We start from the raw sequence: 224,750 nt of genomic DNA, 5'->3' as shown, positions 1-224,750 counted from the left end.
GCAGCTAGCACATCTTTCTGAGGCTGTCCAATACAATGCTCCCCAGCCACCTACCAGAATAAGCCTCCAAACAGAAGCTGAAAAGGGAGACAAAGATTCATGCCTTCTCTTCTTGCAGTTTACCCACTCCAGCATGTAACTACAAAACCATTTCCAGTTCTGTTCCAATGTTCTAGTTCAAATTGCCAAATGTTTTGACTGAAAGAATGAAGTAAATTAATTGATGGAGACCATAAAGAGGAATAAAGACCCTGTTCCAGCTGTCTAAGTCTTATAGGAGAGCTGAGAGAACAGAAATGGAGAAACCAGCATCTCAGAACTAAGAAGAAGAAGAATGTTTTTTACAACAAGGTTGGTGAGATACTAGAATAGGATGCCCAGAGAGGTGATGGAAATCCCATCCTTGGAGACATTCAAGGTCAGACTGGACTAGGCTCTGATCAGCCTGACTAAGCTGCAGAAGTCCCTATTCATTGCTGGGGAGTGGGAATAAATGACCTTTAAAGGTCCCTTCCAGTTCAAATAGTACTATAATACATTCTTAAAACCATTCTTGGTAAAAATAAAGCATCCTTATCTATAAGATTTACACAGATTTGAAAAGGCAAATAAATGGCAAGCAAGTTAGAACACTTTATGCAAGCACAAATTTATAGATAATGTTCAAAATTCAGCACAATTACCTGAAAGCATATTTGTGTAAATATCCACTTATGGTTTATATAAGATATTGCTTATAAAACTATATACTATATTACAAGCACTATTAACAGATAAAAAACTGTCTGTTGGATTCTCAAATAATCCCACCAACTTCAGCTAAAACTGCCCTTAGAAGATTAACAGAGCCCAGTCCATAAATGTTAAGGTTTATTAAATTCCATCTACAATATCCTATTCTATGCCTCCCTCACTCCTTAGATCTGACATATACTCTTTACTTCCACTGTTTATCATTTAGCTGACAGCTCATATTTCCAAAAAATTTACACGGGGGTGGATATATTTTAAATCCAGCTCTGTCACTGTTTGGACAATTCCCTATTAATTCACATAATACTGGAAATTGTAGCATGACTTCCCAAACAAAATTTTTTTTAGTCAGTAAGATCAGCTCCTTTTCTCATGCTCGCTCCTCCAATCAAAGACAAAGGCATTGCACTTCCTATAGGGAACAGACTATAGCCCATGATATCACCTTACCTATCTCTGTCATGGTAAAGCCAAAAAAATGACAAGTGTGCAAAGAATTGCACAGACAAATTTTGAACTCTGGCCCTGGGCAGCTTGTTTAGCTGGATATTGCTCCTGCCAGTCTGAACAGCCTCTACGCATGATCAGTATTCCTATCAACATGAATTTCCAATTTACAAAGCAATATACAGTTTTTCTTATGCAGTCAGGTTCCTCATCAAACCAGAACTATTTTATTTCCCTGCTTTGGATCTGTCTCTTGTTCCTACTGCCATCTGGATTTCCGTCCTGGTTTTGGCCTTTTATCATCTCAACTCTCTAGTTATGTGATTTTTGCTCCTGTTTTTTACCTGGTTCCTACGTTTTGCCTCTGGATCACGATTAACAGATGGCCTGGACATTTTACTCCTAAATGTGTTAATGCTGTTTTTGTGATGCTTGGATTGATGGGGAAAGAAATAAAAGAAAAAAAAAACTTAGAAATTAAGCTCCTCCCATTCATTTATTGACAAAATACACATATAGAATAAACTGCCATCTGTAGTTGAAAACTTTTAAATGTACCTCTGCAATGAATACCCTTTGAGTGTGAGCCTGATTCTTTACATAGTGAAGAAGGAGAAATAGGGGACTCCCCAGAAGCATTCTAGGCCAGGCTGGATGGGGCTGTGAGCAACCTGGTCTAGAGCAAGGAGTCCCTGCCTATAGCAGGGGGTTGGAACTAGATGATCTTAAAGGTCCCTTCCAACCCAAACCACTCTATGATTCTATGATTCTTTTCTGCTTATTCTTTGTCTCTTTTTGTCCTAGTCCTCAGGCCAAACAATGTTCCCTCAGAGCAAGCAGGATTGCTTTCAGAGCCACAGATTCCAGGAAGTGAGGCCATACTACTGTATGTCACCTACTTCAGTGCACTAGATGATGTTAAGATTATTTTATTTACACCTAAGTGTCACCAATTCAGTGTGGAATTCACTAACATCAACACTAACTACAGTTCATCAGATATTTCTTTCCCTACTCACTTTTGCTCATTTTCCATCATTTTTTTCATCGAAGGAAGTAAATTTCAGTGAATCATAACCATTGTGTTTCTGCCAGTTCCCATTCAAGTGAGGTTCGCCTGAGCTGGAATCACACACCTCTTCACCTGAAGTAGGACCTACAGCAGTAAAGAAAAAGCAGAGTGCCAAAACCACATCTGTGGTTCTACTGTCCTTATTTTGATGAATGTTCCGAAGACTAACAGACATAAGAAAACATTCACGTGGGACCCAAAACTGAAGTTTTTACTGAAGTTATTGACTTAAGTAAGCAGCATAGCTAGTTTAATTAGCCACATAATTGTGTAAAACACAGTTAAACATATTTTTATCAATTCCGTCAGTTCGCATAACCTAGCACACCTACTTTCAGCTGGCATAGGGCTCCACACCAGCTAAGGAACTGATGAGGTATTTGTAATAACAGTCTTTACATTCCTGTCTCAACAGTGACGCAGTGATGTGCTAATGTGGCAGTGTAGTTAGTTGCTGGTGTATGAAGTGCAGCTAACTAACAATACACTGCCTAATCACCACACACAGTGCTAGGTGGACACTAACTGCACAGCTTCACAAACACTGCTCCTATTTCTTTTCACAGATCTTCATTTAGAAGATTTGCAAGGCATATTACTTGCTTCATTTGTGTGCTCCTATAATAAACAGATTTTTTTTGCCTTCTGTAAAATGCCAAGATGAGGATAAACTTAGTATTTTGTTGCATGTGGCAGTGTGTGTGATAGAAGTTTGCAGTGTAACATGAATCAAAAGGATTCAATTGATTCAATGAATCAATTTGCTCCCAGCCCACATCCTCCTGAGAAATAATACTACGTCCTATTCAAATAGTGCTTCCTGATGAGACTACATGCAGATTTTTAGGACATCTATGGTCACAAAGTAAGTTATTTTGTGAAGCAAGTGGAGAAGAAAAACTCTAAAATGGACTAAAATGGATTTTTTTCTATAGAATGGAAAGGTAACTACTTTTTCAGATATAGCCTTCAGGTAGTTAGTGAAAATTTCTAATTATTCATTAAAAATAAAACTAAAATAACATTGATTGCATTTGCCAAATATCACTAAGCAGAATTTAAGAAAAAAAAATTTAAATCATGTAGTTTTTAGTTGTCATTATTCAGCTTTGAGAAAACTTCCAGAGAGTTTAAAGTTGTCTGAAATCACTACTGAACTAATAACTAACTGAACTAATAGCTACTGAACAAACTGCCTATCTCTTTCAAGTATTTCTAAACTCCTGCTGCCTTGGTATCTATGTGCAGATGAAAAACAGAGACTGAATTAGTCAAAAGTTCTCTCAGTTCTTTGGATAACGGGAATATTATTCCAAAAGTGAGCCAAAAATACATATAAAATTTAAAAAAAAAAAAAAAAAATCAATCAAGATGATGCAAAAGATTCTACACATAAAAATAGCAGCCCTCCAGTTTGATGCTAAAGATATGTGGAGCAGGATAGCGACTGCATGTTAGCTGATGTTAAGAGTTTCAACCAGCTAACATACACTGCCACCCCACCGCACACTGCTGGAAATCCGATCTCTAATTCCGACCAAAGTGCCCGCCTCCACACAGCGGCAGTCTGTCCCTGCAGCAGGTGGCAGTGCGCTAGTGGCTGCCCCATTCAGCACAGCAGCCGCTAACTGCACACTGCCTTCCCACCACAGGGTCCATGCAGAGTGAGATTTGTCATGAAATGCACGTGCCTAGAAGACATATTTTATTGCTTACCTAAATTCAGCACTGTTTCCTCTTTTGAGATTCGTGCTCTAAAGTAAACATGCATACATATATATATATATATATATATATATATATTCAAGCAGTAAATAGCTTCATGGCACATATAAGTTTCTGATTCGGTAAGACTTGAATTACAGTAGTAACACAAAGCCCATGTGGAGTGTGACAAGAATCAGATCCCAGACTGTCAAAAAAAGGAACAGAAAATTGTTGTTAACAGATTCTCACATGCACCAGTATGTTATCTCCACTTCGTATTACACACACTTGTTTCTGTCCTTTTTGTCTATGGGCAACTACATCAGTAACTGCAGGATCCCAGGCTTGACAGTAAATGAGCCTGGAGTCTAATTCATGATAGTATATTTTCTTATTCTGAAATAACAATTATCACTAATTACTTCATAGTAAAAATTAACTTCAGGTGTTGAGGCACACTGTGCCTCCATTTACAGCTACAAGAAAAGCCTGAAGACCCCAAGAGTCAAGTTCAGAGATACAGGATGGGTGGAGGTAACACTTTACCCCCAGCACTCGTGTTGATGGAAAGCCCTTTGAAACAATGCTGAAGACATCTGCTGAGTTAGATGTTTTATATCAAATTGAGTGAATAACAAATGCGAAGCTTTTCCCTTGCTTCTTTAAAAACAGCTCCTAGATCACTCAAATTAAATTGCACCGGCCCTGAATTCTCAGTACAATACACCAGAACATTATACACCAGAACATTCACTTGCCTGAGTGCTGCTGTCAGCAGCTGCAGAACAGCACTGGTTTAACAGACTTGTGCTGGTTCCACAGGATGAGCCATCTCTGCCGTTCCACGATGCTCTTGAGCGAGGCAGTCTGGAGCGCCGTGAGCAGCTGTTGGCACCTTGGGACAACAGCCAGCTAACACGCACTGCCAGGCTGCATCGTTCCGCTCCATCTCAGCCACCAGCTGCCTCCAGCCCCTTTTCTTGGAGCCCCATCTCTGCTTGCTTCCACAACACAGCTTTTCCCCTGGTGTCACCTAAGTACAGTATCAATTTTGGAGTGATATCTTCAGCATGCTGATGGCAACGCTTCTGTACCATGCCCATACCTATGGGCACACTGCTTATCTCCCACTTCAGCACTTTCAGTGTGGTCATTGTTTGTTACAGTGCCACCCACTCCATCACGTAGTCTCACCAGGTTTTGTTATTGGTGCCCTCACACACAAAGTACCTGTGCCTTGCATCCTGCACTTTGGTGATGGTTCTGAATCCTCCCCTCAACAGCTTTACCACAGTTTGTGTTATTTAGCATTTCAGATCCTGCAGTTAAGAAGGTGTAAGTATTAAGAAGAAAGTAAAAAGCTGTTTCTCAAAATCACATTCTAGAGCCTCCTCCTTTCTCTCCCCCAGAAATACAGAAAGGGAGCACTTCAGCACAAGCAGCCAAGAGCAAACATCTATTCTGCCCTTACCTCAGCCGTTTTCTGTACGTGTTGCTCCCTGCTCCACTCAAGGGCTTTTCCAAGCACACTCATAACTCTTCCTTGAAAGAAAAGAGGCATGGCACTCAGTGGATGCGCGGCTCCCAAAGGGGCAGCAGCTCCTCCCCCTCCATCCCTCCATCCCATCCCTCCTGGATGCAGACAGGTGCAGTCCTCGGGCAGCGGCAGCCCCGCATCCTCACAGGGCGCTGGGACCCCAGGCGCCGTTATCCATAGCCGGTACTCCTCCGCCCTCACCCACCCCCGGTAGACTTTCCTCCTTCCCAGTCCATTCCTGCTGACCTGCTGAGCCCTCCGTTTGAGCGACCTGAGCGCAGGGCTCCCGCAGTGGCACAGCCCAGACGGCGGGCAGGTGTGAGAAAGGCCGGCTCCAGACACGACCCTTGTAGGCAGACGGCCCCGGGGCAACGATGCCACCCGGCCTCCTCGCACTCTCCGCCGGCCGCCGGCGCTCTTTAAGTGTCCGCGGGCGCGGCCGGCGAGGCGGGAACCCACTGCTGGCCCGGCCCGGCCCGGCCCGGCGCTGCCCGCCGGCGGGACGCGGCGCGCCCGGGCTGCGCGGCGGCGCCAAGGAGCGGCGGCAGCGGCAAAGGAGCGCGGCGCGGCGTGGCGGAACCCCCGCGGCCGCGGGTAGCGAGGCGGGCCGGATCCGTTCCGTGCCCGGGGCAGGCAGGCGATGCAGGACCCCGACGCCGGGCGGGGGCGACGCGAGGCCCGCACCTGTCCCGTTCTCGCGGTGCCGGCGGGACGGGGGGCTCGGCGCGTGAAGGGCAGCGCGCAGGGCTGCTTCTCAGGGCTGCTGGCAGCTTGGGCCTTGGAACCCTGTTGGAGCAGTGTTTAATCGGACCCCAAGAAATAGCAGGAGAGAAGAGCAGTTACCAGCACACTTTTCTTCTGCATTTTATTCAAAGTAAGTTCTGAGCGGTACTTTGTCGGCGTTTGTCGCATGCTCCAGCTTGTGCAGTTACACCACTTGAGTTCTCAACTGGCAAGAGTTAAGGGACACACAGCTTGTCAGGAAACCCATTTTTCCTCATGCTAACTTCTAAGTTTTGGAATTACCATTAGAATCACAGAATCATTGAACCATTTGAATTGGAAGGGACCTTCAAAGGTCATCCAGTCCAACTGCCATGCAGTGAACAGGGGCACACAGCTACACCAGGTTGCTCAGAGCCTGGCCTAGCCTGGCCTTGAATGTCTTCAGGGATGGGGCATCCACCGCCTCTGCAGGCAACCTGTTCATGCCTCATCATCATTATTATAAAAAACTTCTCTTCTACCCAAGCTTAATCTCCCCTCTTTTCATATGAAACCATTTCCCCTTGTCCTATCACCATAGCACCATGACTGCTGAAGGGTCTGTCCCCTTCTTTCCTGTAGCTCCCCTTTAGATACTGAAAGGCCACTCTCAGGACTCCCCAGAGTCTTCTCTAACCAGGCTGAACATCCCCAGTTATCTCAATCTGTCCTTATCTGGAGATGTTCCATCCCTTGGATCATTTTTATGACTCTTCTCTGAATACACTCCAACAGGTCCAGGTCTCCATGTCTCATTAAAATGTTATTTTCCAGGACCAGGAATATAGTGCCACATATGGACTCAAATTTCCCTTATTTATGTTTTCACTTTTCCCCAGAAGAAGACTTTCCAATTGGGAAAGTGATAGTTGACCAGAGGAAAATTTTCCCTGAAAAAATCTCTTCATGTCATATCCTGCTTTCCTTGTCGATTCTATAGCATGATGTCTGGATCAGGAGATCATACAAGCAAGGCAAGAGTGGAGAATATATATTTATTAATAGCTCTGTTCTCAACAAAACTTAGACAGCAGGTTGTAGAGCTGTTACGCCAAATGAGTGAAAAACTGTTTCAGAGGTGTCATTTTGTCATCTCACGGCTGGTAAGGAGACAGTAAAGGACACGCAGGCTATCAAGTGGCTGAGTCACTCAGAATCACTCTAACACTCAGTGTAAAACAAACAATAAGGAGAGCAGGACTTACGCCACAAAGACTTGTTTGCCAGGTGTTCGTTTAACTGAAGATGAACTCATCTTACCGAAGTAATACTCAAGCAAGCATTGCCAGCCAGTGCTTCTCTGCACAGTCACCGCCTGTAGACAGCACTGGCAAGTGCTGCAGAACCAGCTCATGGAAACAGTCACCCATCCATCAGCAAAACTCAAGCAAAGTGCATCCAACAGTTACTTACCAGACTACTTCCCAGGCCTCTAACAAAGCTTCAGCTTCCTAAAACTTACTGAGAAGTGTATTTCAGATGAGCAAATCAGTAACAGTGCAATTTTAAGTGAGAATAATTTGCCTCATAGTGCAGTGCTCTAAAGGGTTTACCATCTGAGAGCTTATGGCTGCAAAATGCAATAAAAACCTGAAGTTTTTAGAGTCAGCAAGCATTTGTTTGAGTGAATGAGAGTTAGAATTAATCAAACTTCAGTGGAGGAAATGTTTAAAAAAAACTTGAAACATCCTTAATCTAGAATAATTATTATGAAACTGTTGTCCATTTGTCAGAGTCAAGTCAGACTCTGTTCCCAATTTTATGAATTTAAAAAAAGGGAGAAAGAGAGAGGGAGAGAGAGAGCTCTGATATAGTTGCAGATTGCTCTGTAACTTCACAAGAAGTCTGCTCAAAATCTTCTCAAGAAACCAATTACAAACACTACCAGAAGTCTCCTGTGGAATATGATAGTTATTCTGATTTTCTGACACTTTCAGGATACATTTGTACAGTATAAGCAATTCCACATTCATTAAAGGTGACTTCTTCATTGAAGTGCGCAATATTTTGGGAATGATGTGATAAGTGAGAGCTCTATTGCCACTTACAAGCAGGGAATGAATTATAAACAGTGCAACTTGGTTTTAGAAAAGCTGCCCACAGGTGAGCATGTAACTTGAAATACTACCAGCACTTCACTAAAATTTCTTCAAAATGAAATTAAATGATCAAATATCTTGATTTTTCTCTCACTTTTTCTCCTTTTAAGCTCCACATTATGGAACACATGCAGCCAATTGCTCCATTATTTCACTTACATAGAGGAAATGTGGGTTTGCATTGTTCAGATTCTAGCTCGCTGTTAAGCACATTCCCTTAAAATCAGAATGTAAAAACCATGCAATTTGTCTTTCTGGCAGCAGATGGTGCTAATATGTTTTGATTCACCAAAGCCAAGTTCAAAGTCTTGCAATTGCATTGTGGCACCCCCCCACTGTCAATACAAGCTGGGGGATGAAAGGATGGAGCACAGCCTTGCTGAAAAGGACCTGGTGGTGCCAGTGGATGGGAAGCTGGACATGAGTCAGTAAAGTGCCAGCTCAGCCCAGAAAGCCAACCATATTCTGGGCTACATCAAAAGAAGCAGGGCCTTCAGGGCAATGCAGGTCATCCTGCCCCTCTACTCTGTGCTGTGAGACTTGGCTTGAGTACTGCATCCAAATGTGGAGTCCTCAGTACACGAGAGACACGGATCTGTTGGAGCACGTCCAGAGGAGTGCAACAAAAATGACCAAAGGGGTAGAACATCTCTCCTATGAGGATAGCTGAGAGAACTGGATCTGTTCAGCCTGGAGAAAGGCTCAGGGGAGACTTGAGAGTGGTCTTTTACTATCTAAGTTTCAATACCTAAAGATGCAGTAACACAACAGACTCATTAGCATTGTCTGCAGTGATAGGATAAGAGGAAATGGTTTCCGACTAAAAGAGGAGAGACTTAGAAAATAGAAGAAAAAAAGTTTGTTGCAATAAGGATGGTGGGGCAGTAAAGCTGGTTGCCCAGAAAGCTAGTGGGTGCCCCGTCCCTGGAGACTTTCAAGGCCAGGCTGGACAATGCTCCGAACAGCGTGACCTAGCTGTAGGTGTCTGTTCTCATGGCAGGGGAGTTGGACTGGATTAAGAATCCCTTCCAATTCAAATGGTTCTATGATTCTATCAGCTTCAGCATACTCTGAGATAAAATATCATTTTTTTCGTTTGAAGGTGAGATGTGAACATGAACAGCAAGCTTCACAAAGTCACCAGACAATTAAGGCATGGCAGAGGCACCACATTCAGGAAAAGGTGAATTAATCACGTGCAAACTGAACAAGAAGAAACAGGAGCACAGGTGTCTCAGTATGTAATAATAAGGATGCTTATTGACAGAGGTGATGCTAAAATATGCTTACTTCTAACAAGTAAAAAGGTCACAAGATCTCATCATTAAAAACTGTCTTAAAGTAATAGATCAAAGATTGTCTCCATTTCAGCAAAAGAGAAACAAAAACAAGATTTCCAAAGGCTAGAGAAACTTTCCTGACTAAGGAGAACAGTGAACATGGGGTGTGCCCTGGTATAAAGCAATACAAATGGTTTTCCAGAGAGAGTATAGTTACTGTCTGTGATACCCAACTGGAGAAACTAAAAGAGCTGTAACCAATTGTGCAAGAAAGAAAGGAAGTGACTTTTTTGGAAATTGAACAGATAAAACTGAATATGATTCATAAAGAATCTCTGTTGCTCTTTGAAATATTAAGGGAAAATTGTTTAACCCATTTTGATGAAAATTTTATTCCCATCAGCAGTTGCAAAGTGATGAGAAGTTTCTGGAAAGTGTGGCTTCCTGATAGCTTGAAATGGAAGTATCTGTTTTATGAGAAGCTCACAGTAGTCTTGAGGAATTGAAAGATTTTTCTTCCTGTGTTTATTTGTGGTTCTCCCTAGTTTTCAGCCACTATTCCAGAAAAGCCATGTAATTCACATCTCAGTTGCACAGTCAGCTCATTAGACAGCTTTTCTCTCACTGATCTTTGCTAACACAGTGAAACTGTGAACTGAGTGAGGTCTAGAAATGATTATTTGCTCTTCCTTCTCAGTTGAACCACAACAGTTCAGGAATTAAGGAAAATTTCATCCCTTACACAGACAAGAAAAACAAAAAAACTGATTCTGAAGCTATTTCTTTGGTGCTGCACTCTGTCACTGCAAGTATGTTGCATTTTCTAGAAAAACATACCTGTGCACTATGGTGTACCACCTTTACATTCTTCTGTTCTTTTTGCGTTTGTGCCACACAAATGACTTAAACTTCTGTTATTTTCAATGTTATATTTAACAGTGAATACTGTCTTAGTTCACAAGCTGTGTAAGTAGATCAATGTGGGAATACAAGAAGAACTATTCAGAGCAGCAGCCGCGAAACAAGATGAACAGCGTGAGAACCAAGGATACCTCTATAAGAAGAGAAAAAGCAAAAGGAGCAGCTCACAGCTCTGACTGGGTAAGCACCCGCATGCTGTGATGTGATTGTAAAATACTCTGTTGACATGTAAAGGTGGATGGGAAGGTTGTAAGAACAGATGGGAAAGCTAAAAAAGGAAACTTGTGAATGTATATAAATGAGGTGAGAACTTGTAAGAAACAATTCGGATTCACATCTGAGTCCATGCAGCAAACACTGCAGATGAAGATCTCTTTAATTCAAGCAGGAATTTGTGTTAGCTGTCAGTCTGTGGCAAGATGTGTACAAGATTTTTAATTGTTCTGAAAACAGAAGATAAAATAAGAAAAAAGGGGAAAAAAAAAGAAATCACTGAAGCTAAGAAAGCTGACAAAGAAACTGGCACACTAACGAGTTTTGTCAAGCAGGTATTCCCTTTATTACAGTGCTAGGTGCATGGGGGATTGCTCCCACCAGGCATCTACACCAAGAGAAGCAGTGACTACATATTTAAGGGTATAGTGAATGAATATATATGCATTTCATTCCAAGGACATGGGCAGCAATAACATCTCTGGTGGTCATGGGATGAAGGACGAGGTCATGCTTGCTGTAAATTTCCAACCTTTTAAGGGGAGTAGACCAAACTGGTTCTCACTGATGTTACATTGAGCCGAGGCATCTGTTTTGCCATTTTATCTTCAACAGCGGGACATCTATTCTACTTTCTTATCTTCATTTGACAACAAGCTCTGCAGCCTCCTCTGCGCTCTCTTCTTGAGCTTACATTTATGCAAGCCTCTGTCCTTCAGCTTATATCTGTTCAAGTTATATGAGATGCTGTTCTCACAGTATAGAAAAGCTGTTCTCATGATTCACCATTTATCAAGTGATAATGCTTGGAGGGCTGCATTTTAGTAAAGTGTTTGGCCTTTAATGCAGAATACTCGAGTTCCAGGATTGCTGGTTTTAATGTGGCTTTTAGCCTTCCTAAAACAATACAATTCATTTCCTAAAACAATACAAATCAATTTCGTCAGTATTACATTATAGTAATCACCCCTTTTCTCTGTTCATCTGGCAGATGAAGAGCTATCCTTCTAGGTCATACCTTTTCAGACCTTTCTGCAAAGTTTCTCCCTTCAGTGTATACTCCTTTTTTTTTTTTTTTCTGTAACATTAAGAATTCAGTTGGGTGAGACACTGCTGCAAAGACTGTCTTAGTTAAGGCTCACAGAACAGAATCCTGTGCTTGCAGTTTTTTTAGCTTGGCTGAATTCCATCCGAACAACAGAACATCTAGGTTTCTTGCCAGCTGCCAGATATGTGCCTAAATAATATTTCAACCTGGAATCCAGAGATTCTGGATTAACCAACTGCCAAAATGCCACGAGTATCCATTTCTTTCCGAAGCGTTTCTAGCCATTTCTATTGGTAGCACAGTACTTGGTATTGGTTTAAAAAAAAAAAATCAGAACTCAGCTGCACATTATCCTGTGTGACCTAATCTAGGTGTCCCTGCTCCAGCAGAGGGATTGGATTGGGTTGGATTGGATTGGATGGGATTGGATTGGATTGGATGGGATTGGATTGGATTGGATTGGATTGGATTGGATTGGATTGGATTGGATTGGATGGGATGGGATGGGATGATCTTTTGAGGTCCCTTCCAGTCCCTGACATTCTGTGATTCTGTGTTTACCACTTGTTTATTCACATGCACTCAGTGACTTCCAGTAAGATGTGGAATGTAGCTCCGTTACAGTACTTGGGAAGCACAACTGTGTATATGCTTAACAGTTTATATTATTACTACTAGGCATTTCCTAGTGCAGGATGCTTATTGAGGAAAGCACTGAGGAAAAAATGCACGTTATTCTCATCATCATGATACACCGATAAAAACAAAAAAAGAATTGCCACATGGGAGCTTTGTTTTGAAAAGGTACTTACAGTTTAGGATACAACTTCAGCTTCATTGAGGGCTATAGTACCACCACTGTGAAAAGGAGTGGAGAGCTTCCATTCAGTGCTGGGCAGCTGTACTCTCTGAAGAACTGTCTGAAAATGCATCAGATTGAAACGTGAACTCAAAATTGTCTGTGAAGTACAACTGGACTGTGAAGAAAACAGTTCCACAAAGATCAGACAATTTAATTGAAGCAGTTCTCCATCCAAAATCAATTTGAATTTGTTTACAAAATTGTTCCTGAAATTCTGTGGCATCTGCATACCATGGAGACCATCTCTAACTTCAGTTCAAGAAAACAGTATTAGGGGAATTGAGTTGGACTGTATTTTAAGCTATTTGTCTTTTCATTTGAGTACTGCAGTCTTTGGATCATGTCAGTAGCTACAGTCACAGATAATGTAACTCACTATCAAGATGCTGACTTTATTGTAGATGTTCATATATTTCAGCTCTTTCATCCTTCCGAGTTTCTGAAACCACTCTGAAATGGTCAGTGTACAAATACAGTCACGTCTGTCTACCCACAGTGTTTGAAATGCTGTCCCCTCACTGCAGATATGAGTCCATTACAGCTTGTCTCAGACGAATGTTTTTCCTTCAGTTCTGCAGTGCTGTATTCCTGAGTCCACTCAAAGACCCAGTGAGGTAAAGGAATTGCTGTGTGAATTTCACCAGAGAAATAACTGCATAACATATGAAAAGAGAGGAGCACAGTACTAATGTATGCATAAATTGAGCTGTGTTGGGGGCTATCAGATAAAACAAGAATAAAATGACAGAAAACATTTATCAATAAATATATCTGAAATTGCATCAGTAACACCTTTCACACAAGCAACCCACTGTAAGAGGTTGATCTATTTTAAAAGAATGCAAAATGCCCAAGGACATATTTGAAATCTAACTGTGTTTGGAAACCTTCTTATCTGTGATTCCCCTTCCCCTTTGATTAAACAAGTATGTTTGCTTTGCAATAGAATGTGCTTGGAAGTGTTTTATTTAAGCAAAGTGACTGGTTATCTTATGGGGCAGTTTTCAAAAGCATCCGATGCCCCTAATATGTATTTTGTTCACTGACCCTTTCTCTGTGCTGCTTAAGACTCGGAAGAAGAATCCTACACAGAAAACCTTTCTCAGTGATCTAGAAGAACATGATTCCACAGGCACTGAGTTTCTCATTTTTGCATCCAAATCTCACCTTCCGTACTAGCAATTGGATATATGCAAAATGACAAGTGAAAAAAGCCTGCTATGATTGCTTCCAGCTCAAAGAAAGTTTTTTCATCAGCATAACTGAAAGTGTGTCTATGAAGTTCATGCCTGAACTTCATGCTGCATAAGCCTGACTCAGAAACCACAGAGCAGGCCAACAGTCTCCTTTATTTCTTTGAAAGGGCTGTGGAAATATGAACAGCCCAGGAAGAATAGTAGAGAACTTTCAGAGATTGAACAGGAACTTGGGGGTTTCCAAGTTGAGAGAGATTGTTGGGTTTTTTTTCAAAATATTCATACTTAGCATAGGATGCCAGAAGTGTGATAAAGTGACTTACAGAATTTGTGTAGAAAATGACAACTTGCTCATCTACTTTTTGGGAAATCAGGAAAATCCTTTCTAAATATCCATGTCTCTAATTCTTCTTCTGTGAGAGGTTGGTCAGGGTCAGTGCTCCTTGCACTGATGTTTTGCTATATTCTATGTTCTGTGTTCTATGTTCTATGCTCCATGTTACAGTTCTATAAAGAAAAAAAAAAGAAGAAAAAAGATTAAAAAAATAAAGAATTCAATATGAAAAAAAAAAAAAAAAAGATATTTAATATAGTTAGCTCTGTTAAAATATTCCCTTTCTTTTTTACATATTTGGGATATTTGGCCATGAAATTCTGAGTCTTCTACCAGAAGGAGAAACAAGCAAGAAGGATAGACACTTTCAAAAAACATCTTATGGCAGAGACTAAGGTTACAGAGCATGCAGCACAACAAGTTCTGGTTTTGGTGTTCTGAGCACTTTTGAACTATGAACACAACTTTCAGAAATTATCTTCAGGCAAAGACTGTAAGTTTACAGAGCATGCAGCACAACAAGTTCTGGTTTGGGGACTCTGGGCACTTTTGAACTATCAACACAGTAGAAGGCCAGCAGACAGGCAGACGTGGAAAAGGGAGGAAGATGATAACGTGTAAATATACTGTCAACCTTTTTTTTCCATTTAGTTTAATTTGAAGCTATATGAGCTCTGACCAACAGGAACCGTTTCATGCATTTTTAAGCTGGTGACTTGATAAACTGGGTTAAAACTTACCACCAGGTGCTGTGTTCTCCTAAATTAATGTGGGTAAGTAAAGCCTCGTCTTTCTGCCTAAAGCACTGCACAGGCACCCATCACCACCACAATGTAGGAGCTCTCTAAAATGATCACTGCCTTCTTTCTTGTTGAGAAGAGACAAAATGGAGTCCTCCATTTTTTTCCAGACTGTCTGCACAAAGAAAACAGTCTTTTCCTCTTAACACCTAAATCTGTTGTACACTTTCCTTCCATTGATTGTTTTGTCCTTGTGGATCTTCCACCAGCAGGCTGGAAGTTTCCTTGTTGCATGGAAAATGAATTTTGAGAGAAACAATGATTGCAGACAGAGAAACAATAGCTTGGGTGAAAAAAAAAAGCTTTCTAAATCAGGAAAAGCCCGACGTTGAATGGAAAATCTGTGCAGATAAATGCTATAGAAGATTTGCTGACTGAAAGAAGAAAAGGCAAGGCAAGGCAAGGAAGGGAAAGGAAGGGGAGGGGAGGGGAGGGGAGGGAGAGGAAAAGGGGAGGGGAAGGAAAGGGAAGGAAAAGGGAAGGGGAGGGAAGGGGAGATGGGGAAGGGGAGGGGAGAAGGAGAGAAAGAAAGAGAGAAAGGGAGGGAGAGAGGGAGGGAGGGAGGAATGGAGGGAGAGAGGAAAGGGAAAAAAAGAGAAAGATCCCAAAGTCGCCAAGATTCAGAGGTAAATTGTTTGGGAAACATCCAAGGGTAAGGAATCAGACATACAATGGCTGCAATATTTCATTGCACCTGCTACACAAAGAAGTGTAAATTGTAATAACTCTTCCACTTCTGGGCACTTAAAATGATAAACAACCTATTTAGGCTAGCATCTTTCTGATTACATAATCATAAGCTCAACCTTTTTTTCTAAGTCCCAGCACAAGGCTTATTATGTAATTCAGAAGACCAGAAGCTTAAATAGCTTTGCCCCATGCTTTGGGGCACACAGCTTGCCCCACACAGAGCACAGAGGCAGATCTACTGAGTTGTGGGTTTTCCCAACATGTGCAAAGCTGTGCTGGTGGTGGTGGAGACATACCTTTCTCAGGACCTGATGGAATGGCTCCACAGTCGGAGCATGTAGAGGGTCTAAGCTCCACCCCTTTTTGTCCCATGCCTGCTAGAAGATACAGAGCTCAGCAGTCCTGCCATGTCAGAGCTGAGGAAAGCAGTCCTGCAGCTGCATTGTACTGTGTCGGACGCTTGGCATCTATTAATGCGGTTCATGCATGGCAGTGAGTGGATACTTTAAAATAGCACCTTTACATTTTAAGGGTGAGTTTAAAGGGTAACTCTATAGCAATGTAACTGTTTATGGTTTATCATTATAACCCTGTGGTGTTACATGCCGAAGGTGTTTGTGTCTGACAATGCTCCTCGGAGTGGCAGTGGGAAGTGATTCAGTCTCATTAGCCAATTAACAGTCCAGTTAATGAAAACAAAATGAATGAAAACAAAAACAACAAACAACATATGTGGCCATTCTATGTTACTTTTGGATCATCATTCCGGGACACCTCTAACACAGAGCACTATGAGTGAAAGCAATCACAAGAAACTTTTGAGCATGTTAATCATAGAATCACTCAGGTTGGATAAGACCTTAAAGATCATCGAGTACAACCATGGACCTAACCATACTGCCCTAACTCTAACAACCCTCCACAATCGTGTTCCTAAGCACCACAACTAAATGGTTTTTAAACATCCAGGGATGGTGACTCAACCACCTCCTGGGAAGCCTATGCCAGTGCTTAACAATCCTTCCTGTAAAGAAGTTTTCCTGATATCCAGCCTAAACCTCCCGTGCCACAACTTGAGGCCACTTCCCCTCGTCCTGTCACCTGTCACCAGTGAGAAGAGACCACCCCTGCTCTCACTGCAATCACTTTCCAGGTACTGGAAGGGAGCAATAAGGTCTCCCTTCAGCCTCCTTTTCCTCATACTAAACAGCCCAGTTCCTTCAATCTCCCCTCGTAGGCCATGTTCTCCAAGCCCTTCACAAGCCTTGTTGCCCTTCTTCGGCCTTGCTCCAGCACCTCAGTGTCCTGTGTACTGTGTACACTGTGTACTGTGTACAGCGTACTGAGGTGCCCAAAACTGAACACAGTACTCGAGGTGAGACCTCACCAGTGCCGAGTACAGGGGCAGGATGACTTCCCTAGTCCTGCTCACCTCACCATTCCTGATACAAGCCAGGATGCCATGGGCCTTCTTGGCCACCCGGGCACACTGCTGGCTCATACTCAGCCAGCTGTCCATCAATACACCAAGGTCCCTTTCCGTCAGGCAGCTTTCCAGCCACTCTTCCCCAGGCCTGTAGGGTTGCCTGGGGTTGTTGTGACCAAAATGCAGGACCCAACACTTGGCCCTGTTGAAATACGAACAGTTAACCTTGGCCCATCAATCCAGTCTATCCAGGTCCCTCTGTAGTGCCCTTCTCCCCTTGGGCAGATCAGCACTGCCTCCCAACTAGGAGTCATCTGCAAACTTACTGAGGATGCACTCAATCCCCTCATCAAGATTAATAAAGATGTTTCATAGAAGCTGCCCCAATACTGTGCCCTGGGGGACAGCACTCGTGACCCGGCCACCAGCTGGATTTAGCTCTGTTGGCCACAGCTCTTTGGGTCTGGTCATCCAGCCAGTGTTTCACCCAGCGGAGCGTACGCCCATCCAAACCATGGGCAGCCAGCTTCTCCATGAGAATGCTGTGGGGAACAGTGTTGAAGGCCTTACTGAACTCCAGGTAAACCACATTGACAGCCTTACCCTCATCCACTAAGCGGGTCACCTTGCCATAGAATGAAATCAGGTTTGTCAGACAGGCTTTACCATTCGTAAACCCATGCTGACCGGGCCTGATCCCCTGGTTGACCTTTAACTGGTCCATGGTGGCTCCCGAGATTATCCGTTCCACAACCTTCCCGGGCACTGAGGTGAGACTGACAGGTCTGTAGCTACCAGGATCACCTTTCCAGCCCTTTTTGAAGATGGGCGTCACATTTGCCAGTCTCCAGCCTGCCGGGACATCCTCGGTTAGCCAGGACTGCCAAAGAATGATGGAGAGTGGCTTGGCAACCACATCCTCCAACTCCCTCAGCGCTCTAGGGTGCAATCCATCCGGCCCCATGGACTTGTGAGTATCCAGCCTTCAGAGCAGGTCCAAAACCACCTCGTCAGAGATAAAGCAGGGCCTTTCTGTTCCCCATCCCTTTCTACCAGAGCAAAGGGCTTTGTTCCCAGGGAGTCTTACTATTAAAGACCGAAGCAATGAAGGCATTAAGCACCTCAGCCTTATCCTGATCCTTGGTCACCAAGTTGCTCTTGGCATCCAACAAGGGGTGGAGATTCTCCCTAGCCCTCCTCTTGCTGTTGATGCGTTTACAAACGTATTTATTGTTTACCTTAGTGGCCAATTTTAGTTCTAGCTGGGCTTAGGCTTTTCTAATTTTCTTCCTGCACAGCTTCACTACATACCTGTAATTATCATACGTATCATAAATGTAATTATCATAAGTATCATAAACTTTTCTTTTGCTCTTGAGTTCCAGCCAAAGGTCTCTGTTCAGCCAGTCTGGCCTCCTTCCCCGTTGGCTCGTCTTCCGTGACTTGGGGAAGGTCAGATCCTGCACCTTTAAAATAACTTCCTTAAAGTATTCCCAGCCTTCCTGGGCTCCCATGCTCTTCAAAAATAGCTCCCATGTGATCCTCTCAACCATGGTCCTCGAAAGTTAAAGTCTGCCCTCCAGAAGTCCAAGGTGGCAGTTCTGCTGACTCCCCTCTATGGTTCAACAAGGATCTAGAAATCTAGCATCCTGTGATCACTTTGCCCCAGACAGCCTCCAGCCTTTATATCCCCCAAGAGATCTTCTCTCTTAACAAACAGCAGGCCCAGGATTTTGCTTCCCCTCGTTGTCTCCCTCACTAGCTGTGTCAGGAGTTTATCTCCCACACACTCTAGGAACCTCCAGGACTGTTCCTTATCTGCTATATTATAAATACAGCAGATGTCTGGGAAGTTGAAGTTCCCCACAAGAAAGAGCGGGAGTGACCTTGAGACCTCACCCAACTGTTTATAAAGCATCTTGTCCTCCTCTTCATTCTGGTAGCAGACTCCCACAGTAATATCTGTCTTATTGGTCTTCACTTTTATTCTGACCCATAAGATCTCAGCCCTATCATCACCATCATTAATTTCCACACATTCACATTCTTTCCTAACATAGAGGGCTACACCACCACCTTCCTGCCTTGCCTGTCTCTTCTGAAAAGTCGGTAGCCATCCATCACAGCACTCCAGCTGTGTGAATAATTCCACCACATTTCCATGATGGCAGCTGTATCATAGCTTTCTGACCGCACAATGGGTGCCAGCTCCTCCTGTTTATTACCCATGCTGTGTGCATTAGTGGGGCACCTGAACTGGGCCTCCTTTTGAGTGGCAGTAGCCCTAATACCTTCATGACCGTACTCAGGTGTTTCCATAGCCACAAACCTCACGTCAACCCTCGTGTTCTCCTACAAAAGGCTGAGTTGTTCTCTTCCTTCACCAAGACACAAGACTGTGGGATCTTACTAGCATATCCCTCTCCTACAAGCACTGGACGTGACATACAGGCTCCATTCCAGTGACCCCAGTTACACCCCCACCCCCTTTCGTACCTAGTTTAAAGGTCTATGAATGAACCTTTCCAACTCGCGTCTTAAGACCCCTTTCCACCGGTGGGAGAAGTTACTCCTATCGGTTGCCAGCCAGCCTCGTCTTGTGCAAACAGCACAGAGGTCAAAAAACCCAAATCCCTGCCAGGCACACCGGGCTCTGAGCCAGGTATTAATCCATTGGCCCATTATATTTAGTGCCTCATTATTCCCTGTAACTGGAGTGATAGAGGAGAACAGAACCTGAGGTGCTCCCAAACCCCTTACCTCTTATCACCCTTTACCTCTTTATTGCTTCTCAGCCTTTTGGCTAAGATCAAGTGTAGTGTAGTGTAGTTAACTGCAAGATTAAGTGAATGAGCATTTACCTTTAGCTCTGAAAAGACAAAGCAGCAGTAAAAACAGTGCTAGCAACAGTCATAGAGTGATCATTTTGTTGTTGCAACCTCCAGAATTCTGCATTTCTTACATGTCACTAGGAATGTCTATGAGAATTATGAACTACATCTATATATGTATCTATATATATATATACTGCATATATCTATGTCTGCATACAGAGGAAATATCTGTACAAGCTACTTTGTGTTATCAGCTTACGCTCTGAGTGCAGCTCAGCACAGGTTTTCTCTCCTGCCCTCTCACACAGTATTTCTGCCACAGTAATAAAGGTCTTTCTCTAAGAACTGAATGACTCTGTACTTGTCCCAGGGACAAGCCCTCAGCATCCCAACCCCAGCCCTGCTGCAATGTCACTGCCAGAGAGCAGGGCCACAGCTGCTGAATGATTGCAGTACTGGGGGACATGGATGCTGGAGGTCCATAGGCACTGAAGGACCACAGACACTGAGGGTCTCAGACATTCGGATCTCTACTGTCTCCAAGGAACCACATGCACAACACTGAGGGCAGAGCTGCAGCTGCCCTAAGACATGTTCCACTGAGACCATGGAACATGGCTGCCACCACAGTGGTATAGCACAGTGCTGCTGGTTTTCTGCTAGCCTGTATGGCATTCTGGGACATCCAAGTGTAGAGAAGTGGAAAAAACAATCATTTCACAGGTACCAAATCTCCATCCTGGGCAAAGAACGGCGCCTTCACTCGTTCATGTGTCACAGGAAAGGAGTGGGGGGTCATTTTGTGCAGTTGGTGTTTCGGCTCTCCAGCCATGGGGGCAAGTGACACATATCCACTCATGAGACTGAGTGTCAGCGGCACTTCTTGCTTCAGGCAACAGCGCTGAGCAATAGCAGCAGTATGTTCCACCCTGAAGTTTTCTGCTTGGGCACAGGGAGCAAAGGAGCTCCATGTGGAAGCACAGCTTGCTGCTGGACTTGCTCTGATGAAAGAAAATATGTAAGTGTAATGCAAAATGCTGCAGTGCTAAATAAGTACAAACCAAAGGCAATTTTAGGCACTGTTTAATCATCGCACTGAGTGCAAGCACACATGGACAGTAGCAGACATGAATGACAAACTGCAATTTGTAAACACTGTGGATTTAAAACATCACGATGTGGAGGGCAGCCACATCCAAATACACCGGAGGGCACGCTCGTTGTGGCACAGGCTGTCTGCAGCGCTGCTCTTGTCACAGCTGAAGTTTTCAGCAGCCGTTTTCCAGTGACTATTCTGTGTTCCACTGCGCAAGCCGGGCAGATTTGCGCAATACGGTGGCTCCGCATCCATTAGCCCGCATACTGACGGCGAGTTATCAGCCGGGCCGATGCAGTTCTCCCCAAATCCCCGCGCCACAACACCTCCCGAGGGCAGGCAGCCGACCGGCTGCTCGGCCACGCGCGTGCACAGCGCTCTCTCTTCCCTCCCTTCCGCAACGCAAAGTCCTCGGGCATCCGAAAAGTTGCCCATTCTCGCCCCAGAGAGAAGCGCTGCCGGCAGGGCACCCCGCGGGCTCTCAGCGCGGCACCCATCGGAAGCGGTACCCTCCGTCGGCGGTGTGCAAGGTGAACGCGTTGCCCTGCGGGAAGGCCAACGTGCGGATGCCGCCCTGCTCGCCGAAGGCCACCCGCAGACTGCCGCCACCTTCCAGCTCCGCGTCGCCGGCGCTCAGCGGGACGGCCGCGCGCGCGGTGCGCAGCCCGCGGAAGGCGCCGTGGAGCCGCGGGCGCTTGGCGGCGGGACTGCCCGCCAGGCTGCGCAGAGCCGCGCGGCACTGCGCCGACACCGCCCGCAGCATGCCGCCCACGCCCGCCGCCTCCGCGCGCCCGCAGCACCCGGCGGGAGGAGGAGGAGCGGGAGGAGGAAGAGCCGCGCCGCCGGGGCGCGCCGGGAGCATCAGCTTCTGCCGGAGGGGAGAGAGGCTTCAGCGCGCCGCCCCGTAGCCCCGCAGCGCCTCTCCCCGGCACGCTCTGTGCGGCCCGGCCGCCCCGCGCCCCGCACTGCCGGTGGGCGGCACTCACGTCGAGCACCGTGGCCAGCTGCCGAGCCTGGTTCGCCAGCTCCTTCAGCTGCACGTTGCTCTCCCGTAGCGTCTCCAGCTCCTCCTGCTTCTGCGCCAGAGCCTCCTGCAGCTGGGGGCACGAGCGGACAGTGGGCGCTCGGGACAGCTCCGGCACCTGAGGAACACGGGGACGTGCCAGCGTCCCCAGCGGGATGACGGCTCGGCCCGGGCCCTACCTGGCTGTTTTCCTCCAGAGCATCTCCAAGCGCCTGCCCTTGTCTCTCGGCCGCGTCCCGCCAGCACGGCTGCAGGGATTCTGGGGGCTGCGGGCGCTCCACATAGGTGCCGAAGGCCACGTCCTCGCCGAGGGAGAAGTCGAAGTCAGCGCAGTCCGGCGGTGGGGGCACCCAGGTGGAGGCATCTGGAGAGAAAACCCAGAGGGTGATGGCATAGGGGTGGGGGTTCAGACCCTGACTCACCGTCCCCGTTCTGAGCACCCCCCGGCGGCCGTGTCCCTGCTGTGCGCACTGGCCCCACCTGGGTTTCAGTTCTACCCCCAAGGGGACGCGCTGCCGTGTCGGCCGTCACAAGCATCCAAACACCCGAGAAAGCAAAAACAGAAGCAGACCGAACGCAGCACGCAGACACTGCGTTACTCCACATCTGGCCAGGAGAGGATGGACATCTACTTGCCAGACATAAAATCATGGACAGCATCTCTGAGATCCTGGAAATCGAACTCCGGCTCATCCTGCAGGCACAGGCCCTGGGGACGAATGAAGACCAGTGAAGAGGTGGAGTTGGCTCCGACAGCCGCAAAGCTCTCGCACTGCCGGAGCCGAGCAGGATGACCTGCGGGGTTACCTGCGGTGGGGCGGCGGGGCCGACCATGGCGGCTGGGAGGACGGGGCCGCGGGCTACCAGCTCCTGCCAGTCACGGGCGGCGTGCGCCGTGGGCGGCGAGAGACGGCGGTGAGAGAGAGCTGGGGCCGGGCCGGAGGGGCCGCGGCGGGGCCGGGGCTCGGGTCCGCGAGGGCTCAGCCCCGTCGGAGATGTCCCCGCCGCCGCCCCGCTGGACCGCGCGGGCTTTTTAGCTCCGCGGACGGGCGGGCCCGGAGCCCGGTTGGGGCAGATGCTGCCGAAAGCCCGGCGGCCGCCCTGCTCCATGCCGTCGCGTCGCCCCCGACCTGGCCGACTCCTCTGCTCCGCTCCCCGCTCGGCGCGCAGTGGGGCCGCGGGAAGCCGGGGCCGGAGCCAGCCCGCGGGATGCCCGCCCGCCTCCATCCCTCTGCCGGGGCGGGGAACCATCCCGCCAACCCCGCGCCCGCGCCCGCGGAACCCGCGCCCGCGGTGCCGCTGGGCTGTCGGGGCGGGGCGGAGCCGCCGCGCAGAGCCCCCACGCCGAGCGCCGCATGGCCGCCCCAGGCCCGGACTGCCGCCGAGGGTCCCGGCGGGGGGAGGTGGGCGGGAGTCGGATTGCGCGCTGGGGCTCCGCGCCGTGTCGGGGCTTTCCGTTGAACGGCGTACGACGGGGACAGACAACCTGACCAGTGGCATCGTGCACGCGGTGTGGGTGCGGTCCCCCCTACGCACCTCTATGCGCGGACGGGCAACGAAATAAAGAAAGATCGCTGTGGTGTTACGTCTCTCCTGTTGATTTTTTAAACTTACTCTACCTTTTTTTTTTTTTTTCCCTTTATTTTTTCCCGGTGCCACATGGCCACTTGGCTGGGAGTTCGCCCGGGGTTACGGGTTGGCCAGGAAAGTTAGCAGTCCCGTAGTGTCTTTTGTACCGTTCCGTTCTCTTACACTGCGCCGAACTTATGTTTTGCTTTTTGCTTCCTAATCACGAACATCACCGAGCCAGCACACGGTGTGAAACAGGAGATCACTCTGGCGGGTTAATTGTTAATGGGACCTGATTGTCGATGTGATCCCCGCTGCTCCCGCGCACCTTCCTCCACCCCCCGTCTGCCCCAGGCAATGAACCACGCGCAGGTGATGTACAGGAATAGAGTTTATTTCGCTTCTCTCGGGCTCTCCTCCCTCGCGGGTGCCGTTACGGACAGCCCCCCGAATAAATAACGCGGTACCCGGGTATGTGTGTATTATTTACACGCTGGATGCAGAAACACAAAACAATCTCTGATCAGTGAGCGACCACGCGCATATTCTCCGCGGTGCCACACACGGTCACCTCCCGACCCGAGGCCACGCGCAGCGCGGGGCTCCCGCAGCCCCGCCGTCAGTCGCCGTCCCTCAGCCACAGGCACTTCCGCACCACCTCCGCGGGCAGCACGAGCGGCAGCGCCGCTGCGTTGAGCGACACGAGCAGCCGCAGCTCAGCCATACAGTCCCGCAGCTCCCTCCGCTGGTATCCGCTGACCCGCAGGTCCAGCGGGCTGCGGTGCCGGAGCAGCCGGTCCGCCAGCCCCAGGCTGGCCGCGGCCAGCAGCGACGGCGGGTACTTGGTGAAGGTGTAGTCGGCCAGGCTGATTTCCGCTACGCCCTGCGCCAGGCTCCCCGCGTCCGCCGCTTCGTCGGAGTCGGCGCCCGGAGCCTCCAGCCGCACCCGGGTGAAATGCTCGAGGAAGAAGGAGACGGTGGGCGCGCCCAGGCTGAAACCCAGCTTGTGCAGGACGATGCACTCCAGGTTGCAGAGTTGCTCCCCGCTGAAGGCGCCGCAGCAGAGGGCGAGGAGCTGCTTGACGCTGGGGGGGTGCATCTCCACCTGTGGGGGGAAGGACGGAGCGAGGAAAGAGGCTGCTGGGGCGCGAGGGCGACCGGCTCGCACTCACTCGGCCGTACCTGCTTGCAGGCGAGGAGCAGCGCCGTGGACCCGAGCAGCTGGAAGCAGTCGGCGGCCACCGGGGTGGTGTCGAGGAAACGGTCGATGATGTTGACGGTCAGGCAGAGCGCCTCGAAGGAGTACCCCAGCTCGCGGTGCACGGGGATGAGCCAGCTGATCAGCCGGCAGCGCGCCTCCGCCGTCACCTGCGCCGACAGAAGCGGGATGAGCGGGCCGGGCCGGGCCGGACCGGGCCCCACTCTCCCCGAAGTCCTCACCTGCGGCTGCCGGGCAAGCGGCTCCCGCGGCTGGAAGCGGCTCTCCAGCGCCTTGCGGGAGCGGTACCAGCTCTCCCCGTACTCGCGGAAGGTCTGCAGCTCCAGGCGGCTCTCCGCGCTCGTCGCCTCCTCCAGCCGCCGCCGCCGCCGCCGCCGCAGGAGCGCCGGGCAGTACCTTGGCCTGGCGCCGCTCTTCAGCCGCTGCGGGGTGGCTCCCCGCCGCCCGTCCGCCGCCGCCACCATGGGCGCGAGCCGCGCGCAGCAGCGGTGTCCGAGCGGCAGCGCTGCGCCGCGGTATTTGAGCGCCGGGAGGCGGGGGGCGGGCAGAGGCAGGAAATCGGTCTCCAAAACAAAACCCAGAACACAGTCGAGGAGGAGCCGGGCCGTCGCAGCTCCTCACACCTTCGCACCTCTTCCAAGCGACTGGGATGCGGCTGAGAGCCGCGCGGTGTTGGGCGTGGGGACCGCGGTTGCACTGATGCGAAGGCTCCGACGAATGCTCTAAGGATGGAGAACACCGGACACAGGTGCCCAACACCCACTCATGCCACAGCCCGCTCCTTGCACCCTGAAACTGCTGCGTTCTTCTTTTTGCCACTACTGAAATAAACGACTGAGTCCCAAAGTTTTCACTCAGAACCCAGAGCGCTTTGACAACTACAGCTCACGATAGAAATATTTTCATTTGATGCTGCCAGGAAGCGCAGCACGAACAGAAAAGGGGAGGTATCAGGAGATATTCAGAGTGCTGCAGGGCTCCTGCAAAGTCTCCATGCTACTCCCATCAGCTGACCATTCATATGGCAGAGCACTGTTCCACACAAACGGAGGGATATCAGGATGTTCTTATACTGCAACCCTTGGCTTAAAGAAGCAGAACTGAGGACAAACATGGCAATTTAAATCAGATATGATTTGCTTTTTTGATGCGTTGGTTAGGAAAAGATGCTCACCTGGGTCAAAGGGTGGGAAAGAAGGCTACAGGAAATCACAGAATCACAGAATCATAGGGGTTGGAAGGGACCTCCAGAGATTATTGTCCAACCTCCCTGCCAAAGCAGGTTCCTACACCAGGTTGCACAGGTAGGCATGCAGGCAGGTCTTGAACATCTCCAGAGAAGGAGACTCCACCACCTCCCTGGGCAGCCTGTTCCAGTGCTCCGTCACCTCACTGTAAAGAAGTTCTTGCGCACATTGGTGCAGAACTTCCTATGCTGCAGTTTTGGCAGTAATGGAGATGTGTAAATGCAATGGAGATTCAAGCAGCCCCCAGTCCAACAGCAGCAGAGGAGATAGGAACTCTGCAGCCTGAGTTTGAGGGAAAATACCTTCAAAGGGGAAGATATAAGTACAGCTGCCTTTAAAATAAAGCACAACCTAAGAAGTACTTTTTAATGTGGTCTAATAGTGATAGGATGAAGGGGAAATGTTTAGAATGAAGACATTTGGATTACTTGTTGAGGGAAACGCTTTACTGAGGGGGCAGTGAGGCACTGGCACAGCTGCCCAGAGAAACTGTGGGTGCCCTTCCCTGGGGGCACTTGAGGCCAGGCTGGGTGGGCACTGGGCCCACCAGCCTGAGCTGGTGGGGGGCAACATGCCCATGGCAGGGGGTTCGGGGCTAAGTGAGATCTAAGAACCCTTCCACCCCAAGCAGTCTGTGGTTCTATGAGTTTGTTGAGACTCCCCGTGAGAAGGACCCAGCAAGAGCTGTCCTGTGTCTGTGTCATAGTTTTATGATTTTTATTATCAGTATTCCACATCATAACATGCCGTAAAGCTCATGGAATTAAAGAATTAATACTCCAGTTCCGTGGACTCACTTCCAGATACCTGGTTCTCAGATGAGAAGAGCTACATATCCAAGAGGACATCACTGTGTTCAGAGGGGAAGGTAAGACCCACCAGTGATGGGATTCTCTCTTGCTGCCTGGCAGTGTGTGGGTGGCTCCCCAGCCATTCCACCTTCAATTCAAAGTAAGGCCTTCGGTTTCTGACACTCTCATTTTATTTGACTTATTAGACTCAATTCCAATTATACTGTATTCTATTGTGTAATCTTGCAATTTAGTAAAATCAACTTTCCTTCTTAGATTGTTGCTGCTGTTCTGTCTTTGGGCACAGCTCCCATCTCCCTGCTCTCCCTTTTACCCTTTCCCTTTTTTTGGGCCGGTGGGCCTGCAGGCCTGCTGCCCCATGGTGGATAGAGATTGATCTAGATAACTCCGTGACAGATTTTGGTGGAGAAAGCAGACACTCTGATCTGTTTAACATTAGCAGAAAAAAAGAAAAAGGATTTCTTTAAGTCAGAGAGTTGCAGAGCGCTGGTAGCTAGCTTTGACCTTCATAGATTAGACTGTAGGGGCAGTCTGCCAGGCTCCGGACTCTGTACTGAGTGTTTTTGTTGGTTTGTTGGTTTTTTTTTTTCCTTTTTAGCAACTGCCAGCTATGAAACTGTTCTTCATTTTAGGAAGAACGTGAAGGATTAAAGACCATTATGTTTTTTGGAACTTACTGGTTTCTTACTAAGTTCATCATTTCCTGTTGTGGAGCTGTATGAATATACAAGCAAATAAGGGCACTGATGAGACACCTGCCTGGTACCCGTATTCAATGTTGTATGATTTGAATATTGACAATTACATCCCAGATGAAATAGCTGATTTTACAAACAACACAATGTTCAAACCAGTTTCCAGGCTCTCCTCTTCGTTCTTTATGCATTTTTGGAATGCTGAGATAGTGATTGTGTTTGTGCTCATGTTATCAATCTCCCAAAATGGAAAGGACAAGGGCGAATGGTTTTAAACTGAGACAGGGGAGGTTTAGGTTAGATATCAGGAGGAAGTTTTTCACACAGGGGGTGGTGAAGCACTGGAACATGTTGCCCAAGGAGGTTGTGGATGCTGCATTCCTGGAGGCATTCAAGGCCAGGCTGGATGTGGCTCTGAGCAGCCTGGTCTGGTGGTTGGTGACCCTGCACATAGCAGGGGGTTGAAACTGGATGATCTTTGTGGTCCTTTTCAATCCAGGCCATTCTATGATTCTATCATAGAATCATAGAATCATAGAATCACTAAGGTTGGAAAAGACCTAAAAGATCATCCAGTCCAACCGTTCACCTATTCCCAATAGCTCCTACTAAACCATGTCCCTCAACACAACATCCAGTCTTTCCTTGAACACCCCCAGGGTCGGTGACTCCACCACCTCCCTGGGCATCCATTCCAGTGCCTGACCACCCTTTCTGAAAAGTAATACTTCCTGATGTCCAGCCTGAATCTCCCCTGCCGTAGCTTGAAGCCATTCCCCCTGGTCCTATCACTAATGACACGAGAGAAGAGGCCAACTCCCAGCTCACTACAGCCTCCCTTCAGGAAGTTATAGAGAGCAATGAGGTCTCCCCTGAGCCTCCTCTTCTCCAGGCTGAACATTCCCAGCTCCTTCAGCCTCTCCTCATATGGCCTGTGTTCCAGACCCCTCACCAGCTTTGTTGCCCTCCTTTGAACACGTTCCAGGGCCTCAATATCTTTCTTGCAGTGAGGGGCCCAAAACTGGACACAGTACTCGAGGTGCGGCCTCACCAGTGCTGAATACAGGGGAACAATCACCTCTCTGCTCCTGCTTGCAACACCGTTCCTGATGCAGGCCAGGATGCCATTGGCCTTCTTGGCCACCTGGGCACACTGCTGGCTCACGTTCAGCCGAGCATCAATCAATACCCCCAGGTCCATTTCCTCTATGCAGTCCTCCAGCCACTCCACCCCAAGCCTGTAGCGTCGCCTGGGGTTGTTGTGGCCAAAGTGCAGGACCCGGCATTTGGCCTTGTTGAAACTCATCCCATTGGCTTCAGCCCAGCTCTCCAGCCTGTCCAGATCCCTCTGTAGGGCCTCGCTACCCCCAGGCAGATCCACACTTCCAGCCAACTTGGTGTCATCTGCGAATTTACTGAGGGTGCACTCGATGCCCTCATCGAGGTCATCAATAAAGATATTGAAGAGGACAGGCCCCAGCACCGACCCCTGGGGAACACCACTCACAACCAGTCGCCAGCTGGATTTGACTCCATTCACCACCACTCTCTGTGCCCGGCCCTCCAACCAGCTCCTTACCCAGCCAAGAGTATGATTCTATGATTCTATGATTCTGTGATTCTGTGATTCTATGATTCTATGATTCTATGATATGGTCAGTGCATAAAGCCAGTGGAGAATGGAGGCTGATGGTAGATTACCGTGGCCTGAATGAGGTCACACCCCCACTGAGTGCTGCTGTGCCAGATATGTTAGAATTCCAGTATGAACTGGAGTCAAAAGCAGCCATACAGCATGTCACCATAGACACTAATAGTGCCTTCTTCTCCATTCCTTTGGCTACAGAATGCAGGCCACAGTTTGCTTTCATCTGGAGGGGCGTTCAGTATACTTGGAACCATTTGCCCCAGGGGTGGAAACACAGCCCAACCATTTGCCATGGGCTGATCCAAACTCCATTAGAATAGGATGGTGCTCCTGAGCACCTAGATTATATTGGTGATATCATTGTGCAGGGGGATACATCAGAGGTAGTTTTCAAGGAAGGAGAGTGAATAATCCAAATTCTTCTGCATGGTGGTTCCACTATTAAGTGAAGCAAAGTGAAAGGACCTGCCCAGGAAATCCAGTTCCTGGGAATATAATGGCAATATGGGTTTTGTCACATCCCAGCAGATGTGATTGACAAAATCACTGCTATGTCTCCATGCACTACCAAGAAAGGGACACAATCTTTTCTGGGCACAGTGGGCTTTTGGAGAATGCATGTTCCAAACTATAGCTTCATTGTAAGCCCCCTTTATCAGGTGACACAGAATAATAATAATTTTGCATAGGGTTCTGACCAGCAGCAGGCATTTGAGCATACCAAAGAGGAGATAGCCCAAATCATGTCCCTGGGACCAGTACGGATGGGACAGAACGTAAAGAACATCCTCTACACTGCTGCTGGAGAGAAAGGTCCCACTTGGAGTTTGTGGCAGAGCCTCAAAAATGAGCCAAGGCCGACCCCTGGGGTTTTGGAGTAGAGCATACAGGTCAGGAGAGCACTACACTCCAACTGAAAAGGAGATCTGAGCTGCATATGAGGGGGTTCGGGCTGCTTCTGAAGTAACTGGCAGTGAAACACAGCTCCTTCTGGCACCTCGATTGCCAGTGCTGAACTGCATGTTTAAAGGAAAGGGTCCCTCCACCCATCATGCCACTGATGCCACTTGGAGTAAGTGGATTGCACTGATTACACAACGAGCGCGGGTGGGGAACCTCAGCCATCCAGGAATCCTAGAGGAATCCAGGAATCCTAGATCATGGGCTGGCCTCAAGGTAAAACATTTGGAACACCACCTGCAGAAGAGGTGTTGTGAGCTAAAGCAGCCCCACTATACAATGAACTACCAGAAAATGAAATTTGCTGTTCACAGATGGATCATGTTGTACTGTGGGAAAGCATCGCAGATGGAAAGCAGCTGTGTGGAGCCCCACACGACAAGTTGCAGAGGCCACTGAAAGGAAAGGCAAATCAAGCCAATTTGCAGAGGTAAAGGCTGTCCAGCTGGCCTTAGATGTTGCTGAACGGGAGAGGTGGCCAATGCTCTATCTTTACACTGACTCCTGGATGGTGGCAAATGCCTTATGGGGGTGGTTGCAGCAGTTGGAACAAATCAACTGGCAACAGAAGAGTAAACCTATTTGTGCTGCTGAACTGTGGAAAGATATTGCTGCCTGAATAAAGGATATGGCTGCAAAGGTGCACCACGTAGATGCTCATGTGCCCAAGAGTCGGGCTACTGAAGAACAGCAAAATAACCATCAGGTAGACCAAGCTGCCAAAATTGAGGTGGCTCAAATAGACCTGGACTGGCAGAACAAGGGTGAATTATTTCTAGCTTGGTGGGCCCGAGACCTTGGGCCATCATGGAAGAGATACAACATACAAATGGGCCAGAGACCGAGAGGTGGACTTCACTGTGGATGCTATTGCACAGGTTATTCATGACTGTGACACATGTGCCACAATTACACAAGCCAAGAGGATGAAACCTCTCTGGGGGGAAGGGCGATGGCAAAAGTACAAATATGGGGAGGCATGGCAGGTTGATTATATCACCTTGCCACGATCTCGCAATGGTAAGCATTATGTGCTCACCATGGTGGAGGCAACCACTGGTGGCTTGCAAAATGCAGTACCCCATGCTACTGCCTAAAACACCATATTAGGCCTGGAGAGGCAAATCCTATGGTGACATGGCACTCTAGAAAGAATTAAGTCTGACAATGGGACTCATTTCAAAAACTCTCTTGAAAATATTTGGGCCAAAGATCGTGGCATTGAATGGATTTATCGCATTCCCTACCATGCATCAGCTTCTGGTAAAATTGAATGCTACAATGGGCAGTTAAAAACCATGTTGAAAGCAACCGATGGCAGAACATTCAAGCACTGGGAGAAGCATTTGGCACAAGCCACCTGGTTGGTCAACACTTGAGGATCTGTCGTGATGGTCCTGCCTAATGCAGCTCCCTACCCACTGTGCAGGGAGATAAGGTCCCTGGAGTACATGTAAAGAACATGCTGGGAAAAGCAGTTGGGTCCACTTGGTGGGTGACGGAGAAGAATGGGGATGTCCAGTGTGTAGCACAAGGGAATTTGATGGTGGGGGAGTGTAGTCAGTAATTCCAGAGCCACATATATAATGCATTTTAATTATTGCTTGTTTGTATATATGTATATATATTTAGCATGATATAGTGATGTGGAATGTCATGGAGTTTTGTTTTTTGTCAGTAATCCACATCATAACATCATGTAAAGCACAGGGAATTAAAGAGTTCATACTGCAGTTCTGACTTCCAGAAACCCGGTTCTCAGAAGAGAAGGAAACATACAGAGATTGATCTGGTTAACTCTGTGACAGCCTCACTAACGCTATGAGGGAAAACAACAACAACGTAGTAAAAGTATTTATTAAATACATGGAACAAAAAGAAAATTTATCCATTGAGAAGAGCACAGGCACAAAGCATACTCTGCATATGCAGAAAGCCACTGTGATTTTTTTTTTTTTTAAATCCCCATTAAATTTTAAGATAAGTATATTTATCTGCAATATCACAGTTTGACCTGTTTAATCTGTTTTGCAGAGACTACTGATCACTCCAAATGCAGTCACCAATTCCTTAGTTATTACAATAAATCTCTGTATTAACAACAGAAAGAGATTACAAAGCAGGGCATGCTGGGGAAACGCAAAGAATTTCTGTCAGCTTCAACATTACCAAACATAAATGGAATTAAAAGTCTATATTCACCATGATTAAATAAAGGAGAAAAATCTCAAGGACAAATACCAGTCTTACTGAGATTTAGTCATTTTAAGATACCAATTGACATTTGAAATTCAAACCCAAAAGAAAGAGGAGTTTAACAGTTGTCCAACTACTGAAATATATCCCCACTTCACACTTCCAAAGGAGAGAAATAAAAGATTTAAACTAGAACAAAACCCAGGAAATCACTTGCTTGACATTTTGCTATCTGGGATGAAAATTTAACTTTATCTTCCAAGAATGCAATTTATAGGGTTTTTTTTTGTTTTTTTTTTTTTGTATCTACACTTTTACTACAGAAAAGAATGCATGTAAGAAACAGAGTGCAAAATTGAGGCATGAAGATCAAACCTTAAGCAATTAGAAGTACTTATGTAAGTGTTGTAGACTTCACAATTAAAAATAATGCACTCCCTGTCTTTTCCAGGAAAGCTGCAACACTATTAGCTTATCACAATTCATAAAGGATAGCAGATTGATTACTTTTACCTCAGAGGCCCTAGGAAAGCACTATGACTTGCCTTTTTCCAGAATGGAGTATAAGTTACTGTTCACAGATCAGTTTATCAGTATCCCATGGTTTCCTTTTAGCACAGCACTACCAGTTCTATCATCATCTAACAGGTTATTTCTGTGTATTTTCCTTGGTCTCTCTGAAGATTATATACTTTCCTCATTAGCTCCTTAAAAAGGAAGACACTACTAACCTGCTGCGTGGAACCTGTACTTCTCAAATGAAATAAATCTTCTGCACTATGCAACTCACTGCACGTGCAGGGTTCCTGCTCAGAGCGCAACTGCTGCATGGTAAAAGGTAACAGTTTCTTTACTCTAATAGCTGAGATCCTGATCTGAAATTCTCACTTCATTGTTGTAAACAGTGTAAGAGGATCTGTTTCACTATGTTATCTGGTTAAGGACTATTCAGTATGAAAGCAAGAAAAACAAAACAATTTCTGTTAGGGGAGAGTCGGGCTGGGGATTAGGAAAAGGCTCCTCCCACAGGGCAATGAGGTCGTGGAGGCTGCTCAGGGCAGTGGTCATGGCACCAAGCTGACCGAGTTCAAATTGCGTCTGGACAACACTCCCACACATGGGGTTTGAATTTTTCATATTCTACGATTCTATGGAGTTAAACACGCAGATGCACAAAAATTAAGGAACAAGCTAGCAGACTCATGAAGACCTGTGGTCTTCGGCCATTTTTTTTTTTTTCAGCCATTTAATGATCTGCTCCAATATAGCACTGAAGAGAGTCAGCCTGAACTTTATTAATCAAGAAGAGATAAACTCAGTCGTAATGAGCACTGTGACATTTAAAGGGGCTTGTGAGACTATATATAAAGATCATTACAAGATAAGAGGGCTTGTGGGAAAGCAAAACTTATTCCACTGCCGCCAGAGACAGGCCAAAGGCAGGAATTCTTGCAGGTGAATGGTAAGAACAAGTGTGAGAAACACAAAGGAAAGAGAGATGGGCTGGTGGTCACTCCCTCTGGCTAAGCCCTGCATCTGAATGTGGTACACTATCTTCTTGTTACAGCATTTTTTAAAATTGTAAGCCATACAGAAAAGATGATATCTGTAAGACATGTTGATTTAATACCATATATTCATAGCTTAAAAAAAACTTGCAGAACCAACATATGAAATAGCTGTGTTCTGTTTGCATGTATCTACTAAGCACTACCCTACTGAGATTCAAGACCCAGTTTTGAATTACTAGTACAGTCTGCATCATTAATGGTATGATCAGTACAACAGAAGCAAAGAAAGCTGGAGTTGGCCACAGACATTTTATATAAAAGAACCTGCTTTCACCATTCATCTCCTGTTTGGAGACTGGCAAGGAGGTGAACTGACCAGGTAAATGAGCAGCTGTGTGGAAGGTGTCACACTCAGGGCTTTGGGTTCTCTGATCTCAGTCACACCTTAAAGGGACAGAATGTAGATATTGGATGGGACACAACTGAACACGTGGGGTAAGAATATTGTGGGCAGCATGCTGGCTGGATTTGCTAACAGAGCTTTAAACTAGATTCAACAGCGGAAGTGAATGCAGTTTTGAGTAACAGGGAGGACCCAAAGTACACTGTCAGTCTAGGAAGAAGCAGTGAAAAAACTCAAATTTGTCCTAAAAGAATTCAGTAGGGCTTCTCTAAGAAAGTAATGTGACTGGTAGCCCAGCTGAAGTGTATCTATACCAAAACATGCAGCATGGGAAACAAGCAGGAGAAGATGGAAACTGTGCCATAACTAGAAAACTATGACCAGATTGCTACCATGGAAATGCAGTGGGATAAACTGCACAATTGGAAGAATGCAGTTTAGGAGCTACAAGAGTTTTAGAAGATATAGACAAGGAAGGAAGAGAGGGGAGATGCCCTCTTAACAAATGGATAGACTACAAGAAATTGCCAGTTAGAAACAGCCAGGTTCAGGTTGAGGTTGTGGGCAAAAATTCAGGAATGGAATGAAGGACATTAGGCTGCCTCATCAAGAAAAGTATGTTGACAAAGTCTTCTTGCTTCAGAGGACAACTTCCTCGTTCAAGTATTAGACAAACCAATGAGAGGAGAAGCACTACTCCACTGGGTGCTCACCAATGCGAGAATATCATTAAATAAGAGTGAAGGATGTTCTGGGCTGTAGCAACCATGCCCTGGTTGAGTTTGTGATCTTGAGGAATGTCAGCCTGAAAAAGAACAGAGTCAAGATTCCATCTGTTTAAGGAATTACTGGATGGGATGCCATGGGAATCCCCTGTCCCTAAGCTGTCCTTAGGGCAAAGGAAAGGAAGAGAGAGAGCAGTTTTTAAGAATGCTTTTTTGAGTGTGCAAGAGCTCTCCATCCCCAAGCATACAAAATCAAACCAAGGAGGCGGGAAATCAGCAAGTTCAACAAATGCAAGGTACTACACCTAGTCTGGGATTCCCCTGAACACGTACACTGACTGGGAGAAGAACTCATCAAGATCAACCCTGAAAAAAAAAAAAAAGAAAGAAAAGGACTCAGGGGTTCTGGTGGTTGAAAAGTTTGAGGCAAGCCAGCAGTGTACACTTGCAGACAAGGCCAACTGTATCCTGGGCTGCATTAAAAGAGGGGTGGCCCTCAGGGTGAGGGAGGTTATTGTCCGTGCTCTGCCCTGTAAGGCATCACCTACAGTACTGCATCCAGGTCTGGAGCTCCCAGCAGCAAAAAGACATGAAAATGTTGGAGCAGACCCAAAGGAGAGCCATGAAGATAAGGGGAATGGAGCACCCTCCCACAAATAAATGTTGAAGGAGTTAAACAGAGGAAGGTCTGCAGAGATCTCACTGCAGCCTTCAAGAACTCAAAGGGAAGTTATAAACAGGAGGGAAATCAATTTTTCTTTTTTTAAACACAGTTTGATAATGACAGGACAGTGGAGAATGGTTTTTACACTAAAATGAGATTTAGATTAGAGGGAATCTAAGAGGAAATTCTTTACTCAGAGGGTGATGAGGCACTGCAACGGGCTGCCCAGAGAAGCTGCGAATGCCTCATTCCTAGTTGGATGAAGCAGGGCTCTGGACAGTCAGATCTAACCTGTGGCAACCCTGCCCACAGTAGGGGAGTTGGAACTAGGTATCTCTAAAGTCCCTTCCAACCAAAGCCACTCTGTGATTCCATGATCATTCATACATTCTGATAAATGGCACTGGCATAAAAGGATAACCTTATTAATCTGTACACATTCATCTTTAAAGATGATACAGAAATGTAAGTTCTATGAAGAAATCATGCAGTCTTCCCACATCATAACTGGCATTAACCAAACTAATCATTTAAATACTTTCATTTAGTGTTGGAGTGTGCATTTCTCCCGGCATTACCAAAGCTCTGGATTCTTACGTAAGTCCAGTTTCAGTTACTATTTTCTGTTTTTATCAGTTCTTTGATGATGTGTAAAACCTTATCATCTAGGAAAGAAAACACAAACACAACAGTAAGCAAAAAATAAGCTTAAAAACAGATTCCCCCCCCCCCCCCCAAAAAAAAAAAAAAACAAAAAAAACCTGAACTTTTGAATTTCTCTGAAGATAATGAAATTATGTTCAGGTTACACTAATCCTGTTGAAGGTGTAGAGTACTAACACTTTATCAGATCTGCCACAAGGTCCATTTAGTAAATATTGTAACAGCAATGCAATAATAAAAGTTACCTTCAAGTGACATTTTAGGATTTTCAAGTTTCTTCTGTAAGACAGACTCTATGAGAACTCTCAGTTGTTTGAAAATTACTGCTATCTTTACAGGAGCCTATAAAGAACAGAGAAGACAAATATTCACACTACTGCCAAAAGTATTCTATGCAAAAACTCAGATAAAAAGGACTACCTCACGTACACAGAAGTTTATAACAATATTCCTATAAACATTCAGCACATGCATAGTTTTAAGTGTATGGATAGCATATCCATGAAGTAACTAGCCTTACACTATGCCCTCTAATCTCTTTGCAGCTGTTGTTTGTAGCATCACAGTCTGAAGAACAGCAGAACGTATGTATCAAACATAACAACCAGCATACAATGAATTTATTAATTGATATCCATAGCCTCCTTTTTTTTTTTTTTTTTTTTTTTTAATTCCCCCCCCCCCTCAGTTTAAGCTGAAAGCATTTGCAGTTTATAGATTTCTTTGAGTGTAGCACAGTGCCCACAGGAGCACTTTATGTTGTAATCAAGTAACTAATGTTTGCCACTTAACAGGATGCAGAGGATTTTGGCATGTGACTTGTTTTAGTTTGTCTACAAAAATATAATAAGAAAATGCATTCAGTTTTTCCATTCCCAAATAAATCTTAAATTTGGAAGATAAATCCACCTGAAATCAAGCAAACAGGTGTTTTCCATTTGGATTTTTTTTTCTTTCAGCAACAAAAAATAAAATAAGTAGTGTTTCAAGGATAAATAGGTACCCACTAGCAAGACTGGGCACACAAACAAGAAGGGCACACATTTGCTCCATGGAAGCAAGGTTTAGTTTCTAATTCAAATACCTTCTCTACCAACACTGACTTTATTCCTGAAGAGGGGGAACTGATTTGTAATAAGCTACAAATTATTAGACCTCCTTCCCCTGCTAGCTGTAAAGATTTCACTACACACAAATTTTCCCATAATTCTCTTAAGTCCTTCATCACTTTTAATTCTCTTAAAGTCCTCTCCTTTCCTTCCCTCCCTTCAACCTACATAAGCAGTATTCAAAAGCAGGACTTCAAGAGTGAAGATTAACTGTGTAACACAGAAGCCAATGGAACCATAAAAAGCAGTCACCACTCCAGCACACCTGAAAATGGATCCAGCCATCAACTGTCAGGAGACGCTCCCGATGCTGGACTTCTATATCCCCACCAAAAAGCAAAATGGGAAAGGGTGATATCAGAGTGGTCTCTCTCAAGTACACTTTTGCATACCTCACCTGTTCATAAACAAACACGAGAATTAAAAACAAGCAAACAGAAATCCCTAAGATCTACATAATCAAACTTAAGTACTTACTTTTTCTTTAACAACCCAATCAAAACAAATTATTGTACACAATAGCTGTTGGCAATTTACCTCCTCCATACTACAGAAGACATAACATCTAACCCACTTTGAGTGACCAGGAAATCGGTTCAGTGCTACAACTTCCTTGTTTAAAACTTAAATTTCATGTCTCTCTTCTGGTTAAGGCTGTGATAAATGTTATATGTTACTTCTGGCTTTGGAGCTTCTCCAAAATGGGAAGAAAGAACTGAAACAAGAAGGGGGCACTTTCACACAGAACAGTCAGTTTTGTTTGTTTCACTGTTCCCAGAAAAACGGACATTGGGAATGTTAGATATTACCAAGGACTCCTAAAGATGAACCAGATATTCCCATATATTTTACATTAGTGTATGTTATTTAACCTCAGAGGTGCAATGCCACTTTCACACTATCAGCTACATTCACTGTTTTTCTAGCTAACTCTTTGATAGAGCCATGACATTACCTTCTCCTGGTAAAGAAGCCATCCATATATCTGTAAGTCTCGGTTTACTGAGGAGGGATGCACTTGTGCTTTACCCTGAGCAGTTTCTACCAGGCATGCCAGCTTCTCTGTGATGTCCACAGATTTTGTATATAGTATTTTTCCTACATTGTCATACAGCCCTGCAGTCAGTACAGCTTTGAGAAGAGCAATTTCATGGAGAGACAGGGATTGTGTGGCTCCATTTCCATCCCATCGATGCTGAGTTGTAGGTGCTGTGAACCCTGCTGCTCTGACCACCTTTATGAGTTCTTGCTTCACATCCTGAAATTAGTAAAATAGTAAAATTCTAAATCTGAAACAGGTACATATTGAAATCTGTCCTTAAGAGGTTATTTAAGTATGACTGTGCTTTATCTTTCAAACTGAGTGACAGATCTCATCTAAGAATCAGATAGTGTTACTATTTTAATTGATAAATTTTTACTTTCTGATAGAAATAAAGATGAATTTTCCCAACATGAGTAACTGCAAAACTGACATGGAAGTGCAGATGAAGAAGAGGCGTGTCACTGAACTCTTCCACGTGGGAAAGTTACACTCACTGACATTCACCAGTGCTTGCTGAACACTTATGGAGTCCAGACAGCGAACGTGAGCACAGCGAGGCACTGTGTGGTGAATTTCAGTAATGGTGACAGTGGGTTATCTCCACTGTAAGAGATCTTTACAAGCACACAATATAGGCTGTCGTATGTACACAGCTAGCAATGGAGTATGTTGAAAAATAGTGTTTTGTAGCTGAGAATTTGCTATACCAAATAGTGTTATTGGGCTCTTTGTATCTGTTGTCATTTCCATGAAAACGAATAGGAAGCATTACTTTCACAGTGACCCACGTAAGTTGTGATACATTATCATTTAAAAAGGGTAGGATGTTTCCATAGGAATCAGGTGCAGAATGTAATTATTTCATGTACCTCCAGAGTTAAAAGTGAAGTTCTATTTAGGAAATTTCTTCGACAGTAAGTCATTTCAGCACGATGTCCTCCTTCTTGCCGAGCCTTTTTCCACCTAAGGAAAAAATCCATCTTATTACACCAAAAAGGACAGTACAATAATACTCCCTCCACATCTACACTATAATACTCAATATTCAGATCAACACAGCAGAAAGACAAAAAAAAAAAAAAAACAACTTTAAACCTAGGATAAAAAAAACAAGTATGCCAATGGTACACGAGCAAGCATATTTTAAAGAACATGGTAACAAGCAAATTATCCTTTTGTGTTTCTGTGTTTAACAGTCTATTGTTATTCTCACGAGAAAAGCTTCAGGTGCTACCATTCAGAAGAAAGAGCTTCACTAAGACTGTTTTCAGAACCGCATTTCTTGTGTTACTAGTTTTGTCATAAGAACAAGAAAACATCACTTACCCCAGGTAAGCATTGTAGATTGTTATATGATCTGAGACTGCCAGTGCTATAGATGATTTTGCAAGATCTGCTTCATCTTTCCGACCAATTGGTGTAGTAAATGGTGATTTTTCTGTCATAACAGCAGCCAAAGTTGCCTGCAGTCAATAAAGCATAAAACATTTCAGAGTATTGTTCTGTGATATTACAGATGTGCCTTAAAATAACTGTAAATTTTCTTTTACATTAGTATTTAATAGTTTCTGATTACCTTAATTATATTAAAAGACAACTTACACACTAATATATACTGATGAAAACTAAAGTACTGAATCTCAAAACCCAGATGAAACAGCTTGTCACATGACAGGAATATCCAGTATGATATAGTGACAGTCAACAGATTGAACAACATCTGATTTAGATTAGACAATGTTACCAGGAGAACTTTTGATTTATACATCAATTTCAATTTCCGGATTTCAGCAGCTAACATACTCATGCAGTCTCCAATTTGCATGCACCCAGGATTAGCTGAAAGTGTAAGCTACACCACAGTGCCCACATCGTAAATTACCATGACAAGTTAATTTGCAGTAACTTTCTATGAGAACACTGTTAGCCTGCATCAGCTGCAAGCAAATCCAGACTGGTATTGCTCATATTCAAGAGCTTCTTCTACAAGCATCATTCCCCCCAACATCACGACTAACAACTACAGATCCAAGTTTGACTACTCTCCTATGAACGGCAACTGGAGTTTGCAAACATTAACATTATATTCTCCCTCCAGGATATTCAGATCTCTTCACCTTAAATAACACATTTTAACTTCATATTTAGTCCTTTCAGCATTTTGTAATAAACTGGATTAAACAGTTAACATTTTCTAAAAAAAATATGCAAGTAATTTAGGTAAGCATGGCTATATTTGTTTACTTACCACAGGATCCAAGCAGCCAAATATAGCACCAAATATAAGCATTTTGCCAATTTTCACATTGACAGGAAGGGCTGCAAGGTGCTGGCCCAATGGAGTCAGTTTGGGCTCATTTAACTGACAAGCACCTATTTTCCTTAACAAGTTCATTGCATTACCAATTACTTGTGGTTGTGGTGGATCTAATGCTCTGGAAAGGAAGTCTTCAGGAGAGCCAAGGTTGCATTTCTACAGAGCAAATAGGCATAAATTTCAGAATAAAGTCTACTTTACCAAAAACCAGGTGAAAACAAAGACAGTAATTTAACAAACTTCTACAGCAGCTACAAAGGAAACTGAAAAAATTCTTGCAGCCAAAAATCCATGTTCCTTCTTCTCTTAACCAATTTCTTGGTTATAAGAATGAAGATGCCTCCCTACACTACGTTTACATAACCTCATTGTCCAGAAAGATTAGTTATGGTATGAAGAGTGATCAGAGAAGTGTTATCAGTGGTCAGAAGTAAGCATCAGACTGACAAATCTGCATAGACAGAATTCAACATCTTGGCACTAATTTGCAACCAAAGTGAAACTGTTTGCTACAACCCAGCATTTTAAATACAAGCACCTTACAAATGCTTGGCAATACAATCCTCAGATATAAAACAGTGGGGGAGTGGGGAGAAAAATAATCATTCTTCCGCACTAGTTTTCCCATGCACTTACTCAGGATGAGGGAAATGGGCATGGAATTTCAGCAGATATCAGTTTAAAGGATATTTAACTGAATTTGTGTTCAGTTAGAGGTTAAATGGTGTACTATCAGATGCAATTCTCTCTCATTCAGCATGCTCTGGATTTCCCATGACACAAGGGTGGGAAAAACTCTGCTAACTAAACCAGATTAAGGCAGTCTTAGCAAGTCCCTTTTTAGCTAACACAGTCAGTAATTTCAGAACTAAAACCATACCATAATGTGAAGGCATAATTCTTCCAAAGGCACACGTAATATTTCTGGAACTGAATACTCCATGAAACTTTCAAATCTGCAATGTCAAAAACAAAGAATCAAGGATATGCAGTTTAGCTTTAAAATTCAAGTTGTAACCTCAGGTTTCAGATGCTCATTCTTCAAGAATGTTCTTTTTGGAGATGTTGAGGTCATGTATCTTAACGCATGAATAGACTGCTCATTAAATTAAGGCACACGGTATCCTGGAAGGCAGAGCTTCAGTGAAAATGCAGAAAAGGCAGTAAAGATCTAATTTTCAAAACAAATTCTTACAATGCATTGCTCTCAAATCAAAATGGAAGTCATATGTGGTTAAAATGCACATTTCACTTATGATTTCAGAATGCATTCAAATGAAATTTAGGTTAAGGTAAAGTTACAGTAAAGTAAGGGCCCTTCTGTTCCAGAGAAGCAGGAAATATGTTATTCCACTGCAGTAAAACTAACATCACCTGCCACATAATTTGTCTTTTTCTCTTATCCACGTAGACACCATTTCAGAAGCTTACAGATCTGCCTGATAAGATTAAAAAAATTCAATGTTCAGGAGGCAACATTTGTATATACTTGGTGCATGGCAGCAGGCAATTCCTCAAGTTCCATAACACCATGTTTTTACTTTCACTTTAAAAAAGAAAGTTAGAAAACACATTACAGATGTAAAGAGTACGATTTACTATAAAAAAGGAAACTAAAATTAAGACACTAGTTATCACTTCATTGAAGTTGTTCAACTTACTTGCAGTTTTACAGTTGACTTTCGAGTTTGCATAATAAAAATAAACCTCAATGAAGCTTCTGTTTTTCTCAGAACAAAGACAATGGTATTTGTGTGATTTACCAAAACAAGTGTACAGTACCTGTCTCTTGTGTACATTCGGAAGCAGAATCCATCCCTAACACGCCCAGCTCTTCCTTGGCGTTGCAAAGCACTAGCTTTGCTAACAAAAGTCTCCTCCAAGGAACTCATCTGACTGCTTTCATGATACCTTAAAAATTATAAAGCAAGTGCCAGTCTTCAGATTTCAGAATTAAAATTTTTTATGTATTTTTTGTAATTGACTAAAAATAACTGTCTATTGAGACTGTATTTATTAGTACTTACTTGAGAATATGATGTTCAGTTTGAAAACTAAGCACAGTTGGGGGAAACTGCATGTCATAGAACCTTGGATACAACTGATGAACAAACGTATATAATTTGGCAAAGAGATGTAGCATTAGTTTATCAACTTCATCTCCCTAGCAGTTTAGAATTGGTTCATATTTGTGGCAACAAGGCATGGACTGAGATGTGAACAATCCAGATTGTTTATTATGGGTTCTCACATAACTTATATACATTCACAATTTTTAGCTTTCCCATTCTCCTGTACAACTTTCCCATCTGCCTTTATGTCAACAAAGTATTCCAACAAATGCTCTTTAACTGTGCATCCAGTTGCTTATCCAGTCAGAACCATGAGCTGTTCCTTCTGCTCTTCTCTTCTTCTAGCGATATCCTTGATTCTCAGCCTTACCTTCTCATGCTTTTTATCTTGCTTCACAGCTGCTGCTCTGAATAACCTTTCTTGTATTCCCACATATACTTTATAAAGATTTACACATTTAAGATAGAAAAACATTAACCCTTAAAACCTGGGATAGTATGAAAATGATTTACTTTACATCTAAACCAGTACTTAACCATGATTCTTATCCATAAAAAGCTTCCCTTACTATTCCTCATATCATTTTAAAGTCCAAATCTCCATCCCAATCTTGCACCTAAATTGCAAACCATTATATGAGCTTATGTTTTTCATCAGTAGGTTAATAAGGATACCACAAAACTCCCTCAATGCTAGCATGGAAACATTAACAGAAATATCAGTTGTGTTACTGATGGAAAAAAAAGAAATCCCTCACCTGTTTTCTTTTGTTCTCCCAGAATCAATTACAAAGACAACATCTGGTATTGTAATACCTGTCTCTGCTATATTAGTTGCCAAGACAATCTGAAATAGAATAGCAAAAATAAAAGAATTATGAAAAGTCAGTTTTCGTCTTTGAAATCAATATTTTGAAAACAGTTAGTTTCTTACCCAGAATTATTTTCCTAGATAATCTGACACAGCATTAAAACTATGCTAGTTGAAAAATTATTCAGCTTTCTACAATTAGTGAGGAAACAAAAGTTGTGAGAATTTCACAAACCCTTTTTTTTTTTTTAATCCATGAAGTATATAGCAGCTATTACTTGCTAAAAATAGCCAATATGACTAGCCCGGCAGTAACCAAAACACTATTTCTGAAATAAAAAGTTATTATTGTAGTTAAATTGTAGAAAAAAAAAGCTCTTTGAAAAAACATTAGGTTTAAGAGTTTGCCCGATCACTGTCAAGGTTTTCACAGCACGTTAACTTCAATCTATTATACAACACCAGCTCAGAATCACAGAATTGCAGGGGTTGCAAGGGATCTTAAGAGATAACTCCAACAGCCCTGCTGCAGCAGGTTCCCTACAACAGGTCGCACAGGTAGGCATCCAGCCAGACTTGAATATCTCCATAGAAGAAGACTCCACAATCTCCACAACCTGTTCCAGTGTTCCATCACCCTTACTGTACAGAAGTTCTTCCGTAAGTTAGTACTTCCTATGTTCAAGCTCTAGGCCATTACTCTTTGCCCTGCTGCTACACACTGCCATCTGCCTCCCACCTCCATTTGGATATTTACTGACATTTATCACATCCCCTCTTAGTCTTCTTCAGGGTACTCAGCCTTTCCTCATACTGGAGATGCTCCACAATCTTCAGCATCTTTGTGGCCCTCTGCTGAAAAAAAAAAACAGAACTACCTTCCTAGTGAGAAAGTTCTAGGAGCAACTGGTTGTCATGTGGCTCTGTATGATATAACTTCAGTTCACTGAAAGAAATAATTTCTTACTTTGCCTTTTTAATTATGTCATACCTTTCTAACGCCAAGAGGAGGAATTGTAAATGCAGCTGCTTGATCTTGTGTTGAAAGAACAGAATGCAAAGCTATCAATCTGTGCCTAAAATAAGAAATTACACCAATCAATATGTATACTACCACACAATAAAACCAGAACAATGAGAGAAAAGTTGAAGAAAGCAACTAGAATGGACACTAGAAAGAGTAAGAACTTCGTATGGTTAGGCATGAAAACCTTCTTCTGTATTTTACTACAATTTTAAGAATAATACTGCAAACACCGTTAGTTCACAGAGATTTTTTCTTTAGCAATAACACTGGAGAAGTACTAGTACTACTGTAAAACTCCACGTAAATTTACACAAATAGCATAGTAAAAAACAGAATTAGGTGTCTACAAGTCTGAGTCCTTTACATCATGCTTTTGAGATAAGGACTGTCACTGAAGCTTTGTACATAACTATAAACATGTAGCTTTCAGCACAAATAAGAGAAGTCTTCAAAAAGAGTCAGACACAGATTTATACTTCCTTCTTTTCTAGACCTGAAGTGCATCTATGAATATTTAGAATTTGACAGCAAACGTTCTTCATATGTTATAGCTTCACTATCCCTTATTTATCCATAAAATAAGTTTCATCTGTACCATTTCTAAGCACTTCTTTTCTGCAAAGTAAAAGATATTTGTAGTGTAAAGTAGGCTCAAAGGCACAATTATCAACATCTCTTTTCAAGAATGGCAGGCCATAAAAATCAAGAAGAATATATTAGTCAAGTTAATCAGCTGATTTTATAGAGAATATCTACATCACCTATCACACAAGCTAAATCTTCTGTCAGTTGAAATGAGATCATACAATTGCTGGATATGAGCAAGGCCTGGTAAAAAGATCAGCACAGCACCTTCAGTGTTCTTGAACTGGGGACTTCTATCTGGAAAGTTACAATAAAGACAAACAGGTAAGACAAAAAAAATATTTGCAAACAGCTTCATCTGGTGACAGGAAATAATTCCGAGGTCTGAATATTTTATTGTTATTTAAGATATTTTACATAAAAATGAATACAAGTATTCTTATTACAAGAGTATGTCTGTGTTTTATATATATATATATATATATATATATAAATTATTTATATTTATATATAAAATTTTTATATATTTATATATAACACATATATAATATAAATATATAAAAAATAAAAAATATAAATATATAAAAATTATATTAAATATATATATAATATATATTATATATAAGTATATAAGTATATAAGTATATATATATAAATATATTTATATTAATATAAATATATATTATATACTTATATATAATATATATTATATATTAATATAAATAAATATTTATATATTTATAAAAACACACACACACTTGTAGTGTATGTATATAAAAATACAAGTAAACCTGAGAAGTAAGTAGAAAGGGCAGTCACAAGTACATAAACATCTTAAGAAGTACCTAAGTATGCAAGCAGCTCCAAAATAAGTTCAAGGTTGATCTTGTAAGGATTCATATAGAAGACTGCTTGCTGGGTCCGACTGCTATACTTTTGATAGTAAGGAGCCAAATCAATACCAGATCCAGACTGGACTGGGACATACTCCTAGAAAGGAAGAAAAAATCATGTTTGGTGTTTTAAAACAAGAGGAGAATGTTAATTTGTCACTTACTTTAGGGCCTCTTGAAGTAGATATTGTGATAAGTGACAATTAATTGACTAACTTCACATGGACATCAGTGAGAGTTAGATTTAATCAAAGACATCTACATATCCAGTGTATGTATACAGGATGTTCATTCTGCGAACTACACATTGCCTATAAATATCTCAGAGATACATACTTAACAGGCCTCTATATTAGGTAGTACTGTTCTAAGTTATTTCACTGTTACAAGTTATTTTACTGTTAATTAAAGCACTTTAGAAAGAAGCTCGCCACCACATTCTCATGGACTGGAGTCTCAACACAAATAATAAAAAATGGAGGACCACTTCAGAGTACTTTGACTTCAACTAAAACATGTTGCTTTGATGATCTGTCTAGCCATCACTGGACAAAATTAGCAGAGAACAGCATATTCAGAATAGGTACACCTGTGTCATCACACCAAACTAAGTATACCCAGAGAAGCCTCAAGACAGCAAGTTGTCCGACAGGCACAAACAGACTAAAGTTGCCAGAAGTCAAAAGACATTTGTAACCTCCTTCCTCAAAGAGTTGTAATTCAGAAGCAAGTACAACTGTCGTTGTAGAATGGTTATAGTATTAATCACAGCCTGTTGATCCAAAAAGTTCTACTGTCTTACAGAAATCATCTTATTTGGCATGCCAAGCTGGAGGATCTTGAGAGGATGTGGCCTTGTCATTTCTTTTTCAGTTCACTAGTGAGAATAATTCTTTGGGAGAACTAACTCAAATGCTTTTCCCTGATGCTGCTTACAGGTCTAGAGCTGGGAGTCTGCACAAGAGAAACAACAGAACTCAGCGTCAAATACATTAAAATCATGACAGCTATAGAGGAATTGGAAGATGAAAAAACAAAAGGACATATATTTACTAAACACTTCATTTCCACTACAGAAGAGCCATTGTGTCTGTCTTGAATCAACTGCTGAAATAACATTGTTTTACACACTCCAACTACATTTAACAAACGTAGTTGAACGTAATAAAATAAAAATCTAAAACTGAAACTAGAAATGCCTATTTTACCTGATACTTTGTGGTGCCTCCTCCTTTTGTAGTAATATTTATCATTATTTCTTCCTCTTCCTCTAAAAATTTCTGACAATATTCTGAGTCTTTCTCCAGAACATAGCCAGTTGCTTCAATTACATCTTCAATATGGAAAACCTTCAGTGAAAAATCCAAAAAGAAATTAAAAGGTACATCAAAAACTAGTCAGCAGCTTCTTTGTTCTTCAAGGCTTACATACAGAGTTGAATGGGTCGTCCTTTCCTGTATTAATACTGCAATAGATTTGGCAAATTTGGCTTAATTTTTCATGATTTTTGAAAACTTAATTTAGAACCAATGACTTTAATGTACCCCATATAACAATCAACACTGCATTTATCATAGCCTGTAAGAAGTATTAGAAACATACAACTTTGTCATTGCATAGGTGTATGTAGGAAGTATCTGCTTGTACATGTAGAAAGTACAGAGAAATCAACCTCTCTCCTTTTTGTGCTATCTACAATGAACAAAGAAAAATAAAAATGTTGCTGCTCAAGCAAGAACTGATTTTACATCTCTTTCTCTGAAGATATTAAAAACCTTCCTGGATGCTTTCTTGTGCAACCCACAGTAAGGAACTTGCTTTAACAAGGGGGTTGGACTAGATTATCTTCAGATTATCTCTGTCTCTTCTAACTCCTGTTATTCCATTAATCAATGGATTACCGATCAGAAAAAACACTAAAACCATATAATATTACAATTCAAAGCACTGAAACAATTTTAAGTTTTCAAAAAGGAAAGAGTCTACTAGTCATTGAGATACATGCTTAAGTTATTTTTCTTATAAAAATTACATAGTTACATTCACTGTACATGCCAACTAGTCAAACACTGTATAGGTACAGAGTGCCTTTTATAATCAAAGAAACATTCACCTACCTCAACAGGGTAACTTCTCCCTGAGATCCTTAAAATGGGACAGTGTGAAAAATAGCTGGAAAACTTCTCACTGTCTACAGTAGCACTCATCAAAATCAGATGCAGGTCTGAACGCTTATGCAAGATCTCTTTCAGGATAACTAGTAAGAAATCAGACTGGACACTTCTTTCATGTACCTAGAAGAAGAAAAAAAATATATCTTAGGATCACCAAGGTTCGAAAACACCTCCAAGACCACCCAGTCCAACCATTCATCTACTAATATTTCTGCATCAAGTCATGTCCCTTAGCACAACATCTGAATATTCTTTGAATGACTCCACCACATCCCTGAGCAGCCCATTTCAGTGTTTGACCACTTTTTCAGTGAAGAAAATTTTCCTAACGTCCAACAGAAATCTCCTCTGGCACAATTTGAAGCATTCCCTGTAGTCCTGTTGCTAGTTACGTGGGGAAAAGCTAACCTGCAATTCACCATAACCTCCTTTCAGGTAGTTGTAGACAGTGAGAAAGCCTCCCCTGAGCCTCCTCGTCTCCAAACTAAACAACCTCAGTTCGCTCAGCTGCATCTCATACAACTTGTGCTCCAGAACCCTAACCATCACCCTTCTCCAGACAGGCTTCAAGGCCTTGATGTCTTTCTTGTAGTGAAGGGCTCAAAACCAAACACAGTATTTGAGGCATGGCCTATCAGAGCTGAGTATATAGAGAAACAATCACTTTCCTGCTCCTGCTGACAACACTTGCTCTGATATAAGACAGGATACTATTTGCCTTCTTGGCCATCTGAGCACACTAATGGCTCATGTTTAGCTGAGTGCTAAGCAGCACCTTTAGGCCCATTTCTTCTGCAGCCTTCCAGCCACTGTGGTCACAAGCCTAGACAGCGCTACGGGCTTTGGGCAAAATGCAGGAGCTGGAACTTGATCATATTGAACTCCTTCCCACTGACCTCAGCCCAGTGAACCTGCCTGTACAGATCCTTCTGCAGGGCTTTCCTACCCCTAGATACCAAGATGGAAGGAAGTGTGGATTTGTTATCTGCTTACTTACTGGTGGTGCACTAAGTCCCCTCATCCAGGTCATCAATAAAGATATTAAACAGGACAGGCCCCAGTACTAACCCCTGGCAAACACCACTCGTGACCAGTTCACCACCACTTTCTAGGCTTGGCCAGCCAGTTCTTTACCCATAAAGGAGTATTATACCTGTCCAAGACACAGGCTGCCAGCTTCTCCAAGAGAACCTGACACTGTGAGACAGTGTCAAAGGCATTGCTGAAGCCTAAGCAGACTACATCAACAGCTCTTCCCTTATCCATCCAGGCAGGTCACTTAATCATAGAGGGAGACCAGGTTGGTAAAGCAAGACCTGCCTTTCACAAACCCATCCCTCAGCTGTACCACAGATGCTGCAGTGGTCTCACTCCAGATGATCTATTCCATAACCTTTCTTGGCACTGAGGTCAGGCTGACAGGCCTGTAGATCCCCAGATCCTTTTTTACAATCTTTCTAATCTTTTCACAAGCTTTCTATAGAAAGCTGTCAGAAATCTAGGCCCAGGATAACTATAGTTTCTGTAGAACAAAAGAGCTAATAACCTCATCTACAATAACATGAGATATACTTGAGAGAAGACCATCTTCTTGAAGTTTCCGAAGCAAAACACCTGTTGTACAGTACAGCAGTCTGGTGGCTTCTCCTGTTCTTGACTCCATACGTATTTGATACCCACACAGGGAGTTCTATAAGAGAAATAATATATTAAAAAATAATAATAATTCAAAATAGCAAACAAGCAACAAACACTCAATATTAACTTTAAGCACGGTTAGATTTGATACTGTACAAGTTACTATCTAATCAGCACGATTACTTCCACATTGTTTTTCCCTTACGCTTTTGTCTTTGTTACAAAAGGGAAAACGCATTAGAAGACAGCAAATTTCTCCAGAGCAGTAAAGAGATGCTCAGTATTCTTTTTAAGGCTTCTTTTTATAATGTATTTATGGAGCCCCTCTAGGAATTTCACACAAAGACTACCACAGAACACACAGGACCTTGCATTTCTACAAGTAAAATTATAGCTTATTTGGAAGGGACCTCAAAACTGAGGCAGACTTGAAGACAGATTTGACTGCTCAGCTTTATCCAGCACAGTTGTCTATCCATGACAGATATGAGACCTCCCACAGCAATCCGCGCTGGTATGTGACAATCCCCATCACCAAACAGTTCCTCTTAGTCACTTTTTTTTTTTTTTTTTTTTTTTAAGAAATCATGTATACATACTCAGTGGTCTACAGATGACAATCTATAAAAAACAGCAGACACAGCAAAAAGAAGAAAAATACATTTCACTATTCCTTACACAACCAAATAATTATGTGTTTTACTTTGTAACAAGTATCCTGCTCCCTACATTTAATCAAAATTGAAATAGGAATAAAGATATTTCTTACTTTTCCTCCAGGTCCAGATTCACAGCCTAGCTCCTCACAAACCCTTGTGGCCAAACTCACTGCTGAAATTCTTCGGGGTTGTGTGCACACAATATTACATTTACTTGTTCCCTCATCCAGCAACAAGTCTTCTAACAAGAAATGGGGCACCTGAGTACTCTTCCCACTGCCTGTTTCACCAGCTACAACAACTACTCGATGTTTTTTGAGAGTTTCCACAATTGAATGTCTGTGCTTAAATACAGGTAATTCTTGTCTTTCTTTCAGGAATTTTTGGTATCTGGAGGAACTTTGCAGCTTTCTGAACAAATTCCTTGAAGATTCCAAATTATCAATGTCTGTGGTCTCAAGGGAGGGATTGTTGAAGTCCTCATCAGAAACTAGGTTCTCCCAGGAATCTTCAGGACCTTCAGATACTTCTGGCTGCTTTTCAGATTGTAGCTGCTGCTGCTGTTTTAATTTGTTTAATAATTTAGCAATAAAGGTATCACGAGGCTTGTTAGTTTCTATTTTGTTTTCTTCTTCCTTTTTCTTTTCAATATCACTCCACTCTAGCCAGACATCTCGGTAGGTAGGAGGCAGCAACTGATGAACTGACTTTGGGAGAAAAAATTAAAAAGTTACTCTGCATACTACTCGCAGTTATCACTAATGTTATGCATAAATGAACTTGAAGATCAGAAGATGTAAAACATGAAATAAGGACCTTTTCTAAAAACAGAGGCTATGAAAACAGGAACACAGGTATCAAAAGTGCTTTATAGTCTTAATCTTGTGTTCTTCACAACACTGGAAGAACAGTTTTAATACAGATTAACTTCCTCTCCATGTGCTGTGGCACATGTGACTGTCAATAAAATCAAATAAAGGTATAACTCAAGCAAATAACAGTTAACATTTCAATAAACTGTTTCTAGAATTTAACTAAAGATACTATAATGTAAAAATGCAAACAGATTCCATGCTGAAAACAGAAACACTAGTGTCTTACCTGTCCCTTAGTTAGATGATAGAGTGCCAAAGTAGCAGCTAAGTGTTGTGCTTGCATACTGTCTTCTGTTACAATTGTAGGACACATCGTCATTACATCATCTGATGACTTGGTAACCCTGACCCTTAAAGACAGATTCATACAGGCATTTCTCTTAATCTTTCCTAGCTATATAAACAGCACACATTTTAATGTTTTTTGTTTAAAAAAAAAAAAAAAAAAAGGAGTGAAAATATAGAAACTCAGCTCACTATTACTCAACAACTTTTTGTAATCAGTACTTCTAATAATTATTTAACACAGCTTAGATACTGAAGTATAGTTAAACAGATGTTAACATCTCAGCAGATTGTTAGAATCATAGAATCACCAAGGTTGGAAAAGACCTAAAAGATCACCCAGTCCAACCGTTAGCAGATACATGCCAGACACAACAGCAATCAGATTTAATACAGTCTCAGAGGAACAATCCATTCAAACTGTTCATAGCTTCTACTTTGAGCAAGAAGATGGGATTTTCACTTTACTTAATTGCTCCAAGAAGTACAGCTAATTGGCAATACCATGTTTACCTGCTCTATATACAATAATATTCTATTTCATAGCACTGCATTATAGATTCACATTCAAAGAGAATTGGAATGTTTGGTTACAGACTAACAGTAGCTTCCGCTCAACTCTCTAACTCCCATTTTAAAAGAAATCCCAAAAGGGTAATACAAAAAAAAAAAAAAATTAATGACTAAAACCAAAGATTTAACATGCTGGTTTGACCAAGAATTCTAGAAGTCAGTTGTCCAAAATTATCTCCCAGAATTTGCTTTGAAATAGAATTTGAAGCTTGATAAGCTAACCCCCTTAAGGGATCAATCAGTTTTATTTTTGCTGTATTGTCCAGCCTTGGGATTACTTTTGTAAAGCCATCCAGTGTAAAAATATCTTCCTGCTAGACAAAAATCACTTCAGACAAACACTATTATCTACCTAAATCCAGACCAACCTGACAAAACACAAGTAACCAGCATTTCTATATTTAAATGAACCAAAAGGAAAATTGAAAAGATCATGGGAAATACATACCTACATTTCCAGTATCTTCCAACTGGAACCTTTTCAAAAGCAGGATTTGGGCTCTTGGGAAAATTCTTCCTGCACCAGTCAATCAAAAATTGTTTTGGTGATTTACCAGTCCAGCTTCGAGCACTATAATCAAAATTTCTTATATCTAGTGGTTCTTTCTTTTTGGCTACAAGAGTAAAATGATACACATTTTAATTTTCCCAAAGTTTATTTTAAATCTGTTACAATCAAGAATTGTTAAATTTTGGTTCAAACATGTTTTTATTGAACCAGTTACTTTTCTAAAGTGTTGAACAGGTCTATAAAATACATAGAAAATAGTGGTGCTGATACCTCAGAGAAATCCCAGCTTCTTCAAAAGGAGGTATCTAGCAGAAAATTAACTGCAATATTCTATTGTTGATAACTCAGTAATTTAAGAGCTTTTACCAGTGTTTGTCCAAAACTAATATAATAGTTTGAAGGTTTAAGATGAATATAGAACAGAAAGTTGAGAAGGTGTTAATTAATGGCAATAGTCACAAGTCCCACAGCAATGGAAAAAATGCAAGATTTTAGACCTAACAGTATGCCAGAAATAGTTTGCCATCAAGCATTAAAAAATAAATACAGAGCCTAACAGATCAGCTAGGTCAGCAAGACAGCCCACCTGCCTTTGCCCACCATCAGAACTTCACAATTGCACAATGAATTGTCATAATCCTTAACAAAGTGATATTGTAAATCTGTTGTACAACTTTCAAACCTTTTTCTTCCTTTGCAGTACCATCAGGTTTTTCAAGCAAACTCAAATTCAGAGTGGTTTCTTGAGGTTGAGGTGGGGGAGCCTTTTTCTTTTCCTTCTGTTGTTGGTTTGACGTTTTTATAGCTGGATCAAAGACAGGATGCTCTTCAAGCATTGCCATTTCTGTCAAAGAGAGAATATAACTTATTCTCATCAATCGCTGTGTATCTGTGTTTAATTAATTACACAAATTCATATTGAGAACCCAAAAATTCAAATTAATGAAATGATATTGACTTTTTCTAGCTTAATCCCTATGAAAAGATTAAGTTCAGGACAGTGAACTGTAGTCTGTAGTTCACACAGTGGTGTGAAACATGATTAAATGAATTTAATCTTACTCAATCAACCTATTTAACTAACAGATACACAGGCCACAAAACAAAATTAATTTGCTTGCTGCTACCTTGTTGAATTCTTCTTATTTTCTCTTGTGCCACCTTCTGACCTTGCTTGTCTTTGTTTTGCTTGGAGACGCTTGCTTGTTCTTTTGCTTCTGAAAGCTTTGCAGCCAGATGTACATACCTTTCATTCTATTTCAAACAATTATCAATTACAAGCTTAATATTACATGGTTGTTTTGTTTTTTTTTTGTTTTGTTTTTTAAGTTCAGTAGAAGTTAACATCATTCTTTATATCAAGCTTAAAAACTAGTCATTCCTCATTTATGGTTTAACAGTTATTTAACAGTTGAAGCCTCTTAGATTTACAGAGACTTTCTTTATCTCACTGAGATTTATTTCAGGAATTCTTCCTTCCCAGCAAAATGCATTCAGTATTCTGAGCCCAGTCCAAAAAAGAAAGAAGAAAAACAACTTAGGAGAACTGCCAACATATTTCCACTCAGTTGCCTGCAATGATGTAAAATTTTAAGATAACTTAAAAATAGACTAGCTATCCAACCTGCAGTTTTTAATAATCAGATCCACAAACTGCAGATGTATTAGACTTAACAGTTTTTGCAGGACTTCTCATGAAACATTCTATCTTACTGGGTCGAACTTCTCTTCATCTGTTTCTTTCACAGATTCATTTTTCTCTTCGTCACTCTGTTGCTCAGCGTACCGCAAAATCCACTCCTTCACACTCATTTCTTTCTGTTCTTTTGTACTTGTCTCCTAGGGAGGGTAACCAAAATTATTAGTAACAGTAAGCAAAAGCACTGACATTTATCTCGGTATTAAGGAAACTACTGTTTAAGGTTATCATGTAACTTGACTTATATTCATGTACAAATGACAGTCTTTCTTGTCATAAAGAGAATGAATCCAGGAGAAAAAATAAGCTATGATGTGCAGTTAGTTAACTCAAACAATGAACTGTAGAATTTAAAAGACTCTACATGGAAAAAAGTTAACTTTCACATGACTGCTCCATTATAGTTAAAATAATGAGAGAATTATTAAGCATAACCTATTTTCAGAATTTTGCCATGTCAGTGCTGAAGTTATTGCAAATTCCACGCTTTGGAAAATTTTGTGCTCCCTTACCACCACATACAAATAAATTTCATTAATTACCTTAGTTTCAGGGCTGTTCTCTTTCTTTTTCTTATCTGTTAAGCGAGGTGGATGTTCATGTTGTGACACTGGAGAACAAAATTTTGCTCTAGGTCTATGTTGCTGCTCTTCAAACTGCTGGCTAAAGCCTTCAGGCAAGGCATCTTCAAAATAAATTTAAAAAAAAATACAAAACAGGTCACAAATTATGTCAAAAACAACTACTGAAATTGTAACGTAAAGCATGATTCTATGTCGGGTACCAACCAGAAGAAGGTAAAATAAAAACAGTATGCCTGAAATAGAAGTTGAGCTTAGGTAGGTCAATATTTACTTTCTGGACTTTCAAAGAACTCTGCAAGTAGGAAGAAAAGGACCTGTGACTATAAAAAGTCACAAAAACAATCAACAGCATAACTAGGGAAAGAACACTGCTGTGACTACTGGTCTTAGTGGAACAACCTATTTGACCGCTACCAGTAAGTACTGCCACATCAGAGCTGGTCATACTGTTCTATTGAAAACTGTGTTCAGTTCTCTGCCACCATACTTACCATCAGGAAGGTTTAAACAAAGCCAGTCAAGTGCAGAGTGAAGATCACCACCATATAAAAGTGTATTTTTCATTGCATCTTCAATGTGTTCAGTCTTAAAAGAAAACCTTTGTAAAGCCATGTAAACATCCTACAAATAATAATGAGTTTTAAAATATTAGCAATTAAAGTATCAATTTAATATAGGCTCACACTCCTATTTCTCCACTTCCCAAATAACTGATATTGAATGGACATAAAAAGGATAAATTAACTTATGAAAAGATGGAATAGAAAAATCCTGTTCTGAGTAAAAATCTAATAATAATTTTAATTGTAAATATACACACATGTAGAAATAAAGCCACTTCCTATCTCTGATACAGTGTACGTATTTTCTGGCTAGAGGAATAAACCTGCTATTTTTCAGCTATGGTACAGAACCAATAGAATAGAAAACAAAAGAACAGAGATTACAGTCTACTATGCTATCTATTTGAAAAGCAATTGTGATTACTGAAAGCACAGAGACATCTTTTCTGATAAACATACTAACTGATTCCACTGGCTAATTATTAATGAAATTAATGGAAAACATGGTACACTAGTTTGTACTATACACAGGAGTATAAATGATGAAAAACAGACAGCCTAAATAAGCAAGGTCATTTTAAACTCTACCTGTAGTTTCTTAGCAGTCAGTCTTCTGGAAATCATTCCTTTGTCATTGTTTTGTTTTTTGTGGTCATTGATTACATCAATAATCCTTTTCTCCAAATTACTGCTTATCATTACCTGCATAAGGAGAAGTAGTCAGTGTGAAGCAAAATATTACCAGTTTTTATGACATTTCAACGCTCTTTATGACAGAGTAATGGAAATACTCAAATGCATATTCAAATACATACTTCTGTTTTTCCACAAATGTGGTAAAACTTTCTTGTGAAAAAGAACAGATTATTCTTTTTTTTAACTGTATATTTCTACCTGAAATAGAACAATTCGTTCCCAAACAAGAAATGCTCATTTACATCTCCAAGGGAGAAACTATTTCCGTTGTTACATTGTAAGAAAGAAAATAACCTACTGTAATGAGCAAGACCTTCCTTTTCCATTTATAAAAGAACTGATAAAACATAATTTGCTCATTAAGACAATCTTTTTAGTCTATTTTCCTTATTTGGCTTACAAAATGTAGATATAGCAATTCTAATATCCTTAGCATTCCTAAAACATGAAGCATGTAATGTATCTTTTGTTACTCAAACAAATACAGGTGTTCTTCTGCCGTAATAGTCTATCCTATTTCTCAAGGCAAACTCAAAACCTCAAGCAGCTCAAGCATCAAGGACTAATACACCAATGTTGCTTACTTGCATAGCAATGAGTAAACATTTCTCAGGTAAAACAGTACCATAAGAAACAAAACTGTTTTACATGAAGATACTCACCTTAAGAATAGATTTATCTAGATTAGCAGCTGCAGCAGCACTGGAATCTATTGGTGAACTAAAACTGTAAGTTTTTGGACCTGCAAAATGCAGTAATCATCAATTACATGAGCAGAGCACAGAAAACACTCTTTATAAAGAGTGTTTTTAAAGCAGATCTAATATGTGGGAGGTTAAAGCAGAGAAAGATCATACTATTATGCCTGTAACATACATGTGTATAATGGCTACAAGATTGATGGTACAGAAAGACTTTCTACCAAGGAATAGCAATGAAGGTAGTTGAGGAGGATATTGGGTAGAAATGGTACCTAGCTAGGTTACTCAGCTACAATTGGTGTGGGAGAATGTAAAAGTAACCTCTGGAAGTATCACTGAATGTCTGACCTGTTTCTACCTAGGTGATATCTGTTTTTGGCCTCTGTCTGATAGCACAGCTTGATGTTGGATGTTATTCTTTTTGAGAATGCATATGCTGTTTCTGCTACTGCGCAACCATACATAAACCAGATAACCTCAGAGCTTCCAGCACCCTGTAGATCAGTGGACAGAGTGAAGCCCTCTAGGAAGTACTGCCGCCACCCAGCCTCTAGGAAGGCAGGATAGCATGCCAGCACTAGACGGCCTGCAAAGTAGCACGAGGACAGTTTGCTGCTGGGTCAGGACTGGATGCAGAGAATAGCATTTCAGAAAAGAGTAGTCAACTCTGGTCTGGAGCTACAGACAGCAATTAGGCACTGACAAGGTAATTACTACTACTCTGTCCAATTGTTCAATACTAGGGTTATGCTAACTTATTTATCACTTAAACCAACTTGTTTTTGACCATAGCATATAAATGAGATAGAATCATAGAATCATCCAGGTCAGACTGCCAAGATCATCCAGTCCAACCATCTACCTGCCATCAATGTTTCCCCATTAAACCACATCCCTTAGTACAACACCTAAACACTTCTTGAACAACTCCAGAGATGGTGACTCAACCACATCTCTCTGGGCAGCATCTGACCACTCTTCAGTTTCTGAGAATAGAGAATTATGGTATTGAAAATGTGAGACATGAAAGGCATCAGAAACTAGATTTGAGAAAACAGAGCACGTACTGAGAGGCTCAGGAAGTCCAAAACACAGCATAGCAGAAGAGACTGCAGGACTTCATGTTAACAGGCAGTGATCTCCAGCAGCCAGACCACTACCACAGACAGCAGTACAGGCTGCTGCTGGCACTACCAGGCATCAGAACCGTGTCTGACAGATGCAGTGTGCCAAAAGAAGCAGGCAGTGCTGTGAGGTACCAGCTCAGGGCCGTTTCCAGCAGTCTGTCCTGCCGTTCCCACAGCCCAACTGGGGAGCTGCCTGCCCTGCAGCTAATATCACCTCGAAAGTCCCACCACGCGAAAATAAGACACAACCCAGGCTAACTCGGCTCTGTGCACAGATAGGAAAAGCACCACGTCAAAACAAACAGAGTAGGCAGCCTCCCGAGAGGCTGTCTGTGACCACCTCAGCGGAAGGCACCCACAAGACCGCCCTAGAACACCCAGGGACGGGACGGCCCGGCGCAGGCCCGGCAGCTCCGCTAGGACCGACTCCGGACTACACTCTCTCCAGGCTCGCTCACTTCAGACCAGCCCCTTTCTGCCCCGCCTCCCCTCGACAGAGCCGCCGTACGAAGAGATCCGAATGCGACGGCCGCGCACGGCCGCCGGCCGGGCCCCTCCTTCCCGCAGCTGGGCCCCGCTACCTTGCTTGACGCGGGGCTCCTTGCAGGCGGGCGACGGCCGCGGGGCCGCTCTGCTGCCCACCGCCTCTTTGGCAGCAGAGGCACCGGCCTCGGCGGCGGCTCGCGATCTAGCGGCAGCGGTGGCCGCGGCGGCGGCGGAAGCAGCGTGGGCCGAGCCGCCGCCGCCGCCGCGGTGCTTCTTGCCGCGGCCGCCCATGACGCCCCGTACCGGAAGCGGAAGCGGCCGGGAGCGCGCGCGGGGAGGTGGCTCCGGATATCGCCCGCCCCCCCGCTGCCATTGGCGGCACCTGCGGAGCGGTTGGCGGGAGGGGCTGCGCCGCGCGGGGCGTTGTGGGAGCGCGGCAAGATGGCGGATGCGTTTGGGGATGAGCTTTTCAGCGTGTTTGAGGGTGACGTGGGCGCTGCCAGGAGCAAAGCGGGTGTCGCTGAGGCTGCCAGAGGACTGGGGTGAGGCTGGGGGAGCTGGCCCGGCCCGGCCCGGCCCGGCCCGGCCCGGGGTGGCTGGCCTCGGCGGGAAGCTTTGGTGGGGAAACGCTGCGCGCGTGGAGCGTTTCCTGAGCGGGTTCCCGGGTTGCGCCCTGAGCTCGGTGCGATCTGCGCCCTCTGTGTTCGCAGAAAGCGGCAGGAGGACATACCGTCGGGAGCCGGGCTGGGGAAAACCAGAAGGGATGCTGAGGTCGACAGCACGGAAGGAGCGAGTTCGGGAAAGAAGCCGAAACTGGAAGATGTCACGTCAGAAGATAATAAGTAAGTACCCGACTTGCTTACGAAGGCTATGTAAAGGAACAATAGCTGGACAAAATGATTAACTGAACGCCTGTTGTGATGGGTGAGTGTGTAAGGCTTTGCTCTAGTATGAATTCAGATACGAATCTGTTGAATCTGATATGTTTATGTGAGGGTGTGCTAATGAGGAGTAACACTGTAAGCAAAAGGTGCTTGTAAAGAAGGAAAGTAGATCCAGAGTTGCCAGTTTAAGTCAGTTTCACCTTTAGTGGTGTCACTAAAAGGTGTGCTTGCCCACAGTAGCTCTCTGAAATAATCATAGAATCATAGAATGGCTTGGGTTGGCAGGGACCTCAAGGATCATTAAGCTGCAACCCCTCCTTCTCCAGACTGAACAAGCCCAGCTCCCACAGTCTCTTTTCGTAGGGGAGGTGCTTCAGTCCCCTGATTATCATTGTGGTCCTCCTCTGGGACCCTCTCCAACAGCTTCCTCTCTTTCTTGTATGGGGTCCCCAGACCTGAATGCAGTACTCCACGTGGGGCCTCATGAGAGCAGAGTAGAGAGGGACAGTCACCTCCCTGTCCTTGTTGGCCACCCTTTTCTGATGAAGCCCAGGATACCATTTGCTTTCTGAGCTGCAAAAGAGAGAAATGTACAGGAAGTGGAAGCAAGGTTGTGTAGCCTGGGAGGAATACAAGGCTGTTGTCCATATGCATAGAGATAGAATTAGAAAGGCCAAGGCACTGATTAAGCTGAACTTGGCAAGGGATGTGAGAGGGTTCTACACAAGAAAGGGTTCTACAGGCATATAGTCAGGAGGAGACAGGACAAGGAGAGAGTTCCCCCTCTGATGAAAGGTAATGAACAGCTGGCTTAGGACGTAGGAAAAGCTGAGGTACTCAATGAGTGCATTGCCTCAGTCTTCAGGCTTCCCATGCCATGGACCCTGAAACTCTAGGTGAGGGTGTGGGAAGTGGTTTCTGTCCCCCTGTAACAGTGGAACAAGTCCGAGACCTCATGTAGCTGAATGTATGTAAGTCCACAAGGCTGGATGATATGCGTCTCAGGGTTCTGAGGGAGATGGCTGATGTGGTTGCTGAGCCACTCTCTCATATTTGAAAAAACTTGGCTATCTGATGAAGTCCCTGGTGACTGGAAAAAGGGAAATGTTACTCCCAAGGAAGAAAGAAGACCCAGGGACCCACATTCTAGTAAGCCTCACCTCTGTGCCTGCGAAGATCATGGAGCAGATCCTCATAGAAGGCACATGTGAGATGTGATTTGAGACAGCCAGCATGGTTTCACCAAGGGCAGATCATGCCTGACCGATCTGGTAGCCTTCTATGATGGAGTGACGGCTTCGGTGGATGGAGGAAGGACGATGGATGTCATCTACCTTGACTTCTGCAAGGTTTTTGATATGGTCCCTCACCACATCCTTCTCTCTAAATTGAAGAGGTGTGGATTTGAAGAATGGACTTTAAATTGATGGATTTTTGATGGATTAGGAATTGGCTGGCTGGACACAGCCAAAGGGTCATCAGTGATGATGGCATCGAGTACACCCTCAGCAAGTTCGTGGATGACACCAAGCTGAGCAGTGTAGTCAATACACTGGAGAGAAGGGAAGCCATCCAGAGGGACCTGGACAGGCTGTAGAAGTGGGCCCATGAAAACCTAATGAGGTTCAGTAAAGCCAAGTTCAGGGTGCTGCAGTTGGGTCAGGGCAATCCCAGGTATTTATAAAGACTGGGAGAATCCGAGCTCCTTGACGGCAGTCCTGAAGAGAAGAATTTGGGGATTCTGGTAGACGAGTCTGGTGGGGGTTGGTCATGAGCCAGCAGTATGCACTTGCAGCCCTGAAGGCCAACTGTGTTCTGGGCTGCATTAAAAAAGGGGTGGCCAGCAGGGAGAGAGAGGTGATTGTCACCCTCTACTCGGCTCTTGTGAGGCCCCATCTGCAGAACTGCATCCAGGCCAGGGGGCCCCATTACAGGAAGGATGTGGAGCTCTTGGAGCGGGTCCAGGGAAGGGCCACTAAGATGATCAGAGGGCTGGAGCACCTCTACTACGAGGAAAGGTTGACGGAATTGGGCTTGTTTAGCTTGGAGAGCAGAAGGCTGTAGGGGGATCTTGTTGTGGCAATCCAGTACTTGAAGGGAGAGTGTAAATAGGAGGAGGAATGGCTGTTTATGAGGGTTAATAGTGATAGGATAAGGGGGAATGGTTTTAAACTGAGACAAGGGAGGTTTAGGTTAGATATTAGGAGGAAGTTTTTCACACTTCACCAGAAGGTGATGACACACTGGAACAGGTTGTGGATGCCCCATCCCTGGCGGCATTCAAGGCCAGGCTGAATGTGGCTCTGGGCAGCCTGATCTGGTGATTGGTGACCCTGCACATAGCAGGGGGTTGAAACTACATGATGTTACAGTCCTTTTCAACCCAGGCCATTCTATGATTCAAAAGATGTTTTGTGATACAAATTTTTTTAGGTGTTAAAAATCAGAAAATGTGATAGCTAACGTATGTAGTTATTGTATAGTAAAATGTAACTGTCAAGTAATCTTAATACTTAGTAGTACTTAGTACTATTCAGTTTAAGTTTGTGCATCTTTTTGGTTTTGTTTTGTTGCAGTTAAAGTAGAGGTGACGTTTAACTTCTTCCCATTGTAAAGGAAACAGAGTTTTCACATACATTTCTGACAATCCTAACTTAAGTGTTTTTAGTCTGGCAGACCTGATGCCACATGTGAAGGTTCAAGCTGTGGAAACTGTTGAAGGCTGCACACATGAGGTAAGTGCAATGCAAATGAACATGGAAAGTCTAGACTTTCTTGTACAAATGCATGTGTTACTATTGGTATTATTTATATAATATTGTTTATATTTATTGTTGTACTAATTACAGGTTATTTGATAACACTTAAAATTGTTGCTCGTGTTGTAATGTAGTAACTGAAGAGTACTTAAGTATTTAACATGAGAGAATGTTCGAACATTCGTCCCTTCAAGGGACAGGAACTTCACGTGTCTAAAGACTTTTTCCTTGTAAGGGGAGTGAGATCAATACAAACTGAGTAATTGAGTATAACCTCTGGTGGTCAGAAGCCCTGACTGCATCTAGACCTGAAAAGTTCATGTTTCAAGCTAGCTAAAGCAGACACATTTCACGTCGGGCAGCAGAGTTTCAGAACTAAGAAAAGTAGTTGGTGATAGAGGTGGGTAGAGATGGTAAGAGGAAGGAAGGACACACTGGAACATGAGCCTATAGAACCAGGACAATAGAAATTCAGGTAAGTTTTAATATATTTGTAATCTCTTGCCCAAGGTAGTCATAGCTTTACTTGTGACTGGAGCGGACACAGGATGGTCTAACGTTTTTGTTTAAAATGCATTTTATAGGTTGCACTTCCAGCAGATGAAGAGTTCACAGGTCTGAAGCCAAGGACTGGAAAACCTGCAAAAGTATGTGTATGAGATTTGTACAAAGGGAGTTAAAAGCACTGATGTCCACTTACCTCTTGTATAAACCATAGGCATGGCGCTCTGCAAGATCAGCATGAAAAGCAGTTGAAGGAAGGAGTCTTGCAGTAACAGAATGCCCCTGTTTTGGCTGAAGATTGCAGGAATAAGCAGATAAACAGTCCCAGCGCAGTCTTGAAGGGAAGGAGTGGGACTTCTTGCTTGATAAACTGTGAATTTAATATTGGAATTAACACGCCTGAGTATGATGATCAGCTCTAAGAATATAATGCTAAACTTTCATGACTGTAGTATTCAGCTCTCCACCCACACTTTGCAAAACTATCCAGTGAATGTCTTGGTAGGCTTTGGCAGACAGGCATTTGTGAACTTGTTCAGTGAAAACTTCTGTGAGGCACTCTCTCACAGGCAAATATCATGTATTATTGATTTTGTAAGACTCTTCTTGGAGACTGGCAGGCAAAGTCCAAACTATACTAGAAATGCAGTAATGTGTTAAGTTACCTCTGTTATCTTTTGGGCTAAGTAGATGAGGAAAAAGGTTGTGCTTTGCTAGTAAGGCCAGATAGTGGCCCAGAAAGATGGTTTGTAATGAATGAGATTGATACCTGTATTTTAAGTTTGGTAGTGCTTGGATGGGTGTTGTTATGATTTGTTTTTATTCTGTGACATCAGACAGTAGTTTCACTGGTACATTATGGTTTCTCTTCCCGACTTTTAAGATTAATTGTAATTACAGCTGTCTACTGCATGATTTCTTTCTGCCTGTAGTCTGCATGTTTAATCAGAAAATAACTAGATATAGATAATGATCTATGATAAAAATATGTATTTCCTCTGTTTCTTTTTCCAGGAATACCCATTTAGTCTTGATGCCTTTCAGAGAGAAGCTATTTTGTGTGTAGATAATAACCAGTCTGTATTGGTGTCAGCTCATACTTCAGCTGGTAAAACGGTGTGTGCAGAGTAAGTAATTTTCTGACAATCTGACCAGGGAATGATGTGATGTTTTTCCTGTCGTTTTATTCAGCCATTGTTTTGTTTTTGTTTTTATTTTTTTCTTTTTTTTTTTAATTAAATTGACTAAATTCAATATATCACATTTTTTCATTTTTCTTTTGTAGTGGTTAGTGACTTTTTTAATGTTTGTCTTCTTGTTGAGATATTTTTCTGTGTAAGGAGAGGAAAAATTCTGCAATGTGGATTTGTTTCCCAGCTTTTATCTGTAACTAATAAAGAAGTTTGTGTATGTTTTATTTTCTGTCAGAATTTTATTTTATTTGTGTTTTGCTGTATGTCAGACGAAAGGGTTTGACAACTGGATGTTTGTCAGGATTTGGTCTGGCAGCACAATTGCTTTGCTGACCTGAGTAGTGAGGTATATGTATAAATGTATAAGGATATGGTTTCAAATAGTAATAGATTTTTGGTTAAAATGAGATGTGCTCAAATTCCATATAAATTCGTTAACTTGTCAGTGATTGATTGCTCTCCAAAGGGGTAGGAGTAGTGTTCTGAATTTTTTTAAATTATTTTTTAAATCAGAAGATCAAAGGAAAGTAAGAAGTTGTTAATTTTTTCCTGACAACTTTTAATATGTACAATGTTTGAACATAGGTATGCAATTGCCTTGGCCTTGAGAGAAAAACAGCGTGTGATATTTACAAGTCCAATTAAAGCTTTGAGTAATCAGAAGTACCGTGAGATGTATGAAGAGTTCCAGGATGTTGGTTTGATGACTGGAGATGTCACCATTAATCCTACAGCTTCTTGTTTGGTGATGACAACAGAGGTAATCAACATGAATTCTTCATCTGTCTATTTTTTTTACCCTTTTTTGATTGATAAGGTCTAATATTGTTAGATTAATGTTATCAGAAGCTCAGGTTTAAAAAAAAAGAATTTACAAAATTCATGATTTCCCTCCTTCTCTTGATTCAACTTCTAGTTACTGAAAAAAAAGTAAGTAAATCTCTGTAAATTCATGTTTCTATACTCTCAGTCAGGAGTTTTCTATCTCAATTTTTTCTCACTTTTTCTAGATTTTGAGAAGTATGCTCTACAGAGGTTCTGAGGTTATGCGAGAAGTTGCATGGGTTATTTTTGATGAAATCCATTACATGAGAGATTCAGGTATCTTCTACCTTTTGTTTTCATATCTTTATTGTTCAAGAGCAAAGACTGTTTCCTTTGGAGAACTAAAATTTTGTTATTTCTTACATCAGTCATCTTAGTGCACCATAAATCATTCAAAATTTGTTTTTTAGTGAATATGTGAAATTGTTCTTTTGTGCAGCAATTTACATTTTCTTTGTTGAGAGAAAGGCAACTTTGAAGACATTTGTATAGTAACTATGTCATAGAATCACAATGATTTGGGTTGGAAGGGACCTTATTTTAGCCCATTCCAACCCCTCTGCAATAGGCAGTGTTGCCCCCCAGCAGGTCAGCTGTCCAAGGCCCCATCCAACCTGAGCTTGAATGCCACAAGGGATGGAGTATCCAGTACTTCTTTTGGCAACCTGTTTCAGTACCTCACCACCCTCTGCATAAAAAATGTCCCCCCCTAGCATCAAATCTAAATCTGTCCTCTTTTAGTTTATAACTGTTCCCCCTTGTCCTACCAAACATATCTGATTTTTTAGTTTTTATTTTGTTATTAAGTGTGCTTGGATTCAAAACTTTGCTTTAATTACAGATTTTCCATGTGACTTTTTTTATTATTTTCAGAACGTGGTGTGGTTTGGGAAGAGACAATTATTTTGCTCCCTGACAATGTTCATTACGTGTTCCTTTCTGCAACTATTCCGAATGCTCGTCAGTTTGCTGAATGGATTTGCCATCTTCACAAACAGGTCACTTTTTTGAGGCAGTATACCTTTATCCTGGTGATCTTGTGGATGTATGAGCCTCTTTAGTCATGATGTTATAGCTTATAAATTATAGCATTTATGTACTTTTAGCCTTTGTATCTGTATGGGCTTTTGGTTCTGTGTAGGAACATTAAAGCTATTTGTTTTAAAGGATATTTTCAGCAGTTATTTAAACACCAGCTTGGTTTCAATGAATACTCTGAATTATGAAACGCTGTGACAGTACTGTGATTTTCAGAGTCAAGCCTTTTCAGGAGACTTCAAAGGGTTTATTTTTGCAATAAATAAACACCATATTCATCTCTGTTTCAAGGAAAAAAACTTTTATTTTCAATTTGCATTAAAATAGGTGCATACTTGTCAGTGGGTAAGAGGCAGGATGGCAAGGTAAGAGGCAGGATGTTCATCATCTGTTTTTATGAGATCTCAGTTACAGCCTGGATATGCTTGCAAAATTCACGTAAATTCATTATTATCTAGCTGCTTTTTCTGTTAGGATTGTATGTTGGTTATGTGGTGATTTCTTTGAACGATCAGTGAATTCAGTTGCTGTCCAAAATAGAGTGCAGAAAGTGTTTATTGAGAATCTGTAGTGTTGAAGGAAGATTTCCAGAAAAAAGCACACACTTGCAGTACTGAACAGCTCACTGTCATGTCAAAAGGCCTTCAGAAAGTCAGGGTTCCTAGAACAGTTAGGTAGACAGAGATAAAGCTGAACAACTGGGTGCAGGTAGGGTGCAGGGCAGGATTCTGGAAGCAGTCAGACTGGGCAGAAGAAGGTAGGGAGGCAGTGTGCAGGTCCTTTGAACAGGCAGGGATAGCAGGCATCAGTTTCTCAGTAGTGAGTGCCATCATGGTAGTCTTTTCTGAACTGAAGATTTTCAGTCAGTAGATGTTTTTTAGTCCCTGGAATACATCCTACATAGTTATAGAAATATCTTACTATCTCAGGTGGTAGGCAGGTTCCTTATCACACCCTTTGCTTAGCAGCTGCTGCTTGTTCACTTCCTTATGAGTAGAGCAGTTTTTTTTCCCAGCTGACAGAGTTGTGTATTTTCTGTGACTAGTAGCTGTCCATCTGTTCTGGGACTTCTGTTTTCCACCTTTTCCCATATTCAGGGCCCTTGGTATTATCTCTGGCTTAAGTTTTCCTTGGCAGTTACTGGCTCAGATTCTCACAGCAAATTCTGGAAATTAGTTTAAGGCCAGCATTGCTTTCTTGCTCAATATAGCATAGTTAGTATAAATTATGTAGCCTTGTTACTAGCAGTGCCAGTGCTGTTTTTACTTTGGAGTATGTGTATGATGCATTTATGAAAAGGACATGCAGAAGTCAAAAGTAAATCATAAAAGCACAGGAGATAATATGTAAGCATGCAAACAAAATGACAAAGTAGGAATGTGACAAATGTAACCTGTCCCATAACTACTCAGGTAATTTTTATTCTATTTTTTATAGAGATGGTCTTGCAGACAAGATTATGTGAGTTAGAATTTGGGAAGTTAATATCCACTAGAAGTTGCTCTGGTTTTAAAAATAACCCGAAGATTTAATTCTCATATGGCTTGTGTTGAAAGGAGTGTTAGCATAAAAGAAGTCTGCTGAAGATTGGCACAAAGCTTTGACTTTGTTTTGCAGATTGCTGAACTGACTTCTTAAAGTAGATTTATGCAGTATTCAATGTTTGAAAGGAAATTTTTATGTTTTCTTCTAAACAAGCTTTCTTCATCCGTTAAAACCTTGAACGTTTCAAAAAGTCAATATTATTTTTTTGGGTGATGCAAGAAATAATGCAGGTGATATTACAAAATGGAAATAGTTCTCTCTTTGGTTTTAAAAGATGTTAAGCCACGTTGTGTAGTAATGTAGAAGAGAATGTTACCTGTCTTTTTCTGATTCATGAGAGAGAAATGTTATTGTCAGCTTGTGTCCTACAGGATTTGCAAGGTTTCATGTATTTAAAAAGCATCATTAGTATAAAATCCATATACAGGAAAGAAATTTTAAGTTAGTTTCTTTGAGTCTTAGATTCTGGCTTTTAAAAATACATATTTTAATAGTAATGGATTAGATTTTCCATTAAGCAAGTATATATATGTATTATAATTAGAAACATAAAATATTTATATATATACTGTTCTTTGTTGTAGCCTTGCCATGTGATATATACAGACTATCGACCTACTCCACTGCAGCATTACATATTCCCAGCAGGAGGAGATGGACTACGTCTTGTTGTTGATGAAAATGTAAGGAATATTCAGTTTGAAAGGCCTTTTTCGTAGCTTTTCAGTAATGAACTTCATCTTTTGCAAAATTTGATTGGCTATGCAAAGGATATGTGTGTTTATAATATGAAGTGGGTAACAGTGATGTCTGAGTGGCTTTTGGAGTCATATAGAAGAGAGAGATTTTGTTATCTGGTGTCATGTTTTCCGCTTAGTAACACTTTGCTGAGTTGTTTAAAGTACCCTTACCCTTGTTTTCTGATACTTCCTTTAATGTTTCTCACTTAATTTTTGTTTATTTATTTTTTGAAATGATAGTACCATGTGAAATTGATTTCAGTTAAGGAGGCAAAGTGTTTCTGTGTGTTTAGATGATTCAGAAATAGTGATGTGTTTAAAGTTCATTAATGACTTGTACAGTAGTATCTTATGCCATGAACAGTAGGTCTTCATTGGGCAGCGTATTTTCATAAATATTTTAATATTTAAAATATAAAATATAATATTAATAAATTAATATGTGTTGATAAAAATATTAATATTTATTTGTTGTTTTATTAATATAAATATTAATATTTATAAATTAATAATATAAAAATTAATATTTAAAATATAAAATATTTTCATAAATACATTCCAAAAAGTAAGTTTTGCTCTTGTGTTATTGTATGGGATATACCTGTCAAGGTTTTGGTAGCTGGAGCACTGCAGGGGTGGCCTCTGTGAGCAGGGCCCTACAACTGTCTCATGGCAGATCCAAAAAGGACCCACTGCTGCCAAAGCTGAGCCACGAGCAATGCTGGATGTGCTCTGGAAAAACACAATAAAGAAAGGAAAAAAATTCTGTGTGGAAGTAGCTGAAAGAGAGGAGTCAGAAAATGGGAGAGAAGCAAACCTGCAGCCACTAAGGTCGTTGTGGGGTGGCAGGAGGTACTCCAGATACATCCAGCCCGTGGAGAGGGCCATGATGGGGCAGGCTGTCCATTTGGAGCCTATGGACTTGTCATAGAGCAGATCTGCACTTGTAGCCCATACAGGGCTGTGGCATGAGGGAAGCTGTAGCCCATGGAGAGCCCCTGCAGCAACAGGCTCCAGGCCCGAGCTGCTGCCCAGGGATAGGAGCCCACTGTAGAGTAGGAGGTCTGGAGAATTTGTCACTTGTGGTGCTCCGTGCTAAAGCAGTGTGCTCCTGAAGGATGTGTCTGGTGGTACGAAGACATGTTGGAGCACCACTTGGAGAGCTGCAAGTCTGCAGGATCAGGGGGGGAAGGCTGGCATCCCATGGGAGGAACTCTGTGAAGCAGAGGCAGGGAATGGCCATGAAGAAATTGAAAAAATGAACCATTATTGGCTGATCCCTGCCCCCCTGCGATACTTGGTGGGCTGTGAGGAATGTGTTTTTAGTTTGCTTTTAGTTTCTCAGTGCTCTAATCTGTTAATAAAAGGCAAAATTACATCAGTCTCCCTGTGTTGAGTCTACTTCGCCTCCTGTGGTAGTTAGTGATTGATCTCCCTGTCCATATGTCAACCCTTGAGTCTTCTCATCTTATTTTCTCATCCCATTAATTAGATAAGAGAGTATGAGAAAGCAGTGTAATAGTGTTCAGTTGGCCATCAGTGTTAAACCATTGTAGTCATTCAGCATGTCTATTGTAGTAGGTGGTGTAATGATTAGAATAATGTGCACTAAACCAAAGATACAAATGTAATTCTGACAATTCTGAGCTGTGCCATTAATGATGTCTCTTGCTGGCTTTATGCATTATTTTGTCCTTCAACCTGTAAATATATAGTAACGGTACTCAGTATGTAAAGTATTATGAATTTATTCAGTAGGCTGTTGTAAGAAGTAATTGTTTTACAAAGGTTGTCTTCTATATCTAGGGAGATTTCAGAGAAGACAATTTTAATACAGCAATGCAAGTGCTCAGAGATGCAGGAGACTTAGCAAAAGGAGACCAGAAGGGCAGGAAAGGGGGAACAAAAGGTGAGTTCTTAACTGATTTCTTACAAAACTATGCTATTTTTGTTTGTTTGTTTGTTTGAAAAGAAAAAAAAAGGTTGCACCTAAGTTATGCTTCTATTTTAGATCTTCTGTAAGATAAATTTTTTGCTAAAATGAAATTCGTGAAATCTCTCTGCAGGCCCTTCCAACGTATTTAAGATTGTGAAGATGATCATGGAGAGGAATTTCCAGCCTGTAATCATTTTCAGCTTCAGTAAGAAGGATTGTGAAGCCTATGCTCTTCAGATGACAAAGTTAGATTTTAATACAGGTAACAATAAGTAAAATGCAGTTTATCCCAAGTTGTAATTTTACTTTAAATGTTATTCTAGATAAATATTTCTATTTCACTTATATAAAAACAAATTAAAAAAACACTTACTGCTTTCCTATATACCATTCCAGTGCATCAGCCTATTTTTAATAGGAATGTATTTATATGCAGAGTAGTATGTGATCATTGCAGTGTTTAGCTGTATTCTATTTGAATGTTTTCTTTAGAATAGATAGAACAGATATCACTGATAATAGTGCAAGAGATTCTAGAAAATTCTGTCTGGAAATCTGATTATTCTCTCAAAGTTAAAATGGTCATATAACGAGGCACTGTTCTCTCTCAGCTGTTCAATCCACTTTTCTTACTTCCTCTCCCATCTACTTAAGTAAAAACTCAAATGCTGAACTGAAGTTTGTTTTGTTTTTTTTTTTGTGGATTAAGTCCAAGCTTGGAAAATGAGCTTCAGCTCATGGCCCATAAATTTTTGGAGTAGTTCCAAAATTATAAGAGAGATGTTTTAAATCAGAATATTGTTTCATGCTTGTGAGCTGTTCAGAGTTCTTGCTTGCTCACTTGTCCCAGTCGTGGTGCATTCTGCTTCAGATTGCAAAAAATGTGCAGCCATTTCAGTCTGAAAATGTAAAGGTCTGCATCATTATAGAGATATGTATTTCTGAGCTTTCTTTGATCATACCTTTAAATACAAATTCTTGATGTTGCTGGTACTTGTGTGGAGTGTTGGTAAGGCTTAAGAATTAGTGGTGGAGAGGACAGTCAAGGACTAGTAGGTAGGAGGGAAATGACATAGACAATACAAAAGCTGAGAAATCTCGATGTTGATAGTAGCTGAGGTTTGGGTTATTTTCCAGGTTTGTCCTAGCCTTTCCTTTGCAGTAGGCATTCGTTAGTTGTCTGACGCGGATAGATATGGGTGGTTTTGTGTAGATTTTACTGCCTGCCTTTGCACTACTTCTATTGTGACGTTTTGTAGATCTCAGAATGTCATAATTGCTTTATTTACATAGCTTATTAACCTTTTAGATTTTGTTATAAAATTACAAATTGCTTTCTCAGACGAAGAAAAAAAGATGGTTGAAGAAGTGTTCAATAATGCAATTGACTGTCTGTCAGATGAAGACAAAAAACTTCCTCAGGTGAGAGAAAACTGAATTGGGGGAGCTGCTGGTCACCTGTTCTCTGTGACTTTTGAGGCCATGAGTTATGAATAATAGGCTCAGAAATAATAAATTGATCTCACTGAATTTACTGTTCCTTGCATTGCTCTTTGGCTTTGTGAAATAGGGCTCTGTGACCAGGATTCTTTCTTGTTGGGATTCTAACAAATCACATGTGGCAAAATTGAACAGGGAGCTCTCACCCTTTGTTTCAGTGTTGTTTCTTTTAGGTATGTTTTTCAATACACACAAGGGCTTATAAAACTGTCTGAAGAGTTCAACCACAGATGCGTTGTGCACTTTATCAGATATCAACTCCTGAGCATGTCAGAAAGTTCTTTATATAGACAAATACTGATTGCAGATGTGAATTACAGTGTGGCTACACAGTTGACCTTACCCTATTGAAGAACTACTCCAGTTTTGAAAAAGTTGACTGTTGGCTTTGCAGTTCTTATCATTCCTAATTCTCAATACAAAATAAATTGAGAGGGTCTTTATTGTATTTAGAATCAGGAAATGGTGGACTTTATAAACTTCAGGAGATTTTCAATACAGTTGTTTTGCTTCTGCTGAGCACATTATTATACTTTGCTTACTAGTATTAATTAATGTGTTTCTTCCCAGGTTGAGCATGTGCTGCCTCTTCTGAAACGTGGAATAGGCATCCATCATGGTGGTCTGCTTCCTATCTTAAAAGAAACCATAGAAATTCTTTTCTCAGAGGGCCTCATAAAGGTATGTTTTATGTCCACATTTGTATTTTTCTTGTTCTGGCATATGGTTGATCATCCAGACAAACTAAGTATGTCTTAGCACAGATTGTATACTGGTATACAGTGGGAATCTGTTTCTTGAGTGAAAAAGGGGAGAGAAAAGGTCATTGCAAATGCCAAACTGAAAAGGGCTTTGTGCTTTGGGTATGCCTCTAGCAGAATTAGGGTGTTGTTTTTTTTCAAACGCAGTATAGTAAGTAAGCAGTTCTGAAAAGAGCTACATACATTTAGAGGGAAGGGGTCTATCTTGTGGATTTTAATATTGAGCTCTACAAGTGTCCTTAATTTGTTGCATCTCCTTTCCCTTGAAGAACATGTGTATTTGCATAAACACCTCCATGTTCATCTGGAAAAAAAAGAAATAAGCTGCTTTTTACTCCATGTTAAATGCTTTAGTCTTTTACGCTTTGATGCAGATGTCTTATGTTAGTACATAATTACATCTGTAATTTTATTTTATTCTAAAGTATTAAAACATACATAGTCCAAGTCCAAAATTTTTGTTGATTGTATGATGCATGCTTATGAAGAAGCAAGTTCAAGAGGCAGGAGTGATTTTTGAAATCCTACAAGTGCTTCTAATATTTAATGCATTTCCAGGACTTGTGTTTACTTTGGCACTTGGTGTCATGTAACTATTCCTCTTGTTTTCCTAGAAGAAGTAAGTGAAGGAGAAAGAATGTTTTTGTGGCAGTTTTTAAATATTGAATGCTTCTATGTTCCTGTGTTGACAGTATGTAAGAAGTGCAATCTGGAGTTTTTGCAATGTTTAACTACTTGCATTTGCTTAAGAGTCTGTTTTTGCTTGCCTAACTTTGGTTTATTTATTTAGGCCTTGTTTGCAACAGAAACTTTTGCTATGGGAATTAATATGCCAGCCAGGACTGTACTGTTTACAAGTGCCTCCAAATTTGATGGGAAAGATTTCCGATGGGTATGTGAAAAAGAGGTTCTATGGGAGAATGATTCAATCATGTTATTTAAACTTTTACAAACATGAACTTTACTGTTGACATATCCATTTCAGTGTAGTAGATTTGTTGTTTTTTTCCAAAATATTTTTATTTGTTCACTACTCTCTTTCCTGAAGACAAGATTCTCCAGAGTACACATAAAATTATTAAATAGATACAGCAAAAGAACATCAAACACAAACTTGTGCTGAATATTGGACTGGTCTAAGAGTTGTGCACAATTTGTCGTGGAGTGTGAATATCTTTTCATCCATGACAGAAGAATCTGAATAATACACTGACTCAGCATTGTGTCATAATGATAACTAGATTTTGATAGACCCAAGAGAAAAGATGGTTTTCTTCTGAGAGAATATTGATTGTTCTGTTATAGCACATTGTTTTGTGTATCCCATAGAAGAAGAGAGATGTGAGAAAGAAGAAAGCAGATGTCTGATTCACATGTAAATAATAATAAGGTTGTATAAATCATCACAGAGAAGCTTTATAAGTGTTATAGTTTATCTTTCAAAGTTGGGAAAACAGGTAAATGGAACAAGTGAGAATGAGTTTTGAAATAAACATGTCTCTTTGGTCTTAATTTGGCTTTTCAGTTTCACACTTCGTTCAGTCTGAGTGGATGACTTAAAATATGCAAGAATTTGCTATCTTTGTGCATCAGACCTGGGCAACTGCTGCTTTTAAAATGTTATAGCACATGCTTTTTTAATCCATTGTTGAAGATATATTACAGTAATCTCTACCATGTGTAGTAATATTCTGTGGTGTGAAGTATGAGTAAAACTTGTTTTTTTGCTTATTAAAATAGTGATAAGTGTTAAGAAAATTACTGTAGTTATGTATCATTAAATGTAGCCATGAAAATGCTGGTCAAGTTATCCTGTTCTTAGATAAGGATGGATTTGTCTGAGCAGCTTAGTCATCAGTGCAATGACTAACGAATTTGATCGGTGAAAACTCCATGTCATATGTGACCGTTTTGTTAGTTTTTATACATCGTGAGCATGTACTGTGTGTGTAATTATAAATAGCTCTTTCTGTGTTCTTGCTGTTCTTCTAATGTTTGTTATTTTTCTCTTTTATATTAGATCTCCTCAGGTGAATACATTCAAATGTCAGGTCGTGCAGGTCGCCGAGGTATGGATGACAGAGGAATAGTAATTCTTATGGTGGATGAAAAAATGAGTCCAACAATTGGCAAGCAACTTTTAAAGGTAGGATAAATGTAACTTTTTTATTGATTTTTGTTTTGTTTTTAGTTTTTCAGAGATCTTAGATAGAATTCTGTCTTGTTTTCTGATACTAATACTGCAGTGAACTGTTGTTTTTTGCTGACCAGTCAATTGATGAGTGTTACTGACCTGTAAAGGTTTGCTGAACTCCCAAGAGTAGTAAAAGTACTGGTTCTGTGATGAAATAAAGAATGATAGTGAACTTTTCGGTGTAGTAGACAAACTGGTCAGAATCAAGATGAAGCAGAAAAATGGGGTGCATGAGATGACTAAAAAAAAGGTTGACTGTCAGTGAGCTAAAATTAACTATGAAGAAATTCACAGTGCATGAATCAGAAGAGGTTCTGTAATATAACCATTAGATTATGGGGCTTCTGCAAACTATAATGGATGTTGTTATAGTTAATTGCAAATTTCCTTTACAATTGGGATATGAGAAGCTGCAGTCATTCTCACTTTTATTTAAAGGCTATGGCCAAAGTGACCATAATGAATCAAAATTTTCTGCTGTGTCTATAGACAATCGTAGACTACTTGCAATAATTGTGCAAATGCCTAAAAACCGAGCACTTGAGGAATGGCTCAGCATGCTGATCAGGAGCATAAAAATGGCAGATCATTATTTTTAGTGTTAGTATAAACTGTGGAAATCATCATAAAATCAACATCAGGATATATTAATCAAAGGCTTGCATCTGTAGGTCTTGTACTGGAAAAAAAAAAGTTCAAAAGCTAGTAGTTCTCTATTTTGTTCAGGGAAATCTAAGAGCAAGCTAAAATATGTGCTTGGCTGCTGTTAATTCTGTGTCTCGATCTCTCAGTGCTACGTGTTGATTCATAACAGACATACGAGGCATGCAAATAGTGTTTGCCTTCTGAAGTCAGAATTTTCATGAATGTTTGCTAATAAGTTTTGAAAAATACTCCAGCTCATTCATGTAGCATTAATCTTTGAATTTATTTCTTAATTTTGGTTTGTTTTCTCTTTAGAATTTACTTGTGGCATGTGTTTGCACTTTTAAAGCATATGTGCCTGTCAGCAGTATTTAAAGACCATGTATTTTAACTAGATCTTTGAGTATCATTTTGTGGTACGCTTAAAGAAGGATTTCCATCACTGAAAAACCAAACATCTGGAGATGCAATATGAGAGAAGAAAATACTTCATTTTTTTTACATTTGTAATTTCGGTTGTTTGAAAACTATAGAACTCAACATACAATATTATAAAATATAAGGAAAATATTATACGATATAAATATTTTATGATTTCCTTATGATTTTGATGCCATCTATATATATTGTTTTTTCTGAATTTTGAGGGAATAATAAGGAACATTTCCATTATTGGAACTACAAGGTTTTTTGTTTCTTTTGAATTATGACGAAACAAAATGGGGGAAAATGCTGCAGACTTCTTCCGTGTCTGTATTATGTCTTGGTTATTCTCCACTGATCTACCTAAATTTACACATTTCATTAATTTGTCACGCTGCTTCATCAGAAAGCAAGGACTGAATTGGAATTTTCTTTTAAAAAGATTGGAAAGGACTATAATAATTGTACTGATGGCTTTTGAATCTTCTGTAACTCTTCAGCCAGTTGCTGAAAAGGTAATAAAAGCAATAGTTTGAAATGAGCAGCGCAGTCTTTGAATATAAATATATTTTTTCTTTTTTAAATACAAAATGGGCCAAGGATGCATGCCAACTATGTTTTCTACAGTATTCATCCTGTACTCAACATTAAGTGCACTTAGATTACAATTTACTTAGTGATGACCAGTGTTTATCTGTGGGGAAAATGATGACTGTGTTTTGTAATGGTATTTTGCTGCCACATCAAATTTTTTGTCTTTTCTCCAGGACAAGCTAAAGATTTATATGGAGAAATTTGGATTAAAGATCCTTATTGAGAGTGATAGGACACTCACTTAACAAAATTTATATAGTAGCTCTTTAACCCTTTTGTGTATCTGATTCCAAGCATTTCCCGAATGCTAGAGTAAAACATCTAAGAAATAATGTTATCTGCTGCTTAAGCCTGTGATCAGTTAATTAAGGGCTTTGTGTGTGTACCAGTAATACAGAGCTGTGCTGTTTGGCTATAATGCTGTTCTTTGTGATGTTGTGTACAGTACTTCAAGCTTAAAATGCAAAGTTCAAATCCTAGATTGAGTTCTTATGCAGGATAATTATAAGTGTTTCTTAAACTCGGTGACATGCATTTGTCTTCTGCAATGTAACCAGGTTTTTTGTTTATCCTTAGTGTTTGTTTGACTGCTGCGTGTTTCATAAACTGATGACTTGCTCTAATCCACAAAACTAAATGCTTGCAGTACTGTTGGAGAGCTTTCTGAAGACAGTACATTATGGTTTTACGTTTGCATAGAATTAAGTGTTTTATGAGAATTCTTGAGGGAGGGAGAAAGGAGTCTGGATGAGAAATTCTCAACTACAGTATATTAGTTTAGGTGAGAAATGAAAAGCTGCTTCTTAACACTAGATGGCCTTTGAAACTAGAGCAGCATCTCTCTGGTTGGCATTTGGCTGTGCAAGTCTCTGTAAGAATAGATGCTAATTGAGATCCTGAACTGTGGTAATCTGTTATTTCTCTAAAAGTAAAAAATCTCTAGCTAACTGTGGAAATTAGTATACTCATTTGTATACTGTATACTGAAAGAAAATGTGCTAGTACAGGTTTTAGAGAGTTGAATTTGAGTTTATCATTGCTTTGCTTCTACTTACTTCTCAGGAGAAATTAGATGGACTGAAAAATTGAAAGAAAACATTTGTCTAACCAGATAAAATATAGACTTGTGCTCTCCTTGTCATGTGTGTATGGAACATGAAATGCCCCAGCGCCTAGTTGCAGAAGGCCACATCTGGCTCTTTGGCAGGGCCTTCATTGAGTGACAGTACTGCACCTGCTATGCTGCTATGAGAAACCCATCTGATCTCCTGTACTTCGTTTTGTTTCTTAGGTTATTTTATTGTAATAGCCAAATGGATAGGGCAGCAATTCTGAGCATTTAATATATTTCACTTTAAGTCCCTGGCCATTTTATGTCCACAGTGCAGTAATGCATTGGAAAGTTTCACAGATTTGCAGGAGCCCGAATTGTTGTTCTATGATTATTGATGCAGCATTGTTAGATCGTGTGTTCTAGTCAGCTGCTCCTCATTGCATATAGCTCAGTTCCTTTCAGACTCCCAGTTACAAAGAAAGTTCTATTTTGTGTGGAAAAAGAATACTAGCATAAAAATAAGTAGATTTATGCTGATCAGGAGTAAATGTAGGACTGAAAGTGGTGAGATATTGTTCTAACAATCAAAATGTCTTCTCAAATTTTCTGGAATACAGGTGATCTGACAAAAGTTTTTTCGCAGTAAGTGAAGCTGTCTGTCTGCAGAAGGGATTAATAGTAAGCTTTTGCCACCAGTGTTGTTTTTTGTGTATTTTAGCTTTAGAAAGTGTAACAAAAGAAAGAAACAAAAAAGAAAATCAGAAAATGAAGAAAATGTTAGTTAATGTACAGGGAGTATAAAACATACACAGAAGGAATTCACTTAATCTTTGACTGTGCTTTTATGTTCCTTCCTTTGGCTCGTCTGGTATTGACTAATAAGGCTCTGAGCCTGCTACTTGTTGCTTGCTGTGTTTTCATACAAACAAGTACTAGCTGCAGGATCAAGTCTGGAGAGTGGCGGTCAATGGCTCCATGTCTGGATGGAGGCTGGTGATGAGAAGTGTCCCTCAGGAGTTAGGCGCTCAGATTGATATTCTCTGATATCTGGATCAAAGACACTGACAGTGGGATTGAGCAAGTTTGCTGATAATACCAAGCTGTGGGGTGTAGTCAATGCACCAGAGGTATGGGATACCATCCAGAAGGATGGGGACCTGGACAGGCTTGAGCAGTGCACCCAGGTGAACCTCAAGGGATTCAACAAATCCAAGTGCAAGGTTTTGCACCTGGGTCAGACAACCTTCACCAGCAATACAAACTGGGGGATGAAAGGGTTGAGTGCAACCCTTCTGAAAAAGACCTGTAGGTACTGGTAGATGGCAAGCTGGACATGAGCCAGCAGTGTGCCCCTGCGGCCCTGATTGCCAACCTGATCCTGGGCTGCATCAAAAGTAGTGTGACCAGCAGGTCAAGGGAGGTCATGCTGCCCCTGTACTCTGCACTGTTGAGGCCCCATCTGGAGGCCTCTGGTATCCCTGTTCACTACAGGGGAGTTGGACAAGGTTAACTTTCAGTGTTCCTTCCAACTAAAAAATGTCTGTGATTTGGGAGTGTGTATATAGTGCAGCAGGTAATACACTCCAGTGTGACTGTTATTCCCTTAGCCTTCAGTCCCTTGCCAAGTATCAATTTAACATACCAGCTTAATTGTAGAATTGTATTTTCATTTGACTGTAAGCTTACTCATATGGAAAAAGGGAAAGAAAAAAAAAAAAAAGCATTAGCGTTTGAAAAGCTTACCAAAGTCTACTTTGGGAGAGAAATAGGCTGGGTTTTGACCATAACAATGCTTGTTAGAAAAGCCATTGCAAAATCTAAACAAACACATTGTCACTAATAGTTTGAGCACTGCATAACCTTCCTTCCTTGTAATTCAGAGTTGTGAAGTAAGTGAGAATCTCAATGAAACAAACAAGTTTTGGATACTTGGTCAAAATTTACTGTAAAAATATGTTTTTTACTTTTATTTTAAACTGGCAGACTTCTGCTTTGTTCTTCCAGAGCTTGGATTGCAGAAATTTTCCAGGCTTCAGTTCAGGAAGACATTTAACTTCCAACCTTAGTTTTAAAATCTGCTTTGAGTCAATAAGACTTTAGTGTGAAATTGTGGAAGCAACTGTTCGATGGGAGACAGATACTCAAAGACCATCTTGTACAGCCTTACATTTTTATAGACAAGCTAGCAGATAGAAAGAACTACTTGCTCTTTTCTTCCGACATTTACAGTCAAAATGTAGGGAGATCAAGTGTATCATATGGCATATAAAATATCTAGTCACTGTTGGACTACAGTTGATGCTCTTCCTGAGCCAGGAGAACTAAGCTAACTGCTATTATTTATTAATTGTGGTTACTGCTTATTCATACCAGAAGTTACTTGAAGTTTTTTTGACCTCTGTGGAAGCATTTTGTCCCCAGCTATCATATTTTTTGGAAATTTACTGTTGTTATGATGAACTTAACACTATCTATTGCAAATTTAAATACATTTTGAATGTTTAAGCTAGGAATTCTCTGTCTTCTTATTCTTAAAGCTGTTAAGGTGTGATATGAAGACAAGATTTCCTTTGTGGTTTTTTTGTTGTTAATTTTTTTTTTTTTTTGTAGAAATCTGCTGTATTTGAGACCACATTTTCTTTAAACTTCAAAGTAGTGTATTTTTACTGAATCTGTAAGTTGTCACTATCACTGACGTGACAGAATTCTGTAGTAGTGGATCTGAAACCAGGAAGAGTAACTGAATTAGCTTCTGAGTGCAGATACAGCTCCTACTTGCTGTTTTACATTTGAGTTCCTTTCTAGTACATCTAGCTTGAATGCAGCAAAATTTGTTTCTCAGATGTTATGCAAATGCAGTTATAGAGTTATCAGCATGGATCCAAAAGTATCATTGCACAGTAGAATGCTGAACATTTGTTAAATTGCTGGATTTGTTCCTAGTGTGTTTTCATCCTGAGCAGAACGATTAATGTGGCATCGTATGATCCTGTATCAGAGTGATATGTATTTGAAATTTTAAAGTTAATGTATAGTAATTGTATTGTATAAAATATAGCTCTATCTTTAGCTCTAAAGATTTGCCTGACAGTTTAAATATTACTTTGTGAAGTCAGGATACCTCAGTAGAAGCGTGTAGGATTTTTTTTTCCATTCTATTTTTTTTTCTGTGCTCTGTTCAGAGGTTTGAGTTATAAGCCTGAAGTAAAACAAAGGGATGGTAGGAGAGAAAGTTCTATCATTCAAAGCTAATTTGGTGGGTGCAAGAAAATAAGGGTACGTTTCATGAAAGAGAAGCTGATATATGTTTATTTTTCTTCAAGCCTTTTATTACAATTGGAGTTTTTGTGAAACCAAAATCGGAATGTTTCTCATTAGCAAAACCTGTGAAAAGAAATCTCCTGCCATCCGCAGTGGCCTCTACTTGCATTGGTACAACTGTTTTGGGGGACAAAGCTGTGAGCCAGATTGGTAACAATTTAGTGCATAAGATAGCTGTTCACTGTTTTCTGCTAAAAACTCTTCCTGAGTGTCTTCTGTGATTTTTTGCAGTCGTACTAACTTTGCTGAAGGTAATCCTATAATCACTGTAACTGTGCATTGTTTTGTATTTCTCAGAGCTAATTATTCATATGCAATAACTAAGCAGTTGATATGTGGAAAAAATGCATGCTGTTACTGTATCACTGTTTGTGTCTTATGAATGTATTAAGTTGTCACTTTATTTAATGAAGTCTTTTTTTGTCTTGTGAGTTACTAATGATGACTCATACAGACTGCTGAGTGTAATTCTTTCCAACTTGTAAGGAAAAGAGTCATTGATGTCTTAAATATCAATTTGTTCTGTTATGAACTTCTTTTCTGGTTTAAAAACAAACCAAAAAAAGCTGTTGTTTCCTCTTTTGAAATTCATTTATTCAGCTTATTTGTGGAAACTTTGATAAATGAAATTATCAGTGTACCCAGTGGCCTAAAATATGTCCTGCTATGCATTTAACTTTAGTTCTTTTGTTGCTTCTTTTGTTGCTCAGAAATACATAATTGCCTCTTTCATCCTCATTAGCTCTTAATGTCCCTGTGACTTAAACATCTTATGTTCCCTGTGAAAGCTCTGCACGTTTTCCATGACAAGTTGAAGAGCAAAATTTGTTCCCCTCTCTACATTGAAACTGTTTTGAAAACGTAAGCATTTTTTCCCACTGTAAGAGAGCAGGAGAGCAACCCTTACCAAACGTAAGTCTTGCTTAACAGCACATGCCATTAGACAGTAATGACAGCCCCATATCTCCAGCTAGGCAAGGTTTCCTATTTTTAACAGCAAGGAAAACGACAAATATTGTATTGTTTTCATTAAAAAAAAGCTGCGAGTATCAATTCTAATATCCATTAACCTCCATCTTCACCACTTGATTTATCTTTCTAATAATAGGAGCAAGGAATGTATGACTAGCGACCTCTTTGATTTGATTGTATAAGAAGATGTTCCATTGCAAAATCATTGACAGTGAAACAGGACACAGTGTGTAGTGCTCTAATTTTCAGTTAATTATTAGCTAGATTATTTCTGTAATGAATTGCTCATGCCCACATTCTAATGTGATCAGCTGAAGCCTATCGTTTTGTTCCAACCCAGATCTTGAAAGAATGCTCCTTTTAAGCTGACTTAAAACTTATTAAGAGGGGGAATGTTCGCAAGAACACCAAATGGGTTACTAATTTTTGAGAACTTCAGTTCATGTATCCAAGCTGTTCTTGTTTATCTAGACTGTTCCTAGCTGGAGCGATAAAAATCTTTGCAGAGTTGTTCCCTCTACTGTAGTTTTTCTTAGTTGTGGTTTTTTTAAAAAAAAAAAAAAAAAAACTTATTCAGAAATAAATCTGTTGCTACTGTCTGTTGAAGACTGGAGGCAGTAGACTGTTCTCTCTGAAGTGAAAGAGTTGCTTGCAGAAGGGAGATACCTAAGTGGTAGTTCTCCGATATTTAATTTGCAGATGCAGGATGTGTTTGGAAGTGACTGTTCAGTGCACCTCTAAGCAGTTAAAATTCTGCATGACTTGCTGCTTCTTCCCTTCTCTAACATAGAACCTTTTCTCTGAAACTGTGGAATGGATTTCTGCACAGACCAAAAGAACTTGAGGCAGATGATTGCGTACCTTAGTCTGTAGAAGGTTAAATTGATTAACCGAGGTATCTGTGGTAGCAGATCAGCTAAATGTCATGCATGTGCTTCACAGTATTTTAAAGAAAGTGATAGTGAATAGTGAGGAAACTGGTGACATGGAGTTTTACAAGAGAAAGGAATTTAAAGAGGAGCAAAAACATGACAAATAAAATGTAACTTATAGTTATTTGCTTCCTTTTCCTTTAGTATCAAGCAAGCTCCAGGATGGTTGTACATTTCATTCTGCATAAGTGTTTAGGAAAGGAAAGGCCACCTTTTCTTATTGATGCATCTCATATTTCCCCATCTCCTGTTGTTCCCTTCCACCCTGCATGTGACAAGTGTCTTTATATAACCACCAATTGCCTGTTCAGTGACCATGCCTGTGTTCTTTATTTGCCAGCAAGATCTGGTTCCCTGGTCATGTTTTGTGTGTGGTTAGCATGGAAAAATGACTGAATTTTGCTGTTAGTTTTCCTACTGCAGTTGCATAATCCGTCTGTTGCTAATAGGTATTTGAAGCAAGGATATCCAGATGATTGCTGTCTATTAAATGTGAGTCTTCTGATAGCCTAGGTTAGTCAGTAGAGAGTAGTATACGCTATGGAATTCTCTGGCAGTCAAATACAGTAAGGCTACTACAGTTCTGTTTAGGTTGGAGAAATAACAGCTTTGATTTTCAAAAAGAAAAAGTTCTCAATTTTAATTTTGCATACAGCATTGCCTACAGAACAGCACTGAGAAAACAGGAATTTCTGGAACTTTGAGAAGAATGTGTGAGATGAAGGAACAAAGTTCTCAGTTTTTGCCTAAAAAAAGGATTGTCTTTATAGTATAATCTTATTTTTAAAGTGTAAAATGCTGATCATGTGTTTGAAATAAAAATTGCCACACCAGCAGTTGGCTCAAATGCTAGCTTTCAAATAAGTGTGCTTTATGTTACCTTAGAAATGCGTACTGTTTCTTTCATTTTGTATAATCAATGGCTATTAAGATATTATAATCACAAAATAAACAAGAGAGTTAGGCGAAGGAGACTATGATAATGAGAATAAATAGAAGGCTTACCCCTATCCTGGGCTCACCCACAAAACACCAGAAGGAGGGATCTACAGAAGAAATCCTTCCCCACTGGTAGCCAGCTCTTAAATGGGTCTAGGAGAGCTGGAGCCAGGCTCCAGCCCTTCTGGCAGCACAGGTGAATTGCCTTCACCTCTGCTCCTCTGGCTGACTCATGACTCGCCTCAGGTAATCAATCAGAGGTTCAGGCCGTGACTCAGCAGTTCCCATACACATTTGTTTTTAAATTGCTCCTTCTTCACAGTTGTACTGATTTTGAAAAGCCTTTAAAGTGAATCTGCAGGAATGTCTGGTCTGTTTTGGAATATGTTGTGCATATGTTGTAAAGAATACATTGTTTTCTCACTTCCTGGTAGTACTGCTGAGAGTCTTCTGCTTCTGATTTTATTCCTCCAAATAGTTGAGGAATTATTATATATTATATATCTTATATATTATTATATAATATATAATTATAATCTTATATATTATTATATAATCTTATTATAAATTACATCTTAGAGTAATACAACTCAAAGGGTGAAGGATGAGGTACACAGTGCGGTCAAAGTGATCAATCACAGTGATGTTTTGCATGATCTCCTCAAGGACTGTGCAGCTATGGCCATAGCTGGCTTAGTGAGTGTAATCCAGCTGTTTTGATTGATGCCTTACTAGAGTCATAAATGCTGGTGTTGGAAATAATCTGAGCCCTCCTGAACTGGTACTGGTATAATCACTATGTCATTCTTTAGTACATACCATTCTGTAAATGGCACTCTGTTTCAGAGAATCAAGCTTTTAGGGAGTGGTGCTTTCTCTTTCCTGGAAGATGGATATATTTAGAATAATGGACAAGAGGCACGTAATCCTGGTTTCAGGTCTTAAAAAAAGACAGCTGTGTTGTATGTTATTTAGCATCAGCAATAGAAGTTCTCTGATCTCCAGGTATCTATAGAAACTTGAGATTTCCTCCACACTTCGCAGCTTCACAGAATCCCAGAAGGGCTGAGGTGGGCAGGCACCTCGGGGCTCATCTGCTCCAACCCCAGGCAGACAAACCCAGTGCAGGGTGTCCTGGCCCATGTCCAGGTGGCTTTTGTGCATCTCCAGAAATAGAGAGTCCACAGCCTCTATGAAACAACCTATAAACTAATTTTAGACTGAGGCTTTCCTTAGATTGAAGTAGATGCAGAATACCTATTTTCAAACAAACTTCATTGTGATCAGTAAGTCTCCTTAGAAAAAGGTGTGCGAGTAAGTTTTTCCAGAATATAAAAATAATGGATTGCTTTTAGTGGCTAGACGGCTTACTTTAAAGTTGAAGCAATAGAATCCAGATAATGGTTACAAGAAATGCAGAAGATTTCATCTGAACTTTTCATTTATGACATGGCAGTATGTATATTGTTTAATATAACATACGTAAAACATGCAAATGTTGTTACATGCTGGGCATAAAAAATTACTTAGGATTTAATGAGAGAAGTAATCTATATTCAAGACAATTTATGCTACCCATCAAAGCAGCTCTTTGTATAAATCACATTGTGATTTGTTTGATGTGGTCCTATATGCTGCAATTAATTTATTTACTAGCTGGACAATGTTCTTGAATCTTTTTCAGGGTTCAGCTGATCCCTTAAACAGTGCATTCCACCTGACCTACAACATGGTATTGAACTTGCTTAGAGTAGAAGAAATTAACCCCGAATACATGTTAGAGAAATCGTTCTACCAATTTCAACATTACAGAGCTATTCCAGGAGTGGTAGAAAGTAAGTATCCTTGTATGTTACTCTCAATTATGAAACCTGGCATAAAAGCTACTGTAGCAGCAATGTTGGTCATTTGAACACCATTGTCCTTGTGTGAACCTATGTAGTTCTTGTTTTCCCGATCAGCAGATGCCAGTGCACTTTTTGCTATTTTGTTTCAATTTCAGGAATAGTAATTTCCTCTTCTCTTTAAGATCTATGCTGACCTGCATTGTCAGTCTATAAAGAGGGCGTTCTCCTGAGATTTGGACAAAAATGGTTACCCCCATTGGTAACCTCTAGGACAGGAAGAGAGAAAATAATTCAAAAATTCTTGCAGTTTGCAAGAGGGGCAGAGAGGATAAGTTTTATATCTTAGTGACATGTAGAATTTAGCTAAAATAATTTTAATTTTAAGTCTCATTGCAGTTGCTAAGGCATGCTGTATTCAGAGTAGTAGTGTGTGTGGGGGGAAAGAGGACTGAGACTTTATTTGCACTCCATTTAGTTGACTAAATTTTGAGCCATGATCTTTTAATAATGTGTTTTCATGAGCCAAAGTCAGTTTCCAAAGATCTCAGCCAATATTTGGGAATGAGAAAATTTAACTCAAAATTAAGAAGACAAGATAAACTGCTTCCTTTGCCACCCATATGTGAGCAACTCATCTGTTTGACTGTTAATAGAATATCAAGAGACAGAGCGCACTTGTGTGCAGTATATGTGTAGGACTGATCAACAAGTTCATTTTTGTCCTGATTCCCTTTGCAGAGCTTCTTACAGTTTGCAAGTGCAGTATTTATGGCAGTAGTAGTCAAACATAGTATGTGTTTCTTGAGAGCCTGCCTGTTCCAATTGGCATGCCTAAATCTTCATGCTGGCATTCCAGCATTACTATTTAAATAAAGAAATGGAGCTGAAGAACTTTTTTCTGTGTGTTTTTTCACGTTTCTTGCTTAGGCACCATAGCGTTTAGAATTTTTTTAATCATTTCAGCTGCAATCTAGAATACAAAGCAGAGAAATGTTTTTTTAGGTCAAGGTGCAAATCATGTCACTAGTGTGAATTGCTAGCTTTTTTAATTTAAAAAAATAAAAGCTTGGCAGCTAAAAATAGGGAGCACTTCCCTGAATTGTGTCTCAGGCTCAACTGAAGTGAGATTTTTGAGTCACTTGTGTGTACCCAAATAGCATGCACGTAGGTAAATTTGTAGAGGATGGCCATCTTTATAGTAAGTCCTTTGTTTATATCGACTTGTGTTTCCAGCGTGAGAGAAGGAAGTACGTTCCTTAAAATAAGAACTGATTGGCTTAAATAAGTTGTGAAAACACTTGAGGAAGAAAAGCAGTGAATTCAGAGCAATATGCATGTAAAACAGAACACTGATTCTCATGAGGGAAGTCATTAGAAGATGTCTGTGCGCAAATATTTTTTGTAGGAAGAGGTCAGAGAGCCCTGGTATGCGGTGAATCCCCTCTTACAAATCATTGCGGGGCTTTATGGGACTTCTCTGCAAACCTAAGTCAGTGATTTCTGGACAATTGGTGGCCCAGGCTTCTCTGTTTTCAGGCTTGTTTACAAAATGTGCTGTGGTTTGTTTGGGTTTTAAAAATAAACAAATAAATGATGGTAAGTACTATGTTTAATGTACTATAAATAAAATTTATTGGACACTCTTAGAAATTTCCAGTTTTTCAGAAAATGGATTATTGCACACAGAAAATATGTCTTGAAAATACTGGTTTTGTGGATGTGAAAGAGAAACATCGACTTCTACATTTATGAAATTATTCATGTCCATGAGATTTTACTTTTTATTATAGAGGTGAATAAATTGGAAGAACAGTACAACAAAATAATAATTCCCAATGAAGAAAATGTGGTCATATACTATAAAATCCGACAGCAGCTTGCAAAACTGGGTAAAGAGATTGAAGAATATATTCACAAGCCAAAGTATTGCTTGCCCTTTCTACAGCCAGGAAGACTGGTAAAGGTAAATGGAGATTTTTTTGTTGCTCTTTGGTTTTGTTTCAGCTAGTGCCTTCCTGTGGCGTTTGCCGTGTTCGTTTCTCTTCTTTAGTTTACTGTCTTAAAAAGTTTTGTGCATCCTACTAACGGTTTTTACTTTCATTACATGTCTCTCTGTTAAACAGTCAGCAATGAAAGAAAAATAAATGCTATTTTGATGGTGAATAGTAGTCCGTACGACTGCTGTTGTAAATAATGAAAGTAAGAAAATGCACTTTCACTATGATGTCGCTATACACAGGTGGTGTTACAATGTCTTCTGATGTTTTCAGGTGAAAAATGAAGATGATGACTTTGGATGGGGAGTGGTGGTTAATTTCTCAAAGAAATCCAATGTTAAGGTAAATGCGTGTTCTCTCTGTTAGAAAAACATCTATCTTACTGTTTTAACTTTCTGAAAATAAGATGGATCTCCTGTTTTCTTTATGGTTTTCAAAGATAAAAACTTTACCCTTTCACCTCAAATTTAGATAAAATTCAGGCCTTAACAAAGTGGATGTCTAAGGAAAAAAATTACGGCAGTTAGGACAAACACTCAATCCTGGGTTCATTTTAAAATATTCAGTATATTTATGGAGGAGATTCTCATTTATCTGATATAACTGACTCAAAAGCACACTTGAAAATGCAAAATTTCAAGATACTTAGTTTCTTTCTGAGGTGTCCCCAGCATTGGTATCCTATATGCTGTGTTATTTAATCTCAGAACATTTTTAGAAGCTGTGGGAGTTGAGAGCACAGAGAGGCTGACATCCAGCACCGTGTAGAAGGTTATGTTAAAATCAGGAATCGTATCTTCAGTCATAAGCTAGTAGCTGAGATGTGAGACTGTTTATGCCCTGATTTATTGCTGTAGGTTAAGGGTTGGAAAGTTCAAGTACAAACAAAGCAGAAGAATAGAAATGGATTTAGGGAAATGTGCAAGAATATACGGAATGCAGTAATGAAATTGAAGCCAGATTTGTTTTTTCCTTCCCAAAGTCCTTTTTTACAGTTGGTCTCTGCATAACCCCAGAGACCATATTTTGGTTTCCCTTTTAGAATTGTTTTGATGAGCTGCTCTACTGACTAAACTGAAATCTAAGTTTAAAGTGTATTTTTATGCTGTAATCTTGTTGCTGTAATTTTGGCAGTAGAGCTTTGGCATTAATTACCAGTGGTAAACGTGAAGCAGACTCCAGTGGTACCTCTATTTTGTGGCACCTTTTGCTGCTTTTCTAATATATATATTCATTAAAGGGGAAATGAGAGAAATATGTGCGTGCAGAACTTGCTAGAAGGGTTTTTATTTTGTATTTCCATCTTCCTTTTTGAATGTCTAATTTCTGTTTTTCAAGTTGGAAAAATAGGCTGTTTCTGCTGTTGTTCAACTGTGCTTCTGGGCTGCTTTTTTCGTAGAACGACATGAGCAGTGAAGTACATTTCCCTGATTCCAGCATTTTATGTAAAATTACCAACTTATGTATCACTGAAGGCATTTCTACCAGCCTTGTGTCTACAGCACTTTTTGCCTTCCCTGTCTGGCCTGCCTCGCTGTTGTGCAAAGCCATTAGGTTTGAACATTAGCTTTGAAATTACAGCATCTTCTGAAGATGATGGCCCTGGCTCCAGCTCTAGTTTTTGGTTGAGTTTAATCAAGTTGCTCCACCAGCTGGCTTGAATTTTTCCTTCTGAATCGTATGGAAAGATTGACAATAGGAGCTGAAAATTATGGAATAGCCTTGAAGTTATGTAAATTTAAAATCAGTATGGAAAAAATGGTTACTATGAGCAGATGCATAATAAATGAGCACTTGCAGAAGCTGTTAGTTTCTAATTTTCATGTCTCTGTCTTTGCATCTGCCCTAGGATACAGATGCATACCCTCATTACTCTTTAATATCATTTTTTACTTAATGAATATTGGCAGTATGTGATTATTGTGCTTTATCTTTAAACTTTCCTCTGTCTTTAAACCATTGCACTTCTTTGATTTGCTTTCACAAATAATGTTGAATAAAACGCTTGCTTTATTGTTACACTTGGATGTATTCCATGTTGTCTTCTGTTGCTTAATTGTAGACATCAATTTTTTTGTCTGTTAATTGTTCTTGTTATTGAAATTTGAGATAGCATAATTTAATGTTTCTTGTGTAGATTTTATAGTTCTTGCATATTAGATTTCTGTACTTACCTGTGGATGTTTATGTGTAATGGTTGTAATGTTTGGAGTATAATTGGTGGAGACTATGTTTAGAGTATATGTGGGGTAATATTGAGAGTTCTCTGTCACACTCACTGAATTTTCTGGAAATCTCATCTTACCAGGAATCTGAATTTGTTACCTGTGACGTGTTCACTGATTCAGAGATCAGGCGTGCTGTGAAGTGCTGTTTTGTTTCCAGGCAGATGATGTAAGAGATGCTTAAGGGCAAGTCCCTGGGATGCATCACATCATGCAGTGCTCTATGAAAGGGGGCATTCTAACTTGGCATGACAGGGATTTTTCTACTAACAAGTTTTTACAGTGTGTCCTAGTTTTATTTTTGCTCTTACACATAAAGACGTAGGTATTCATCTTCAAGTTTTTGGGACCCAAGATATTGTAGTTATGGAAAAGGAAATGTCTTCTAGCAGTCTAGGTTACATTGTGTCTGGTCAGCATTGTCTGAATCCATTGGCATACCTAAATTTACATTAACAGTATTAATATTAACAATATTAACAGTAAATATTTGTGACTCTTCCGCTCCTCTTTTTTTAGTAGGTTTAGTGCAGTGAACATCAGTATAGTTACAAACACCTGTTTTCTAGACATCCCCAGTCATAGCATTCTGTGTAGTGTGTAAGTGCTTCAGTCTCTTTGCCAAGCCAGTGTTGTGCTTTCCATAGCTGTGGCTGAATACTGCTTCCAATCTATGTGGACTTTTTTTACACAACCTATTACTTTCAAATAGCAATTCAGAGGGCAGCAGTATTCTGTCAGTGTTGTGCATGGCTGCTGTGAGTCCTTTTTACAAATGTAGGACACATTTCAGACAGAAGTTTCTTCCCCAGCAAGTAAATGGATTTTTATTATGAAATAACCTAGCCTGTAGAAAAGGCTAACTCTGTTTTTCTGTTTTATTTATCATAATGGTTTCCTGTAAGTTTCTGAAAGTCCCTTAGAAATGTTGGGTGCCGCCATCCTTCTTTGCATGCACTTGAAAGCAAAACCATGTGTTGCACAGTGCCCATTAAAATCGAATTTAATAAACATAAGTTTTATGAAGACCTCTCCCCCAAACCTGTGATTGGAAGGGGAAAAACTTGTTTATATAAATTCAAAACACAGTGCCTATCTTCAATTTTAGGCCTGTAATTTTATTCTACTAGAAGTCATAAAAAATTTGCTGGTAGGAAGTGTTCATTTGAACAACCTTACTGTGTGTCAGTCCAGTCAAATAACCTGACATATGTGCTTTGCCTTTAAAAGCAGTATGTAATAAAGGTTACAGCTTTGCAAGCAGTACTGTTTAACGGCTGCATCCACATGTTTGTGTTCTTTAAGTAGATGTAAAATGACAAGTGTGCAATTTGGAATGTATAAATTCTTGGCCTGCAAGATACAATTTTGTCTGCTGCAGATAAAGCATGTTATGCTGGAAGACTTTTGTTCTATCCTTAGTGCAGGGAAAAACTTGAACTTGCAAACCCGTGGATGAAACAGACCCCCACAACTTTCTTTTTTTCTTTCCAAAGACAAAACTATGAAGTTCAGTATTACCAGATATTTTGCATTACAGTTCAAAAGATACTGGCTTACTAGTGAAGTGTTACATCTAGAAGAAAAAAAAAAAAAGGCAGAAGCAACTAAAGCTTCTGTTACACTACAGATCACATTGGAGAGTATGGATTAGGAGAAAGGAATTTTTTTGGGGGGTGTGTTTTTCTGTGTGATGGATCTTGTAAATCAGTATGGATTCAGTAGTTTTCAGAACGAGTGTACTGCATCTGTGAACTGATGCTCTGCGAAGAGAGATGAGCTGCTGCTCATTTCATACCTTTAATACTGAATAAAATTGTGCTTTTTCCTTCCTTCTCACTGTTATTTTATGTAACTGATGTTGATCTGTTTTCTCTGCCCTCAACAGCCTAATTCTGGTGAATTGGACCCTTTATATGTAGTTGAAGTGCTCCTGCACTGCAGCAAAGAAAGCCTGAAAAATGCTGCCACTGAGGCTGCAAAGCCAGCAAGACCTGATGAGAAAGGAGAGATGCAGGTTTGTTATAAATATTTATTCTAACTAGTTTCTTTTAATTGCTCTACAAGATTCTGTTTCCAAAGCATTTGAAAACTGTAGAAGGGAGATTGATTCATTAAGAGGAGCTGTACGCCTTTTTTAAGGGGTTGCTGGTAATACTTAAGAAGAAACTGTTTCAGCAGTGAGCAAATTACTTGAGTCTATTTGTTACCATGTCAAGGACTGCTTTGAAACTTAGTTCTTGTCCCCTTAAGTTTTTGGAATCAGTGTAGGAAAGACCATAGGTGCTATGTGAACATAGTTACTAAAATGACCTGTATGTTTTACCTTCAAGCAGTGAAGTGTCTGTAAACTGTTTTCTTTCTGATGTTTTGGGATTTTGGAGCATGCCTTTTTTATATGAAATTTAAGAATTTAGTTAGAATGTAGGTAGTCTTTGAGTAGTCTGTTTCAGCAGTGATATTTGGTAGATTCTTTCTTTAAAAGTCTCTTCAGTTGCGAATCTGAAAACTGAAGAAGAGATCTTTTTTTGATTTCTATTCTTCCTCTTTTTACCCCTTTCAAACTCTTTCATATTTGCAAGTCTATCTCAATCAAAAATAAAATTGAAAATTTTTGTGAAAAGGTTTGCATTACATAAAGTTTTCAGTTTTAGCAACCTGTATCAAAACAAGCTGTTACAGATCAGATACAGTTGTTCAGTTTGTTTAGAGTTCTTTTTCACAATTCTGTTTTAAGCTACTGATGGCATCTTTGTGGTTTTGATGCTGGTGGATACATATTTTCTTATTTGTTATTTTCTGTTAATATTTCTACTTGTATTTGTAACAGTAATTTGTCTATTTTGGATTATAAGAGCTATTCCAGTAGAAAAAAGGCAAGAAAAAAGAGTGTCAAAAGTGTCTAGAGATTATCGTCTTGTAAAAGCTAAATACACACATGATGACTTCGTAATGCAGGGTAATTTGTTGGATTATTCTGTGTATTTCAGTGAAATATAGTTAAGAAATACATTTCAATCTAATCTTAATATAAATATTGAATGAGAGTACATATTCACTAGTCATATCTACTTCTTGCTGCACTGGAATACAAGCAATAGGAAAACCGATTTTTTTTACTTTATTTTTTTTCTGCTTGAGCCTCTCTCCGGACTGAATGGAATATGGAATTTTCCCATTTGGCCAGACTGACTTATTGGTGCTTTACCTCGTTATTCATTTTTGCTGCTTCCTTGTACTCCTTTATCCACTGCTCTGTCCTTGTTTACTCAGTTTCCCTTTTCCTTTGTGAAGTTTTACAAGGCAGAAGTGACAATACGTATTTTAGTGACTGGGTGCTGCGCTCTGCTCGTAGGTCGTTCCTGTTCTGGTGCATCTCCTCTCGGCCATCAGCAGTGTCAGACTGTACATACCCAAAGACCTGAGGCCTATTGACAACAGGCAAAGTGTGCTGAAATCTATACAGGTAAGTTTCTCAAGAGCTGCAAAAGCTGTCTGCTTCGATTAGAGGGGCACACTTGAACAAAGGGCAACTAGTTTTAAATAAATTCGTCTAAATTTTGAGTCACATCAGGAGTAGTTTTAAAAGGGATTGGAAACTGGGAATGTATATCAGTTGTATCCCTTTTCCGACTGTCTTTGAGAACTACTGGAATATCTCATACCAAACTTCCACCTCCTCCTTTCACATCCCTGTAACTGTGTCAGACTATTTTTAAAATTGTATTTTGTTGTGCTGTTACAATATTAAAAGAAAATTTATTTTGTCTTCTTTTTTTCTTCTGTTTACATTCAAGGAAGTACAGAAGCGATTTCCTGATGGGGTGCCATTATTGGATCCTATTGATGACATGGGTATCAAAGATCAAGGACTGAAGAAAGTCATCCAGAAAGTAGAAGCATTTGAGCATAGGATGTATTCACATCCTCTTCATAATGATCCCAATTTAGAAACTATATATAAACTTTGTGAAAGAAAAGCACAGGTAAAATATAAAACAGCAGACTATACCGTGTATATCTGTGTCTAGTTGAAGAGAGGCTTAACTGCTTTTCTTTTTCTTCTCAAAGCACAATTCTATCTTAAATAAAGTGAGAAATACTGAATCTTATTAACAAACTGGCAGGGCTGTGCCATTTCCTTCACTGATCTGTAAAAGAAAGCTTTTCAGAAATACTAGAGATTAAAACGTTACAGAGGTGTCACTAAAGTTCTGTTCAGTCAGTAGGCATGGCACACCACAGCATGCCCACAGATAATTAAAACTTGTCATTCATAATAAGCTTGTGCAGAGCTGAGGTGAGCTGATGGGGCTTACTAGCTTGGAGAGATTACCTTGCAAACCACTGTGCTGCTTTTTCCTGACTCCCAGCTTGGAAGCAGTATACTTATTTTGTACAGGGCTGCACCCTGCTAAACTGAAAGTAGCTGCATATAAAAATAATTTATTTGTTTCTGTCCTTCTCCAGAGAGCAAATTCTCTAGGATTCTCTTCATGGAAGTAAGTTTATTTCTGTCAGGAAAAGCGCAAGGTTGTATGTGTTAAGACCTAATGGGCCAAGCAGACTTCCACAGGGGTGTCTGTGCTGTGCACTCTGCCATTAGGATGATGGTAGTCTGTGATGTGATAAACTGGAGAAGCTGCATGTATTCAATGAAGGAGTTGGCAATGGGGTGTAGTATTGGTCTTAGATGAAGTGTCAGCTCACAACCAAAGATCTCTTCTGTAATTTTTTTAATTTATTTTTTTTCCTTCTGCATAAATAGCGGAATTTCCCAAACATGCTGGAGTTCTTTATGGGTGTATGGAGCCAATACAACTTTTTGGTGTTTTTCACTTTATTTATAACTTTCATCTTCTTAATAGAGTTATTGGAGTCAGTTTCAACTGCTGTGACTGTTTACTGTAGTTCTGAGGCTTCCACGCATATTAAATGTCTCTAGACAGTGGCATCTGTTAACAAAGCAACATTTAATTCTCTCCTCCTGACACACCCCCAGATTGCTATGGATATTAAAGCAGCAAAGCGAGAACTGAAAAAGGCCAGAACTGTCTTACAAATGGATGAACTCAAATGCCGCAAGCGTGTTTTGAGGAGGCTGGGTTTTGCCACATCTTCCGATGTCATTGAGATGAAAGGACGTGTTGCCTGTGAAATCAGCAGGTAATTGCTTCTGTGCCAAGCGTTCGTCATGCAGGCACGCTCAGCTGGCCTCACGGAAACTGGCGTGTCATGTTTATGTTTTAATATTCTGGGACCAGTGGAAGAAAGGTTCTTCTTAGGCTATGGGAGGTGTGTCATAAAGGGAATGTATGAATGAGAGCAATAAAATGGCACCTGAAGAACAAAATACAGTATATGCCAAAAGTAAAACGTGGATGTTAGAATGATGGAATAGTGGCTAGTTTCTTACACACCTTAAGCAATGGTATGGGTTGTTGTTTAATACTGTATCTTACAGGAGAAGATTGTTAGCACAGAGCCACTCGTTACACCCAAACATGGGTGTAACAGTGAGTGTCAGCAATTACTGAGTCACTAACAGGTTTAGAATACAACTTAATTGGTTCCACAGGGCAGCTGGAACAAATCTATAGGAGCGATGCATTTTACTGTAATGCATTTAACAGGTATGTGTATATTGAAAGATATTGTAAAGATTCCATGGAAACTCATGAACTGGACTCTGTTTCAGGGCGTAGCTCGAACACTGATAGAGCAGTGTATTTTTAGGAGTCAGTATGAATGTTTTTACTTCTTGCCCTATAACTATCTGTACCATCCGCCCTAAAAAATGTGATAAATTTGAGCTGCAGCAGCATTTTATCAACTCCTCACTTCCAGGATCTGTTTTCTGATGAGTTTCAATTTTTGTTGTTTTAAAAAAATCAAGTCATTTCTCCCATCTTATGCATCATCTGATAAATTCTAAATAGACATGTAGTCTTATCAAGAATTTGATGTTTTATCCAAGTAGTAGGTTTGGATTTTGTATTGGTGTCATGCATTTCCTTTTGGAACTTGGTGTGGAATCTTTATTCTTCGAGGAAGTTGTAGCAAATTTTTCCTCTTCCCAGTATCTTGGAAATATCTGGTTGCATCTCTTTGTTTGAGCAACAACAGTGCCAATCCGTGTCTCTCCCTTGTTATTTTCAATCTCTTGATGTTCTGTCTGATAAAACTGTTAACCTGAACTGTTATGAACTATCAGGAGACATTATCTCTAGTCCAGTTAGAGCTTTTAGTTACTTTACATTAACATCTTATTCATTGGCATCCCTCTCAAAAAGCCAATGCATCAGTTTTTTGCATTCCAGTAAGTGAAATTAAGAAGCTTTTGTATTTTAGCTATGGGAAGTCACTTCACAAAACAGTTAACAATACTTTGTTTAAAAATGACAGTTAAGTCTTCTCTCTAAGCGTTCTTCTCTTTGTTTTTGTTTTAGTGCTGATGAACTTCTCCTGACAGAGATGATGTTTAATGGGCTCTTCAATGACTTATCTGCAGAACAGGCAACTGCGCTGCTAAGCTGTTTTGTCTTTCAAGAGAACGTGAGTTTCTTCCTGAGTCTATGAATTCTAGACGTTCCCATCTACTGCTTCTAATTCAGTTCCAGAAATTGGCAATGCTAGTACAGTCCATTGCATATTTTTATCTGAAGTTGTTTCAACACAAAGTGCCTTTGAGCACACGCACAGATTTTGTCAGTATCTGTTTCTTAAGCTCTGGAGTGCAGTTATTTTTAATGGAGGCACGCCTGTGCTTTGTTATTTGGACAGTACCCTTGGCCTGTTGATGGAAATGGCAGTGTCACGTGGAATTGATATAAATGAAAAGCAAGACCATGGACATTTAATACCTGATACCTTTGTTTTCCTGCCTGCAAGCAAAATAGAAGTTCACTGCATTTTCCCAATGTCACCAAAAAAAATAAACTTCCATATAAAATCTCACTGCAGGTGGCTAGCGAGGCTTAGCACTCAGGCTGACTCAAAAGGTAGAAAGTAGCAAATACTACTAAATTATTCTTGTTAGTAGAAGGGATGCCAAAGTAAGCCATTGCTCATAAGCAACAGAAAATTAAAAGCTAGGATCCAGTGCTGTGGTTTGCTTCGCAGTAGTGTTCATGTCTGAACAGCTAGAACATAACATGTAGCTGCAATTGTAAGGCTGTATTTTCTTAAATTACCACTACTGTTTGTTAAAAGTGTTTCCTTTTTATATTCTTAACAAAAAGTTTGTAACAGCTCAAGTAGTAAATGGTGAGCATTTTTGCAGTTCAAAGTTGTTCAACAGTTTATGGAAGAAATTCTGTCACTGCTCAGAAAGCGCGTTTGTTTTTGTTTTTTTTTACTTGAAAGATTTGTTTTCTATTTGGTTTGAAAAGGAGTTCATGGGGAATTCAGTAGATTACGAGTGTTTGATAACAAGTTTGGAAGGTCACAGAAATCATTTAGGATGACGTTAGCACACATGGTAGCTTTTACTTTTGCATCTAATTTGGTTTAGAGGAAATACATGGGAGCGCATGAAGTTACTTAATATTTTCTTTTTCAGTCCAATGAAATGCCAAAACTGACAGAGCAGCTGGCAGGACCACTTCGACAAATGCAGGTAATGCCCTGGAGATCTGCCTGAGCACAGGGTCAGTGAGATCTAGCAAAGCATGTGTGTAATAAGTGCACGCTGAGATGTGCTGTTGGATCATCACAGTGTGTTGTAATGATTTATCTAAGTTGCTATAATCCCTACTGCTAATTTAAAGCATGCATTTTAGAAACTTTGTATAAGCTTGCTTACAACACTAAGCTGTTAGTGCAGGCAGATTTAAATAACAATGTGATCAGTGTCTTGTTTCTGATACTGAGTGACTTTGTTACTCAGCTGGAAAGGAAACCTTGACTTGTGTCCATTACCTACTGATGTGTATTTCTATTGGTTAAACTCTTAGTCTGTTTAAGCTTGTAAATTTTAAATATTTTATTTTAAAGGAGTGTGCTAAAAGAATCGCCAGGGTATCAGCAGAAGCAAAACTGGAAATTGATGAAGAAAATTACTTAAACTCTTTCAGACCCAACCTCATGGATGTTGTATACACATGGGCAAATGGGGCTAGCTTTGCTCACATTTGCAAAATGACTGATGTCTTTGAAGGTATGTTGATCAGTTCTTCTTTAGGCTGATAACAGATACACAAAAGTGTCTACATCTTAGTTCTCAATGTCTTTGTAGTAGGTCGTTAACTGTTTGAACTCCGATGTATTCAAGTATCCGTGTGGCTAAAACAAAGTGGGAAAAAACTTTCTACAGTATAGTTTAACTTACAGTTACACTGCTAATGATTTAGAATCTGCCTCTTAAGAAAGGATATATCTCTGTTTTTTAAATCTTTCCATGAATCTCAAAAATTCTAGCCATTGCAAAAAGTAGTAATGACTTGTTAGGGCAAAACACCATATTCCAAATGCGTGCTGCTAAGGAAGAAAAGTATTGCTCTTGCCCTTCTGCTCATTAGTTAAGCTATTTATTTGCTTGTTAAGTTGAAAGTTCCTCCCACTATCTTAGTGATGATAGAAGTGAGAGGTACTCACATCTGTTTAGGCTGTTTGTAAAACATAGCCCAGGTGAGAGATTACATCCAATTTGTTTCCTAAAATGGTAATGCTAGAAACTGTCTCTTCAGGAATCATAATTAGGACTTTACATTATTTTTAAAGTAAAACGATTTAGAGCCCATTTGCTTCCTAAAAAAAAAAAAAAGCATTCAATGAAGGTCCTACCAGAATGAGAAACCTAATTTTTTCTTTGATGAAGTGTGTTGAAAGTTGTGAAGGATTATAGGATTAATAATTATTGTATTATAATTGCGTGTATAAGGACTGATACTGGAAATCCTTTATGAAGTTGTTACCATTAACTGCTGTCTTGCCTCCCTGAAGTTCCATTTTCATGTTTGTATGTGGTTGCAAATGGGAGGCCTTAAAACAAATTCCACTGCACAGTCCCAGGAACTTCCTAAGCCAGGATACCTGTGAGTAACAGGAATCCCAGCAGTCTTGGATTCTGCATTCAGCAAACACCTCAAATTGAAAAGAAGGTCTGAGAGGCTGCAGATGCGTTTTGAGAAAGGGAATATAGAAAGGGGAATATGCAGTAACTGGCTTGAGTCTTTGTTAGTTCTTGACTGCTCAGAATAATGCGTTGGGGCACCAGCACTTTCTTTGTTAGTCATCCCTGTCGGGTCATTTTGGCGTGCTTTCTGTTGACTGGAATAGTTCTACCTTCTCCAGAATTAACTCATACAGGTCTGTTTTGAGAAGTTCAATTTGCACAGTAGGGGATGCATGAGTCTTACCTTAATTTGCAGCTGGTTTTCTGTGTGTTGTCCGGAAGGATGGAAAGCACATCATACATCTTCTATCACTTTAAATGCAATCACAGGAGAGTTTGCAGTCATTATCCAAGTTGATGTAGTGATTTTAATGAAATGGAGACACATAGACCTGTTAGGAGAGACATGGATCTGTTGGAGCATGTCCAGAGGAGGGCCACAAAACTGATCCATGGAATGGAACTCGCTCCTACAGGGGCAGGCTTAGAGCTGGTGCTGTTCAGCCGGGAGAAGACTGCAAGGTGACCTGATAGCAGCCTTTCAGTATCTAAAGGGGAGCTACAGGAAGGAAGGGGACAGACTCTTGAGCAGGGTCTGTGGCGAGAGGACAAGGGGAAATGGTTTCAAGCTCAGAGAGTATATTTAAGGTTAGATATACAGAAAATCTCTTTTACACTGAGGGTGGTGAGGCACTGGAACAGGCTGCCTAGTGATGTGGTGGACGCCCCATCCCTGGAGACTTTCAAAGGCAGGCTGGATAAGGCCCTGGACAACCGGATGTAGCCATGGTGTACCTGTTCTTTGCAGGGGAGTTGGACTAATGGCCTTCAGTGAAGCGCCTTCCAACTCTTAGGATTCTGTGAAAAGCATAAATATTAAGTAAATAAGTAAAAATCCTTTCTTTGATATTGTTACCATGTAGTGTGATGGATTATTAAAGGGTTCTCTGCCTTGCAGGTAACATGCAATTATCAGTGAAGAGATCCTGCTATTACAGGGAATTCCAACTTCCCTGCTCTGCGCTGATTGCAGTAAAGAAGCAGAAAATAGGCCAGCTGTTATGAGTATTGGAAGACACCATGTTTGTGGTTTTTAAATTGGCTTTTCATAAGCTCCCAAACCAATTAAAAGTGTTTTCTGGGAAGTCTCTGTGCTTCATGGGTGAAAGTTTCATGTTCAGTGTTGTGCCACCACCCAGGCTAACAAGCACTTGCAGAACTTTCTATGCAGAAAGCTCGAGTTGATGGTACTGCTATCATAAGCTATAGAGGAAGCCTTAAAGAAAGATTGCCTTTTGTTATTTTATCAGAACGGATGGTCAAATTTCAGCTTCAACTGCAGTTGCCAGCAGTGTGAATGCTTGCATGTGTGGTAAGTAGGTGGCTACAGCACAAGCCCCAGCGTGCCTGCCAGAGCTAGGAGCAGTGGTAATGGGTTAATGAAAATGAGTTGTCATTAAGTTGAAATGTGTGTGTTGGAAAGAAATGGAGATTAGAGAAGCTTTTTAAAGCAGCGGGGAAGATGGGTTAAAGTGAACCAAGTACCCCTGTTAATCAGCTCCAGATTGACTTTTGTTTTGTGCAAGAAACTACAGACAATAGTCATTTAGTCTCAAATAGCAGGGGTTTTCTTACACCAAAAAAAAAAAAAAAAGAAAAAAAAAAGAAAAAGCAAAGCCTGCAACGCCCCAGTTAATGGTCTCTGTAGGTGACTATTTCCTGGAAGGGCAGTAAATGGAGATGAGCAGCAGCTATGGGAGGCATACAGGAACACAGCATGGCTGTGCTCAGGGGAGGTACCCATGATGTGCTGATGCCCATTGGCTTCCATGTTTTTCCACATCATGTCATTGCAGTGGCTTTTGCAAAGTGCAACTCTCACACAAGCTATTTGTGCTGTAGAAACTGACATCACACAGATATTTTTTTTAGAAGAGAAGCCTCCTTTTATTGTCCCTAATAGCTGTTCCTAATATCCCTGTTCTGACCTTCATGACAGCTTCTTAGTCTATAAAGTTTTTTCACTAGATGATACACTAAGTAAGTCCAGGGCAAATATCCTATCCTAGATATGATTACTTGAACAGTTATTTTGTGTACAGTAATTTGACTCTAGATAAAAGGTGACTCTAGAAGAAAGGAACAGAGGGCACACTACTTGTATGCTGGTAAACAAGCACTAGTACTGGGATTATTTTGTGCAGCTTGAGCTGAAATAGGTTGAATGATTAAAAATTTTTGAAGAAAATCTTTTGAAATGCAATAAACTAATGTGGATATTAGGTTATGGTCTAGAAATTATTTGTTTGCATCTCCCGAGCCAACACTTCACCAAAGTGATCTGTCACTCTTCTTATACAGGTAGCATAATTCGTTGCATGAGAAGGCTAGAAGAATTGCTTCGGCAAATGTGTCAGGCAGCAAAAGCAATTGGAAACACAGAGCTGGAAAATAAGTTTGCAGAGGGTAGGTATTTCACTTCAAGAACAAGTATTCTGCAAAATATAAGGCAGGCTTTGATGTTCTTTGTTCTGGAGCTTGGGAACATAAACCTCTATTGTTTACTTCAGGGCAAGGAGTAGCATTGCTCTCCCTATGCAGTAACACCTGTTAGCATATATGCGAACCCAGTGCTACATAAGAAGTCAGGCTTTGTAAGTGTCTGACTGAAAATGAACACACAGTGCCTTAAGTCCCAAGTCACTTCCTCTGGTACTGCAGACTGTAACGGTGTTCGTAGCAGAAGTGCTCGTTTCAATTGTAGTGGGAGGTAATGTTTTCCTTTTGTTTTTTTTTTATAGGTATTACAAAAATCAAGAGAGATATTGTGTTCGCAGCGAGCCTATACCTGTAACAAAGTTCATAAGCTTCACATGCCATCTTGAGTCAAGACATTGTTTTAATTGTATTTAAACCACAATAATTTCAACAAGGCATGTACAAACAGCAGTGTACGTAATGAGTGTTACCACATTCATAATAAAAATTTACAGTTTTACTATCTTTTGGTATTATTTTTTTAAAGCAAGAGCTTGAACCAACAGCAATGTAAAGTTTAGATATACAGAACTGTTAGTGTTACTTATATACAGGTAAAGTGAGCATCCAAGAGCAGCAGCAGTCCTTTAAAGGCATTTACTTATATTACATAATTAGACTGGTGAAATTCTTTTCCTTTCAGAGACCAAGACAGTTGAAGTAAGTGAATCATTCTTCATGGTTGATGATTGCTGCCAAAGTGATTTCCATTTGTTGGTGTCTCATGCAGGGTTGTATGGGAATCTTCTTTTGGTTGAAATGTACATCCTCTCACTTTGAAGAAGTCAGACACATACACAACCTGAATGAATAAAGTGGTGTTAATCTCATCTTTGAAACAAAGTATTTACCCATTTTTATCCATTAACATGAAGATAAATTCCACGCTCAATATTAAAAAGCAAAATCTAAAGAGATTTAAACATCAGAGAGGTGGAGGTGGTTCAACAGGCACTGCTTTTCTCTTAAGTATCACTTAAGTCACATTTCTCCAGAGCTGTTTAAAACAGTTTTCGCTCACAGAACTCCCTCCCTGATACACATCTCACCCACAGCCCCTGTGTCTGCTGGACCAACTCTGCCTCTGTTATCTTTTTCTGAATTCCTTTAAACATGCATACCACGTTGGGTTACTGTAGTTGTCTGTTTCCATCCTAGTTGGTTGAAAAGCTCTTAGGCTCGAGCAATTGTATTTTGTGTAACAGACAAAACAGCCCCGTCTCATCACTGGCCCAGAGCCTGCCTCACTATCCTCAGAATTACTGCTGCACCTTGTTTAAGAAGTCATCCAGTCCAAGAAGTTATTTTCCTTCTCCAGCAGCGTTCAAAAGCAAAGACAGGTGTGCTTTCATAGAATCACAGAAGGGCCAGGGTTGGAAGGGACCTCAGGCATCATCAAGCTCCATCCCCTCTGCCACAGGCAGGGCCACCAACCTCCCCATTTAATATCAGACCAGGCTGCCCAGGGCCCCACCCAACCTGCTCTTGAACACCTCCAGGGATGGGGCATCCACAACCTGACATCCAACCTAAATCTTCCCTCCCTCAACTTAAAACCATTTCCCCTTGTCCTGTCATGATCTACCCTTGCAGAGAATTGAATCCCCTCCTGTTTGCAGGCTCCCTTTAGGTCCTGGAGAGCTGCAATAGGTCACCCCACAGCCATCTCTTCTCCAGGCTGAACAAGCCCAGCTCGCTCAGCTTGTCTTTGCAGGGGAGGTGCTCCAGCCCTCTGGTTGTCTTTCCTCCAAACAGAGCTGCCCACCACTCTGCAGTTCTGCCCAACAAACATTTGATACACTCGTACACAGTTCAGGAGTTACTTACAATGAGTATAGCTACGAGTGCGCCTTGGATGAGCCCTGTTAAAACATCACTCCAGTGATGTTTGTAATCAGAAACACGGGACAGACCCACATAAATGGATGCAGCAATCAGACCAAACTGTATGGTAGGACGTACGAGTCTTGCCCAGTCTCCTTTCATTCTGGCCTGCAGATAAAGCTAAGAAAAGAAAATAAATTGTAAAATATTGTAGACACAGAAGCAGTTACACAGAGTCATCTCATGTTTGTGTAAAGCGCTGAGGTGAAACCTGTGGTTGAAGACATTTTAACATCCAGCAGTGCTGCGCTCTCAAAAGTGCACCATGGCAAAGGTTTGATAGTTGGAGTTCATGTTTTACATAAACTGTACAAACTGCTATATTGATGTAATGTAGAACTTACTGTACTTCCACCGAAGTAACAGCCTTTTAAGGCTTAGAAAGAACCCCAAGGAAATTTAATTGCCACATTGATTACAGTTAAGTAGATTTCTTATCAAGAGTAGCTGGCAACTGTATAGTCTTTCAAAAGTAGGAAGCCCCATCTCACTCCAACTGGAAAGCACATGAGCACCTTGAGTAAAGTTCACAAAATTCATGAAGTTCGCATGATCTATGACCAGTTTTTAAGATTTATTCCCAATCACATTCCTCAGCTGTCACTGGTTTAACTTCACTTGATCTATTCCAAGTCCTTTTCTACCAGCATATTAGCCATGCCCCCACTCTGGTATACAAACGGATGCATGCAACTCCCATTCTTTTTCTCTCTCCTCCCTTAGTGCTGCCTATCTTATGTGTATTTCTGCTTGCATTGTGTTGCCCCAGGCTCATGCTATGACAACCCAAAGACAGCAAAGACCCTGCTTTTGTTTCCTTGTCTGCTCTGCCTAGGACAAGACCTCTTATTTCAGCTGCAAGAGGAGCTTCTAACAGCCACCCTGTAAACATCACAGATTTTATTCTACAAGTTGATCCTGTCACACTAAAAAAAAAAAAAAAAAGTAGCACAGAGTTACTGTATTTTCTGAGAAGAACAATTCAGTTGGAAATTATATTCAAAATGAAGTACATCTTTCACTACCATCTAGGAACTCCAGGTCTAGTACAAACCTTAATTGACAGCTTCTATGATTTTGAAAGACTAACCCAAAACACAGACTTTAGGCACTGAGACAACATTGTAAGCTCTTGATAAATCCCTTAGGCTGACAGCTTCAAAAGCCAGGGCTGCTTTCTAGAAGCACTGCTTTCACAATGTAAATATCAGCACAGAGCATGTAGTGTAGATACAGAGGTGCTACTTTCCAAAGTTAAACATTTGGGGTATGGTTGGTTGGTTTCTCTGAGTAACTTGCATCATGACTTTGGCATGATGACTTTTCAGCTATAAATGGGCTGTCAGAAAGATCAATGCTATCCATAACTACTTCTCTTTAATAGCAAGGTCAGGATTGAAATCAGACTCTGAGGAAGTTACAGCTAAGCCTGAACTGGAAAATTTTTTCTTTCAAGTAGCAGCGCTTGGCATATTTCTGGGGATGTTAATTTTACCACAGAGGAATAAAGGGAAGATTGTTGAGCCACTTCAAAAGTCAATTGTCACAACGTTCTTCGAACAAAAGGTGTTCTAATGGTCCTGTGTTAACACTGCTCTGGGGTTTATGAAGAGCAGAGCAGGGGTGGGTCCAGGGAGAACACATTGGTAGTCTGCAAAGAGCTGGCTGTGGGTCCGACAATGGCTGTTCTTTCCCCTTTCCCACTGAATTCTGCTGAAGACAGCAAGAATTAGCTTGCTGTAATATTATTTTTTTTTTCCCCATGTAAGCATTTCTGGTAGTTGGCAGACGTACAGTTATTAAGAGTTATGCAACTGCAGATACTTGGGAAACTGCATTTACCTCTCAAGAAATAAAATGAGGCAAGCTCACAGACATAATAAAACAGTGTTTGAATCTCCCGTAAAGCAGCATGTATTCAGAGCACATCTCTGATTTTCCTCCTGCATGACAAAGCAGCAAGCAAAAAGGGACATCTACATGACAATCTCATTTCTGAACTGAGAGCAGTCTCAATCAGAATTCAGATCTGGAGCTTCATGCAAACCTAAGCATCAACTCCTGTAGCCATACAGAAAATCCAGAGTCCCTCTTGAAAGCCCTGCTAGAGGATGATGGATTTACACCACTCCAAAACAAAGTATGTTACGGGTGAGAAATCACACCACAGAGAAGCAGGATGACTGAGGCTGTGTTTAATTTCAGAGTAACAGCTGCTCTTCTGGTTACAATTGGATTTTCTGATACTGCTCATTAGATTGAGAGTCATTTCTTCTATAAGCCAGCTGCTGCAGTGGCAGATTCCATGTTATTTTTAAACAGGTAATTTCACATGCACATTACTTACAGTAGGCTCAGACAGTCATGCTCCCCCACAGACTGTTACTACAACCATGACTCAGAAAGACTGCAGCAACAAATCTGGCCTGAAGTAGGTCAGTAACGCTGGAGTAGAAAATAAAGTGGTCAAAAGAGAAAGGAGTTTTTACCTCGACTACATTTCCTGTAAAAAGCTTCATGCCAGAAGCGTGTCTGAGTGCTGCATATAGCACTATGTGCATCATGCATGTTTGTCCTGGCACTACACCAACAGAGCTATTTTGACCCTGTTGACTAATACTGACTTCAGATCATTTACAGAACCCCTCCCTGTATACACGGCATGCCTCTGGGCTTTTTGAACCTGGTTTTGCTCCTCTTTTAAGCCACAACACAGGCAAAGAAGAGAAACAGAAAGAAATCCCTGCCATTCCTCCCTCCCAGTTCAGGTCTCTGGGAATGAATAAGCTTTCTTTTTCATCAGCAGAAGCAGGAGGAATGTCAGGAAGCTTCATCTTGCTAGTAGGACTGTAAAGCGCCTTGCAGTCCTTCCTTTGTTGCTGATAAAATATTCAGGAGCCTGGAAGAGAGTGCAACAGCCAGAGCTATTCAGGTAGGACTGCGCCTCTGTGAGCTGCAGCTATTTACCACACTGTCCATCTTCACTGCCATCCTAACAATCTCTCTGATCTTTCAGCTGTGCTATTCAGCCATGATCCAAAGATCCATTTCTCTTCCCTCCTCCAGTTTCTCATGGTTTGGTGTGGTTTTTTGTTGGTTTGTTATTTTGTTTTTGTTTTTTAAACTGCACAAACAGATTTCAGACACATTCCTGAGATAGGATTAAAAGTAATTACCAGCATTTCTTTCACAGGCTAATGCTTACTGTATAATGAAAATATGTTCTCTACACCACACACATCCTGAACACAAGTTTCTTCTTAATCTATGGTCTGGTACTCCATTTCTAAAAATACACACAGGAATGAAGAGAAACTCGCAGCCACTTTGTGGCTCCTTGCAAGAAGACACAGACATGAATGGAAGGGTCTCTGCAACTAGAGAATTATTTGCTACTCAACATTTCTAGCATAATTTTCAAGTATTTGCTCTTTCACCAGGACAGCATTAATATACACTACACACAGCTGCCTGCCTAATTTTAAAGTGCAGTGACTATTTCCTAGACAGACATTTGGGGTGTAATCCATGTGGCTGCACGAGAGAATTTCCTAACAGTCAACATCTCACATCCCTACCTTCAGGCACAGAATCTTAACTCTGCTAAACCCCATTCATTTCACTAGGGAAGGCAATCTTTCAAATACTCAGTTTTAATGTTTAGAACTTATACAACATTTCTCATTTAATATCTATCTTCTGTTTTTCTTTCCAGAAGCCTGTTACATACATTTTCCACACTGCAAAACTTTTTTTTTTTTTCCATTAAGTCACCGCCAGTCTTCCTCCAAGAAGGGAAGGAAAATGAAGAAAACATTGTGTGTTCTTTCCCTCCTTACTCCATATAGACTTAATTTGTCCACCTATTCATTTGTTCTGTCATCATTTGAAAGCTGTTTAATTTAACAGCATTTTAAAATTTCCTGATGTCAAAGGGCCTTTTTAATTACATTCCATAGATGTATCCTACTCTGTCTCAAGGAATGAGAAGATGGGTTTCCCTTTGGAGATGCACCTATTTCTCCATTCCCCCTCCTCCCCCAACTGTTTTTGCCTCAATCCTACTATATTCATTGCATTGTAAAATTAATTAAGCAAGCCAGAAAGTACAATTGTTATCCTGGTGAGGCCTCCCCAAGACATGGAAGAATCAGAACACTTCTAAATTTGCCCAAGTAAAAGAGATAAAGGTCAGTAGAAAAAGAAAAGAGCAGAAGATCAGTTTTCCTATCAAATAAGCCCAACTTAGAGACACCACAGTAGTCCAATACAAACTTCATACTTGGTCTACTTTTGGTCATTGTCTATCCTCAGTTTCATGGTGTCTACCTGAGCATCAAGAAAGAGCACAGTTCAGCTGATCCCAGAAATCCAAAGATCCCAGAGCCACGAGGAGCAGTCAGTGCTGCAGAACCCCACCATAAGGATTTTTTCCCAATCCAAGCTCTGAACTGGCGTTGCATAAAAGCTACTTCAAGCTTGCGCACACATGTAGTTAGCATTATTGTTCATGGGGTGAAGGGACTGGGTACAAAGGTTGTATGTTTGGGTTTTACGTTGTTAATGAGGAAGAAGTGAAAGGAAGAATGGAAAGCATGGGAGGCACCAGCAGCCATTCAGACTTCAGAAAAAACAGCCAGCCTCAGCAATTATTACGGAGGGCCTCCAGAAGACCTGAGGAGAATAAAGGCTGAGAATCTAGGCACACTGAAGGACAGAAAAACTGTGTTTCTATTGACATATCAAATACATCCTTTCAGGACACAGTCCTCCTGTTCTCAAATGGTAAGGTCTTCCACAAGCAAGCTGTGTGGATGCACTGACAGCCAACGTAGCAATCCATCCTCCATCTCCAGCAATTATTAAGCATGGCCTATCCGTAGGGAGAGTAGAATCCAATAACCGTGATACAAACTTATACAAGACAAAGTTTGCACCTGAGTATTTTCAATATAAGCAGTTATTCAACATGACCCTGCAAAAGATGGAGGAGATGAGACCTTACATTCACCCTGTTGGTTGTTTTTTTCATAACGCTATGAAGCAACAAAAAGCATTAAGACACGCGGATGACCTGCCATCTATTCCATCCTATTCCTGCTCAGCAATCCGCAGACCAAGACCTCTCTGTTCTGCTTGCAATAGGCAACACAGAAGAAAAAAAGGCCTACTGTCACATCGTCCAAGCTTTCCACTCCTGTGAAAGTATGGAGATTAATTCCACCCTTTTTACACATTAGAAGAAACTTAAGAGATTACTTTGTACAAAAGCCATTTTGTATAGAACCTATTATTCTTATTTTTGCTCTGTTAGCAAAAACTCCAGAATTCCAAGCAGTATAGGAAATCCAGGAAACTGAGTAAAAATTGCAAATTCTCAGCACAAGTGTCCCAACAGGCACAAGTGCTGAGAAACAGCATAGCAGTCACACGAGCTTGCACTCTGCAACCATTAATTACAAGTGCAAGAGCTCCCTTCATTCCCAAAGCACCATTTATAAACGCAGGGCTCTAGGCATCAACCAGCCAAGCACTGCCAGCAAACCAGGAGTCCAGTGTGCATTTTTGTGAAGCTTGATGTTAACATGTAGTGCCTAACTGAAGTAATTTTAAAAGACATACTTGCATCCAAACAGAAAACTTACCAACTTATGAACCACAAAAGTGTAGGACAATTTAAGTAAACCATGAGTTAAGGATCTTCAAAAAGAAAAAAAAAAAAAAAAAAAAAAAAACAGTTATGCCTTCCTAATGAGATTTAATTTTCTTAAATAAATAAATACCACAGAATCACTCAGGTTGGAAAAGACCTTAAAGATCATGGAGTCCAACCACAACCTAACCATACTACCCTAACCCTACCATAAGGCCATTAGATATCATTTAATAAATAGGTGTAGCTTTTGTATGCCGAAACCTAAACTACAGCCAACTAAAACCAAAATACTTATTAAATACTCTACTTATGATCCTTGTTTTATCTGCATCTCTATTTTCTTTGGAGTGGTCAGAAAACAAAGGATAAAGAAGCCACCAATTCAGAAATATTTTTCCCTTTTTATAGAAGGAAAAGGATATAGGTTTGCACTTAGTTCCAGGTGGAGATGCACATGGGCTGCTGCTGAAACTCTATCCTCATACACTCCACCCAGGCATTCCTCCTGACACGTGAGCCACCTCTGGTGTTTGAACATGATGTGCTGGTCAGGGAGCTGCTCCACTGGACAGATAAATAAAGGAAACGAAGTTTGCCAGAGGAGGGCAAAAAGGCAGTGTACATACTAGCCTAGCCTCAGACAGCTGCACACTGCCATCAGAAAGTATTTGATACTGTGAGAGCTGCCTCCCATGCAACAGACAAACCTCCTGTCATGTACTAGTTTAGAAGGCAAACTGAAAGTACAGTCAATGTATTTTATACAGACATTTCCACCAGACAAGTAATAATTCTTCAGTTGTTTTGTTTAGTAATCCTCCAGCTGCAGCTTAGCTGTACATTGTAGAAATAGTTTACTGACATCACTTTTTACCATAAAGCAGGGAAAACTTCAACATTCTATTTTACTCCAAAAACTAACGCTTGTCCTTTTCTGATGAGAAAAGTATTTGCTTCTGTTCCTCTAGCAAACACCAAATTACAGAAGCCTCTACAGAAGGTGAACTCTGCAAGGAAATGCTTTCATCTTTGTCCTGCAGGAGCTAATTCACATTAATCTCATCACTACCAACAGCTGCAATTCCCAAGTGCACTACAGAAGTCTCTTTTCTCTTCATTTGCTTGCTACTGAGAAGTCTAAACACTGGTACTGAATGAGTACTAGGAGAGTATGCAAGTAGGAGAAACGCAAGCGTCTCCATCCTTGAGTCTCATAGCATGACCAGTTATCCTTTATTTTTTAATTTGTGCTTCAGGTAACATGCTTCTGCCCAAAGCTACAGCCACACAAAATACTCTCAGTAAGACATGTCCTCCTATTAGTTTCGGAAGACCAGACAGTCCTCAACTTTCACATGGGCAGAAACTCACTAGGGACTTCCATAGCTTAGTTGAAGTACTATTTGGGAAAGTGAAGAAACACTGCCATGCAAACAAATGTATGTAAGATACTGTGGTAAAGGCTACCAGGCCCTTATTTGGGAATTGCTCACCCAACCTTTAATCCCAACATAAACAAGATTTCAGGAGCAACATCTGATTTTCACATTTAGGATTATAAATATATACACACCCACAAAAAAAAAAAAAAAAAAAAAAAACAAAAAAAAAACAGCCTAAACCCAGCTTCCATTTGTGTCTAGCATGTCGCCTCTCTGCACAGGGCATAGGCTGCCAGTCCAGGTCACTGAAATACAAATTGCTCTCTAGTTCTCTTCTATAATTTCCTGCTTCCATGAGCACACAAGATCTACTTTCCCAGTGAACAGTGGAAGAGCTTGTGAGCAACTCAAGTTACCTTTCACAGATTCTTTACCCCCCCATCCCACATTACTCTCCCCAGAATAGCATGGCAGCTTGGCTGGTTCCTGAGCACAATTCCTCACCCTAGCAAGGGGCAGCCAGTAACATGCCCAGGCTACCTGCAGCCAAGTCCGTCTCCATTACAGCAACTCAATCCTCAGGGCTGCACCCTTTGCTGCCCAACTGCAGTGGTTGCAAAAGAGTCATTCTGGCCAAAGAAGATTGAACAACTTAGGTAAATTTCAGATAGAACATTTACAACTTTTTTTTTTTTTTTTTTTTTAATGAAAGTCTGAAGTGTTGATGGACAGCAGTATCTACTTTCAAGGCAGGAATGATATTTTAGTAGCAGAGAAATTGCTAGGAAAGGTGTTCAGTTACACTTGTCCTCCTATCTTCCAATCCAGATAAGGTGGTTTCGTTAATACAAGGGGGAATGTGTCAGCTGTTTAATAACGAAAAGAAAGGAGCAGCAAGGGGTGGGAATGCCAACATTTTGTGCTCCAGCATCTGTTACTAAATCACTAGGTTCCCAGATGCTGCTGCTGCTCAATCTCTCTATGGTGTCCACATGAAGTTGCTGTTAGCAAAAGCTTCCCAGAGATAACAGTTCAGTCTCAAGCTGATCCACCTATCTCAGCCAAAAGAATCCCAAAACACATTCACCATCATTGCTTCCTGGCCTGACACTTTACAACTCATTCCATAAGATGACAAATAAAAAGACTAAAAGCAAACAAGCCTAGTCTAAAAACTCAGGTCTTAAACTGGTCTACCAGACACCACAGTTTTTTGACAGTAATATGGCATCATAATATCCAGTTTGGTGCTATTTAATACTTCCTAAAGATACTAAAGAAATATTCTGTATTATCTTTCTTCCAAAAATGTTAGATAAGTGTTTTATGAAACAAAATTAGTGCATCCTTCCCCTTTCCCAAAGGGATGAACAGACTGCCTCTCCCAGTGGGAAGTCTCATTGACCATAGGCACCATCACAGAATGGCCAGGATTGGAAGGGACCTCAAGGATCATGAATCTCCAACCATCTCATGAACCATCCTTGTGTCTGTTTTCATGCCATGCAGTCACACACAGCAAGCTACACGAGATCAATTCAGCTGAAGATTTTGCACATAGACACACTGGAAATCCAGGTACAATAACAAGATTTAAACTCATTACAGGTTTCTGTAGAAGGCTTTAACCAGATACCAGCTTAATGAGGCTGCTATCCATTATGGATGTATTTCAGGTGATGTGGAATCAAAGATTCATTCCTTTCACTTAGACAACCTTAGCAGATGTAAGGGAGGCAAACTGCTCACAAAGGGAAATTCAGAAAGGTAATATTAAGTAGCTGTAAATAGTGGTGAGCAAAGCTTCCCAAAAATACACATTCAAGTTATATACAAGTAAATATTCCCATCCCTGAAGTTAAAAGTTCACTTCTGCTCTCTACAAACCAGAGGACAAACTAAGGAGAAAAGCTTCAAATTCCCAGTTCTGATTTACTTCAGACTATTCATTTTGAACAGTTCAGAGGACGTGGTATTCATTCATGTTTCCCTAGCTCCTCCCAGGTGTAATTTATGTATTTTCAGTTTGGAAGTTTACACTTTCCAGCTCTTATCCTTTCCATTTTGTTCAGACTGCCATGTTTTTCAGCTGGCACTTCTGCTCATCAGTAATCCCAAGGCATAATTCTTTATAGATACTTAGATTTTCTTCTGGGATTCCTGAAGCAAGGAAATTGAGACCATGTAGTCAGAACCCCTGCTTCCATGCTAATGAAGCCTCCAGAAAACATACATTAAAGCTGCAGCACGTCTAAAGAGAAGAAAAAACAAAACACATCCTTCCCATTAAGTATAAAGACTGAATTGCATACTATTTTCACATAACCTTCCCTCACTTTGAGACTACACACTCATCACAGAAGTATGTTTAAACCTGCAGTTTTTTCCTCCCAGTATCAGGAGTTGTGCAGTTGCAACTCAGACATCATAGCTTCCAGACTTCCCAAATTTTTCTTATCACCAATAGTTCTCTGTGAAGAACCACATCCCCTGCGAAGTGCTGCATACACTACCAGCATAAGTCACCAGTCACCACATGCACATCTCGTGCCTGCCTCTGTACCTTCTTCCAGACATCATTCCCACTAACCTCTTGTGCTAAACTTTTGCTTAGTAGGGAATGCACATATGACTGCATAGAGACACTTGTAAAGCCCACTTTTCTATTACCAAAAAGAAGCACTTAAGAGTTTTAGCAGCAGAAGCCCTGCATGTTAGGTAAGAAAAAGATGTGCTAAGTGAGAAAAATTCAAACCAGGCTGCAGTACTTTGATTTTTGCCAATACTAAAAAAATGTTTTTGCCCCTCAGGATTAGAACCAGCATGCTTCTGCTCCTCATGGAGATAAACAATGTAAAGCAGATAGCACAGCATAAATGCTCAATACGAAGGCACGACCAGCTCCTAACTTTTATGTCCTTCTTACATTGCTACTAGAGAAACTTCTGCCTTAGTTCAATCTTCATTCAGAGCATCAGAACATCCTGCTAAGTAGTAAGACCCTGAAGGATTATTACTCTATGTACATTATTACTCCATGGACATTACTGTAGCTGCTTAGAAGTCAAAGCATCTAAAGTTACTGGAAGTGATATATCACCTCTTACTAGTTTTTTAAATCCACCAGGTGCTCCTGTACATAACAGAAAGTGCAGCTACCATATCACTTGCTTCTTACACAGCAATTCTGTCTCAGGTAACTGAGCTGAAGAGGCATTCCATTACTTATCTAATATTCTGCAATTTATCTTGATTTAAGCCACATATTTTAAGCACATCCTGATTTTACAGTAGCAATGCCTGTGCTATCTGTGGCGGTGATCATTTCCCATTTGACTTCTCCCAGCACCGCTCCTTCATGCACAACCTGCCAGTGTACATGAATTCAGAACAGTTAAAAGAACACGTTCTGCAGTACACACAAGGCAGATTCCTCTAGTCCTTAGGAAACCAGCATCTGGTTATGATTAACGCTGCTATGAGTAATGCCACATGTTCACAATTTTGTCCTGCTCATGACTCAGACTGCAGCTGGAGTAAGTGTGCAAAGAGCAGATGAAGCCAGCATCAGAGTTCAGTTAACAAACAGGTTATCAAATGCTGCAGGCCTGGTTTAGAGCCAGGAGCAGCACTCTGCCTTGCCACGTGGGCAAGGAGGAGGGTGAGAAAGCATTTGCCTCATCTTCCTGTAGTAGCTGCCTGCTTAAATACTTTCGTTTTGTGGTTTGCTTTTTAAAAAAACTACCAAGACCACGGTCAATACAAAGGTTGGTATGCAGCGATACCATATTAATTAGCAGAAAAACACACCTACACCTGCACAGAAGTTGTTAGCCTTCTTCAGATGTTCCCATGAAAAAACAACTCTAATCTCAAAGTCTCCTACTGTTTGTACTGCTCAGCCAGAGAAGTTAAACAAGAAACAGAGGTGCAGGAAAAGAAAAAGAACACCTCCTCCCCCAGGCAGGGTCAGACTGCTATAAAAAAAAAAAAGTCTTATCAAAATTGGACTGTGTAAACTCAGGGTATAGTTTAGTAGGAAACATGTGAGAAGATAAATTCCTTCAATGACTGACAATATTTCACTTTCTGAGCACAATATCCAAACACTGGGGGTTACAACAGCAGTTTCTTGCACCATCTCCCAAGAGCCAAAACTGCAGCAGCAGCCACCATGAGGCTGAATGTGTGACCAAACAGGTCCAATGCAGGCCTTTGAGCACACTTTGAAATTATGTTCCTTCTTGTGTACTTCCAATTTCAAGACTGCTTTCCTTTGTCTAACAATTGTAATTCTGTTCTGAACATTTTTCTGCCACACCTGAATGATATATGAATTTATGTGCAATACATCACTGCTTCACAAATGCCTTTTATGAGAGTTAAGGATATCTGTACACCTGCAGGTTAAGGGACTGATACAAGCTCTGGATTTACAGCATTTTAAAATGGGACACAGAAGGATCTGACTCATATTGCCTACCTCCTTCCCCATGCAGAAGGTTGCTAAGTGTGAAGCATGCAGATAAGCACACAAAACTCCATAGCGGACTGCATCTCAGGTCATGAGTTCAGCAACTCTGCACACAAGCATGAATTTAGAAAAGAAACCACCAAGCACATGTACAGGCTACTACAGACAGGGTTATTCAAACCATGTGAAGAAACTCGCATATTCAAAAGAAGAATAGCAAATAAAAATCTTGCTCTTTTTGCCAAAGGTTGCATTTTTTCTAAAATCCTAGCAAATTAAACAGAGCCTGGAAGTCCAAGCATAAATATCATTACACAGCACTCATGCTATTTAGATGTTGTCTCAGTGTTAAGGTAAATAACTACGGCATAGGAAGATTGAGCACAGGTAGGGGGAGTTTTCATTATGAGGCAAGATTTCAAAACAGCAACCTTCCTCTGAGTCCATACTGGCTGAAAAGTCCTGCTCACGACCACCTCCCCCACAAGACATGTCAAGCTGGACTCATTCATACAAGTAGCAGAGATAAAAGTTCAGACAGACTGAGATCTATGACCAATGACTTTCATCCAATCAGTACAGATTATTATAAACCAGACTCATTATTATCATACACATCGTAAATTTTCTCTGGTCTAAGTTTGTGCTTCTGAAGGGTTGCAACGTCATATTCTCACAGGGATCATGAAACCATGTAAGAAGAGGTTAAGGGACAATTGAACACAGCAGGACAAGTCAGTATTAGGTTGCTACATAACAGTAATAGCTTCATCATATCGTGGAAATGATGGTTTTGATCCATGTATTCCGTTTTTTGGAACTGCATCACAAGTAGACCTGTATGATTTTGGAGACTAGAAGTGACAATGAACAAGGAAAAAAACAGTGGTTGTTTTGTTTTTGTTTTTTTTTTTTTTTTTAAACACAGTTGAACAGATGAGAAACATTATAGTATATTGTATATAAGTATCCAATTTTTAGTGTTACAAAGCTTACTCTAGGAGGAGTTTTTTTTGACTCAAGCTAACTTGAACTGAAGCGTATGAGGCTTTAGGCTTGAAACTGAAAATCAACACTCAAGGAAGAAGCCCTTCAAATCCTCATACATTGGAAACTATCAAAAAAGTTGTAGTCTTATTTTTATTTCTGCAGCTAAACTTCTCCCCTCACTTCCCATGCCCTTTAACTCTTCTCCTGTTGGGGTGAGGAAAAAGGAGAGGTATGTAAAAGTAGAAAGAATTAGAAAATAAAGTTGGTCTCCTGTTTAGAACTTATGGACTCATTCATATTTGATTAAGCTTAAGTCTAGGGCTTTGTATTAATTTATTTCTTTAATGAAACATGCAAAGCCTAATCAAATCAAACATTTCTTATTGCAGAGTTTTGCATCAGGTAAATAAGAGTTGGGTTGGGTTATTTTTTTCATTGTTGTTTGTTTTTTTCCCCACTATTAAATACATGGAAAAAACATACTTACTGCTAGGAATAGCATGCAGTACATGGAGAACGAAGAATGGCCAGAATAAAATGATAGTCTGGAAGAAAAAACAACAGACATTTCAGTATTTTTCCATGTTTGCCACAGTGACACAGGAAAAAAAAACAAACATTCCCATGCCATTTCAAGATTGCTGTCAAGGCATAACAGACATCATTTGTTTCTGTCAGTAGGTTTTGACAATTAGCAGAAGCCCCACTGTTTCAACATCAAGTTGATCTCAGCATCAGGCAGTAACTCCCTGTCCTTCAACTCAAGTTCGACCTGTAAGCAAGCACACATCCTGAACCTAGAAACAGCGTATATTAGAGCAGAATAGTTGTTTAGCATTCTGAGGTTTCTGAAAATTTTCAGGACAAAAAGCCTAAATATACCAATTAAAAATCAAGTGTTTTTCAGATAATCACAGCATGCACACAAGCAGCGCAGTTACTGTATGTCACCATCAAGAGACAACATAAACTGCTCCTATTTAGACGTGCACATTTCTGAAATGTGAGAGTTCATATAGACCATGATTGTTTGCCACTGAAGGGAAGAAAGGCAGCTAGCCAAGTGCAAAAGCTGACACCTAACCCTGTATTTGTAGAAACAGCTTTACACTTGGCTATTTCCGTTAGGGAAGGCAACACTACCTCTGACTTCTAAACAGCTTCTGGAAGGCCCAGGCTGAAAGGCACTAACATCACCACTTCATCACCAACTTCACCTTTAGGGAAGTGGCTTAGAAAAAAGCATAGAACAGCAGATGCCTGACAGGGCACAGAACAAAGCCCAGCCACTTCTTCATCAAGAAGAGACAACAAAATGCTAAGAGATTTCTGATCCAGTCCTAAACAGGGAAATGAAACTATACTTCAGCTCTCTTCTACACATTACACAGAGCACATTGTTGTCTCTTCACAGGTTATCCAGCAGGTCTCACTCAGCCTTCTCTGTAATTTAAGGGTGCTGTGTTACACCCTCACTTACACCTGACAAACAAATTAGCACAGGTTAATAAGTTTTGTGGATTCCCAGGCAGCTCCCTGCCACCTCCAGCAGGTGTCCCAGCTGGTCACCGCACCTGGGGCCTGAATCAGGGATCAGTAAAAAGTCTCAGTCAGTCTGCTCTCCCGTCAAAGAGTAACAGCGTGCCGCAGGGCAATCGGGTTTACCGCAGACATACCACAAGGGAGGTAAGAAAGCAATCTCGTGCACAACACTCCAAAACTGCATGATTAGTTTGCATGCACAGCATTAAGAAATGCACTGCAGAGGAGTAAGAAACTTACAGCAAGTGTTCTCTGTAGCTCTTAGTTTACATTTGACTATATTGGACTTTCAAACTACTCAAAAACAGCTATTTTTGAGCTATTTCAAGCACTACTAAGAGCTTTGTTTCAGAGAAACTGGAATGAACTCCAAAAAGATGAGCTTTGTATATGTAAGTATCACAGATGTTTTCAATTCTTCAGTATAAAAGCATCTTCAGATGTTTAAAATTAATAATAATAAAAAAAAAAAGACTGCAATTTTTTGCAGGATAACCTTCCTCTACTCCAGTACTTCTTAACTCTTCTGTGTTAAGATCTGTTTAGAACTCTGCTGTGAAAGCCAGAATGACAAGAACCTGGAAATGTTCTGTCTGTCGGACACAACAACCAAGTACTCTTGAAGTGCCAACAATGAACTCCTACTATGCCAGTATTTTATCCACCACCATTTAGGTTATTGCTGTTGTCCTTAAGATCTTTTCCTGTATCTCCTGAGGGCAACACACTGCCAGCTGAAGGAATTCAGAAGGTTATTGAATGAGAGAAAAGATTTCTTACATTCATTTTTTTGAATCAATATGTTTAATATATTGCAGCCTACAGACATTCGTGGTTCTAGACAAACATAAGCACAGTGTAACATTAAGAATACCTTGTTCTAGATTGAAGTTTGCAAAATTTAAGTGCACTCTCATCTGACAGATTAAATTAGCTGTACATGACTGAAAACTTAGTGTTTAGCACATGAAGTATTGCCAAAAATACAACTTGGACAAAATATTGATCCAGTTTGTACATTGTGCAATCCCAGTGAAAGTTCTTTGGCAATACTGCTGTCTCTGGACTTGTTAAAAATAAAACAATAATTGTTAAAAATCTTAATGCTTTTCCATTGTTTCAGTTAAAATATTTTGAAAAGGTTTCATGACCATTCCTCAGCACACAAATACCTTCTCAAAGCCAGCAAAACATCCTGTCTACTGTACCAGACAACCTGCTTCACAGCCCAGGCCTCCTTGGAAGCACATTGCCAGTGCTGGCCTGCCATGAGTCAGGAATTTTACAAGTAAATAACAATTAAGAAATAAAAGTAATTAAGTATATATATATATGTATATATATACACACACACACACACACACACATACCAGCACTTATTAGTTCTAAAATGACCAAAGTATTGGAATTTTTGCAGATAAAATCCTACAGACAATCCGGAAAAACTCTACTTTGGCTAATGACGGACAAATTATCCCAGTAGGAATTTGCATCTCAGATTTCATGAGCATTCAAATGGTTTCATGGGATATTGTTCCCATGTCACGAAATAATGTTGGTAAGCGTAAAGTTTTGTTTCAATTCTTTCAAAACCAGCAAGTCCATAGTCTAAAGACCAGATCTGCAATCTATGTCTTTTACTCAGTATCTACCTCAACTGGTTAATTAGAACTTGAGGAGCAAAGCTTCATTTAATCAGGAAAAATCAAAAGCTGTTTCCACTATTACTACCAAGATAGAAGAGTAACTTAAGAAGTAACATCAAACCAATTTCAGCTATCAATTGATATCTAAAGCATACTTAGCTCCTAATGTGTACAGTGCAGCTCACTATCTAACAAAGGTCTTAAAATAAGAGAACTTAAGGGCTGGTTAGCTTTCCTGAAGCTTAGTTTTGCCACAAGTTTATGTATTATATGATATAGATGAAATTAAAGATAGCTCTACCTCCTAGAAATGGTTACCATAGAAGTGACTATGATTATCACTACAGTCTGCTACTGCAAGCCCACATTTTTAAAGATTACTTGGAAAAGTAATCAAACTATGAACAATTCTTGCAGAGAAGTAACTACAGCAAATACTGAACCATTTAATACTTTTAATCAGGATTTCTAACAACAAATAAGTAAGTCTAAGTAAGTCTAAGAAAGAACACCTTGTTGGCTTTGATATTTACAACAGTTTAATTCTGGTTTATTCTTTTTTGTGCATATGGGACAATTTAGTTAGGAGAATGCAACCTATCTGAAAGCAGCATTTCTTGAATCACCTCATGTAGACAGTAAACCTCACAATATGTAAATTGCCGTCCCCTTTATTCAAGGCTTCTGTAAGGAAATATGGTACAGTTTGAGGACAAGATATTCCTAACAAGGTACAAGGCCAGCTGCATTACCTACTAGAGCTGTACAGAGCAGTAAGTTTCCTAGATTTTTCACAGTGTAAACAGATGCATAAAATTATAAAATGGCCTGGGTGAAAAGGATTACAATGATCATCCAGTTTCAACCCCACTGCTATGTGCAGAGTAGCCAGCCAGGAGACCAGGCTGCCCAGAGCCACATCCAGCCTGGCCTTGAATGCCTCCAGGGATGGGGCATCCACAGCCTCCTTGGGCAGCCTGTTCCAGTGCTTCACCACCCCTAGTGCGAAAAAATTCCTCCTAATATAATATCTAATATATAATATCCTAATATCTAACCTAGACCTCCCCTGTCTCAGTTTATATATACCGTTCCCCCTTGTCTATCACTATCCACCCATGTAAACAGCCTGTTCACATGCTCCCTTTAAATACTGGAATGCCACAATGAGGTCTCCCTGCAGCCTTCTCTTCTCCAAGCTAAACAGGCCCAGTTCCCTCAAGCTTTCTCCATAGTAGAGGTGCTCCAGTCCTCTGATCATCTTAGTGGCCCTTCCCTGGACCCACTCCAAGAGCTCCACGTCCTTCCTGTATTGGGGCCCCCAGGCCTGGATGCAGTACTGCGGATGGGGCCTCACAAGAACTGAGTAGAGGAGGGCAATCACCTCCCTCTCCCTGCTGGCCACCCCCAGTTGGCCTTCTGGGCTTCAAGCACACACTGCTGGCTCATGTCCAGCTTTTATTCCACCAGAACCCTCTAGTCCTTCTCTTCAGGGCTGCTGTCAAGAAAATCTTCCCCTAATCTGTACAGGTAGCTGGGATGTAGAAATACCTGGAGTATAGAAAGACATGATAAAAGTTTTTGCAAAAGAGAGACAATTTAGGAAAAAAACCATCACAAAACCACCACCCAACTTCCTCCAACTACGAGAGACTGAATTTTGACCTGTCATGGTAGGTATCCCATTTTATAGCTCCTAATTAGAGTAACTACCTATATTCAGCACCCAAACAAAATTGTTAATTTTCATTTAAACACTTGTAACAGTCCTATGCTACCCTTACAGTGTTATCTGTAGAGATTCTAGCAGTTACACATTTGTACAGGAATCAGCATAGCATGCCACAAGTAAAAGGAACATCACTTTACACTCATTTACAAGAAGCATGTTTTAGGTAATAAGTTCTGCTTAATAGTAGTTTGTAATGCACATTGTTTAAGAAACAAACTACTTAACATCAGAAGTTTATGAACCAGTTGATGTCATGTCTCCATATAATGTGTTTGCATGAACAACACAATATATGCAAAGTGCTGTTCTCTACAAGAGTCTGACTGGGAAGTGAACAGCCTCAGTGAAGAAGGAAAGAGCTAGTACAGTACAGTATTGAATAGTAAGAAACTAAAAAGAAAGCTTTAGAAATAAAAAAAAATAATAGGATAGACCCATATCTAAGCAGCAAGAATGTTTTGTGGTGCTATATAAAAGTGGTATGGATTTGAGTAAGAAAATCTTCCCAAAATAAGTATTGAATTATGGAATGATTCAGTAACAGAAAAACAGGAGACCCAATATTATATCTACTTCCACACCAACACAAAACCAAACACTCCCTAAACTAGCTGGCATTTCTAGTCCTCAGGTTCTTCAGACCCTCCATGTCTTGACTCAAAGCTTCTCCTGACACTTGTGCCACACATTTCATTGATCTGAAGCGGAATAAACGACCAAGAGAACTGCAGGTCAGCACGTCGATTTCAAATAAGTCAGACAGCTCTGCACACTTGGCAGGGAAATATTCCTAGAATTTTAATGCCCTGAGGACTTGGTTTAATGAAGTGATAGGCCTACACATAAGCTGAAGTAGCACATGCTTTAAAAACAATCAATTCTGCACTCAGTGATCAACATGTTCTCACAGCACCCACTCTCTTGAAGAGTTACAGACTTGTGCAGAAACAACTTCCAAGGACATCAGCAGGGACATAAATCTGGAAGTACTTGGCACTCCTTGCAGAGAAAAGAATGATCAATTAAATGCATAGGCAAGTCATCTATTTAACAATATCCAAGCCTACTTAGAAGACAGAAATCCACTTTCACAAGACAGTATTATTCAAATTTTGCCTCTTTCTCCCTTCTCATATCCACTGGTTAAACCCAGACTGAAGTAAAAAAGTCTCCAAGAGTTGCCAGAGTCTTTCTTTTGCCTCACTTTGGCAATTTTTCCAAAAAGGCATTTCTAAGTGAAACTTCTACTGTCTTTTACAATCATATCTGAGACAGGAATGCAGAGCCACCCAGCTCTGCTTTAAGTGATGGCAGATAATAAGCAAACTTTGCCAGTACAGACAAAGCATGTCAAGAGACTAAGCCTGCAGAATAAGAAATGTGTAATAGCTGTCTTCAAAAACAGAAAAAGGAGAACATCATCATGTTCTTACCTTACACAAATCAAAAGTTTCTGCTTATTTTAATAGCTATCACCTGTATCCTGAGCTTCATCAAAATAAGTGTGGCCAGCAACCCAAGAGAGGTGCTCCTGCCCCTCTTCTCTACACCGGTGAAGCCTCACCTGGAGTACTGCATCCAGATGTGGAGTCCACAGGAAAGGACAGACATGGACCTGTAGGAATGTGTCCAGAGATGAGCCACAAAAATGATCCATGGAATGGAACACCTCTCCTGCGAGAGCAGACTGCGAGAACAGAGGATGTTTATCCTGGAGAAGAGAAGGCTCCAAGGTGACCTGATAGCAGCCCTTCAGAATTTAAAGAGAAGCTACAGGAAAGAAGTGGACAGACTCTTCAGCAGGGTCTGTGGTGACAGAACAAAGGGAAATAGTTTCAAGCTCAAGGAGCGTAGATTTAGGTTAGATGTAAGGAAAAAGTCTTCTACAGTGAGGGTGGTGAGGCACTGGAACAGGTTGCCCAGCGATGTGGTGGATTCCCTGTCTCTGAAGACTTTCAAGGTGAGGGTGAATCAGGTCCTGGGCAACTGGATCTAGCTGTGCATGTCAGTCTTCATTGCAGGAGAGTCAGACTAGGTGGCCCTTAAGTAGTCCTTAAGTGTCCCTTACAATTCTAAGGATTCTACAATTCTAACAACAACAACAAAAACAAAAAAGACAGAAATAGGAGGTTCTAGGAAGAAATAAGCAAGTTTTTGTTGTAGATTGTTTTTTTTTCCTATTTGCAATTACTTTCCTCCCCCTTCTCCACAAGTCTTACAGTATTTACAAAGCTTGTTTCAAAAGAAGTGGGGGAAGAAAGTCAACTTTTTCATATGTCAGAATTATTGTACAGTGGTTTCACTTCACTGAATGTCAGAATGCTCGTCTCCACTACTAGGTTGAGCAGGCTCTTAAGCCTCTGCAAACACAGTCTACTGGGTTTCCCTTACCCCACAGTACATGGAAACAGGCAGATAACATGCAATACCTGTTTTGCCATTTTTAAGCAAAAAGATTGCACATTAGCAGGATAATCTATTTGGGCAACAACTAGTTACCTGGCTGTTCTGCATTTGTCACCTTGTACATATTGTGCATATTGACATGCAGTTACTAGAAGAGTAAACTGCATTGTGAGATAACCAGTAGGGGGAAAAAGATGGATTAGTCTCCTGCTTTTTCTTTTCAAATGAGCAGCAGGTCATGACTGCTCTTGGATTTACAAATATTCTTCTTCAGTTTCCATTCATGAAGTAACAAGTTACCAAAACTGATATTCTTACCATGCACAAGCATGTATGTTTTGAAGACAGTATTACCAAGACCAACCTACCAGCATATTGCAACAGCATTGCACACTCACGCTGCAGAACCACCTCTAAGTCTTCTTCTGTCAGGTTTGACTGTGTCACTCAGTTTAACTCAACACACAATCGGAGTGCTTTATTTCTTCCTATGCCTCTAGTAAGCATCTTCAAAAACAAAAACAAAAAAAAAAAAACAACAACCCCAAACAAACAAAAAAAATTAGGAACTTGTTTACTTTATCAGTAATACAGGAAAAAGTGAAAGCATCAGACTCAAACCAACATTTAAGCATTTAAGTCTGGTTAGTGTAGAAGTTCTTTTCATGTAGAAGGGCCATGATCTCATTAGAATGAAGGAAAAGGAAGATCAGACACATGATCACATGATCCAGACTGTAGAATGGCTTCTCAGTTGCTTATTGAGAGCTCATCTTTCATATAAGTTCCTCCTATCACCAGTTAATTTCTATTGCAGAGGCAGTTTGTTATCTAGATTAAGAACAACCCTACTTTATCATTCACTGTAGTCCAGGAGCAACTTCTAAAGTTTCTAAAGTTAAAGAGATTAATTCACTACCACATTTCAGCTTTTTCCTTCCATATAAACTTTTCATAAGCATCAAGTGTGGGTGCCCTGACTTTAGGTTCCACTTCTCAGGATTATTTGGATAGGAGCGGAAGTCTTCACAAATTAACCGTTTTATGTCTCAAATGACACCAATGCCAAAACGGACAAGCTAAATCACTTGATTAATAGTGAAAAAGTATCTGGCATTGTATTCATCCCCTCAACAGCTTTGGTGTCCAAGCTTCTTAATTACTTTTTGGCATGCATCTTTTCAGAAGAGAAAGCTACTGATTAGATTCTGATGAAAACTACTCAACATTCAAGCTTCAGTACTGTGTAAGAGCTCATATGTTAAAAGCTGTTACAGAAGTAATAGGAATGCAATATACAACATAAAAGTAGAGCTCTAGCAAACATGTAGTTAACAAGTTTGTACAAACTTTAGAGACATTTCTGATTCATTATGTTAATACAAACTGATTTGGATAAGTAAATATTTAGTTATGTTTGAATGATTAAGCATGGTTTGATTTTTGACAAAGCTTTTCACTTTCCAAACAAAGTTGAAGTATTCCAGTATGAATTTATTTTAGTACAAACTAATGCTTCATCTTAGAAGTACCCTCAATATCAAGAGAGTGGAGAAAGAACAATTGTTTACCGAAGACAGATTAATCAGAAGCAAGTGTCCAGTCTTTTGGGCTAGGCTTAAAGAAATCCATAGCAAACCAATTGCAAAAATTATCTAATGAAACAGGGAGAAAGCATGACTGATTTGCATTTTAGTGAGTATTGTCTCATTTAGTTTTGAAGGTGTTTTCATCAGGTAGAAGAAGCAACATCAGAGTTTCCAACTTTATTTTGAAGCTCAACTAAACTTTAAAGCAGGTTAGCCCCGTGCCAGCTGTCTGACATGGGTACTTAGCTCCTGGGTACTGCTCTGTGCAATTTAACTGCAATCACTGGCATGCATCTGCACACACCACCTGTGAAAGAGCTCAAACAGGCAGCTCTAAACAAAGAGAAAGTAAAATTCCTGGCAAATGATTAGTCAAGGGCACCACCTTGGCAGTTGTACTGAAATAAATTATAAAGGTCAAAGCAGTCAGCTCTAATTTCCTAAAGACCTCTTTGAAGATCACACTTTGAGTTTGCAATAGCAGACTACACAGCTTATTCCAAGAGCAGGCAGCAATATATCAACAGGAATAGGGAGCTGTTTTTTTTCCCCACAAACTTCCAAGTTCTGATATAAATCTGCACATTAGCAGTACAATCATAACCATGAACATTAACAGCTGTGCTATCAGTTACTACTAATGGATCTACATGACAGACTGAAACTAGAGATTTTCAACTATTCAATGGTAAACTGACCTTCAAATAAAGTGTTTCTCGCACACAAACATTCCTGCTGGTCTGCTTTTGAGGCAAACACAGTTTAGATTGCACAGACTGCCTCTAAACCGTGTTGCACAAGGCAAGCTACTTTAGTATCTACCACCTACGGTTCAAAGGTTTTAGTTGTGTGTATATGTTTAGTGAGCAGACAAATAAATCAGCAAGGACAACTTCTTGGACTTGCCTAGTCATCAGGTTCTCCTAGTCCTACAAACCCAGGACTCTGAACTTCTATGTTCCAACCTACCACCATACTCAGATATAACTTCTAAGATATTTTTTTTTTTCCACTGACAACAGTATTTAGAAGTCAGTGTTTATAACACTGGGAGAAATCCACACTGCCCATCTCCAACGTAATAAGCACCACATCCAAGAAAAGTTGGGAGTAAACACAGGAAGCCAGAGCAAGCAGACTAAGAGCATTCTTGCACACACCCAGGATGATTACATGAAAGTGGGGGGCAATACTCCTCACTGAGCAAGAAGGCATGCAGATGTAAACTAGTTTAACCTGTCAAAGCAAGAGAATAAACCAACCAGCTGCACTGCACACTGCAACCAAGTTTAGCTACTAGAGGTTGGCATTTGCAGTTTAAATGAACTTGCAGGTGTTCAGCATGTCTTATAAATACCCATGCCAATGCTGCCTCTCTCTCTCTGTATTCAACCATCCTATTAAGAGGCAGTGTGGACTTCAAGAAAAATTAAAGAATTATTTGTTTCAATTTGAAGTTTCCTAAAATAAAAAAAAAAAACAAAAAACTCTGAGGACATTTTTCAGAGCTTCTAAGTGTGTACCGTGAAGGGTATTAACTCTAAAAAAAATAGCAAAAGTCTTAACAGTAAGGTCTTTTCAATATGTACTACACAACAAAAATATAGCAAATATTTTATGCAGAGTCAGAAGATGTTGAAATATCATCACTGTCTGCAGATCACCTGCAGTATCTTCTATTTGCTAAGAAACAGAGGTTATGAAAGACATTGCATTTATGCACATGTATAATACGTACAGCGGCTTACTTCTGAAGCTGTAATCACAGCTAAAATTTTTGCTGACAGGGCTAATTTGTCAAAAGAATGTTTAGAATTATGTTCTCATGCCCTCCTGTGCAATGAAGCTCAAATGACAATATGTTTATATATACAAAAATGTGTAAATACATAAAATCTAAAAAACTTGAACCAGAAGTCACCCAGATTTGAAATTCAATCCAGATTTTTCAGATGCAACCCACATGGTCAATAAATCCCATTACAAAGGGACACATCTGGCAATTATGAAATCCAGTTTGGAAGAGATTTAATATACAAACAAGACAAAAAATCCTTATACCCTATGTTTCTGTAAGAGACCAGAAACAAATCAACAATACTTAAATAGCAGAAGTTTTGAGAAACAAGACCTCCAAATTAATCAAAGGTCAATAAATGAATAAAAGCTAACAGATAAATGAGTTCAAGAAACTACATTATGCATTGACCCTTCTCTTTTTACAATGCACTATAAGGTACAGCTGGAGACGCAAACGGAAAAGCAAAGTTAAAGTATCTCAAAGAGAAAGCCTGCTTCGATGTTTTGAGGCCAATGATCAAGCTTTTCCAAGGGCTCAAGAAATATGGAAAGTTGTTAAGTATTCTTTTCAGTTTTAATAAGAAATTTAATTTTATAAACAAAACATAAATCAAGATATCTCAGCACCCACTTATCATACTGGGCATAGGAATCCAGATGCATCATATGCAGGAGGGCTTCTTAGGGAACACCAGGAGTCTCAAGATCTACTGAAAAGACAATGTGGCAGGTACAAACAATTCAACAGCTTTTCTTTTTTGACAATGTTGCTGGACAGGCCACGCAGGAAAGGTGCTTCTCTGAATGTTATTCAGCAAATATACTGAACTTATCAGACACATAAGCAGCACTGGAGGCAGTGACCACGTGATGCTAGGATTTCAGGGACAAAATCATCACAGCCTAAGAATCTTCCATCCCCTTGCACAAGAAAACAAATAGGAATAGCAAAAGATCTTGATCCAGCAAGCACCATCTGACTGAGTTCAGACCAAAAAAGCACAAGAGGTAGAAACAGACCATCTATCAAGGACAAGAATTGATGCATCACACAAGCATGCTGTAAAGAACAGCCAGGGCTGGAGCTGAAAAGACTACTCTATTCAACAGTAGAAGAAATTGAATAAGAGTAGCAGATGACAAGAATTCATACAGCTGTATGAAGACAGAACTTTACAGCTATTTTATGAATGGTAGAAGACTTCAGTTTTTAAGAAAGCAAGCATATTTGTTTTCTGTAGGGTTTCAGGCGAGATACCACAAAAAATGTCATTCACAGTAACTGCTGCACCACAATACAGTATTAAAAATACAAAACTGCATTACCTTCATAACCTACCTGCCAGTTCTCCATAGTTCTGGAGTATATCTGAATTGATTCTTAAGCATTATTAAGTTAAATTGATTTGTCCCAGTTAATTCATTTTTGAGATTTATGACCACTCATACAACAGCGCAACTTATGAGAAAGTTAGAACAAACATCACTTTTAAAAGTTAGGAGCCCATTGCTTTCCAAAATTGTAAGAAGTTGGATGCTACGTTATCAATATGTTTCACAATCCTTATCAGTTTTTGATTCTACAAGCTGACTTTATTTTTTTTTATAACTTCTACATTGTTTTGGGAAGCGATTTTTACAAACAGAAAAATTAAAGTATACTTTCTAATTTTAAAGTTCTATGCAGAACTTGTCTGAATTACATGTCCGGATGTAAACAGAATTTGCATTTCTTTCCTCCATAAGGCTATTAGCGTCTCCATGACAATACCGTGCAATATTATTCAGGAGACAATGAGTAGTAACACCGCATACTTCATATTACATCATTTATTCTCAACACTCTGTGGATAAAGTTCAAATAGTCTCAGTTTCAGTAAAGCCTTTTGTAAAGGTCAGGTGTAGTATGTTGTTTGTGTTACCAAGTTCGTAACACAATAAACAGAGGTGACAGCATAATCCTCAATGAAATATTAAAAAAAAAATTAAGCTGTACATAGCAGCTATTACATTGGTTAAGAACTAAAAATTATTCACAACTCTTCAGTACCTTAAGTTTGTTCTGTCTCCTTTGCTCACGTGTTTGTGCACCTTGATTATGAGTTTATCGTGAGTTTTTCCCCAGTGTTCAACATACTCCCCCTCTACTCTGCCCTGCTAAATCCTCATCTGGAGTACTGTGTCCAGTTCTGGGCTCCCCAGTACAAAAAAGACAGGGATCTCTTGGAAAGAGTCCAGCAGAGGGCCACAAAGATGGTGAAGGGCCTGGAGAAAGGCAGAGTGAGCTGGGTCTCCGTTCAGCCTTGAGAAAAGAAGACTGAGAGGGGACCTGATCCAGGTCTATAAATATCTAAGGTGTGGGCTGAATGCGAGGCCGGACTCTTTTCAGTGGTGAGTGGAGACAGGACAAGGGGAAGCAGCTGGAAACTGCAGCATAGGAAGTTCTGCACCAATGTGCGCAAGAACTTCTTTACAGTGAGGTGACGGAGCACTGGAACAGGCTGCCCAGGGAGGTGGTGGAGTCTCCTTCTCTGGAGATGTTCCAGACCTGCCTGGATGCCGACCTGTGCAACCTGGTGTAGGAACCTGCTTTGGCAGGGGGGTTGGACTCGATGTCTGAAGGTCCCTTCCAACCCCTACGATTCTGTGACCTACAAAACTACACTAGACATTCAAGCTTACAAGCTCATTTTGGACAAGTGAAACCAGCAAATATAGTAAAGTACACTTAAGAGAGAAACAGCAGAATATTTATTTACAGCTCCTGCTGGCAAATATCTATGGTTTCTATCAACTCCTTCCAGTGCATGAACACTAACAAGATTCATGAACAATCTGCCACAGACTAGTTAGGGAAGTATGCCTTACGACTAACAAAGAATGGAGAAGTCATGTGTCCTTCCTGAATCCTCTATGCCTACTCCTCTTTCAGGAATTCGGGTAAATTGCCGATCATTTTAATAACCCAGCACACCTACCCCTGTTCTACCAGGCCCTGCTTTGTTCAAGTGAGAGATAAAACAGCCATTTGGCAAGTTACTATCTTTAATAATACTAAAGAAAGTATCTGTAAGGCAATCATACCAAGACATGCATTTGTGCTGTTTATGAGAACTGACATGTTAATTACTCACCACTAACAGGAGATCAGCTTGTTTTTCCCTCCACCCCTTAATTCAGAGACATGAACACTCATCCTTTGTATAGACTACTTTTCTAAAACACTAAAAACAAGCAGTATATCCAATAATGAACTTACACAGTATGGTATTCTTTTCCACAGTACAACTACATTTAAAAATATATCCACATCTTTGTAATCTCTTTGTAATCTCCCATCTGAATAAGTATTAGAAGCTCTGCACATGACTAGCTGGAATTGAACACAACAATACTTTCATAAAAGTTTCAGAGCATATTTTTACATAAATTACTCAGTCTAAAATTATTTGAAGTTCTGTACACCAGCTTCTGTATCAAAACTAACTTAAATGCCAGAGAATGCCTGAAGAAAGGGTTCTCCTACCAGCAGGTAGGAAAACACTACTTACTAATACCCACACTCATCAACTTAAGAATTTCTAATTTAAATAAAAATTACATTTTAATGTAATATACATCAACTTCCATATGCAGCTTTCAACAAGATATGAATGATATTTACACTTGTATACTTATTGTGATCCTCAGCTTAGTTTAACCAACAGTATTAATGGAAGTGCAAGTATACCACAGAAGTTGTCAAGGGGCGAAAGCTAAAGCTACCAAACGCTGAAGACAACCGTTTTCAGAGTAAAAGAAGATACAGAATTCAAGAATTAGCATAATCAAGTTCAGGCTAGTCACTTGAACTAACTAAAATCCAGTGCTACCTTAATCAGTGTAGACAACCAAGCAGAACTCCACTGCAATATCTTCATTTATAACACAAATATGTGCACAAATATAATTCAAGTGTATCTTTACTCAAGACCTCCTGCAATTCAGCAGGCTCCCAGTTGTACTTGAAATGATAGTATTCATTTGATGTTTGCAACAAAACATGCAGTGATGCTTATCCAAATCACTAAGCTTCTACCCAGCTTGGGAGATGAAAAGAGAGATCAGAACAGCACAGCAAGCATAGTTTAAGTACACTATAAATTTTTACTCTGGAAGTGGTTTTCTCACTATCAATTAAAAAAAAAAAAAAAAGTAAATAAAGTTTAGATTTTTTCTGTGTTCAGTCTCCCAAGTTATATTACTACCCAGTCAGCATGTCCAGATCAGAACCTGTGATTTCATACACTATGAACTCATCATACCCAAGACATTACCAAGCCATGAAAGAGGTCTCAGAACCAAGCCTACAAGATCACTTAGACTCACCTTCCTTCATTGATCTTTGCTTTGTCTCCTTGGCACGGGAAGTTCTCAATGTAACCCAGACTGCAGTTGATCTGTGTCCAGTCAGGCTGGCACACCGCAAGGAAGTGAGGACGCAGTCTGCCTATGGAGTACTTGGCAATGTCCGTCAGTGACTGGCTAGCAGCTGCTCCAAAAATGAAGGTTCCAATGGCTTTGTAAATAGTGGCTACGTAGTTATTTCTGACAAATGAGTTTGAGTGCAAATGGTTATAAAAGACAGAGAGAGTCTCTCCTAAGATTATCTGAAAGAGAAAGAAGGACAGCAGTTAATCACTTAAAAAATACTATTGTTAATAATCAAGCTGATTTATTTCAGATTAAAGAAAACTGGGTTGCAGAATTTAAGCTCCCAAGAAGTTGACAGTAATCATTTCTAAAACTTTAAACACATTATTATTTAAAATAAATCATTTTTGCCCTACATTGCATCACATTGCACTTTATAAAAGCAAGTTGTACAGGTAAGCTGATTCTCAGAATATTTATTTCAACAAAGCTTCCACTGGGTAAAATTCATTCATACGTTTGACAAAAGCTGATGAAAAGTATTCTCTCCAATTTTATATTCCATCCTACACTGACTTTTCACTACTTTAGTATCTGTTAAACAGAATTCTTCTGTCTTATCAGGTTTTTCATGGTTTTTTGTTTTGTTTTGTTTTGTTTTTTTTGTGAAGCCAGAAACCATTCTGAAGTGAAGATTTTCACATGTGAAAGGCCAATTATTTAAACAAAGTAACCTCCTAATCCTTAAGAAAAGTTTATCTTTAGGGGAGAAAAAGCTCAAAGGATTTCTCATATTGTGTGTTCAAAGTATATGCATCATGAACTTATTAAGTATTGATAGGAAAGGAGACTTTTTCCTCCAACATCTGCCTCTGGCAGAGAGCATGTTTTTCTTAGAACAGGTATATAAATCTTCAGTCCCACTGCTTATATTACTATTTCATCCAGAGTGGCTGGATATGAGTCAGCCAGCCCCATTTTATATAGAAAGGCTCTTCTACAGGAATAGATTAGATATATGTGTATAAAGTCACTTTCAAAAATCCTAAGGATTCAGTGATAGCTCCATCTATCATTTACAAGAGTGACACATCCATGATATCAGAAAGGCAGAGACTGTGTGAATTAAGCTATACAAAAAGGCACTGACACCCGAGGAAAGTGGCTGTCAGTAGTCCGCACATGTAAAGCAGGCAGACATGTTAATAAGGGTACACAAACAATTTTTTTGCATTCTGCACCCTGCTGGAACATTAACTGAAGCAGAGAAACACCAAAACAAGGACAAAAAGCTGGAAAAAAAAAATCTACATTTCAAGCACAGAAGTCAGTATGTTCTTAAAACAAATCCTAGAGATACCTCTTAATGAAGTAAACTGAAACAAAGTATTACAGCCACAATTAATCCTATTAAAAGAACAAGGCTGAAAAGCTTAAAGAAGGGCTCAGTTAAGATGACAAAAAGTGATATCACTACAGCTACATCACTGGACTCACAGCATTCATCTGCAGTGGTCTACGTAAAAGCACTGAGGATAAGACACTAATACTTGCTTTTAAGTGTCTGACTTGATGATTTTCTGGCAAGACTGTTTTCATTTCACCACTAAAAGATCTCTAAATGTTCTGAAGGTGGCTTCATTAGACAAGCATGTATACAGACTCACATGGAGACTGGATAAAAATCAAAGGAAATACATTCATTAAAAATTACTAAGTTCATTGAAGCCTTTTCTGACTCAGACAGGCCCTCATCTAAAAGTGGCCAATAGGAAAGTATTTTTCTGTTCTTCTTTCTTACTTCTGTTTTAACCACTGCTAAAATGAAATAAACTAGATGGACCTCAGCTGTGACCAAGTACGGCTGCTCTTATGGAGTACTGACTACCAGCATGAGCAGAGTGAAAGAAGTGGTCCTACCATAAAAGGCAAGATCTTCCAGCACAGATCTCTTGCCAGTTAACTGAACAAACAGTAAAAAAAAGTTTCTGCTGTATTTCTTTTAAGTTCTTGAACCATAGGCTTTCCTCTTACACACACACACACAAAAAAAAAAAAAAAAAAAAACCACAGTAAGCCAGTTCTGGTTCCCAGTTCTCACATTTCTACAGATGCGGAAAAAAGATCCCATCCAGGAGCACACAACCTACATGTTGACATGTTTGAACCTAGAAAAAAATCCCTGTCTTGAGTATTTGTACAAGAGTCAGACTGCCATAGTATTCTCTGATTTGTAACCCAGAGAAGCAGTTAGCCAATATTCTGCTTCTTTTCCTGTTTTAATTTCAAGAATATACTTGGATAAATTGTTAAACACCTAAAGACCTTATCTGGCATGAAAGTTTCAGTTCTGCTCAAATTGTAACGTGAGCAACTCTGATGACAATCAGCACATAGATACAGTGAGCTGAGTATATAAGTTTTCTGACATATCTGAACTGTGATGCTGAAACCTCACCTGGAGGGCAGTCACACAAGATATAGGGCATGAAACGATTAACTGGTGAGCTCCAGACTTACTCTCAACTGATGACATGTTCATGCCACTTCAGGCATTAGCACTGATACTTCTTGCTTACACTTCCAGGAGCCCTTTCACTCAACTCAGCAGAAACCTAAAAGCTATTTTCAACCAGATTAAGGATTTCCAGTAGCTTTCACAATTCAGTGACACTGTAGGTGGCAAAAGACAGTGCTGTAAGTGGAACCTGCCTTTTTCCTCAATAAGAAGCTATTACGTTGGCTCACCTGGCAGAGTACAACTAAATCTCAAGGGGCAGAGTTAAAATATGCTCGAATCAGTTCATTTAAGCTAGGAGTTGCAGTCAAAGAGGGAGATCCTGAACTGCCTCATCCCCTTCAATGGATACTTAGCAGTTGCACAGGGAATATTACCAGTTTGCTGATTCAACGTGAAAGGAAGACAACCTTAGGAACTCAGTTGATTCAAATGAGGTGCAGAATAAAAGTAAACCCTGGCATTAACTCAAACATAAATGGATTCTGTGTGAAGGTGCAACTTCTGGAAAAAAATTCCCTGGCTACTCATTCTTTTTTTTGTAGGGTTATGTTTGTGGTTAGTTCTGATTGAAGTCAAAATTTTGAGGGTTTCTATTACTAGTTTATTCAAGAAGTTTGTACTTAAGTTACACTTCTATATGTGGAAGAACTTCCAATGATTGTGCAGCAGGTAGGAAAGCTGACTAATATGTTATACTAAATTGTCTTCTAAAAAGAGCAGTTCCCAGAACAGGAGTATTCAAGACAGTCATTTGGTACACATCTGTGTTATTTTCAATCAATAAGGAACTAATTTTCCGTATCTCAAGCCACAGAATTAAGTAACTTAAAAAGACAACTACTGTCATAATCCTACCATGTTCTTTTTCTGTTCTCCAACTCCATTTGTTTGGCTTCAAAAAGCAGAAATTTATCAAGTTATCTTTTTTAGAACACCATTACTACTGCATTAATACCTAGTTGAAGGGCATTACTTTGAAGCTGGGAAATCCTACAGAACAGTTTTAGAGATCTGTATTAACAGATTCCCCCTCCTTCCCACCCCCTCTGAAACCAAATGCAATGAAAAAAAGTTTAACTTACAACAATTATACTGAAAGGAACAATTATTCCTGCTAACAACTTATAAGAAATGGTGTCCTCTTTGTATGGATAGCGGATGGATTCATCACTACAGAAAACTCCTCTCTGGAAGGGGATACGTCTTGAACTGAGAATTGCAAAAGGCAAGCCAGCTAGCAAAAAGGAAAAAAATACATTACAAAAGCAATATTAAATCTGTAGTGATTATTACACCCCCAAATATGTAAAGAGAAGTGCATAAAGAGGAAGAGGCATGCAGCAAGTCAGAAAGTTATGCACTTTGCCCGATGACTGCCTTTTTGTTTTTGCAGCTCCCTGGAAAGGCTGCTGAATCATACATACAAGCATAAGGAAGGAAGATAGGATTTCTTTCACCTTCATATTTGTAGCACATCAAGCACGAAAGCAGTCTGAAACCACGAATGAGTAAACAGTTCAGCGACAGCCACTGAGTTATTCAATTTGCTGCTACTGCCACAGTTATTCACTATTCACTTACATTGCAGTGAGCAACAATTGTCCCTTTAGCTCTTTTCTGGCCAGGTTGAGAAACTAGGAGAGCAGAAACTCTCATTTCATAAAAGCAGAAAATGCGTGCTCCTCAGGGAGTGCAAAAGCAGAGGGAGTTTTTAGGAAGGAGGGAAGGGTTGACTACTTGTGCATACAAGAAGCCTCCTCACTTCACACACTCACTGGACAGGTCCAAGGAACAATGTGGTCACTGCACATGCCCAGCAGCCTCAGGCTTGGAGATATTATTCCTATCTTCCACAAAAGAAGTTTCTGACTCACCCTAAGCACAAGATGAAGATGAAATTGTTTGCAGCTCAGGAGACCTGCAACACTAACTAAAACTGGTCATTTGAAAGCAAAGTTCACAAGAAGCTCAAAATAGAGCAAAAATTCCCACAAACAAGTAGAGTCACATTTTCTAAGCCTGATCCTTCAGACATGACACACACAGACTCCGCAGGCACTGCCTGTATTGAGATGAACTACCTCAGAAAGAAGTGACTGTATAATAAAAAAGAAGTGGGAGGCTACCAGGAATATTGAACAAAACTGTCTTTTTTTGATTTAGTGACATTAAGTGTTTAAGAGCACTTGCTCAAAATTCATTAATATCACATACAAAATGCATACCAGCTTAGAGTTAAAGAACATTTGCAAGGAGAAAGCGTTATCTACCAATCTACCATCCTTATCACAAGGATAAAAACCAGCCTCTTTGCTGCCTGCCAGAAGGATGCTGTTGAAGTCACATTTCCCCTGACAGAGGTTCTGAGGAGACACAGTCCAGCTCTTCCTTTCCATATACACACATCAACCACCCTCAAGTGTCTACAAACTAAAGTAAATATAGAAAGAATTAAAAAAAGAAAAAAAATGCAGGGGAAAAAAAAAAAAAGGATGGATTAAAAAAGAAAAGCATAGCAATCAAGTAGTAATAGAATTGAGTGGTAGGAAGAGCAGGGGCACACCAAGTTAATGCTCAGGTTTAAAAATAAAAAATAATAATAAAAAAAAAAGATTTCTCCCTTTTTAAACTCCACCAAAGTCCTCCAAACTAAGCCTAACTCTTGTGCCAGGCACAGATGAGGAGTACTTCAGTTACACCAGTGATTTGCTTCAGATCTTGCTCTTCACATTATGTTGAAGTAACTGTTTTAAATAAATGCTCCACTTTAAAACCAGAAGAACAAACAACAAGCTAATGACTCACAAGATGAGCACTTCCTTGAAGTGATCCCTAACGAGTGTGATACAGCACAGCCATAGTGCAGTAGTTTAGAGCTCCTGATAGCACCCAGCTGGGATACTTGGGCACATCACGATCAGGTGTAGTCTTTATTGCTACAATTATAAAATTTAATAGCATGCAGAGCTTCCTGTTACTTCCAGGGAAGAAAAAACCTGCCACTGTGAAAAGGAGCTATTACCAGTTCCACACCAGAGAGACTATGATTGACCTAGTGCTGGAAGCCATCCAGGCACACCAGTGGAACAGAAAAAAGACAGAAGCACAGGTTAAGAGCTGAGCCAAGCCAAAGCCTATCCAAAACACTGAACCATTCAGATACCCGCCAGCAGAGAACCCTGAGAGCTCAGCTGTGCTGTGCAAACACAGCCTTTCTACCAGTGGGGAAAAAAAAAAAAAAAAAAAGCTGTCCATTCATCCTAATAAGAACAAAATGGATTTGGAAGACACCACAGCCCTCATTTCTGCCCTCCCCCTGTGCTGGTGTTATGACAGCATACCTGTACATCATCAGCTGTTTGGTAATTAGCTACATTGTGTGACATGAGTGAACCTGCTGATTGTTAACATAAAGAGTAACAGAATTAAAATTCTGTTTTTGCTCTGCACATATGAAGATTTGATACTTCTTTAGATCTAAAAAAAAAAAAAAAAAAAAAAAAAAAAGAAAAAGATGTAAAGATATAAAGAAAAAGGCTTATTTTCACACTGGTGATTTTTACAGGTTTACCCTTTTAGGTTAGATTCAATCGCAGGAAAGCTGTTGCTCACAAAATTGAGTTCAGCCTAAAAACACAAGTCACAGAATGGCTGAGGGACTTCTGGGTTCATGTGGTCCAACTCCTACCCAGGAAGGACACCCAGACCAGGGCGCCCAGGACCATGTCTGGATGGTTATCAAAACCTAAAGTCTCTGCTCTCCTAGTCAGGTGCTGTCACTGGCACCAGGTCACCAGCTATGTATTACTCTTCTTAAAAGTATGCTTTATGAAAAATAGCATCAAGGTGACTTACTACTCATTTCCTGCTACCCCAACTTCACTTACTTACAGTTTTTATCAGCACAAAGACAGCAAGCTTCCAGAGAGCTTGGGTTATATTTATTTTGTTATGTTTTGAAACTGCATTCTTTTTTGCAAAGAAAAGGTGTCTGAAACGTGTGCCCACTCTTCAGCAATACTGAGTTTATGCAGTAATTAGTCTGCAATTCCTTGCAGCATTATCCTATATCAAGTCAATGTAAACAGAATAGTTAAGTTTAAGTGAACAAGTTAAAGTTTGTGGTTGTTTTGGTTTTTAAGCAAATAGGAACCATCTAAATTAAAATGTCTTCTCTTTCATAATTTCATTTCCCTCACTTGAGTGAGACACATTTTCATCAGTTTGGTACATCATTCAGTTTAATGTTCCACTGCTTGAGTTTACCAGACTCTTGATCTAGCAAAATAAAAAGCATGGTTATAGAACTTCACTCTAGCACTCAAACTTCTTTCTAGACCAAAAAATTCCACCAATCTTTCTGGATTCTAAGCACTATTACTGAGATAAAAAACATAGCATCAACTATTGTTGTACACTTGTAACTTGCAAATTCGGAATGGACTACTCAAAAAAACAGTTTTAAGTATGAATCTACAGAATTAATTGTTTTAGACAGCTTCTGTAGCTGAAGATCACTAAGTGTTTGCAAACACTCCTATTTAGCACAAAAGTCAACATTTCCAAAAGTTACAGCCAATAAAACTTAGGTAGGACAGAACAATTTCATTAAAGACATTCTTAAAAGTTCTAGATATCTACCTGGAATACAGCATATTTAATCTACTTTCTTCTTTTAAATACACACAATTCATTTTGCTGCTAGCTGGTTTCAAGGGAAGGAAAGCAAAGAATTCAAATCAGAGAGGCAACTACTGTTTCTGACAAGAAAAATAGCTCAATATTTGGGCTTTTGTTCTGTTTTTAAATGATCCAAAGTTTGATTTTTAAAAGATCCAAGGTTTGATTTTTTAAAAACAGATCAAGAAATCCCCCAAAACCAAGCTCAGTATGTAAACTGAAATCCTTTCAAAGGTACATCTTAAGTACTTTTGCAGCGCAAGTTTGGCTTTCACAGATACAAGCAAAACAAGCTGTGGAAGTGACATAAAAGCACTGAAAGAGACATGCCCCTTAGTACAAGAAGCACAAAGTTAGCCCTACAACTGTGATAGACATGTTACTTATTTTACCCTCACAGATACCAGTTCCAGAGGATAGGAATGAGCTTTCACTTTATGGCAGCAATTTCTAAATTATGAAGCCTGCAGAGGACTAGAAATGACTGAAGATTAAGTGACACTGTGTTCATAATAGTATAGTTGTCATTAACATCAAGATCTTCTTAAACAAAATCACAGACCAAATGTTAAAGGTTTTAGAGCTGTTATACTTCCTAGTCAGGAGATTTATCCACCTAAAACGCACAAGATTTTTTTCCTCAAGAAGAGGTTCAACAGTGGATCACTAAGGTGGGGCAGGGGAGAAGGGGGGGGGGGAAGGGGGGAAAGGAAACATCTCTGTTCATTTTACATACTTGCACATTGTCAAGCTATGTGAAAGGAAAAGCCCTACTTTTTCTACAGATATCAGTTTTTCCCCTCAAACAAGCTATAATTTCAAAGGGAAAAGTCTGGCAACATTTAAAAAAAAAAAAAAAAAAGAATTACTAAAAAAAAAAAAATAATCAATTGGGTTCAAAGTTTCACATGAAAGTAAAATAATAATAATAGGGAGTTATCTTTTAAGTGCAAGGGTCATTAAAGGCTCTCTCTCTGTCAAATACTTCTCATACAATAACACCAAAAAGCACCTCATACGTATACTTTATTTTCCAAGTCACTTGTAACATTGTGAGGAAAATGCCTACAAGGAAGATGACAAAAGGTATGCTAAGAAAAATTATAAGGTTAGAAAAAGGTTACCAGTAGGGTAATCTCAGGTCCTAGTCATGATAGCTAGTGTTATGCAGCATATAATTCATTAATAATTCTTGTTGACAATTCTTTGATACAGTGGAAGACCAAGGTCTTCCAGTTTTATCTGAAAAACTACTCTAAGGACATGGGAACACAAGGAGATTTGTGAAACAATAAGTTCAGAGTCATGCACATAGAGTTAAATTACTCATACGTTGGAATGACAAGCTCCCACAGCTCATCTAAGGGGGAAAAACTTTATTTCCTATGGTTGTAACTACTGTAATAGAGCAGACATGAGAAATGCTAGTGCCTTTGGAAAAACCTAATTAGATAGCCAACAACAATTTTTTTCTGATACAGCATTCAAACAGTTTGCAAATTTATCTAATCTTACATGATGACAGATGGACTCCTAAAGTACATTCTTCATTATCTCAAAAATGAAAAGAGTTGGAATTTGCACAGTACAATAGAACACGAGGGCTGTAAATCAACTAATTGCATTGGCAACAGATAATATAATAGCAATCCATCAAAACGCAAGAATTAAAGAACAACAAATACAAACAGCTGTTACAAGTATACACTGTAAGGTAAATATTCTGAAAGTCTTTCAGACAGAATTCAGTAAGTAAAAATACAAGTACTTCAGCTGATAAGACTAAGTATTTCCTAGTTACATCACATACTTCTCTTGTCCAATGCAGTCATCCAATCTAATGGATTAGACTTCCACTCAAGCTGTTACAATTTCTGACCGATTGTATTTTTACTTTTCAGTAAATACTCTGCAGAAGTCCATTCTTTTCATGTTTCTAGTCTTGATCAGGTTCCTACATCTATGCGTGAGCACTATGGTTTTTCTACAGAGAAAGGCAACAAAATTAAATTGATTTGTCTCTGCGGGCTGAGACAAAGAATAAAGACAGCAAAACCACCACCACTTCAATCCTATAATCTAATGCCAACTTCACTAGTACAGCTACAAACTAGAAAAGATCTAATCTTCCTGTGAAAAAGATTCCATAGAAAAAACTAAGATTGTCTCCTTACACCAGAAATTCAAATCAGAGTGTAAGTTAAACAATTCCCCTGCATATTTTTAGAGATTCACTACAAGTTGTCAGCAAAAACATCCGTAGTGTTTATCTGTACAACACCAGAAATCCTGCCTGGAAATATGTGCTTTGTGACAACTTAAGGCTTTACAGCAGAGAATCACTCCATACAATCACTCACATTCTGCAGGAGTTGGTAAAGGTTTCACACAGCTCTTTGCCGACAAAGTTAGACTTCCACTTCCTCAGGTAACGGGACAACTCTACTTTCTATTTCTTAAAAAGAAAATTATAGCTAAAGAGGGCATCTAGCAAGAAGTGGAATTATGTCATTAATCCCTGCCTCATCAAGATCAACTGCAATATTTTGTCATTCAACTTCATGCAGAAGAAAAGGGTAAAAAACCCAGCTCTCTTCACAAGTAATTTTCTGCATAAGGCAGAACAGCAAGTGTGATCAGGTGAGCCAGAGGCTGAAAGACAGACTATCCAAATAACCATTTGCTTTCCATAATGCAGATGTCTTTTTTTCTTGTTTTCCTCAACTTCTTCCCACAAGTTCTTTCTATTTCGTGAGGAGATAGAGCTGAGGTTAAGTCCAACTTAGAAAACATGTGTCCTGTTCAAGTTTAGTATGAGGACAAAGATTGCACAGAAATGCAATTTATCAGCTTTTCCTTGCTTAGCATTAGATACTATTACTGGTGTGAATTTATTTTTAAGTCAGATCCGTTCACAAAAGTCTTATTGCCAGGATAAGATGTTGACTAGGTATAGATAATCAAAGCTACTTCCAAAACACTTTTGTGAGTCAGCTCTGTCGTTGCTGAAGACTTTGACTTCCAAAAACTTATGCTGCCTTGCAATCAAATCTCAAGCCTACAATGATACTGTCCAGTAGAAGAAATCAGCCCGAACGTCTGATTCTCCTGTTCCCAGCAGGTCAGATTTCCTCCTTCCACTTGATAATGACAAGCTTGAAATTAAAAAGCATTCAGTTGGACTCCACCTAAAATTCAGCAACAGAAACTTAGGTCTGAACAGTTTGCCTTAGCTCTTAAGTTTTCAGCGGGCACGAAGGTTAGTCTTCACCTCTTGCAAAAGGTCAAAGAACTGCCTACAGACAATTCCAGAATTCATCCTACAACCCTATTCTCTTTTCCTTCCAAGTTCCAGCAATGAAATACAAATACAATTTAGATATCCCTTGCTTCGATAGAGTCCCATCAGCTTCAAAGTCAGATCTTTTCAGAAAATACTGTAATTAACTTTTATTCTATAACTTCCACTACTTTATGAAAGTGATATTTTATAAGGAGTTAATTCGCTTAGAAATACCTCCAATGTTTCCTCCCCTCTCCCTACAACACAGGTATTTTGGAAATAATAGTTACATGTTACAACTCTTTGAACAGACGTAATAAAATTCTACTATGAGAATCCTACAAGTGCAACAGAAGCAAAATGTTATTAGAGATTATTCTGTTCTGATAAGTCTTATTCAAATTTATAATTTCAGAGACATTGTCAATTGAAATTGCAGTAGTAGTCTTCACCAATTACTGGAAGTTTATGGTTAGGTACGTTTGCCATAAGGTCAAGAGTTCCTCTCCCATTTTAGAGAGAAAATAAGAGGAAAAAAAAAAAAAGGAGAAAAGCTGACTTTCTAGTACAGAAATAAATCCTTTAAATATGACAGCGGAGCTTAAAGGAAAAATAATCAAGCAATTCAATGCATAATTTAAAGTAATTGAAGTGCCTCTTTAGAAGTTCAACACTGCCAGGGAACACTATTGCTAGTTCACTTCTACACATCAATTTAGACACACATGAATGCTTGTGAAAAAGAATGTATAGCAAATTGACAGATTCAGACTGCTTTTCTCAAAAAATGGAACTGAATGGAACTGATGACAATTCTGTTGGTGCCTCAGAGCACTTCCATTCTGTTCTGCTGCTGTGAGGTTGCTGAGAACCGCTTCAAATGGGGAGATTGGTGGCCTTGCCTATGGCAGGGGGGTTGAAAATTCACGATGCTTGAGGTCACTTCCAAACTGGGCCATCCTGTGATTTTGTTATATTTTTTTCATTCACTTTCTCTGCAACTTTAATAAACAGGCATTTAAAGTTTGAGTAATAAGGTATACAGATTTCAGACATGTTTTAAGTGACCTTCCCGTTCTTTAATCAGTTCAACATATACTTTTCACAGATTCACAGAATGTCAGGGATTGGAAGGGAACTTAAAAGATCACTCAGCCCAAACCCCCTGCTCATCCAGAGCAGGAACACCTAGATCAGATCACACAGGAGTACATCCAAGTGGGTTTTGAATGTCTCCAGAGAAGTAGACCCCACAACCTCTCTGGGCAGCCTGAATTTTCTCCCGATTAACCGGACATTCAAATTTCTCAGAAGACCAGAAATGATTATGACTCTCTAATATTGTTTGGTCAACCACTGCAAACAGACAAGATAGAATAATCTTTAGCCTGAACTTCTGAGTAGTTAGATTTTGATTCTCTAAAACTGTACTAAAACTTGTCTAAAATCAGGCTTGAAATATTCTTAAGAAATCTACTGCAGTGTTAAAAACATTCTTTGTACAAATCATGTGGTCTTCAAAGGACAAAAGACTAAGCCTCTTTTCTGCAAGCCTCTGTATTTTCCAGCTTCTGTATCCCATTTTGAAGGGTTTAAGGAGTCCTCACATTTTTTAAACACAAGCCACGATGTTCAAATTAGACAAATTTAGTGAAAGTATATGAAAGCAACACTCACTAAGTACAGATCTGTGTACTCCACTAAAGTGGAAATCTTATCACCACAAACATTCAGACTAACTCACTGTGAACAAAAGACAGATTATTTGTCTCATAGAACTTCGGAAGTCTGTACTATTTTTCTCCCCAAAGATAATGAACTAGGCTCACTAATGCAGCAAATCTATTTCTTTGTTGTTGCTGTTCCTGAAGCAAATAAGATTAGAGTTACTAGCAGTTAAGAGATTAGTACTGGATTTTCTGTGCAGACAGCAGTAGCTAACTGCATCTTTCACATGCATATGACCATTTATAAATAAGATCCCATATATACAGGACTTTCCCTTTATAACCTCTCTGTTGGCTTCAACTCAGTAAAATCATAGTGCTGTAATCTTGGAATGTATTCATTTTACTCCCATCACCAATGCTTCCTATATATTAGCTACTTACAGATAAAATGGGCAGGGTGAACCCCACTGTGTAGAGGACAGTGGATGTGATGGTACTGTCATGGAACGGATACTTGATGCTGTCATCATTACAGAAAAAGCCTCTCTGATACGGTTTTATTTTGGCCAAGTTTAGAACACCAAGAGGTAAGCCAGCTGTTGGGGGAAGGAGAAACAAAAACAACAAAAACAAAAAACAATACATGTGGTTAAATCAAAAAACACTTTTAAACATGCATGGAAGAAGATACCAAACATGCAAAACTCAAATTTCCCACGTCACAGTAAATGATCATGCAACAAACATATTTACCAAATCCTTTTTATAGACATTTATCATATATTTGCTCACTTCAGAAAGATTCTGATATCACCCACCAGATGTAGAAGTTTAGTAGAGCTTTTAAAATCCTCACACACTGTACCAAGATTATCCTTAAGAATAGTATTTGCCACTCACCTGACCAGCCAGCTATTGAGGGTACGCTGCCTTCTATTTGCCCTTTTATGTCCTTTCCTTCACCACCAACCTATGACATTGGCTTGTATCTAAATTACCAGCCCTGTTCTACTTAATCTGGCCAGTATTTACAGAGATACATACAGTCTGTGTTTTTTGTGGGCTTTTTTTGTGTTTCTTTTTTCTTTTGAGCAGAGTAGTTAAAGATTTCATGCAAGTATGTTTCATGCAGGTAAGATAACAGAACTTCAGAGACACTAACAGGAGATAGGGACATTTAGGACTGGCAATAAGATTTTTAGTTTTAAAAGTTGCATTTGCACAGCAGTACTGTACGAAATATGCAAGAGCATTATCTTCTGGAACAGTTACCAAAATACTGCCAAGTAGGTCCCGTGTGGAAATAATCACATCCTCACTTTTCTTTAAAAGCTAACTGATGCTCTTCAGAAGGTAACTACGTAAGACTTTTTAATCCCCCTCTCCCTTCAACCCCCCAAAAAACCAAAACTGCTACAACATCAAAAGGTTTCGAGGTTCTCCTCCTCCTCCCCCCCCCAGTACTGTCCATGACATTTTCAACTCAATTTTTTTTTATTTTTTATTTTTTTAAGCCAGCATCACCTGCTTCTTACAAAAGCTTACAAAAAGATTCTGTGTTTTGCTTGGCTTGTTTCTCAAGGTGCTTGAGTTTAGGTTCATTGGGATAGGTTATTTCATTTTGCCAGCTGCCAAAATATATTCTCCAAGTGTCCCAGTCAGAAGCTGGAAGACACCCTAGGACTTGCAAATATCACAGGATTCCTACTTCACAGATTCCAGGTTTCTTGCCACTAATGTACAAAGGTTTACAGTTCTGGTTTCTTTTTTTTTGTTGGTTTGTTTTTGTGTTGTTTTTTTTTTTTGGTTGGTTGGTTTTTGTTTTTTGGTTTCTTTTTTGTTGGTTTTTTTTTTTTTTAATTAATAAAGATTTATTTAGGAATTGGAAGAGAGCCATTAAACAAGCAAAAATAAAATAAGGGTGTGAGAAGCAGCATTTTAAGCCTACCAGCAAAATAACTTTTCATTTGAATATAAAGAGGCTTTTTGTAGTGCAGCTGCAACAGGAGAGAATTACTCACTCTGTAACCCAGTTAAGATACAAGCTTGAGGGCACTTTATTTTTTTTATTTTTCTCTCTCCAATGAAGAAAAGTTTCTGACAAGGTTGTTCTCGGTTTTCATTTAAGTAAGAGACAAGTTTTCATTAAATTATGAGTGAACTCTAGAAGGTGTTTTTTTTTTTCCCCACTAAATAGACTTCTCATAAACAAACTTAATGAGAAAAATAATAGTTTGTGAGAATTTCTGCATAAAAATTATCCAGATTTTTCTGGTGCCTCTACATTTAAGTATTTCTTCTAACATTTTTGTTTCTTTCTACATCTTTTTCAACAACATAAAAGGACCATGCATATTTTCGTTAAAATAAAGTGATTTGGTTACATTATTAAAAGCACATGTGGTACATAATCTAGAGTTTAAATTAAGAAAAGTAGGTTTAAATTAAGATTGGGGAGTTGTGAAATGGGGAGGAAAAACAGCAAGTGGAGTCAGATGAGGACAGTTTCACAAAAGTGACTGCAAAATTCATCTGTGCACTCAAAAGTAGAAGAACATGAAGAAACAAGTTATACATTCAACACTAGCTGCCAATGCTCATTTCTTACACTACTGTTAAAATTGTTATTGAAATCTAAATGATATGCTGTTTTCCAGCAGTGGATTAGCAGATTTTGGAAAATAATGTTTAGTAGAAATTTAACCAATGCCAAAATAGTAGCAGTATTTTTACTACTGCTCATTTTATAGGGAGAGACACTTCAGAGAAACAGTCCCAAAGTTTTCACAATAGAAAATAACATTAATGTTCGTAACAGACCAGTATTACTGTTACAGATGCCAAACTTCTCCGTGGCCATTAAGGAAGCTGACTGCATGTGCATGTGTTCAGATCCATTAGCTTTTTTTACAAACTGGAGGAAAGGATGACCACAATCAAACACAAGATTACAAAGCGAAAAGGCAATCTTGTACACCAATGCCCATACCTTGCCCTCTTCACAATGCACCTCTTCTTCCCCTTTTCCTAGCCAGAAGTAATTTCCAAATCTCTACCCTATCACATGGCTTTCAGCAGTAAAGGGTTGCTTCTGGAAGCTCCCCATATTTCAGCTCAGAACTCAGGTTTCTCTTTTCCGTTAAAAGTTCTCCTAGTTGATCTAGTCAGCTGCCAGTGACCAACAGATTCCAGGCTGTTTTGACAGCAGCAAGGAACTACTGCTCTAGTTCTGACAACATATGCTAACCCCAGAAATCGAATAGAAAAAAAGGACCTTAGAAATTTGGAGTCTTCAACAATGACAGAATAGTTAAAAAGCCTCAAACACATGGACTAGAGTAGAAAAGAACACAGGATGGAGACTGAAGATAGCAAGACTCTCAGACTTTGTAAAGACCAAGCAGGAGCTGGAGGGCAGACAGCTTTAAGTTTACGGCTAGACCTACTAAGAGCAAGGCAGTATACATCGTACAAAGCCAAGCTACCCAAAATAGTTACACTGGACTACACTGAACTCACAAGAAAATAGAAAGCAATCTTCTAGGTTCAAGTCACTTGAAGCCTAGCTTCCAATGGGAACATACAGACAGTACACAGTAATATAAATAGCATTCAAGGATCTTGCATTTATTTATCCACATCTGGTGGTACAAAATGAGATGAAAGATGCCCATAAGGAAGAAAACACGTGAAACAGGGTAGGAGTATAGTCTGTGACAACTACCTCTTGTCCAGGCTCTGGGCACCACTGTAAAGGGCCTGCTCTGCCTTCTTGATACCCCTCCTTCAGGTATTTATGGACACTAGTGAGATCCATCTCAGCCTCCTCCACTCCCAGAAGAGCAGTCCCAGCTCTCTCGACATCCCCCTGCAGAAGAGGTGCTCCATACCCTTCATCTCCTCAGCAGACTTCTACTGGATTCATTTTGATGTGTCCAGGTACCTGTTATACCAGGGGTACAGAACTGGACACAGGACTCCAATGTGTCCCCACCAATGGCAAGTACAAGGGGAAGGATCTCCTCTCTTGACCTGCTGGCAGTATTTTACCTAATGCAGCCAAGAAGAACATTAGCCTTCTCAGCAACAAGGGCACATTGCTGACTCACGTTCAGATATCTTTATCTAAACATACAAAAAATATCCTAGCATTTATAGATAAGATAGCCTCTGCTACAGTTGACAGCTGCCAAAATATTTAACATCAATATTTGAGAAAATATTTGAGAAAATAAGCTTCAAAAATGGAAAATACTGTGTTTGTGATTTACTCATAATTTAGGAACCCTTTCCTAATCAAGGATGTGGACACAGGTTAGATGACACTTTAGAGAAGTGTCTCAGATTAAGACTATTTTGTAAGTTTTATAGTTGACAGACTCAAATTCTTGTTCTCATTATATACTGCATTATCCAGTTCAGAATTGAGTGTCACTCACAAAGCTCTAGAAGTTTCTGGTCATGTTTTTAAGAGCAACTTCAAGGAAGCCTAAGTTGTCCTAACCTGCTATTCTGTTATAATGTCAACAGCTTTTGACATTAACCTGCCTCCCCACTCAAAAAAAACATTAAAAGGAACAGAAAAAAAGGAAAATCCATCTAACATGGATCTTACTCACCCAGCTGAGTGCTGAACTTAAAACTGGTATAAGGTAGAAAATGTAAACAAACACCCAACACTGTGAAAAGTAGAATAGGTTGAGCATAATCTCAGATCAGCTTAAATGCCTCATGAAATCTCATTTGTGGCTGGAATCCACTCTCCTCCCCAGTTTTAAGTAGTTCAAAGTAATTAAATACTTCTTGTAAACATCCTTTAATCAACCCAATGGCCTCCTTATCACGGGATAAAGATAATGTTCATTTTATCTGTGACATCTTAAAAGCTTCTGCAAATTGTGGACTCTAGCTCTCCATGACACAGAAGAGTTGAAGTTACCTTCAAACAACTATGGAAAATAAGGATATCCTAGCTTGAATATTAACTAAAAAATTTTGTCATGCTATTCCAAGCTTAAAAGCGCTACTTAAAAGAAACTGTATTAAAATAAAGTCAGAGTGATTTTTAGAACAACTGTAGAGAAATATGAAAATAGGATCTCTACATGCTGATTGCGATGCTCTGGCTTTTGAAAAGGAATCCCCAATTTACATCTGAACCGGGAGAAAGAAGTGTTAAACAGGAATTTAGGCTGTATTGGAAAAAATCTCCACAGAGCATTGTAAATGCTATCTTCAAAACAAATCATTTATCAGCTACTCATTAAGAAAAGTTACCACAGTATTTCTACATGAGATTATACAACCCCACACCCATGTAAATGGAGTCATTCTGAACTGAACCTCTATAGTTGATAACAACTATTGCAAGCAAAGAAAAATGAGATTTTTTCTACTCTTACACATGTATTTGTGCTTTTGTTTTCAGCCAGGACAGACATGTTTGCTTTCCTGCTCATTTTGGAGTGTACAATCTAGAGCAAGGAGATACGTGAGAGATTTAAGGAAACTGAGACAGGTCAGCCTCATGCTACTAGAGTGAATTTTGGAATACCTGTAAAAGAAACTTTCCTCTGCACAGAAGCAGTGGTGCTGAAAAAGTTTCTTCAGTGAACAGTTAAGAGAAAGGCACTCAAGAGTTCTAAAGGACAGTGTAGCAGGAATACAGAAAACTACTACAGAAAAGAGGAAAAAAAAATTAAGAAAAAAGCGTTTATAGACTTTTGACTCCTGAAAGTGAAGGATGGACAAAAGAAATCCAAAAAGCTATATTCACTAGATGAGAAGCGAGAGTAGACTCCTTGTGAGGTGTCAGGAACCTTCCCAGAAGATTTAATTTAAACTTCTATCCCAAGGAATGAAAAATATTTTTATCACCCACTCACCAATTATTCTGGTAACACTTGAGACTGTGCTAGGCTCAAATAACCAATAGAAACACGCTGTAAAGACCAAACAACATTTGAATTTCTGCTACAGTATCAGAAATAAATTTGCAAATGTAGATGGACTGCATTTTGATTTATTTTCTTATATGCAAGTTGCTTCACAGAAAAGCCAGATGAGCAGCCTGGACTGGCCAGCAGTATTTTCACTAAGTGACTCCCTCCCCATGCCCTATGCTTTAGTTGAAAAATGGCAATGGTGGTGGAGGCATGAGTGAGGCAAAGGAAACCTTACTGTGAACTATGCCAGCGTAAAAGCAAGACAGCATGTTTTCCAGCCCAGTCATTAACTAGCATTGAGTAGCTAGTAACAGAATCAGTAGTTTCCCTTGCACTCAACAATTAACATTAGTTCACTTCTCTGCATTACACAACGTTTGTCTATCTGATTCATTTTTACACAAGTGAATTGTGTTCTCTTAATTCTGCATTTCACTCTCCAAGAAGATAGCACAATCAACTAAAAATAAATAAATGATTTTTAGAAGCACCTGTTGGGAGTGTAAAAACCCACAGCTGTTTTCTCTGTGAGCATTCAGTGAAGTACAAAAGTAAGAAGAGCTAAGGTACATTACTCACTCATCTCTACACTGTTCTATTCAATGCAGAGAAAACCAAGTGGCTTAAACGATCCTGTAGGAGGACACAAGCCAAGGGCTGTGCCCTGGGTTCTGCTTCTGGTTGGCAGGAGGAAGAGGTCCAAGCTAAGCAAGCCCAAAGACAACCACATGGAATTTATCAGCAGTTCACCCAGCAGGAAAAGGCCAGTTTCTATTATAACTGACACCTGACAAAGAATAAAGACCAACAGATTAATTGTTAAAAGTGGAGGGGAAAAAAAAAAAGATTAAGGTAAGAGTGGGAAAAGAAAACATCAGTAGCTTTGTGCATTGCAGTATTCAAAGGAAGTGAGCTGCAGCCAGAACAAGGGAGAACGAGTTCTCCCACTATAACTATTCCTACTGAGCTGAAATTAAATATTTATCACTGTACTATGTGCCCTTTTAAAGGCTCTGATTGTATTGTATAGAAAATTTAAAAGCTCACAGATATAAAATCACACACACTCCCTAAGACTGAGATCTACAAACAATCTACCTAAAGTAATATGCTTACAAACAGTGAACACAGTATAGCACAAGAAACTGAAATGTCAAATTTGGCTGTTGGCAAGACTGAGAGGAATTTAAATTTTATTTTTTTATTTTTATTTTTTTTTTAAGTTGCAGTTGATGTGAACTGAAGTTATCATTTAAGACCAGCATTTTAAACTCCAGAAGTTGTAACTATTTTTCCATTTTAATCTTTGTTTTGAGGAAGCTAATAGCAAGAGGCTTTCAGATGCTTTCACATACATCCTGATCTAAAATACCATTCAGTCTTGAGAAAACAGGAAATTATTAAATATGGAATATAAACGCTCTTTTCCTCACTGAGGCTTGCAATCCTAATGTTTAAACATGCTCTAACAACCTACAGTTCTACAGTGGTGGTGCTACAAAAGGGACTTGGTACTCCCATAAAATTGTATACTTCGTCATCGTGAAGTACTTCACACATACACAGTGCTGCATGCCATTCTGCTTATAATGAATATTTCTAGGCATTGAGCTTTTTGTTGTCCTGTTGTTTTTATTCTTCCACGCCCGTGGAGAATGAAAATAAATTCTGTATTAAACTAAACAGAATTAAGAAGGGAAAAGTAACCAGTAGCATTCTATATACTTTTGGGCTATCAGAGCATTTGCTTTGTATTGGTTCAGGACAACACAATATTGATTTAACCAGAACTTGTAACCATCCATGTAATACTGCTCTTGATTCTTGAATAATTAATACTGCCACAGTGCAGAGAAATCTTCCAGATAGAACAGGAGTAGCTTCCCAGCTCTGGTGAAAAATCACCACTGCTTTATCTGTGATGTAAGTTTCCACACATTAATGATTAGCAGTTGCATTTTCCATGTCTTGATGGCTGGAAAACTTAGATTAAGGAAGTGATGGGAAGCAAGCATACAAATAGAAATAATTGTACTTCCATCCCCCAGGAATCTCATTAGCTCTGGCGCTAGCCACCACACTGGGCTGGAATATTTTAACAGGATAACAGCACTGCAGTATAGACTCACTAAAGACTTGATTGCACAGACTCAGGAAAACGGCACAGAGCTCCCTGAAGAAACACCAAGTAAATACACGTGGAATACACTGACTGAGAAGTCATTTTGGGGTATTTAATAGAGAAAGTTCCTGAATGAAGCTATTCTCTCACGTCACTATCTGCCAAAACAGCTCCATCAGCTTAATGCAATCTGAATCCACTGCCTTTTGGATACTTGAAAGTAAGGAAGCTACAGTTATAGATATGTGTACTTTAACATCCCAGTACTCAGCTACCTAAGAATCAGTAACAGGCTTACCATAAGCAGCAACAAAAGCACCAAGTTACAAGGGATAAGAATGCATAACATAAGATTGAGGGAGAAAAATCCAAGTTATTCAAAGAGAAAGGAAGACACTAAGATGCTGAAATTTGTAATATAGTCACTTCTACGCTTAGAGAAAAGACTGGTCAAAGATATGCTTCAGTACAGCTCCTGCTTTCTCCTTCCCTAGGAAAGGATCAGGTAGCAAAGATCATTTCTTCTATACCAGGGTGGTCTAGCTAACATCTCAAAGCCACCTCACAAGATCTGTTTTATGTGATTATTCCCCAAGAGGAAAAGGCTTCCTCTTGCAGGGCAGGGTGGGGGGAGAAAGAGGTTCATGCAGGATAGGGAAGAGCCCATCCCCCATTCAAGTGCAGACATGGCAGTAACCAAGCCCATACCAACACACCCCTGACAGTGCTCGCAGCCACCTTTCTACAGTAATGCATTTTTTACCAATGAGCTTCTAAATTAAAAAAAAAAAAAAGTGCTGAACAAAATGTTTCCCTTTCTCTACCACCCAAAGTGAGTCTGTTTTGCTGTTTAAATTCTCCTGACCTAGTTTGGGAAGCAGTACTCAGTTGTCTGGCATAAGTTGCTGAGTGAGAATTCTCATCTAGAACCTATCAGATTCATGTTACCCCGTTCCATGGCTTCAGGAAGGCTCAGACAGTAGGCTATCACAGCTTTACCTGATCTTTGGCATCTTGTCAGCATGATTGTGCTCCTACATACTACTAAGCATCAACAGTCAACCGATATTTTGCCCCCTTAGACCAGGGCTGCAAGTATGCAGATGCCAAACAAAGGTGCTTTTCGTTAGTATGAGCTTGTGTGATCCAAGTCTTTAGAGTCAATTCAATGTGTTCAATAAGCACAGGCTCAAGCTTGCACCAGAGCAGCTATAAGATGAGGTAGGATCACTTCCACGATGAGGGATGTGACATTTCACCGTTTAGCTGTAGTGCAGCATTTCATTTTCTATAGAATATAGGAACAGAAATATCTCTTCTACTGCTCCCTTGAAAAAGGGCACCATCTTTATACTAGCACGCTGTGAGAGCCCTTCTGCCTGTTTCAAATAAAACACACCAAGATTTGAGCATTTGCCAAGAAGCATCTTTCTCTGCTCTGCCAAGAATGAAGAGTATAGGACTAAGTTCAAGATCTGGTTCACAGGAAGTCACTGGAAGGTGAATCAGGATTTACATGGTGCTGCTCTAGGCAAGTGCAAGAACTTCTCTTGTGAGAACAGGTTAGCCAGAGGACAAGATAACACTTAACAGCAACACCTAGCAAAGCAAGAACCTGGCTGCTGGCTTTGAAGTATTCATTAACTAGTCATGTTCTAACTGAAAACTCCTCCATAGAATTCCGAGCAAGACAGAGAGAATCTCCATATCAAGTACCAAGGAACATCATCTCAAATGGAAAACTCAGTCTTATGTGTTCAAGAAAGCCCTGTGCAAGATGGAAGGCTTTCTGAGTTTTAGGTGACAAAAGTGTTTCCAAGGAACTTAAGTCCTATTGAACACCATCCTGTGGTACTCAGTGGACAGTATCATTTGAAGATAAGTGCTCTTTGACACAAAGCTGTTATGGCTTAACTATGAACTCATGCACTAGATGAGAGAGAAGGAAAAAAAAAAAAAAAAAAAAAAAAAAAGAAGGTTAAGCATATACGTGATGTGGAAAATAAGAATGGTGACCCATGTATCTGTGAGTCATAAGTAAGAGGGGAGGATGTTTTATTGAATGTAGGGCAATCCATCAGGAAGTTCTAACCCACATAGAAGCAGGTCTTTCTTCACTGAACGGCAATACCTTGCTGTCTTGCACAAGGTTGCCTCCACCAACAAATGCTCTCAGAACAGAGTAACAGTACTTAAATCAAGAACATTGTACAGGGAGCACAAAATGGTCCAGCCATCTATCTTCCCTGCAACACACACTGTGAAAGCAAATACGCCTGCTCTATGTGCATGTTTGATATTTATCATATTGCCCTGTATCACAGCACATCCCTGTAATCTAAATAGTCAATGTTTAGAGAAAAAGAAAGCCATATAAGTAGTTTGTATTTTATTTTTGTTCATATGTTCTTTTTTAGAACTTTCCCCTCTCTTACTCAAATGAACTTAAAAAGTGGTTTTGGGACATCAAATTAAGACTGCCACCATCTCATCTTTTCCACCACCACCAGCCTACAGATCCCTTCTCTTTTTGCATTTGCTACTTGCAGTTCAGGGAGCTTAAGTATTTGAGAAGCAAAAAATCCCACTGCAAAAGAACAATTAGGCAGCAGGTAAGCTTTCACTGGCATCTTGAAACCACCAAGTACTTAAGTAGCTCAGCACTATTTTCAGCCTATTGCAGAAGGATCAGAAGAGTAAAGATCTAAATATATATATATATATATTTTTTTTTCTTTTAATTAATGTTTCCTAATTTTAGGTTTGCATATTCTTACATCACAGCAGCAAACACAACTGACAAGTACACAGCTTGCTAACAAAAGCTATAGGATCACTGACAAAAATCAAGGAAGAGGATGGGAAACAGTTCCATTGAACCTGATCCTTGCAGTGAAGTTGAACAAGAATGAACAAGAATTGCACCAAACAGACCTGAACTGAATTGTCCTAGAGTCTAACTTTGCAGAGAATGTTTTTCTTACTTCCTAGTCACCTCTGCAGAAATTAATTATAAGTTAATTACATTTTTTCCAATACTAGCCTGACTTACACCTAATGCGTTTGATCTAAAAGTAAACATATTAAATACTCTCTCACTCATTCTGGGATGATTCCCAACTTTGTTCTTAAGGTGTTTTCTAGCTACCTTAAGAAGGAGCCTAATAAAAATCAAATAATAGCCTTGTTGAAGACATCAGCCAAAAGCAGAATTAATTCCTGTAAGCTATTATTTATCCTTGTGAACATATAATAAATAAGAAAAAGCCCAACTCTTAGTATCAGTGTAAAACAGCTTTACTGTTTAAACTGAATATAAGTCCTAGACACATCTGTGCAGTGCCATATGAAATGTTGTTCCATCAATAAAGTAAGGATGGACATGCAGTAAACCTTATTATGCAGGAGAAAGAAGCTCTGTTGCCCTGGCCATTGTGCTTTCCAGAGAACAGAGTAGCTACTGACTGATGTCTATTGGACCGCACAGAGCAAGGGAACTTCCCCCAGCACTACTGCAGACCTCTGTGCAGCCATGCAGCACACACACAGCCAGCACTGCAGCACAGCCTCCTCACTGCTCTTCTTCTAAAAGCAAGCACTGCAGAAGTCTGCAGCCTATGGTGGTTGGTTTTTTGTGTTTTTTTTTTTGTTTGTTTGTTTGTTTGTTTTTTTAAGATAATGGTTTGATGCTTATCAGGGGAAAATGAGTATTCTGATAAGAATAGCTTAAGATCACCTTCCCAGAATTCCTTCTCCCTTACCAGATGGAAAGGTGGACAGGGAGGATGCTTTCTTTAAGACCAGTTAAGAGCTGAACTCCGTTCCAGTTTGGTTACCTGAAACAACCTAAGTCCAATGGCTTGACACTACATTAACCAGGAGACTCTAACCTGCTCTTGTTTTATGACCTGAACTTAGCAATTCCTTGTTGTTTTGTAGTTTGTTTTGTTTGTTTTTTTAAATCTCTTCCTTTCTGGAACATCTGTGTTCTAAAATGTTGGGAAAGTTGAACCTGTGCAAGGAACGGTTGGAAGAACAAGTCACATGCAGTCATCTGCATTCACAGTGACCTCACGAGTCAGGTCACCATTACTTGAAGTGATATCCTTGTTTTTTCTGTCCTGCACTGCTAAGACAACAGAGTTACTGTTTTTCTTACCCATCTTCACTGACAGAAAGCAAGCAGAGGTGGCAGAGGGACAAGAAGAGAAGAAGCAAGCCAAGCTGCTCATTGGTAAGTTACCTCAGGGTCACAAGCACAGCACTGGTAGCCCTCTGCAAAGCAGAACAGGCTATTACCCACAGACAAGGCTCTGTCCTTAATTAAAGCTGGTTTACTACACAGTTGAAGAAGTTTCCTCTTGGAGGCTTTACGGTCTCTTTGGTGGAGATACTGTGTATCAGGTTAGCCGAAAGACACTTTATCCAGGCAGTTAAGTCGGCCATTTGATCAGATATCAAAATGCGTGAGTAGAGCGAAGGGCAAAGTAGGATGAAAAGGAACCAGTTCTCTTATACTGAAAAATTAAAACAGATCCCCCTTCCAGATGCACAGGCTTAAACCCCATGTTCTAAGGACCCTCCCAGAGTTATGCGGGAGCCAAAGAGAAGAGGAAGAGAGAAGAACTCAGTCCTTTATCTAGTATTTAACCAATTCCTTCATTTCTATTACTTTGCCCCAAATGGAATTTAACTGAAACCTGTTAATTCAACATGTTGAAATCGAAAATGTCAAGATGCTTCACACTGAAGCACACCTCCACTACCAAGGAAGCGGGGAGGAAAAAACTTCTGTCAACCATTTCATTTTTTTATCATTGAATGCCATTTAGTTCCTTCAAATAGGAAGATTAATAACCTGTATCTAATGCCTATCACCAGCCTAAACAAGCAAGAACACGGCTCATATGTTTTATACTGATGCTAGAGATATCTCCGAGCAAGACACTTAGTGAGCCAGACCTGTCTGAACACTCCCTGCTGAACACGACAGGAACAAGCCCAGCTTTATCACTGAAGAGCAGAACTCTTTGGATTACGAAGTGAAGATTAAGGAAAAAAAAAAAAAAGAAACACCATCACCTTATGAAGGCTTCTTCCAAGTCACCAAGAAGAGCAGTCTATCAGACACAAAGATGCTTCCCTGATTCCCAACACCCAAATGTCCAGGAGTCACAGCACTGCAAACCCCCTACGCTGATCAATAATTAACGCCAATGCTCGCACCTTGTGTTTACAGAGAAGAGAACAACTGACAGGTCATAGCTGTGGTTCTAAGAGGGAAGGAGAGAGAGACGGACAGAGACAAGCGAGTAGGATGCCGTTCTCTGGGCCAGCTCGGGGAAGCTGCGGCAGCGCTGCGGTCCAACAGCGAGCACAGCCCCGCACCAAAGCCCCCCGCCCCGCCCCACGCCGGCTGCTCAGCGACGTGAGCGCAGACAGCTCGTACCAACGCAGTTCAGACCTCAACCTGCAGCAAGAGCTCCTCTGAGTAAGCACGCAACTCAGACCTTGAAGCAACGCGAATCCTCGCTGCACAGCACCTGATGTGGACTTCAGACAACAGTCCGAGGAGTTTTCCCTGCGCTGTCCCTGGCTCGTCGTTCCGAGCAGCCCCGAGGCTCCTCTGATCTCGGACCGCAGACCCCTTACCTCCCTTCCCGCAGGGAGCTTCGCCGCAGCCGTCTGGCCAGCCAGCCCGCGAGGTGCGGGAACGAAGAGCGGAGAACAAAAAGAAGGAGCTGCCGGCGCCCCTGAGCTATCACCCAGCCCTGAGCGCTAGCAGCCTGCCGCTTCCACTGGGACACGACCCCGCCGAGACGAGAGCCGGGGACGGCTGGAGACAGCCAGCGACCAGATTCCTGTGCAGTCCGGTGGCAGTGAAGTGAGGAGGAGGAAGGAGCGGAGCGGACAGAGGCGGAGGGAGAGGCGCGGGGACGCGCGGAGCGGCGGGAGGGAGCGCCGTGCGTGCGGCCGGCGTGGGAACCGTGCGGGAGGCAGCGCCGCGGGGCACCGAGAGCCCTCGCGCCCTCGCACCCGCCCGACGCCAAGCCCGGGGCCCCGCGCCCGCCGACCTACCCAGCACCACGCAGACCACGTCCAGCGCCACGAAGGGCAGCCGCGTCCTGTCAAACATGCTGGCGGCGCGCGGCGGCTCCTCCTCACGCGGTGACAGCCGGAGCCCGAGGGGCGGGAGCGGAGGCGGGCAGGGAAGCTCAGCCGCGCCCGAGCCGATGGCGCCCACCCCCCGCCGCCCTGCGCCCGCACTGCGCTACTGCCTCCACTGCGGCGCCCACCGCGCTTTAAGGGAGGCGGCGGGGGGGGGGGGGGGTGGGAGGAGGTCGGAGGAAGGGGAGGCGGGAGCGGAGGAGCACCGCCCGGCCCCCACCCGCGGCCGGCACACCCCGCACGGCGGACGCAGCCGAGGTGCCGGCCCTGCCCGCCGATGGCGCCCGCTCCGCCCCGCGGAGCAACCGCGTGGGGCGCGGAGCTCCTCCTCCGCGCGGGGGGCGGGCGAGGTGGCGGACGGACGGGGCGGGGCCAGCGGATCCGGAGTGCGCGCCCCGCCTCGCCTCGGGCCGCCGCCGTCACTCGCTGCTCCTCACGCGGCGCGGCATTTCTCCCAGCGCTGTGGCAGGACGACGAATGCCGGGGCGGCATCGGGACCCTCTGCGTCCCGAGGGAGGGGATGAGCGCGGGCCCGGCGCCATGGGGGCGCGGCGGGGTCCCCGCAACCCGAGGGGAGTTGTCACCTGCCGGCGGGAAAGGTGAAAGGGAAAATCACGCAGGAATAGAGAATACTCAATCTTCGGCACAACTCGGCACTTCGTTCCTCACGAAAAGCTTTTACTCTGAAAAAGCAGTGACCCACATTACCAGTGTCCTAGTGCCCGCTTGTTGTAGAAGCGCTTGCCACACGGCAGCATGGTTCCCACTGGCGCTGCTGCTGCTCCGTGTGGGGCAGGCTCCTCTCTGAGGTGCGTGGCACTGCCAGCATCGGGCACGGCACTTTCTGCCCTCTCATCTATTCCACCCACAGGTTCTGCAGACCGTTTGGGTCTGTTTGGGAGGAACGGGCTTAGGGGATCAGCGAGAGCAACCAGGACTTGGGATGGAAATGTCCCTCAGTGTGCTGTGTCTCCAACTCAAGCACGCTGTCTGAATACGTTACATAAGCAGGTCTCCATGGAGAGTCTATATATAAAGTTCTGTACAGCAGCATATGAAAGACTTCTTGATTTTACTGCAACGTCTAAGAAGAAAGACAGCTAGAAATCACATACGGTGTGCCTCCAGAAATCACAAATTCCTTTGTTTTCTTTCACAAGTGGGGCGTTATTGACAGAAGTCACAGAATCAATCAGTCATAGAATGGCTTAGGAGAGGGAGGACCTTAAAGTACAACCAGTTCCAATCCCTCTGCCATGGGCAGGGCTGAGCCCCACCAGATCAGGCTGTCCCCAGCCTCCTCCAACCTGGCCATGAATGCCTCCAGGGACAGGGCATCCACAGCTTCTGAGTGCCTCACTGCCCTCCTAACTTCTAGTCTCAATTTCCTTTGCAAGCACTCTACGGTTCTCCCAAGGCAGAAGCTCTAGAGTTGTCTGGAAATACAGAACATCACCATGAGCTGTAGCATAGCCAGGCAGGGGTGAGACCAGGGTCTGTTTGTGAGTGCTCTTGAAAGGAGTGTTCAGCCTGCTCTTCACACAGGGTGATCATCTGTGAGGTGTGCTGGTCCTGAAAGTAGCAGGAGGAAAATTCCCCAAAAGACTTTTGGGTGGAGAGGGGAAAAAAAAAGAAGAGAAAAAACAAACAAACAAACAAAGAATGTGAATGTTCCATGCACAACTGTTGTAGTTGCTTACTTCAGCCCCAAAGCATCATGCTAATCTTTCTCAGACTGAACACCAAACAATTCTCCCAACCCACACCCCTGTTCAGTAAATTAGAGATCAAAGACATCACACTGGCTAATTTAAGTGGAACACTTCCCAGAAGATGGTAGGCTACAGTCATGGCACTTAAAACACCTGAAAATTGAGCTGTAGCAGTACAGCATTCCCAAGCAAAGGAATTAATCATGTTTAACTGCCACACAGTTTCTACATCTCTGTTTTATCCCTGAGACAGCTTGCCTGAGGGAAGAGCAAGTCTTCTGGCAGAATTCAGGGACAAAATTGGTCAGAGTTCCTCTCCAAACTTCCCGTTGCACAAGGATATGTTCCTTGCTGTCGCAACCACATTCCCACCACTGCGCTGGCAGATGTCTGGGAAACCCCCAGCTGAGCAGAGTGTAGGGACCAGGTCAGCCCTGCATTGTACCAAGCATTCAGAAAGCTTTTCTGCACCTTCCTTTGTGGCTAGCTACCAGTGATGGAAACACACCAACACAAGCCCTTCCAGACCAAACAAATAATTGCATATGTTGTGTTAGCGCAAGTGCTGTATCCCTGGGTATGCGACTGATTATTTTACACTAACAGAATGACTTGTGCAAAAGTAAAATAATAAAAAAGAAAAGCTTGATTTCCTTTAACATAAAATATATCTCTCAACAACAACATTCAGAATAGCATATGTCTGTCCCTAGCAGCAAGGCTCCTGGATCTCTATCATTCTGTTCACTGCAAGCCACAGGTGTCAGAGCAGATCTGCCTATATGTTTGACCAGGTTTGTGTTAAAGAACATTTTTGAGCTGGGACACAAGTAAAATGAAAGCAACAGACAATGGTCATAAGCAACATTTTATCCCTTCATTAAATAGTTGAGTATTATTATCTTGCATTTAGACTCTCTGAATATCTTAACCTCTTACTTCTCGTTTGGTAAGCTCATTTCATTGTTTTATTTCCCTTTTCCTTTAATTGAGAGAATCCTAAAGTCGGGTTAATGCCCTATTCATTTCTATGTCCTGGTTCTTCCAGAAATCACAGATCTTCAGTATTTTGCCCATCCTCCTTAAAAGTTTTGTGTATGCTAAGATTAAACCCTCAGGAAGTTTGTCATTAGCCTCTGGTAGTACTTGTATGCTAATTGAGTAGTACCGGCCCAACAGGGCCCTTAACTGCAATTAACATTCATATAGAGCAGTAACTGGAATAAATGAGGGGACTTTCCGAGGCTTATTTCTCTGCAGCTTGATCTGTGGCAGGAGTCAATAGCTCTAAACGAGCTGCTATCGCTCAGGAAAGAGATTGCAGGGTAGTCCTGGATGCTTCTGGGAAGCCATCAGCTCAGTGCTCGACTGAGATCCTCAGCTGGCGAGTGGGAGCTGCTAGGGAAGAAACTGATAGCAATCCAAACAGTGTCATTAAAGCACGTTCCTGAATACCGGCGATCCCAAGCCAAAATGCATACAGTTGAAAGAGAAAAAGCTCCAATGAAGGCAAAGGAAGGATTATTAGAATATTTATACAGAGGTATATAAGAAAAACAAAGATAAAAATAGGATTTTTCAACATGGAAATGAGGATATGGGAGGGTAAAAGGCTTTCTAAGGTAACCTGTACAAGGCTTTATAAGGTACTGATCTAGGAATCGTGAGATGTGTAGAGAAGACAAAAACGTAGGAAGTATTCACTAATCTGCATCAGATGAGAACTGGTGAGAAGCTAAGTAAGGTGTCAGACAAGAGGGCTCCTTGTTAACACTGGAATATTGTGGAATTCATTGCCTCAGGTTGCTGTGGGCCACAACATCACAAAGGGGCCAAAAGGCATGAGGTAGGCTTTTTAGACCATGGGTCCTCTCCTAAACAGTAATCTCTATAGTTTAGAAGCGTCAGAACTTCTGAATTCCTGCATTTTATAAAGGTGTGCTGGAAACAAGTGCCACACAGACTGCCTCCTAAATCCCTGAAGCCTCTGCCTGCTCGGTGACGTTGGGCAGTATTGGGCTGCTTGGATATAATCTGAAACAGGTTTTAGTTAAACTCAAAGCCAGTCAACGGCTGCAGCGTTAACACCACAAAACATCAATAATTAACAGAGATGGAATAGTTCAGACTTGTTAGTAATGCTCTGTTAAACTGACTTAATTTTGTGTGGTTACTTCTAATTTAACTACCAAAATCGCACGCATGTAGGAAGGCTACAGAAGAGAATCAAGGAAGGAAGTGTGCTGAGGTGACTCTTCTGAACTCTCCTATGCTATTTGTCCAGGAAGAGGGATTTTCCCCTAATGAAAATACACAGTCCTGACTAGTTCTGGGACCAGGACCCCTAAAGTCAGCTGCCATGCTTTGCTTATTAAGTTTCAGAAAGCAGAATTTAGATTCCATCAACATATCTTAGCTTCACATCTTCTGTTTGGTCTGTTTAGTTGTTTTGTTTTCCTTGCTCCCATGTCTCGTGTTTGTTTTTCAGTCAGGGAGCTGTGAGCAATAAAGAATCTTCGTATTCCTAATGAACAAAGCAAGAGGATTTTCCTGCATTGTCTCCCTTAATATTTTTTCCATTAAATACAGATTATACCAGTCTGGGTACCTCACCCCCAACACCTCTTCTAAGATGCACTCACTAAAATCTCCTACTTTCAGGCCAATGACATGGGATTGACACGTATGGTGCTCCACTCTTTCACCGCTGGGAAGTTAGGATCCTGCAGGACTCTGCACCCTCAACTTTATACTGAAGTCATACCAGCATTTCTGTAAGAGTGATAACACCATGCTTGTACAAATGACAAGTTATTTCTAAATATTAGCCATAGAACTAAGGAATCAAGCAGATGTCACCCAACAATCTATTAATATGAAATTAACATTTGTGCTCATGTAATGATTGAAAATTAATTAAATCCCATGTACATACCTTTGTTTATACATATTTTAATAACATACACCATACATCCTCAGAAGATCATTTAGTATGTTCCAGAAAACACTTCCGGCTGTGCCTTACATAAATTAATTAAGCAGGTTAATTAAACACACAAAAAACAGGTACTAGCACATGATTGCCCACACTATTCATTTGTTAGCTCACAAATAGTGTTATAGCTCAGAACTATGTAGCACACTTCCAAGTAATTTCTGGTCATGGGCTGGGGTTAGTACAAGTAATGGGACAGTTTCCCATGGCAAGCTTGCACACACGTGTACCATTTTTGACAAAGAAAATTAGCCATACGAACATCAGATACACTCTTAATAGTTGACCTAAGCAACTGTTCCTGTTGGCTGTTACTAGGGCTAAGCAACTGTCCCTGTTTGCTCTTTATTGGGTTTTACTGTTTGTTTCAATTTCAAATGCTGGTCTGGAGCAATAATAGATTCTGAAGGGAAGAATGTCCTCTGGGCACTCATAAAATGTCCATGGCTGAGTGAAACTTTTATTTAAAAAAATCTTAATATTATTGCAAGTCAGAGTGATTCAGGAGCTGCAGGATTTGTGTCCTCCATCTACTGCTTTCCTTTCCCTCTTCTCTTCCTGGTCACACTTTGCAGTTAAACCAGCCACCAAATCAGAAGTACCTCAAGCAGCATTAGGAATCTCAAGAGAGGAACTTCAGTAGATACACCAGTTGCACAGTAAAGAACTTTCCAATGAAGTATCAAAAGCAAACCATTTTGACCCATTACATTCAGCCTCCAAAGGCTGGTTTCTTATATCTTTGGGTATCCATGCATCAACTTCAACAGATACAGAAATGTATTAGTGCATATCTTTCAGGTACTTCTCATGTTTCACCGGCTGACCAAAGCTGCACATTTAGAGTGCAGCCATGGAAATATCTGCTCCTGTTGCTCATCCCGGCTTGGCCACAGCAGTCACACCTCTTACATTCCATGCATGAAACAGGCAGCAAACCGGTCTGAAATGCTTTGGAGCAGCACAGGAAGAAACAAAAGTAGAGAAATGCAGGGAGAAACAGACCTGAGTTTATTTCCCAGGCCTGTTGTTTTACTCCTGCTAGGTGGGTGGGCAGCCTTGTGCTGCCCCTCCAGCCCTACAAGTTCTTGTTTATACTGGAAAGTCTTCTGAACAGTAATGGCCCCTTACTATGTGCATTACCTAACACAGTGCATTGTGCCTGCAGATGTTACTGCAGTACTCATATTTAGGCAAATTTATGCTCCAAAGCCAAGACAAGGCTAATAGAACGCAAATGGCTGAGGGAATATGTTTGCAGAAGGGGCCTTTTGCAACATTTCTAGTAATGGCATTGTGCTGTTACAGTGTTGCTCTTGTTCAAGATCCACAGACTTTTTTTTTCTTTTTTTCTTTTTTTTTTTTTTTTCCCTATTGCTATCAAACCAAGGAAATTTATTCATAACATTCTGTTGTTGTTTTCTTAAGACATTATAAACCTTGGACATCATCCCGTGTACTAATACAACACAATTACAATAGCCTAGTACATAAACAGCTGCAACTACAGAAATAAATTAAAAGGGGGCTTTGAAGGTGAAATAACAATAGGCAAAATGTCACCAAAAACCTCGAGCTGGTAGAATCAGTAAACCAAAAAGAAACTCACTTCAACATCAATTGTGGAACATGCTCATTTCTTGCATCCCTGAATTATTCTTCCCAGAACATAATCAGGATCAGTTCCTGCTCAAAATAAAATTAAGGGTGGAGGAGAACAAATCAATAGATAATTTTAAGGTTTATTATTTAGTATTCCTCTTCAAAGAATTATAAGGATTTGAGTCTTCATACACTCATCATCTAATGAAAGCTTTTGCATCTCCATCTTCTATAAATAGTACTCAACACCATGAAATAGTCACCAGAGTTCACAAAAAGCCACAGCTGGAGGTTTTCCAACATGCAGAGAGTTCAGTTACCGAAATCACTTCCTCCCAGTCCTACACACAGAGTAGGAAATGTGGAATTCCACTTTGCTCTTGTCCCTTTACACAGATTCATCCTTTTGCCAACAGCAGATTCAGTGTCTTGAGGTGCAAGTCAATGGTCCTGTAATCTACTGCCAGAGCACAGAATGTCCAGATTCTAATTAAGCCCTGACCACTCGGTGTTTACTTTTATTACACTAATACCAAGAGGCCCTAGTGAGATTGGAGCCAACTGTGCTATGTGCTGCACACACTCACAGCCGTTGCCTCACAGAACTCACAAAGCAGGGCAAGAGAAAGAAAGTATTATTTTCCACAGCAGCAAAAAGAGCCCCAATTTTGCTGCCATTCTCCTTGAGGCATTAGTCCTGAGAGACAAGGAATAAACCTGTACTGTACGAGTAGTAGTCTGAGCAGATGAAAGTATGCAAATATCCTCCTATTTTATCTTTCCCTGTGACACTGCTTCTTTCCCAACAAGAGTAAGTGATAAAAATAACAGTGAAGTCAGCACTGGGCAGGGATGCCGTAGTGTCTGGAACACAAGAAGCCATGAAAGCAGGCAAGAGTCTTTCAGGCTCCCACAGCCAGAGCAGCCACTTGGCAAAAGAGAGGAGAAGGATTGTATCTGTCAGAATAACTTTTATGGGACCCAACTCTTCCAGGGATTGTTTTAAATCCACAAAATGCTCTTGAGTGTTAATACCAGCATTGGGACACTTGCGTTAGCAGATAAATGTGCAAGAACACGTTCCTAGACATCTGCAATGTTACTGCACATCTGAGCAGTCTGCTGAAACTTGGTCCAAGGTCCACGAGGTCCTTGGGCTCCTGAAATGATTTCCAAGGTTTGTAATAAATTGTGCTGCTGAAGCAAAGTGCAGTTAAGCAATTCTCACATGATAGAAACAACGTGTGGTGTACTAAACTAAAACCAGTCAATGTTATTTTAACTTTTTAGCCTTTCAAAGTGTTTGGAAGGGAACAGAGACATTATCCTAAAGAAACTAATACCTACAGATGTTGGGAAAAAAAAGCAGAAAACATAGAATGATACCCCTAGATTACCACCCTCACTATTAAAGTCAATAATACTGACATATAATACTGATCTCTGCTGTGCTGTGCATTACCCAGAAGTGAGGAAGATGGCTGTAATTGTTCACGTAAGCACTTCCCAAGACATTTGAGGAGCTGGGATGAATTGCTATATCCCTCCACCTTATGGCTGTATGGGTCACAGTATGTATGTCAGGGTTCATTTGCAAGCATAAAAGGCATTGCAGCATTTTCGAATTGCCCTTCCTGGTGCATACACTGGCTTCTGTCAGATAAGTCAGTAGGCAGGTGGTATGGACTTTCAAGGAGTTTGGTCTTGAACAGGAACACAAGCCACGTGCTTACATACACCAAATGCTTGTATATACCATGTGCCTTTGTTTCCCTCTCTCAGGTGGAGAAGATAACACTGCTGTACTGCAAGTGGATACTGTGAAGGTAAACAAGACACAAATGACAAGAGGCTTGGATATAGATGTCATGGATTTAAACTTACGGTACAGATTTAATTTGTTCCCTTCTCTAATGCAAATGCTATTATTGTAAAATTTGCAAGTAATAACTGTATGTTTGAGGCTTACATAGTAGTTTTCATTCACTTTATCATACAATGAACACATTGTATGATTTCCTGCTAGATTTCAGATGTAAACTCAGATTATTTTAGATAAGAGCCATCAAGGTTATACTGCATCAACATAAACAATAAACAGCCATGATGGTTCTTCTTACAAACAGCTTCCTGTAGAGCACATAAATTAAGCAGATCCATGCAAGTGTAAGCCAGCGTGGTAGTTATCTTGTACAGTACTGGCTATCTGGAGAGAAATTCAAGAGCAGAGCTGCCTCCTCATAGAATCTTCACATGAATCAACAGGGCAAAATCTGACTCACTGCCTAACTACTCTGTGTATACTCTAAAAATAGGCACAGGGCAGTATTCCATCTCAGACTCAGCACTTGGGAGAGGATACCTGTTGCAGTCACTTGTTATAAACCTGGTCTTTGTTTTGCTTCAGAGTTTGTGGAGTGTGTGCTATATAAACGTACTGGAGCAGCCATGACAGGTTGGCAAAGGTACCCACAATTGAACCTGCTTTTTACAGCTATCTGTAATCCTGCATTTCATCACTGTTACCCTGCTGTTATAATGAAAGCTAAAAGGAAAGCTAGGAGTGAGTTTGAAGGGACATGACGTAGCCAAGGAAATGCACATATACAAAATGAGTTTGCTTCTGTGGGTGTATGTGTGACATAGTGCAATTGTAAATCGTAACATTGTATCTGCTAAGTATGCCCATGGTATTGTTTGCTTTCTATTAAGCTTTTTGTACTATGCTTGCTTTAAAAAATTAATTACTATCATTATTTTTAAACTTGTACATAAATCAACACTGTGGAAAAGAACCCTTTTGGCTTAATCACATGTTAGCACAATTGAGATTAGTGGCTCTGAAAGGCTGGTAAGCAAGAAAACCTGAGAGGATGCCGATTTTGCTGTAATTCTGCTACACATGCTCTGGAAAAGAAGGGGGAAATCAGCTCCCCAAATCTCCCAAGTGAGTGTTTCTGCTGCCAAAATTGGGCAGGACATAATCTGACTGCTGGCTTTTGTGAGGGAGAGAGAGGCTAGGCCAGGATTAACCGGTCAAAAAAGGCTGCAGAACTCTTGTTTCTTGCATCTTCCTTGCTCTAATGTGTGAGGTAGGTGCTGAGTACTCTTGTGACTCTAGAGATGACTGCAGATGACTGTAGGGTTAGGTCACCACTGACCACACAGACATTAGGAATACACTTAAGTACCAACTTCTAAGAAGTTTATTAGTCATCTATGACTTCAATAATCTGAACTATAATGGATACTGTGATAGAGCTCTAAGTCTACAATCCAGATCATTTTTAAACACATTTCTTTAATTTTACTCATTGCTGGAGCTTGTTTGCTGAAATGTTCTGTACAACATACGTAATTGTTTACAACATGGGAAGCCTCCCTTTTCTTTGTAATGTACTCCCAGCTGAAACATATCATTGATTTTTCTTGTACTCTGGTCATTTGAAACACACTTGTATTTGAATCTCACAAATGTGGGTGCACAGATAGCTGTATTTATCACACTAAATAACAGTGTTTAAATTGTAATTCAATTCAGCTGTAGATTTTATGCTGAGCAGCAGAGAAAAAAACAACATGTTGAAGAGAAATTATCATACATGTTAGAAGAAAAGACCTTCAACCATCAGTACAGTTCAAAGTCATTCATGGATTCAAAGCCTTTGGAGACGGGGGTGCAGCTCAGAAGACTGTAACAGAGCTGTCAGCAGGAGGAGAAAGGAAGCAAAGAAAATGTAGAAGCATCTGTGGCATGCTCAGTAAATGAGAAATACCTATGTGATTTTATCGCTGTTGTTAGTGCTCAGTCGTGTAAGAAACACTTTTAAATAAAAGGGTGAAGGACTGCTGTACGCATAGTGGTTCCAAGAAGTGGAGGAGCCTCACCTGAAAGCACCGGACTGGACAATGACTGCAACAGCAGAGGTAAAAGACTTGGTGAATTCACTCTAAATGAGATTAGTGTCAATTACAAAATCACTGTGAATATTATTTCACAGTGGAAGACAACTGTGGGTTGCATTCTGATTTTTTGAAACAGGAAGGTGACACAGATTACAGTATTCCAATGTGAAGATCCCTGATAAACTAACTCAGCATCAGTCCTTTGGGCTTTTTTTAAAAGCAGGAGAGAGTATCTAAAAACATGCTGAGAAAGGTTCGGATTCCAGAAATGCAGTGACTCATGCATTTCCAAAACAGCCTTATAACAAGTAGCTGTCCAAATTTCCTATTATATGTAATGCACTTTCAGTGGTGCTGCTGGCATGCTTCCCTCTGAGTCAGTATTGAACCAGTGCCCCAGTTCAGTTAGGTGACCACTGTGCTGCTGGAGCTTCTGTCAGTACAAATGTAAAACAAATATCCCAGTTTCTTGTAGTCAACTGTGTCCCCTTCCAGATGGCAGAGTCCTGTTAATCTTTTTAAAATACCTGGCACAAAGTTGTTATGTCCCTAATTCAACTGACCTTTCCTATTGCTCCTCCATGTACTGTGTGACAAGCTCTTTCAGGCACGGGAAAACATGGGGAGAGGTGGGGAGGAAGGTAAGGTACAGGAAATTAAAAGCACCAATTTTAGCCATATAGATATGAAGGGATTCAAAAATGCCAGGAGCAAGACTACTTGCTTTTCCCTTGCTTACAACTTGCTTAATCTTCCATGGAAATTTCTCCATTTCCCTCTTTTTATCCTGAGTTGCACAGCTAATAAGAGACACTGCAGCCTTTGGGAATCACTGATCTGTTTATGAGAGGCTCAGAACAGTCAGTAAACAAAGTAGAGCTCGAGTCAATAATTAAATATGAGCAGCATTGAGCTTGAACAGAAACAAACCTATCCAAATCTTCTGAAATTGCACAAAACAAGAAAACAGATTGCAATGCAAAATTTGGGCCCTTGTGGGCATCTAATTATCAGATGCTATTGCCACATGCAATGAATAGCAAAAGCCTCCATTGCTTTTTTTCTTTTTCTTCCCTTCCCTTTGCTTTTCTTCCTTTCTGATTAATGTACTAATAGTTTCACTGAACAAAAGAGAGGATGAGACTCTATGTGCCTTCCTAATAAAACTTCTGTCTTCTATAAATTTGCCTGCTTCATACTATGTGGAATGTATGTAGGAAATTGTGTCCTAAAGACAATTCAATTGAATTGATAGTTTGGTTTTAAGGAGTCAAGTTTGAATTTTTCCCAGAGCATATTCCTTGCCTGCTGAAATAGAGTGAATTTTTCATGGTTAGGTGTTGCCTAATGTGTGCTGGAAAACCACCTTTGTAGATATGCACCGGCAAGATGGTATTTGAATCTGTTGGAATGTTCTACATATTCATATAGCCTGAAGGCTGGAAACTTTTTATCACCAGCAGAGTAGCACAGATGTCAGTAAAGATACAGTTCAGGCAATGGAAAATGAGATCAGAACAGTTGTTGAGATTCAAATTTTCTTCAAAACACCTTTTTGAATGCAGAAGTGCAGATGTCTTTTGTGGAGAAGTACTGATTAGCATACTATGCTTTACTGGACCCCAGAGACTGCTTAGATAAGTACTGTTTGGTTCCCAATAGGACTTCAGATGTAAATAGGGCAAATGCAGCATCTTTGCTTGGTTGCAATGAGAAAGACTGGCCATGTCCCCGTGGCTAAGACTAAGGCGAATAACTTCTTACAGCCTTTTCAACAGCATTTCCTTCCCTAGAGATATTTTTGGCTAAATCTGACTCCATTTTTTAGCAACAATGGATTCCACAAATCTTGTGCTTAGGGATGTAACTCTGCCTCCAGTAATTTCTCTCAGGTGGCAAGGCAGTAAATAGTAATGAGCAGCAATCTAAATCTGATATCCTTTTTAACCCAGTGCTAAGAAGTTTAGAATCTATTTCCGTCCTCTCTCTAATAATCCAGACAGATTTCTTGCAATTAACCCTTTTTTTAATTTTTTTTTTTTTTTGAACAATCATTTTAAAACACTCTTAAAAATACTCCGTTGCAAGAATAAGTCAATCAAAGAGCTCCTGATAGATGGAGGGGGGACATGGATAGCTCTCATACTACCATTAAGTTTCTGCTTTTGCAGCTGACAGGATCCACAAGCTTTACTGATGACCAGAGATCCCTTGGTGTGTGCAGCCACACTGCTGTGCATACAACAGCTGGAAAAATTGCTGCTGCCACCTTGGAAAACATACTTTTTCTTCACAGTTGCAACTCTCTTACAAGCGGTTGGCAGCACAGCAATTAGGGAACCTTTACCTTGTGGGATAAATCCATGAGCTACGTTAAATAAAGTGTTATATACACACATTAAACAAGAATATTCATGTACTCCATTACATGATACTTAAAACAAAAGAAAAACCAGAGAACAATGCAATATGCACATATCCAGGAAAGGGAAAGAAAACCTGTTGAATAAGTATTGCTATAAAAAGCAGTAAAACTTTTGCCAGAAACCGTGTAGACTCTTACACAGATTTACAATTGTGTTTGATCGTCCTCCTTCAGCTTCTCATGGGACAAATGTCTAGCTTTGTCATTCTTTATTATGAAACTGACATCAGTCAGCTGGTTTGTAGCCAACTGCACTAATAATAAACTGGCAAGGATATCAAGAATTACTGGAACTATTTGGTCATCTTGAAACTGAAAAAGGAGACTTACTCCAAAACTCTTGAAGGCAAAAAATATCACTCTTAAATGCAGTTTCTGTAATAGATGTCTTGCAGCAGAAAGAAACTTAGTAAGTTCAAATTATTTCAGTTAATTTAAAGCCACTGGTCTTAGAACCGTAAGGAGGACCTGGCAATAGGACCCCTCTCATGAGAGATTCAGAGATTCATTTAATATTAGCAAACAAAAATGTATATTGCTGAAGATGCAAACATTTAAAAGCATAGAAGAAAGGTGTTAAAAATGAATTTTCATATTTGTTGCTTACAGCTCAGTAAGTAAAATACTCCATTTGTTTCATAAGGTTTATAGTTGAATAAGGAAAATTAAGAGGATGCACAGGCTTTTGTATCAGCTACATCAGCACACTATTTGCATGTTTGACTGACCCACTTACACAGCTATTTGAAGACATTCAGCTTTTCTGCTCTTCTGGGCTGAGGTCATTCACTTACAGCTTTGCAGTGTTAATCTGGCTCCCATGGAGTATTGTTGGTTAGGGACATCTAGCTGATTGCTTTTGAGTATCTGCCTGACACCAGAGCTCCATGAAACTCAGAAGTATCTTACTAATACTTCAGTGAGTGCTAAGAAGATGGAAACAATCACACAATGCTTTCCTCCATGTCTTTAGGTTTCTGGATGGAACTTCTCATGTCTTGAAGCAGCTTTTGCCATTGCCTGCCATTTTTACATTCATCTTGATACCAAAGAGCACTTGTTATCAATTTGGTATGTACTAGGAACTTTCAATCTATCAGATGCAAAGATTCTTTTTGGGTATTCTTCTTTGATATAACTGTTTTGAATTCTAGTGTAGATAAGAGAAAAAGTTGCTTCTCATGGTATAATGAGGAAATTTGCCAAATTAGGGAAAGTGGAATACAGGGGATGAAGGACAGGGTCTTAAGACCACCAGAGAGCTGCATGGCACACGCTCAAAGGACATCAGCATTTATTAATGGGTTCTTGGAAAAGAATGAATATGTGTGCTGTTTCCAGGAAATAAACTGCATATGTATATTTTAACTGCACAAATATAGCACCTGAAGTCCGACAGGATGTGCTTGGTTCATCAAGTCACCTGGCATGTATAATGAAATAAAGAATGCCTGCTTCCTAATGCTTCAATAGTGTTAGGGAGTTTTCTTCCCAGATTTTCCGATGACTACTTCATATTATTTCTTCTACAGCTTTGGTGTGAATCAATAAGACATCACAACACATTTTAACTCTTTTGAGAGTTCCTGAAGTAAGAACAGCAAAGCAATCAAGTAAGAAAACAATCAGCTTAGCAGTGATGATGCAACTTGCCAGTTTCAGGGCACCTCCATCAGCTGTGAATGGCTGGAAACTGGATGTGGCCTGAAGCAAATGCAGGTGTGCATACCTGTATAAAACCAGCAGATCTGTGATTGCTCTCTCCTCTTTACTCCCAGCAGAAAACCTAACTCTTGAACTCATTAAAGTCATCATAGCTAACGAATAACACCAAACCAAAATCCTTACAGCTATTGCATGATGTATTATTGTTCCTGTTAGCCTGTCAAGTTGTCAGTTGTCACATACTCATCCTATTGGTAGAATGAATATCAAGGAGGAAGTATGGTGTAACTGTTCTCAGCCTGGCATGGCCAAACTTCATGGCAAAAGGATGCAATGTGTATTTTGGGCACTAAAGCAATGGCTTACACATAGACTATTTGTGTGAGGCATACCCAGCTGTCAACACTAGAATGAGCTACTTAGGTCTCTAGATCCTCAAAAAGTGTTGCTTTTTACTTGACTTGCACGCCCAGTGACCCCTTATTAGCTCAGTCATTGGAGGAGAACTTGATAGACATACCTGACAGATACGCAACTATTCATTTGCTGTAAAAGAGCTATCAGCAGAGGCTGTTTGTAGTTACTTTAAGCAAAACTGGATTCATGGTTTTATGACTTTTGTTATCTGTATTCTGCATCATAACATCATACAGAGCACTGGGAGTTAAAGAGTTAATGCTCCAGCTCCATGGACTGCTGATTTTCCAGGTGCTTGGATCTCAGAAGAACATCTATGTACCCCAGAGGACTTTGCATTTCTGTTTTCCATTCAGAGGGAAAGACAAAACTGTTCACAGGTCATGAGACACCCCTTCTCCTTTTCTGCTCATCTTGTCAGTATGTTGCTCCCTAGCCATCTCACCTTCAGCTTTAGAGTAAGGCCTTCAGTTTTGGACATTGTCTCTCACTTATTTGATTTATTAGCTTCAGTTCCAATTAACTTGTATTCCCGGTATTACAGTTAGTAAATTAACTTTCCTTCCCATATCATTGCCACAGTTTTTATTTATTTACTTACTTATTACTGTTTCTTTCTCTTTTTGTTCCCTTCCCTTCTTTTTTTTTGGACGAGTGGGCCTGTAGACCTGCTGTCCCCATCATGAACACAGACAGATCTAGAGATAAGTCCATGACAAAAAAGCACGATACAATGAGTAGGTAGTGATGCCAAAAGAGAAACACATCAGAAAACTGAGCTCTGGGGCTTCTGTGACTTCACATATTGACAACATTTTAAAGTAAACATGCTCAGAAAAGTTCACAGTCTGCTCTTCAGCTATCTGCTAGCTTGAGGTTAGTGGTCAGTAGCGCAGTGAGCTATATGGAAATTCACATAGCGCTTCAAAAAGGGAGGATATTTTGCAGCTCTGTAGGAGGAATGGAAGACCATTCCTTATGAGTGTTTTTGAAAAGGACAGAGTGCCCTTAGTGTTTCCTTTTCTTCCCCAGAAATACATGACAACATCTACACACAGCTGACTATTCACCAAATTTAGCAGGTCCATCTTGGTGCACAGTTTCTGTGTGGTTCAAGTGCTATAAAATACTCCACAGAGAAATGCTGCTGATAAACAACTATAACTGAACAAGCGCATGGGGGTGCAACAGTGAGCCACACACAAATCCCAGAGTTCTTATGTGTTCTTGCCCAAAGACTCAGAAAGGGCAAGATACACTCTGGGATGAAATAGCCAGCTCAGAGTAGGTTAAAGGTATTACAGTTCTTTCTGAACAAACTGCCATAACAAAATAAAAAGAAAAAAAAGCACAACAAACTCACATTAAAATTATAAATGTACTTCTCACTTATGCTGTGTTTTAGTCTGGTATTTACCTTTCCAGCGCTTTTTAAAAGGTGAAATCTGTTTTATTGTACTCTACAATGCAATATACTGCAGGTCTGACCACACCTGAATCAAAGCTGCTGAAGTACACTCAGCTTCTTGCATGGAAAGCCAAATACTGCTGTTTCTGATGGAATCATCTTGTCACTGCCAGAACCTTTTCAAGAGCAATTTCTTCAAGGCCTGAATCAGTGCCCATTGAAAGGAAAGGAAAGGATTCCTACTGATGGCAGTAGGCCCAAATAAGCCAAAGGTTTAGGCTGCCTTTGCCAGGAAATTTTGTTTTGATGACTTTTAAAGCTTTGCCTTTGTACTTCACTTTCTTATGGAGCTTATTTTTCAGTGAATTTTTTTCCAGACCTTTCATACTCCGGATAAAATGGAGTTGATGTGGTTCTGTCCCTGATTCAGCACAGATCATTTTATCAGATTAATTCTTAGAGACTTGAGTCATGGTGCTCTGAGAAGCACACACAATGTTAAAACATTGTGCTGTCCACTAGCCTGATTTTTTTCAGTATGAATACATGGGACGAAGGTAAAAGCTAAAGAAAACGGTATAATGCCCTCATAACAAAACCACAGAAGCCAGTTTACCCTGTGGCTGAAGCCCTCTTGCAGTTTGGCTTAGGAAGTAAGAACTGACACTTCAGTGCAGATGGGGAACAGTGAAGATTTCACTACAGAAGAACCTAGGAGGGTCTCATAAAGTCCCACGGAACGTGGGAGAGCCTGTGGTTATATATGTGCTCCTTTGATGCCACTAGATGGAAATTTATTACCCAGATGCAAATCAGGTGAACAAACCTGTCTTAAAGGGCACTTAATTAGGGCACTTGAGCTATGTACAAAATAAGACTGGAAAGGAATGAGAAAGAATGTGCACGGTAGATATGAGTTTATTTCTGGAGATCTAGCCCATCATTGATTGCAATTGCTATGATACCTACCAGCAGAAAAGAAGTACTTATCCATCCTGTACACAAGTAGACTCAAAGACTACTTTCTGTTGTCTTTAATTCACTTGCTCTCTTCTTCTGGAATACATAGTTTCAGGCCAGACTTCAGATATTTAAATAAAAATAAAATACAAAAATCAACTACTCAAAATAGCAAATTTTGTTATATTTTCAATATTGTAGATAATATTTCAGAAAAATAATTACAGCTACCTGGATCAGAGGTCATCCCTAAGCTCATTCCTTTTGTATACCCTTGTCATAACAAGGGCAGAGAAGATAACATTTAAACCTGAAACAACACTGAAAATCAAATACATAATTTCTAGGGCTCAACAAATCAAGACACAGGAAGACTTCAGCTTCCTAGGCAAGAGTAAATGGTCATGGTAATTTCAGTAAAGGCAGGATGTGATCTTTTGCCCGTTTGTTCATCTGTCTGCACCCATACGTTCCTGCATTTCCGTAACACTGGAGGAATTCAGTTACACGAATTCTCTCTCAAACTGAAAGACTGCAGACAGGTTAAGTCTTAAGCTGGTAAAGAGTGTTGCTCTCTACTAGGAAAAGTAATGCCACATGATCACAGCCTTCTCCAAATCCACAATGCCAGCACAAAGAAGCAGCAGGAATCATCCTCAAAGCTCTACCACCCAACTCGTACCAGCCTAGAATGCCTGAGCTCTTCACAGAAGGGTGAGGATCTCCCTGAAGTTGCTTATGCTAACTTGATACCGGGTATCTGGGCTCCCTAATACAAACCTTGTATGAAGGCAACTAGATATTCAACAGAGAAAAAAATAAGTTTCAGTGCAAAGCATCCTCCTGTCTGTCCCTGTAACTGGACTGTAATTTGAGTCCCTTATAGCAATTTCGTAATACAGACTCATTTTGCTCTAAGACATGAAGCCAGCTGGGCAGCTGGGATAATGTCTCTGTCTGGTGTGGCATCTAATATCTAGCCTGGAAGTCCAATGTGTAGGCATTTCTTCGCCCCTCATACTGCAGCTGAATGACTCTGCTGTGTTGATTTGAAATGACCTGACTAATCTCAACTTCCTCTAACAGTTTAATGAAATGTCAGAAGTGAACAAGGTCCATGGAATTGAAAAAAGACCATTCAAACAATGATGAAAAGAAACACATGGACAGCAATTTTTAAACAGTCTTTGGACTATTGGAAATAATTCTGTGAATTCTAGCCAAGCTGCAACATAAACATACTAAGAAGGGATTGAAAAACGTTTTATATAAAGATGCATTTTTTATCTAGACTGTGTAATCCACAAAAACGAGATATATGGGAAAAGCCATCAGTAGGTGAGTTCAAAAAAAATAAAAGATCCTCCCTGCTCCCCTCATATCTGTCGGTGTTTGGAAAAACAAACCACAAAACAACAGTTACGTAGTTCTGGTTCTACCATCTAAAATTACAGGAGGGAGAGGCAAAAGGATCTGGCAAACTGAGTCCCGCTCCTTTCCAAGGAAAGCTTAATGGCACTCTCAACTGCAGAAATTAAATACGCTGATCGTAGCACAGCCTCACAGAATACCAACTAAGAGGGAAAAACTTACACCATAATCCCTGTGAGGTAAGGTACAAACAGCTAAAACAAACTCTTTGGGGCTTTTAGTGTCACTAACACCTTACATCCTATTAGGAAGTAAAATGTCCTAAAAAGCATAAAAATGCTCTCCAGAGGTTACCATATCTCACTTCCCTGTGCTACAGCAGGACATGGCCATCACAGCAGTAATCTGAAAGCACACAGGAATCCCTGGCACACTAGAGAATTCAGACTCTATCTCTAAGATTAGAAGGCCATAAACTCTCCAGGAGTCCCTCCTTCCTGCAGCAGATCCAGCATTCATTCAGTTACACTCCCACTGCCTCTCAGCATTGCTGTGCCACACTAGGTTTGAGGGGTGTTTGTGAATGAAGGTCACAGAAGAGTTTCCGAACTTTGGGGCTGCAGCACGCTCTTGCACGTTAACAATTTCCAGTACTCAAAGTTGGGAGATAGCAAGCCTGAGCAATGACAGAAAACTTACCATCTCTGCAACCCTTGCACTCTCAAGGCAATGTTCTATGAAAAATGTGATGTGATCACATAATTAAAAGCTAACTCTTGTGCAGAAACCTAGAAGGCAGGGAATGGAACAATCCAGAAGCTGAAAGGGCATAGTGTAAAGCCAATAAGGCTTTTGGCATTGCAATCAAATGCCATTACCGTGGAATATTTTTCATTATGTGAAGCCTGAACATTTGAAATTTTTTAAGAAAAAAGAAAATGTTACATAACATGCTTTCCCAAAATTCCTGTCTAAATGATACAACATTTGAATCTTGAATGCTCATTTTTGCTGCAAAAATCATTTGAACTAATGGATTTAATATATTAACTGGCATCTAGGCATGTATTAATACAGATATAAGAGGAAAAATGGACTTGCAGAAGTAGACACAGCTGTGATTGGCAAAACTGAGACAAAAGTAAAAGCTAGTAAGTAAAGGAGAGATTTTGAAGACTGCTAGAAAAGGAAGAATCTGGACCATGACAACACTAAGCAAGCAGAACAGATAACGCTAGGCCATTACAGAGAAGGCCTGTACAAGCTTAGATATATAGAAGGTAATTTTTTCTCTCGTCATGGCAGAAGGCAGACTTAAAGCCCTGTCACCTGCCCTTGCCTTTGGAAAATAAAACCATTTCTGTTTAACGTGAGTCTTCCACTGAAGTACTAATCCCTTGGTCAAGGTGTTCAAACCACATGTAATCACCCAACCTCTGCTGCACAGACATGTCCACAACTGCTCCTGGAGCTTTCTGGGAGTTTTCCTGGCTACTGATGGCTTTGGCAGTGCCTAAAGATCATGCTGGGTTAATCTCTTATACTGCTTGAGATCCGGATTTGAGTTTGATGATATCAGCCATATGCTCACCTGTAATGGAGCCTCATGCAGTGAAAACTTCAGGTTGTGTCACAGAGTTACCACATTAATACGGAGGGCTGGATTTTCAGAGTGCAGTGAAGGAAGGATGCTGCCAAGCACACAGCCTAGTAATGCTGTGAAGAAAGCTTCAGCCTGGTGCTTGCCAGAGCAGAAGGAAAACCTTTCACTTCTCAGCAAATTCAAACAAAAAGATAGAATTGAGTATTTCCATCAAAAATTATTCTTCTTCTATGGGAAGATGGCAAACAACATGCACCACTGAGTTAATACACTACTTTTTTCTGCTCTGTTAAATCACACGATGATTTGCTGGAATAGAAAATACAAGGAACTGGAATTAGCTGGCCATCACTTCAGGTCACATAGGCAAGCAGAATGAAGTCTGCTGCTTTCTATGCCTGCATGAAGAGAGACACTGCAATCTACATCTGCTTCTTCTTCTCAGGCAACTAAACTTGCCTTTAAATTTTAAAAAATTACTTTTCAACTTACGACCTTGGTTATTACCAAAGGAAAAAAAAATCAAAACATTGTTCTGCTTACTCCCAAATTTATTCTGATGCTTGTGAATATTCTGACTGCATGTAATAAAATGAAAAATATATATACTTTTCATAATAAAATGCGTTTTAGGTTGTGGAGTCTCCTTCTCTGGAGATGTTCAAGACCTGCTTGGACACCTGCTTGTGCGACCTGCTGTAGGGAACCTGCTTTGGCAGGGGGTTGGACTCGATGATCTCTGGAGGTCCCTTCCAACCCCCATGATTCTGTGATTCATTTCACTTGAGATAGCCTAATAAAATTATTTCCTATCACTTCAATTCTTATCAACTTAAAATTTAAGGTGTTAAAGTGCATCAAGAACCTCTGTGCAATCCAGATCTAAAGCAGGCTTTCAGGAAGATACAGATAATTTCCCTCTAAATTTTAATCAAATTAGATGATTGTATTTTGCTCACTTGAAAAAAAGAGACAAACAGAAGATACAATTAAGACATATCAACATGAACTCTGTCTTACTTGGGAATTTCTGCTGACCTACTACATCACAATGGAAATCAATTTTGATGACATCAAGGAACATTTACTACTAGCCTAAACAGCAAAGATTTAACTCATGGAGTTCTGAATCTCAAATCTGAATAAAACATGGAAGAATATAACCAGCTGGAATAGTTGCAGTCATCCAGGTTTGTACTGAGATGAAGCACTGTATCTAAAATATATAAGTAGCTGAGCTTCATGTGAATCAGGCCAACAATGCTTGAGATTTTACTTTTTTTTTTTTTCACTCTCATTTTGGTGTTCAAGTTCTCTTCTATCCCAAGTAAATTCGGAGGTTTAGCATCATTAATATTGAGGAACTGTAAATGTGCAAAATTAGTCAGAAGGGCAGTTTATAGGGTAGGAAAAAAAAAAGAAGGTTTAATTTGTGAAATAGACTAGTGAGAACACTGAAGAAACACACCACCAAGTAACATACAGTGATGACTGCATAGACATTCAAGTAAGAAGCTTAACTGCAATTATATGGAAGAGGTCAGACCCAGTTCCTGCAGAGCAAATGTGTAGGCCAGCACTAATGGTGTCAGCAGCATCAGACATACTCACTGTGAGGCAGTGAAAAGGGTGGACTGATAGGCCATAGGCAATAGGGAAACCATGCACTGGACAAGAAGAATACACAAGGAAGATAACCAGGATGGTGTAAATATTTTCCATACAGAACAGATGGTGGGTGTACTCTTCAATTTTGATTTAAAGGCACAAAAAGTTCCAACAAACAAAAACAAGAGAATCTGAAATAATTATGTGTATTTCATACAAGGCAAAGGTCACTTATGGAAGACAGTGTCTTTTGCAAAGTTTAAAAAGTCCATGATAGACAAATGGAACTGCATCATCACTACAAAAACTCACACACAAAAAAATCACAGAATTATTCCTTAGAGAAATATGGCAGATTATCTAGGTAATGCTGTAAACACGTATTTTAGGTTAGGGCTCAGATCCTCAGGCAAAGGAAGTTGTATACATACACATGCACACTCTCTCAGTTGGTAAACAAGAAGTTAAAAACAAAATCAATAGTAACAAGAACAACTAAACACCACCACCTTTCCCATATTCTTCCAGTTTCTTTTAAGAATCAGCTAAAACAGAAATTACTTCCTTTAATGCACAATATGAGAGTATGCTAGCTTTGCCTGTAATGTCTCTGCTCAGGTCTGAAACATCAAGCCTGTAAAGCATCTTGCACCCACAGAACTACATAATAACTCCTGACAAGACAACTTCACTTAGTTAAAAGAGTTGAAGTGAGGTCAAGCCTGGAATTCTGATTTTAATTGAGTCTTGTTTTATTTTTTTTTCAACCCCCTGATGTTTTTCATTTTAAGATCACAAATAGCTTGTGTACATATTGGTTCTGAATAAAACACTGGGATAAGAGTTTATTGTTTCTTGTAGTTGGAATTTTTTACAGGAAGAATGTTGCCAAAACAATTTAATAGCATATTCAAAATTAAGAGCGCATTTTGACCCAAATGACAATAAATTAGCTTTAAAAAAGTAAAAAATAAAAGAAAAAAGGGAAGAAAATGATTTCTTCATTTTCCAAACAAAACAGTAAAACAATTGCAACAAAAGAACATTTCAAACACTAGTGAACAATACTACAGAAACACGTTCAGATTAAAGGTAAGGACAGTTCTTTCAAAAGAAAGAGGAGTTCTACAGCTTAAGGCTGCAAGCTGAGTGTTTTGAGAAGTTAGCTCTAAAAAATTAAAATATCTGAGCATCATTAACCCTTCATGTATATTCAACAGCAACCGAACTACCCCAATCATATTTGAAGTATTTCACTAATCTCAAAATTGTGTTTTTAGTGGAACAAAGCAGGTTTTCTTTCAAGTGCCTGTAAGATGTGTTTTGAATTTATTTCAAAGGTGCAGCTTTTCTCAAGATGATTGCATTATCAAGTGTGATAATGTTGCTCAAGGCTGTGGCCAAATGTCACAGTATCACTCGTGACAGCCACAGGGAGAAAGGGATTTTCAGAATAGAAATTGTGCAATCAGATTAGCCAGTCCAAGGAGGATTATAAAGATGTGAATGATCAACGCTGGCCACGTCAGCTGCCCAGCACGATGCATGGAGATCACGTAGATGAGTGATGGATACACAAAGACAAAGGCCAGACCACACGTTGCTCCAGAGTATCTGAAGAAATGGAGAAGGGGAAAAGAGCAAAGAAAAAAAAAAGGGGTGGGGGAGGGAAGAGAACAAATGCTTTATGTTAACTCTTACTTTTTCTTGTCTTTTTTTTTTTTTTCACTCAAACTAGTGAACAGTCTGACCAAACAATGGCTACTTGCAGTCACTAAACACTGATTTATGTTCATTGTTGTCCTGCACTGGCATTTCATGATGTCTCTCTCAGTCCCCCGACTCTCCCTACCTCCTCTCTGACATACCGCTGATGTTTCTTCACATTCCCACATGATTCTGGGCATGAACTGGACTCATTACGGATGTTTTTACTTTCTTCAGGGAAATACAAATAAAATACCAACAGTGCTTACTTTAAGTATCTCTCACTTACAGAACTGCAAATCTTATTGATTCCCAGCCATCTGAGAACACGTTAAAGCACATAACAATAGAACTACTCTTGAAATTGCAACTTTTATTTTAAATAACTTAATGAGATTCAAAAAGGCTGTTTTCCAGACCCAAAAAGATCAAAATGCCCTTCTTGAAGCATAATCAAACACAGCAACTGAAACATCTAACTTTTTCTAAGCATTCTCTTGCATATCAAACCTTTTCATTATTTTCCCCTGCTGTGAATTTCCATCTATTAAGCTATAGTGCAGCCAAATGTAAATTATTAACTAGCAACATATTTTATTTCAAAGATTTGATCACGCCCTTTAGACAGTGGAAATACTGCTACATAAAATAAGTCTGCATAACAAAACTTGTAAATATACATTAGATTGTACATAGAAAATTTATCAGTTGGAAATACACTATTCCAAATGCTTAAGTGCCATGCACAGTGAGTGCGTCAGCAGAAGTCAAGACCAGTTTGCAAATAGAGACGTGTATTACATGATATTTATTTTCAGTTAATAAGTAAACTGTCTCTATCACTGGAATCAGAATGTTTTCACTAAAATGAGAAATAATAACAAAAGAAAAGGAAATGGAAAAAAGGACACCTCAAAGATCAGCTATTGAGCAAAAGTAAGCCATTCTACTAATACTAACCACCCTAAACCTCTCATTCTAGTTTTATAATTGCAAATTTCTATATTTTTAAACATCTCCCTCTCCTGGTGCCATAAGAATAATACAAACTAGGAATGAATGAAAATGATTATGTATATGGAATCATAAAATGGTCTGGGTTGGAAAGGACCTTAAATCCACCCAGTCCCAACTCCTGCCATGGGCAGGGCTGCTCCCACCAGCTCAGGCTGCCCAGTCCCCATCCAACCTGGCCTTAAGCACCTCTAAGGATGGGGCACCCACAGCTTCTCTGGGCAGCTGTGCCAGCATCTCATCACAGTATGAGGAAAGAATTTACTAGCCTACATTTCTCCTCTTCTATTTTAAAGCTGTTCTCCCTTGTCCTGTCACTATCAGACCATGTAGAAGTTGTTCTCCTTCCTGTTTATCAGCCTTTAAGTAGCAGAAGGTATCAATGAGGCCTCCCTGCAGCATTCTCCACTCCAGAATGAACAAGGCCATCTTTCAGCCTTTTTTCATAGGAGAATTACAGAAATCCCATGTGTTTAACACTGTAGATCTAAGATGCAATTTAGAAGTACAATTTTTAGGTTACTTTTCCCTTTTAAGTTACCTGCACTACTGCATTTTTATCATAGACTTTCAAATTAGCTTCAAACAGTCTTAACATAAAAATGAGAGAAATCAGACAATAAGCAAGGAACTTTTATGCTGACATAATATTCTTTGATGTGGACAGTTACATGGTGACCAGGTATAGCTCTAGTGAAACTTGGGGAATCATCTCAGTCACCACAGATGCAAAAGTACTATTATGGATAGTTGCTTGTCAGAACTTTTAAAGAGCAGAAGCAGATTGCTTATACTTCTAAATTTGCTCTGCACAACTTACAGAAGTCTAGGTGAACAAAATATAAAGTTACAATTCCTTACCCTCTTATTGTTCTTTTACAAAATTGAGACATAAACACATTAACACCGTAGGTAAGTTTAATGTGCAAAGCAATGCTTACCTTATGATACCTCCAATATTTGGATAAAATCTTGCCATTGCTACTCCAGCTCCTACAATTGCTACGTTCAGAGCAAGCACATGGAAAACACTACAGAAAAGTGAGAAAAAAGGTATTAAAATCTACACTGTATTTATTACAAAATACCATTACTTTTAATTTAAACTAATATTTAATTGGTACATGGATAGTATTTCAATTCAAGCATGACTCATGCTATTAAAGCTCATTAATTTCACAGGAAATATAATATTTATTGAAAATTCTGAACACCAAACTATAAATATCTAGTGTTTTGACTTCAAATATTCTTAAGGAGTAAGTATGTATAATCTGGCAATTCTTCTGAAAGCATCAGACATGGTACTCAGCTTTCAAGTATTTCAGATAGATATTCAAATACTGAAGAAATCCACAAGAATTAGCTTGCTCAGAGAATGATCTGGACTGCTATGTGTGTGTGAGCTACGGAAACCAACAGAGATACATCACTGAAAGAAAAACATTACACAAAATACTACTGAAAAAAAAACAAGCAAACAAGCTTAATACTTGACCTCTAATATACTTTGACGCAAAACAAACGTTTGAGATGTTGGACCTAATTTAATATCGGGCATGCATACTGCTTATACTAGATTTTTTAAAATTGATTTTGGTTCTACAAATAATTTCCTGTTGCTTTCCTTTTTGCAATAAGGATGAAAAAACTGGAGGCTTCCTGTTCTCCACAAGCAGCTTTTAATGCCTGAGACTAACTTAGTGCAGGCATTATGCACACAGCTAACACTTGGGAGAATATCACTTTTCTTCAGAGAATATAAAATGTTGGCATATTTCAGTAAAGTCAGGAAATATAAGAAAAAACACTGGGATATTTTGGTCACACAGCTGTTTCTATGAAGGGAAAGAAGAATTTGCACACAGGAACCATAGATTCAGTTTTCATTGGTTCAGAATGCTTTGATTTCTTAAAATAATCAAAACCCATAAGCTGATGCTGATTGTTTTAAACGTAGAATGTATCTGTGCTACATAGAAAGTCACTAATGAACAATCTTTTCAAGTGGGCTACAGCTGAAACAGTAAAAGTCACCACTCTCATGGCTGAAAGGCTGGCTGCTGGCTTCCAGGTTTGGAAGAAAGGTTGAAGCAGTAGAGGGGACTCATTTGAGTGTAGGGGAACCATGGCAATTCACACACAAAGACATAATTGAAGATACACACTGTATCTAAGATTTGCCCATAAAAAATGATCTAAAACTAGACAGAAATAACATCCTTCACTCTGGGCTTGGTACCCTTAACAGTGGTGCACGAGAGGTACACTGCAGAGACTGAAGACAGCAGTGGGAACACAGCAGCTGAGAGAAACATCGTCCCATATAAAGCTGGTAAAACCCCAAGGATCACTCCCCAAGAACCAGATGATGAATAAAAGATGGGCCAAACATCTACTGTTTCTCTAATACTCCCTTAAAAAAATCTAATTAATTGCACAGTTCATGAAACTTTTTGTTAACATTTTCTCTCACACACATGGCAGTTTGCAAATCTCACCATGAGATAACACAAATGAAGACAAAATTTATGAACACAGAAAATGGTGGCAATTCTTTCCTTCCTTTTTTTGCTGAGACAAACTTTCAGCAGGTAAAATTAAACAGAGTGCAGGCCACACAACTAGGACATGTTTTTCAAATTTAGGTTGGTACAGAATATTTTTACAGAAAAACTGAAAAAAGTTGGGAATATTTCATTTTGACATGCTTTACAACAGAAATGATTTTGTAGTTCAGAGTTGTTGCTTTTTTAAAAATTAATTCAAGCTTTTTACAACTTCAAAGGCAAACTTATGTGCGTGCAGATGTGTGTGCGCGCATGTGTGCTGTGAAATGAAGTATGATTCCAGTTCTTCATCTGGGAAAAAACATCAGGACAAAGAAAGATGTGTTTTTACTCAAGTGAAAGCAATTGTCTAAAAATGCTTCAAAGCAAGGCAGTGCTTGCAGAGAACTGTTTTCCAGTTTCTGTTGTCACAATTAAGCAGCAATCTCAAGAAAAGTAACAAAAAGCCTGAAAAGGATTTTAATCCATTCACTTCAAAGAAAAAGGTGACACTGTTTCTCCTTGGAACATTTCTGCACCTCCTTCTACCATTTCAATAACAGCTCAAATTAGACTGTGCTTCCAGTTCACCAATAAAACGGACTGTGTATTTAAACTGCAACAAAACAGCTCCTCCACACCTGTGCGTTCGGGTTCTTCTAACTGTTCAGATGCTCACAGGTTATCTCACCTTTCAGAAAGGAGGAACTAACATTCTTAAATCCTGAGAAAAACACTGACATTTTGAAAACAATCCTTCTGAACAAAGATCTGACATCTACAGCTACCAGCAACTGCATTGTTTCAGACAGTGCATTTTTATAAATAAGATTCCAAGTTTTATGCAGGTGCACACCTGCCAGGACAAGCACTCCCCATAGGCATTATGTTTTCACGATGCAGCTTGGTTCACCAGTAGCTTGCTGTACACTTAATGATCACATGTTGCACAAGGTGGTCAGAAAAGAAGTAATTTTTGGCAGCATAACCACATCACTTCTGGCTTTTTTAGATCCATAGGGAAAAAAGCATTCAGTAGACACGCTGCATCCAGTCTTCCCCTGGAGAAGTGGTGTTTGCAGTTAACCTTGTGAATAATGGCCATATTATTTCGCTAACTTCAGCATCCTTAAACTAAGAATCACATCAACAAGAGTGAAGACAAACCCCGGGGCAGGGAATAAACTAAAGAAGAAACTGGTTAAAAGTCCTGACAGGTCAGAAGCAAAGAAATTAGAAGTGCTGCAATCAGTGTGGAATCACAACATGAACACACACATTTGAACAGTAAGGAAATAAAAACAACATAAGTAAAGATTTTTGAAAAGTCACTGAATCTAAAACTGAATTTTCTTCCCAGAAGTCTCGCCCAAGTGACACCAGTCAAAAGACTCTGAATCACTGCACTTCAGATGCAAAGCAGAAACGTACATGCAAACAGCAGAAATGTACTTCACTGCATCAGAAGACACAGCTGTAGGAGAACTGGCAGGTCTGCTGGGCTGCCATGGAGTAAGGGGAGGACATCTTTTAGGAAAGCCAAGGGATTTCTGTCCATCGGTTTATTTAACCTCTCAGAGCAAGGAAGATTTTAAGAAGAAATTCTAAAAAACGATGACTATACAAAGTATTTTATGCACGGCATGTAATTAAGGGAATTCTCTGTCACAACTATCACTGTAGCTACAAGCCAACAGTAACACTAGAAAAAATTACTTTTCTATACATGCAAGAAGATCCAGAATCACACCACAGGCAGCAGATAAACCACATGCCTCTGGCCATAAGTCACTCATTAAACGATGCCATTGCAAATATGTCTTGCTTTAGAAAAGAAAGTAATTTCCCAAAACACAGCATTTTGGCCTTCTTTTACAACACGTGAGAGAGAAGAAAGATCTTCTTGGATTTTGTTCCCGTATGTCCATTTATGTGTTGTGGTCTTTACACTAATGTACTCTTTGCTCAATAGAAGATGAAACTAGGATGCGTTCTGTTATCATTAAGTCTTCTGTGGGAAGCACAGGAAGGCTCCAGGCTTTGTGATGGTGCCTGTCATAAGACCACTGTGTCCAGCATGTCTACATATGTGTTTAAGACAGACAGTGGCACAGGTGTCTGAAACTGGTAGACAAGGAGAATCCGCTAATTTAGAGTCAATATGTATTTCAGCTCTCCAAAGATAAGGATGATTCTTTTTTAAAAGGCAGAATTTAGACCCAGTTGGGCTCTCAGAAACCAGCACCAGGCTTACTGTTGGAGGACACCTAACTGTGCGACCTACTATAGGGAATCTGCTTTAGCAGAGGGGCTTGACTCAATGATCTCTTCTGACTAAAAAATGTTTTTTTTGAGACAAACAGGATAATTATAGACAATGTAAATTTATTACGTTCTGTCAGCTGCAAAGGAAATTTAATATAGGAAGGATGTAACTATGGAAATACATCTAATTAGGCATATTGAATCACAGCGAAGGTAAGAAGAGGCTAGGTGGCCAACACAGATCTTCAAATGCACCACCAATATGAATTTGGCGCACTGATAGATGTGTTCTATATGCATGTGGATGGATATACCATGAAGGAACAAACCTAAACTCTAGTTACACAGCCTGAAAATAAATCAGAAAAGGTAGGAAAAAATCGTAAACAAACAGAATCAGACTCAAAATCCCAAGATTTTTGTGGTTTTAATTTGTAATTAATTAAATTAATTAATTTGTAATCCCTCTAGACAAATGGTGCAGAAACTCACCTGCTTTTTCTTTTGCCTCATCCTTCTGATTCCTTAGTTACAAATAAATTTTCACAGTCAAGTGAATATTCCCCTCCATACACACACCCTAGATACACACCTAAGAGTTAAAGTCTGTATTTCAGAAGACCGATTAGTCTTCCTTTTTTGCCTGGAAACTGTTAGCCACTGACATTTAAAATTTTGGTAAGAGCCAAGTACATATAATTTATCATTTTCCTATGGAGAAGCATACAACTTAGTATTTCCAGCTGAATTCTTCAGGGTGGATCAACAGGATTTACAGTGAGACATCAGGTTAACATCAGTAAGAGCTACCGTCTCTATCTTTTCAAAATGTGTCTCCATAAATCATCTTTCCCATACTGCTTTTAAAACACAGTTCTCTCAGCATAACAGAACAGTAAGGAGATCACAGGAGTATGAAAATATCTACCACGTCCTTCTGGAAGCAGTAACATGGAATTCTAGCTAAAACAGAAAAATTTCTTCTCCAAAAGAGTGGAGAGGCACTGGAATAGGCTGTCCAGGGAAGTGGTGGAGTCACCATCCCTGGAGGTGTTCAAGGAGCATTTAGATGTTGTACTGAGGGGTATAGCTTAGTGGGGAAATATTAGTATTAGGTGGATGGCTGGACAGGATGATTTTGGAAGTTTTTTTTTCAACCTTGGAGATTCTATGATTGAAGGCCCAAACAGCTCTGTAATTAACACATTTTTCGTTGATAAAATGATGATAGGAAGAGCATTGTATTCACAGGCTCTCACAACATCAGGACCACAGTTCTAATTTTTCCAGAATAGTTGGTGGTCAAAAAACCCAGAAAACTGAAATTCTTCCCTAGAAAGGCAATAGGAGAACAGTGGTACTAAAAGATCAGCTTAGGTTGCTGGTGAAAATCAGTCCTCACGAGGTATTTCACAAGCAGACCATGGGTCTTCTACTATAATCCTAGAAAGAGGTCTCATGCTCACTACCATTCTTCAGTTAGTCTCCACTGCACAGGAAAACAAAGCTATAAACATACAGAAGCTGGAGCCTAGATATCAATTGAGAGACATTCGAGCAACATGTGAGATACCTGGGGTACCAAAGAGAAACACATATAGTCAGAATATACTATGTACAGAATTGCCCCCACAGGTGAGCAAGAGAACAAGTGGCTTTCTAGAAACGATTTCTGACTTCTCAGAAATGATAAATACCTCCCCCTGTAAGGACTTCAAAAAAAAAAAAAAAGAGAGAGACTGAAGCTACCCACAGGACATCCCAGAGACAAGTACAAAGAATGTGCAGTATCCCATTCGTCATACCACAAAAGCTTAAAAACAGCAAGCTTGAGCTAACATGAGCAGACACTTTAAGGAGAGGCCAGAAGGGAAATGAGAACCATTCAGGGAGTGACTTGGGAGAAGAGATGGGAAGAGGCAGATTTACGTAATACTAAGAACACGGTTATTTCCCAAGGCTGTGAAATCCATGTTTAGCCCTTAAATCAATGGCCTTGTTTCCAATAGTAGCTTGCAGAGTTCCTAAAAATCTCCTTTACTTTGAACTGAGTACAATTTAGCAACAAAAAAAACAGGCATTTATTTCATGTCCTAATTTAGACATCCAGTTTCTAGACCTTTCCATAACTATTTTAGGACCCAGAAGAAACCTGAAACTTTTAACAATGTCTTCCCAGACCTGTATGCTACTGCTGATGCCACAGAGGAAATACACATGGCTTCCTGTGATATTTTTTCCTTCCCTCCATCAACAGTAATTCACAGCATAAAATAACAACTCAGAGATAAACACCGACTTCTCAGCTGTGACAAATTCAGATGATATTCCAAATATAAATGTCCTAGGTTTTATTTAAAACAACAGCAACAACAAAATAACAACAAACAAAACCGAAATTGAGTTGTGGGTCAGCTCTTCCCTGGTGTTCATGCAAGGTACAAATGCAAGGGTGTGGCTCATCTCTGAAATTAGCATCTGAAAAGCTATTTTTATAAGCGTAACAGCAGTCAAGATAACATAAGTAACAACTCAGTTAGCTATCAGCTCTGTTTAAAAACAGATGGATGGTTACTAGCTTTGCACACTCAACCCTGAAAGGTTAATATGCAGAGTACATGCCTTCAAAACTTAAAGACCATTTGGCAAAATTTTTCTGAACTGAAAACCTTTTTTTTCTGCACAACTACTTTTTTTGCTGTGCAAATTCAAGACAAAAGAACTGTGTTAAAAATGACAAAATGAAGAGCTAAAACAAAAGACACGGCTCCCTCCCATTCTGCTCTGCCAAGCCATAGCAGTCCTGGTCTGCAGGCTAGAATTTCCTCTGCATGCCTATTCAACCTTTGCCTCTGCAAACATTTTGAATTAGCTTTTGAAATGTACTAATGCACCAAAGGAAACTCTGAAAGCCCAGCCAACTTTCTGACTATACACAAGAGGCTAGTTAAGCACAGTGTGCCAAGCTCTTGTCAAAGGACAGTCTTCTTACCTTGGGTAAGCGTTTCCAAAAACCTGTCTTAATAGCTGGACCCGTGCCAGATAGCCCAACAGTGGGTATACAGTAATCATCTGGAACAGCAGAAATATTCTTGCAATAAAAGACATGATGTCGTTGCTGGGAAAGTTATCTAGAAAATTCTAAACAGAGGGATAACATTACATTTACCAGTGATGTCTCAATTACATTTATGTGCTGACTTTTAATACCTGTGTTCAAGAAAGAAGATGCTAAAAGCAAATCTAAATGCTAGATCAAACCCGTAACACGAAATACTTTTTCTCCCCTTTGAAATTGTTATGTAACCAAATACCTCCTATTTTTTTAATACTAAAGAGATGACATCAGTTTCAATGTTAAAAAATATTTTCTACTCTCAGTATTCAAGAAGAGCCAAGCCTATGGAGCAGCTACCCTGACTTCTCAGACAAATGAATTCATGTGCCCTTATTACCTGTCATATCATATCTAAGGAGTGAAAAAAAGTATTTATTCAGTAAAACTGGATCATTATCATAAACAAAAAACATTGCAAACACCCGAAAACCAGAATATATAAGACTTAGATTACATGGAAATACATAAGGGTCTTTAGGGTGTGTCTACAGAAAATAAACTATAATAAAAACTGTTGTCATCTATTAACTATGGATTTTATCCCATTAAGTTACTACAGATGATTTTAAAAGTATCATTTCCTGATTAAGCAGTAGTGCCAATTCTAACTAACCTACAGTCAGAGGAAGCCTTTAAAACCTGCTTCATTGCTACCTACTATGCAGGCAATGTGGATCACTTTGCATAAAATACATCACCAGCTTACAATTCCTATCTTTGAACTAGTCAAGGGTGTGAGAATCAGCCTTGCCTATAGGCAGAGAAGAGTTTAATAGCCTTTACAGCAGTGCTATGTGTTATCTGAAAAACTCTGTTGGCAAGGCCTAGCACAGTGCTATACTGCAAATCTATCCATAGCAAGGACTGGCGTGAATGCACTTGCATTTCCTTTCATGTTTTGGGGTGGTTGTTATCTTTTTTTTTAGAGTACTTGAAACGAGCCCAAGTGAGCAGGATTTGTCACTGAACGCACAATTAAATGCAAACATGATACTTTTCAGAAATAAATAAACTAAAAATTCAAGTCTGCATTGCTCCTTTTGGTCTTCACTTTCACAGAAGATTTATTTAATGTTTGTTTTTAGACAACTACTGGCAACCAGACATGAATGCTAATGAGATAACAAAAGCATTACTCATCTGCTTGTGGTAGTGCCCATGAAGCATCAGCCAACTAACCAGAGTGAAGAACAGATGTGTCTGCCAGGATGAATCACGAAGCAAGCAGCAGAAGCAGTTTCTTTTAATAACTTGATTAAAGGTCAAAGATGACTATGTAGTGCAGTAAAACATCTTACCTGTTCAATACATTCTTTGGATAGTGGTGGAGAAGGAAAAGATGCAAAAATTATTACTCCAACATACAGATATGTTAATCCCACCAGGAAGTAAGCAATGGAGAGGTCTCTCACCTAAGGAAAAATAAAACCTTATTTTGGCCAGCACTGACACACCAAAACAGACAAAAGAAAAAGTTCAGTAGAAGATTTCTATTGTATTTGCTATTGTTGCTTTTATATTTTATATTTTATTATTATTTTACATTTTTTACTATTTTTACTATCACTTACTATTACTTGAATGGAGACTTCAAATTAGATCCTGGATCAGACCAGAAAGTGCAAGATAATTCAAACTGGGGACAAGTATTACACATTTATCTAGATATGCAAGGTATACAAGAAAAAGATATCCCAATATAAGCAGTATGCTTTTGCTGGGTACACAAACCATGAGTTGTGTACATACAAACATACAAACTGAAAGAAAGCTCTCCTTTCTTACATACACCTGTTGCTATCAGAGCCTTGGGCGCAGAGATGGTTGTCAAAGACAAAACCCATAAATGCCTTAATTGGGATTTAAATTCTACGATTAAAGATATTGGCATACCCAGCTGCAGATATAATGGAGGATAACACACTCCAAAACAGAAACCAATGCATCAGATATCCATATGAATACCGTGATAATGGAAGAACTAATTAAATTAATTAATTAAAAATACAAGTACAATCACAATAAAGCAAAAGCACTTGTATGCACAGAGGTATATATGTTCTTTAGTTTTTTATTATATGATATAATGCCTATTTTCTTTAAATTTGCATATCTGCTCTACTAGTGAATTTCTATAAATGCTCCAGATAAGTGCACTAAATAATTGAAGAATTGAAGTTCTTCAATTTCAAAGTTGAAGAATTTCAGAAGACAGTGCTAAAGCTAAGGAGATAAATCCACTTTGACAGTATTTCTGGTTTACCTCATAAGACACATAGCATGTATTCAAAGTCTGTTAGCAACATTTAGTACTGGAACACAAGCAGCAAATCTTCTCAAGAGCTTTATGAAATTGCGGAATTCACAGACACAGTACAGTGACTTAATAGCAGTGTACCTAGAGTTTTGTCTTCATCAACTCCTTTTTTTTTTTTTTAGAAATAAAGACATCTTTATTTTTTTACTAATTAATGAATTATATTCTGTATAACCATATGCTGTGCTACGAGACTGTCATACCTTATAGCAAACCATTTGTTCAGCTGCTGCTAATAATCAGCTTCTTAGAGGATTATCACTAACAACTCAATATATGGCCTATTTTCCTATGGCCCTATTTTCCTATGACTGAGAAGCAAATCTTATTAACTCAGGTACAGCACCAAATTATTAGAGCCATATGGCTTGCAGACCAGGATTCTACAGCACCCAGCCAGTTCACAGAGCATAGGAAAACGCTTCTCCAAGAGTTTCTTCACACTACTTCCTTAACAAAAGAAGTGCATCTTACACCTTTGTGGCATCTTCTGAAGGCAGGCAGTGTCCAGTAAAAATACGCACATGGTGGATTACAAATTTCAAGAAAAGTTCAGAAGAAAACCAGCTCTCATGCTCATTTTGCCAGATCAATGCTCTTTTTTTATCATCAGTTCAGAAGAAGCCAATAATCCTTCTTATCAGGCAACACAATGCTGGTAATGCAAACCCCACGGTATACGTAACAGTCCTTGCCCCCTCAACTGCTGCAACCTCTTTCTGTTCCTGCTCAGACATATACAGCTAGAAGATGTTTCTGTAGCCTCTACTGTCCTCATGCTTGTTGCTGAGAAAGGACTACAAGCTTCAGCAGAGGTTGAGAAATACAATTGTATTTAAATTATTCCAAGAATTTCTCTTCATGCTGATAGAGGAAAGCGTACAGGCTTTCAGATCCCAACTACATCTTCAACAGCACCAGTGTCGATCATAAGAAGCCATTTTTTAAATACTAAATATAATCATCTTAATTATGAGTAACTTTCATTAACTGCAGGAATCAGACACGTTTGGAGTCAGGTGGTTTTGCAGACAGATATGAACTCTCACTTCTTGAAGATAGTACTTGGACAATTTTTCAAAATATACTGTGGCACATTATCTGACAGAATTGGTTTAAAATTGCTTCAAATTTGCTATTTTAAATGTATTCCCCATGCACAAAGATAGCACAGTAACTATCAGTTGCTATTTGTATTTGGCTTATATACAAGCTCTGTGAACAAATGTCAAATTATTTTTGCTGTACAAGTACTTGCAGTTGTAGGGGCATGTGATCTGAAAACAAACCCATGCAAATTCATTCCTTTGGACTACATCTGATTAAGTGTCACTAGCAGGTGTGCTATTACCTGTGATTATATTAACTAGACCATGCTCCTAGAGTTTCTAAAGAGTGCTTGCCTAAACTAAAACTAAATGCTGTGATAATTTTTATAATTTTAAAAATTATAAAAGTTCATGACACAATACAGCCTTGACTCCAGTTGCTATCACAACACAAACAGTATTCAGATTTTGAGATTTTGATTTCTGTTAGCAAAAAGAAGTAATAGTGGCAATCAAAAACCAAATTTTATCTTTCCTCATATACATCAACTGCATTGCAAATATCTGCTTCTCAGTAAGAAAAAGGGCTATCTTTGTGCAAACGTGTGTGTATGTGACAGGAACACCTTTTGATTACTATATAGGATACCTCAGTTCACTCTCTAAAGACCTTGATTATAAATACTGTTTAGACAGCATAATTACAGATAAAACTAAAGGACACATGGGTACAGATAAAAGGATTACTTTTAAATAACAGAGCAATAATCGCATTTGTCTATTTTAAATTTAATATAAAGATCTTGATAGCCCTTTTCCCACTCAGGTGGAAGCTGCCTAAACAGAAATACAGTGGTCCTTGCATCCAGAGTTTACAGTCTAAAAATGAAATGTAAAACATATGGTTGAAAGAAAGAAGTATATGGGGGATCAGAAAGGAAGGGAAGTATCACAGATAACAGGCGGGTCACAGTCCATAAGGACTGACACCTTGCCACCTGCCAAGCCCTTCCTGAGTACACCTTTAATAACAAGCAGCTGCAGAAGTGGAAATTGGGCAATACTTCAGCTACTGCTATTGCTGACCAGTAGTTTTTCTGGTCAAGATATTCAGAATGATGCGTTAAAAGTGTCTCTGCTCTTATAGAAAAATGGACTAAGACTAGCAGCGTTCACAGAACAGACACAGAAATTGGCTTCCTAAAAGAAGGATAAGTTTGATAGACCAGATGAAGCTAACTTAGGGAGAGCTCTCATAGTACAAGACATTATGTTACAAGCCATGGATGAAGACCTAGGCACAGGCTGGGTGCAGTGCAGTGAAGGCTCTGTGGCTCCCCAGATATTTCCTCTGGGAAGACGAAAAGAGCCAGCAACTTTCAGGCCTTGTTTTCTCTGTAACGGGACTTGGGGAAAACAACTTATTTTTGTTCAGTATTTTACTGAAAGGTAGTTTGCAATTAGTCAATTTTTAGATAGTGAATTCTGTATCACTGTGTACTAATGATTACTATATTAGAAAAAGTAGCTTTTGACTGATGCATTTCAGATTGGTAACTTCTCAAAAGGCAGATGCTACTTCTGTAATATCTTAACTAGACTCTGATCTATAGCTTAAAAACAGACTTTACATGTTCAAATGATAACACATAAGAGGATGACAAAAGTACTTCACTAAAATCCATAGTCTGTGCATAATCACACAGAATCACAGAATCACAGAATGGCCAGGGTTAGAAAGGACCTCAAGGATCATGAATCTCCAAGCCCCTGCTGCAGGCAGGGCCACCAAACTCCCCATTTAATACTAGACCAGGCTGCCCAGGGCCCCATCCAATCTGTCCTTGAACACCTCCAGGGATGGGGCATCCACAACGTCTCTGGGCAGCCTGTTCCAGCACCTCACCACTCTCTTGGCTGGAAAGATAAACTGATGATAGAGTCTTGGCTGGAAAGATAAACTGATGATAGAGTATTATCAATGGAAGCTCACTCTGTTCTTGGGGAATAAACAGTTCTCCAGTAAGGCAGAAAACATACACAACCCTCAGTACTGTGCCTTCTAGAGACCCCATCTGAATAAAAAATACTCTCCTGTTCCCAGTCTTTCCCTAGGAATGTCCACAAACAATTGTTAGGAGATAGCCCTTGCACACAGAGCATGTCAAGCATAGCTGTAGCTCTTGTGCTGGGCTTGTACAAACATCCAGTTTGCTGAGAAAGTTGCTTAAGGAACCAGATCACAGAAGTGTAACAGATTCAAAACCAAAGAAACCCAACAAATAATCTTTCTCGAGTTTGTTAATTTTATGTACAGTTTCCAAACCAGTTCACTGTGTAGTTGCACAAATATACTGATTGACACAAGAAGGAAAAACTGGAAGACAGGAGCAGGGGATATTTATCTCGCGGGATTACTGAATGTAGATCTGCAGATGAAAAACTATGCTTACAAGGCTTCTGCAGGCTGTGCTGCTGACACTTGACTTACTTCACTTCACTGCTCCTGTCACACCCACAGCACTGTATGGGAACAGCAGCTGGAGGAATCATCCTCCCATGAGTGTTTTAAACTTTGGACAGTGATATATGCCTCTGACTAGAATGGAAGCTGCTATTGTTTTGGATTTCTGACTCCATAAAAGGCACTCCATTGTTTTTCTTACTCTTTTTCCACCTCTCCTAAGTAGTTCTTATTACTGCTAGTTTCAGGAAGTTGTACTTTTGCAGGTTGTCAAGTTCTGTGCCTTTTCACAGAACGCTCATGGATGTGACATGTTAATAGCTCAATCCATTAATTAAGCAGCAGTCTCCATTTGATCCCTGTGAGATACTGACATAAGAGTGTATCTTGCTGATACAAATACAGGAAGAGGTTACTCTCTACCTGTGACCAGTCACAGAGGTTGAGATTCATATAAATACGTAAACTTTCAACTTAGTCAAGCAGAGCAGTGAAATAATCACAGAACACTTCTTTAGCAATGTCAATACGTCATTAACATTTACAAAGCACTTTGCAGACCTAGGTGAAAAGCTTTTGTGGGGTTACAAACAGAAAGAAACAGGCAAAAAAATCCCTAGCTAAATGCAACTCCTAGAAGAAAAACACACAGATTTGGCTTCCTTTTATAATGCTACATGAAAAGGTGCTCTTTCTGATCAGTTTAAACACACTTCTGCAGTGCAAGATTATTGCTGAGGACTGATGCATGAGATGCATGCCTCAAAATCCAACTTAAATCCTATGAAAGGTGTTCAGAAAACTGATTCAAAAGCAGACAGCAGTTTCTTCCTCCTTGATGCAGAAAGAGCAAGCTGGAGAATACTCCAGATTTCAGACTGTCTCCACTTCTCTAACTGCTTCCTCCAATATAAATGCAAGAGGTAAAGCCGCATGAAAAGTCTTATAGCAGCAAGGAGGCAGCAGACCTTCCCTGCATACAAAGCTGACAGCAGAAATGACAGCAATTTAGAATGTGAAATCCACAGCTAAGAAAAACATAATATTGCCCTCTTGTGCACTGTAAGATTTTTTTACAACTCATTGAGAATAATTTACTTATTTTCTTTCTCCAGAGCATTGCTAATCTACTCTTTAGCTGTTAAACTTTTCAGAAATGCCTGTAAAATACAAAAAAAGCCTTCCTAGAGGATTCATGACTCCTTTTCAGAGAAGTATCACTATCTTGGCTCACAGGGACAAAAAATCTATCTATGAAGATTTATCAAAGCAAAAAGTCATGTCACCTCAATGCACTGGTACGTAACCTGCACTTCACCTGAGTAAATAAATCAGATGTACTAGTTTTTGACCCATCTAATACTTTAAAATATTTTTATGTTACTGTAGTTAAATTTCCAGCCAAGATTTTAATGAAGCTAGACAGGAATCCCAGAATGCAAGTGAGAAAAAGAAATCAAATAAATGTATCTGAAACATTGTACCATCCTTACTCAATTTTTAAGACTAGAAAACATGAAGAAAGAGTGCAGTTTCATGTGGATGAGTAGTAAATAACAAAGGTTAAAGACCAGCCCAAAGACTAGATATCACAGAAGTTCCCAATCCAGACTTCAGCTTTGAGGATTTCCTAAAGAGGGTCAGGTTTCTCTGCAAACCTTAACTTCAGTTCACAGATTCACTCAAGCAACTCTCGAAAGAGACATTATCTAGAACCCAACATATAGTTGGATAGAACTATAGCTGTGTAGAACAATAGTTCAGGTCTCCTTTAGAATGAGTTCCATGCTTGAGATTCTCCTATTTTCTGTTTTAAAATCCATGACTTCTTCTACAGCAACCTTGTCAGTTTTTCTGCTTCTTCTGTGTAATTTGGCCACTTAATCACACATAAGCCTGGGATGTTCCTCAAGACTTTCATTTCAATAAATTTTTCATTCTTCTGTTACTCATTGGTAGCCAGTATGTATAACTTGTTTCTTCTCAGATCACAAAACCAATTTACATATTCTCAAACTGTTACAGTCTCTGGATTAATTTCCAGAGAAACAGACTGGAAAAAAATCACTGTTGCATGGTTATCTAGTTAAAAATCAGCAAAGCCTTGTGGAATTACTTACGTTGTTTTCTTGATTCTTGTTATTTTGAAGAAGAGTGATGACACAATTGTGAATGAAGAAGGCAAGCGTTAGAACCCCTGTGAGCTGAGGGAACAGAACTCTAAATTCTAAAGGAGGGGAGAAAAAGTGTTAGTAACTTGTTTCTATGAAACGTCAATATCCAGATAACATATAGTGTGGTAGATTCACAAAAGTAAGAATAGACGTGTTGAAAAGGGACAATCTGTCCTTGACCATAGCCAACACAAATATTTAATTACGAAGTACAAAATGCATGAAGATGGTGGTTACTATATTACGCAGTCTACAAGAAAGTTTCTTGCATGACCCCAGCCACTAAAGTGTAGCAGGTTAATCTAGGACTTAAACATACAAGCCTTCCTGCTTCTGAACAGTTTAACTGCAGAGCATTTTTTAAAGCAGGAATTGGTTCCACTGCAGCTGTAAATGTTCTGGTCCCCAAAAATGGAAATGAGAGAAAAGCTATTATATGCTCTGAGACCTTCCTTTGTTTTTGAAAAATGATGAAGATTAGCAAACTGGTTATGCTCCTAAAAGAAAACTGCCATATGCAGATGTTAAAGATGCTACTTCAAAAACAGGGTACAAGCCCCTTCACTAACCCTTTATAGCATCAATGATGCCTTTTTAAAAATCTGTAGTCTCCATGGAAATAGCAGAGTATTATTTCTTTGAATACTAGAAGGACTATGTTATGCTGAATATTTGAAGGGTCTGCTCAGCCCAGAGAAGAAAAAACTGAGAGGGGATCTGATCAATGTTCATAAATATCTAAAGTGTAGGAAGTAATTGGACGCGGCCAGACTCTTTTCAGTGTTGTATAGTGACAGGACAAGGGATTCTAGACAGTCAAAAACTAGAACACAGAAAGTTCCACACAAAGAGGTGGAAGAACAGTGAGGGTGACGGAGCACCGGAACAGGTTGCCCAGAGAGATTGTGGAGTCTCCTTCTTTGGAGATATTCAAGATTCATCTGGACGCCTACCTGTGCAACCTACTGTAGGAAAACAGCTTTAGCAGAGGTTGGACTCTGATTTCTAGAGATCCCTTCCAACCCTTGCAATTCTGATTATGTCCAGAATACTTTTCCTTGAAGTGCTGCAACTTATCTAAGAATTTACCAATGCCGTAACACGATTAAAGCACCATCTTTGTTGATATTATAGAAGGATAAATATATACTGGAGAGAGTTACAGAAATTCGATATGTGAGAGCTCGCTCAGCTTCTGGAAAACATCCAGCAATACAGCAGAACACTCATCAGATGCTCAAAAACCCTCAGAGATCACACAGAGCTTTATGCAAGAATATTTAAATCAGCTTTCTCTAAAGTGCAATGAGGTTGAGCCAGTTAAAAATACTTCAAGCAAATAACACAGGGTTCAACAAGTTTGACAGAAAATACTTTCTGTAAGGGTGGATTCACTGTATTTTCAGTACCTAACAAGCACGATGTGTTACCAATAGATTCAGAGTGCTTGTTTTCCATCCACTACTTTAATGTCAATAATAAAAATTGAACCATCAGATTCAGAATTTCTTTCAGTATTGTTTTCCTCATCACTACAACAACCTGCTGTAGCTGCATTTGTGTGCATCACCTACATGCTTTGTCTATATTCTAACAGTATTAGTAATGTTACTGAAATAGTCTAACGACTGGGTACTCCACTTCTTCAAATGTAATGCTATATATGATAGGAAGTGATTCAATTCAATATAGGGTGACCTGATCTGGGTGGCAACATTGCCTCTGAGTTGGAACCCAACTCTAATCGTTCCATGACTTTACAATAATATTAGAAGACACAACTCCTGTAAAGAGTAGGGAAAAACAGTTTAAGATCTGGTCCTTATTTCTCTTTTGAGGTCTCCTAAACCAAGAAACTGATCTCTTTAGACTATCTTTTCATTCAGTAGAACTGTTTATGCAAACATAATGTCTCACAGAGTGATTTGTAACGTTACTGTGAGAGTGGGGGAAAGCAAAACAACATTCAAGAAAGGAAAAAAGGGTACCGGAAAGCTAACAGCTGTTGGAAAGTGAAGATTCCTGAACCTCTAGATGCAACTTCAGACAGCATTTCCTTACTGTGCTTACCACACAAAGATGTTAAGAGGTGAACAAGACAGACATTTTAGAATTGTTTTAGAAAGCAATTAAGCCCATCATATACATTTCATTACATTCTTAATTATCTTACCTGGTACAAAAAATTCATTCCCTGTAAACCAGTTGAATTCTAAGTGAATTCCCAGGTGAGCAGCCTTTACAGTAACCAGAAGAACTAAGTAGATAACTGAAACCGTACCTAGAAAAGACCAAACAAACACCAAGAGGCAACAGAAAGTATTTTTACTGTGCTTTTCCTTGCTCCTTCCAACCAGTTATAAGTAGCCGAAACTTTTACAGGTGGCATTCATTCTTAAAAATACAAAATAGTTCCAAATTTTCTTTTAGTTTCTTTTTTTTATATGTGAGAGAAAGAGCAATGCAAACTTGCACTGAATGCACATGTTAAGTATGTTTAATGTTCTGCAAATACTGCACTAGTCACAGTGAACCAGCAATCCCTCATGCTAGTTAGGTAAGAAGAGCTCTAGACGATAACCGATGGATTCTAGATTCAACTGTCAGGATTCTAATTGGACGTGAGACATTGCTGGCCAAAGAAAGCACAGCTATCTCAATGTCCATTCACTCAGTCCCTTGACTGCATAGTCCAGTGAGAGATGAATTAATGCTTACTACAGTTGTCAACTTTAAACTGAGAGATAAAAGTTTGATAACAATGCTTGATAACTTTAAAATTTGTCATGATCATGGAGAACTTTGGTCATAATACAGGATTTGAACTCCACCTCATTGGTCCAGAGTCATCCAGCAACAATCTGCACTGCTAAGGGATTATGAATAAGATAACAGTTTGTACAAATGCCTTGCTGTGTCTGCCTGTGAGACAGAGAGAGTATGAACTTGGCTTCAGAACCTAAAAGAGAGGGGCAGAAGAAGGGCAGATAATAACTACTCAGAAATTGAAGGAAACCTTGCACCAGTAATTAAGGCTACTGTGATGTAACCTCCAGGTCAACAATATTGTATTATTTCCAAGGCTACAAGGTAAATTACAAAAATACAGTCAAAGACTAAGAAGATAAAAGGTTCTGTTCTTTAGGATCCACTTAACAGCTAAAATTATCTACAGTTTCCTCACAATTTAGGTTTCCATAAGTATGAAGATAAGCAAGAGTTTTCTACAAGATTCATTTTAGTACATGAAAAATCAGACAAGTCTTCCAATTCTTGTCTGAAAAACTTAGAAGATTTACAGAAGCTAAAGCAGCTTTGAAATTCTTCTGCATTAGATAATAATCAATTGAAGTTATGAGAAAATTCATGCTTTAATACACAGGTTAGTTCTCAAGTGAAAAACAGATGCCTATGATAGAGTGCTTATTTTAAAAGCAGATATATTTATGGCATGTCTCACCTGAAAAATATTTTCTTAACCCTAAACTTGATATTCTATATAAACACCTGACTTTTTAGAAAGAAGCCTTATCACTTACTCAAATTCCTATATTGTATCTCCATTTATTAGATCCAGCAATAGTAGTTACAAGCTCTAATTCACTGTCACACTGGCTAAATAAAGTCTTCAATTCCCTGCCTATTATCTTCTTTACAATACAGCTTCATCTTTTTCAAACAGTTCTGTATTTTCCACCTGTTTTTTTCCCCTTCTCTTCAGTATTGGCTTCAATGCAATGCCTTCCAACATCATGAAAAGTAACTGCCCCCACTATCACTTACGTACTTTATTTACTTTACCATTCCCAACTGCTTTGTTCTTCTATCTCAATGCACAAAAACAAGGAGAAGTCACAATTTTTGTCCTTGTAGTACAGAAAGGCCAGATGCTGAGCTGAAGCAAAGCATGGCAGCAGGTTACAAGCACTGACTGACTGACGTTGCTGTGAATTAATAAACTGATTAGTGTCAAATTACTTCAGGTCTGAAGTACTTATCTTTGGAAATAAGTGCCTGTTCAAATACTTACCAGACGAGGAAGGGTGTAACTGACTGGTTGGGCCAAAGTAGTACGTATCAAACACTGCACTGCAGTGTGTACCACAGTTTGGGAAAATTTGTTGCAAATACAATGGAATTTATACAGGATTATCAAGGGAGCAAAGGGAAAAAAATCATTTCCTACTCACCACAAGGCTCAAGCAAAACAGGGTGGAAAGTCTGCAGGTGATTAACAAACTGACCTATGAATTGCCCAAGGTAGTATGCTGCTGGCAAGCTTCTACTAGAGTAGATTTCAGTGCTTTCTATATACTTCAGACACAATAAGACAATGCTCTAGTAGTACTCGTTACCTACCTAGGACATTAAACTTTGCAAAGAAGGATGGAGACTTCAGATTTAGCAGGGGTAGAAGAACAGCAATCAAGTAAAATGGTACTGTTTGTGATTTGCTCCACCACTCCTCGAAGAGCTGAAAGCCTGTACTGTTCCCAGAAGAGAATATCATACTCTGGTTCTGTGGTGGGTGATCACTAGCAGCATTTGGACAAATGACTGAAAAGGAAAATAAAAATATACACAGATGAAAAGAATTTCACTTGCACATAGTTTTCACTACTAAGATCCCATAATTTCTGGATTTTGCTTTACCTCTAGGGCGAAGAACCAAAACCAACGTTTAGCAACTCAGATCTTCTTGTTTTTTATCAGTAGTTCAGTGCTACAGTTTCCCTGTTGTGCACCTTGTACTACAAGCTGAGCACAACAGAAACACTCACTTGTTTGTAGCTTGAGTTTTGGCATAGAGTCTCCAGGGTTACCTACCTGCAGCCATGTTCTGTGCCTACATAAATCTGCCCAAATTCAGTCAGAGCAGCACACCTCTACATTTCACTTCATGCTTTGCATTGCGATCTGTCCTGCACTCTTCACATCATATTAATAAATGCATGCACATCTGTCTACAAAAGAACCTGCATCACTGCATGTTGCATGTGATACACAATGAAACACACAAATAGCTTGACAAGAAAGCTATGATTACCAGGGGCAGGTCTAAAACTCATGTACAAAAGCAAACATACTCTCATCTTGATGTAATGTCAGGTTGCAAGTAAGTCACTTTCAGACAACAGAAGCAACATGAGAAATACACACATAATTCTGTGAAAAGACAATGTCAAATTCCTGTTACATGGTAACACCTGAACAGCACCTTAACAAGTGACTGGAACAAAACCAACCAAACATAAAAGATGCTGTGGAAAATATGCCAATTGTGAAAATATGCCAATTTGCTTCCGGTTAATATTGGCATTTCTTTCTAACATGTCTATAAAGTTATGTGTTGAAATATGAACCTGCCTTACAGTTCTCATGATTTCTCCTTTCTAACCTTGGCATTCCACAATATTTTATAGCCTGCCTCCCACACTGCCTTCATAAGTATTTTGTTACAAAGGCAAAGGTGTATAAAGTTTTTTGAGACCATTATGTTAATTCCAGTATTCTTACTTGCATTACGTTACTTATAACAGGACTGTTTCACAGACCTTGAAAAATGCTTTTGGTTTCTGTGATCTCCTTCCTCCCTCCCCCCCAGATATCCAGCCAAGAGACATCTGATTATCCAGCAGCCCTTAGTTCTGTATTGATTCTGCATTGAATCTTCCAGTAATGCTATGGAATAGAGGAATATGATTTTCTAACTTTTCTTTAAGTTGCATCTCCTGCTGCCAGAGAATGGGATGAAACAAGAGAAGCAAGATGAAACAAGAGAAGTTTTGCTCACAAGAGAAAAAACACAGCAGCAGCTTCTGGTGCCTTGCTCATAAGAACTTAAGGAGAAACAGAGTTCAGCACTAAATCAATGCAAATCAACTGGTTTTCAGAATTATTTGAGTTCCTTCACCTGACTCCAAATAGCTGCACTCCAGCAACACTATTACAGCTGGCATGACACAGCTGTTTCTGAAGTGTTTCTCTATCCCCAAAAGAGCTTAGAATAAAGAAAACTTTCAGCTTCATAAAATAGAGCTACACATCAAGTTATTTAGTACATCAAGGCAGAAAGACCTGAAGCTGATGACGTGCAAGCTCCCGCCTTCACTGTGTGTTACACTCTGCCTATTTGAAAACTCTCAATCCATCTTCATAATTGAATGCAGATTCTTGTCTTAGAGCACATTAGAGTCTCCGCGAAAACAAGTGAACACTCATGCAGCCAGATGCTATTTCTTTCTGTGTTCAGCAATTAAAAAAAAATGCTTGCAGCATTAAAATAAATAAATAAGTAAATAAATCCTGCAGAGTTATTAAGGAACAAAAACATCCCAGCCAAGAATTTTCAACAGAAAACACACTTCCTATGCCTCAGTTTCAGGGTGCAAAGGTTACAATTCCTTAAGGAAACTCCTAATCACACAACTGTTAGTTGATCTAACATTCATGGCTTTTAGGAGTACCTAGCCGGGTATACACTAACTCATAATATATTTCTTAAGCCTTGTCCTCTCCCCTGTTGTTTCATTTTAAATTATAAATCTTTCCAAGTGTAGTTAACTGTAGAAGCAGAAACTCCAGATAGAAAACATTCGTTTTCTAAAAACAGTTAGATTTATTTATACATTTTATAGCCGTAACAGGGTTAAAATTCATGCATGAAAACTGCCTTGAAACTCCCTCCCCTCCAAATTAGTAAGTGCTTCTTACCTTTGTTACTTCCATTTGTGCCTGGAACAATATCTGTTACATTGATATCATGAACAAAGTCTGAAAAAAAAAAAATAAAAAATTGTATTAGCAATGTTCTGATTCTTCTATTAGGCTTTTACCCGTTAACAAAAATGTTAAGGAAACATTTTGAAAGAATAACATCAGAGCTGCAATATGCAATTGGCACTTCCCACCAACCTCAGATGGGTATTTCAAGGACCACTGCACCACTTTGTTCTCAGCAGTCCACTCCATCTATGCAATACCCAAGCATACCCTTCCAGCTGCTCATTCCTACTCCCCCAGCACATGTCCACCAGTCCCTGCTCCTTGACTGCAGCACTGCATAGTAGAGTACTGAGGAGATACATCTCAAAAATCAGTTTATTTTGTGACAGAAAAAAAAAAAGTTATTCTTAACCATAATCTTAATCCATACAATATTATATAGATAATGCTTCCCCTACTCATTTTTTCTAACCGTTCTTCAGAGCCTGAAGGATGTTTTTTTTTTTCCCCCTCCATTTTGTTCTTTAAATAATGTCAAGTCTGGAAAAATGTCTAAGTCTCAGTATCTACAGTCATCTCTATTAGTACTTTATCTCAACTGTGCTCCTATGCGACTTTACTGCAAGTAAAAATTTTCAGGTTTCTCAAACTTCATCAGTAAGAGTGCTGTCTCCTTATATTTACATATATATTGATGCATGCAGAAAAAGCCCATCAGCCTGGAAATCTAATTAGTATCCCTATGGTTAAAATTTGCTTCTGCTGCACGTGGCAGTATTATGCTCACAGAAAATCAAATAGGGTAGAAGGGTTCCGATTTTTAAAGCAATTAAGAGCAGCTTGTCTCTCGTACAGAAAGGAATTGCTTTTCCTGGAAAAAGACCTATTGTGATGATTCTCAAACTTGCTTAACAGAATCAGAATGTTTTGGCAAGGATTAAAATGCTAACCTTATAAAGAAAGACAAACTCTGTAATAACTACGTAGTGTAACCTTAAGAACATAAGAATTATAAAATAATGCATTCGTTACTCAATAAAGTAACATGTGTCCTTCAGGGATGGTGAGACTCTAATTAAACTTTGCTTAGGGGGCATAAGCATCTTTGCTGTTATATGCTTCAAAAAATATTTGTTAAGTACATTCAAAACAGAAGCCTTTAAAACTCAGTAGTGCTATTCAACACTCCTAGTCAGATTTTCAAAGCTCACAATTCCATCTTTTATTCTCATAACTCTACATACCTAATTGACTGTATCCACAAAAGCCTCTGTGTGTGCGCACATACAAGGATGTAACTAACCAAGATTTTCTTCTATAGCAATGCCAGACTAAAAATTGTTCTCCCGCTGTCCTACTGTTCATCATTCCTTTAAGGATGCTAGGAGAAATGGTCTATATGACTATATACATATATATACACTTCATTTGCTGGAATCTAGAATTAAACTTTTTTTTTTTGCCTTAGAGAACGGGACTTTGCCTAACAGAAAGGGACCCTGGTGTAATGATGGACAGTTGGCTGAATATAAGCCAGAAATGTGGCCAAGAAGGCCAATGGCATCCTGGCTTGTATCAGGAATGGTGAGGTGAGCAGGACTAGGGAAGTCATCCTGCCCCTGTACTCGGCGCTGGTGAGGTCTCACCTCGAGTACTGTGTTCAGTTTTGGGCACCTCAGTACGCTGTACACAGTACACAGTGTACACAGTACACAGGACACTGAGGTGCTGGAGCAAGGCCGAAGAAGGGCAACAAGGCTTGTGAAGGGCTTGGAGAACATGGCCTACGAGGGGAGATTGAAGGAACTGGGTCTGTTTAGTATGAGGAAAAGGAGGCTGAAGGGAGACCTTATTGCTCCCTTCCAGTACCTGAAAGGTGATTGCAGAGAGTGTGGGATTGGTCTCTTTTCATTGATGACAGGTGACAGGATGAAGAGAAGTGGCCTCAAGTTGCACCAGGGGAGGTTTAGGTTGGGTAACAGGAAAACTTTTTTACAGAAAGGTTTGTTAAGCAGGCTTCCCAGGGATGTGGTTGAGTCACCATCCCTGGATGTGTTTAAAATCTGTTAGGATGTGGTGCTTAGGGACACGATTTAGCAGAAGGTTGTTAGTATTAGGTTTTATAGTAGTTTGGTTAGGTTGTGGTTGGATTTGATGATCTTCAAGGTCTTTTTCAACCTGCACAATTCTATGATTCTGTGATTTAGGTGGAGATCTTTTTCATTAACTTGGATCATTCTGAATAGTTACATCAGCACAAAGAAGGAGGGGTGGAAAGAAAGTGGAAAGAAACAAGTCAGGATTGAGTGTGGAATTTTTTTTAAGCCCAACAACGAAAACACATTTTTTAAACTAGACCAAGAAGTCTGCACTCACTTGCAAGCCAGTTAACTGGTAGTTTGTCATTTATTAGAAACACATACTGAGAAATTGAGAAACTGGCTTTGAAGACATGTAAGTGACTATGCCTATAAATCCATACTTACTTATTCTCACTCGACTGTTCACAGAAAGTAACAAAATCAAGATTAAGTACAAGGGACAATCCTTTCTGAATATAAACCAAAGTTTTGATCTTTAACCAAGACAGCTGTTTAAATTAACCAAAGATTAATACTTACTGTATATAAACTTTCCTGTGTTGAACAGAAAGTTGGACATAAGCACCCAATAAACGACCATGGCTCCAACAAGAGATACCATAGAAAATAACAGGCTTGACCACTGACCGAAAGATCCAAAATAATACTTGCAAACATCTGGGAATTCCCAGTTCGAGGTATCTGTTAAAGCTGAAGAAGATTAAAAATAAACAAATCATAGTAATAAAAAAATTTAGAAATCTAAACAAAATGTTGTATTAGGGTCACAAGAATTCTTCATAAAAGAACAAGTTGATTTTTTCTGAATTCTGACACAAATTCAGAGGGTTTCAAAGAGCTAAGAAGATTGCTATTAAATTTTAAGTACAAATTCATAATGCTGTTCTTCTTCACATAGGTTATGACATTAATGTTGCTTGTTCTACAGGCGGAGCCTGAAGAATTAGAGGCTTTACCTTGAAGAAGTGCAGCAATACTACTACTTTGAGTACTTTCAGAAGCACAGGCACTAAGGGTTTGGGCCAAAAAAATGCATGCTTGCATTTGCAGCTGAGTCTTTCTGCAGAAGTAACAGTCCTCAACAATACTTGGAAATGAGCTACATGCTGGAGCAGTAGATATTAACTACCTTTTATTTGAACAAGTAGGGTGGTAGTTTATATGTAAAAGAACAACAGTTATGAGTATTGAACAATAAAAATATACTCAAAGTAGATACACCCTCAATGACGCAATCATGCATAAACTGTATCCAACACAGACTGCAGAATACATAAATGCCTTCAGTTGTGAATATGAGACAGCAGAACTGCAGTTCTCAGATGGCTAAATGACAAGAAGAACCTCATTCCTTTATATTCAGACACAATTTATTTTTTATATACAAATATTCCAGTGAACAGGCATACGACAAACTATTGGAACTCTGTATTTCACAGTTTTGTGGAAATATTTGCATTATGAAGCTTACGTATCATTTTTCGTGATTTCACAACTCTGTAACAGCAATAAAGTGTCAGAATGCCCATCAGTATGATGAGAATGATTCCAGAAGTAAATCCTGCCTGTTTAGAGGGAAAAAACAACTCTGTAAGTATCAATAACACTACAAAAAAGCGAGCCATATTGCCAAAAACATTTTCATAACCATATGTTTTTCATATTTTTACCTGCTTTATTCCCCATGGGATACTTAATATAGATGTGCCCATCATTGTATTCCATATCACAAATCTAGGAAGAAAAGATAAAAAGTCAGTGAATGATTTTAAAAAGACTCTTACTCCATACTACTTTCTTAGATAAAATACAGAATATTTAAAAAAAAGCATTCTATGGCTACTGTATGAGAAGGTGCTTAACATACATTGTCACTATACTGGAGTTTTTACCATAGCCATCTGTGCAACTGTCAACTTTAAATGCAGTTCCTAATGGACTATATACATAGATTTCATCAGGAGCTGGAAGTACGTGATCAGGAGCAACCTAACAAAAGAATAAAAAGGAATAATTATTAGTAGCATCAAAATAAATATTACCCCAAATACAGCAAGTCAACTGCTGTAAAACAAAATCTTTCCAGGAAAAGCACACTTTAAAAGAAAAAAAAAAGGTGGGCCATGATTTTTTTTTTTTAAGAACATTAAAAAACGTTCACTGGATTCTTAACTAAGCAGTAGAAAGGCAGATTTTCTACTGAAAAATACTGGTGACATACAGAGCTCAATCACACAGACATAGCTCAATCACCACAGCTGATTGGTGCTCAAATCCTCCTCATAAAGGGCAGCAATGAGTACACCTATCTGGGCAGCCTGGACCACTCTTCCAAAATTAAAACTATATCTTTTCTTAGATGGTAAAGACAGAAGAATTTGATCTTGACTTGTGATAACAAGAAACTTTGTCAAGATACTCAGCTACTAGATATCTACTTCAAAGCAAACTACCATTAGTTTCCCCTCTACCATTGTTTGTACTTCTTTTATAAACCTAGGCTGTGGAAGACCCAACACTCAGTTCATCTGGCCCTGTCTTTGTCTCACCAATGCCTTGTCTGAAGGAGATGTGAGCCTGCTATAGTAATGAATCCGCTTATTCATTGCTGAAGCTTCGTCAGAGACTCTTTGCATGTCATCACTGGCGCTGACTATGTTTGTAGGCTCCACATGAAATGGTCTAAAGGAGGGGGATGAAAAATGAAAAGAAAGGAATATTTTTAGCAATCCTGTACTACAAGAGTTAACATAATTCAGAGAACAGCTTAGAATCACTCTGGCCACGTCTGTCATTCATTGACAAAAAACAAATGCTGTGAGTGAAACCATCAAATCTTTATATAATCTACATTGCTCAGACTCTGCACAACAACCTAACATCAAAATTCAGACCTAATATCCATTCTAGTAGCTCTCAGCAATGAGTCACATGAGTAACACAACATTAATGAGCTTGGCCAAGCACATTAACATTTATAACTTGTGCTGCCAGAACTAGCCATGATGAATAGAGCTAGAAACGGAAGGCACAAGTAAGGCAGAAACAGAAAAAAGATAGAGAAAAAGAGGAATAAGCAGAGATAATGAGAACCTGCTAAAAAAAAGGCTGGGAACTAATAATCTAGCCAAAAACTCTGCATAAAATTGTGTTTAATGCAGATGGAACCAAGCCCAAACAAATCAGTGTGGCACTTTTGAGCCAAAGAAACCAGGACTACACTTTGCCACTGAAAAGTAGATGTCCACTTTCAATTCTGAATCACCTTCAGATTTCCTTTCGAATTTAGACTAATTACAGAGAACGAGATTCCCAGCAACAGATGCCCCACAGTCCAGACATACCCTCTTGAACACAGACTACAGCAGGAAGGTGGCCTTCCTTTCCCTCTTCTCTAGTTATACAGGTACTGCAAGTATGGTCACAGCCACTGCAGAAGAATGCAGCCACCTCCACCAAAGTTTTCTCTATGCGTACCTACTCGTGGAGCAGAGTGATAGCTGCAGTTTTTCCTGCTCCTGATGCTACAGCAAATCTTTAGCAGAGATTTCATCATGTTTAAGGCTACCAACAGTAAAAATGAAATTAGCAATAAATCCATGTCATTTTTACTGTAATACAATTATGGTCTATTTGAATGACATCCTCAGTACACCTTTCTGGCTCAGACCTACAAATGAAACCTTTCTGCCACTGCTCTCAGTAACAAAGGTTTCATTCTTTTCTCATGTGAATAATTAAGCATTTCCTTCCCATTTATCCAGAGGAAAGAAAAGGAATATTGCTCTGAAGTCAGCTGTGATATCTTTGAAAAGATGATGCTAAGTTCTAGCATGGCCTCATTCCTGAATGCTTAACAGGCACAGCAGTTATGAGTATCTGTAGGAGAAATATAAACCAGTAAAGAAAAATCTAAACAATCAGAGAAAACTATCTCTCTTCACTCCTTTACAAGTTAATCATTCTTTCCTTCATCTTAAGACATCATTACTTATATCCTCCTTCACTATGGAAAAAAATTGCTTAGACTTGCTAAACCATTTCATATACACTAAAATCAAAATGGACACTTCTCAGTTCTTACAGCATTCCACACTGAGGTGCGTTTGGTTTTTCTTTTTTTTTTTTTTTGTTTGTTTGTTTGTTTGAAAAGAGTTCACAAAATGAAGGGGAAAATGCTGATTATGTATGTGGACTTCTAGGGTGTTCCTATAAACAATTAAGACTTTGTCACAACTAAACAGAAATAAATTTTAAGCCATAGCCTTAATGTTCAAGCCTGAAGTGCACCTTCGCAAACAAAAATACTCATGGATTGTCAGCTTTATGAGACTTAACTTTTTTTAGCTCCAAATGTACTGGGTTGATCCAGTCATTGGACACTGCTGCAAAAAATATCTCATTAGAAGAGCTGTATAATAAAGATTGTTGCAATGAAAACAGGAAACATTATATGTTTGAACGCCTCCTCAAATGAGCTCTTTTTTTTTTAATTAAAACATAAAATATAACTGAAAGTACACTTTTCATTTTCTTCAGTATTTTGATCATTGTCTGGACTGAATAAGCAAAATGTCACTATTCTATACAACAGAATAGCATGATTTAGAATCAAATATATGTGTGATAGAAACAAACAAACAAACAAGCAAAATAACACAAAATAACCCCAAGGAAATTCTGCATTTGCGTTGCTGCTGCTTTCTGCCTGGAGGAATACATGTTTAATGCAGACAATACTTGGGTGACTTCCCCTTCTGGTAACATCAGCTGCACCCTTCTGGTGTACACCAGATGAGAGTGATAATGATCTAAAGCAGTAATTGATTTTTTTTCCTCAGAATACCTCCAGTCATTTTGAGCAAGTGACTATGATAAGACAGACTGATCCCTCATCAGTTCTACAGTTGCTACAGGTCTCCCAGAAAACATTTGTAAGTTAGGTAGGCAGACTAGGATATAATCTTCCTCTTTGATCTCATTGGGCGTAGGTGGCACTCTTGTTTAGGATCAAGGCCATTACCCAGCCCCCAGTCATACTCAGATCAAAGACTGGCCGTAGGGCATAATCAGACATGTCCAAAAGCTTTCAAGAGAGTACTTTAAGATTTTCAAAGCCCAAAGGAGGTAGGACACAATTTGGGCTGCATTTTGGTAAACTCTTTCTTAGGGACCTTAAGCTTAGTAGCCATGCAGTCTGCACATACAAGCATCTGCAGTTGCAACAGATCCTAGAAAACTTCCTGATTTACACAAGCAATCTCACTGTATAGCTCATGTGGCAAAACGAATATGAAAAGGATGCGGGGCAATGTGATCTGAGGGAAGGGGAGAGGCTCCATGACTAAAGGCTGTGACTATTAATGCAGAACAGTGCAGACAATTACTATGCACTGAGACAGATGACAGTACCCACAAATGTATTATATCCATACCAACAAACACAATTACAACTTGTATTTCAATAGCTAGCATGAAAACCAATGCTCTTTTTAGCTGGACAAACACACCAGTAAAACATGGCTGTTTTCCACAACAGAGTGAGTAGAGACTACATGCAGGATTCCATGCAGGAGGTCCTTACCTCCCACACATTACCCCTTGCACATGTACTTCAGAAACCATTCCCTGCAAACCTGTAACTTGCTCATCTACTACTTATTTTCTCACAAAGAAACACAGTTAATAAAAATCTAGCCCTGGTCTACAAAAAAAGAAAGCTGTAGTCCAAACTTTCTCATATTATGAACTTGGGTAGCAAAGGAAATGAGAAGAGATGCTCACAATTAGAGCTGTTTCCAAGTATTACTCTGTGTAAACCTCAAATTTTGGATTGGGAAGGTTGAGGAAAGAACAGAATAAGTAATTTTGTTTCGCAAGCTACATATAATCTCACAGCTGCTAGCACCTGTAAGGTGACACATCTCATTTCTGGATATTTTCAGAAAGGTATTCTATTTTGCAGAGCAGTGAAGCAGTACAGCCAATACCTACCTTACCTTTTAGTTGAAATTTTTAAATAGCTAACAACTGTTTCTGGAGAACTAAGCCCTTACAATGTAGTTTTTAATGCTGTTGAACGTGTTTTAGATCTGTGTGATGTTATTAACATTATTTCATAACTGAATAATAGGAATAGCACAGTTTATTTTTTTCCCTCCAAAAAGACCACAAGAAGCTTATTACACAGATTTCTTCAACAAACTCCGCATCTGTTAGCTACTTTTTCAGGAGATTGTAAATATTATTATTAGTCACCAAATTATTACAGGATCACTGTACAGAAGAAACTATGAAATGAAACTGCTTCACTGTCATGGAAATTGAAGTAAGGAGCAAAAGTAGTAAGAAAAACTATGGATATAGACATCTATAGTCAATATCTGTATTGACTGTGGATTCATAGATTGATATTTCTTCCACCTAGCTGCCTAAGATCACTACAGATGTTATTGTACTTACCTTGAGGAAACCAGCTGCAAACAACTCCATGACTTGATTTCTACCATCTAAGCTGTATGAATTTTAAGTAATGAATTTTAAGTATACTTGCAGTGTATCTTATAAGGTCTTTATTCTCTTGGCAATTTAACCTTTTCCCATATTCATATTTACCAGTGTAATTATAATGATCAGTGCATGACCACACAACTACCTTAAAATATTCAATGGAAGCAGAACTGTGATAATCCTTTAGAGGATGCACACCAGTTTAGCAAATAAGTACCACAAGCTTTGCCACACCACATTTCAAGCACTTTCCCTCTGTCAAAGGTAAAGACATTCTATACCTCTCTTGGAACAGATAAGAAGGTTCATAGAGAGGTATTGTGAGGAAGTAGTATGATTAGGAATTAGTAGAAATGTTAGTGATACAGAAATATGAAAACCAAGCAATGGAATAAAAAGTTCACGTGGATTTGGAGAAGTAAAAGCAAGAATGGAGAAACTGTAGCCGCCGTGGAAGTCAGCCTTTACCATTATCTACTTTTTTAAGTTAAGAGAAACGTTAAAACGAAAAGGAAATAATTTCACATGAGAAAAGCTTATCTGACTGCCACCCACAAACACTGTTTAATTTGTAACTGTTTAATTTCACCTTCTGATCTTTCCTGCATTGTAAGAGAACATCATGGCACTTCAAAAGGAATTGAGGGGAAAAAAAAGCACAGAAGGCTTGGTCTTCCCTTACAAGGGGCACTGTTTTTCATATGCAAAACAATACACTGACAAAAAGTATGTTTAAAGAGCATTAAGAAGAAAAAAAACTGCTATCCCTTGAATATAGTAAGCATCACCAAGCCATTACAATGACAGTCTGGCTTTCAAAGGGCCCTATAAAACAGGCAAACAAGCCTAATAGAGTGCAAGAAATTCAGGTCATTGTGAAGAACCCCCTTTGAGAGTGTTAAAAGTAGCTCTGTATTTTGCCCAGAATACTAGGAGAATACTAGATAAAATAATTTACAGTTCTATTAAAAAAAGCAATTTGTTCATTGTTTCGAAGTAAATAATGAAAAACACGCCTTTCAAAATCCTAAATCTTCCAAGCTTTTAAGAAAACCAAGTAACGATGTAAATGAAATCAAATCCCAAAACCCAAGCAAAGGAACAGAACAGTATCAAAAAAGGACAAAATGAACTTCAAAAGATTACAAAGAACTCTTTGATACCGATCTCAAAGCTTAATAGGGATTCTGAAAATTTGTGGTAAGTGACCACATACCTACATCTGATTATAGTTTCTGAACAGTGAGTTTAAAAAAGGAGCAACTAAGCAGAGCACATCATGTACTATTACTGCATTTGCACCATTGGATCTTTCCGGATGATAAACCTTTCTCCCTTCAGCCACATCTCCCTGAAGATCGAAAGAGCAATCCCTTTCCAGTCACACTTCCAAGACCACACAGTCCCCAGTATTGCTCTGACCATGTTAAGGCAAGCTCTTCTTCCTTGTTTCTTGTTCTAAAGATCACAGAATCATAGTATCATTAAGGTCGGAATCTCAAAGGCCATCTAGTCTGTCCATCTACCATCAGTGTTGCCCAGAAAACCGTGACCATTTAGTAAGACACCCACATGCTTCCTGAACACCTCCAGGGACAGTGATTCCACAGCTTCCCTGGGCAGCCTGTTACAGTGCCCAATCACCCTTTTGGGGAAGCTTTTCCTAATATCCAACCTGAAATTTGTGCTATGCCTTCTGAAAGATAGAAATTCAACCTTGTTTGGCACAGTGATTTCCAGGTCTTTCTGATATCCCAGATCTGATGCCCTTTGTCTTTGTGCCTCTGCATGCTTGGAAGACAAAAGACTAGGATGTTCTAAATGGAAGAAGGAAATTAAGGGAGGAATAATAAGGACAAAGAGAATGGATCTGCTGGAGGTTGTGAAGGCAGAAATACAATCCAGGAACATTCAGGAACATCTACTGCTTTTGTAGAAAGAACTAAACACCAGTTTGTAATGTTTTATGAAGTTGAATCACCAAATCTAAGAAATCACATGGACAATAAAAAGCACAATAAGGAATGAATACTTCACTTTTGAAAAGTGGATCTTGGTTTTTTATATGTCACAACGGAGCAGACTTCTCTCATTACTTCTTGAAACTCGCTGCTCTTCCAACATAACACATGCAGTCTTCAACATAAAGAGCTCCCCAGAACCTCTATAAAAATTAGCAATCTTCCTCTGTCAGAGGAGCTGTGAGGGAATGACACTCCACAGGAATAAGATGAACTAAAAATGTAGTTTGCACAATCCCTTTTTCCACCTCTACTGTTTTCTAATCTTTATATAAATTGTTCTGCGCATGCTCACACCTGTGTTCCATTGTTCCCCTGTGCTAATTCCTACCTTTGTCTTCCCTCCGTCTTCCATCCCTTTCCCTCATATAGATGAGAAGTTATTTAGCCCTGGCTAACATATCGCTCGTATGGCTTTCTAAAGCTACAGGTCCAGGCTGAGACAGCAGGAATTCACTAACTTCAAAAACTTGCTGAAGTGGCCACAAGTAAAAGGAATTTGTACACAACAGTGCCATCTTCAGCTTCTACGGGAAGCCTGCAATACTTCATAGGATGCTTGATGGAAAGAGAAAAAAAAAAATGAGGCAAAGGAGTAGAACCACAGTCCTAAAGCACAAGGTATTCTTTTTTGTAAAAAAGTGTAACTGCTGTCTCCAGCTAACACAAGAAGGGCAGTCCTCATTCTGATCTCAGTTTTGATTTAATAACAAACAACAGCTCACAAAACCTTAACCGCCATAGCAGAGGAATTCTCCTCTTCTGAGCTCCTTTGAGGAACAGAACTGTTAAATTGTATGAGAACATTATTATATATGAGAAAATTATTGCTTAGCTAGATCTTATTTTTGCAGCTAAAGCAAAAAGAGCAAGCTGTTCTATTTTTCGTATTTGCTCTGTCTAAAAAAAAAAAAACCCAAAGAAATGCTAGAGCATTCCTAAAGACAAAATATTTCCTCAGTATGAGTTAAAAATATATTCTTCCCCATATCACCTTCAGAATGCACGCACAGCCATTCACACACATTGACAGCCACTCACCTACTGCATCTGGCAAGCCTTCATACAGTCCCAACATTTCACTTTGTTGTGTTAAATAAAAATCATCTGGTGCTTAGAGAAAACATAGTACAGAGTCAAAATTGCACTTAGACCCTAGTTTCCAAATAATAGTTATATGTCTTCATAGAATTCTGCTGCTGCAAGCAAAAATTAGACAGAAAACCACCACAGAATCATTCTGTATGCTAAGCCTTCATCTCACCTTTTGCATTTAAAATCTTCTGGATTAAACTGTATATTCATGATTCCATAATTACTTTCATCGCCTCCTACAGGAATCAAGAGAGGCTTTGTATCCTCCTCCATATCTGACGAATATGCTTCTTTATTCTAGACTCTGACAGTTATTCTGAACAAAAGAAAGAAAACAAGACAAATGCAGTTAGGTAAGCTATATATCTGCAATGAATTTAAAACTGGCAGTTCCACAGGTTCAGAAGCTGCTGAGGAGAAAACAAAACTCCTTCAGTTTGCTTCTGGGAATTGTCATTTAGTAATGCAAACACCACTGGTCAAGCACAGCAGGCGTAACAATTTCAAAACACCCTCCACATTTAAGTAAAGTGTTCAATAAATCATTGTGCTCTGATTCTTCTACAGCAATAGCCAATATAAATTAAAGCACTGTGATGGATGCTGCTTTTACATTGGGATTGAAAAAAATTTGTAATCTGAATTTTATGTATTTATTTATTTATTTTGAGCTACCGTAGCAAAAAACAAGTCCACCGTGTGGAAAGTAACATTAAGTATTTTTATGTGTAGGTCTTATTCAACTTCACAGCATAAGACTCCGTTCCAGTTCCCACTGTTCCACTGGAAGACTCCCATGATTTTTAAAAGAGCTGTATTTGCAATTAGCAACAGAACAGCTGAGAACAACTTATCCAGATTATGAGACTACTGTTTCAATAAATTTCTTCAAACTTTACAGCAAATACACAGTTTTCCAGTGTATTTCCCAGAATAAAGATTGAATTATAGTGGTGTATCATGTCCATGTCCTTTGAATTAAAGACAACAACTGGATTAATAATGCATTAATAATTATGTATTGCATGCATTCAGAACACTCCAGGCTAAACAAAAGGAAGCAGGCTGCTTTTAAGCAAATGGAATTATATTTTCTTCAACTGAATTGCAGACCTCACATGGGACTTGATGCAGTCTCATGTTCATATGAACAAACATAATGATTTAACAGCTCTCACACTTGCTACCTGCTGAAATTCCTCAGCCAGGACATATTTTTCAAGCAAAAATGGTAGAGGTTTCTGCTTTTCCAGTGCAATTGTTTCCTGATATTTTGTATGGTAGACAGGCTGATGGAAAGATAAGTGGGAACTAGAGATAGCAAAAGATCAGAAAAGGATGGCACTGAACGGAACAATAGAATGAGCTGTTTTAAATTTACATCAGGCTTCTTGTCTACCTGGACAAGCATGCCTGTGCAAAGGAGTACAAATGATGGCATTTCATCCTATAAGGATGCCAGTTCCTTCATGCCTTCAGCATGCATAACACTACAACTCATGACATACAAGATTTGAATTAAGTCTTTTAAGTTTAAAGGCATGATTTTATCTTGTTCATATTGGCAGTGACACAGATCACAATAAAAAATCAGATAAAATAAAACAACTGTACAAGCATTCTTTGCAGTCCGTGATAACACCACCTTTTCCTCACCCTTCATTTCTGCTGTCACTCTCCCCTTTACTCCAAAGTCCTTCCCTTCTGCATCATCCCTGTTACTTCTTTGGCTTCATTTGGAATGTCTTAAATACTCTTTTTGTTTTACAACCTTCTGGTGACTTTCACCTTTCACATTCCTGCTCATTTCCTCTCCATTTTCTGCCTCTCCTATACACTGTCAAAACTGTTTTCCAATTGCCCTTAACAACCACTATTTACAAAGAGATTTCTTAATTGACAGCAATATTTTAATTTCCTTTCAGATAACACTATTGCTTTCCAAATCTCATATATAGCTTCCCTCTTGATCATTTCTCTTCTACCGATTTCTTATATAATTTTCTATAGCTCTACGTCACCTCTTTTCTCCCTACTGACTACCTTTATGACCTGTATAGTCCCAATTTAACTCATATCAGTGTACTTCTTCTAACTGCTTAATACTACTGAAAGAAAATCGATGAGATTAGAGACTTCATCTACTGCTACAACTATCCACCTGTTCCTCTGTCATTCCCAAGACCTTCTGCATCCCTCTGATTGCATCTTGAGAAAACAGTTTTTATGGCTTTATTTTTGTTGCTTTTAATGGTAATCTCTACAGCTCATAGCTTCTTTTTTTCTGCGTAAAACTTTACTGGAAGTCTCAAGTGGAAGACTGATAATCCAGTTAACTGTTCCTTTTTATTCTGTTCTGTTGTCTTTTTCAGCTTAACATCCTGCAAACTTTTCCCAAACAGGTACACCCTTACCTCAGGAACTGAGATCCCTCCCTTCTGCCTTTTGCAATCTCTTTTGTTTGAGTTTAAATCACACTCTGGATTTAGCCAAAACAACCCAGATTAAAATTTAAATCTCTAGTGGATGGACTGGAATTGGAAACAAATTCAAACCGCAACACTCATCAGTGAATTTAGCCAGAATTTTCCAGAAGACTGAGCAACTCAGAACTTTTCCTTCCTCGTGGCTCTGATTATGGTGTGGATGAAGTATCGCTTCATACATCACTTCCCTAAAACCCCTTGTAAATAATGTATTTGTGCTTTATAATTCAATCTGAAAAATGCAGAAAACAATGATCACCAGTAAGACTTTCTCTGCGCTATGGCTACAAAGGATCCAGAACACTTTCAAATATTCCATAAAGAAAAGCAATCCTTCCAAGACATAGCATGTACCAAGTTAGGCTTGAAAGCATAGTTTGGGATGCAGCACTGTTTATTTGCCTCTTAAGAGCCTATTTAAAAATAAACCCTTTTCAAAAGTCTAGCTTGTAAGTGCTTATTGTTCAGAATAGATAAAAGAAGCTTATGACCAGCAAATTAACTACTTTACAAATAGATGCAGATATGAAAACTGTATAATATCAAAACTGTATGATATGACAACTGTAGACAGAACCAATGTAGCTTAAAAGATAACTGCAGGCAAATGAACAAAGCACAGAAGAAGTAACCTGATTAATTATTGTTTAATCTAATGCCTACTGCTCCTTGCCTGGATTGCACTGCCATTAAATATTTCTTATACACGGGATTACGCTGGTTGTGATATCCAGACTTATTGCCTGACCATTTCCACTACATCAAATACTTCTCTGCAGCTTGTTTTAGTAGTGTTATAGCTACCTTGAGCTCTTATACTAAGAATCTGACCTACGCTCACCTAGTCTTGGAGTTTTATCTTTTAAAAAAACTTGTGACAGACAAAATTCTGTACACAACCTTCCAATCATTTATCACAACCGTCATGCTACCAACACAGTCTCAACAATCATTAAAATCTAAAGACCTACAAATTCAAACACCATGTTAGTGTCATGAATGGTGGTAAGTTCTGCACAGACTTGTCCTCTTCTGTTCATAATTCTCCCACAACCATCTGAAGCACTGCATCAGAAATCCATCAACAGGTAACAAGCAAATGAGGATTTACTAGTCCAGGTTTTTCTGCTGCTGGCAAAGAAACTGTGAAATAATACCAACAGGTACACAAGTCCCACTCCAGGCTACACTCTGGATGACTTACAGGTGGTATTCAAAACCAGAGGTGACCTTTCATTAATGGTTTGCTCCTGCAAACTTATGCTTTCTCTACCTCCAGTTCTCCTGGTTAGAAAGCCTGAAAAGCTTCAAGAAGTGAAAACAATGAATCACCAGATTGAGAACTCTCATTCTAGCCTGGTGATGCTGTGATCTAGTCTTTGCAGTGGAGGACAAACACACAGTACAATTTGCTTGTACTGTGAATCTATGCCAGCACTCAGTTCTGCTCCAGGCACATGTGTCAACACCTTAAAATGAAACACCCATCCGGATGGATCAGTACAGGCTTTCCGCTTAGGCCATGGAAAGGGGTTACCAAACAAGTATACACCACAGCAGACAGAACTGCACTGTTAGTCAGTTATCCTGGTTATCCCACAAGCTCAGACCATGCTTAACTGGTTTGTAGGACTCTTCTTCACCAGAGAACCTTCCTGGGAGAGTGGGGGAAAGAGGGCAGGGAGGGGAACCACTAGCACAGCTTCCACTGCGCCATCCACAGTGTCTGTGCAGCTGGAAATGGTGCTGGAAAAACAGAACACGTAGTTCTGAGATCTATTCACACAACAGCTCCATGTTACCAAAAGCAAAACTGATGTGCTATGGATGAATAAAGGGCAAGGCATAAGTCTCAAGTATACTGCAGGCTATACACACAGAAACTGTGAGAAATAAGAAGGCTCTTCCCTGAAAAAAGGGAATTTCAAAGCAGAATAGAAGAGCTTCCAGGTTCCTTTTTTTGAGGTAACAAGCCCTAGGTTGGAAGGTGCTGAAGAAGTGAAAGTAGTGACATACATTCAGAGCTCCTTAAAACAGGGACAACTTGACACAAGTCAGCTTGTCCATATTCTCATAGGACTGCAACAATTGAAAACTAAAACATGTAAACAGTGTCAAGATAACGTCTGCTTTGTTAACAGTGCTTGCAGATACAGGCTGCATTACTATTAAGTTTCTACAAGAGCAGTTCCGAAAGTAATGCCTTCTATTTTATGATCTTGGCCCTCAGCAGGCAAATGTTGATGACATAACAGTACAGGATGAACCTTGCCATCAATGTAATATTCCTTTACATGTTGTTGCTGTGTGACACATGGCAGCAGAGGGGCAGCCTGACAGAATGCTGTGTGACATGGAAATGCATGAGCGCATGTGGCACTGAATTCCTCCATTTGGAAAAAAGTGGTGCTCACTGACATTTACAGACACTTGCTGCACGTTTCTGGAGCCCAAGCAGTGGGAGTGAGCACAGTGAGGTGGTGAGTGCTGCATTTCAGCAGTGGTGACAGTGACAGCAGGGCACCTTCACTGTTTCATATGTTTATGAATGAGGCATGCAGGCTCTTGTTCATCACTGGCAAAAATGCAGAGCTACATGTGCTGACTACGTTGAAAAAAAAGTGTTTTGTAGCTAAGAGCATCCTCTATCAAACAGTACTATTGTGCTTTCTGTATCTGTTGTAGTTGCCACGGAAATAAATAGGAGGCAGTACTTTTGGAGCAACCTCTTCAGTACCTCAGGCTGAATCAAGGGGCACACAACTTCTGACAGATGGTGTCAAAGTAAAATGTAGAAGAAATTAAACAAGCTTATCTTCAGCAGATAAGGAAGCTATTATTTGGACACCCATATACGTTTGCACAGATTCTAAGAAAATAGTTACAATCATCAAAACGTAAAGAAGTTAAACAACTTAATGATCCCACCACCACCGTTAAGGAAACAGGTCTCCGGGCCGTCAGCACCGGAGCCAGGCTTCCCGCCGACTCGCGAGCAGCCTCTTCGGCAGCGCTCCGCCCCGCACGGCGCTCCGTTTCGCTCGGCTCCCCGCACGCGGCTTCAGGCCAGCGGCCGGCGAGGCCCGGCACTCACTCAGCCCGTGCTGCCCTCTCCCTCCGCGCGCTCCTCCCTCGGCCAGTGGCACGCAGGGCGCGGCTCAGCCCGTCCCGGCCGGCGGAGCGAAGCGGCCCGCGGCGCACGGGGCTCCCCAGCCTCGCTCGCCGCCCCGCCGCCGGTGAGGCGAGGCGAGGCGAGGCGAAGCGTGGCGGCGGCACCCCGGCCCTCCACGCGAGCTGCTCCGCTGCGCTGCCGCCGGGACCCCCCTGCCGGCGCGGCCTCCTACCTGCGGTCCCGGCAGCGCTCCGCGCCGACAACAGGAAGCGACCCCGAACGCCGAGCCCCGAACTACGCTTCCCGGCGAGCTGCGCGGCACCGCCCCGCGCTGCCAGCCTGGGCCGGGGCTGCTGGAGGCGGGGAGGTGCTGCGTCGCGTCTCTCGCCTTCAATCTTCGCCTTTGCAAGTGCTGCGGCGATGCGGAGCCGCGCGCTTTGACATATTGTTCACAGCGATGCAAAACTGCAGCGTAGTCAGCACTTCAAAGGCACAGGCTGGAGCGCTGGCCTCCAGCGTTTCGGCTTGCCTGGGCTGCATTCAGTGAAGACGAATTGTCTTGGCCACATATATAATATACAATCTAGATAATGAATAGAAGTAACAAACTTACATATATATATTTATCTATTAAAAACTATTAAATACAGAGAGCAACAGAAAGGTAAAACAGGTGGGATATTTGACCTTGTTTTTGTAAAAGAATGGCAATAGTCTGGTTCCGCGGCAGTGGCTGGAGTTCTTAATTCTCAAGGTGTTGTCAGAGATTTTTGATGAAGGGTTGCTCTTCCTGTGCTTCATCCTTGAAAATGGTTGTGCGCAAATGTACGTACTGCAAAAAAAGTATTGCAAAAAAGTGGTGACATGAATGAGGCCTGGTTGTGAAGTTGGGAATGTTTTCCTCTTGTAAGAGAGCACTTAACAAAAGTCTGGCAAAAAGACAAGATCAGATTTTTCTTTGAGATGAATATCTGATTGTATCTCTATATGTACCCTTTGAAAATTTGCAGGTAATGGATTTATGTTGACTGAAAATGGAGCCGAAAATACACAAAAAAATTGATGAGCTTTTTCTTTTTTTTTAATCTTGAAACCTATTCTCAAATTCCGTTATCAGCACAAGAAGCACAGCTGCTTGTTTTTCACTCTTCACAGGTTTGGGTCTAGCCAGTGCGTTTAAATGCATAACATCATTTGCCATAACTTGAGCTTGCCATAATGAAAGTTTCATTTTGAAAGCTGTTATGGTCTGAAACATAGCATGAGTAAGATGATTTTCACACTGACAATGCATGTTTAACTCATTTCAGTGAGAGCTCAAATCCATCAAAAAAGCTAAATCTGTGAACCATTTTTCATGTTCAACTTCTGGCACAAATTTTTGTTTTGATTCCATACATGACTAGATTTCATTTTGCAAATCATGAAATCTATTGCCAAAACATGCAGTTTTAAATCAGCAGCTTTACTGCCCAAATTTGCACAAGCACATGTAATGCGAAAAAGTTTCTGTCCCACTGAACAGAGACAAAACACAGGAATTGGCCTCAACAAGCTGAGCGATATTGTTCAGCCCAAGCAGTGCCCTAACACTTTCCCTGTCTCCCACCTCACCCATTTTTTCATTGGAATCAAATACATAAAGTATAACAGCCTGGCGCCATCTCAGCTGCCATTAAGTAGCACGTGCTGCAACAAGATGTCTACCACACAGTCTGCTCTGAGTGGTGGGGGTCTCCAGTGCTACCAGCAACTGTGACACAGACATTGACACTGACCGAGGTCCATCGGATGCCAATGGTTCACACTGGGATGTTATCACAGAACCATGGAGGTTGGAAGGAACATCTGGGGGTCATCACATCCAAACACCTGTCAGTAGGTTCCCTAGAGTAGGTTGGTAGGTTGCTCAAGAACTATTATAGAACAGTTATAGCACTGTTGCTCACAGAAAATCACTAAGTGGTAAGGTTAACTTTTTGGTTGTTGTTCCCAGTTAAACCAAGGTGGGAACACATCCTTTTTATAGTTGTACTGTAGGGATATTTATAGATCTTGCTAGGGAAAACTGAACTGTGTGCAAGGAAGATGGCCCTGACACAGCTTTCTCACATGAGAAAGCTATTTTGAAACAAGCTCGGCACATATCTCAATCTGTACTTCCTCAAACACAGCCCAAACCAATAGCAGGGCCAAGCAGCAGCACTGCTCCTTCAAGGAAACTGCTGCATAATCTGAATTTCAGACCACAGGAGGAAACAAGGCAGCAGACTAATGACTTGTCACCCTGACTCTCAGCTGTGTGCAATCAGAGCCGTTCCAAACTCTGCTTTCTGCAGACTTTCCTTCACTCTCATCTTTTGCACCTTTGACACTCTTATTATTCAAGTACTCTGTGGCTTTTGGTTATTTGAAGAATTTGGTCAGTCACAAGTCTGCCCACCTACTATCATTATTAGTTTGAAAAGCAATGGAAACACCACCTGCTGATGCTTTGATTGATTACAACCAAAACACACAAAAGCAGAGATGTGGGAAGAATTTGACATTTTGATGATATGAGAAACTAGTCCCACCCTCGAAATCCACCTTCTGCATCACATGCTATGAGAAACCCAAGTAGTTATAACCATAGCAGACATACCGCTTCTATTTCCTTATCTTCTTTGTCATTAACCACGCACCCTTGGAAGATTTTTGCTTGGAAAAAGGATTTATTGCAAGAACTGCAATTTGTTAACAAAGAAACATTAAATAAATGTGTAAATTCTCCTGCAGTCCCTTTTATTAAAGCACTACCTTTAGAAATGCCTTTAAAAAGTAGCTGCCTGCATTGCACTGCGCTGTCACCACTGTGCTTTCTATTCTGCGGCACACAGACTTCTGAGCAAAGCACGTATTCTGCCACACATCTGGGTAGTGCCTTGGAAAATGGGAACCCACATTCACTGAGGCCCTCCTCAGATGAGTCCTCCCTTTGAGAACAGCAAGGTCTCTTGGGTACCTTCTCATCTCCAAGCCAAATAAACTGAGCTCCCTCAGCTTTCCTTCATGGAGAGGCTCCAGCCCTCTGATCGTCACTGCAGCCCTCCTCTGGACCCGTTCCAGCAGCCCCTCGCGCTGGGGCTCTAGCCTGGAC

General features: G+C 40.0%; 6 protein-coding genes across 8 annotated transcripts; 1 reads left to right on the top strand and 5 right to left on the bottom strand.

The window, feature by feature from the left end:
• Window positions 1–21,561: 21,561 nt before the first annotated feature.
• Window positions 21,562–23,604, bottom strand: MCIDAS (multiciliate differentiation and DNA synthesis associated cell cycle protein). The gene is made up of 5 exons (XM_052669993.1): window positions 22,912–23,604; window positions 22,741–22,813; window positions 22,284–22,468; window positions 22,067–22,177; window positions 21,562–21,948 (listed from the first exon to the last, which is right to left on the bottom strand). Exons 1-5 carry the CDS (start codon window positions 23,602–23,604, stop codon window positions 21,562–21,564), a joined length of 1,449 nt encoding a protein of 482 aa, XP_052525953.1.
• Window positions 23,605–24,051: 447 nt separating this feature from the next.
• On the bottom strand, window positions 24,052–26,173 carry CCNO (cyclin O). Its single transcript, XM_052670179.1, has 3 exons — window positions 25,114–26,173; window positions 24,856–25,041; window positions 24,052–24,778 (listed from the first exon to the last, which is right to left on the bottom strand). The coding sequence occupies exons 1-3, from the start codon at window positions 25,354–25,356 to the stop codon at window positions 24,293–24,295; spliced, it is 915 nt and encodes a 304-aa protein (XP_052526139.1). The 5' UTR covers window positions 25,357–26,173; the 3' UTR covers window positions 24,052–24,292.
• A 5,921-nt stretch (window positions 26,174–32,094) lies between these two features.
• On the bottom strand, window positions 32,095–59,152 carry DHX29 (DExH-box helicase 29). Its single transcript, XM_052670607.1, has 27 exons — window positions 58,942–59,152; window positions 57,195–57,274; window positions 56,425–56,538; window positions 55,765–55,894; window positions 55,232–55,374; window positions 54,704–54,829; window positions 54,118–54,244; window positions 53,673–53,834; window positions 52,928–53,093; window positions 51,848–51,971; window positions 50,857–51,453; window positions 49,996–50,139; window positions 48,393–48,569; window positions 47,484–47,624; window positions 46,228–46,372; window positions 45,559–45,679; window positions 44,762–44,846; window positions 43,718–43,806; window positions 42,670–42,798; window positions 41,768–41,843; window positions 40,819–41,043; window positions 39,897–40,033; window positions 39,440–39,533; window positions 38,481–38,783; window positions 37,791–37,922; window positions 36,662–36,758; window positions 32,095–36,418 (listed from the first exon to the last, which is right to left on the bottom strand). Exons 1-27 carry the CDS (start codon window positions 59,135–59,137, stop codon window positions 36,363–36,365), a joined length of 4,116 nt encoding a protein of 1,371 aa, XP_052526567.1. The 5' UTR covers window positions 59,138–59,152; the 3' UTR covers window positions 32,095–36,362.
• Window positions 59,153–59,252: 100 nt separating this feature from the next.
• Window positions 59,253–101,790, top strand: MTREX (Mtr4 exosome RNA helicase). The gene is made up of 27 exons (XM_052670608.1): window positions 59,253–59,388; window positions 59,557–59,688; window positions 62,399–62,465; window positions 63,074–63,136; window positions 64,008–64,120; window positions 64,772–64,946; window positions 65,197–65,287; window positions 65,885–66,009; window positions 68,179–68,277; window positions 70,141–70,243; window positions 70,401–70,532; window positions 71,613–71,692; window positions 72,341–72,451; window positions 73,322–73,423; window positions 74,552–74,677; window positions 85,290–85,440; window positions 87,243–87,415; window positions 87,723–87,791; window positions 91,563–91,691; window positions 93,030–93,140; window positions 93,472–93,660; window positions 94,677–94,840; window positions 96,124–96,229; window positions 97,236–97,292; window positions 97,670–97,832; window positions 101,151–101,255; window positions 101,591–101,790. Exons 1-27 carry the CDS (start codon window positions 59,288–59,290, stop codon window positions 101,641–101,643), a joined length of 3,090 nt encoding a protein of 1,029 aa, XP_052526568.1. The 5' UTR covers window positions 59,253–59,287; the 3' UTR covers window positions 101,644–101,790.
• Window positions 101,671–157,312, bottom strand: PLPP1 (phospholipid phosphatase 1). 2 transcript variants are annotated; one of them, XM_052670615.1, is made up of 6 exons: window positions 157,141–157,312; window positions 134,445–134,596; window positions 130,797–131,077; window positions 116,201–116,258; window positions 103,155–103,331; window positions 101,671–102,129 (listed from the first exon to the last, which is right to left on the bottom strand). In XM_052670615.1, exons 1-6 carry the CDS (start codon window positions 157,196–157,198, stop codon window positions 102,004–102,006), a joined length of 852 nt encoding a protein of 283 aa, XP_052526575.1. In that variant the 5' UTR covers window positions 157,199–157,312; the 3' UTR covers window positions 101,671–102,003. The 2 variants fall into 2 exon arrangements, with proteins under 2 accessions (XP_052526575.1, XP_052526574.1); XM_052670614.1 differs by lacking the exon at window positions 134,445–134,596 and adding an exon at window positions 143,437–143,591 and having other exon boundaries at window positions 157,141–157,309.
• Window positions 157,313–179,092: 21,780 nt separating this feature from the next.
• On the bottom strand, window positions 179,093–221,971 carry SLC38A9 (solute carrier family 38 member 9). 2 transcript variants are annotated; one of them, XM_052670612.1, is made up of 15 exons: window positions 221,844–221,971; window positions 216,183–216,329; window positions 208,937–209,069; window positions 208,255–208,376; window positions 208,058–208,121; window positions 207,859–207,952; window positions 206,907–207,077; window positions 204,274–204,333; window positions 201,919–202,116; window positions 199,733–199,840; window positions 197,506–197,612; window positions 190,854–190,967; window positions 189,430–189,578; window positions 182,565–182,654; window positions 179,093–180,516 (listed from the first exon to the last, which is right to left on the bottom strand). In XM_052670612.1, exons 2-15 carry the CDS (start codon window positions 216,284–216,286, stop codon window positions 180,351–180,353), a joined length of 1,680 nt encoding a protein of 559 aa, XP_052526572.1. In that variant the 5' UTR covers window positions 216,287–216,329; window positions 221,844–221,971; the 3' UTR covers window positions 179,093–180,350. The 2 variants fall into 2 exon arrangements, with proteins under 2 accessions (XP_052526572.1, XP_052526573.1); XM_052670613.1 differs by lacking the exon at window positions 221,844–221,971 and adding an exon at window positions 221,428–221,543.
• Window positions 221,972–224,750: the final 2,779 nt, after the last annotated feature.

Source organism: Tympanuchus pallidicinctus, unplaced genomic scaffold (genome assembly GCF_026119805.1).
Source record: "Tympanuchus pallidicinctus isolate F22 unplaced genomic scaffold, pur_lepc_1.0 scaffold9, whole genome shotgun sequence".
NCBI lineage: Eukaryota > Metazoa > Chordata > Aves > Galliformes > Phasianidae > Tympanuchus > Tympanuchus pallidicinctus.
Note: the sequence above shows the minus strand (reverse complement) of the source record. Positions and strands in the feature narration are given on the sequence as shown.

Bases quoted from the DNA above. Each gene is read 5' to 3' on its own strand.
- MCIDAS (XM_052669993.1), bottom strand. From the start codon at position 23,604: ATGCCACTGGTCAGGTTGTCTGTCCCCGTCGTACGCCGTTCAACGGAA. The intron at 22,469-22,740 runs GCAAGTAGATGT...TTTTCTCTCCAG, and splicing joins TGTCCATGATTTTATGTCTG to ATGCCTCCACCTGGGTGCCC. The intron at 21,949-22,066 runs GTGAGTGCCGCC...CCCCTCCGGCAG, and splicing joins AGCTGGCCACGGTGCTCGAC to AAGCTGATGCTCCCGGCGCG.
- CCNO (XM_052670179.1), bottom strand. From the start codon at position 25,356: ATGGTGGCGGCGGCGGACGGGCGGCGGGGAGCCACCCCGCAGCGGCTG. The intron at 25,042-25,113 runs GTGAGGACTTCG...CTGTCGGCGCAG, and splicing joins CGCTTGCCCGGCAGCCGCAG to GTGACGGCGGAGGCGCGCTG. The intron at 24,779-24,855 runs GTACGGCCGAGT...TTCCCCCCACAG, and splicing joins TGCTCCTCGCCTGCAAGCAG to GTGGAGATGCACCCCCCCAG.
- DHX29 (XM_052670607.1), bottom strand. From the start codon at position 59,137: ATGGGCGGCCGCGGCAAGAAGCACCGCGGCGGCGGCGGCGGCTCGGCC. The intron at 51,972-52,927 runs GTATGTATTTCC...TCTGTCTTTAAG, and splicing joins GGAAGATACTGGAAATGTAG to GGTCAGGGTTACCAAGTCAT. The intron at 51,454-51,847 runs GTAAGACACTAG...TTTCTCCCAAAG, and splicing joins ATCATCTAACTAAGGGACAG to TCAGTTCATCAGTTGCTGCC.
- MTREX (XM_052670608.1), top strand. From the start codon at position 59,288: ATGGCGGATGCGTTTGGGGATGAGCTTTTCAGCGTGTTTGAGGGTGAC. The intron at 59,689-62,398 runs GTAAGTACCCGA...AAGTGTTTTTAG, and splicing joins GTCACGTCAGAAGATAATAA to TCTGGCAGACCTGATGCCAC. The intron at 93,141-93,471 runs GTAAGTTTCTCA...TTTACATTCAAG, and splicing joins GTGTGCTGAAATCTATACAG to GAAGTACAGAAGCGATTTCC.
- PLPP1 (XM_052670614.1), bottom strand. From the start codon at position 157,198: ATGTTTGACAGGACGCGGCTGCCCTTCGTGGCGCTGGACGTGGTCTGC. The intron at 131,078-143,436 runs GTAAGTAGCTAA...TTTCTCTTTCAG, and splicing joins TCACCCTGCCCATTTTATCT to ATAATCTTAGGAGAGACTCT. The intron at 116,259-130,796 runs GTGAGTCTAAGT...TTTTTCTTCCAG, and splicing joins GCAAAGATCAATGAAGGAAG to ACTATCATTTTATTCTGGCC.
- SLC38A9 (XM_052670612.1), bottom strand. From the start codon at position 216,286: ATGGAGGAGGATACAAAGCCTCTCTTGATTCCTGTAGGAGGCGATGAA. The intron at 207,953-208,057 runs GTAAAAATATGA...CCCTCTAAACAG, and splicing joins TCCCATGGGGAATAAAGCAG to GCAGGATTTACTTCTGGAAT. The intron at 207,078-207,858 runs GTAAGCTTCATA...AATCTTCTTCAG, and splicing joins GAAATCACGAAAAATGATAC to CTTTAACAGATACCTCGAAC.